This window comes from Hesperophylax consimilis, chromosome 24, assembly GCF_061612785.1.
Source record: "Hesperophylax consimilis isolate HC1 chromosome 24, BYU_Hcon_1.0, whole genome shotgun sequence".
NCBI classification, from domain to species: Eukaryota; Metazoa; Arthropoda; class Insecta; order Trichoptera; family Limnephilidae; genus Hesperophylax; species Hesperophylax consimilis.
The window spans coordinates 25,642,419-25,930,776 of record NC_142859.1 but is presented as its reverse complement, the minus strand read 5'-3'; the positions used below and the strand labels follow the sequence as shown (position 1 = coordinate 25,930,776).

Genomic DNA, 288,358 nt, shown 5'->3' with positions numbered 1-288,358 from the left:
TAAATCACATTTTATTGCTTAAACACGTGGATCATAAATTTTTGTAATGGGAAGATATAAGTATAGCAGCAACTGAAGGAATATGCAACAAAAGAATGGTTATCAAGATCGATTATTTAGACTGGGAGCTATTAGCTCAGGCCTGAAATGTTATATTTGGAAGGCTGATATGGGTACCGCTGCCTCGGGAACCATTTAATGGATAACGAACACCCCTGCCATACGTCACCTAGTGGTATTCTACGTTTGGTTTGACTTAGCAGGGGTGCCGGGGTTTGTGGGGTGAGGTTTGTGTTGTTCTTGGCGGCAGATGCGTTTTCCGTCCTACTGCATGGTGGGCCGGATTGGGAGAGACCGGTTGAGGGAAACCTTTTGTCCAATCCAGCCGGACTCTCTCAACCTATCGTATTGCACCGCAGTGGAAGGGATGGCATTTCATATGCGTCATTCCTGGATACATTAACACTCAGATTCCTACCAACATAAATTCATCACATTCCTTTCCCTAAAAAGACCCACTACACAGCATCTCCAAAGATGACAATGGCCGTAAGGAAAAGTCAGTTTTCAGGACCTCCTGTGTGGAACTAATTTAAAAATATATATGTGGGCCCGGGCGGCGTTGTCCTGCCACAGACCGCCTTCAATGTAGATAATTTTAAAATACCTAATTTTATGTAGACCGCCTTTTATCTGTTGTCGGATATTTTATGTATTTCAAATACATTGAAAACATGCGCAAGTCACATCCATTGTAGATATTGTTTTATTTGATATTGATCATTTCAGCAGATTGTGATTATTGTTAATTACGAAAGAAAATAAATAAATATGAAACCGATACCGTTTTGCACTCTTAAGGGGGGGCTAGGGTTTTAAATTATTTTTTTTTGCATTTTTTTAAATTTTTTAAAAATAATTGCTTAATATGTTAAGAATATTGTGTTCAAATTTCAAGTTGATTTTAGCAAAATTTACGAAGTTACGAGTATTTTTATACCTGTCGGATTTTAACCCCTACCCGACCATACGTATAAGCCGAGCAGAGCAGGAAGCTGAGAGACAAACTAAAGAAGGCAGGATTCGTCGTAGACAGGAGCAAAAAGGTGCTTTAGACATCATGGATGATAGCGACATCCTTTATGGACCTGGCATTGATGATTCAGTGTGAGGTAAGCCGATAAAATTTGCTTATAAACGTTTAATACCAGATTTTTTAGTGTTCAAAACTTTATAGCGTTTTTCCCACAACTAACGTTTTCAAAGTCGGTGACCGTCATAACTTCAAAACTACTGCACCGATCCTTTTTAAATTTTGAAAACTATTTCTGTACATAATTCACAAGGTAACGCTGGAGAGTTTTTTTCAAATTTGTTAATAATTATTATTTTACAATAACAAATTAGCCGATTTTTTTCACTAAAAATAGCGTTTTTCCCTTCAAAGTGTTCCAAAAAAGTGAAAAATTAAAATTTCGAAAAACCCTCCCAGCTTTACCTGGGAAAAACTATTATCTAACGAATGAACTTTGATTTTTTGATTTAAGATGACCCAGCACCGAGTTATGAGGGGCACCGCCATTCTACTTTTTTTTGAGACACGTCCGAATAATTGCTGCCATTGCCGTGTTTTTTAATATTTCTCCGTGAAAATTTTATACAACATTCTTAAAATGTCATACTTTACTGTCCTATTAGATTTAATAAAGAAATTTTAACTGTGTTGTCACAAAAAATTCACAAAAAAATGCCTTTTTTCGTACGAATTAACCCTAGCCCCCCCTTAAAACTGCCTTGAAGTATATGTCTTTCACAGTGTGACATATTGACGTACCAATATGATCCTTAGAAAACACCTCCTAAATACATTTTTTATTCATCTCATGGAATAAAAAATGTATCCGGGGATCGAGTAAATCTTTTTGGACATTTGAAATGAATATTTTGTGGTAAGTGTCGGCAATCAATATAGTTATAAAGTATCTTATAGATATGATTTAAGATTTTCACGGCCAAAAGTATTTTTGTTATTTGTTTTTGGGGTGTTATGCCGTGTTTAGCTAACTCCTTAAAACGAAACGTTGGCTAAAGAAGGAGTTAGCGAAACACGGCATAACACCCCAAAAACAAATAACAAAAATATCTTATGGATCATTAATAGGTCTCTGATATCACGGCGTTGTTCAAGAAATTAAATGTTTATGGGGACATGGTATTCATCATTTCGCACGCTATAAGAGACATATTTGATAAAAAAATTCTGAACTCTTTCTAGATTTGCTTTATAAGTAGAACAATGAGGGTTCCACACTATTGAAACGTACTCCAGGTGGCTTCTGACGTAGGATATGTAAAGAATCTTAAATGATTGTGGATTTTTGAAAACTGAACTTACTCTAAATATAAATCTCAACATTTTCAAAGCCTTAGACGTGATATGCTCAACCTGAGATTGAAAAAGAAACTTACTGTCTAATAGAACTCCAAAATCTATTATTACATTTTCCCTGTTTAAAATATTGTTTTTAATTAGGTATGGATATAAAATTTTGTTTTTCTTTTAAGAAAAGGATATGACGCTACATTTATCTGCATTCAGAAGAAGGCGATTTTCTAGACAATATACATTAACCAGAGAGTCCAGTTCATTCTGGATCTCCATACAATCCATCTCAGACTTAATGATTTAGACAATCTTTTTGTTAACCACATATAGATACAGCTGAGAGTTATGCATAGTTTTCTTGACATCATTTGTAAAAATATTAAATAAAAGGGGGCCAAGATGAGAACCTTAGGGAACTCCTGAGGTTACGGGGATGAAACTAGAGCAGAACCCTTGAACCGTTACAGCTTGAGTACTATTGTCAAGATAAGAGGCTAACCAACGAAGCAGGTCACCGTGAATACCCATTGCATCGACTTTCTCAATTAAAATTTTGTGTGGTATTTTATCAAAGGCTTTGGAGTAGTCTGTGTAGACTACATCAACTTGATATCCGTTATCCATAGCAACAAAAACTGTGCCATCAAACTCACATAGATTAGTTTCTGCTGATTTTTTGATGACAAAGCCGTGTTGTTTTCGAAATTATCTATGGTCGTATACAAGGGAAAATGATATCAAAAACGATTTTTTTCCAAAAGTTTACCTATTACATTTAACTTAGAGGTTGGTTTTTTTGAATATAGGAACAATGTATGTACTTTTCCATTCCTGTGGGAAAATGCTAGAAGACTATGAAGTTTTGAATATTTGACTTAGTGGATAACATAGAACACTAGATAATTCTTTAGAAGTTCAGGGTGTATACCACTGCCTTTGGTAGGGTCTTATTATTTAAGATATTTACAAAGTAATTCAGCGTCCATATTAACATTATTAAGGTTGAGAACGGAGGTGTTTGGATTATGTGTTCGAGTTGCAGTCGAGGTGCACGGGGCGGGGGGGGGGACTCAAAGGAGGATTGGAAATGCACGTTAAATAATTTACTTATATCATACCCACGCGATACATGCTGGGAACTAAGAAACATATTGTTAGGAATTTCAGTGTTTTTTTGCTTAGATTTAACAAAGGTTTAAAAGTGTTTGTGATCGGTATTTATATTAATTTCAGCCATGTTAATGAAATTATCATGGCACACTTCTCTCCATACACTTTTTTTTGAGAAAAGAGAAAGTTTGATAGTAAGAGTTACGGTTATAAATTTTGTATTGTTTTTGAAAATTAAGTTTTTCTTTAATTACTTTTTTTCAAGGCAGGGCTGTACCATGGAAAATAACTGGATTCTATATTAATTGTTCTAGATGATACTCGTACATGCATGAAAATTAACTTGTTTAACTCGGTATAGAAACGCGTCATAATTGAGTCTACATTGCTGCTGTTTAGAGTCGTTGTCCAGTCGACAGCTACCAAGGCGCTATTAATCTGCCCGTAGTCAACGCTGTGATAGGAGCAGACCGTGCGCAAGCGTGGCGTTTGGAGGGACGGTTCGTGGGACATGCGCAACGACACCTCCAGCGTGCGGTAGTGTGCATTCTCCGGCACTTGCGGTATGTCACACCCAATTTCAGTGCACGCTCAACTCGATATCACCAGGTCCAAAACATGCTCGTTTACATTAAGTTGTTGTCGAATTGACGGAAGCCGGTGAGTCTAAAAAATCAGAAAGAGTTGAAGTTAGTGCGTCGATTAAAGATCAATTAAATACCAGGGAACCGTCAGCGTTCAAGGGCAAAAGCCACGGGGCATGTCGTATATTTAAATCTCCTATTAGAAGGAATTCATCATTGGGGAAATTGGTATGCAACGTAGATATAAATCATATAGATACAATTCAAAAAAGTTTCTTTTTGAAATAATCTGCTCCGTGCCTTGCACGAAATATGATAAGAATATACGTAGTTTAGAAGCACGGGCTTCAAAACCTAGTGCAAGAGTAGCTGTTGCTGTCTCTGCACGCATGATGTACAGGAGGGAGGGTGATAGGCACGCTCGTAGTTCGCGGCGTACTGCAATAAGCGAATGCCTGGTCCAACAGCTCATAATCACGATCACAACGGTACACTAAATATCGTTCATCAAATAATTTGAGTCTAATATACTTTGCAAGAGCTGAGTCTCAGTCAGGCATATCACGTCATAATTGGCATTCAAAACAACGGAAAGGAAGACATGGGATTTCGTTCGGAGACCTCTAACATTTTGAAAATAAATATTCAAATCACCGATAATATGCATTTGTATTGAATATGTAGGTCAAACATAGATACAGATATTAAGAGCACATACTTAAGACAAACGTTGGTAATTAAAATTGTAATGGAATTTAAAGTATTGGTGATGATCTGGCTTGTAAACCACATAGACCATCATGTAAAAATTAATTCCCTATGAAAAAATGGGTTGATTACAAAATTCACTCTAAAACTCTAAAGTAATTCTAAACGTACTGTCACTTTTTTGTGACAAGAATATTTAAATCTTTTAGTCTTAAATCGACAAAACAGAAATAGTGGTGCCCTTTTTTGTCAAACAATATAATTCAGATGTATCCACATGAGAAGATAAAAAGATAAAAAATAATACAGTGTTATTGTAAAATCCATGACTTGTGCCTAGTATTATGAAGCATTTAAATATTAAAAGCACATACATGAGAATATAAAAAAATAAACAAACAAAAAATAACATAATGTTATTTTAAAATCAATAACATGTAACGAGGATTATAAACAATAAAAATGGGAATATTTTGGTAGCGCATTTAAGTGGAAGTTTTATATAATTTAGTTTAAATCTTCTGTTTTGCTTTGATTTGTAAACCCTCTGATTTATGCGTAGGTATGTACTTCAAGGTGCAATGCCATTTTTCTATCAATCTATTGGCTTGTGGGTTAGGGTGGAACACTTTTGTATGAAATTTTTTTTTTTTTCGAAATATGAATTGGAATACCAGGTAAAAGTTGCTTTATGTAATTGTAAATAACATTTCTCAATTTGGAATAATTTCTAGTTCGACAGCTTGAGGTCCCGCCATAGACTTGAAATTTTATTTTTTAAGGTTTTATAGACGTTTTGTATTAAACACCCTATTAACAAAATAATAAGTAAATATTGTTACATTAAAGTATAAGTGGATAAACAGGTCTTTAAAACCCGCGTGATTTTTCGAGCACGACGGCGTAGCCGAGTGCTCGAAATAAAGCAAGTGTTTTAAAGACCAGTTATCCACGAATACTTTACGCTATTTTTTTTATTGGTACACTTTGAAAACATAAATATTGATATTATTATTAAAAATTTGGAAATAAGAACTATTAATGAATTCGTGATGTGACATCACAATATCTTGTTGTCATGGAAATGAAAAACACAAACATTAATTTGACTTCCGAGAATACTATTAATTTGAACAGCATTTCCTCCGATTTAAAAAACGGAGGTATTAATATTTCAAATAATACGAACTGCTCTTTTCACATCCATTTAAATAATTAGAATGTAAACGATGTAAAAAAGAATGTAAACTTTGAATAAAATTTTTGAAACATTTGTAATGTTTTATTTGACGTTTAAAATATTCCTGTCAGATTTATAGTTAAAAGTTGACATTTCGACTTCACATTTTGTTGATTTGTTGATGTTGCCATGGTAACTTTAAAAAACGCGCGTTCCATAAAGTGCGATTTAAACACGCTAGAGCGTACTTTAAATGAGTAAAAAAGGGCAGCAATAGAAAAAAATATATTAAGCATTGAATGATTAAATAAAAGTAGATTTTAATTAATAAAATCATTTATTTCACAAGTAAACATAGGTTCAAAAAGTTATGTTGGTATGTAAAAGTAGATTTTAATTAATAAAATCATTTATTTCACAAGTAAACATAGGTTTAAAAAGTTATGTTGGTATGAATAACAACATTTTTTATAGCAAAAATCCTTTTTTGGCTCAAACTTTGGCTTTAGTTTTCGAGATGCTAATTTAGATTTTATGAATCCCTCTCGTCTTGTCTTGTCGAGCTGCTTCTGTCACAACTTTTACTGATCTTTAAACAGCCTGGATGTGGCAAGGCAGTCTCATAAACTCCAACACTGTATCTTCTCCATTTTCAGTAAGATCTTGTAACTGCTCATCGTAAATATTCATCAGTATTGTTGTCAATCATGTCTATGTAAGAACATGCATTTAAGTCCACTTTTGGCATCTCAAACATGGGCGAAACATAATTTTTATTAACTTGACGAGCCTTTAAAATGCGTCTTGCAGCGAGTTCTCTAATGTGTTTACGGGAATCTGTTATCATACCCAACAACAAGTTTTCTGGATGAGCAAAGTAACTGTTTTGAATTATAACATGGTCCACTATCTCTAACAACTCGTTGGACAAATATCTAGTGCTGTTAATGAGCTTCCATAAATGATTTGAACCATCTTTGCAGGATGAATTTGTTTTCATAGCACACCAAACAGGAGGGTATGATTATACGACAAACGTTGCTAAAGTCACAAGATTTTGTTGTGGATTTTCTTTAGAAATATACAAATGCAGTATGCGATTAGCTCTTGTCAACCAGCGAGCATGTAGTTTACCTGGGCTTCTCTGTAATAAATCAGGAGAGCAGGATCTATTTATGACAGCCAGTAGTAATTTCTTCTAAATATTTCTGGTCTGTACTGTTATCTGTGGATATTTGTGGAGGTAGTTCATCTACTATCTTCTCAAAGTTGACCAACAGCAGCGTCTCGCATATCTCGAATGCTTTACCAATTTGACCTGCAAATGATTTAGGTCCTGCAGTAGGGCCATCCAAATAGGTAAACAAATATCTCAATGGTAACTCATTGGCGTGTAAGAGACAAATTATCCATTGCAATGGTCGAGATAGTCTGTTTTCCAAAATACGAATCACGCCTCCCACTTTTCCTGTATTTGTGTTTGTTCCATCACAGCCAACAGCCATTAAACCCTCTAGTGATATCTTTTCAGTCTTTAAAAAGCTGTGGATAGCTCTTTCAATATTTCTTGCACTGCCCGATGTTGGAACCCCTTACCCAACATAAACAGTACCTTGTTATTTTATAATCGAAATATGTTCCTCTTGAACAATCACTCTTAGCCTCTTCGATCTTTTTAAAACAGTTTTAGCCGTCTTGTCTTTCCTTCCATCGAAATATAATAAAGGAATTTCTGTTACTCTTTCTTCGGTTAAAATTTGCTCGCGTACTTTCTGTCTTATTCTTCTTAGTTTCATCCTATCTATTATGCCTCATTTCTTGTTTTAGAGTACGTAATCTTCTATTATATCTGGATAAGATCCGTTCTTTCTAAAGCCATTAGTCAGTTAGTGCATTGGTCTTCTAAAAACATTTGTTCCTCTTTTGGCACTTTTTTTCTCTCAAACAAGCACAGCTTACAAATTCTTTACATTTACTTGCACCTATGTCAAAAATCTTTCTACTTTATACTCTTAACTCTTCTTACTTTTCTTCCTTAAGCTTCTCTAAAGACTTTTTTAAATTATAACACTTCGAGTGATAACTTTTTAGTAACTGTAAGATTTGTTTGTGTGTTCTTCTTCTTAATTCTTCAATTTTCGTTCAAACTATTTCGGCAATTTCCAAAAACGTAGGTTCTTTTGTTGTGTTATTCCTTACTTTTAATTTTAAGTCTTGTCGAACCCATTCGTAGAATTTCATCACATTTTCATACGTAGGTAGGATATTCTCTTTCAACTCTGTACCTACACCAAATATCGGACATTTTAAATTTTGTCTTCTAGAAGTAATGTTAATTCACTTAAAAAACGTTTATCAATAAGTACTCGTGAATATAATTGACGCGCGACCTTTCACCTTGAGACAATTATCGACACTAGTTTAAACAAAACACTGCATTTCGTAGACTGTCACGTGCTGCCCCCCGCTTTGTCCCAAACTTTTCTCCTCTGTAACAGCGCCAAAGTATATTAAAAAAAGAACTATTTGATTGCAATAGCTAGTTTACTATATTTTAATATGTTATAAAATAAAATAAACCTATTTTAATATATTCTGTACTATTTTGTAGGCCTCGCAAATAGCCCCTAAGCTAAGCTGTCGTTTTTGTAAATGTTCGATGTCTTGGCGGGGGCTCTTACCGTTGTCTGATATTTTTTACATTTTTAATTGAGGTAATTGATGGCAATTGGCAACTTAATACAACTATTCCAAATAAATATTTGAAAAAAAAAATCGTTCCGCCCTATTGTGGGTTGTAAGCAGTAGTCATTGTTTGTTTGATAGCAATTTTTTCGGTGTGTTACTTGAAAAGAAAACGCTCGAACTGACGTCCCTGGTCAGTAGTTATACTAGCCGGAACTCCAAGGCGAGCAATCCAATGTATCAGGGCCGTGGCGCCGGTTTCAGCTGACATATTTTTAATGGGATTGCCTCGGTCCAGCGAGTGAACCTGTCTATCAGATATTGGTAGTCATTACAAGCAGGAAGTGGACCAACTAGATCGATGTGTACATTTTGAAAATGATGTTCTGGTGGAATATACGTTGCTGGTGGTGCGACCGGATGTCTGGATACTTTTGCTTTCTGGCAATCAATATACTGTTGAACGAAGGTGTTTATATCTTCCGCCATGCTTGGCCAGACAAATCTCTGTTTGGTAGTATTTGTTGTTCCCAAGACACCAGGATGGCATACATTGTATATACTTTGGATTGCCAGATAAAAAAAAAAAAACTCCGATTGATTGAAATATTTAAATTTTATTGTTAATATAAAATTACACACACGATCAACTTAAATTTATAATGAGGATTAGAAAATAAGAACCAAACAAACTGTCAACGAAAGCGGTCAGATCCGGAATAAAATTAAAACGGCCTCTCGGCCAGCGCTCGGCTCTTAGAAGCAGTGTGGCGATCCGTTAAATATTGCCAGCGGCAAAAAGGAATATTTCGCATAAATTATTATTGTTAGTTCTTATTCCCTTAATAAAAAATGAAAATTCTTAATTGATAATGGATAGAAATTGAAAATTATGCTAAATTCTAAACAATATCGTTGTTTTAAATTATAGTAATAAATTTTAATTTAATGTAGTGCGATTTTGTGAACAATATTTTTTGTAAGCCCGTCATTTGCTAATGTGAATAGAAATAAGGCTTATACAACTTGAAAATGAATAACAATCCCTTTTTCCCATAAAAATTCCTTAAATCGCATTAAATAATATTGAGGAGGGGGGCGTGTAGAGAAGTTAAAACATGTGGTTGTATGTATTTTTGGATTATATGGCTGAAAAAATAAAATGGTTGAAAAAATTTAAAAAGAAAATTAGATTTTGACTACAGCGCCACCTATTGGATTCAAAACAATCCTACGTTTCAAGCTGTAACCAACCACACACAATCACAAAAATTGGTTTGGCGGTTTTGGAGATTAGCGTGTACGAACACAACGATACGTAATTTTATATATTAAGATATACATGTATATATAGATAAAGGTACATATCAACTGCTCATAGAAAGTTATTTACAACATTAATATCAGAGATGTGCAAAATGGGTACCCAAAACCATTTGAAATGCAAAATGGAAATGGGTCAAAACTTTTCCATTTGAAAATGCAAAATGCAAAATGGTTTTTAGAAAAGCATTTCAAATGCAAAATGCAAAATAACTATTTTCAAAATGCATTGAAAATGCAAAATGGTTTCTCAGGTCAAACAATTAAAATAATTATAGAATTTTTAAACAATTTTTTCATTTAATAATGGACATCAATGTAAAACAAACATATTACATGATGGTAAATCCAAAAACACCACGACTACAGATTATAAAACCACAAAAAATTTGCGCGGGACTAATGTTGCCAACGTAAAAACATAGAAACTGCTATCTAACATTTAATATTACGCATATGCGTCATGGCCCCATGTTCAGTATTTTTTGTAATGGTATCACTCAATTGCCAGGGAGCAACTTGACAAATGTAAATTATCTCTCATAGCGAGGTTGAGGACCGACTGATATTTGGGGCTTATGAAAAAAAGATGAGTGGAGATAGTAGGAAGAATATTGCAAAAAAGCATTTAAAATGGAAAATGCATTGAGAAAAGCATTTAAAATGCAAAATGCAAAATGGTTTTTAGAAAAGCATTTAAAATGCAAAATGGAAAATACCCATTTTGCATTTTGCATTTCCATTTGAAATGGATTTATTTGAAATAAAGCACATCTCTGATTAATATCAGTAACCGACATTCACCTATAGTCACAAAAAACACCACGAAATACAATAATACTCAGTCGTAGTAAATAAAAAAACAGTTATTGAAACAAAAGTGTCTCCAAAACATGTAAAATAACTAAAAAGGAATTTTAGCTTGCTGTAATGTATTCACTCTTGTATTAAATAAATTGAGTAAAAGTCAAAAATAAAAAAAAATTTCCGGCGTACGAGTATTTATCAGAACTGTGTTTTTGGTGCTTGTGAATTTTGCCTGATAAGTGATGAGTTTTTTCAAGAACCCTCTATCCAGGAACCCGGAACCACAGCTTCGTCTCCAATGCGTAGGGAGATGATTGCAAATTGACACAATACAGTCAGATATGTCGCAATGGTTGAGATCATCTAGAAAAAAATCATTGCTGTATAAATTTCACAACTTATTCTCAGGTTATTTTTTGTTGCGAATACGAAAACGTTATCAACAAAAATATTTGTGGTACATTAATTCCCTAAAAAGCTTATTGCGAAGCCATAATACCGTAGTTCAACAGTATTAAATATTCCTTTTTAGTTTAAATAAATTCACAACCGTATAAGTTTAGCACTATTTTTTTAAGAAAGTTTTTTTTTAATATGTTATATTAATCAACAATAATAATCAAACATGTTTTTCTTTGTAATCACTATTATTATGCATGACAGCTGTTTCGCCTTCCAAAGGCATTATCAAACTGTGTTGAAGCCACTTAGAGACGATATTTTTTTATATTATTTCTATACAGAGGTGCTTAAAATTTTTTTTTGAATAGTTACTTTTATTTTATTGCCAATGCCCTTTTTAATTTCCCAGTAAATTGGTATTTCGTTACGAATTTTATAAAGATGGTGTATTAAAATATATAATTTTTAAATAATGATAATATTATTCAATAAAAAAGACTAAAATTAAACTTGTTAACCACGAATACCTATAAAAATATGGTTTATTCTTCTTTGGGGTTACCCTTTAATTTAAAGAAACATTCTTGAAACATCTCCAGGTTCTCAGTTCGGCATAAGCTATTATGTTAATCAAATTCCAGAAATTTTCATACCCCTGAGATAAGGGAGGTATTCAGAGTAAAAAGGCCACAAGCAGTAAATAACGGAGGTCTGTTTAACAGTGTGACGGATAATTGAAGTAGCTGAAACAAAAAGAACATCAGTAATAATAAAAATAGTTTGAAAAATTATTATGAACAATAACCATCGGTTCAGTAGGAACATCAAAATATCACATTTCCTTTGTGGATGGACATAACAACACACAAGTCTTCCTGAAACAAGTGCTTGACGAAGAACACAGATAATAAAACGGCTTATTAGATACTCCAAAAAAGCAATCATCATGACGGAAATCATTCTTACCGTCTGTTCAGTTTTGTCATCCACTTCTTGTGCGCTCAATCTGCTCACTATGGAAGCTGTTTCTTTAGCCTTTGGAAAGAGGAAAAATGTTTTACCAATAATGCGGGCTCATTCGGTAGTCACATAAATATACAACGTTATCAACAGAGAATATTCGGCCACTTAGAGAAAATAAATTCCAGTAAAAAAAAAAAAAAAAATTAAAAAAGACAGTAGCATTACAAGAAAGTAATAGAAATGTAAACAAGATGAATATATTGGTTGTGCTCGCTGCTTAGTTTTCCCCAGGGGTCGTATTTTGTTGTTTTATGTTGAAATAAAGTTACTGTTTCATTTGAGGAGAAAGTCGGCGTGTTAGTAAAATGCGTACTCGGAAGATATTTGCAATTTCTTCCAGCTTTGTCTCTCCTTTTACGTTGCACGCGATTTAACGATGCACGTTTAACAGTTTATTTGCATAATTATAATTTATGTAAAGTTCCGATAATCAAGGTTCCCCAAGATATTTTACCCAACATGATTTGTGTTAGTTCTTTTGGTACTTTTCAGGGCTAATTTAAAGACAATGTTTCGTGGTGCATCTGCGCAGTATCGCAAAAACCTAGAAACTACGCTCTAACTGCAGTCGTTATAGTGCAACTCTGTACTCTGTTAAAGTATTCGACTAAAATTAGTGCAAACACCACAACTTAATTTTATAATCTTCAAGAAAACAAAATATATATTACCTCGCTGTAACAGTTTACACAAGCTTTTACCACTTCGTTCATTACAAACGAATAACCAATATTCTGGGTTAAATAAATTAAAATCACAAATTTTTCTAAATTTCTGTTTATTGAAGGTGAATTCATCCAAATATCGAAGCCAGTAGCAAAAGCAGAAAATAAACACGCAACTGTATTTACAAAATTGTAAGAAATCACAACAAGATTTCTAAACCCGTGAGCTCTGTTAATGTTGTCGGCGCAATCGCAAATCCTGTCATGAATTCGCATCAATATTTTCAATCTTTTTGAATAGTCTTGCGATTCCAAATACATGTAGTAAAGGGGTTCATTTCGTAATGCTTGTTCGCGGTGAGCTTCGGAGAAAGAATTTGATTCCGAGTTGCGCAAATTATGTCTCGTCAGCATGTTTAGTAATAGCCTATTAAAACCCTTCGAGTTTTCGGTCAAAATACATACATAAGACGTGAATATTATGAGGGTTGTACAGCTTATGACAATCGGTATATATACAAGAATACATAACACATAAAGTGGTTGAATTAGGTGTACGTGAAATAAGACCCACACGTAAAAAAATAACTGAGCTACTTGTAAAAGGAAAAACACTCCCAAATTACGGATTTTATTCAATGCCACGTTTGCGAAATCATTTTTTTCACATAATTCTGCAAATATATCATCAAGTTCGGCCAATATCTGCATGGTCCTAGCGTCCGCACGTCGCGACACAAATGCGGAGAAAGACGTACAAATCACCATAACAAGCCCCAGAGAAAAGTTGGTCAGAGCATTGACTTGATGAATGACTGTTAATCTCGTGTATCCCGCCATGAGTTTATTTTCGATAAATAATAAATTGATTGAGAAGTAGGTGAAAGACAATATACTAACAATTGCCACAACAGTTGAAGGAATGTTTGGAACCACTCTGAAATTTCCAGGCTCGACGATTAAATTAAAAGGCATGACGCCAACACAAAGACCCAAAATCCTACCAGGGAGAAGAGCAAAGTCGCGGGTACGAAATACTTGCTTGATACGATCAAGCGCAAAATATTTACGATTGCGACGGTTTGGTTTTTGTTTTCGAATATTAGACATTCTGGTCAATTTAAAATAAATAAACAGAGCTCATGTTCGTATGTATCGCTAATGTTATTTGTTCTTGTGAATTGACGATCCACTGAGTTAAACTGAAGTATCTCACTATTTAAATATGAAATCGTTGAAGTAATAAACCATTATGTGAGTGCACATTTAACCCTAGAAAAACTATTCGTAGTACCTACTAGACGATCATGTTTTAATTGAAATTATAATATCCTGTGATTTTAACGGGTTTACGCTATTATCTTTAAGAATTATTGTATTAATAATAATAATTAGTACCTACCTTATTATTAGTACCTACCCTATTCTTGCACAATCTTTTAGACTAACTTTAATTATAATCCTACCGTTTTTCTTTATTATGCTTACTGTTTTTTATTTTTATTTTTACTGTTATATATTTTTAGGTACAAAAATCTAATGTATTAACTTACATTACCCACGCACAGGCTGCGCCTTAGTTGGTTCCCTTTCCTATTATTATAAAAGTTGTAATGTGAAATATATAAATTGGGAAAAAATAAAGGAAAAAAAAAATAAATATATAAATATAAATTTTTTAATGTTTTTCGAATTTTATAAGAAGGATAAGCAATGTGTAAAATCAATAAGGGGATATGAGAAAGTTTGGTTATTTAGGGTTAATGTTTTAGTCTGGAAATATGAGGCACGTGTTAAGTACCAATAAACATTATAACCCAGTACCACTTTTTCCGTGAAATTGCACGGTGAAAATTATTGATAGAATAAATGAAAAAGAGCGTTGAAATACCTTATATTATTTTACAAACAATTAAATTAAACGCAAATAATATTCCCATGAATCCATTCTCATTATTTTCTTCTTGCACGATAATTTTATCGGCTAAGAGAGGATTTCTAAGGAATAGATTTGCAAACATTTTCATCACAAAAAGTAACTTTAAAATTGAGCCAATTGTCAGTTAAATGTAAAACTACGAAAATAAAAGCGAGATTTATCACATAATACTATTATGCGAATTGGTTAACAAATGTGCCAGTCAAAAATATTCGCAAAACAAATGAATATCCAATTGTAGAATATGAATCTAAAAAATTGTCATTTTGTCCTGCGAAGCTATAAGTCTTAAGCGCCCAAGTTACCGATCGCATAAAAACGTGAATGCAGCTACGCTACCACAATATAATTCATTTCAACAGTCTTTTGTAAAAAGTATCTTTAAACGTCATGAAGGTTGAGAACCCTTAACTTTGATCTTCGATAGAATACAAGATTGAGCAGTACAAATAACAAGTTGCAGGCGACCCCTTCACGCAAGTGTCTTATTTTCAAGATAAATTACCAATATAAACAGTATCATTATTTACTGTTAATATATATATATATTTTTTTTAAATACCTTGTGATATGTAATTAATTTATACCTGTTTAACCCTAGACACCCAACGTTCGTGTGTACCCTAATAAACCTAACCATTCGTCGAATCGACGAAAAAAATTTTCATCAGTATTTTATCTATTGTATACTTATTTAAAAAAATATATATTAAAAAAAATATGAAACAAAGGTTATATTGATAAATAAAACTATTTATTTAAATGTAATTGGAAAATATATTTGTTTTTAATTTTTTTTAGTAAGGCACTAGGTATTTATAAAACTAGAAGTGAGATCATACTTAGAAAATTAATAATAAAGAAATAAAAATAAAAACAGCCTCTTTTCTTTGGCAAAAATAATTAAAATGATCACGATCCCTTGTGTGAAAAAATAAAAAAAAACTAGTTTTTTGAAGCGCAACTAGTACAACAATCAATTTTATGTTCACCACAAATTTCAGTGCTGCACTTTGAGCAATAAGTCTTCGTTATACGTCTTTTTTTATACGGACATAATCCACAAACTTTTCTTTTTCGCAAATTGGCAGTCTCTGTCTATCCAGGGTCATTTCTGGAGGTAGACTGACCACTTTGATCTTGAATTTCAGTGCTGACACGTAATATATCTTGTATTTTACTTTTTATGTGTGTTGGCATTGTACGAATTCGCAGTCGTATTTGGAGCCAAGGTGTTACAAGTTGTGAATGCAATTTTTTCATAAAATCACGACGATTCATTACATGTTGCCCCAATGTGGATGCATTATGACAATAAATTATGTCACTGTTTATACATGTCATATTCAGCATGCCATAAAAAATTCACATTGGCCACGGTTAGTGTAGTACTCTAAAGAATCACATTTAAAAAAATCACCTGGAAATATCTGAGACAATTCTCTCTCGAATAAAATTCCTATGTTATGTGATAACCCATTACGTCAATAATCCGCAGTATGAATTGACTCCATCATTCGTGACGTTATAAAAACGTCTGATAAAATTCTCTCTCGAAAAAAACTCAAATATAATACGATAACCCATTACATCAATAATACAGCAGTTTGAATTCATCCATAATATGAAAACCCATTACGTCAATAATACAGCAGTATGAATTGACTCCATAATTTGTGACGTTATAGAAACGTCTGAAACAATTATCTCTCGAATAAAACTCAAATATAATATGATAACCCATAACATCACAGCAGTATAAATTGACTCCATCCATAATACGATAACCCATTACATCAATAATACAGCAGTATGAATCGACTCCATCATTCGTGACGTTATAAAAACGTCTGATACAATTATCTCTCGAATAAAACTCAAATATAATATCATATACTATTTTTTTTTATTTTTTTTTTATGTTTACTCCACACAGGAGGCCCTGAAGAAAATAATTTCCCTCAGGGCCTATGTCATATTTGGGGATGCTGTGTGGAGGGTCTTTTTGTGGAGAGGAAGGAGTGAACATGGGTCTTGAAGAGTCCCATGTTGTAGGAGGGAGGAAACACAGAGGCCGGCAGTTCGTTCCACAGCCGAGCTGTTGAACTTAAGAACGAATCGTAGAAGCGACCCGTTCTCATGTGACAAGTGTCAACTGTGTACAAATGTTGGGCGCGCGTTTGGCGTGTATCCCGACTACGCACCGGTGCCGAAGGGATCAATGACGCTAGTTCCTCAGAGCATCTTCCATTGTAATACCGATAGAACAAGGACAGCATACCTACCTGACGCCGGTGCTCTAAAGATTTCAGTCCGTTTGTTAAGATTGGGGAATCTATCAAACGGACCGCCCGTTTCTGCACAGAGTCAAGGGTTTTTTTCAGGTATTTAGGGGCTCCAGACCAGAGATGGCTGCCAAATTCGACCCTAGGGCGCACTTGCGATTTGTACAGGGTGAGCAGTTGTGTACTATTAAAGTATCTGCGGGCCCTGTACAGTACGCCCAGCTTCTGAGAGGCCAACTTTACTCTGGCTTCGATGGAGCCCCCGTACTTGAGCTGGTCACTTATAGTTACACCAAGCATATCAATGGAAGGCCTGTTCGGAAGATTGCTTCCGTTGAAGGAGACTAGATTATCATTTGGATCCCTTTTAGACGTAATCAGACAGGATTGGGTCTTTGAAACATTAAATTCGACGAGATTATTTTTACCCCAGGAGGAAATACTCTCGAGATAACCGTCCATTCTCTGCTTCAAAGCCCTCCGAGCCGTTGGAGTTTGTGTGCCCTTTGGGGGCTTATCAAACAAAAAGCTACCATGAACTGTACTATCATCCGCGTAACAATGAATCGGTGCACATGTCAAAAGGTCATTGATGTGCAACAAAAACAAAGTCGGAGACAGAACCGATCCCTGTGGGACGCCAGCATTTATGGAGTGCGAGGAAGAGGTGAAACCGTCAGCAACCGCCTGAATCGACCTATCCCTTAAAAAGTCAGCAATCCACGTACACAGGGATGCGGGAAGTCCGTAAGAATGCAATTTGTTGACAAGTCCTCGGTGCCAGACCCGGTCAAAGGCCTTGGATACGTCTAGTGCGACCGTTTGGGTCTCACCGTGACGTTCCAGGCACCGCCCCCAAACATGCGTCACATACGCGAGAAGATCACCGCACGAGCGGTTCCGCCGGAATCCGTATTGACGGTCGTTGATAATTTTGTTCTTCTCGAGGTATGTGAGCAGTTTGTCGTTGATCACACGTTCCATCACTTTGGACAGAACTGATGTGATCGCTATGGGGCGGTAGTTGGCCGGGTTGGAGCGGTCACCTTTCTTGGGAATAGGGTGAATTACCGCTTTTTTCCAACCAGAGGGCACAGTGCCACACTTCAGGGACATTTTGAAGAGCTTTGTCAAAACCGGAACTATTTCCGCAGCACACCTCTGCAATACCAGGGCAGGTATTCCATCAGGTCCACTAGCTTTGTTAACATCGAGCCCCCGTATGACGTGGAGTACATCCCGATGCCAGATCCTCAGCTTTTTCATATAGAAGCCGCAGTGAGGAACCGACGGCGGAACAGCACCCCCGTCGTCGAGGGTCGAGTTTTCTGCAAACATTTTCCCTAATAAGTTAGCCTTTTCGGTGGCGGTGTTTGCTAGTGAGCCGTCAGGTCTGGTAAGAGGTGGCAAACTGGGTTTGCAAAAATTTCGACCTATTGAGCCCGCAAGCGACCAGAATGCTCTGCTGCCATGCGGGCAGGCAGCCAGCTTTTTGCTGATCTGCAGGTCGTGTTCGAATTTTGACCTATTGATGATTCTCTTGCATTCCTTTGCCGATTTTTTGTATGCTGATCTGCTTTCGGGCGTTCGAGATGTGTTGTAGGCTCGGTAAGCCGCGTTTTTTCGTCGGACTGCTTCGGAGCATTGTCGACTGAACCACGGCTTTGAGCCCACACCAGTTTCTTTAGTAGTCGATTGTATGAAGCCATCCATCGCCGATTTGATGACTTCACCAATCTCTTGGGCACATCTTGAAGGGTCCGAAGTCCGAAAACAAACAGCTGACCACGGAAAAGCGTTGAAATGGGCCCGCATACCGAACCAATCTGCTGACCTATAGTGCCACACTTTTCTCCTCAGCCTCTCATTGGTTGGTCTGAGGCTAACGGGGACTGATGTCGTCACTAGGCAGTGGTCAGATGATCCCAGAGGCGCTGTGACGTCAATCTTTTAACCGTGTGGCACAGTAGTTAAGAATAAGTCTAACAGATTGGAGCGGTGAGTCTGGACATCAGGAACCCTTGTAGGCTCCTGAACCAATTGCTCTAATCCGTAGGAAATGGCAAAGGATTCCGCCTGTCGGCCAGCCGAGTCCGTTGGGCCTGAGAACTTCAACCATGGTTCTTTATGAACGTTGAAGTCCCCCAGAACAACAAACTCGGCCGAAGGGTAGCGGGGCAAGAGATCATCAATAGTATCGCTCAAATGTTTGAAGAGCTCGGAAGTGTCTGATTCGCTATGGTTCGGTGAGCGGTATAGACATGCGTAGAATCTTGCCGTACTGGCAAGATTGACGCGCACCCACATTACGTCGAATCTGGAGTTTTCCAGACTCAATAGTCGCACACAGTTGACGTCAGCTCGACTATAAAGGCAGACTCCTCCTTTCAGTCGGAATTTGCTTGCGAGGGTAAAGCCCGGGCAGTCCAGATAGGAGGAGTCTGGCGGCTCGGCTATCTGAGTTTCGGATAGGAGAAGAAGGGTGGGACGTTGGGACAAAAGATGGTGATGGACGGAATTTAAATTTGTGTGCAGGCCGCGAATGTTGGCAAAATTTACCAACAGTTTTGGCCCGCACCGGGGACGCCTGCTACTCGCCGCTGTAACGATATTAAAATTGTTCTGTTGTATGTTCATGAATTTTTTTTTTTTTTTTATAAGGGTAGGAGGTGAAAGGAAAGGTCTGGAAAGGAAAGGTATGAGGGGTGGGTAGGAATCTGGGGTTCAGGCTGTCCAGGAGTGATGAGCGTTTGGTTCCACCCCACCCACTGCGGTGCTAGGCGATAGGCTGGGAGAGTCCGGCTGGAGAGGGCATCCAATGCGCCCCAAACGCTGCTGCTGGGTCCCCTCCGGTCACGAACCGGCACAACAGCAGTGGCGGGGTTTTTTCACTCGCTGATGGGGCAGCCCACCCTTAGTCGTGAGCCTGAGGGTCGGGCCCCTGTACTATCGAGCGGCCCGGACAGCGGTAACCGGTTGTAAAGGGTCTCCCTCAACCAGCATCTCCCAACCGGCCCGCCACGCAGAAGGTGGGCCGACGCACCTGCCACCAAGGCCTGGGCAAACCTTAACCCATGAACCTGGGCACCCCTGCTAAGTCACCAAAACGTAGCGAACCACTTGGGGTGACCTGTGGCAGAGGTGTTGGTAATCCAATAAATGGTACCCAGGGCGGCGGTACCCATTCCCGCCTACCAAATTGTAAAAAGTTGTTTGAATAAATGAAATTTTACGTATTTGTGATGGATTATTTCCAATGAAACACTATTATTGACTACATGTTTTAGGAAACCATTGGCATGGTGTTTTCTTTGAGTTAGTCATTGTTTAATACACTTTTCAAATAATTTTTAAAAATGTTATGTCATAATAATTAATTTAATAATTAATTTATTTATTTAATATTTATTTTGGAATTTGTGAGTTTTCATTCGCTCATGTTATTTGAGATTTACATAAACATATTATTAACATTTAAAAATTGCATCCTTTAATGAAGTTTTTTTTTACTTTTATTTGCTCATAATGTCCTTGGCTTGAATTATTATTAAAATGATATTTGTTCATATTATTAAGAATGTATAATATCAGAACAACAACAACAATCATAAACGTCAGACGACTATTTGAATGCTCCAACATTAATCTAATCAAAAGTGTAGTAAAAAGTTAAGTGGATCACTTCAGTTTATGAAATACAGTGTAGTTTTTCGCGCACTATCATCGCGTGATCTTAGATCCTCAACTGTAACACCCGAAAGTATCAAAATAGTGTTTTGAAATTAAAACAATAAACTTCCTACTAGATTGCACAGTCTAATCTCATTAAAAATTAAAATCATATAGACTGTATTTCGACAAGAAGCTATACAAAACAAAGAGAACAATAGTAAATAATTCACAGTTTTTCGGTGAAGATAAAAAGTGAAATAACAAAATAAAAAAGTGCTAAAAACGTTACAAGTGCAACAATAAATACATGTGTATACCCAAGAGCATAAACAAAATATAAACAAGTACTAAATGAACTTTACACAAGTATATTTAAACGTATCCCACAGCTCTCACCCAAGGCTCCATAGCTCAGTGGTCTAAAACGTCAGCACAGCGCTATTCTGTCGATCTTAGTTCAATCCTCAGACCGGCGAACAAAAAAAAAAAAATCATTTTTTTAATAAATATTAATAATAAATATTAATAAATTAATAAATAATACTCAACCCAGATTATAAAACTCTCACTTGGATTTTAAAAACAGCTTCACAATCAGCTACCATCACGGATTCAAACCAAAACACAACCCGTGTAACTGGTTTTGCCTGCCTATAGGCGCTAGAGAGTGTGCCAGCGTGTTTGCCTACCAACAGGCGCAACCCTCAAAATACATAACCGGTGTAATTGATTTTGCCTGCCTTTAGGCGCTAGAGAGTGCCATTGTTTTTGCCCACCAACAGGAGCAACCCTAAAAAAAAAAAAAAAAGGACAACACAACATGTCTAAATCTCGCAGTAAATTCTCCAGCGCGAAGAAAACCACATCTTCACCACAAACTAGCACTATGGACTCACCGTCGGCGACACATCAATCTATGATTAATATAGACAGTGAATCAATATTTGAATTCATCAATACGAAATTCGAGGAAATGAAGACAGTAATGCTCAATAAAATTGAAACAGAGCTGCAAGAAATAAAAAACTTCACGAACTTCATCAATGACAAATATGATGACATTTTACAAAAACTTCAACAAATCATGGACATTCCAAACACCGTCAACAAAATCAAGGAGGAACTAGCGGATAAAGAAATCAGATTATCTACGGTAGAAATCCACCTGGCGGATATAGAACAAGCAGCCCTGCTGAACTCCATAGAGATAAACGGCCTAAAATTACAGGACAACATATCCCCAGTCCACGCTGTTACACGGATCGCTGAACTCGCAGGCGTTACGATGTCCCCAGAGGATACATACAAAGTCACAACAAACAAAACAAATGATCAAACAAAAATAACAATTAATTTTAAGGATACCACAAAAGCACAAACCATGTTAGCATCCAAACACAGTGACCTGATAAAAAAATTCAACGGAGAAGGAGCCAAATATGTTTATCTTAATGCGGCATTAACCCAATATTACAAAAATCTGCACTGGAACACCAGAAAAAGAGCCCAAGAAAAAGACTACAAATATGATTGGGTAAAATCAGGAAAAATTCTTGTCAGAAAATCCAAAGACTCAAAGGTTATGGAAATAAAACACCTAAACGATATATCTAATAAACTGACATAAACACGACTGTACATCTAACACAACCTCACATCACATACTTACACAAATACACACCAACATGGCAGATTACATGGAATATATAGATTCGGACAATCAACACTACTGTGAAAGTACAAATGATATTAACCTCTGGACCAAATTCACAAAAGAAAAACATAGAATCAATATATTACACCAAAACATTAGATCGATCAATAAAAATTTTGATGAATTTTTTATATATCTCCAACAGCTTGAAAATAATTTTGATGTCATTGTGCTGACAGAATGCTGGTTGAATGACAACTACATACCAAAAACAATCAAAAACTATAATACACACCATACAAAAATACACAAAAACCAAAATGATGGTAAAGTTATATACGTCAGTGATAAAAATAACACAACCATTTAAGAAATAAACATAATCGACTCCAACTGCATACAAATTACATATGGAAAAGAAACATGTATCCTAGCTATGTACAAATCTCCATCCAAAAACAACATCACAAATTTCTTAACTGATCTTAACAATACATTAAATGATCTCAACAAATACAAAAATATCATCATCATAGGAGATCTTAATATAAACATTCTACAAAACGGACACCCACAAAACATAGAATACCTAGCAATACTAGCACAACACGGACTGGAGCCAATAATAAATGTCCCAACACGGGTCACACAAAACACTAAAAGCTGCATAGACCATATAATGATCAAGACAAAACTAAAAACCAAAACAGTAGTACTTGAAAGCACAATCACTGATCACTACATGAATATGATAGCAATAGACACCGAAAACACTACTTCGAAACAACATAAAATATTTACAAAAAAAATAATTGACTGCTCAAACTTAAAAGAAAAACTCCAAAAAATAAACTGGAATACATTATACCAAATAGATAATGTCGAGGAAGCCTGGAATACATTTACAAATACACTAACGCAAGAAATAAATAATTACACTACAATAAAACATATAAAACTTACACACAAAGCAAAAAAAAATAAACTATGGATAACACAAGGAATATTAAACTGTATTCGTAAACGAGACAAAATTCACAAACAAATTAAACAAACACCGTATGACATGGAACAACTTAATTACTATAAAAGATTTAGAAACATATGCACGAAAATTATTAGAGTAGCTAAGGAGATGTACTACAAAGAAAAACTTAAAAAAGCAAACAATTACCCAAAGGAAATATGGAGAATATTAAAGGAAGTTACATACACACAAAAATACAAACAAAAAAATACTATCGAACATCTAAATATTAACTCGAAAAAAATAGATGCCAAAACAAATATAGAAATGATGGCAAACCACGCAAATAACTTTTTTGCAACTATAGGGAAAGTTTTAGCGAATCGTAAAAAACACAGCACAAACACACTAACACAAACAAACAGATCAAACATCGAAACCCAACCAACACAACACAGATTTATATTAAAAACAAGTTCGGAAATGGAAATTAACAAAATAATAAATACATTAAAAAACCAGATTGCTCCTGGATTAGATGAGATAACAACGGATTGCATTCAAATAATAAAAAATGAAGTATTAAAACCTATAACACACCTAATCAACCTTAGCATAACACATGCCTGCTTTCCTAATACTCTTAAAAAAGGACTGGTAATCCCTAAGTATAAATCCGGAGATAAAATGGAAATAACTAACTATAGACCAATCACTTTGTTAAACTCTCTATCAAAGATTTTCGAAAGACTATTAAAAAACCAAATAATAAAATACCTGGAAGAAAACAAATTAATCTCGGACAAACAATATGGATTTAGAGAAAAAAGAAGCACAAAAGAAGCTTTAGCAAGTACAATAGATTATATACATAGCAACTTAGATCAAGAGTTTAAATGCATAGCGATATATTTAGATTTGGCTAAAGCCTTTGATTCAATATGCCACAAAACACTTTTTAAAAAATTAGAAAATATGGGTATCAAAGACAAAGAACTACAACTATTAAAAAGTTACATGAGCGACAGAACACAACAAGTCAAAATTAATAACTATACTAGCAAACCACTGCCGATTACACACGGAATTCCACAAGGAAGCATACTAGGGCCAGTTCTTTTCATAATTTACATAAATGAACTTTGCAGCATGGAAATAGATGGAGAAATAATTAGTTACGCAGACGACACAGTTTTACTATTTAAATCTAAGGATTGGAATAAGGTTTATAACATAGCGAATCTAGGAATCACGCAAGTGAAAAAATGGTTGGACTCAAATACACTCACACTAAACATATCGAAAACAAAATTCACAACATACAGCATAACTAACACAGGACAGCCAAAAAACAATACAAACACCATAAAAATACACGAATGCATAAACACCAACATCTGCGATTGCCCCCCTCTAGAAAAAACAGAACAAATAAAGTATCTAGGAATCGTAATTGACCATAATCTTAGATGGACACATCACATCAAACAAATCACAAATAGACTCCTCAGAACAATACACATTTTCCTAAACATAAGAAACATATATAAAATAAAACAATTGAAAACAATATATTATGCACTATGCCAATCAATAATAGAATATGGAATAATTGCTTGGGGAGGAGCAACAAACGCAGCTATCGCTCAAATAGAAATCGCACAGAAAACGATATTAAAGGTAATACTCAAAAAACATAAACTAACCGACACAGACCAAATATTTAAAAGCTGTGACGTACTTGATATACGCCAATTATATGTTAAAACACTACTAAACTACATTTTCGACCAAAAAAACAAACCCCAACAAACACAAAATATCACTAATAGACCAGTCAGACAAGCGTACAAAGAAAACATAAAAACTCCGACGGTAAACACTACCTTTGGACAAAGACACCATAAATACCACGCTAATTAAGCATTCAACAGTCTTCCACTTGAAACAAAAATTGAGGAAAATAAAAATAAATTCAAACACAAAATAAAAAAATGGATTAAAGAACAAAAAGACAATATTACCAAAATTCTATAACATAAAAGAATAAAACATATAGGTACACGCAACACAAAAAAATATATAAAACACGCAACACGCACAAACACATATATCATTATAAATGCCGATTTACATTCTCTTTTGATATTTTTCTTTTAGTGTTATAATTATATTTTAATTTTTAATCTTTATTTTAATTTTAAATTTATCTTTATTTTAATGTTGTTTTTCTTTTATTTTTAAATGTATAAATTCTTAAATTATAAAATGGGGGCCTCAGCACGGGTAAACAACCCAGTGAGGCCAACATTACTGAATTGAAATACGAAATATTGTAAACAAAAATGTATCAACAATAAAAATAAAAAAATAAAAATTTAAATGAGTTATTTTTTAATATTTTTTTTAACAAATACTATGCGTTTTCACATGCAATTGGTGTGGCTTCTCTCTGAGCTCTAGACAAGTCGCATCAATTTCATTTGGATTTAGCTGTAATTTTGTCAATATTGTGTCATCAATTTATGGTTCTGTTTGAGCCGGTCACTTTTATCTTATTATGAATTTGGGTTTGTTTCTGGGATAATTTTATAATTTTTCATCTCTGCTCGCAGAGGGCAGTAACTTCAAATTGGGTTTAGACTTAATTATTTTCATTTTATAGTGTTTTTTAGCTTCAACTTTTTGTTGGGCTCTCAGCTTTCACTTTTGTCTTATTCTTTTAGCTAGACTCGTTTTATAAATTTTTAATAAAAATTTTGTTAGTCTTTAATACAGTTTATCATTTCAATTGTTATTTTTATTCAAGTTGTTGTTTACAGTTCAGTAGTTGATAAATTCCTTGCTCAGTAATCCATTTTGTCAAGCATAGCATACCTTTCTTTTCACTTGCCTCAAGGAAGTCAGTCGCCTTCATCACTCTTCGGTTCTTCACGTTAAGATAACTCAAACTTATACAAAATTTCAAGATTTACAAACTTTTATCAATTCTTCGAGGAAGCAATTTTGTTCAAAATCGAGCCTTCAGGGAAGCAACATTCTTCTACGGGAAGAGTTTAATAGGATACTACCTGGCCGTTCACTGCTATCAGAAAGGGGGTGCAGCTTCTCAAGATTGCCTTGGTTGTCAACATTGGTAAATGGTGATACAATTATCGGGGCTCATTATCTTCGCCAAGCAAGTTCAATCTTCTTCACTGCTGTCAGAAAAGGGTCATTCAGATATTCCATCAGCGAGAATTCTTCCTTCTACTTCCTTGGTGTTGGCGCTTCAATCCTTGCTCAGCGAGCACATAACGGACTTCTACAGAACGTGCTGGATTCTTCTTCTAAGGCATGATCTGCATTTTGGGACTCTTTACCACTTATTGGACTTGGATTTGGAGGCATGAGAAGAAAATCAAAAAAAATTTACCGTGCGGAAAATTTTTTTCCTTTGGAAGGGGGGTAATGAAGCAGTGCTTACTTCTGGGCGGCGCAGTTCCTACCCGATTAGAATAAACATTGGTCAATTTTCTCCGGTTGGCACTACTGTTTCGAGCTATCGGTCCGGAGCGTACTTCGTCGAGCTCAGTGGCTGGCTGGACTCAGGGGACTACGGTGTGGTTCGTGCGACACTGGAACATGAGGGACTACTTTGCAAGTCACGAAAGGTCTTTTTCTCTTTTAACTTTTTAATCATGTAACTTATCATTCTAATAGGGATTACTTATTTAACTTCTTTCATAGTTATTTTATACTACGCTGGCGCCCACTCAGACATTCTTTACAAGATTTTTAATGTTTTAAATTAATAATGTTACCTGCTCTTTAGTCATATTTTTATCAAGATGGCGTTAAACTTACGTACATTCTTGACACGCCCGGAGATAAGATGTTTATTAGAGTCTCATGTTTATTTTTATTGATCGAGTATTTAATAATTGTTATTTTAATAAATTAGCGTCTGATGATATTTAAAACCTTCTATTATTTAACTTCCTTCTCAGATCTCATCTCTACCTACATACATTGTGTTCAGTGCGTGTGCGTAAATGACTAGATTATTGTATTTGGTAATTACCAATTAATGTCACAATCGTTAGATCCATCATTAATTTATACAATTAATCTTTTCATCACCCATCCATTGGCATTAATGTTACAGGTTTAATTAAAATGTGTTAATTTTACTCCAACTGGTGGTAATTCTTTACCTACAACTGTTACTGTATCTAATAAAATTTAAAGTTAGATTATATATGTAGCGGTTATGTCACCGCTCCTAGAGTCATCAAAATCATAACCAGACAGCATGTGTTAAAACAACCGAGACAGCAATTATTCTTTCGAGACTTCAATAATAATATCCGTACCATCATACGTAGACTGCTGACTTGCATATAGGGTGATGCAAACGCCCAGACAATAAACCGAGTCAGCGGTCCTGCTAGTTCGAAGTCCAGACGCTACTCCAACCCGTGGCAGATGAGAACAAAGAAATCAGCAGCTATATAAGCGGTGGAGGACTTGAGTACATCAGTCAGTCATCATCGGTCTTCATACCACATCACTCCAGTCAACAAGTCCGACTTGGCATACCGAGAGTCTACGCCTCGGCGTAATGGAGGAATCGGCCACCATGGCCGGTTCCCCCCACGTCACGCTTCGATCCTTCTTCACCTCAAGTCAGTCAGTCATTCATTCCACATCGTTCCAGTGACAACTGGGGGGCCCTGCGCCCCTCCGCAAAGGACACATACCCGGCTTCGCCCTTACCATCATGGACTCTACCGGGACATCAACCTAGCGCCTTGTCCGGATCGTCGTCCCTGGCAAGCGCTACTCGGATTACAAGCGCCCTGGTCCCAGCGTCTCTGACCAGCGCTTCTTCCACGCATCATGACCACCACGAGGACACGCAGCATCCTCACTGGTCACACCGCGCCCGTTCAACTGCCTACAAGGTCCACCGCACCTTTGGCAGTCTCGTCAGCACTGGAGTGCCTGAAGACCTACGTTCTTCGCCAGTGCCTGACCTTCATCGAGTCCCGGTCACCAGCGCCCGGCGTCGACTCACTGACCCGCGCTTGACCACCACATCATCGCAGCAACCGGAGTATTCAACATCTGTCCTACATCATCTCCTCGTCACGGCAACTGACTCAATAAATGTATTATATTGACTCTTAATAAACACAGTGACCTACAACATCTTTATCTTGCATTGTCTCACTACCAATTCCCAAATATATACAACATCATCAGGAGAGTAAAAATCTATATAGAAAGGTAGATTATTACAATATGGCGCCCCTGAGGTGATATCTCACAAAAGCGGCGCTATGCAAATTGTCCAATAAATAAATAAATATAATGTTAACATTTTAATGTGTATTCATCGAAGTCAAAAATTAAATATAGATTGCAATTGGGAAAGAAGAAGTGGAAGGAGGGGGAGGGGTAAGAGTAGGCTGGGTTTATAATAATTAGGAATTACAATATCGTTAGACGGGAAAGACCTGTTCAGTGGGAAAATATTTAAAAGAGAGTTTATAAAAAATTCTTGTTAATTATATCTGCTTTTATATTAACATGTTTCCTCGTTTCTAAAATTTCAAAATTATTTATAGTGAAGTATTTTAAGACCTGAAAAAAACAAATAGCATATAACCATAAAACAATAAATCCATAAGACAAATAGAATTTAATAACGGTTATTCTAATAAATTGATAGTTGAAATACTAAATAAAAAAATTAAACATATTCTCTTCAAACGATCTTTCTAAAGATAGAAATAAACAATGGCTCAAGTCAGAACTAAAGAATATCGCAGGGCTCTAAATGGAAATATTGAATCTGAGTTTGAAAAATGATCACACTTTCGATAAAAAATTCAGGTCTTAAAATACTTCACTAAGGATATAAAGCATCGCAAATAAATAATTTTGAAATTTTAGAAATTAGGAAACATGTCAATATAAAATCAGATATAATTGATAAACAAAAAAAATATAAATAATTATGAAAAATGCCATTACAAAGTGATAAGCTTCCAGGAGAAATCTTCTTATTAAACGCTTGTTAATCGTAAGTAGTCAAATATTGTGAGCTGCATATTTAAATATTCGCGCCATTCATTTGGTTGGTTTTTATACCGTTAGAGGTGCGCTCTGTCGGCCATCTGATCTATAGCCGTGCGTATCGGCCATTGAAGGAACGCGTGATTTTTTTATAAACGTCAAACATAATCACGTAACTGTGGATAATTTTCACTGTAATGTAAATAATCCAATGGATTATGAACTTTCTGAAACATATTTTCTTCGATATTATCTAAAAATTATATGAGCAGAAACGATGTTTTTGAAGAAATCTCGTATTATTATGAGGCGATCCTATTTTAGTATGAAATCGTGTCTTAATTTTAAGTTAGCTGAATTTACCCGAAATAGACAATTTTAATTTGACCAATCAAAGGGCCTACATCGTCCAGACGCAAGCGTATTAATACTTTCAGATTTGGTTTTCATTTTTATATTTTTTTTTTCTTCTTATTTGATAAATACACAAAGGATAGCCAATGTGCTTGCGTCTCCTAATAATTTTCTTTGTTTATTTTGGTTGATAACATAGTCCGTGACTATTTTTAAGTACCCAAAAGACAGCCAGTGTGCTTTCGTCTTCTAATTTTTATTATATCTTGATTGATCTAATATGTAGTACCGGGGCTATTTTTGTTTGTTAATTTTGTTGAAAAATTAGTTGGGCGGAAATGTTGACGCAACTATTAATCTTCCATTAACATTGTCCTTGCAATCTTTTCCCATCCTATTCTACCTACAAGTACCTGTCATTATCCGACTATACCCACGTGTGTGTTTGACATTTTGCAACAATAAAAGTGACTGTCAAAGCAGTTTATTGATGAAGCCTGTTTGATTAACATCTCTTTGTGATCAGTGCTTTTTATTGATATCAAATCGGGGTAGAAGGCCTGTGCAGTGAACATATTTGTTTTCCTCGGTGTGTTTCTTATCCAACATGGATATAATGGAAGCTTGTGTGTGAAATAAATCATATCTCTTGTGAGTGAAACCAACCATCAACATCTTTGAAGAACATCAAAGGGGTAAGTCGGATTCCTTCCTTACTCCATGATTCATCCACTTTTGAATCGCCTATTGTGATCACAGCAATGCTTCACACAATAGCACATGTGTTTTACATGCGAAAGACTTGCGCCGCTACTGGCAATCTTCCCCAGGGCAAAAACAATGATAAATGAAACTATTTTTTCTCTTGTAAAAGTAATTATTGGATTAAATACTCACTCAGAAATAGATTATTTTTTAATGTTTTATCATAGATTGTATTTCTATTTTTTTTTATTTAATTTAAATCAAATTAATAATATAATTATTAAGTTCTGCAAGTATTTTTTGGTTTTTGTTATTGTTACGGCTGATTCGGCTTTCAAGTAGATTCACTCAGAAATAGATCAATTTTTTAATGTTTATCATAGATTGTTTTTTTTAAATTTAAATCAAATTTAATAATATAATTATTAAGTTCTGCAAGTATTTTTTGGTTTTTGTTATTGTTAAGGCTGATTCGGCTTTCAAGGCCATTTGCAAACTGTGGTTTTAACCACGTTATAATATAATATGTTATTTATATGATTCTATTTTCCCCCTCCCAATTTAAAATTATTTATTACCGGTTAAACCGATTTACTGATAAAATAATTGTGACAATAGATTTCATATTCTTTGGGGCTGATTTTGAAGTCTGTTTTCCCCAAATTAATGATATCTTAATTGTTTAATAATGATGTGGCTCCTATTAATTTATTAAAATGTGTTATATTGTTTAGGTTTTGTGAACATACTTAGAAGCGGGGAATAAATAATTTTCCTGACTTTATTAATTAATGTTATATTAGGGTCATTGGTTCTTTTATTGATTTCTAATTGTTCAAGTAAATTTAATCTAAGGCCCTTTCTTTCTATTTATAAGAGTTTAAGTTCTTTGTTGTCGAGCGGGACGTGATTATTCACTAAGAGATGTTTTGCAAATTTTGAAAAACTGATTTATTATTATGATATCTTATATGTTCTTTGAATGTTGCAGAACTTAATAATTATATTGTTAAACTTGATTTCAATTAAATTTTTGAAAAGCTTAAATGAAGTTCTACGAATTAAACACAAAAACAATAAAGGAAATATAAAGAAAATGTATTTCTATTGTTTTAAAACAGCAAAAATAATAAAACACAGTGGATACAATTTGAAGGATTTATTAAACATACATTTTACTGCATAAATATGAGCATCGTAAATTATCGCAATGGGAATATATGGGTCTAGCAGCAACTGCAGGAATATGCCACAATAAGTTGGTTATCTAGATCGATTATTTAGGCTGCGTTCTGTAAGCCAAGGTCCCCGATATATATACAGCAGAGATGTGCAAAATGGGTATCCAAAACCATTTGAAATGCAAAATGGAAATGGGTCAAAACTTTTCCATTTGAAAATGCAAAATGCAAAATGGGTTTTAGAAAAGCATTTCAAATGCAAAATGCAAAATACCTATTTTCAAAATGCATTGAAAATGCAAAATGGTTTCTCAGGTCAAACAATTAAAATAATTATAGAATTTAAAAAAAAATTGTCATTTAATATTGGACATCAATGTAGAACAAACATATTACATGATAGTAAATCCAAAAACACCACGACTACGGATTATTAAACTAATGTTGCCAACGTAAAAACATAGAAACTGCTATCTAACATTTAATATTACAGAGTCATGGCCCCATGTTCAGTACCTATTTGAATCAGTATTTTTTGAAATGGTATCACTCAATTGCCAGGGCTCCTACCAGGGAGCAACTTGACAAATGTAAATTATCTCTCATAGCGAGGTTGAGGACCGACTGATATTTGGGGCTTATGAAAAAAAGATGAGTGGAGATAGTAGGAAGAATTTTGCAAAAAGCATTTAAAATGGAAAATGCATTGAGAAAAGCATTTAAAATGCAAAATGCAAAATGGTTTTTAGAAAAGCATTTAAAATGCAAAATGGAAAATACCCATTTTGCATTTTGCATTTCCATTTGAAATGGATTTATTTGAAATAAAGCACATCTCTGATATACAGATATATGAGTATGTTAATAATTAAGTCCAGTAAAAATTTATTGCAAAAAACCTTTAAAAAAGTGCGGTTTGAATGAAAACTGTTTTTCACATGTGTTAAGAAAGTCTTAAGAAAAGTCTTAAAATTACTAAGAGACAAACACTACAATCCATCACACAATTCATTGCATTTGGCGTAATATTTTTTTGGACGCCATACTATTTAGGAATGGTATATTTAGCTTGCTACGATGTGGTCACTCGTATATTGAATAATCAAACAAGATAAAGCATTAAAAGATTTGGTTAAAAAGATAAAAGAAAACACTTGAAGAATTTTTTCAAGGAACTCTATCCTGAAACCTGGAAATCTGCTCGAACCACAGCTTGTTCCCTATCGCGGAGGTAGGTGATAGCAAATTGACACAAAACAGTCAGATATGTTGCAGTGGTTGAGACCATCTAGAAAAAATCAGTACTTTATGAATTTCTAAACTTCCCTTAGATTATTTGCGAATACGTAAAATCAATCAACGAGAATATATTTATTATACTGCTACGCACATGGTTTAATACGACAACATATCCCTTATTAGTTGAAATAAATTAAAAACCATTCAAAACGTATTAGTTTATCACGTTTAATTAAATATTTCAATACTGTGTAATTATGTAATAATAACAGCTGTTTCATCTTCCGAAGGCTTTACCAAACTGTGGTGAAACCTCTTACAGACTATCTATTAATATTATATCTATATATAGGTGCTTAAATATAACATCTTTTGACGTGTTACTTTGATTTCTTTACCAATACCTTTTTTAATTTCCGAGTATGCCCTTTTTTATGTAGTAACCTAACCATGTGTTGAAATGTTAAATAAACTTTTTGGGTGTTTATGAGTGTTGCAGTAAGTGGTTTCTTTTAGGAAGGTGTTGAAGATGTAAGGTGCTAGGAAGGATTCGTGATTTTTGGCAAAGGTTGAATTAATTTTTGGCAGTTGATTCTGTGATTTTGCTCTTTTTTATATTAACTCCACACAGGAGGCCCTGAAGAAAATAATTTCCCTTGGGGCCTATGTCATCTTTGGGGATGCTGTGTGGAGGGTCTTTTTGTGGAGAGGAAGGAGCGAACATGGGTCTTGAAGAGTCCCATGTTGTAGGAGGGAGGAAACACAGAGGCCGGCAGTTCGTTCCACAGCCGAGCTGTTGAACTTAAGAACGAATCGTAGAAGCGACCCGTTCTCATGTGACAAATGTCAACCGTGTAAAAATGTTGGGCGCGCGTTTGGCGTGTATCCCGACTACGCACCGGTGCCGAAGGGATCAATGACGCTAGTTCCTCAGAGCATCTTCCATTGTGATACCGATAGAACAAGGACAGCATACCTACCTGACGCCTGTGCTCTAAAGATTGCAGTCCGCTTGTTAAGATGGGGGAATCTATCAAACGGACCGCCTGTTTTTGCACAGAGTCAAGGGTTTTTTTCAGGTATTTAGGGGCTCCGGACCAGAGATGGCTGCTAAATTCGACAGTAGGGCGCACTTGCGATTTGTCAGGGTCAGCAGTTGTGTATTATTAAAGTATCTGCGGGCCCTGTACAGTACGCCCAGCTTCTGAGAGGCCAACTTTACTCTGGCTTCGATGGAGCCCCCGTACCTGAGCTGGTCACTTATAGTTATACCAAGCATATCAATGGAAGGCCTGTTCGGAAGGTTGCTTCCGTTGAAGGAGACTAGATTATCATTTGGATCCCTTTTAGACGTAATTAGACAGGATTGGGTCTTTGAAACATTAAATTCGACGAGATTATTTTTACCCCAGGAGGAAATACTCTCGAGATAACCGTCCATTCTCTGCTTCAAAGCCCTCCGAGCCGTTGGAGTTTGTGTGCCCTTTAGGGGCTTGTTAATATTATAGTATGGTGCTTAAATATAAAATCTTTTGACGAGTTACTTTGATTTCTTTACCTTTTTTAATTTCCTATTAAATTGCTGTTTTTTTTTTGTAAAGATTATCCATGTATTTTAATAAATTATTTCATTGTTGAATAATTGCATATTCTTGTTTGTAAACATTTAAAACGGAATTCTAAAAATAAAACTTAAAACTCATAAAAATTATAAAATGTTTTGATTTTCTTTTGGGATGCTCTATTTTTTTAAGGAAATATTTTTAATTCTCGTATTTCTCAGCTTAGCAAGAGCTCTTTCATGATTTCATTTGAAGTACTTTTCTTACCCCTAAGATAAGCGGAGTGTCCAGGGTAAAAACGCCACAAGCAGTAAATGAGGGAGGTCTGTTCAATAAGGTGACGGATAATTGAAGCAACTGAAACAAACAAGAACACCAGAAATAATATTATGTTACGAATGCATTGTCAAAATGAGGAGAAGGCATCGCTCATGCGGCACTTAAGCGGCGTGGGATAGCAGCAGATCAGGGGGTGTAGCACAGTCAACCTCATGTCAAAACAATATTGACTTTATTCGTCATATGTGGTTATTTGGCATCGTTATGCGATACATGCAAGCACAGTGAGCAATTATTGAAACAAAAGTATTCCGACAGTCGGTGGCAAATGACAAATTGGCTGACACTGAGCTTCGATTAACTGTCAATATACACATCTTTTGAAAGAATAACTTTCGATATGGAAAAGTATATTTTTTTTTTTTTTTTTTTTTTTTTTATTTAGTTACTATATTACATTTTTTTAAACATTTTTATAAGAATTATATATATTGTTGATATTGTCTTATTAATGAACGGAGGCAGACTAACGAAGCGAATTGAAACACACCGTGTACACTATCGATTGAATCCGTTCGAGTTTGAAAAAAGTGAATTCAGAAAGTTGTTCAAAATATCACGAGTTTCAGCTGAAGACCTCATTGAACAAGTAACTAATTCTCTTTTTAGTGTGATAAATTAAAAAGTACAAAAAGTGAGTATATTTCTTTTCGACATCGGAAATTTATTCGATGCGTTCATGTAAGTCGTTTGACGTTTAGGAATTTCGATCCAGACACCCGCCAGTATTGCTACCGTAGGGTAATTTACACGTAAGGCTAAAAATCGACGACAGTAAAGCTTATCGATCTGATATTGCTTTGTTATCGATTTTACTGTTATAGACCCCCCTACTGTAATTCCTTAGCCGGATACAATGAGGTAAAGCAATAAAATCGAAGGGCAGAGATAAGAAAATTTTAGTACCAATTACCACTAGGTACTACAGCATTCTGATGGGCCGTTCTACCACAACAAACAAAATACAGCCAAGCTGTTAAACCAAGAACGAGTGATAGCCAGGGTAGCTAGTACGTTTGATCGATAAAGATTTTATCTATAGGTACCTAGTTATTGTTGTCAAGCATGACTGCAGATCGCCAACGAACAAAAAACAAACAACCAAGGGCATATTCCAGACTGGAATAAACTCTCAGTATCGCCCTATTGTAAGACCACCATACAGAATTGAAACGTTGCTTGAAATGGCTTTAGTCGTGTTCGGTGACTAGTTCTGCATAACCAGGAACTTTCCTAAATTTCTCTTCATCTTCTAAAATACTCTCTCTAAAATAGTTGCGTTACATTCCAGAGTGGAAGATGGGAAGGCTGACAGAGATATTGAAAGAAGAGTAAATGCAGGTAACTCCATTAATGGAGGACTGAACGCAGTTGGCGCTAACAAAAAATTGTCCAAAGAAGCGAAGTTAGCAGTCCACAATGGAGTGCTGGTACCTACCCTGATGTATGGAAGTGAGGCATGGAACTGGCAAAGAAAGGATGAAAGTAGATTGAATGCTGTTGAAATGAGATCCCTGAGGCGTATGTGTGGTAAAACCATGTATGATCGTGTGAGGAATGTGGATATCCGCAAAGAGTGCAAGGCTGATGTAAGCGTAATGAGTAAGATCAAGAAAGGGACGCTTAGATGGTTTGGGCATGTAGAGCGAATGAGCGAAGAAAGGAGTGTAAGGAGAATATACCATGCAAATGTGAATGGTAGCAGAAGTCGGGGACGCCCGAGGAAGACATGGCACGACCAAGTGAATCAGATACTTGAGTCGGGCCATGTCAAGAGTCAGAACAATAGAAGAGTATGTATGAGACGATGTATGAATGTGAATGAGGCAAGGAGTGTGTGCCAAGACCGAGTTGTTTGGCGGTCCGTCCTCTCTGCCTACCCCTGCGGGGAAACGGCGTGATGGTTAGTTAGTTAGTTAGTTTTAGAATTGAAAAGTTGCTTGATATGGCTTTAGTCGTGCTCAATGACCAAATCTGAATAACCATGGACTTCCCTAACTTCCTCTTCCTCATCTACTTCCCCTTCCCACTACCTTCAGCCTCACAACATATCCCAATTGGTTATTTATTTATTTTTATTTATTTAACGCCCAGAGGGCTTTTACATGTAGGTGGTACAATTTTAGTGACAAACAGTTTTGAAACGTGAGAAAGAAATAATAAAAATTAAATTACATTAAAAAATTATATATGCAAGAAACAAAATTAAAAATTACAAGAACAGAAAATTTGAAAATACAGCGATTTGACTGGTTTACAAAAATATAACTTCCATTTAGGAATAGTGTTGAAATAAGTCTTTTACGTGATCCACAAAATTCGCAAAGTTAATATTAAATATATCGTAATGCCGGCCGTAGTATCTCTCGCTGCAGACAGTTGGGAGAGGTTGAGACTCCGGAGCGGTATTCACATAAAAACAAAAATAAATATAATACTGTTATTCAACTGTAAGAATGTGGTATATTTTATGATATCTATTAATGACGGCCTCCGTGGTCGAGGCTCTCGACTAGACTAAATGTTAATAGACTAATTGTTTGTTTTATTTCACAAATCATTTGTTTAATAATTTACCCAAATTATTTGTTTTGAAAAATAAATAGTGTATTTGCGTCACTTTTCAGAGTGATCCACTCTCACATGACAAATATTCGCATGGTATGTCTGGGGAGAAGTCTTCTGGAGCCAGTGAGACGATGGCATCTCCAACTGTGGTATGACGAAGGTCGCATGGAGCAGAAGTAGATGGAGGAGAGGAAAGTGGGGAAGAACCTGATTATTCTGATCCTGTCACCAAATACGTCTTAAGCCATTTCAATTAATGTTTCAATTCTGAATGGCAGTCTTACACCAGGGCAATACTGAGAGTTTCTACTACTCTGGAACTTGCCGCAGACATTTATACTATATGTATAATATTATTTTCAATTATTTAATTGAAACAACACAAATTCAATTACAAAATGTAGTTGCCCAAGTCGGGACTTAAACCCGCGACCTCTGGGTTGATAGTCGGGAGCCTTAATTCTCAATCGCGGAGGCCGTCTTATTTCGACTTTGTAGAGATATTACATAAGTATTTCTCCAGCCTCCCTGACTTCTTCTATATATTACATAAGTATTTCTCCAGCCTCCCTGACTTCTTCTATATATTACATAAGTATTTCTCCAGCCTTCCTGACATCTTCTATATATTACATAAGTATTTCACCAGCCTCCCTGACTTCTTCTATATATTACATAAGTATTTCTCCAGCCTCCCTGACTTCTTTTATTAACACTCGTGACACTAATAAGAACAAATTCCAAACAAAGCGAAATCGGTCGAGTAGTTTTTGAGTCTATAGGGCACACACATACGAACATTGAATTTTGTTTAAAGAGTATTTTATAAATTAAATTAAATTTATACTAAAATGCATACGAACTCGGAGTAAATATTTGGTTTTAACATCAAATTACAATTTAATGTGGTCCTTATGGATATAAACATTTGATTTTATAAATATCAATCAGTTTTATTATGTCTTCTTCTAACCATTAAAGTTTAACTAAATAAAGGACCAACTAAATATAATAATAGATGCCTGAGTCGGTTCTTGTGAACAAAAAACAATGCGAACCACAATCAACGCCGTCCCAATATGAGATGCAAACTGCTTTGTGTTTTTCGAAAGGCTGACAGGAAAGCTATTCGCCGAAACCGGTTAAGATTCAGTCCCTACTCGCTGGCAGCTCGGCTCGCGTATGTATACCGAACATTAGGTAACCCAAAAATCAATCATCATAACGGAAATAACTAGTCTTACCATCTGTTTAGTTTTGTTATCCAATTCTCTTGTGCTCAATCTGCTCACTAAGGAAGCCGTTTCTTTAGCCTGTGGAAAGAGGAAAAATATTTTACAAATAATGCATGCTCAATCAGTAGGTACATAAATCTAAAATACCGCAATTTTGGCCTATCCAGAAGCGCTGCACCAAATTAATCGGCCATATGCGAATAATAATGATGTTTTATTTTCGGAAAGTGGGCTTGTGTAATCCCACAGATTCCATAGAGAGAATAAATATTCATATATATTCTTGTAATTATTTTTTCATACAAAACAAAAAGTGAAAGATTAAGCATTAAGAGACAGTAATAAAACAAGTAAGAAATATAACTGTAATGGTTGCACCAGTTGCTCAGTTTTCCCCAAGGGTCGTAAATCTGGGAGCTTTGTGTCAAACAAGAGTTAATGAATTACTGTTTCATTTGAGGAGAAGGTTGGATGGTTACAATTTCTTTCAGATTTGTCTCTCTTTTTACGTTGCACGAGTCTTTACAATGGACAATAACATTTTATTTGAATAATTTCAATCCGATCCCGATTTTCAAGGCCCCCTTTTGGTTTATCCATCTGGGACTAATTAAAAGGTGGTTAATTTCGAATATATAAGGCTGGCCGCATACATACGTTTTCCGTATTCGATTTCCGAATTCGTTTTCCGTATTCGGAATTCCATGAGACTAGCGCAAACGTTCGTTTTTCTTCATTCGGAATGTATAAACGTCAGTACCAGTGTTGCCAACAAGGGAGATATATCGCCATTTAGGCTACTCAGAGCGAGAATCGGCGCCGAAAAAAATCTAAAAGGCGACTGGTCGCCAATTAAGCTACTTAAAAAACACGAAATTTTTATTTTCACGTAAAAACATCAATTTTAAACATGTCCCACCTAACAGCAAATTCGGCTACTTTACGCTACCTTATGTATGAGAAACGGCGATATTAGGTCAAGATCCGTTGGCAACACTGAATTACTGAACGGAAATTTCCGAACGTTTGCGTCGACACAAACAAAATTTATGCAAGAGCTGCGTTCCACATGACGTCATTAGGTTTTTTTCCATTCGGTTTCTCCGAACGCGCCGGCTCGCATTCGGAACGTGCGTAAGGAATTTGTTCCGTTCGGAACTAAAACGAACGTGTGCGGCAGTTAATTTATTTTCTACTAATTCCGTGCATTCGGATGTCCGAATACGGAAAACGAATACGGAAAACGTATGTATGCGGCCAGCCTTAAAGGCGCTATTTTGGTACATCTACATCCCCGTACGGTTGCATCCGTCCCTTAGGAAATTGTAATAATTTTTGACAATTTTATCTAGATGTCACGTACAGTTGTCGGATTTCATGTTTCTGGATCCCTCGTAGATTTATCTCCAGTACACACATACTCTTGGAGGCGCCGCGTCAAAAAAAAAATTTTAAACTATTGTCAACTGATTGCTGCAGCTGTTTCTCTATTCAGCAAAATTTTGATTGCATATCTTGTAATCACTATATGTCTGATTATTACCTGATTTTTGGGGTATTTTTATTTTGTTTATCTACTAATTATATAATTATTATTACATAATTAGTAGATAAACAAAATACTTATTGAAAACTTACTGATTTAAAATACTGCAAATTTGTGGAAAATCTGGTCAAATTTTAACGAACAAATTGACAGGTTTGTTGAACGAATTGTTCATAAAAATTCTGATATTTTCCACATTTCGTCTTTATATTTTTCAGGATAAGTTCAGCTGCGTGAATACGTTGCCAGATATATTCTGAATGTACTGATAGTTTGTTAGGAAATGGCGTGCCACAAATTTTTTTAAAAGGATTTTAATAAATCATCCATACTTATTTTTCTCCATGTGTTGTGTTATGTATTACGTATTGTACTTATTTATGAAAATTAGTTATTGGGCTGTAACCTAATTATTAAATTGTTCAATGAATATAATTTAACCAACCCGTTAATGTTAAATAAAATTCAATAAAAATATTATTACAATAAAATAGGATATAAATTGCATTTATAAAATCCCTGTAATAATCGGCACAGAGGGTGGCAATTAAAGAAATGTATTCGAAGTAGAGAAGTGCAAAAAACAAAACACAATATTATAATCTTCAAACACACATATTATATTACCTGGCTGTAACACTCTTCACATGCTTTTACCCCCTCTTTCAGCACAAACGAAGAACTAATATACTGGGTCAAATAAATGGCAACCACCCAATTTTCTAAACTGTGAAGTACTGAATTCATAATCAAAATATTGATGCCGGTTGACAAAGCATCAAAGACAGATGAAACTGCACATACAAAACCATAAGAAATCACAGCGAGATTTCTAACCCCGTAAGCTATGTCAATGTTGTCGGCGCAATCGCAAATCCTGTCATGAATACGCATCAAAATTTTCAATCTTGTTGAATAGTCTTGCGTTTGCAAATACATGTAATAAAGAGGTTCATTTTGTAATGCATGTTCGCGGCGAGCTTTGGCAATAAATGATGGTTCTGAATTACCCACATCATGTCTCGTCAGCATGTTTAATAAGAGCTTGTTTAAACACTTTAAATTTTCAGTCAAAACAGATACATATGACGTGAATATTATGAGAGTTGTGCAGCTTCTGACAATCGGTACAAATACAACAATGCCATAGCACATAAAGTGATGGAATTGTGTGTACCGGAAACAAGACCCACACGTAAAAAAATAGCTGCGCTACTTGTAAAAGCAAAAACACTCCCGAATTGCGGATTTGTTTCATTGTAATGTTTGAGAAATCATTTTTTTCACATGCTTCTGCAAATATCTCATCAAGTTCGGCCAAAATTTCCATGGTCCTAGCGTCCGCGTGTCTCGACGCAATTGCGGAGAAAGACGTAATAATCACCATACCAAGTCCCAGAGAAAAGTTGATAAGAGCACTGAATTCCTGCATTTTTTTTAATGTCGAATTTACCGTCTGGAATCCATTTTCAAAAAATAATAATTTTATTGAAAAATACGTGTAGGACAATACACTAACAATTGCCACAACAGTTGAAGGAATGTTTGGAACCACTCTGGAATTTCCAGGCTTGACGGTGAAATTAAAAGGCATGACGCCAACGCAAAGACCCAAAATCCTTGCAGGGAATAAAGCAAAGTCACGAGTGCCAAATACTTTCTTGATACGATCAAGCGCAAAATATTTGCGATTGAGAAGGTTTGTTTTATGTTTTCGAACATTAGACATACTGGTCGATTTGTAATAAATAAATAGACCTCCTATTCGTAGTTATCCCTTATATTATTTGTTTCTATAAATTGACGATCAAGTGAATTAAACAAATATATCTCGCCACTTAAATATAAAATCGTTTTAGCAATAGCCGGTGCTGTGAGTGCACGTTTAACCCTAGACAAACTACATTCACGAGTCTTCAAGTTTTGTTATTTATTTCGGTACAGTACCTTTGAATACAGAATAAAACATGTTTTATAACAAAAAGGATTAAAAAACATGTATACAGTGAAAATAACACTACAATTATGCACCAAAATATTAGGTCAATTAATAAAAACTTTAATGAACTCCAGATACAGCTTAACCACCTTAATATAGACTTCGATATAATTATTCTCACGGAATGTTGGTTGTCAAACATTTATACTCCAAAATTAATAAATCACTACTCTTCCTTCAATTCGACAAAACATGATAGCCAGAACGATGGAGTCGTCGTATACACAAAAAATGATCTTAACCCCATTGTAACGGAAATAGACATTACTGGCGCGAACTGTTTGCAAATAAAATACAATAATGACACTTGCATTCTAGCAATTTACCGCTCTCCTTCGAATCGTAATATCACACCATTTCTAAACAGTCTTAATAGCATATTATCCAATCTTTCCCATACTAAAAATTTGATAATTATGGGAGATTTAAATATCAACATACTCCCAAATAATCCACATCACCAATGTCACGACTACCTGAACATGTTAGAATTCCATGGATTAATTAGTACCATCAATACACCAACAAGAATAGTCAATGAATCAAGTTCATGTATTGATCACATAATGGTCAAAACTAATAAACAAAACAAAAGCATCGTTTAAAATTCAACTATTACAGATCATTACACAACAATCTTCACTTTGCAATCCGACACCACACAAAATAGACGAGATCAGTCTCTTATATACAATAATATTAACTTTGAAAATTTAAAAACCTCAATTAAAAATAAATCTTGGCAAGAGCTTTTCCAAATAAAAAACTCAGATGATGCATGGAGATATTTTGTTGACTTTTTGAAAAATGAATTAAGTAATAATACCACAACTTTGTCAAAAAAAATTCCAAACAAAATTAATCCCTTGAAATCATGGATAAGTCATTCAATCATCAACTGCATTCGCAGAAGAAATGCACTTCACAAAAAAGTGAAAGACAATCCTTACGACGTAATCTCATTAAACATCTATAAAAGATACAGAAATACGTGCGGGGAAGTCATTAGAAAGGCAAAAGAAATCTACTATGGAGACAAAATCAAAGGAAGCAATAACGATCCCAAAAAAATATGGCAAATTCTAAGAGAAGCCACAAATACTCAAAATGCCAAAGACAAACAGGACATACAAAAACTCTCCATTGATGGAAAAATTATTGACACATCAAAAAATCCTAAGGTCGTTGCGGATTACATCAATAATTTCTTTATTAATATTGGTTCAAATCTTGCTTCTCGTCTACCAAATTATGGGAATGTTCAACCTACTGAAACAGGACTTCAATACTCCAACAGAAGACTCAATTTCCAAACGGTGTCAGAAGAAGAGATTCTAAAAATTATCAATTCCCTAAAAATCACTTCTTCAGCCGGGGTTGATGGCATAACAACCAAGATCTTGAAAACGCTGTCTACGGAAATTGCATTGCCCCTAGAACATTTAATAAACCTTAGTATCACTCAGGGCCACTTCCCCTCAAATCTTAAACAAGGTATCGTTATTCCTATACTTAAAACAGGAAACAAGACTGATATAAATATTACCGACCAATAACCCTACTAACAAGCCTATCAAAAGTATTTGAAAAAGTCATCAACTCACAGCTGGTAAGATTCCTCGTGAGCCATAAACTGATCTCAGAAAATCAATACGGGTTTCAAGAAAACAAGAGCACCTCGGACGCTATTGCCGCTGTCACAGATTTCATTGTAAAACACCTTGATAAAAGGAAAAAATGTATTTCAATCTTCTTAGATCTTTCCAAAGCCTTTGATACAATATCACACAATAAATTAATAAACAAACTTGAACAAATCGGTATTACGGGAAACGAACTTAACTTTTTTAAAAGTTACCTTAATGAGCGCAAGCAACAAGTTAAAATAAATAACATACTTAGCAACACTTGTTCATCTAACTACGGTATACCACAAGGTAGTATATTAGGTCCGTCTTTGTTCTTGTTGTATATTAACGACTTATGCAACATTAATATTCAGGGGAAAATCGTTAGTTTTGCCGATGACACCGTCTTACTGCTTGAAGCTGACACTTGGCTAGCTGTCTACAAAAAAGCTGAAACGGACATAAGCATGGTAAAAAAATGGTTGGATATAAACACGCTCACACTGAACACAGAGAAAACTAAATATGTCACACCTAGTATTAATATTACTGGTCAACCTCCTGATGATGCCTACATCAGAATACACTCGTGTTTGAATTCCGATGAATGCTGTCAGTGCCCCTACATTGAGCGCTCTACTCAGATGAAGTACCTCGGCCTCACCATTGATCCATATCTCAAATGGAACCTTCATACCCAAATAATTGCAAACAAAATTAGAAAAACCATGCACTTTTTTAGAATCATACGAAACTTTCTCGGCTTTCAAGACCTGAAAATGATTTATTTTGCAGTCTGCCAATCTATTATTGAGTATGGTATCATAGCATGGGGAGGCGGCACTTCATCTGCACTAGACCCAATCATAAAGGCTCAGAAAACAATTTTAAAAATAATTCTAAGGCTACCTATAATTACAGACTCGAATCTAATTTTTAATATTATGAATGTATTCGATGTTCGGCAGCTATATGCAAAAACCATTCTTACTCATCTATACTCAAATATAAATAATTACTACATAAAAAGTTCAAATACACGATGTACTCGAAGCAATAACAAAATCTTATTACAAATTCCGAAAACACATACTACGTTTGGTCAACGAAATTTTAAATACTTTGCGACAAGACTCTACAACATTCTTCCAGACAGCATAAAACAATGTGATTCACAAAAAAATTTCCAAGATAATGTAAAAATTTGGATTAAAAATAAGAATAGGGCCTTTACCGGTGCATTCACCCAAATTTGCAGTTATTGAAGTCACCACATTACCACCACATTATTGAGCGAATACTTCTTAATACAAGTATAGGTATGTTCAATGGTATTAGGAACTAACACAAATAATTCTGCCTCAACACAGGCTAGCCTAGTGAGGCGGTATTTGAGAAACCACAACTGTGCTTTTATTTTCTATTTACCTTCAAAATATTATTTTTGTATTAATAGTTCTTCATTTTGTTTAAATTTATAACCTTAAATATAAAAGTTACAAATTAATGTACACCATAATATGTATATATAGTTGTAATGTGTAAACTTTCTTAAATAAAGATATTATTATTATTATTATTATTATTATTATTATTATTATATAAACATACTTATACGACAAATAAATTTTTCATTTAAAAATTGCAATCGGGCTACAGGACACAGAATGTTAACTACATGTTAATAACTAGCGCAGAACTGTGTAAAATCGCGGGACAGTCAGAATTCTCGACAAATCAGTTTCAATTTAAAAAATGACAATTAAAATAATTTTGAACTACTTTGTCGTTTATCTGAATTCTCCACACAACCAGTTCTAATTTTGCAAATGACACTTGAATTCAGAACAAATTGAAACAGAACTACGCAAGATGCACAGACAACTGAAATTACTATTTTTGATGATATAGGTAGTTAAACCGGCACATCTCTTTTTCCTATTCGCAAACGCAAGTGAGGCTGTCCGCTGGAGATAAAAAATCGAGACCGAAATGACGATTTTTTCAGTACAAGAGTCAAAATAACATGAATGTGTAGGATTGTTAAAGAAAGGATTTTGAAGCTGTTCCAATAATAGATCATCTAGAGATGTATAACATAATGGGTCTTCGGTTCTAAATCATATTTGTGTCCATCACTTCTGACTATCTGTGATTTTTCACGGGTCTTGTTCGAGGAACGAACAAGGGTTGGGATAGCCGTATTTTAAAGGGCTATTCCACACAGATAAAGCATAGATAACGCCTATGGCTTATGGCAGGCGAATGCGATAACACAATTTGTAAGGTTAATTCACAGTCAGCTTACCGGGTGGCGAACGAAGTCTGCATCTCGAGAATCATCTGTCAGCACTGGAACGGTGATCGTTGTACGGTAGCACTCGTTATGTTGAATTGGATTGCGATAATTGCGTTAAAATACGTTTAAGGGATTATTCCGATAAATAACCGGCGATAGTACACACATTGGTTTTGACAAGATGAACGTTTCGATGCGATTGTACGGCTCACGGCCCTCCGTGATTATGGTTGAAGTGTGTGATTTCAAACTGTACAGTTCAAAATCTGACCGTACTATTGGTCAGTACACGGCCTGTCAAAAGCAAATCGGCGTGACGGAAAAGGTCTAGTCATGAAAAATACTTATTTGGGTTATCTTTCCGTCTTATCTCTGGTTCAATGATCTCTAGAGCTCGAATTAACTATGAATATAAGTGTCTATTTCGAAATCTGAACTGAAGAATCTGAAAAATCAATGAAGAACCTACCTGCAATATAATATTGTAAAATAACTTTTTTATTGGAATTATAACACCCATCATTTTTTAAATGTTTAAGGTATTAAGAATAAGCAAGATGCTAAATCAATACAGCAATAAGGGAAGGATTGGTTATTTAGGGTTAATGTTTGAATCTTGAGTTTTCTATAAATATGGAGCACGTGTTTAGTACCAATAAACATTATAACCCTTTAACACATTCGCAGTTAAAATTAATGATAAACATCAATTTATCAGGAGAGATAAAATACCTTATTTTATTTTTACAAAAAATAAAATAAAAAGCATGGTGAATTAAATATAATTCACCATGACCGGTCGGTGGTAGTAGATTTTCAAATATTGTCAGGTTATTCGTAATCCGGGAATGTTTGTTTTTCTTTCTTATAAAAAAAAAAACAAAATTATATGCTTCCTGTATGATAATTTTTTCGGGTTAGGGACTATTTCTGTTGAACAAAATTTTCAATTTTTCAACCATGAAACTGTGGCCAATTGTCAGTTAACTGTAAAATAACCTAAACGAAAGCGAGATTTATGAGGGGGAAATGTAAAAACTTTAAAAAGTTCACTATGCCGACTTCTTCAAATGTGTTTATGTCCGTGACTCAATAATAGTCAACGATTACTCGCCTAGTTTTTTCTCGGATCATTACTTAATTTCAACTAATGTAATAATTGAATAAAACGATGTACTGACTCAGCTAAAAAAAATGGATCAAAGCAAGAGCGGAGGTCCTGTCTACTATTTACATTGTCATCATTTTTTCTTATTCGTTTTTTTTCTTATTCGAAGTATGATACAGTTAAAAGTGACCGAGGGGAATAAGGTCCCATTAGCTCAGTTGGTAGAGCACTGTCCCGGAAAGACAAGGGTCCTGGGTTCGTGTCCCAGAGGTGACCGTTTCCTTTTCTGATTTTTCTGTTTCAGATTTTCGTTTAGAAATCACTAATATTGTCTTCAATATTTAAAATGGTTTCATTTCAGGAAAATCTACAATTTTTTAATTTACCAAAATTATATACCTGAATTCATGTCTAAGAAGTTACTAAGGAATTGGTAGACTTAATATGATTTGGAAGAATATTAAACATAAGTGGTGCCTGATATAAATAATTTCTTTGACCAAAAGAAGTTCTAGTATGTACCGCCACAAAGTTCAATGTAGAGCTAATTCTAGTTGTCCGCATTTGTTGTGTTCTTTCAGCAAATTTAATATTGATAAAAAATCGACAAAGTATTTGAGTGATATATAGCTGTTTTATGCACATAACATTACATTCCTTATAAAGTAGGTTGGATGGATAACAAAACAGCAGTTTATGTATTTTGTATTTTAAGATATTGCAAATGAAAAACGTTATCACTAGTACTTAAGGCAATTCAATTCCTAAAACGGCAACGTTGATTCGTGCACCAGTGATAAAGTGACTTTTTCATTATCTAAGTCTTGTACACGAGAGTAATGTATAAACGAATATAGAAAAATATAATTATCGCTTGTCAGTAATTACAGAGCCGGCACTGCAATCATTGCCTTTTATCTAAAAGAATGAACTTCAACAATCAGGGATGAAGTACTCCAACCACTTCTCAACCTTATGAACAGATGTATTCTTCACTGCAACGCTTAAAATGTGTTATTTTATACCAATCTTTAAAACCGACAATAAAGCAGATATAATTAAGTATGGACCAATAACAATATTTAATAATCTTTCAAAAATATTAGAGAAAGTTATTTAGAAACAGCTAACTCAATATCTCGAAACAAACTTCATACTTTAGTAAAATCAATACGGCTTGAATTCCAATGCAATAGCCTCTGTTGTAAATAGTATAAAACATAGTCTCGATAACGGTAATAAGTGTATCGGCATATTTTTAGATCTATCTAAGGCTTTCGATACAATTGATCACACATATCTTATAGAAAAGCTCAAAAAGATTGAAATCTCAGCACGTGAACTGAATATTTTTAAAAGCTTTATATCAGAGAGATCACAATTAGTCGGGATTCAAAATGTAAAAAATCCAATAAAGTGTTCAACAAGGCAGTGTCTTAGGCCCAAATGATTCCTGATATATAAATTAACTATGTTATCTAAATTGTCACGATTCAGTCATTAGTTTCGCAGATGACACAGTGCTTCTCTTCCATGGAAAGTCGTGGGAGACAGTTTTAAAAAAAGCTGAAAAATTAATGAATAGGGTAAAACAATGGCTTGATTCAAATTCACTAACCTCAAATGACACAAAAACTAAATATATTAAATTTAAAATCAAAATAAACAGACAGATAACCTCAATAAAAACCTAAACATAAAAATTGTTTAAACGCGAACCAAGAAGATCCTTTCAACTGCCCAAAATTGAATGAAATACAAATGATAAAGAACCCTGAATAACTATCGATCAAAATCTAATTTGGAACTCCAAATTGAAAATATAAGCAACAAATTTAAAAAACTAACCTATCTTTACAAAACATTTTAGATAAAGAACAAACTAATTAAAATGTATTACGCTTAGGCCAATCTCATCTACAATATGGTCTTATCGGATGTGGAAGTTAATGCGATTCCATTCTAAAACCAGTCATCACAGCACAAAAGGCAATTTTAAAAATTATACCTTTAATTCCCTGAATGTCTCTGAGACAATTATGATCAAAATATATTTTAACTTATGCATTCAGGAACCAGGATAACTTTGCACACATAAACACGAGTCGATTCACAAGATCCTCATTGTAACATACATTTCACCAACCTACAACTAAAACGACTTTTGGGCAAAATAATTTGAAATATTTCTCTAGAAAACTATTTAATATCTTCCCTCTTGCAATAAAAACCATTAAAAAAATAACTGTCTTTAAAAGAAGTATTAAGACATGGATTATGGATACGGGAAGGAAGAATATAGATAAAATGTTGCAACCTAACAATGATTAACGTTGTATTATGTTTTTCTTCTGATGTTTTATCACTATACATTTTTCTTGTATAATGTTATGTTTTCCTTCTATTATTTCGCTTTATAATTTACCTCTTGCATATTTTGAACGTTTACAAAAATTACTTTAAAAAAAATTAACGTACCTACCAAATTTACAATTTATAATTCACACAAATTACCATATACAATGTGACCTTAGAACGGGGTACCCCAGTAAGGTCACAATCTTTTCTTTTCAAAAAATGTAAAAAAAAACCATTTTCACGCGTTATGTTGATAAAACTCTTAATTTCAAATGTTTGCAAACCGAGTCTACGTCAAGTATAGAGCGGTTACTTAGTACTTTTCAAGAGAATTACGCCGCTATAAGAACGATTATAATAAAAAAGATCTTATAATTAAAAGTCGCCATCGAAAAATATTACACACCCCCCACCGGGACAATATTTAGAAATTAAAATGTTGGTTAACTGTTTGAAACAGCACCATATAAAAGATCAAGTATCAAAATTTACATGTCAGGTTTGTAACAAAAAAACGTCATTTAATATTGCATATTACTGTCGCACCATCGGGCAATAACGAACATTATATTTCGGGTTCAACCCTGGTGGCAATAATAGCTCCGGGCGGTTCTACAATTATGTTTGGGACAGTTCAGCAATATATCAAATATATTAAGACACGTGCTGTCATTGACAGTGGGAGCCAAGTCTCTTTGATTTATTTATTTATAAGTACATGTTACACGATTAATACATTTATTTAGAGGAGATACATTACAGCAACATACTAGGCAGCTGCCTGTTTCATGGTGTCCAATGGAGGAATGGTTAGTTTGAATTTAAGTCTAGTGTAAACATATTTTAATATATTATAATAAAACAAATAAAAAACTTTATTCCACTTAATTTTATTTTGACCGTAACCGGTTTCAGCTCGTCAAAGCCATCTTCAGACACGGCTTTGACGAGCTGAAACCGGTTACGGTCAAAATAAAATTAAGTGGAATAAAGTTTTTTATTTGTTTTATTATAATATATTATAATGGAATTCCACCACGAATTATCGGTCTCAAAAATAGAAATATTAAACATATTTTGGTAGAATTATAAAAAAAAAATGAAAATTGGTAAAAAAATGTTTTCAATAGCTCACAAAAATTGCCTATAAAATAAACACAAATATATAAAGTAGTTCACATATGTATATACTATACATACATACACATGCACACGCAAATATATAAAAATACATATATGCATATACATACATGCACACAACATACGTATATTTACATACATGTATCTTATTCCTCACACATGTAAACAATATATACACCTCTATCTGAATACAAAAAGCACCAAGAAGCAGTTACCGACACTATCACACTCACTCATCAAGAAATCCCCAAGCGCCTTCCTGAACCTGTCGTAATTGGCAATTGACTTTATTTCTATTGGTAAATTGTTGAAGATTTTAGGAGCAAGAAAATTAAATTGTGACTGAGCCATTGAGATTCAGTCATAATTTGGTGGAATAGAATAGTTGGATTGGTTGGAATATCTTGTGTTATAGGTTGATTCAAAAAAAAATTCTTTCGTATTTTTGAATTTGTAGTAGGAGGACTAGTGTTTGTTGTATAATTGAGTACTTTGAAGTCCTTAAATAAGTTCTTCATGGGGTGAATGTAGTGTACTTTGTAGATTGTCCGCATAATCAATTTTTTATATTAATGTTTTTCTATTACACCTTTTGTAGATTCTTATCATAGTCTAGCGTAATAGAGATTTTTAATTAAAGTTACACAGTTTACAGACTAATGTGAACAACAATTTCAATATTTTTATTCTCACAACATTAATGTGGGGAAAATAGACTTCAAAATAACCCCACAGAATATGAAATCTATTGTCACAATTATTTTATCAGTAAATCGGTTTAACCGGTAATAAATCATTTTAAATTGGGAGGAGGTAAAATAGAATCATATAAATAAGTCGTTTAAACGTGGCTAAAACCACAGTTTGAAAATGGCCTTAAAAGCCAAAACAGCTGTAACAATAACAAAAACCAAAAAGTACTTGCAGAACTTAATAATTATATTATTGAATTTGATTTTAATTAAATTTACAAAAAAAAATTATGTTTCATGTTACCTATATTTTTATATGCATTTTTAAATCTTCTATTCTATGTAATCTGTATATTCTTATATATTATGTAAACTCTTTTTGGTTTTAAATTACCTTAAAACCAAACAAATACATTTCAAGAAAAACACAAAACAATTTAAATAAATATATTTATAAATTCATTAAAATTGACGGATCGTCCTTCAGAGAGCTGAGCCACTCAAATGCAGTCGCGAGATTTAAGCTTAGAGCTTTTTTATGCGTTAAAGCTTTGAGCTTTATACAATGAAGTCACATATTTGGCACCATTCGAATACAGTTTTATTTATTTAAAAATTTTAAAATTAGTTTTTAGAAATACCATTTAGTCAATGACAATTTTCTTATTTTTAAGGTTAATTTTAAGCCTTTTTTATTTCCGACTTTATGTCCGGGTTAAAGCTTCCCCACAGGAAAAACTAAACCCTTCCACACACTTTTCCACAAATGATCATATAGTCAATTCACATTATACAAGTGCATTATATAAGCATAATAAATACAAAACAACACAAGAACAACACGTCAACCCACCAGAGATCAAATGGCAAAATAATTCACCGACTCCAGATGTTTCATATCAGAGGGTTCGGCTCGGTAGAACTCCTAACTGGACCTATAAATCCTACTGATCCCTCAATATATTATATACTGATCCCTCAATATATAATATATTATATTATACTACATGTATTCAGAATGACCGACTTTTACATATTTATACAGGGTGCGCCAGAGAAACTTACTTATTTGAAAGTTCAATAAAAACAAAAGCACTGTAGTTATTGTTGTAATTCTTTTTTTATTCGAAAATGCAATGTACCAAGTTTTTTTTCATACTGTCTTAAAAATTACATCTTTTAAATGGCGACCCTCATCGCGCATACACTGGTTAAGTCGTTTTTTGAAGTTTTCGTCCACTCTTCTCAGCATATCAATCGGAATATTGGCAATAGCATCAGGAATGTTGTTCTTCAGGTGATCTATGGTTCGTGGTCGATCGACATAAACAAGAGATTTCAAATAACCCCATAAAAAAAATCACATGGAGTCAAATCCGGAGAGCGCGCCGGCCATGGGAGATCGTCTTGGAGAGAGATGAGGCGGTTGGGGAAATGTTGTCGCAGCAAATTCATGCCCGCTGCTCTCTAGACCACAGCATAATGGCAACTGACGAGAATGGGAAACAAACTTGGGGACGTCCTCCTCCAGATGCGCCCCCTCCCGCCCCTCTACCTGCCCAACTCAACGGTCGGGAATTTTTTCAAATAAGTAAGTTTCTCTGGCGCACCCTGTATATAAATTTTTTGATAGATCTAATACGCCTAAATTTTTAAATTTGGAATTAACAATTAATTAAATTAATTAATCGAATTAATTCATTAACATATTTATTGTAAGTATAATTTTAACTAGCCAATTATTTACTATACAAAAATGCATTTGAAATTGTTCTAATAATACAAAATAAGTTTTTTCCGAAGTAAAATATTGCTGTATCATCTGTGTAGAAGATTTCGCTAGCTAAATGTAGTTTAAGTTGGAATAAGAGTGGCCCCAGTATTGACCCTTGAGTGATTCCAAAGTTTATGCCCTCGGGTCGACTGTTTTTTTAGTCTTAAGATGAGCACATAAGGACATTGCCTTTTACTAAAATAGAAGATTTTTATTTTTTATTTAGTGCAAATGTATGAATAAAGTTTTTATATTTCAAGTAGTATATAAAACAAGTTACGTGGTTTGTCGCTATACCATACCTGTGGAACTTACAATTTGCTTAAACAATTGCTTTGACTATTATTTTTTTTTTGTTACATAGTGTTTTTAAAATTAATGCTTGGATGATTTTTAGATAATTATATAATCTAAAATTTATAGATTAACTTTAAATGTTTATTCTGGGTAAGGCAGACTTATAATGACTTGATGTTCAAATATTTGTGGGGATTATTATAAGGTGGCTTTGAGGTGAACCAAACGGACGTTAAAAGGAAAATATCATATGCGAAATCTTTAAAGCGCTCTAGTGAAAAATATGCATTTTGCAGATATGCCGGTTTGATTTCACAGCGACGATGTGTAGGTTTTATATATTGGCGGCTAGTTCCAGAGTGATAGATACTTTCAGTAACGGTGAATGACCACCGGGTACTTCCCGACCTTCATCTTCACATCTACTTCCCCCCACTACCTTCAGCATCATAACATAACCAGCCTGTAACTCTGATTGGGAATGCCGTAGCCTCACTGGGCTCCAGACAATAAGGAAGTTGAGTAAAAAATATTTTGACTTATAAAAAATATGTTCATGTAGATCAAAAAATATCGATTCTAAATATATAAATATATTTCTATATTATTATTCTTAGAATTAGTTAAACGTTCTTGAAAAAGCATTCAATAGCAATAGACTGTATACGCTCCACGATTGGTCGAAAGAATTCTGACGTCACATGTGTCGTGATTGTACGTACAACAGATCACCTATGGTGCATCTCTTTCTATTACATGAGAGATGGTCGGTTTAGATGAGAGAGGTGTATAGGCCAAAGGTTTATTTGGGTTTGTCAAATATATGTACGTATTTGTTGTTATTATTATATGAAATGGATTTCTAAAGATACATATTCGTATAGTGCTTTATAATAATATGTTGTTTATTGCATAACTTAGAAGTTTTTATTATTATACATGTCACATAGCATGTGATACACTTCAGGCCGCCGGCCGCCCAGAAAAGTCAAACAGTGAACTGGGCTGTAAACCGTTATTTTACTATTGGTCTTTACTTTTCTGCGCGGTGGTCCTGAATTCGCGCGGGGAACGTCAACAAGTAGCGACGGCAATACGGTACAAGTACCGTACCGGGCGAGAAAAGCAAATATTCTAACTTAAAATATTAATTTAACTATGAAATCTTAATCAATTTTCTTTTTTTTTTAATAACATCAATTCTAATAGACGGTTAACATTGGTAAAAAAATTACTGGAATTCCTTGTTGAAGAATTACAAATTTTTCGATACAAAATGCTTATGCGATGTGGTTTTCACAGTTCAAATGACGTCACACCACACCCCGCCTCTTACCGCTCGGATTCCGCTCGTTTTGGCGGGCTTAATAAAATTTAAACTTTGAGAATTAATTTAATTATGAAAACAAACTTTAAAAAAAAAAAAAAAAATACCAGTATTTAAGTTTGAATGCGAACATTGATAAAAAAAAAATTAAAAAAATGGACTCAACTTATTGGGAGCAGTTGGAATTCTTGAGCAGTATTAAGAATTTTTTTCAGAAAGGTTACAATCTCATTGTAGTTAATTTTTGGGTTATTTGCAGTGTTGCACTTCTTCCGTCTATAGCCAACCTTTCGGACAACAGAGCCCGTCCTGAGCCAAACAGTGTCTGGCGCGAGTAATAATTTAGCGCCTTTGTCAAAACTATTAGATGCCTAAGTAGCTGATCACCATAGTCAATAATATTTGGATGATTTCTGTTTTCTTGTAGCACAGTTTTTGTGAAAAATAATCTCAAGGGCAACCTGTTAGGACTGTTAGGTGTCGGGTATTTTCAGTGCCTTTGCAGTTTGGCGCCCGCAGCGGTCTGCTACAATTCAGCTAACGTAAGGCCGGCCCTGAGTGTCCATCATCAGGGCCGATTCAACCACCGATAAATTCGTCTTTAATGTGAGAGGTCACGAGTCGTAAGGTCATAACAAACTCTACGTGGAAGGACTACAATAAGGAAAATGAAATAAAATTGTTAAATACAAACTTCATATTAGCAACAAAATCTGTTTAGTGTCATAATTTATTTAATAAATTTAACATAATGAGAGTAGTTATAAAACATGTAGCATAATAATAACTTTGAACACTATATTTAGATAAAATACTATCTTATTCAAAATAATACATAAAATTAGTACAGTATTTTAGTCACTAACAATCTCAATACATTCGTCTCCACCACCGTAGGAAAAAAAAAGAAATTCTTTCAATAATATGGACACCCGTAATAATTATTGAAATAAACTAGGTTTGGATAGTTTCTGTTAGTACAAAAGAATATTAGAACACTGTCTTGATGTCTGTTTGTTAAATCGTGTTGTAGCTTAAATCAGCTTTTTATTTATTTATTCAGTGATAATACATCAAAAATAACAGCAATAATATTAATAACCAGTGAGTTTAAAAAGAAACTCATTTCGGGAAAGACAACATTAATAAAATAAAAGGAACTTTGTTTAACATAAGAAAACGAGTTTAACAGGGAGTTCAATGAACAGTGATTTCAAAACAGACTAGGCAAACTTAACACAGTTAAATGGAAAATATTTCATAAATACATTAAAAGAAATAAACACAGTTAAAGTTCGAGAGTTCCAAAGAAAGAATATGTCACTTATTAATAAAACTGCTGAGGAAATAGCTTTTGTCAATGTTTTTGTTCGTTACTGGAAGTTTTAGGTTAAAGTAATGCGTTGTATTGTAAGGAGTTAATTCCAAATTTAGTCATGTAAGTAGATGACGTTAAGTGTATTTTATTTTGTGCTGGTGTATGTCGGAATTAAAGACTGGTTTAGTGTTGGTATGTGAGAAGTGTTGAATTATTTGTAGAATGGCAGTTGTGGTGTTATATTTTGGCAAAATCGTAAAAAGAAGTATTTGTGTCTGTGAGTATATCTTTAATATGTGTATCCCATGGTAGATGATGTATATTCCTTACAGCTTTATTATGGATGTTTGTTCTTTGGTAATGGTGCCCTACTACTAACTAGATAACTCTGGTGAGAGTGGATCATAGCCAGAGATGTGCAAAATGGGTACCCACAACCATTTGAAATGAAAAATGGAAAATGGTTTTTAGAAAAGCATTTCAAATGCAAAATGCAAAATACCTATTTTCAAAATGTATTGAAAATGCAAAATGGTTTCTCAGGTCAAACAATTAAAATAATTTTAGAATTTTTAAACATTTTTGTCATTTAATAATGGACATCAATGTAGGACAAACATATTACATGATGGTAAATCAAAAAATGCCACGACTACGGATTATGAAGCACAAAAAATTTGCGCGGGACAAATGTTGCCAACGTAAAAACATAGAAACTGCTATCTAACATTTAATATTATAGCGTCATGGCCCCATGTTCAGTATTTGAATCAGTATTTTTTGTAATGGTATCACTCAATTGCCAGGGCTTCTACCTGGGAGCAACTTGACAAATGTAAATTATCTCTCATAGCGAGGTTGAGGACCGACTGATATTTGGGGCTTATGAAAAAAAGATGAGTGGAGATAGTAGGAAGAATGTTGCAAAAAAGCATTTAAAATGGAAAATGCATTGAGAAAAGCATTTAAAATGAAAAATGGTTTTTAGAAAAGCATTTAAAATGCAAAATGGAAAATACCCATTCTGCATTTCCATTTGAAATGGATTTATTTGAAATAAAGTACATCTCTGATCATAGCATAATATGTGGCACGCAGTTGAGATGTGAAGAGCACACCTTGAAGTCGATAGAGTACACCGGTTATCGAGGAAATTTTGGATTTTACATTCTATTGTAAAATTGCCATTGTAAAAGGTTTAGACGCAAGTTTAGGAGTGGTGAACATTAAAATAAAAAGTAACAAATTCTGTAAGTAAAAATCAGGAATACGTATAATAAATAGGCCCGCGACCCCCATACCGTAAGACAGTGGTCGTAACCACCGAGGTACGAAGGTCATCAACATAAATTCCAAAATAAAAATGTTTTTGATTATATCTACCTGTTTTATTTACCGTTTCTGTCAGATATTAGGTAATTATCCAGTTAGTAATAAATTGGTCGAATACCGAATAATAAACAGATATCTATTGCATCTCTATAATTTACACGAATATTGATTACGATAAAATCCTTCTTATCGATGAAAAATAAAAAATATATCTTTTCAAGAATGGAGACCTGTATCCGCCTCGCATCTGTATCTCAAAGATGCCAGTTGGCCCTAAGTCATCGCCCGAATTTTGAACGCTCTATACTATAGTACATACGTACCTCAATGCATAGTACATTGTTTTAAAAACTAAATTATAATAAACTTACATTACAGCGCCCTTGAGGTGATTTTGCACAAAAACGGCGATATACAAGTCATCCAATTATTATTATTATTATTATTACAAATATATTTTATTTCATTTGGACCCATCGTAAATAAAATAATACATTTCAAATTACCTCTAAGAACCCCGTTAGGCGGCGTTAGCTACAAACTTTCTGACAGTTAAAATTGCTGGTAGGCAATCAACCAACGGAAAAGCCATTTCTCCTTATGTAGGATGCAAATAACGGAAAACCACACACTCTTTGCTTCATCCTTACTGTTCTGTATTCAACTCAGCCTTGCATTTTCGGATTTCCTGGTTTGTAATTAAATCATACACGCTTTTAATACACGTATAATAAGCTTCAAAGATTTCATTTCTACTGTAAACTTTAAGTTGGTCTCTCTTGTGAACAGTTTGTCTAATTTTATTTGTCAAACTTCTTATTTGTGACCACTGCAGTAGACGGCCGGCATAGTCCAGTGGTAACGCATTGGACTGCCATTCTGAAGGTCGCGGGTTCGAACCCGGCGTGCGCAAATAAATTTTATTTGATTAATTTGTGTTATTTCACAATTAATTAATTAAAATAATATATAGTATATTTGCGGCACGTTCCAGAGTGGAAGATACTACCAGTATCGCCCTGGTGTAAGACCACCATTCAGAATTGAAACGTTGCTCCAAATGGCTTTAGCCGTGTTTAGTGACTAGATCTGAATAGCCAGGTACTTCCCCACCTTCCTCTTTCCCTTCCCCACTTACCTTCAGCCTCACAACATCCCCCAATTGGGGATGCCATAGTCTCACTGGCTCCAGACGGGAGCAGTTGGGACTCTTGTGAGGTATTCACTATAAAAAAAAAAAAAAAAAAAATAAAAGTTGTCCATTAATTGATTCTATAAGAGCTGGACATACAAAACAGGCTGTAAAGTGATTCCCTATAACGAATCCTAAGATGAATTTTAGTACAGGGCATCACAAAATCCTAGAGGAACCAGGCAACTACTTAATATGGACAGAAAATCTCTGAGGAAACTGGTAGGACTACTAAAGGGGACACTGCCACCTCAGTTACTCAGGACGGATGCAAACCATGCAGCTGTTGGAAGTGGAAAACAGCAGGAAATGTGAAGAGGATGAGGATACTCCAATTGGCATGTGGTGCCAATGTCCCGTCCTTATGGGAACAAGGCACAGCTACCTGGGAAGACACATCGTGGAACCGGGAGACATAGCCGAATATCCAATGACAACCCTGGTGAACTTTATCAAAGGGACCAGGTTGCTGCCAAAGGAATGTGGTAAAATAGGGGATAAAAGAATGGACCCAAGGCCCGAGTGTTTACGGGAACTATGTAATCTGTCTCCGTTTATAAAAAATAAAATAATGCTAAGATACTTTGAACACTAAACTTACAATTTGAAACTGGAGAAAGACATGGTCGGTGGTAAAGCTGAAGGTAGGAGAAGCAGAAAAGGTCACCGATGGATTGAACTGATGAAGTGTCGCAGGGATCTGGAACGTTGGTGCATGCGACGCAGGGATGTGTGGAGTAGAGGAGCCTGGTTTATCGGGGCTATTCGTAGACATCCAAATCGGTAGACCAGCCCATCAAGAAAAGGGGAACAAACCAAGTTTCACGGAGCGGGGAGGGGGAGTGTCAGTCTCCCTTTCCGTATTTGTTAATAAATAAATGTGACTGTATATAGATAATTCTAATTCTAGAAAATAAAATCTGCATACGAATTACTAGTCCTTTTTACAATGGCATGCAAATTGGTGGATACTTAAAAAACTTGAATCAACAAATCCCAAATTGGGTACAAAAGTTCGAGCTTTTTTGTGCGCTCTTCGGCGGTCAACGTACGACTGTTGTCGTAGTTCGTTCCAAGCTTTTGCGAACCCTCCTGGTGCCAAAAATATGGTCACGTGGTTGCCTCCGACTCGTCAAAATGTCACTCAGATTTTATGTTAGGGCAAGTCTAGCAATTTGGATGTCTATGGGGCAGTTGAAATGGGAGTCACGATCCTCAGCGATTCATTCAATCTTCTATCAACCTCCTTATCAGCCTCGTAAATATGTAAACATAATTATCCACTTGCTCCAAGTATTTCAGACAATTCAACCTACAAAAGGGTCAATCGCCAACACAGAAAGTATGTGGTCTGCAGATATGGAAGTATAATTTAAAAACTAGAGATAACAATAACAGAATAGAAATATTTTCCAACATTTATTGCCACATTTCGGCAGAAATATTTATGTCAAATAAATATAAAATTTAACAAGATGGCTTCGTTTTGATTTGCATAATTTTGGATAGTGCACCTAATAAAGATTTTATGAAATAAAATGCACACTTGTACTGGGTGCGGCAAAACAGACATTGCAGTTTTGAAAGGCTATTAAAAAAAAACAGCGCATTACTTGAAATGGCGTTTATTTTATTTTATTATACATCTCGACGGATATAGCGGCGATTTCTTCTCGAATTCGATCCTTGAGTTCTTCCAAGGTGTGAGGCTGATGTTTAAAAACATTTTTCTTGAGGTAGCCCCACAGGAAGAAGTCGCAAATTGCAGCCAGAAGCCCCAGTGTTGTCCGGACCAAACCATAGAAACAACTGAAAACGGCACAACCCTCCTGACACAATGAGACCCCTTCTAGGTTCCCACCCACACCACACGGGATGTACCGGCCCTTCAAAACTGCACCGTCTGTTTTGCTGCACCCTGTACAAACAACTAATTTACTGATATAAATATTTGTTGCCAATATGTTTCACTTATGCCGCAAAGCTTCAGTAGGGTAGAAATTATTAACAAAAATTAGAAAGGTAAAAATACATCAACAATTTAATGAAACAGTTAATTACAATAACTTGATGAAATAATTAAAATGATTAAAACTCTCAGACAGAAGAATTGTTTCCGACCCGATTTATTTTATTTCTAAAATTGTTAACGGACAGTTGTAATTTATAGACAGCCCTGATTTACTGAGCCTAATCATCTTCAACATACCAACTAGTATTACTCAATCGAAAATTATTTTTAATTGCAACAACAATATCAGGACCGAGTCATTTAGATACTATATAATAAAAGTGTTTTATTATCATCTTATTTTTGTAACCAATTTATATAATGATATCCTAACTGGGATCTCCCGTGCTGAGGAATTCATTTATATATTATTAAAATTTAGTAATATAGATAATATAAAGTAATAATATATTAAATAGTGTTTTTTCTGAAATAATTATAAATATTTTAAATTGAGTTTTTTTTTTGTTCAGTTGAGAAGTTTCATTTTGATTTTGGTGTCGGTATATTATCTATTTTTGATTTCCCTACGTTTTGTATCTAGCTTTTTATTTGAGTTATAAATGAGTTTATTAGGGAGAGATATTAGTTAAGAGTTTTGAATGAGAGTGGGTTTTTATTGTAGAGTTTAGTGCCATAATATAGGAAGCTTTTTTGCCCAAATGTTGTATTTGTAGTTTCTTGTTGGATATGTTTTTGACCCTGAGATCTTGTGATTTTAATATGTGTGTTAGTTTTTATTTCTTGTATTTATGAATGTAAAAGGGTATTGTTTTAGAATAGAGTTTTTTAAGAGACATGATATGTTGAAGATTTTCATTTATTTTATTCATTTATTTAACGCCCAGAGGGCTTTTACATGTAGGTGGTACAAATTTAATGACAGTTTTGAAACATGAGAAAGAAATATTAAAAATAAAAGAAAATAAATTTAAAAAATACATCGATTTGAATGGCTTACAAAAATATAACTTCCATTTAGGAATAGTGTTGAAATAAGTCTTTTACGTAATCCACAAAATTCGTAAAGTTAATATTAAATATATCGACATCACCTAAGTATTGGTTTCCCATAGTGTGAAACCGTTGTATTGGGGAGTTTGCAATGTAATTGCGCTTATGTGTGTTGCAGTGGAATAGTGTATTTTGTCTTGTTGTTATTTAGGTATTCGTAAGTTTATGAGTTGCAGAAGTTCGCAACAGTCGAATTTAGAGTTTAGAATCTTGAATAAAAGAGTTAAGTCGTTTATTTTACGCCTGTCTTCCAATGTGTGTATTTTTAGAGTATTTAATAAAAAATGATATTGTAAGTCTTCTAGTGGGATATTTAATTTAAAATTTATAAAACGTAGAAATTTTTTTTGTATTCGCTCAATGTTATTAATGTGAATTTTGTAAGAGGGAAACCAAACTACTGAGTTGTATTCAATTATGCTTCTAACTAGAGATATGTATAATGTAACAGTTTAATGGCTTGTATGGAGTTAAAGTTTTTAGTTGTTCTTAATACGAAGCCTAGTGTTTTCATGCTTTTGTTTACAATTTGGTGGATATGATTGGCGAAACTTAGTTTTTCATCCAATATAATTCCGAGATCTCTCATTTCCGTTCATCACATTTAAAATAAAAAAAAATACAAAACCTCAAAAGGAAACATTTCATCAGTGTTAGTTCTTACAGGACTTTCAGAATAATTTTTGCTATGGCTTTTTGGGTTTTAATGAGCGATTTTAGGATATTGTCGTATGCAATGCACCATCTGATAATACCGTATTCTGAGAGCGATTGACAAAGAACCATATAGATCTTTATTAAGTCTTTTTTACCGAGGACATTCCTAATAGTTTTGAAGAAATAACTTAATTTGCCCAGTCCATATTAAATTTTGATCAATTTTTACGCCTAGATAAGTTACATGGTCAACGTTTTCCAATGAGGGACAATTATTACAATTCTCAATTAAGTGATGGGAGCAATGCATTTTTAAGTTCAGGTTTCCTTTCCAGGTTTTGTATTTTTTTTTTTTTTTTAAATGTGATGAATTTGGTTTTATTAACATTAAGTGTAAGTGGGTGGTAGTCTAACCATTTTTTATTCTGTTTAGTGTGTCTTCTGATTTCTTAAATGTTTCGGCCCAATTATTCCCATTTATTAGAAGAACCGTATCATCCGCAATACTTAAGATTTCGCCTTCACATTCTATGTGGCAAAGGTCACTATTGTAAATTAAAAAGAGTATTGGACCCAGAATACTTCCTTGAGGCACCCTGAATTTGACATCAATAAACTTGCATTTGGCTTGTATCTAGATTGCATGCAGTTAGCAACACTTTCACAGAAATAGTAGGTGTGTTCAACTGCACGGAACATAGTTACAAGAAGGCTACTAGATATAAGAACATATATTAATAATAATAATAATTAAGGTGAGCATAAAACAATTATTTTGCTTGGGTTTTATATAATTTTAATAGCAAATTTTGCTTCATGATTACTGTTCCACTAAATTATAATGCATATCACATATTTGTAAAAGCCCTTATGGGCGTATAATATAAATAAACAAACATACAAATCGAGTGTATTGCTTCATATCATATAATGTCAAACTAACAAATTATTGCTTTCTTTAAAAGATAAAAGTTATACTTAAAAGAGAGATAAAATATAGTTTCTTACAACAAACTTAATAATATTAATTTAATTTCACAACACTTGAATAACGATATACTAAATTCAATAGTTTTGATCAAGATTTTGAATAAATTTATATTAAACAACATAATAATATACATACACCAATGACAGTATTATAATATAAAAAGAAAACTATTTTACTATGAAATAAATAAATTAAGGTTATATATTCTCTTTCTTGGAATTTATTTCCCAAATATAAAAAATTAAATGATTGTTCAATTTTTAGTGTAGGAAGAACACAGTTTTACTATTTTTTGCATTTCTCCCAAAATAATTCATTAACAATAAAAAAAAAATTACCTTCATCAAGTGGGCCCGCACTGCGCACATTATTGAGGTATATAAATAGAGCCAACTTTGGCGTTCGAAGTATGGTCCACTTACATTGGTTCATTATCCGCTGTGAGATACCACGGGCTTCAGTCGGTTACAAGCATTCCGTCTCCGGCGATAACTACAAATTTCCAACGTGCATGCTGAGATATTATACAATTCGTACTGGAAAAGATAATGTAATCAGTAGTTGTGTGAATTGGCTTTTTAATGTTAACCACTCAGAACATTAGAACATCAAAAGACGTAAATATGATAATAGCGGTCAAGACATTAGAACGTCTTTTCACGTAAACGCGCGAGATTTTACAAAAATCGATTTATTTCCATCACTAGTATACGATAAAAACAGAGTATCGATAATGAATAACGCTACGCGTCTGTATTCAAGAATATCTATGGAACGAAGAGGTGCATTATCTAAGCTGATTGAATCTGTCATCTTGTTCGTTCATAATTTATTGCGTTTGTAAATAATTTATTAAAAATATTTTAGTTTGGACGGTTAATATTTTGAGGTGACTAATAGTTTTTAATTATATTTCTTCAATATATAAAGTGTTATTTCTTTATGATACTCAGAAAAAAGTACATTTTTCACGGCTTTGAAATAATGGTAAGCGATTCTTACATATTTCTGACGTTTTCATAAAATGTATATTTAGAAACGCAAATATTTACGTATAACAACACAATGCGATAGTGGATTTCATAATCTTTCCAAAACATTTTTTAGAATGAGGCTACGTTTCCCAAAATGTGAGTTATGAAGCTTTTAGCAAAACTCGTAAATAACACAAAAATTATCACGTTTTGACAGTTCTCAAAGGAACACATAGTAAATAAATGTCTTTGTCTGAGAGGTTAAACTCAAGTGGCACTTGAAGTTGGAGCGCCGGTAACCCAAATGTTCCGATTGGGAGCGCGGTGGGCGGCCACCGGCGACTCAATGGATTGAGTTTGTTCGCGGTCGGAAGGACTCAGGCAACATCGACAGCAGCCACACCCCCGCTCCTACTTCGCGCACGGGAACAAAATTTACACTGATTTTGCAAGGAATATGGACTCTATCCGTATACCTCAGTGGGGCACATTGGAAAAATATGTATCTGTACTGTAATATCCTTCACAAAGATGACTCAGGCCCTAAGGGAAATTATTTTCCTCAGAGAATAATTAAAAATGCAGACGGTCTCCTTTACAAAGAATAAATAATATCATATCACTTCTTATACCAATCCGATTTCAAGAGAGAGCAATGACCAAGAATAAAGGCAAAAGTTGCTTCATCATCCGATGGAAAAATGACAGTACCTACCTGTAACTAGGTAGGTTTATTAATTAAAGAAATTATTAAATGAATCTGTTTTAAAAGTAATTTTAAGTTACTTTATTATATCGTTTGGAACAAATCTCCATCAAACCAATGTTTTTTGCTCTCACCCTTCAAGGGTATTCCAGACCATCCTTCTCAAATTATTGAGAAAGTGAAGGTGAATTTATAAATAATTTTTTTTTAAATTGGCAAATTTCAATATTATATGGAAGAATGGAGTCGAATTCAGACATAGAAGAGATGGGATGTTGAATGGAGAGCTTGTTTAGAGAGGGACAACCAAAAAATAAAGTTCCCACTTCTAGACCACAGAATGTACAATTTGAGGAGTCAAGCACATGCATTTTAAAAGGGTGAGAAGGAACATGTCCAATCCTCATTTGAATAAGTGAGGAAATTTATTTTTTGAAATTCATTGAAATTAATGCGTGATTATTTAAGAGAATTAAACAATTGCATAAAGCTCTGAAACCCCAGCATAAAAGGTAACAAAAAATACATAATCATACATTCTTTCAATGAAGAAAATTTGTTTATCACAATGAAAAAATTGCTTAACTGACCATATAACTAAATACTATAAAATCTCAATATTTAAAACACCCAAACAGTTTTTGTCCCATTTTCACATGAAATGCACCAATACGCCAGCGTTTCTGACAAAATAATGTGATAACACCAAAGCCACTGCACAGATAATTCATAGAAGTGCAATCTATACTGACTTGAAAAAAAACTGATGTGGGTAAGACCTTTCGACTTTTAGATATCAGACAGACCGATGAAATTGATTATCTGCTCAAGAAAGAATTTCAATATTTGAAAATTTTCAATCAATTTCACCGGAAGGTAAAATTGAGCTTAATTTAGACACACGGACACGCCCATAACACTTTATCTCTTCGCAGTGACCCAATACACGGACATGCCCATAACACTTTATCTCTTTATAGCGACCAACACAATGTGTGAAAAACGATCTTGAGACCGCAAGCAACAAAAACCGATTTTAATTATTTATTAATCATTTTTCTTTCTACACAACAGCTGAAAGGATTTTTTTTCCATAAGGTCCATCAAACAATAATCGGACTACATTGAAAATGCCCATTTACTGTGTATTACTGTTATGTATACAGGAGTACAATAAAATATGTTACCTCCACAGACATATGAATATATAGACTAGAAATTAAAGGTGAAGGGTAAAATCAACTGTTGAAGAACGAAGGGGGTAAAGCTGACTGTGATTCGTCAATAAATCAATCTGACAGTATATAGGCATCTCGCATTATAATATCACCATTTAGTTCTTAAAAGTAAAATCTGCTTTTGAATGAATAGACATTTTTACATGGGAGCGCAAATTACTCGCCACGTTATGAACAAATTTGCGAAGTCCAAATTCGGCAAAAAAAATTTCTTCTATTTTCAGAGTCGAATATTTTGTTTACGTATTTAGTTAAAACACTTTTATAAGTGTTCATAATTTACTTCCCAGTAACAACGATGCGCACACTTGAGAATCGCTACATTCGACCAATGTTGGCTCTATGTGATAGTATATGTTTCTACAACTGATTCATATATTATACGACGTGAATAAGCTTAAAGTGATGCTTACATATGGAATGTAATACGACAATTGGGTTTATTCTCTTTTTCACATCTATTTTTACAAGTTTTCATATCACAAGCCACTATTTTGCCGTGTTATTTCATAAAATGCCTCGACCATAGCTCGACGCTAGTTCGAACAAGAATGATGACGTCACATTCTCAAGATTCACGGGAAGCCATACGCGAGCCCAGCCGGCTCCAATGGAACCGGTATGGGGAGTGGGGAATAATACGCTTTTAATCACTTAGGGCAGGTCTACTAATATTCATATGTCTATGGTTACCTCGGATTCCACTAATGTACGGATACCATTACTGCCATGGTAACTAAAAACACAGTGTCTTTCTTGATAATCTCAAGGAAGACACTGTGTTTTTAGTCACAGCAGCAGATTACGCCATGTAGGCCATCTGATCACAATAAAAAAAATAATGTCAAAGTGAAAACAGTTGATTAAAAACATTCTCACCTTACTATTGAGACCTTATAATACTAAGAAAGACATTGATGTGCAAACAAGAGCAGACTTTTAAAGAAATAATACATCAAAATTTTCTTCTCTTTGTGCCTTCCTGTCCTATGCTACTTCAGCGGCCTCAGTCCTTGGCAGGTCCTCCCACAGCCATTCATGCTACTTTCCCCAAATTAGTCCGGGACGGTCAACTGGAAGTTTTCCTTAGTTTGTTTCTAGAGAATTATTCCACAAAAGGCTTTCAAAGTCTTTATAGAGAGGTGACATTATGATTGACAAGCCAGTGATTTGAATCGGAACATACTCAAGGATTAAAGTGGTCCCTCTCCAAAACCTTGATGCATACCTTTCATAACATCTTTATTATCCAATTCCAAATGCTTAAATTCATCAGCATTCGTAGGATCCATCAAACTTTTCCTTTCGAGGGAAAATTCAACTCCTCGATGATTGTATCTGAAGTGGCTTTTCATGTTGGACTTTTGCGAAAAGCCCTTTTTGCAAACAGGACAGTTGTATGGGGTTTCTCCTGTATGTATCCTCTCGTGCTCTTTGAGGGTCTTCAGAATGGCAAACTTTCCCTCGCAGAATTTGCACGAGTACGGCTTTTCGCCGGTATGAACCCGTAGGTGGAGGGTCAGGCAAGGTTTGGAGATGAATTTGCGCAAGCAAATGTCGCACTGAAATTCCTTTTCACCCGTGTGACTTTTCATGTGGAGCTAGAAATTAAACAAATTATTAATGATGGCGAATGTTGTTTCTTCCAAAATTTTCTTCTACACATTTTCATCGTTTTTATACTTTCATTCCGTTACATTTATGTTTCCACCAATACCAGATTTCTAAAAGTCGGGATTTCTTTTTCTGTACTCCTAATAATATAATATGTACTCCTCATTGCCCAGAATACTAATGGTGGATAATAATTCAATTTATCACTAAATAAATACAAAAGATTGTTGCCGGGGAATGTCAGTTGTGTATAAAAAATATTTTTTTAAACCGATTAATAGTAAGATAACTGTACATAATTTTATGAGCTTTTCCTATCTAAAAGTGGAATTCAAAACTACATAAATATGGTCACAGAATGGAACTGACGCATTCTTCACCAAAAAAGTTAAACTTGATTTTTTTCATTGTTGTTCCAAATTTATGTAAAAAATGTACTATGCGAACTATTTAAGACATCACAAAATTAAATATGAAATCAGACTTTGTTTAATTTAATGTATAGATGGGACTTGGTAAAAACACACATCTTTTTGATAATTGAATGTAAAGATGGGACTTGGTAAAAACACACATTCTTTTGATAATTGAATGTAGAGATGGGACTTGGTAAAAACACACATTCTTTTGATAATTGAATGTAGAGATGGGACTTGGTAAAAACACACATTCTTTTGATAATTGAATGTAGAGATGGGACTTGGTAAAAACACACATTCTTTTGATAATTGAATGTAGAGATGGGACTTGGTAAAAACACACATTCTTTTGATAATTGAATGTAGAGATGGGACTTGGTAAAAACACACATTCTTTTGATAATTGAATGTAGAGATGGGACTTGGTAAAAACACACATTCTTTTGATAATTGAATGTAGAGATGGGACTTGATAAAAACACACATCCTTTTGATAATTGAATTGTAGAGATGGGACTTGATAAAAACACACATCCTTTTGATAATTGAATGTAGAGATGGGACTTGGTAAAAACACACATCCTTTTGATAATTGAATGTAGAGATGGGACTTGGTAAAAACACACATTCTTTTGATAATTGAATGTAGAGATGGGACTTGGTAAAAACACACATTCTTTTGATAATTGAATGTAGAGATGGGACTTGATAAAAACACACATCCTTTTGATAATTGAATTGTAGAGATGGGACTTGATAAAAACACACATCCTTTTGATAATTGAATGTAGAGATGGGACTTGGTAAAAACACACATCCTTTTGATAATTGAATGTAGAGATGGGACTTGGTAAAAACACACAAAATAAAACGAACCTATGAAATACAACACCTATTTGGATTCGCAAAGCGTTCGGATTATCGAATGTTAGATAGAAAAATTAAATGAATAAAAATTATATGAAAGAAAAAGCTTTATCCCTCAATATAAAGTTTAAAAAAATGTTCCAATCTGCACACTTCGAATAATTTATTTATATCTAGCTGAATCTGTTATAAGGTACGGAATAACAGCTTGGGGATTTTCCTGTAAAACTAATATCAACCATGTTCAATCCGTGCAAAATTCACTAGTTAAATTATTAGCTGAAAAAAATTTATACAAAGAAAGGAATAATATTCCATACTTCTATCAGAGTCTCAAAATTCTTTCAGTGAGAGCAATTCTGTGGTACAAAATTATATTTCAGCACATAAATAACCCCTTATATAAAAACAGGCTAGAACACAATCATAATACTCGTTTTAACTTTAATGAAGGACTTATTGTACCTAAGCATACAAATAAATATGGACAAAGAATGTAAAACTATAAGATTCCTAATTGTTTTAATATGTTACCTGCTGAAATTAAAAACTGTGCCCAAAACAAACAATTGGTGAACTTACTGAAGACTTGGCGCACTGAAAGAATTAATTTGTATTAGCGTACAATTACTAAGGACTTTTAAAATTGTTAATTATGTTTTTCTTTTGCTATATTTCTGTAAAATTTTGAATTTTTTTTTTATACATATAATTGTAAAAATGTAACTGTAAACTCACTCTAATAAGATTTATAATGTAAAGAACCCGTTAGACAAACTGCTAAAAAGCAGTTTATAGGGACTTTTTTGCCTTACATTTGCAAAGAGTGTAAAATATAATAAAAAAATAAAAAATAATAATAATTTATGCACACTTTGGCAATATGGTTAAAGTTTTTTATTTTCGTTTTAGCGTAGAACTCATGTTTATAATCTAAAAAACCATGTGACGCACATGCAGCACACAGTAGCGTAGACAGGGCGCAAGAGCCCTTACGTAACTACAGAAAAACATAGCATTAGCGGTCTCGCTATGAGAAGAGAGCGGCCACTTGGCATTTCGGATTAGAATGATTTTTGGATTAGCCTGGGTACGGATTATCGAAGATCTACTGTATATAACTTTCCAACATTCTACAGTACGTAACTATGAAAAAATCAATCAAAATCGTGGAATATGACAAAACGCAATGCACAAACTTTGGCGAAAATACCCATGCATTTAGTTTTTATGTACCAAATGTACATCAGATATATGCCAAAAATATTTATTGAAACTATTAAAAAATATGGAATCCTCTACTAGACCGCGTTTTCATCACACTAGACTGAATCAAAATGACATAAAAAACATTCCAAGTTATGAAACCACATTCGCACAAAGAAATTAGATTTTATTTGCAAGAAAATTCCATGACACCTTTACACCCCCCAGATAAAAAACTAATAAAAATATTTAATGAGTACAAATCAAGAATAAAAATCAGGCTGAAAGAGGTAAATGAAAAACTAAACAAAAAATTACTAAATACGACATAGAAGACAAATAAAACAGAATTAAATAACTTGGTCCGCCTAAACACAGGACTTCTTAGTGAGTCGGACTAAGAAATACCTTTACAATATATACTTAAATTCAACATAAAATTATGTATGTACATATAATGTTTTATACAGGGTGTATCGGCACGTACCCGACAAACTTTAACCAGCTATTCCTTAGCATATTTGGAGTAAAAAATCTTATGTGCACTTTGCTGTCCGGTAACGTTTTTTTTTAATAAAAAAATTATTATTCATATTTTCACCACATGTCACCACTGTTTTATCCTTTTTCAAAGTTTGAAAACCCATTTGGCAATATTTTATTCGAGTTCCGTTGAACAATGTACGTGTGTACCTATATTGGCGCGCTTTTACAATCACAACGAAATGGCACAGCACCATTCGTCGCATTTTTAACTATTATTATTTAGTGTGTGCGAAAGAGCGAAGACGCTTTTCGACATACTTGCTTATAACAGCTGTTACGAAAAGCAATGCCAACGACAGTGATGTAGTGTGGAAATTTTTAATTTTTTTGTTTTTAATTGAAAAAAAAAATGCTACCGGACAGCAAAGTGCCCATAACATTTTTTACTCCAAATGTGCTAAGGAATAGCTGGTTAAAGTTTCTCGGGTTAGTGCGGATACACCATGTATAGTCGCTAAAATAAAAATCTAAGAATGTTCATCTTTGTTTTTAAAGAAAGCAAAAAAAAATAATAATAATTATGCATTTAAACACCTGACATGATTTAGAAAAACAGAAAACAGGTGACTTGTCGTAATATAAGAATGTTTTACCTTCAATCCAGAGCTTGATGAGAGATATTTGTTGCACAATTTGCATTGTACAGCCCTCGTCTTCTTATGCACTGTATCCATGTGCCTCTTTGTATCTCTGGGAGTTTTAAACAATTTCCCGCACGCCTCACACGGGTAGCTTTTCACATCAGTATGAATCTTCTTATGTTCGTGAAGATGCCACTTTTCAAAGAACGTTTTAGAACAAATATCACACGTAAATGGACGATCCGTTCTATGGGTTTTAATATGCGCATTCAAAGATGTTCTTTTATTGAACATTTTTCCGCAGAAGGAGCATAGTGTACTTTTCGAAAAAACTTTTACACGCTTATCGGGAATACTTTTTTCGTCATAAAAAAATTCAGTTTTTATTTCGTTTTCTTCATCTTTAATTTCCAGTTTTCTCAGCGATTTTCTTTTTGCCGTGTGTCCGTTTTCACTAAGCTTTTTGAGTGATCGTGCCTTCTTTTTCTTGGTTTTTTTTTCAGGTTCATAATCGTCAAGGCTGTCGTAATTATCCCCGTAATTATTGTTGAAATTGTCGTCGGAAAAGCATTCTTCTTTCACGTTACATTTGACTTCTTCGTCTGGTGGATTTGACAGGTTACGTAGTATTCGGTCGCTTTCGAGGCATTGAGTTTTGAAGTTTAGGGAAATTTCGATGGTGCTGCAGCATTTTGAGCAAATGTGGTCAGGAAAGCCATCACCTTGAAATACCTGAAAATACAAACAAAAAAACGGTCAAATCGTTTTATTCCCGTAAGTAATTAAAATGTTTTACTCCTTTGTGGCAGTACTGATAGTCAAGCAAAACATTCACCATTCCATTCCTTTGTTCTGTTTTACATTTTGCGTTATGGCGTTAAAACACAATTGAGGACACGGGTGGAAGAAGGACTTGACCTACTTTAAGTCATTTATCTGTCCGATACATATTTAGTATAATGCTTGCCTTAATTATCACCACACAACAAAATAGTTATTCTACATTTTCAACCTACGCCCTACATGTAAGAATATCAACACGCCTCTAAAGTTGTACCTATAAAGAATCTCCACTTGCCGCCATTATCGCTATTCTTACCTGACTTTCATCTGTTATATACATAGACATATGAATATTAGTAGACCTGCCCTAAGTGATTAAAAGCGTATTATTCCCCACTCCCCATACCGGTTCCATTGGAGCCGGCTGGGCTCGCGTATGGCCTCCCTTGAATCTTGAGAATGTGACGTCATCATTCTTGTGCGAACTAGCGTAAAGCTATGGTCGAGTTCATTTTACGAAATAACACGGCAAAATAGTGGCTTGCGCTATGAAAACTTGTAAAAATAGAAGTGAAAAAAGAAAATAAACCCAATTGTCGTATTACATTCCATAGGTAAGCATTATTTTACTTTGTTTTAACCTTATTCACATCGTATAATATGGATCAGTTTTAGAAACAAATACTATAACGCGATGGACGCGAAACATAAAGCCGTGCATAAGAATCAGGGATGTGCCTTCGCCTTTTGCGCTTTGATAAAATACATATAGTATCATTTGGAACTCCGTCGTATTAATAAAGGATAATAAACCAATAATTTTTAAATTTATTCCACTTTAATCGCGTTATTACTAAACGAGTTTTGAACTTTACACAACTCATAAACAACACTTAATATAGGATAAATGGTTGGTTATCAATTGTGAAAATTGGTATGTTTGGAAGTAAAATGTAGATACAGTGAGCATGTTTGGAATGAAAAATGTATGTGTCATTTTGCTGTCCGATGACATTTTTTTATCTATTAAAATTAAAAATATTATATTTTTCTATCGCACGTCGCCACCGATCACATATTATCTTTCATACTATCACACATCGCAACGGACCACGTGTTAGGTACGCGCTTGTTTCGTATGTACGGTAGTGCTGGAACGAGAAGGAGTGCATATCACGTAATGCGCTAGATTATACCAAGTGGCGATGTGTGATCGAAAAATGTAATTGAAAAAGTGTCATCGGAAGGCAAAATGATGTCCAAATTTTTACTCCAAATACTCTTAGGAATCGCTGGTAAAAGCTGTGTGTATATAATTTCATTTGTTTTTTTAGTTGTTTTACTTTTCTATTATCTTCTTAAAAGTGAAATGTTATATATTTTCTTAAATATTTCAATATTTTATTATTAATAGGTACAGAGCGGTTGTGACAACCTTCCAACATTGGTCGAATGTAGCGATTCTCAAGTGTGCGCATCGTTGTTACTGGGAAGTAAATTATGAACATTTATAAAAGTGTCTTAACTAAATACGTAAACTAAATATTCGACTCTGAAAATAGAAGAAATTTTTTTTTGCCGAATTTGGACTTCGCAAATTTGTTCATAACGTGGCGAGTAATTTGCGCTCCCATGTAAAAATGTCTATTCATTCAAAAGCAGATTTTACTTTTAAGAACTAAATGGTGATATTATAAGGCGAGATGCCTATATACTATCAGATTGATTTATTGACGAATCACAGTCAGCTTTACCCTCTTCGTTCTTCAACAGTTGATTTTACCCCTCACCCTTAATTTCTAGTCTATTAATATTCATATGTCTGTGGTTATATACCATTTGTGTTAATCGCTGTTAAAGTTTTTAACAGTGATTATTTCAAAACTCGCTTTTGTGGGTCAGGTTGTTCTTCCACCTGTGGCCACAATCTAATCGCTGTTAAAGCTTTTAACAGCTATTAAAATGAATGGCAAATTATAGATGAAAGTGAGGTAAGAATAGCGATAATTCTTACCTCACTTTGTAATATGTCATTCATTTTAATAACTGTTAAAAACTTTAACTCATTTGTAGATTATTATCGATTATTACAAATAATACAGTTGTTTGCTGCCGCAGATTTTATGCATCATAGATAAAATGCAAGTCCAACTAGAGTACACATCTGGGCGCGCAACTGTCAAATTACGAAGTCACTGCTTCCGCTAAGTAAACTCTAACTAACTAACTAACTAACCATCACGCCGTTTCCCCGCAGGGGTAGGCAGAGAGGACGGACCGCCAAGCAACTCGGTCTTGGCACACACTCCTTGCCTCATTCATATTCATACATCGTTTCATACATACTCTTCTATTGTTCTGACTCTTGACATGGCCCGACTCAAGTATCTGATTCACTTGGTCGTGCCATGTCTTCCTCGGGCGTCCCCGACTTCTGCTACCATTCACATTTGCATCGTATATTCTCCTTACACTCCTTTCTTCGCTCATTCGCTCTACATGCCCAAACCATCTAAGCGTCCCTTTCTTGATCTTACTCATTACGATTACATCAGCCTTGCACTCTTTGCGGATATCCACATTCCTCACACGATCATACATGGTTTTACCACACATACGCCTCAGGGATCTCATTTCAACAGCATTCAATCTACTTTCATCCTTTCTTTGCCAGTTCCATGCCTCACTTCCATACATCAGGGTAGGTACCAGCACTCCATTGTGGACTGCTAACTTCGCTTCTTTGGACAATTTTTTGTTAGCGCCAACTGCGTTCAGTCCTCCATTAATGGAGTTACCTGCATTTACTCTTCTTTCAATATCTCTGTCAGCCTTCCCATCTCTCGTAAACATGCTTCCTAAATACACAAATTCATCCACCTGCTCCAAGTATTCCTCATTCACAACTATATTGCACACTGTTTTCGTACTTTCTCTTTCAAACACCATTACTTTAGACTTACTTACATTCATCATTAACTCATTCTTCACGCATACTTCGTTCATCCTAGACACGAGAGACTGCAGATCATCCATACTATTAGCAATCAGCACCGCATCATCAGCATACAACAGGCAACATACTTTCAGATTACTCAAATTCGCGCCCAATCCCACATCTTTCAATTCTTGCATACAATTATCCATGTATAGATTGAATAACCACGGTGACATTACGCAGCCTTGTTTAACACCTTTTGTGATATCAAACCACCCCGTAAAACCACCGTTCACCCTAACACATGCAACGCTTCCCTCATATAGAGACGCAATTGCCTGAGTCAGATTCGCATTCACTCCATACTTGGACAACACCTTCCATAGCTTTTTCCTGTCGAATCGGTCGTATGCTTTTTGTAGATCTACAAAGGCACAGAAAAGTTTCTGGTTTTTTGCCAGAAACTTCTCGGTGAGCATACGCAATGAGAAGATCTGGTCCATGCACCCCCTTCCACTGATAAAAGCACCTTGCACATCCCATATTTTATCCTTTGTTTCCTTTCGTACCCTTTCAATTAAAATTCTACCATACAGCTTGCCAACTGATTGCCACATGTATGATTCCCACATTCCATACGTGACCCTTTACCTTTGTATAATGGCATGATCACTGCCCTTCTCCAATCTAAAGGCGTGTAACCTTCCTTTAAACATTGGTTAAAAAGATTGCACAACCATGTGAGAATTATACGGCTACCTCCTTTAAAATATTCAGCAGCAATATTGTCGAAACCGACAGCCTTACCATTCTTCATACACTTAATTGATCTTTCTATCTCATCTATGCTAATTTCGGTAACATTCAGTCCATCATCGTTCATATCTGATTCGCCGCTAGAATCACTGTCACTCACTTCGCTTTCAAAGACTTCCTCGAAATACTTCATCCATCTCTCTTTTATTTTTTCCTCATTCGTCAACATTTTTCCATCTTTCGATTTTATTACTTTCATGCTTCCGGTTTCAGGGCCACACCGGGACCTTTTGACTTCCTTCCAAAACAACTTAATGTTTTCTTGGAAATGGTTTGTCATTTTCATTCCTTCTTCCTATTCCAGGCGTTTCTTTCGTTCTTTCACTCCAACTCTTACTTTTTTCTTACATTCCTTATATACTTCTTTCGCTCGATCCTTCTCTTCGCTGGAAGCACTGCCAGCCGCAATCAGACATAACCATGCTTTCTTCTTCTCTGAGACCAGTGCTTTAATATCATCATCCCACCATGCATCACCTTTCTTTCTACCTTGCGTACTTATTCCACACACCTCTCTAGCAGATTCACAAAGACTCACTTTTATGTGGTTCCATGTTTCGTCTATGCTTAGACCATCCATTTTTTTTTCATTCAATCTCATCTCTGCACAATTCACATACTTACTTCTCTCATTATCGTTTTGTAGTTTTTCTATTTTGATTCTTGTTGGAGTTAGTACCGTTTTCACTTTAGAGCGCCAACCGCGAAAGATGTTTACTCTCGACACCACCAGAAAGTGGTCAGTTTCAACCTCTGCCCCTCTGAAAACTCTCGTGTCCTCGGTAACGGCTCTCAACCTAGAGTCAATTACTACAAAATCTATAATTGACCTCTCATTTCCTCTTTCCCACGTATATTGGTGGATACCTTTATGATCGAAAAAAGTATTGGACACAAACAGGTTCCACTCTAAACATACTTCAAGTATTCTGTTCCCGTTGTCATTCGTTCTTTTATCCCCAAACATACCTAAGGCCGATTCAAATCCGTCACGTCTAATTTAAAATAGTCTAATCACTCTGTTTATTATATACTTGCGGTAAAACTATATACAAATAAGCAGTTATAACGAATTTCAATAATCGACATCATTTGCAAACTCTCATTGCTCTATTATGGCACGGCAATGACTTGATCACTCGACACCTCAAAATTCGTAAGGCGCCCAGGCCTATAGTCTAATTGGCCTCGAGGTAGTATTCGACGCAACTTTTGAAAACCAAAACACCAACGGTCCTATCGTTTATTTCGTTTACGTCTACCTTTGTTATACATGAACAATGTTAGGATTAAGATTTTACTGAAAAAATAAGAGTGTTTCTTACTAGCCACATTTAATTTTAATTTTCTGAGACAAGTCTGGATGTATTGTAACGTCAATGGTAATAAACATGAAGCATTATTAAAGATAAGGACACACTGGGCCCACGTACACAGCGTGTACACTAATACGTTCCAAGGCCCACGTGCACACTTGTCCTACGCGTACAATGCAAATTTTCAATTGATTTTATGTTATAAATCACTTTGTGACATCTTACTAAATCTATTAGTTGTTTATCTCCCATGTTAACAACAACACGAGCAACAAATTTGAGTAAACGACAAAACAAACATAACCTTAAAGGTCAAATAAACTCATTGAAAGGCCTTCCACCAACGCCATCTTTCTTTCACACGTCCCATGTGGATCTGGACACTGCAGATCGACGTTGGGTGGGAAGTGTAGCGTTGAGTGTGACAAGTGTGTTTCTGAAGCAACTATTTTCATAAACAATGTATGGATTGTAAGTTGTGTAGATATCTGTGCTGCGCACATTGCGTGAGCGGGACCAGTATGTCCTTAAAATACTAAACTGAAGTATGTAGGTAGGACCTACTAGATGTGCAAATTGATTATGTGTGTTCATCGACACAATTTATCTAATAATTAAACGATAAACTTGTCGAATTCCGCTGCACGCTTAGTATGCATAAAATATAAAAATAGCACTTGGTTTCAACTTAATAACTTGTAGTAAGAAATAACTATTTATGTGGTGGGAGGTGGTAAAAGATGAAGTTAATTTTTTTCTCAAAGTCAAGTTTGAAGGTTAGGAAATACGCACAAATGATTAAAATAACTCAAACTAAACCCTAGAAACCTATTTCGTGCATGTTTACTTAAACCCCTGACTTAAATTAAATAGTTGTCTCCATTGGATATTGAAGTTAAAAACAAGTGTTGTTTTTTTAAAGAGCCTTTGCATGCAGCGGAATTCGACAAGTTTACCAAAGCAACATATATATTAACAAATATAAAGCGTTTGATTGAAAAAAACTACGGTTGTTCAATGCAAATAAGTCTAAAATCTACTAAAACAAACACAATACTACCATGTTTACGTCAGTACAATCCTGAAAACACAACACCGAAAACTTATCAATAAAACACAAACATTATATTTGAAATATTGAGAATAGTGCTAAATACCTCTAGCTCACAGCATCTCTGTATTTTGTGAACCAATAACGAGTCTTCATTGAAGATTTTGAAGCTGGCTCCATCAGATAAACATAACCTGCATGTTTGGCCTTCTCCTTTCACATACAAATTCTGTTTACAATCCAGCTCAAATTCAATTTTCAAGGATTCTGTCATCATGAAGGATGATTTCTTTAACATTTCACATATATTTTAACATCCTCTGATTGTTAATTACCATATTCATATAACTAAGAAACAAAGATTGGCGGAGGGAAGAACATAACAAAAATTGACAAAAGTGACACTTCGACATATTTTATTTTTTCCAGTTGGTAGAAAATATCGTTGGCAGGTTGGTGTAGCCGGACCATGTCCATTTCACACACAGTGTTGCCAACGAAAGCGATTTATCGCCATTTAGGCTACTCAGAACGAGAATCGGCGACGAAAAAATCTAAAAGGCGACATTCTCTAACATTCTCTAAAAATGGCACAAAACTAATCAACGATTGAAATTTCAAAATTCATCACGATTACTTTTATACACTGCGCCTAATCGAGATACAACACGACCGGATTCATTAGCAGTGTGCTGTTATTTTTGCGTAGTATAATAACTTATAATTTAATGTTTATTAGCTGTTTGGTTTTGAAACGACAATGCATAACTATGCAGGAACTCGTACTGCAATGTTATTTTTCCAGTACCGACTTATCGCCACCGCCTTGCAGGAAAAGGATTTGAAATTTAGAACGATGACAAAATCATTTTGCAAGCTAATGGTGTTTCATTTGGAAAAGTCCAGAACAAAATTTGAACTCTTGCCAGCAAGTCGTTTATATTTATCGTGTGTTAATACAGTTTATTATCGCTCACGCTTGCAAACATATACTTCGGTCCTGTAAGTTTTTCATTGTTTTTATATCCGCTCAGTGATTCTTTCGTTTAATTAATTCTTACGCTCATATGTGATACAGAGTTTTTCACCCGTTTTAAGATAAAATCCTGCTTTTTATTTTCAAAGTACAAAATTGCTAATATTTTTACAATAATATTAACAAGCCGTTAATTTACCCAATTCGTAGAGTCCGCTCGCCCGGCAACATTATAATTATTACATAGAATTAACATAATTATACTGAATATTGTCCTTGCGAGCGTTATGAAAATGAATATATGCAAATTTATTGAAAACTCCGACATCGTTCATTATTTTTTAAACCACTGAATAGGAAATCCGTGGACGGGTAATTTATTTTACCGATTATGGAAAAGTGAGTCACCAATGTACATCAAACCTATCAAATCTTGCAGACTCACACAGACGGGCCGAAGATTATTGAGACAGGCCGATGATTAATTTGTCTTTATACTTGTCACCGTTTATATTTTATTCAATTTCGAACGCACGAACGAAATACGTGTTCATACACCTGTGTTTGTCTTAAAACATTGGTATTTTACTTTAAGTTTATCAGGATACTCATCAATTCATTCGTTAACGGTCCACAATCCCGTTTTTAGAAAGTAGAGAAAAGTTGATATTTTGTAATCAATGCGGAGATACCAAATAATGTACTACGGGATTGAAAATTATCTTGAAAAGGCCTCACTGATTTACCCCAAATCATTTATAGCAACGGTCAGCTTGTTTTTACCAATTGTTTCCGCATGTATTCTGTGTTATTAACTTTTAGTTTTAATTTATTACTCAGATCAAAGATGCCTTGATTTTTCGACGAAGAAGAAGAAGAAGTAATTGACATTTTGAACGAAGTGGTGGTGATAGTGGAGCATCTGTTGAGACAGAACCTGGTGGACCTAGTTCAGCGTGTATCCAGACAGTGCCTCAGGTTCTTCAGAAAGAACTGCTGCTTCTGTCTGTTGGCCGGCATCACATTCCTGTTCATGGTCCGGTACGCGAGGCAGTGGTATCAAAAAGCCGTTGCCCACCACGTAACGATAGCTCTGAGGAGGAGAGAAAACACTTTTGCAAGAAGAGCGAGTAGGGCTGCACAGAGAGCAGCCCGAGACCACAGTAGGTTAAACGCAACGCTCGTTGTATTCCACGTGTTCACAGATGGCTTTAATTAATTAATTTTGTTTAAATACGCTTTTGCAAGGTATTGCTTTACAGTATTAAGACAAATTATTTGTTTGCGCCCTCATATACGCAATATGAATATGAATAAATAGTTTTGTCCATATAAAAACTCAATTCTATCGAGAAAGGCATACAAATACAATATTGGATTGAATCATCGGTAAAATATTGTATTTGTGTGCCTTTCTCGAAAGAATTAAGTCTTTAAACGAACAAAACTATTGATTCATATTCATATTGCGTATATACGGGCGCAAACAAATAATTTGTCTAAATATTGTAAAGCAATACCTTGCAAAAGCGTATTTAAACCAAATTCATTAATTAACGCCATCTGTGAACACGTAGAATACAGCGAGCGTTGCGTTTAACCTTAACCTTCTTCTTGCAAGCGTGTTGTTCCTCCTTCTTATTGCTAACCTTATGTGGTGTGCCGATACGCGTGATACCGCTGCCTCACGTACCAGACCATGAATATCAGGAATATGATGGCGGTTCTGTCTGAATTGAATCTGCACTAGCTCCACCACGTCGTTCCAAATGTCCATTACTTCTCTTCCAGCGGGACTGCGAGACATCTGCCTCTCAACACGCGCCATGAATTAACCACGTCGTTCCAAGAAGATTGAAGAGAGCGGCCCGAGATGGAATTGGACCGCAATTCATTCATTTCATAACATCGCTCTATCTCAAGGATCGCGAGTTCAGGCCAAGAAACCATCAAAATACTATATTATACAGTTAAACCATTTATTTTGCAACAAAGTTATGCATATTATTACGAAATTATCTTAAAACTATTGCATGAAACAATTGTATGCTGGAAGTTACTGGCTCTGTTTCATTACGTTTGTTAAAGGTATCATATATTTTCAAATGCAAAAACGAAAACATGCTAACACCTTCAGTATGGCTAGATGGAAGGAAAATGGATGTTAGTCGTAGCGTCAAATACCTGGGACATATTATCACAGACGACCTGAAAGACATCGAGGATATGGAAAGGCAAAGAAGAGCGATATCCGTTAGAGCAGGTATGCTGTCAAGGCGTTTTTATCTCTGCAGTACAAATGTGAAAAAGATACTTTTCAATGCCTTTTGCACTTCGCTGTATACGTCAGAGCTGTGGGTGGATTACACTTCATCCCAATGGCATAAGATAAAAGTTGCTTACAATAATGCATATCGCCAGCTATTCTGCCTACCGAGATACTGCAGCGCCACGGAAATGTTCCTGGAGGGACGAGTACACTCTTTCAGAGCGCTTCTCCGCCATCACATGGGAAGCTTATGGCGCAGACTACGCCAATCTAATAACAAAATCATCGCTGCCATGGTTGCCTGGATGGAGTCCCCTCTGATGGCCCTCTGGAGACGGGAGATGTGCAAATATCCCCCATAAACGGCTGTTCACGATCATTTTTGTGTTTATATAATATCTTTTTTCACTTAAATTCCGCTTTTTTTGTGCCTATCGGAATCACCTATGTTATTACCAACCTTAATATTATTTTTATTACTTATTATGTACCTATATTATTTCAAATATGGAATGTATTGCATTGCACTACCCCTGCATACATTCTGGAATAAATTCTTATTATTATTATTATTATTATTATTATTAAAACGCTCACTGCTCTGAACCGATAGTTATTTTAATGAAGGATGTAAAAATAAAATGATTTTTTGTGACATATGTATGTTTTATATGTGGATTTTTTATTACATCATTGTTCAGAAAAGAAATTCTTGGCCTGATAATATTTTATGTATTATTCATTAACGCCCTATCGGGCTTTTACATAGGAAATTGATAATTTATGTTTGTAAGTGTATCATAATATATGGATAATATCACTCAACTATATACAAATAAATCAAATTGATTAAGGAAAGGTTGTTTCGGAGAATTTGAAGAATTCATAAAATTTCAACGTTCATTTTCGGGTTCTGTGAAAGACTTATTCAAGTTCTGTTTTTATATAATTGTAGGCTAGTTGCTTGACAAAACTGAAATAAAAACAGACTTTGAAAAAATCTTTCACAGAACTTGAAAATGAACGTTGAAATTTGATGAATTGTTCAGATTCTCCGAAACAACCCGTCCTAACATCAAATCCAAATAACACCTGATATTGTAAATAAATCAAAGTTTTAAGTATAAAGTAAGTATGTACGTTCGTTGCATACAATTATTCATGTTTGTTGCAAACAAACTAAATAATGAATAAATAAAAATGACGACTCTTATTACTTATGCAGTAGTAAAAAAGGAAAAATTTATTAAAAAAAAAATCAATAAATGTATGTTTCCCATCTGGTGATTACTAGATGGACAACTGCTATATTTCTTTAACTTAACCCTTTCACACCCGCATTATTGTATGTTCCCCATCTGGTGGTTACTAGATGGACAACTGCTATAGTTCTTTAACTTAACGTGTATTGACTAAAATATCCCGTCTATCGTTTCAAATACGCAAATTAGTAACTGCCCCCAAATGAGGTCAAAGCTCATCAGAGCGTTAAATATAAAAAGAAAACTGGTGGAGCAAATATTTGAAGATGACAAGGGATTAAAATGAAAGTTTGTATTTTGTCAATGACTTTAATTTTTAATACTTTTTCCCACTATCATCAGTATTGATTTTTGTATATTTGCGGGCGGACGCTTATGAGTCTTGCCTACCATAAATAACCAAATAAACAACCATAGTTATTGGCAGGGATGGTTGTCGCTAAAATAATTCTAAACTGAAAGATCCATTAGATTGTTACTTCTTAATTTGGGTTTAACTGACATTCCTCGGTCTTCATTTTTATTAATAATGTGTATGCCAAAGATTTTTGGCATACTTACACATTATTTGTGGAATTTAAAAAATTCTCACTATCAAAATAAACGGTGACCGAATAACTCATCAAAATGACAATTCAACACACCTATAAAAAGTGTTATAAAGTTATGAAAAGTCATGAAACAAAAACTAGGTTACATATGTAACTATTTAACCTAGTTTTGGTTTCATCACTTTTAATGACTTTATATAACCTTTTAAAGGTGTGTTGAATTGTCGTTTTGAGGAGTTATCATGGAACCAAAATAAACATCTGCTTATCTTTTAAGCTGCCAGTACACGTTGGGCCAACATTAGCGCCTACCCGCCAATGTTTGAACATGAAAAACTGACACTTATTGATTGGGCATCCGTTGCATTGTAACCGCCAATATATGCTAAATGGTCCTGTACTCGGCAGCTTACGAGCTTTAAAAAAATCATGGCAGTCTCAACTGTTAAATACGAAACAAGCAGATCTTTTTTTGAACTTGTTAATTGGAACTGGACCGTTTGACTGTAATAATGCATATATTCTCGAAAGGTTTTCTTCAAATATATGTTTTCAAAAGTTACCATAACACCTAAACAATTTGACATGCTGCCATTTAGATTTTTCTCCCGATCTGTCGCTTTTCCTTAATTTAAAACTTAAAACAGAAAATTATTCGTCATAAAATGGTGTTATTGTAATTGAACTATGTGTTGTACAAACACTCGAGCCATGGCTACCCAAATTTGGGTAGGTGAATTTTATCAATTATATTAATTGAATCAATTGCCAAATCCAAAATTGAAAACCTGGAAATCTCCGTCGCTCGAGTGTCTAAAGCAATAATTTAAAGTTTTTAAATACATATAGAGACACGTAGAGGTATTGCTTTGCTTAAATATTTTTTCAACTAATAAACGGTCACTTATCTAATAATGAGATACTGGCCCAATTATTTTTTTTGTACCAGAGTCTCACTCTCGAGGACGTCATCACAATCTTCTATATAGTAGAGCAAGCCGCACTAATTTATTTATGAACTCACCTGTGGGGAGAGCTACGTGCTTTTTGAATGCGGTAGATAAAAAAATAGATTTATTTTTTGTGTTCTATAGCGCATTTGCGAGATTTATGGCATTGCATATACACTGCATAAATGGTACAATTATAACGTCTTAGGCTATATTACCTGTAATTGTTATAAATAAATGTACAAATTATATAAATAAAAAAAAATAAAAATATATAAATTTTGAACATAATGTGAATATTTAAAAAATATATATATCTTAACTTTCGGTTCTGACAACAATTTTCTTTTTTTAACTATCTACAATAAATTCTTATTTTGCTATATGTTTTTAATATTTACAGTTACAACCTACCCATATATAATATTAGCAACTCAAATGAATATTTAAACCAGAAAAAGATTTAGTCGCAGACTTGGTACCAGTTTAAGATGTGTTTTGTGCTCACGAATTCTGTATTCATATTATTTTTTTAATAACTTAATGACTAAATCCTCAAATTGAAATATTTAATCATTTAAAACGATATTAGCAACTCAAATGAATATGTAAACCAGAAAAAGCTTCAGTCGCAGACTTCGTAAACATTTAAAATGTATTTTGTGCTTATAAATTTGTTTGTATCTGTTTCTGTTATCTTACTGAAATAAAATAAAAAATACTTCACAACATGTAACAAAGTTTTTCATTTTTCTGATAAACAGAGAAATTTTAACATTCAATACAGTCGTAGAAAAGCAAAATCATTTTTTGAAAATGTTTTTCCTTTTAAAGTAAAGGAATTCAAATTTCAAGTAATTTTAAGCTATTTTTACGAGTATTTACCGTAAACATGATTAATGACTTGTTTGTGGTACAATAATGCTATTAAATGAATTGTATAACGTAACTGCGATGTTTGTAAAGTACGTAACATGTCAAAAGCCAGATAAAAGAGATAAAATGGCTGCAGGATGGCTGGCGCTCGAAATTGTGGGTTTTGAAGTTTTTTTTTTTTAACATTATTTCTGGCTTTCACCCTTCAAGGGTGTTCTTGGCCATCATTTAAAATTATTGAGAAATGAAAGGTGAATTTAAATATTAATTTTATTTAAATAGGCAAATTTCAAAATTATAATGAAAATTGGAGTCGAGTTCAGACTTAGAAGAGACGAGATGTTGAATGGAGGGGAGGCAATTTTAGATAAGGCTTGATAGAATAGAGGATATTTGTTTAGAGAGGGACAACCAAAAAATATGTGATCTAAAGTTCCCACTTCTAGAACACAGAATGTACAATCTGGGGAGTCAACAACGTGAATTTTAAAAAGATGGGAAGGAACGGAACAATGTCCGATCCTCATTCGAATGAGTGAAGAAATTTCTTTTTTGGAAAAATGAGGGAATTGCTGAAACCACGGTTTTGATGGAATAGTCCTTTGTATTGAGGCATAGCAGGCTCCCTTGGATTGACTAGCAATGTGCCAATACTCCGACCAAACATTGCGGGATCTATCTTTGATGATGGAAAAAATGTCAGATAGGGGAATGTGGTTTACGAGGGTAACAACAGGGTTGGACGCTCCTTGTTTTGCCAAGGCATCCGCAATATCATTACCCATGATACCAACATGTCCAGGAATCCAAATCAGAGTTACAGTTTTACCATAGCTTTGAATGGAGGCTATCATCTCTCGAATAAGGCATACAAAGTGATCATCAGGATGAAGAAGAGGACTGGATTTAAGTTTTTGGAGGGAACTGAGAGAGTCAGAGAGAACGAGGGAATGTTCAAAATTATTTTTGATTATATATTTGAGAGATTCTATTATAGCAATGCACTCGGCTGAAAATATTGAAAATTGATTTGAAATTGAATGAAATATTCTGTCATTAGAATTATTGTGGTAAACGTTAATACCTATACCACAGTTAGGAGAGTCGGGAGATTTGGATCCATCAGTAAATAAAAGAGAAAAGTTGGGCCATTTAGATGAAATAATGTCATTGAACATATTATTGACAGTTCGGGCCGGGAGATTGGAATGACTTTTAAGGATTCCGATCCCTTCTATTATTGTTGGGGATAGGGTGACGTGACTATATTTTAATTTGTATAAGGGTAGTAGATCATTTTGGATGATGTGAAGCTCTGAGAGAGACTTAAAATTTTTACAGATGTCAGGAAGAGGTTTAGTTGAAGCTCTGTTTGTAGATGAATGGGTTGAGTCAATGAACAACGAGACGCTGGGGATAACCTGATGACATTTAGAATTTAAACATTTAAGAACAAATTTGTCAGCAAATAGTTGACGCCTTAAATAAAGAGGAGGATCAGAACATTCTACTTGAAGGGAATTGATGGGTGACGATTGCATCGCTCCAGTTATAATTCGCAAAGATTTAGATTGAATTTTGTCTAATTTATCAAGTACATTTTTTGAGGCAGTACTAAAAAGTGGGCAGGCATAGTCAAGATGGCTTCGAATAAGTGCGTTGTAAAGCAACTTAATGCAAGTAGGGTGAGCACCCCACCAAACGCCAGATAATGATCTGATGATATTTAAATTTTTTTCGCATTTAGTAACTAAATTATTAATATGTGAAGACCATTTAAGTTTCCTATCAAATGTTACTCCCAAAAATTTTACTTCAGAAGCGTTGGGGATTGGAGAATTTTTAAATAAAATTTGAACGGGGGGGTTTTTATGGCGGTTTGAGAAGGTGACACACTGAGTCTTTTGGATTGAAAGTTCAAGACCATTTAACGTGAGCCATGTGCAAAGGGCATTCATGGCTTCGTTAAGATATTTGACGGCGAGAGGGATGATTTTGGATGATAAGAAGAAAGCTATGTCATCTGCGAACTCAATAACTTTTACTTGTGGGGGAATAGCGACATGCATATCATATGTGTATATATTATACAGTAAGGGGGACAATACATCGCCTTGTGGTAAACCCTTCCAAATAGACCTACTTTGAGGAAAAATATCTGGAAGTTCAATGAAAATTTTTCTATCTAGAAATAGATTAATAATAGATTGGACAAACATGGGGGGAAGGCCAAGGCCTAGAAGTTTTTTTTTCAAGATTGGGATGGAAACATTGTCAAAGGCGCCTTCTATATCTATAAAGACGGCAAGACAAACTTCCTGTTTAGAAATTGATAAATTAATATCAGTACTGATGATGGCAAGGTTATCTTGAGTGGATTTTTTTTTCCTAAATCCAAATTGAGATGGAGAGAGAAGCTGTTTACTCTCGACAAAAAATTCTAATCGGTTTTTAATTAATTTTTCATAAAGTTTACTGAGGGTGGATGAAAGAGCGATTGGTCTGTAGTTGGATCCAGAATTTGGTGATTTGTTTGTTTTTAAAATAGGGATGATTATTTGACAACTCCAGTCATCAGGCATTATACCAGTCTGGAAGATTTTATTTAAGATGATTAAGAAGTGGTTTAGAACATTATCATTACTATTTTTGAATATGCTGTAAGGTATACCATCTCTGCCTGGAGATGAGTCCTTGACTGTTGATAAACAATTTTTTAGCTCAATTAAGGTGAACGGAGAGTCTAGCCAATGATTAGACATAGGAGTATTATAGATGGGCGTTATTTCATCTAAGTTAGGTACAGAAGGGGGGGCAATTTTGTCCAAAAATTCATCAATCCATTTAGAATGAGACGCTCGAGGAGATGGTGAACTGAAGGAAGATCTAAATCTTCGGATCATAGACCAAACTTCCGAAATTGGAGTGTTCGGAGATACTGAACTGCAGAAGTTGTACCACCCGGATCTTTTTTTTGACCTCAATACCCTTTTGGCATTGGATTCAGCGTTTTTGTATATAAGATAGTTCTCCATAGTCATATTGTAACGATAGGAAAGAGATTTAGCTTTCCGAATTCTTACTACTTTGGAACATTCCTCATCCCACCAGGGAGTTGGAGGGAGTTTTTTGAGAGATTTAGTTTTAGGGGGAGGATTTGATTTATTTATTGCAGTTATGAGCATTGATTTGAAGTTATTATAATCATCTTTGACGGAAAATATATCGGTGGCGGGTGAATTTAATAGGAACTTGTCCATATGAGAGTTAAATTCATCCCATTTGGTGTGTTTCGTTTTAATTTTTGTCGAAATATGAGACTTGTCTGATTGGAAAGAAGTTTGATAAGTAATGGTGATCGGGAAATGGTCACTGGAGCAAGGGTCGGGGGACACCACCCACGAGGAGAGAGAAGCCAAACTAGTAGAACATATCGATAGATCCACTGCACTGGGGTTTGTGCTGGGGCGTGAGATCCTAGTAGGAGATCCGTCATTCAAAAGGAAAAGGTTGGATTGATCTAGGAAATCCATCACACTTCGACCATCTCGGTCGGAGAAAGCAGAACCCCAGACGGGGGAATGGGCATTAAAATCGCCTAATATAAAGAAAGGAGGGCTTAGTTGACTTACAATTTGCAACCAAGTTTGTTTATTGAAGTGGGCTGTTGGGGGAAGATAGACTGAAATAAAGGATGTGTCCTTTATTTTAGCTGCAACCATTTGGAAGTCAGCATTGGGGGGTTTGATATTATTTATTGGGGAAAATGATATGGATTTTTTAATAAAAAGGGCAGCACCGCCGCCCGAACCTTCCGGGCGGTCGTCGCGGAGACAGGAATACCCTCCCACATTAAAGTGGGTGGATGGAGTAAACCAAGTCTCCGAGATAGCAGCCAAAGAAATAATGTTGGAATTTAATAGGTTAAGGAGATCAGATTTGTTAGAAATAGCACTTCGGCTATTCCACTGAAGTATTCTGACATCCTGAAGAGTCATTTTGAATAAATGATTTTAATGTGGAAATAATAGTAGCAGCGTTGGACGGTAGATTAGTTTGAGAAGAAATAAGGTCAATTAGAAGCATAATAAGAGTTTGGATAAATGAAGAATTGTCTTGGGAGAGTTTTTCAGAAAGTTTAAGAGAGTTCATTGAGGACGGATTATAATTATTTGCACACCCATTTGTGGCATTTGAAAGAGGTGAACCATTGGGATTTAAGAGTAGTGAGTTGTGTTGTTGCTGATCGTATCCAGGAGCCGGTTTAGAAATAGCGTTTTTGTATGTGAATTTAGTTGAACGAGAAGAAGTTGTTGTAGTGGAGGGAAGAGGGTTGGATGAGGAGTTGCTGGATAAAGCCTCAGCAAATGATTTTTTGACAGGCGGGAATAGTTTAGAAGCCTGCAGAAAAGACAAGTTCTGAGAGGCCATAGAAATTTTAATATTTTTTTGGCGAGATTGTTCTGGGCAAGATGTGTTGATAGCTGTATGTGAGCCTGAGCAGTTAAAACATTTAGGTGAGGAGGAAGAAGGACATTGGTCAGCTGCGTGGTTTTCTCCACATTTAAAACATCTGGGTTGAGATCTGCATGCAGCTTTGGTATGACCATAACGGCAGCAATTGAAACACTGAGTGGTGGGATAAGTATACATTTCAACTGGTAATGAGTTGAAGAATAAATATATATGGGAGGGAAGAGATTGACCTTCAAAGGTGATAACGACAGATTGGGAGGGCTTCCAGGAAATTATACCCTCAGAGGAGTCCTTGTAATTTAGCCTTCTGGCTTTTATGGGATTGCCAATGTGTTGGGGGGTTGAAAGTGAAGACAGAATTTCTTCGATGGACAGATCGGTCGAGATACCTCTGACCAGGCCCATGCAAGTGACATTGAAAGTAGGGATATATGCCTTAAACTTTGAATTAGATGAAATGAAGATATTTTTGATGAAACTGTTGGCAGCTGACCCTGAGAGGAATTCGACGGAGATTCGGAAGCGACCCTCGGCTTTTACACCTCCAGGCTTGATTGAAAGATTCTTGCTATTTGATAGGAATTTGCCAAATTCAAGAGGGTGGATGGTTTTTCCTTGCTCAGTTTTTTGGGCGTATACTATGAATGGGCCACGGGAATGAAGAGAATAAAAGTTTGTTGGAGGAAGTTGAGAAAGTGCTGGTGGGGACTGTGAAGTCGAAGGCGAGTCAAGTTTTATTGGGGAAGAAGGAGTAAATTTCCTTTTTTTGGTAGAAGTCAAAATGACAGAATCACTGTCAGAAATTTCTACATTTTCCCCGTCTGGGGGGTCCGGAGAGGGATCTGGGGGTTTTGTAGGGGGTACAGGAGGGAAATCTTCCTCCATTATTCACAACAGTAAACAACTACAATAATAGTATGAAAAATGACAGAAGTAAAAAATTTTATAAATATCTGGAAATCAGCAGCGAAAAGTGACTCCTGGAAGATCAAAAGGGAGAAGAAACCTCAAGGCACAACACACTACATTTTTTTTGGCCAGAAAACAAAATAGAATGGAAAAAAAATAATTTTAGATAGAGCAAAACAAAACAACTGATGACAGCCAAATGTTATTGTTGCAATTCGGGTTTTGAAGTTAACCACAGCGAAATAAGAATCCCTTTCCGTATCTTAAGAGACGCCCCAAATCCCATGGAAATGGGGCAAACGGAGTTCCTGAATTTATTCAGAATGTCTAAGGAAATTGGCCACTTCCTAATGAACTCGTTATCCCCTATCTTACAACCGAGAAGAAAGCATGGACTGTCTGTCCAGTCACAGGTGAGAGGTAAATTTAATTAACTATGTAATCCATGACAAAATAAGATACACTATTAATAGCTGAATTTTTCACAGGTACTTACTGCAGTAAGATTTTACGCTGTGCATGGGCTCGTACCAGAGAGGTATAGGTCACGAGTGGGGCTTGGCTGTCTGTCAGTCGTCGGTTAGCCGATGCATACAATTTGGAGCATTTGGAAAATTTGGAGAATCAGACAGTGATAGCATTGTATGAGCTGATAAGTGTGTACAAATTAGAGAGGATTTTAGATATTAGAATGTATTATGTACTTACAGTCTGACAAATTGCACTGAAAATAAAAAAAACAGAGGTATTTAATTCATGTAAGGTATTCATTCAAGGTGTAGTGACATTTGTTTAAAAGAAATGTTTTTAGTGTTGATTTAAATTTAAGTGTGTCGGTTATTTGTTTGATGCTACGTGGAAGGTTGTTATATATTTTAATGGCCATGTAGTGTGGTCCTTTTTGAAAAATAGTTTTGTTTGCTTTTTGGATTAATAGGTTTTCTGTGAACCTTGTAGCGTGTTTATGTGTTGAGTTTTTTGTGGGAACTTTTCTGGAGATGATCGTACTAACAGGCATAACTCCATTATATATATGTCCGTCACTGTCAGAAGTTTAAGATTTTTAAAAATAATCCGAAAAAAATCGTTAATTTGAAATAAAGGACGATTTTAGTGTCGTTAAGTAGAACGGGAATCGCCCTCCAGCATATATAGCATAATTAGATTTATTTTAAAGAACTTCGACACATATTGGACAAAGAGAAATTAAAAACTGTCTATTTTGCCGTAGTCCAATCTCGACTTTCTTATAACATAGTATGTTGCGGATCATGTCTAAAGTGCAATGCAGAACCACTAAATATGACTCAAAAATTGATCCTTAAGTTCTGTACTTACAAAAAAAATTAACGGCTTGCAGCGCAAAACGTTGCGGGACTTTTCTGCCCAAGGTCTGTTTTCGAGTTTGTAACAGAGCCGGCTAATACTGTCGTATCGGTTTGTGGAGCGATATATTTAAAAAAACCTACACATTACAGAAGATTCAGGGTTTGCGCGTTATGCACTTTAATCAAATACTTAGTTAATTGTTTCTTTTCCTTTTTTTAATGTTATTTATTCCCCAGAGGTTGCGGACAAGGATAGGGAGAAGGAGCCTGGGAAGGCCAAGGTTAAGATGGAGCAACAACGTCCTCAAAGATTTGTCTGCCTTGGAGATTCGAAAGTTGGGAGAGCTGGCGTGGAACCGAGATGAGTGGAGGAAGACTCTTGAGGAGGCCAAGACCCACAAGGGGTTGTAGAGCCAAAAGTGATGATGATGATGATGTATTATTATAATTCAATTACATGTGAAATATATATGCATAACGGTGTAAAATGGTTAATTGCGTTTAAGGCGATGCCATACGTAGTAATGCAACATCATGTGTTTTTGGTTTGAAAATTTGGTCGCCTAGAAATGTTTCAGATGCTTTAATTAAATACTGCGAGTAGAATACATCTTGGCCTTTGAAATAATAGAGTAATTTTTAGATAAGTCTTTTTATAAGCCCAAAAAAAATTATGTATAAGGCCTATGAAAACTGCTTTAAAGTTCAAAATCTCCTACTTACGAACCCATTTTCGGTTATAATTTTATTGTATAATATGGAAAATTAAGTTATTCATAAAATGATCGAAAATTTTTTAAATATTTATGCCTGAACATCCACAAAATAAAATAAAAGGCACTTTTGGCCATGTTTTTTTCTTGCATAAATCAAAACAGGCGGATGCTGTTAAGCGGGAATTTAAACCTTATCGCCATCTACGTAAGGGTTGTTATTGATAGCGGCTAAATTTAAAATATTACACGACGTAGTGCATAGCCTTAACTAGTTGGTCAGTGCCTGGAGATTTGCCGTGCCCTCATGATGACCATGTAATCGACAATTCGCGCCAAATTGATATTTTGCCTTTTTCTTGAAGAGTCCGCGTTATACGCCGATTTACGTCCCCTTTCAACTATTGATAAACTTGTGATTATCTGCGGACCATAAGGGCCCGTTCCCACTTCCGTTTTCAAATCGGAGGCGGGTCCCGTTTTAAAAACGGATGGCCAATGGCCCTGTTCACACTACCGTTTTAAAAACGGACCATACTCTACGAAAAAAAATAATTGTCGATTCAACAAAAACATGTTACTTGCTCATTCTTCAGTAATGGTGCGCAATGGACGACGATGAAGCTCTTGTTGTCATGTTGTACTTATTAAAAAGAAGGAAAAAAGTGAAAAGAAAATTTTGGGTACACCCAATCATAGCCGAATGATTTTCTGTAGGAATTTTCCAAGTGTTAATTGGTGAGTTGAGAAGTGATGAACTAAAATTCTTTAATTATTTTAGAATAATAATGATTGGATTATTTATACAGCGCCGTTTTCACCATGAAAAATCACCTCAAGGGCGCTTAATGGCTTAAGAGAATGTCTATCACTTCCTTTAACCATCTACTGGAATGAGTTTCAGAGAACTTAACATATCAAAATACAAAATTGAGAAAGTGCATTTGTCCTGAAGAAAGGCTATCGATATTTTAAAGTAAGAAAACAATAACAAATCAAATATTTTTTATTATGTGTTTATTAAAATAATAAGCTCTTCCGTGCATCTCATCAAAGCTTTAAAATTTAAAAAAAGTAAACTTAAAAAAATAAAAATAAAAATTTTGATGTACAAAAGTTGTGTACACCAAGTGTTTTGTTTTTATTTGGTTAAAGATAAAATATTACCATACTCTTTCTTCGACCAGCGGTATTAAATTTTCGGGATTTATTTCCTTATCCATTATTGTAGTTTTGATTTATTTACTTAACAAAATAACCAAATACAAGCACGCAGCGTGCCTGCTTCCATGCGACAGGGAGCGGGCGGGGAGGGGTCGGGGTTTGGCGGGGACTCTGCCGGAACGACTGGACGACAAGTGTGAACAGCTCCATACAACACTATGAGCGAGCGTGTTCCGACACGATTTGAAAACGGACGCGCTGCGTAGGCGAGCCATCCGACAAAAAATGTCGGATCCGTTTTCAAATCGTGTCGGACAAGTGTGAACAGCTCCATACATCCACTACAGCCACTAGGGCATCCGTTTTTAAAACGGGACCCGCCTCCGATTTGAAAACGGAAGTGGGAACGGGCCCAACGGTTATGATCATTGGCCAAACAAAGTTAAATGTGTTGGAGTTTAAAACACATCAAGCTTAGATTTTGTGACTCGAATAGACTATGAACTCATAATAAATATCAAATTCTAACTTTTATAGTCTAGATAACTACATTATTTTAACTAACTATATTATTTTATAACTACATTATTATTTTTTGTTATTTTTGGTTGTGATACACATAATTGTATGTTATTTTTAAGTTTAAAACTACTATAATGAAATGATATTATTTTTTTACTTTGTACTCTATTATATACACACAACAACAACAATATTACTTTGTACACACAACAACAACAATCATCACAAGTCTGACGTTTGTCATTTCGCTCCCTATTAATCTTATATTTTCTTCTAAAAACATCGACCCTTATCCTACAATTTTTATACCAGCTGATAATATTCATAGAAGTGCATTAAAATACGAAAGTGTGTGCTTGTCTGGAGTGTAAAAAGTGCTAAATCTAGAGTTTTAGTTATTCTTCAAAAATCTTCAAGCTACCCACAGTATTGTAACCTATTGCAGCCACAAGCCAAACATAAAATGGATTCAACATGCAAATATTGCGTTAAGCATCTGAAAGTGGCTGAGTGTATAAAGTGTTCAACCTGCAAATGCACCATCCATTTCGAATGCGCTGATATTCCGGCAAGTGTTTTTAAACGCATGTCGCAAGGTAAAAAGGATGCGTGGGAGTGCAATAATTGTATCCAAACCCTGGACAATTTAGATACCCAATCTTGCTCCTCAGATCAAAGCAACGTACTCCTAACTGTTGAGATTAGAAAAATGGCACTACAAATAGAAAAAATGAGCAGTAAAATGGCGGAATTCGAAAAAGTCATCATTTATAATAATAATGTCATGGAAGATTTTTCAAGTAATATGAAATCTATAAACGAAAAATTAGCTAAAATTGATAAGCTAGAAATGGAGGTCTCAGAATTAAAACAAACAGTTTACATGTTAGAGAGGGGAAACAATGAAAGGGACCAGGAACTTCTATCCAACAATATAGAAATACATGGAATGCCTGAGACCACCAACGAGAATCTACCTACCATGATGGCGAATATCGCAACAGTCATTGGATGCCCTCTCCATCAAAGCGACATTGAATACGTTAGCAGAATCAGTATGCGCCATCGTACACAAACCACGACAGACGGACGTCCGGGTAACATAATCGCCAAATTCACCTCCCGCAAGAAGAAGGACGAATTCGTCGCAGCCATCAAAAAAAGAAAAGGAATCACTACCAAGGCCATCGGGATGGTTGGAGCTGACCAGAGGATCTTCGTCAACGACCATCTCACGCGGAAGAATAAATCTATATTGAGGTGCGCTAAAGCATTTAAAAACGAACACAACTATCAGTTTTTATGGATAAGAAGTGCAAAAATCTACCTACGGAAAAACGAAACATCACCACCCATACACGTCTCATGCGAATTACAGCTAAAAAACCTTGTCTAACTACCATTGCAATGTTAAACCACCTATCCTCTCATAACTACTATTTTTTTCGTATTTTTTTTCATAATTTTTTCAATATCACCCTTTTTACATTAACCCCACATGCTAATAATTACACTAACTGCTCACTACTCCATTCTATAATATACTCACTCACTTCAATTCATAATAATAGTATGTTGTGCTTTGCTAAGCCCAGTGGACTCATGACTAATAACATAACTCTAGAATATAATATTCTTCAAACATATTCTACAGAAACCGAACATAATAATGTAATTACCGAAAATTCGCAATGCATGATTCATTAATAATTTTTTATCAAAATTCAAGAGGTTTGCGCTCGAAAACACAGGAATTTCATCAAAATATACTGCTCAATAATTATGACTTGATCTTCATTACGGAAAGTTGGTTGGTTGATAGTATCCGAGATGAGGAATTATTTGATAATCGCTATTCTGTTTACAGAAATGATAGAGATATACACCGCACTAGTAAATCAACTGGCGGAGGCGTACTCATAGGAATTAAAAAAGAATTTTTTGTTACCCCTCGCTCTTGGAAATCAGACGCTGAGGATATCTGGATAACTGTCAATACATCAAAATCGAATCGTCATTGTTATAATATTCATATGTGCTGCGTGTATTTACCTAGCGTCGGTCCAAAATTAACATCATCAGAAAGATTAGCATTATTTACTAGTCATACCAATACTATTTCTGACTTATCAATCCGTTTTCCCAATGACAAGTTTTTAATCATTGGCGACTATAACATGCCCAATATCGAATGGAATAATCAACAAATGCCAAGTAATAGAGATCAATGCGCATTCGCGTTACTTAACTGCTTATCTTTTGCAAATTTAACCCAATTTAACCATTTACCTAACAAATTCGGTCGAATTCTGGACCTCGTCTTCTGTAACACTTCAGTTAATGTGTCGCTTGCCGACCACCCATTAGTTAAAGAAGATGCTCATCATAAATCATTGATTGTAGAACTAGAATTTCCATCCACTATTGCAACCCTCTCAACTCCTCGAACAATAAAATTATTCCATAAAGCAGATTATGCAGAGATCAATGAAAGACTGAAAGAAACCGACTGGTCAACCGTTATAAATGCACCGGATGTAAATACAGCGTTAAATTCGTTTTATGTTATAATTGAACAGATTATCGAAGCGTTTATTCCTAAGAAAGTTGTGAAATCTGGAAAATACCCACTATGGTACACGGCAGCCTTAATAAAAATAACAAACGAAAAATTAAAATTCTTTAGAAAATGGAAGCGCCATCGGAACCCCCTTGATTATCTTTCATTTTCATTGCTTCGCAAAAGGCAAAAAACAGTCGCTTCAGCAGCTTACAAAACCTACATTTCTACGATAGAATCCGGTATACAGCATAATGTTAAAAAAATATGGTCCTACGTCAATTCTCAAAGAAAATCTCCTGCCATCCCTGATCATATGATTTACGGTGAAAAAACTGCTAATGACAGTAGAGGAGTAGCCAACTTATTTTCTGAGTATTTTGGGTCTGTATTTTCGAATGCTCAACCTGCACATACAAGCAATGCCAGTTTTTGCTCCAATTCAAATAGCATAATCAACTCAATCGAGATCAATGAAGACATCACATTCAAATACCTTAAGTCCATTGATATCAAAAAGGGACCAGGGGATGATCAACTTCCAGGGATCTTCATAAATTATTGTAGTAAACAATTGACACCCCCCATTTTTGCTATTTTCAAACTATCGTTATCTGAAGGAACATTTCCCGACAAGTGGAAAACAGCCTTGATTACCCCAATATATAAAAATGGCAGCAAAAATGATGTCTCGAACTATCGACCTATATCCAAATTACCGATACTAAGTAAAGTATTGGAAAAAATTGTTTATGATCAATTATATTCTATTATCTCACCCTCACTCTTAAATAATCAACACGGCTTCATGAAAAATCGCTCTATAACCTCAAATCTTGCATTTTTTACAAATTTTCTTCATGCTCAGATGGATATGCGATGCCAGGTAGATGCCATTTATACGGATTATTCTAAAGCATTTGACCGTGTTAATCATTATATTCTTTTACAAAAGTTATTAGGTCTAGGAATTCACGGTGACCTCTATAGATGGATCGCATCATACGTCAATAATCGGCACCAAATCACGGTTGTCAATGGTTTTGCATCTTGTTTAACGGAAATCGTCTCAGGTGTGCCCCAGGGGTCGCATCTTGGACCACTCTTATTTAATATTTATATAAATGACATTTACGAATGCTTTAAAAATAGTTACTTTGTTTTATACGCGGATGACATGAAAATTTATAAAGCTATACAGTGTTTACCCGATTGTATGGAATTGCAAAGCGATCTTGATAATTTGTGCGTATATTGTGAATCAAATTTATTGTCCTTAAACATATCTAAGTGTCACTCGATTACATTTACTAGAAATAAAAACAAAATCATCTATCCATACAACTTGAATAACAAACCTCTACAACCTATGTCTACGTGTAAAGATCTAGGTGTTTACTTAGATAGCAAATTAATTTTTGACAAGCACATTGAACACATTATTTCAAAATCCTACAGAATGCTAGGTTTCTTATTAAGAATATGCAAAGTTTTCAAAAGTCCTAAGACTCTGAAAATTTTGTTTTGTTCATTGGTCAGAAGTCCACTGGAGTATGCTTCCACAATATGGAATCCTCAATATAAGGTATACATAGATTTAGTAGAAAGTATACAGAATAAATTTTCGAAACATTTACTTAAGAAATACAACAAAACTACAAATAATATGTTAACTTTACAAAAAAGACGCACATTGTCAGACCTGTTGTTTCTACATAATCTGCTAAATAATAAAATTGATAGTCCCGAATTGCTATCCGTCATTGGTTTAAATGTTCCAACGAGGCGTACCAGGCACACTACACTTTTTCACATTGAAGCCAACAATACCAATGCAGCAAACAACTCAGTAATTACTCGAGCAATCACAACATACACCCATTACGAAAAATTACTACATTTAGACATATTTCATGATTCCTTCCTAACATACAAAACTAACTTATTAAATTTCTTAGCATGACATATTTCAAAAATAATTTCGCATCATTTTTCAAAACTCCTATGTATTAACAGTCAATTACAATTCGTGAGCTTATTATAATTCTTGTTTTCAATTCATTTATTATTATATATCCACACACTTCCTTCCTTTTATTACAATGTCAGGCGAAATTACGTAATGATACTTTATGGACATACGTAATAGGTACTACAACTATGTAATAACTAAAAATATCTAACTGTATCTTATTGTACTGTGTATGTCTTAAAAAATAAATAAATAAATAAATATGTTTATTTATAAAAGGCAGTATAGCCGTTTATGTATTTAAAATAAAAATTATTTTCAAGTTATGTTTTTGAAATTTATTTGATGTATAACTGAAAATAATAGTAACGTATTTAGATGTTGGTTTTTATTTTCTGTATTATTATTATTCCAACAAATTTAAAGTTACAAGTTATTTTAACAAGGCGTGAAAACAATACTTGCGTACCTAATGTGTACCTGCGTAATTATGGATAACATGTAGAAATGTACTTATTGAAAGACGTTTGACAAAGAACCACCATAGAAAGTTAAATAAAGCAATTCAATATGTCTGATATTATTATGTTAATGGCTGTACAGTTTATGATTGTTATAAACGGAAGTGGCGCCCTCTGTTATTTTCATAAAGAAACTTTAAAAATTTCAAGCAGCAAAAAACCCGTGGCAGCGGTTTTATTTGGTAGTTTATGATTATTATTTCTACTTATTATGCAGATTATTATCGTAATAGGACAGTCTGATCTACAGTTGTATTTTAGACTTAAAACATAAAAATATACAATACTCAGAGTAACGAAGTAACCTAGTAAGTTTGAAGTCCCTGGTTGTTCCCGGTTCCTCCAGCAACCCTTTCCTGCCCCCGGATGCCTCCAGAGGTCCCCGGTTTTACCTGTGGCTGAGAGCCCCAGTTGGACCCCTGCGTCTCCTTTTTCCATTTCCTCCTCGCAGCTCCACTGAGGTTCTTCTGACAGTGGTAGCCGTTGGAGGACTCTCGTTTCTGTCCCCCCCCCCTCTCCACCGGTTCCTCGAAGGCCTTAGTTTCCAGGTCCCTCAGAGGTCCCTCTTTGTTTGGGTTCCAAAGACCCCGCCAGGGACGGGTCCACCGGGGTGAACTCATCGCTCCACTCCCTCTTGGTTCCCCGAAGGCCTTAAGGGGAAGAGTCCACCACGGTGACCTCATATCTCCATTTCATTCCCCCTGGGTTCCCCAAAGGCCCCTCATCGATGTTATTTTTTGTGTTTTTACAGTCCATATTTAGTCTAACTAGAATCTAATACTGGGGTAAGGTCTAAATACTCGCGAGTTTCTGTTCCCCAGTGCCATTCAGCCCTCAGTACGGTAGCTCACACCTTAGCTTGGGATGGCTATAACTTGACAATATTTGAAAATCTCCTACTAACACCACAATAGTTGTGATGGGGGACTTAGCCAGCCGAGGAATTGAACACCCAAAACGCGATGTTAACTCAGCCACCGACCGGTCGATTGTTGCAGGACGCGTTTCAACTCCCTGAGGAATAAATGCACACTAAAGTTATAATTTAAATATCTGTCACCTCTGGATAGAAATTTGTAGAGAGAGGGGCGAAGAGGTGAGAGAAAGAGAGGAGAACGTTTTTTGGATTAGGAATTATTTATTTGTTTGTTCACGCCTTGACGGCTTTTACATGCAAGGTAAATCATACAGGAGCATTATAACTTCATTATAAATTCATTTGAAGGGAAAGACCGGTTAAGTGGGAAAATATTTAAAATAGGGTATATTTTTTTGCGTAACTATTATGTCACATATATAATAACATTTTTTACATAGACATATGAATATTAGTAGACCTGCCCTAAGTGATTAAAAGCGTATTATCCCCACTCCCCATACCGGTTCCATTGGAGCCGGCTGTGCTCGCGTATGGCCTCAAGTGAAATTTGAAAACGTGACGTCATCATTCTTGTGCGAACTATGGTCGAGGCATCATCGGTTCATTTTACGAAATAACACGGCAAAATGTTGACTTGTACTATGAAAACTTGTAAAAATAGATGTGAAAAAGAGAATAAACCCAATTGTCGTATTACATTCCACATATAAGCATTATTTTACTTTATTTTAAGCATATTCACATCGTATAATATGAATCAGTTGTTACTATCACATCGAGAAACGTCTGGACGCGAAACACAAAGCTGTTTTTTTTTTTTTTTTTTTTTTTTTTTTTTTTTTTTTTTTTTTTTTATATTTACTCCACACAGGAGGCCCTGAAGAAAATAATTTCCCTCGGGGCCTATGTCATCTTTGGGGATGCTGTGTGGAGGGTCTTTTTTTGGAGAGGAAGGAGTGAACATGGGTCTTGAAGAGTCCCATGTTGTAGGAGGGAGGAAACACAGAGGCCGGCAGTTCGTTCCACAGCCGAGCTGTTGAACTTAAGAACGAATCGTAGAAGCGACCCGTTCTCATGTGACAAGTGTCAACTGTGTACAAATGTTGGGCGCGCGTTTGGCGTGTATCCCGACTACGCACCGGTGCCGAAGGGATCAATGACGCTAGTTCCTCAGAGCATCTTCCATTGTAATACCGATAGAACAAGGACAGCATACCTACCTGACGCCTGTGCTCTAAAGATTGCAGTCCGTTTGTTAAGATTGGGGAATCTATCAAACGGACCGCCCGTTTCTGCACAGAGTCAAGGGTTTTTTTCAGGTATTTTGGGGCTCCAGACCAGAGATGGCTGCCAAATTCGACAGTAGGGCGCACTTGCGATTTGTACAGGGTGAGCAGTTGTGTACTATTAAAGTATCTGTGGGCCCTGTACAGTACGCCCAGCTTCTGAGAGGCCAACTTTACTCTGGCTTCGATGGAGCCCCCGTACCTGAGCTGGTCACTTATAGTTACACCAAGCATATCAATGGAAGGCCTGTTCGAAAGATTGCTTCCGTTGAAGGAGACTAGATTATCATTTGGATCCCTTTTAGACGTAATCAGACAGGATTGGGTCTTTGAAACATTAAATTCGACGAGATTATTTTTACCCCAGGAGGAAATACTCTCGAGATAACCGTCCATTCTCTGCTTCAAAGCCCTCCGAGCCGTTGGAGTTTGTGTGCCCTTTGGGGGCTTGTCAAACAAAAAGCTATCATGAACTGTACTGTCATCCGCGTAGCAATGAATCGGTGTACATGTCAAAAGGTCATTGATGTGCAACAAAAACAAAGTTGGAGACAGAACCGATCCCTGTGGGACGCCAGCATTTATGGAGTGCGAGGAAGAGGTGAAACCGTCAGCAACCGCCTGAATCGACCTATCCCTTAAAAAGTCAGCAATCCACGTACACAGGGATGCGGGAAGTCCGTAAGAATGCAATTTGTTGACAAGTCCTCGGTGCCAGACCCGGTCAAAGGCCTTGGATATGTCTAGTGCGACCGTTTGGGTCTCACCGTGAAGTTCCAGGCACCGCCCCCAAACATGCGTCACATACGCGAGAAGATCACCGCACGAGCGGTTCCGCCGGAATCCGTATTGACGGTCGTTGATAATTTTGTTCTTCTCGAGGTATGTGAGCAGTTTGTCGTTGATCACACGTTCCATCACTTTGGACAGAACTGATGTGATCGCTATGGGGCGGTAGTTGGCCGGGTTGGAGCGGTCACCTTTCTTGGGAATAGGGTGAATTACCGCTTTTTTCCAACCAGAGGGCACAGTGCCACACTTCAGGGACATTTTGAAGAGCTTTGTCAAAACTGGAACTATTTCCGCAGCACACCTCTGCAATACCAGGGCAGGTATTCCATCAGATCCACTAGCTTTGTTAACATCGAGCCCCCGTATGACGTGGAGTACATCCCGATGCCGGATCCTCAGCTTTTTCATATAGAAGCCGCAGTGAGGAACCGACGGCGGAACAGCACCCCCGTCGTCGAGGGTCGAGTTTTCCGCAAACATTTTCCCTAATAAGTTAGCCTTTTCGGTGGCGGTGTTTGCTAGTGAGCCGTCAGGTCTGGTAAGAGGTGGCAAACTGGGTTTGCAAAAATTTCGACCTATTGAGCCCGCAAGCGACCAGAATGCTCTGCTGCCATGCGGGCAGGCAGCCAGCTTTTTGCTGATCTGCAGGTCGTGTTCGAATTTTGACCTATTGATGATTCTCTTGCATTCCTTTGCCGATTTGTTGTATGCTGATCTGCTTTCGGGCGTTCGAGATGTGTTGTAGGCTCGGTAAGCCGCGTTTTTTCGTCGAACTGCTTCGGAGCATTGTCGACTGAACCACGGCTTTGAGCCCACACCAGTTTCTTTAGTAGTCGATTGTATGAAGCCATCCATCGCCGATTTGATGACTTCACCAATCTCCTGGGCACATCTTGAAGGGTCCGAAGTCCGAAAACAAACAGCTGACCACGGAAAAGCGTTGAAATGGGCCCGCATACCGAACCAATCTGCTGACCTATAGTGCCACACTTTTCTCCTCAGCCTCTCATTGGTTGGTCTGAGGCTAACGGGGATTGATGTCGTCACTAGGCAGTGGTCAGATGATCCCAGAGGCGCTGTGACGTCAATCTTATAACCGTGTGGCACAGTAGTTAAGAATAGGTCTAACAGATTGGAGCGGTGATTTTGGAGGAGGCCCACCACTTCCCCGCCCTGTTTTAGGTACTGATGGTACCCCTTCAGAGCTCTCGCAAGGACGCCAATTTTTTAAAAAATGAATCTACATTTAAAATTTCAAAACAAGACCTCCAAAATGTCCATGCATACGATGTTATTCGCAGTATGCAAGTGCTGTGTTTTAATAATTTTAGTAAGTTCTATTCTACTTGGTTAATATAATAAAAACACATTTACAAAATGTCAACAATAGGTAGAGAAGAATTAAAATAATACACAGCCACCTACAAAGAGAACAAAAAAGAAAAATGGTAAAGTATGCGCCTCTTTCTGTGGTGAAGGGGGTGTCGATACCCACTAACAGGCAGACCTAGGGAGAGAAAGCTGGGCGTTGGATTGGCTTCACGAGAATCAGGTTCCGCGCCCCTAAGCCAGGAAACCGGTTGTGCCTCGACGAGAAGTGTGAGTTGGGGTTGGGAATATCCCGAAGACCATGAGGAGAAAGCGTCGGAATACCTGGAGGCAGGGCGGAAGGTTGCCGATCCACGTTCGGCCCATCCTCAGTCCAGTTCCTGACCTCAGGGGAGGCGCTGCGAGCAGACGATGACACAGATCCCTCATCGTGATTTGATCTTGAAGTTTGATATGCACGGACGAGGTCTTCTGTCACCCCAGAGTTGGGGTACGCCGGACTGACACAAGAAAAATATAAGTTCAGTGCTACTACCAGCAAGCAGGTCACTCTATAGTAGAAAAGAAAGAACAAGATACAAAGCAGTGTATAAAAATAAAAGAAAATCTTAAAAAAATTATAAGCAGAATCAGTCTGTTACAAAATATCCAAAATAACCTGCAATAAGAGATAGAAAGTAAACATTAGATGCAAATAATAAACATTAGTATAATCAGGAACAGAAAATTTGTAGAATGCTAATTAATACAGTAAATAAACAGAAAGAAAAAGAAAAAAAAAACAGTTATAAATATGTACATGAAAACAATTGTCTCGTAGTCCATTGTGTCCAGGAGCAACACCTGGCGTTAAAGCTATCGATTTTAGTCTAGTACTCGACTCTAAGATCAGACCATCTCTCAACCCAGATCTTTGTATACTTCCTCAGACACTCGAAATTCACTTTGTTCGAGACGAGATCGGAGTTCCAAACCGGTCTCGTTGTTACTTCCAAACCGGCCAATAATTCATCTCTTGCATCCATCATAATCTCACAGTGCCACAAAATGTGCTCAGCGGTTTGATCAGAACTACCACACGCGCAGTTTGGATGTGGGGACAGGGAGAGTCTATGTAGTCTCCCCCTGAACTCACCATGTCCTGACAAAATTTGGGTCATGTGATGATCCAATTTAATGTGGGCTCCTTCCATTCTGATTTTAACTGATGGGAAGAAGGAGAAAGTCCATCTTCCCATATTCGACCTATCCCAGCGAGATTGCCACTCGTTGAGTGACAAATCACTCATTTGTCTAAGCAGTCCAGGAAGAGTCCCGACACCGCCTGGCGTAAGAGTTACGCCGAGATGGGTAGCGGGGAGTCCCCTGGTCAACTTTTTCTTCGTTAAAACCTCCCTAATTTCTAGATCGATTGGCAAAATACCGGCCAACACGGGCAAAGCGTCTGAAGCAACGGTTCTATAAGCACCGGAGAGCGCCAGCAAGGGGGTTCGCTGACCCCTCTTGAGAGCCGAGAGTATAAGCGAATTCCCCAAACGGTGCTCCCACACAGAGGCAGCATACGAGACTTGCGCCACGTATGTACCCCTATAAAGTAGTCGCAGCGCTGGGGATCGCAACCCCCACTCAGCTGTAGAGATTCTTCTCAGTTTCAAGAAGAGGGCCTGGGCCTTGCTGGAGACCTCTTTAACATGAGTTAAAAAGGAAGACGATCGATCTAGTGTTACACCAAGATATTTGACAGAGTCTGCAAATTGAATAGTGGAGGCTCCCATTCTGATGAAAGGATTTCTTCCTCTACTGAGGGTGCCTTTCATCAAGAGTCCCACGGTCTTTTGGGGGGCAAAGTTCAACTTGTTCCTCTCACCCCAACTGAGGATTGCTCGCAAACCTTCTTCAGCCTTTCTTTCCACTTCCCTTCTGCTGTCCCCCGAGACCAGATACAACTTATCATCAGCGTAGTCGACCGATGTGCATCCTTCAGGAAAGGGTAACCTGGAGGAGTCATCAAAATTTATATTCCAATATTTAGGTGCCAATATGGAGCCTTGTGGGCATCCCTTATCAACCTTACGCACTATTTTCTGATCACCATAAACGATCTCTATTGTGCGATCATTTAAGTAATCGCAGTTGATTTTAAAAAGGTCTGGTGGGCAGCCTCTATTTTTAATTTTGGTGATCAACATCGGCCACCACGCGTGATCGAAGGCACCAGTTATATCTAAGAAGATTCCAATGACATACTTCTTTGGACAGACCTTCACCCATTCAAGCGCATACATAATGGCGTGCTCGGTAGATTTCCCAGGGACGAAGCCAAATTGTCGCTCACATGCTGGTGAAAGATATTGCTGCAACCTGTTATTTATTAGTGTTTCCAAAATTTTGCTGAAAACAGGCAAAAGGGTGATTGGACGGTAGGCCTTCACGTCCGTCCTGAGTTTGTCGTTTCCCTTTGGGATAATCTTGAGCACACCTCTCTTCCATTCCGTAGGGAAAACTCCTCTACGCAGACATGTTTCCATAACCTGGAACAACTCTTCCTTGGCATGGATCCAGACGTTCTTCGCTATTATACCATTAAGACGATCGTGCCCTGGTGCCTTCTTCGGACCCAAACCCTTAATTATAACATCAATTTCAGCCTTAGTTACTTTTAGCGTTCTATCCTCACTGGCGAGGATCCTAGGTTGAAGCCGTGACAGAGCTCTTATCTGTTTGTGGTGGTCGTTTTCCCCGATTACTGAGTCTAATGGAACTAATTTATCCAACAAGGTGTTTAGTGTGCTGGTCACATCGGTACTCTCAGAGTTCCCAGAGGGATTATCCGATATGACGCTAGTCAAATACCGGTCAGAACCTTTTCCCGTTTTTTCGATTGCGCTGTGGATTTCCCACGGGTTGGCGTTACCCACTTGTTTTACCCAATTGTGCCATGCAGTTCGTTTTGCCGAGAGGATAGATAATTTGAAAGCTTTCCTGGCCCTACTGACACGAGTCTTAAGAGATGTGAGCATCTCTTGCGTGCCACCAGTCTTCTTTAGGGATCCAAGTGCCCTAAAAGCCCTCTTATAGTCCCCCTTCAGCAAAGTCAACTCACTCGACCACCACGGCGTTCTAATAGCGGTTTTTGGGTTTGATCTTCCCAAAGACCGTTCAGCAGCTGACACAACGGCTGCGTTAAAGTAATTCCCCAAATTATCCGGATCGTTTGCTGCTACGTTGTGAAATCCCCTTAGAGTGTCACGTAGAGCCTCCCCAAAGTTATCCCAATTCGCCCCTGTGGTTTTGAAGTTCCAGGAGGTTTTCGGAGCATGGGTCTTCTGGACCCCCACAGCAAAAGTAATTAATCTATGATCGGAGACAATTGCGCTATCATGGACCTTCCAGTTTGACATCCTGGTCGCAACTGATCCAGAGCAAAGAGTTAGATCTATGTTGCTCTCCCCATGTATGTTTGCGAATGTGGTTAAGTGACAGTTTTCATTTAATAGTAATAGACCTTGCGCAGCAATTAGATCCTCAACGGCGTCTGATCGTTCCGTTCTATGATTATTATCGTCAAACCACATTGGGGAGCGAGCATTAAAGTCACCTCCAATAACTATGTTACGGCCTTTAAGCGCGTTAAGGGCGCGCGTCAAGCTCAGAATGTGTGGTCCGACAGGGTTGCTATATTTAAAGTAGACTGAGATTAAAATAATCTCTATCTGGCCAAAATTAATAGATACACAGGTTTGGTATTCGTTCGACAGGCCAACCAGGAGGAGGGGGCTGATCAATGTGGTATTGACCAGGACACCCGCCCCCGGTGATCTGCCTACTTCAAGCACCGCCCCTGGATGACTTACTGGTGTTCTCCCTTGCCAGGTGTATTGCTCCTGGATGAGCATAAGGTCGATTTTCAGGTCGGACATGACCTTCAGCGCCTCGAGCGTAGCTGCCCGAGATCTCTGGAGGTTGATCTGACCTATGGTAAAGAGAGGGTTAACGGCCATAATCAGTCATTCTGACCTGAGCGTTTATGGCAGCCAACTGGGCCGGGCATTGTCTGTCACCTGTTGTGTGGTTGGACGGCTTCTTGAAACGGCTACAAGTAGCACAGACAGCCGCTTTGCCTTTGTTGGGGCAGACTTCGAAATCATGTCCAGTTGTTGCACAATGTCTGCAGATGGCGGCTTCCTGTGTACAAACCTTCGAAATATGACCATACAAATGGCATTTGAAGCATCTAGTGGCTCCAACGAAATCTCTAACCCTACAAGAATTCCAACCAAGGAAACAATGGCCACTGTCGATTAGAATTGGAGCGGTGAGTCTGGACATCAGGAACCCTTGTAGGCTCCTGAACCAATTGCTCTAATCCGTAGCAAATGGCAAAGGATTCCGCCTGTCGGCCAGCCGAGTCCGTTGGGCCTGAGAACTTCAACCATGGTTCGTTATGAACGTTGAAGTCCCCCAGAACAACAAACTCGGCCGAAGGGTAGCGGGGCAAGAGATCATCAATAGTATCGCTCAAATGTTTGAAGAGCTCGGAAGTGTCTGATTCGCTATGGTTCGGTGAGCGGTATAGACATGCGTAGAATCTTGCCGTACTGGCAAGATTGACGCGCACCCACATTACGTCGAATCTGGAGTTTTCCAGACTCAATAGTCGCACACAGTTGACGTCAGCTCGACTATAGAGGCAGACTCCTCCTTTCAGTCGGAATTTGCTTGCGAGGGTAAAGCCCGGGCAGTCCAGATAGGAGGAGTCTGGCGGCTCGGCTATCTGAGTTTCGGATAGGAAAAGAAGGTTGGGACGTTGGGACAAAAGATGGTGATGGACGGAATTTAAATTTGTGTGCAGGCCGCGAATGTTGGCAAAATTTACCAACAGTTTTGGCCCGCACCGGGGACGCCTGCTACTCGCCGCTGTAACGATGTTAAAATTGTTGTGTTGTATGTTCATGAATTTTTTTTTTTTTTTTTTTTTTTTTAAGGGTAGGAGGTGAAAGGAAAGGTCTGGAAAGGAAAGGTATGAGGGGTGGGTAGGAATCTGGGGTTCAGGTTGTCCAGGAGTGATGAGCGTTTGGTTCCAGCCCACCCACTGCGGTGCTAGGCGATAGGCTGGGAGAGTCCGGCTGGAGAGGGCATCCAATGCGCCCCAAACGCTGCTGCTGGGTCCCCTCCGGTCACGAACCGGCACAACAGCAGTGGCGGGGTTTTTTCACTCGCTGATGGGGCAGCCCACCCTTAGTCGTGAGCCTGAGGGTCGGGCCCCTGTACTATCGAGCGGCCCGGACAGCGGTAACCGGTTGTAAAGGGTCTCCCTCAACCAGCATCTCCCAACCGGCCCGCCACGCAGAAGGTGGGCCGACGCACCCGCCACCAAGACCTGGGCAAACCTTAACCTATGAACCCGGGCACCCCTGCTAAGTCACCAAACGTAGCGAACCACTTGGGGTGACCTGTGGCAGAGGTGTTGGTAATCCAATAAATGGTTCCCAGGGCGGCGGTACCCATTCCCGCCTACCAAATTGGTTGCTGGGAAGTAAATTATGAACATTTATAAAAGTGTCTTAACTAAATACTTAAACGAAATATTCGACTCTGAAAATGAACCGAATTTTTTTGCCGAATTTGGACTTCGCAAATTTGTTCATAACGTGGCGAGTAATTTGCGCTCCCATGTAAAAATGTCTATTCATTCCAAAGCAGATTTTACTTTTAAGAAGTAAATGGTGATATTATAATGTGAGATGCCTATTTACTGTCAGATTGATTTATTGACGAATCACAGTCAGCTTCACTCCCTTCGTTCTTCAACAGTTGATTTTACCCCTCGCCATTATCTTCTCGTCTATTAATTCCTATGTCTGTGATTTTTTATAATTTCTAATATCTCAAAATTATTAATCTGCGATGCCTTAAAACCCTTATTACCATTTCCTTCATGTCTTCTTGAATCCCAGGTATTAATTGTGAGGCCACAGGCGATTTATTCGCTGGAGTTGTACAAGTCATGTGAGTTTGGATACCTACTCTTCACATATTTGTACTGAACAAGTCGTAGTTGATATTGTCACTGTCTTGTCCGCAGATATGGCAACCAATTCGTAAATCGTTATGCTCTTGTAAGATCGTTTATGTAAACATTAAATGGAGTGGTCAGTGGCGTAACTCTAGCATTATCTTCAACCCTAAGATGGGGTTTGACCCTGGTGGGTGGCTTTTGGGTCTTAGACCTGCTTTTGCTTCCGATCTGCATTAAAATTATCAATTAGTGACACTTTCTAGAGGATCTCCTCATATGAATACTTAACAAGAGAATTGATGAAGGAAATCGTGACTTAAATTTGAGCTTTTTTCCTTATTTTTTTGTTATTTTGTCATTCTTTTGAAATTCAAGTTTAGTAAGCAAGAAAATCATTTGCTACAGGTCTGAGTTACGAGAACTGCTGTTATATATGTAGGTACATGAGGTTAAACGTGAATTATGCTAGGTCATTTTAAAATTATATATTAAATTACTCAAAAATCGAAAAATAATACAAAGTGGCTTCAGTTTAACGCACGGCATTAAAATTATATAACAACGCCAAAGATAATGCTCATACAAACAAAAGCAATGACCTAAAATGTCCAATTATCATTTAGGCTAATATTAGCCCATTTCCTAAGCAATATACGCGTGAATGAAATACAGCACAAATTGGTGTCCGGGAATACGTGTATTAAAAAATAACCGTGAATATTTGAAAAAGATTTTATTTTTACTATTCATAATAAATTTTTCAAAGACAATGGTTCAATGTTATTTCAAGCTATTTGTTTTTTAATCAATCTTCCCATCTCAGTGGAGAAATCTATTTTCGTGTTTGAGATAACAACAAAATGAATTGTGATAATTTTTTTTCCGTTTACACCGCTACTTTCCAATCACCGTGCATACACCTCACCTTTATGCAGCGAAGATCTGGAGTATTATTTTTTTCTAAATATATAGACAAGTTCTAAATACGGCCATTGATAGTAGGTAGTATGGACGTTTCACAGATAATACTCCTGTGCTTCTGTGCAGTAGGTACATTGGTCAACATCAGACTTTGTAATCCCTGAATATGTAAGGATTTATCTTCTGATCTGCTTTGAAAACTACTTATTTATTATCAATGTCTTATTGAACCGTTGAAAAATATGAAACAAACGATTGATAAATTTAATTTAAACATTTAAAAGGCGTTTTTTGGGGTCAATATTTTAAATTAAAGTAGTTTTTTTTTTAAATTTATTAAATAATAAAGCTCTTTAGCACTTTTTAATTATATTTTTTATCATATTTATAAACTTTTAGCACTTTTAATTTTTTTAATCATAATTATAGGGTAGATCGGGATTTTTTTAATACGTTTAGCTACCAAATTAAAAGATGCCTCTAAAATCTGGAATCGTTAAGCTCTTGTACTCTTGTAAACGGTACATAAGTAGAACAATAGTTCTACTTACACCTATATTCAAAGAGGTTAACTACACTCGTAGGAGAATCTATGCACTTTTTTATACTCTGAAAGCGAGAATTTCTGCCTATCAAAAGGGGCCTATACTGGACACCTACGCCAATGGCACGCCAGCTTCTTCTTGGGGGAGAAGGATTTGCAATTGAAGCACAGACTATGCGAATGTTGTCGGACACTGACTGATTGGGCCAGTTTGCATATTTATTGAGTTAAAATGTAACAGTTTCTAACGATTTTCAACTATTGAGTGTCTTACAAATGATCTAAACGTTTACTAATTGCAAGTTCGTAGTACAGAATTCCATGCAAAGCCGTACTGTGTACCTAATTATTGTTTTTTCTCGTACAGCTTGTCTAATAATGTTTTATTGGTGTGTGTTTAATTTTGCAGGGCGTAAAAAAATTTGATCTGAATGCCACTCATATGGCTACCACGATCTTTGGAGACACATATTTCTACGGAACATACAGGGTGTACTACTCGGCTCATACCAACACAGGAAATATAGTAGCCTTTAAAATAAACGTACACACTTGTCCGATATCTGCTCCTAGACCGTTATTTAAAATGGAAAGTACTTTGCCAATTACTTACGTTTAAATAATATTACTCAACCTATCCTTAACCAATCTATTATTGTAGTCAGAGTAAGTTGAAAGAAAAAATAAGATTTGTTGAAAATATCTTGGTAATTATTTAAGTCACGCACGTAATAAATAACCGATGCTTATGCACCGTAATATTTTATTTCTTTTTTGTTTTGATTGATTTGTAACTATTTCATAATATTTTTTAAAACCTCAAATATTTTATATAGATGACCGGTCGGTGGCTGAGTTGACATCGCGTTTGGGTCCCACTCAGGCTTAGTGTGTTCAATTCCTTGGCTGGCTAAGTCCTCCATCAAAACACAAGCAACATTTTCCGCTTATCGTGGTGGTAGTAAGAGAATTTCGAATATTGTCAGGTTATTCGTAACCCGGGAATGTTTGTCTTTCTTGTTCGTTAGTTTGTCTTGAATGTTTCTTAAAATTATGTTTGTTTCATGCTTCCGTGTATTTATAAGTGGACTTTTACTGTTTGTTCTTACCCGAAAGCCCAACAAATTGCAGAGGTGTCTTTTATACTAGAAAAAAGAATGTTGTTGTTTTACCGTATGAAACAGTGATGATTACTTAGCGACAGCAGTGACTTCATAACTTGGCAGTTGCGCACCCAGAACGTACTGTAGTCGGCCTTTGCATTTTTTCTAATAATATCTTCTAGCGGGAAACAATTGTATTATTTATTATAATCACTAATTTGCGTGTATTTACAAATGAAGTGATACTCATTGGCTCTTACTAGTGTTTGACGATTAATTAAAACACTTTCTCATTACTCACGAGGGCATTTTAGCAATTTCCTTAGAGCACGACCTTACGCAACGCATGACAGCTTGGTACTAAAACTACAAATTCCATAGCACTACAATTGACGTACATTTTGAGTTCCACTTTGAGAACAATCTTTAGCATAATCTTGCAATGCATATTTATTTTTTTTATACACATGGGTAGAACACCTAATTTTGTAATTTTGTTTACTATGGTCGTTCTTTTAGTGTAAGTCTCTATTCCCGAACAAAGAACAATAGTTACTCGTTATGCTCCTCGCAGCGACCAAAAATTACTCGTCGTCGCGACCAACTACTATTTAGTAGCATTTTAGTCTTATCTGTTTTTTCTTTAAAATTATCCAAAGATGGTTAGCATACAATATATTATGATACTATTTAGTAGCATTTTAGTCTTATCGGACAATGTTTTTTATTTTAAATTATCCAAAGATGGTTAGCATACAATATATTGTGATACTATTTAGTAGCATTTTAGTCTTATCTGTTTTTTCTTTAAAATTATCCAAAGATGGTTAGCATACAATATATTGTGATACTATTTAGTAGCATTTTATTCTTATCTGTTTTTTCTTTAAAATTATCCAAAGATGGTTAGCATACTATTTAGTAGCATTTTAGTCACAATGTGATATTGTGATACTATTTAGTAGCATTTTAGTCACAATGTTTTTTCTTTAAAATTATCCAAAGATGGTTAGCATACAATATATTGTGATACTATTAAGTAGCATTTTAATCTTATCGGACAATGTTTTTTCTTTAACATTAACTAAAGATGGTTAGTATACAATATCAGCGTAATGAAAGCGTTGTAATTAAACAACTGAAACTGTAATGTTTTCTGGGTTATATGATAAAAATTATGATACTATTAGAAGCATTTTAGTTTTATCATAGATAAATATAATGTTTTTTTCTTTAAAATTAACCAAAGAGAGTTAATATCAGCATAATGAATGCGATTTTTATTTTTATCATGGATAATTATAATGTGTAACTAACTAACACCAGAATTGTAATTTACTAGAAAATATCAGACTTGATTAGTTCCATCAGTGTACTAATTCTTTATTTTTAGCTTGTAGTACAAAATATGTTAAAATGATTACAATTGTAATCGAACAACTGAAACTCTAATGTTTCCTGCGTTATATAAATTGTGATACTATTAGTAGCATTTTAGTTTTATCGGAGATAAATATAATGTTTTTTCTTTAAAATTAACCAAAGATATTTGGTAGACAATATTAATAGCAGGATAATGAAAGCGTTGTAATTGAACAACTGAAAGTGTAATGTTTCCTGCGTTATATAAATTGTGATACTATTTGGTAGCATTTAGTTTTATCGGAGATAAATATAATGTTTTTTCTTTAAAATTATTCAAAGATATTTAGTAGACAATATCAGCATAATGAATGCGATTTTTATCATGGATAATTATAATGTTTAACTAATTAACACCAGAGTTGTAATTTATTAGAAAAATATCAGACTTGATTAGTTCTATCAGGGTACTAATTATTTATTTTTAGTTTTTATTACAAAATAAATTGTCATTGTATATTGAAAACTGTGTTGTTTCTGTATTATTTGATTAAAAAAATTATGATATTCTTAATGTTAAATACATTTTTTATGATCACACCATTGTTTTCTTACATTTTACATTACTATATTATCAGAAAATATATAAAACTTTTTGAAATTATACAATACTGAACGTGGGGCGAGACCCACCCAAAAGAGATGGGGCTTATTATTTTTTACAGCAACTGGATTCAAAATAATGTTTAAAATGTCTAGTTTCCAACATAACCTTCTTTGTGTCAGGTAATCAGCCACGGCCAGTGTAAAACATAGATGGTATTATGTCGGCCTTAAATAAATTAGTTGGCTTGCAACCAAAAAATGGTGATGCTTTCAAAATCACTTATTATAATCACGTGTAAATATTGTATTTGAAATGTTTGTTGTAACGCAGCCTCATATAGCCTCACCTCACCACTTAATATTTGTGTGTAAAACGTAAGAACGGGATGGGGGTGGAATAAATGGAGACACAAGGACTATCAGCCGACGCACTAAGGCTTTGTTGAGCCTAATATTCCTTATGAAGGCTTCATCGGTCGTATTGGCGAAGGAATCTACCCTCTGACGAAACGTTCGTGGGTCTCAAAGCAGCTGCTTCAGCTTGCTCAACATCGTGAATCACAGCCAACATCGCTGGTAAATCAGCCATTATAAATTGCAAAATGGCTTTACAAAAATAGACGATGTCTTTGCGGGTGCGAAAGTTCGCGCGAGAAAACAATAATGCCAGATTTTGACAGCTAATTGCATAGATACGCTAACAACCTACCGCTCGCTGCCCGTTTCGACTGGTTTACCCCACTCGTTGTTATGTGGAATGACTTTTGACGTTTGGCGTCTAAGAATCTTCCTTCGACCAAGCTCAAGAATAACCAAGTCGACCAACGGACGTACTTTCGACGGCGATTACGTGCGACGACGCTTCCAGAATAGAGCCCCAGGCCTGCTATTCTGGAGTTAAACGATCAATCGTTTTCGTATGCGCCGTCTTCGAGTGAAAAACTACTAGTCGTCGCGACTAACTTTTTCGAGTGTTTCAATTTTACGTATTCTTGAGCGTCGAACGGTCAAAGTTGGTAGAAGAGATGATTATTAGGAGTGAGCGTTATTTAACGTAACTAGATACAATAACTAGTTTCGTCGATGTAACGGAAATAACTAGTCTCGATAAAATTACAAGTAGTTATTTTTGTAAATGCGTTATTTGGTGTTGGGTGTGATGTAAAGTAGTTTCGGCCGTTTCGCATGCGACCGCGTTTCAGTAACGCCGCGTTTCGTAACGTAACGCGGTAGTCGGCGCCGTCGGCGGGACGGATTGTTATTTGTTATGCATATGTGAGACTAGTTTCGGTCGTTTCGCATGCGACCGCGTATTTCCAATCTCTGCCGCGTTTCAGTAACGCCGCGTTTCGTAATGTAACGCGGTAGTCGGCGGTATTGTTATGTTATGCATATAAATCACCATTAGTCCTCGTTTCAGTCGCCTACGCGTTTCGTTGCTCTATCTATAACACTTGTACACATTTTAATATTGACAGTTATTTTGAAATATTATTATGTTATTTTTGCTTATAAATGTATCTTATGCATAGACATATGAATATTAGTAGACCTGCCCTAAGTGATTAAAAGCGTATTATCCCCACTCCCCATACCGGTTCCATTGAGCCGGCTGGGCTCGCGTATGGCTTCCCATGAATCAAAAGAATGTGACGTCATCATTCTTGTTCGAACTAGCGTCGAGCTACGGTCGAGTTCGTTTTACGAAATAACGCGGCAAAATGGTCGGTTGCGCTATGAAAACTTGTAAAAATAGAAGTGAAAAAGAGAATAAACCCAATTGTCGTATTACATTCCATAGGTAAGCATTATTTTAATTTGTTTTAAGCTTATCACATCGTATAATATAGATCAGTTTTAGAAACATATACTATCACGCGATGGACGCGAACAACAAAGCCGTGTCCACAAGAATCAGGGATGTGCCTTCGCCTTTTGCGCTTTGATAAAATATGTATATATATATATATATTTTTTTTTTTTACTCGCCACGTTATGAACTAATTTGCGAAGTCCAAATTTGGCAAAGTAAATTTCTTCTGTTTGCAGAGTCGTAGTTAGTTTCAGAGTATTTAGTTAAGAGACTTTTACAAATGTTTCATAATTTACTTACCCCAGTAAACAACGATGAGCACACTTGAGAATCGCTACATTGTGATGTGATAGTATGTGTTTCTAAAACTGATCCATATAATACGGTGTGAATAAGCTTAAAATAAAGTAAAATAATGCTTACTTATGGAATGTAATACGACAATTGGGTTTATTCTCTTTTTCACATCTATTTTTACAAGTTTTCATATCACAAGTCAACATTTTGCCGTGTTATTTCGTAAAATGAACCGATGATGCCTCGACCATAGTTCGCACAAGAATGATGACGTCACGTTTTCAAATTTCACTTGAGGCCATACGCGAGCCCAGCCGGCTCCAATGGAACCGGTATGGGGAGTGGGGATAATACGCTTTTAATCACTTAGGGCAGGTCTACTAATATTCATATGTCTATGGTATTACGTTGTTTTCGATCATATTCAATTATTAACCTATCAACTGTGGGAGGGACTCCGGAGTCCTCCAAACTAAAATCGAAGATTTTTTTAAAATCAATTTTAACCCGTGTTTACAAAGGAACTGTATGAATAATACGGCCAGAATCGCTTGCGCTAAATATTTCTTTAGGAAATATTTTTTATTTGATAAACGCAGCTTCTTTGACGGCGTTGGAATATATTATCTTCCACTTTAGAACGTGCCGCAAACATCCTTTAAATTATTTTAAATTAGTAAATCGTGAAATAATTCAAATTAATCAAATAAAAATTTTATTTGCACGCTGGGTTTCGAACCCGAAACTTCCCGCTTGCTAGTTGAGAGCGTTACCCCTCGACTACGGAGACCTTCATATCTATGATTTGTAATTTTTCTCACGGACACGGGCGTCATCACAGTCAACAGATTAATACCTTCTTTCTATGTTGGTTCATCTTTAAAATATATTTTTATTCAGCTGTTATTATTTATCTAGCATCGATAATATAACTATTGTACATGTTGTTTTCTCTTAAACTGTGCTTTTATTTTTGTACATTATTTAAACCCCTGTAAGTTGTTTATTGGATGCTGTTCTCACAAATATACTTTAATTATTAACCCTTTTGTCTTTTTCTTTTGATTTCTTCCATTGTCCGTATATATTTATATATACATAATTTATATGTATAACTCGTATATTTTTGAATAATATTATGCATAGTCTTAGAATACTGTTATTATGTCGGTGTATATAATACTGTCTTACTAATTTCTTGCAGACATATTATGATGCTTAAATGTACCTAAAAAAATGTTTATGCAAATATTATACCCAAAAAATAAATAAAAAGCACCTTCATCGACAAAATACTCCCAAATAATACCCCACACCTGGCTATGTGGTGGTGAGAAGTACCTAGCTATGTAAATCTGGTCACTGAACACGCCTAAAGCCATTTCAAGTAGTTGGGGCGATACTGAGAGTATCTACAAAAACAAGGAGCAAATAATAATGTAAATGCTACGTATTATTGTGATGAAATAATGTTTGAAATAATTCGCGTAAATTAATTTTAATTAAAAGTGATAATTACATTATTTTATTATTAATAGGAAAAAAAGCGGTTGTGACAACCCTAGATCATTGTTCGAATGTGGCCGTTGCTTAGAGTAATAATATAGCCGTTGTCAAGTGTGCTTGTCGCTGTTTACTGGGGTAAGTAAATTATGAACATTCGTAAAAGGGTCTTAACTAAATACTCTGAAACTAACTACGACGCTGCAAACAGAAGAAATTTACTTTGCCGAATTTGGACTTCGCAAATTTGTTCATAACGTGGCGAGTAATTTGCGCTCCCATGTAAAAATGTCTATTCATTCAAAGCAGATTTTACTTTTAAGAAGTAAATGGTGATATTATAATGCGAGATGCCTATTTACTGTCAGATTGATTTATTGACGAATCACAGTCATCTTCACTCCCTTCGTTCTTCAACAGTTGATTTTACCCCTCGCCTTTATCTTCTCGTCTATTAATTCCTATGTCTGTGATCTTATGTAATAAATAAATAAAAAATAAATCTGTTTGTATGAGGGTGACGACCGTAATTATAGAAGGGTAAGCAGAGAGGATAGACCGCTTTTATTACCTCCAATGTTTTGTTTTACATTGAAAATAATTAAATAATTTTAGCGCGACTGAAACGTGAAAGGGATTGGAAATACACCTCCAGGGCTCACGATTAATAACCGCCGCACACAATTGAAGACAAACAAAGTTGCCCAATTGATGTATTTAAATGTTAATTTAGATCCAAAAAGATTTTTGTTAGAGTCATAAACTCTTTTAGTCATTAAATAAAAATAAAAATGTAAATAATTTTTATAATATTATAAGACTTACAAACTATGTGTAAATAGCCAAACAAACAAAACAAGTGTAATGAACAAACCAACCAAATAATTATACAGTGTAAATAATAAAAAAATATCAGTGAAAACGATGAAAAGGTGTAAATAAACAGTAAATATAACGTGCAAATAAACTGTAAATATCAATAACCATTGTATATTATTCGTGATTAGTCGGAACTAATTAATTAATTAGTCCGACTCGGGAGACACGCCAAACGCGGGGCCAACACATGTACATGGTTGACATTTGTCACGCGAGGACGGGTAAGTGAATGAAAATAACTAGTTACAAAAATAACCGTTTTGAAACAGGTTACGCCGACCAAGAAACTTGTTTCGTTACGTTTCTTGAAAATGACGTTACGACCCACGTCTAATGATTATATTGGCACCCCTGTGAATATTGTCTATGTTCCTGATGTTTTTGGGATTTCTATGGTGTGACTGTCAAACAGACAACAGTTATTCGTTATTCAAAACAGAAATGGCTTCGGGTCATATTACAAATTGCCAAAAGCAACTCTTAATTAAGCTTGTAAGCTCCGATAAAGACTTAGTAAGTGGGAAATTTTCACCCACTTTTACATTTGCGGAATCCGCGCGGTAAAACAAAAATTGACAGCTAGACTAGATTTTGACAGCCAATTCCATAGAAACGCCAACAACCTACCACTCGCTGCCCTGTTTCTACTGGTTGGACCCAGGGGGGTATAACTCCGCTTAAAAACGTCAACACAAATTATAGACATGGTAAAAATCTATGTTTGTGACGTAGGCGATGTGTATTTTTTTTGTTTCTCGCTCACTTTACCATAAGACTCGTGCGCCAGAAAGAGAGGGTTCGCAAACGGTGTAATGCGTGTTCTCGCCGCTAGGTGGCCGACTCATGCTTCCCGCCATTTCACTTCCTCTAAAAAACTGTAAGAAAAGTTTGACAGACGCCGTTGTTTGTCATCATAAAATTGGCAAATATCTGGTTGTGTGAAACAGTTGATTTATGTGTGATAAATAACATTTATGTGCCTAACGATAAAGTCCTTAAAACGTATTGTGTGAAAGGATGTACGGACAGAGACTATTCGACACAAGTTTCCAACCATAACCTCTGAGAGTCCATTTCGAGAATGGTGTTCAGCACTTATCATGACTACATCCTAAAAGGTATTCTATACTGCATCAGCCTATAATAATAATAATATGTTTTGTTAATTCGGTTAATCTAATAATTATATTTATTTCAGAGCGTAACATCTTAACCAGCAGCGTACCCGTTGCTGCACAGGGGATGCTAGTAGAAAATGAAGGTACATATCTGTTTTATATTACTTAAAAGGGAATAGTTTTGTTCGTCTAATATGTCAATCTTTACTTCAATTTCTCAAGAACTATGATATATTTTTTCCAGAAATAAGTGCAGGACCCAGTCATGTCTTCTTTGCAACCAGCAGTGTCGCTCTTGCTGCACAGGGGATGGCAGTAGAACATGGAGGTACATATCTGTTTTATATTACTTAAAGTATTTGTTCAGGATCTTGACTTCACTCTCCTGACAGAGCAATCCGGCGTGGTGAGTCACCAGATTCCAAGGAAGTATGACTGGAGTAAGTCTTCAATAATAACTCCAGCTCTCGAATAGTGGTCTTTATTTAACAATAAAAAAGACCCGTAGGGCAGCTCATGTAAGGTGAGCCCAATATTGCTATCTCTCTCCGCGGTTTTATAACCCACATGTAAGTGAAAACCTGGCAGCTCCGCCGTTTTGCCAAAACGACCGCCCAAGACGGATGGTAACAAGAGAAGAACGATTAAAATCCGTGGCAATACGAAATTGCCCCGGCAATCGCTAACACAAAAATAAATGTTGCCACACCCATAGGGTGACAAGCACCAATATTAATATTTCAGTACCTGAAATCTTAACATATTCCCGCCCCAAAACGAGTATTAAGGAATAGTCGTTTTTCATAAAATAATGTAGGAAGAGATTGCAACATTGGTACTCAGAATTTACCCAACAGGTTCACATACAAAAATAAACAATATTCAATACATGGATATCAAAATAATAACAAAAAACTTATAACAACGTATATAACCCTATGTCAGACTTGACATTAAAAAATAAAAGTCTAATAACGTAGAAACTTCTGGTGCGCTGCACCCACTTATGAGAAAATATCTTATCACTTGGCACTGTTGAGCCTGACGGCATTTTGATTCACACATAACATCACTTTTAGTGTTGTAATTTGTTCTTAATCCAGGTTGGAGGAAGGATCCTCCATGGGAAGTAGACAGAGCTGTGTCACGGCTCTTTTGGTGACACCTCTGGCCGTCCTCAAGGAGACGACGCGGACGCGTCCGTCTTGACCAGGGTGGATCTCCGTCACTCGCGCCATCCTCCAGTACTGCGGAGGTAGTTGGTTGTCTTTGATGATGACCATGTCACCAGGCTGTAAACTGCGTTGACGTCCTTCTTGCCATTTGACTCGGTTCTGCAATTCTGCTAGGTATTCCCGGCTCCATCTGTGCCAAAAAGATTGAACAACGGTAGACATCTTTTGGTAAATATTAAGCCTGTTTGTAGGCAGATGATGGATATCAAGCTCAGGCAATGCTAACAGGTTGTCGCCAATAAGGAAGTGTGAAGGAGTGAGTGCGTTTAAATCATTTGGATCTGATGATAATGGAGTCAGAGGACGGGAATTTAAACGAGCCTCAATCTGTATTAGTATGGTATTCATGCCTTCGTATGTCAAAACAGTTGACCGCATTGCCTTTTTTAAATGTAACTTAGTCATTTTAACTGCACTTTCCCAAAGTCCACCGTGATGCGGTGAGCGGGGAGGCAAGAAACTCCAGCTAATATTCTGCTGGGCTAAAAAATTATGGATTTCCTTATCAGATGCCTTCAAAAAATCAAATAGTTCAGTAAGTTCCCTATAACTACCTGTAAAGTTAGTTCCATTATCACTAAAGAGTCGTGAGGGTTTACCCCTCCTAGCTATAAATCTTTTCAATGCATTCATAAATGCCATTGAAGTTAAATTAGTCACTAATTCTAGGTGAATTGCCTTCGTTGAAAAACAAATAAATAAACATATGTAAGATTTTACACTCTTGGCATTTCTGGTTAAACCAGACTTAATTAAAATTGGACCTGCATAATCTATGCCGGTTACATAAAATGGTCTTTGGATTCTGAATCGGTCAGCAGGAAGGTCACCCATGAGCTGGCGACACTCGCGCGGACGGACTCGGAAACATACAATACATTTATGCAGTGCTCGCTTTACTGCGTTTTTACCAAATATTGGCCAAAACCGTAAACGCAGTAATGCGAGCAGAGCATTACATCCTAAATGCAAATTCTCATAATGCAGATGGGTTATTATTAAGTCAGTCAACTTATGATTTTGTGGTAACAAAATTGGATGTTTTTGAGAGACCGAGGTAATATCAGATTGTGATAGTCGACCTCCAACACACAATAACCCATCCTGCATAAAAGGATTTAGTGCCTTTACCTTGCTCCGCCTAGATACAAATCTTCCATTACTTAAAGAAGCTATTTCATCACGAAATGCGAATCGCTGAGCGTTCAAAATCATTACATGCATGGCATGTTCCAGTTCGATTACAGAAAGCTCGTCGACCCGCATCGGTTTTCGTTTAGAACAGTTATGTATGAAACGTAACATATAAGCAACTACGCGCCTCAGTCGTCTTAATGAAGAATAATTATTAAATATTTCCCAATCGACAGGACTACTAGTAACCAAAACTATCCTCGCCGTTTCTGGCAACTCCGTGGGAGTATCAAATGTAGAACGTGGCCACTTATCCTCGTCGGACGTGAGCCATGGTGGTCCTGACCACCATAATGAAGATGATTTCAACTGCTGAGATGTTATTCCTCTGGAAATTATGTCAGCTGGGTTTTCAGTTGAACAAATGTGACGCCATATAGCGCCATCACCTTCACGTTGTATTTCTGATACGCGGTTAGCAACAAAAGTAGTCCAACGATACGGTTCTCCTGCAATCCAAGCCAATGTTATTGACGAATCACACCACAAAGTGGTGTCAACTGTTACTTGGAGAGCTGCCGTCACCCGCTTCATTAATTTAACTAATAATTGTGCTCCACATAACTCAAGACGTGGTAACGATAAATTTTTTAGTGGGGCTACACGAGATTTAGCGCATATTAACTGTGATTGGTGAATGCCGTGTTCATCGGTAGATCTTAAATACAGACAAACGCCATATGCTACTTGAGATGCATCGCAAAACCCGTGTAAGCTAAAAGATTTTTTATTGAAGCAGAAAATTTTCCTCGGTACACGAATATGATTTGCTTTACTGAGACTCAGCGTGTAAGTCTGCCAGGCCAATAAAAGGTCATTGGGTAGCTCGTCATCCCAGGATGTTTTTAGCTTCCACAATCTTTGCATAATTATCTTACCGACAATGATTACTGGGCCTACCAGTCCTAAAGGGTCAAAAACCTTTGAAATTAATGATAAAACTTGACGTTTTGTTACTTCTAACTTTGAGTCTATGTTTTCTACCTGATAAGTAAACTCATCAAGTTTGGTGTCCCATATTAATCCTAGAATTTTAGCTTCATTGGATTCATTTGGCAATAATTCCAAATTATCTTTAGAATCATTAATTGAGGGTGCATTAGACCTCCATTTTCTAATCTCCATGCCTGCTGTAGCAAGCGCATTAATGATTTGGGATTTAAGCACGTGACAAGTATCAATGGAATCACTACCAGAAAGAAAATCATCTACATAAAATTTTTCCTTAAGGGATTTACTAGCTAATGGATGAGTAAATGAAACGTCATTACCTAGCTGGTGCAGACAACGTATTGCTAAATAAGGCGAAGGAGCCAAACCATATGTCACCGTGTTTAGCGTATAATGTTTCAAACAATCCTCCGCATCCTTTTTCCATAATATACGTTGGTAATTTCTGTGTTCCGGGTTGATATTAATTTGGCGGTACATCTTTGCAATATCTGCGGTGACTGCATATTGATGTTTTCTGAAAAATACCAAGTGACAAAATATATCATTTTGAATGGTGGGCCCAATCATTAGAGCGCGATTCAAAGAAATCCCTCGAGCGGGTTTAGCCGACCCGTCAAAAACAACACGAATTTTAGTAGTTGTGCTTGCTTCTTTAAATACAGCGTGATGTGGTAAATAATAAGTAATTTCATCGCGTTTTGGAGGTTCACATTCAGTCATGTGACCTAACGCAAGATACTCATCAATAAATTCCGAGTATTGTTCCTTTAAACTAGGTTGTCTTAAGAATTTCCTTCCCATTGACGCTAATCTACCTTTCGCAATACTAAATGAATCTCCTAATTGAGATAGGTTAGATTTAAACGGTAAGTTGACTACAAATCTACCGTTTGCATCGCGTTTATGCGTGCCTTCGAAAATCCTTTCACATTCACTATCTTCCAGAGAGTGATGCTTACTATTTTCGGTTTCTTCAACCTTCCAAAACCTTTCTATTTGGTTCTGCAAAGAATTTAATGAAATATGACAAACTTTAACTGGCCTCGTATTATGACGACTCTGTACAGCTCCTGATATTATCCAGCCTAGCTCCGTTCGATGCAATGTAGGTTTACCCTTTCCTAACTGTATCTGATCCGTACGAAGCACCTGCCAGAAAACCTCTGCTCCGATCAGCATATCAATAGAAGCTGGCTGGTAAAACTGCGGATCAGCTAACCGGACACCGTCTGGAATGTTTAACATTTTTGGGTTAATCACGGTCTGTGGAAGATTGCAAGAAATCTCATCCAATACCAAACAAGATATTTCATCCTCGTATTGAGAACATAATGATTTAAATTTAATGTCAACTGTTTCCTTTACATGAATTAAATTATTATGCAAACCTGAAACAGGTATGTTCAATTTTGTACAATGCAAATTTAATCTCTTACAAGTATCCTTTGTAATAAAATTAGACATTGAACCCGAATCCAAAAGTGCGCGTATTTTGTGTGTTCCACCGTACGCGTCTTCTATTTTTACTATTACGGTAGATAGTAAAATTTCTCGCCCGTTCATGTCGCTATGACACGCTAAATTCACTGGTGCCTCCGACTGACCCTTGCCAGTTGAAGTACCCGCTTGTACATTATCAGTATTGATATGTAACAGAGTGTGATGTTTTCGATCACAAACACTGCATTTTTCCTTCCACCTGCACACCTTTGAAGGGTGCCCCGGTTTTAGGCAGTTATAACATAAATTGCTCTCTGAAACGAACTTTCTTCGTGCCGCTGGTGCTTTGTTAACAAATATTTTACAAGAATAAATGAAATGGCTGTCATTACACAGCATACAATTGACGTTGCTTGACGCTAACGTAACCTTGTTCGTAGAATTCCTTTCCTTAAAATTAAAAAACTTTGGTTTTGTTGCAACTGGTTCCGCTTTCTGTTGCATTCCATCATTATCACCTTGGATAGTTTCCAGGATCTGCGACCTTTGTGAAATAAAATTGCTAAACTGCTCGAACGTAGGATAAATTTTATCGCACTCCATGGATTCCCACAGGCTACGTGTGTGATTATCTAACTTTGAGGTTAGAATATGTATAATTAATGTGTCCCAATGTTCTGTTGGAAGCTTTAAATTATGTAAAGCTCTCAAATGAATGTTTGCTTGATCAATTAAATTTCGCAATTCATGATGATTCTGTCGTTTTAACGGTGTAACATTAAATAAGAAATTCAGATGTCTATTTGCAATAAGTCTGACATTTTCGTATCTTGAAATAAGCATCGTCCAGGCTGCAGTATAATTATCCCCGGTTATTTCTAGAGAACTAATCAAATCAAGTGCGTCTCCGGACACATAACTAATAAGGTAATGAAATTTCTGAACATGATTTAATTTACTGTTATCATGAATTAGGGCAATGAACGAGTTTTTAAAAGTCAACCATTTATGACTATAACCTGAAAAAATTGGTATTGATATTGGTGGTAAATTCACAGATGTATTCGGGACATTTTCAATCTTCTTAAATTTTGATAATATTTCCTGTCCTAATGCAATTAAATTAAAATATGTACCTTCAAAATTATCCCTCGCGTCATGATCTTCTGATTTATTCAATAAATCAATCTCCAGCTGAATTTTGGAGAATTCCATCAGAGAAGGTTTGATGGCATCTAATCTCGACGACAATACGCTGGGCCTAATATCATTTTCGTTGCTTAAATAGGTTTCAAATCTCGTTAATGAACCTTTCAACACCCCGCGCTGTTTAACCAACTTGTCGAGTTCCATTTTTTAGAAACGAATAACACAATAACCTGATTTAAAACTTAATACACAACTCGAAACGGCAGTTTGACGTTTTGACGTGAATAAAATAATACTATGGATTATAAAGAAACCGATCAAAATACTATGGCATGCAAATTGCAAAGACAAAGTTTGCAAACGCGTGGCTAGATATGTAGGTAAGGCAAAGCAAAGTTATTCGGCAGAATACAACAATAAAAATTATTATCACCAACAATTTTATGCTATTTTGAAAGCATCTGATTATGAACACCCGAATATAATTCGATATAATCAATACGAAATAATGTGGCATCTACACAGATTTTTAGCTTTTTTAAATGGAATTTGAAAGGACAATGAAAGGAAGGCTACAACCTGATTTGCTGTGCATGCGAGCGTCGTGATGAGGCTCGCTTGATCAATCCAATGATGGTGATGAGGACGCCGACTGGACCACTCCCGATGATGATGAGGCCCGACTGGACCACTCCAAATAATGATCTTCCGTCTCAAATGGATCAATCCAAATAATAATCATCCGGCTCGAATGATCAATGTTCAGGATCTTGACTTCACTCTCCTGACAGAGCAATCCGGCGTGGTGAGTCACCAGATTCCAAGGAAGTATGACTGGAGTAAGTCTTCAATAATAACTCCAGCTCTCGAATAGTGGTCTTTATTTTAACAATAAAAAAGACCCGTAGGGCAGCTCATGTAAGGTGAGCCCAATATTGCTATCTCTCTCCGCGGTTTTATAACCCACATGTAAGTGAAAACCTGGCAGCTCCGCCGTTTTGCCAAAACGACCGCCCAAGACGGATGGTAACAAGAGAAGAACGATTAAAATCCGTGGCAATACGAAATTGCCCCGGCAATCGCTAACACAAAAATAAATGTTGCCACACCCATAGGGTGACAAGCACCAATATTAATATTTCAGTACCTGAAATCTTAACAGTATTGTTAGTTTTGTTCCTCTAATATGTCAATCTTTACTTCAATTTCTTCAAGAACTATGATATATTTTTTTCCAGAAATGAGTGCAGGACCCAGTCATGTCTTCTCTGCAACCAGCACCACAGGGGATGGCAGAACATAGATGTAAAATATCTTGCATAGGTGACCCATATGATCCCACTAAGAAATTTGCTATCAGCGCTCTTGAAATTCATTATGTCGTCGAGTATGTACTGAATTATAATTGCGAAAATTTATATCTTGTGCCTGTTATTGAAGAAACCATTGCCAAATATATATGTTTTGATTGGCTTAATTGTAACGAACATAAATTTTTTTTATTCAATTCATTATCAAAATTACTGTACCATTTATAATCAATGCATGGTGTACCGATGTCAATAGAAAATTAATTGGCAAGGATACACTACCATACAATGGACCTGACTCCATGAAGAAAATGGCAGTACTGCAACATTTAAAATATGCTAAGTATAGGAAGAAATGGTTGTCATAACTAATTTATTTTAATAAGTTAAAACCAATAGGACCACAATTTGTTCCTATAAGCGTCTTTTAAATATCGTAGTACTGCCATGCTCCTCATTAAATCAGGTCCATTGTATGGTTGTGGTGTATCCTTGCCAATTCATTTTCTATTGACATCTCTATATGAGTAGTAGAATAATAACGAAAAAATAAATATACAAGTCAAATATTGTTATCGTTTGTAATTTTAAGCCAAATATTCTCTGATGCGGAGTTTACATTATTCAGTTTGGCTGTATTAGTCTGCAGCCCATTTTCAGTCACCGACTAGTGTTAATAAAAAAATAGTCGAATTAGTTTATTTCATATGTCTAGTTTATATATAGTTCTACTTTTTTATTACATACTTGACATCATAATGAATATTCTCTCAACACCTTCTTTAAATTTTACTCTTGTATTTGGTGTTTTTATTTGTTATTATTATACCCTATTTATTTATCAGGTGCCAATATGTATTGTTAAAACAATAACCTATTGTTAAATTTACTTTTCTGTTTACACTGTTACATTCTTTATGTTGTGTACTATTCCTAAGTTAAAAATATCTAAAAGGCATATGAAGTTTTTTAAACTAAAAAGTATTATATACTTACTATTTATATATGAAAGGTATAAATATTTAAGTAATAAGATAAGTAGGAGGGAAACAAAAATAATAATAATGTAATTAGACGCTAAAACAGTAGGTTGAATCGTTGACTGCCTTATTGACAATATTTTTTTCAATTGCCGTTGGATGTTGAAAGAAAATAACTATCATTTCCAACAGCTAGTTTTATATTGATACAGTAATTTCACCTTTTAAATGTGTTTTGTGCTTATATTATTGTATTTCATGTTTATATTTAAAAAATAAAATTATTGTACATGTAATTATGAGTTTGCTTTTCAGCTTCCTTCTGATAAAACGCTGTCCTGAGAAAATGAGCTGTAAAGGAAGTTACTTTAAAGGTCATTTCTTTCTTAGGACAGGGCTTTGTCAGATGGGACCTTGTGGTCTTGGGTGACATTTTACTTATGTTTTAGGCTAATGAATTGGGTTTTAGGTAGGTTCCGAAGCAGAATTAAATTGTCTATGGTTGCGCCTTTTTTTTTTAAATTTCCTCTATCCTTTGTCGATGGTGTGCTGTGACGTCGGCGATGTGTGGTGTATTCAAATTTGCCAGATCTATGGTTAAAACTTGACGAAAGCAAACGTATGGAAAGAGGGCGGAGTTATCAATCTATAGATAGTTGATTTATGGTTGGACCCAGTAGATGTTGTGTGGAATGACTTTTGACGTTTGGCGTCAAAGTATGTACCTTCGACCAATTTCGGGAATAGCAACGACGACCAACGTACGTACTTTCGACGGCGATTACGAGCGCCCTCGATTCAGGAATAGAGCCCCAGGCTCGCTCATCTGGAATAGACTTCCCTCAGCTCTTACTAATCTCCAGAATTTGGCTGAATATAAACGGACTTTAAACACAAAATTATTTAAAAACTCTTACCATCCATAAATCTTAACTTCTTTTCAATATTTTATAATAAGCCATATTCTAAAACTTCCGGTAATTGTTTGGTTTCGGTTTCCTCATTATTGTACCTTTTTAAAATGTCTGCTCAGAAGATTCTCATTTCTGAGCACAAACTGTCTCCTGTTTTATATTATGTTTTAGTTTTAATATTATTGTTTTGTCCTGTCCTGCTGTTATTGTTATTCTAAGTTTTGTCATCCATCACTTTGTATAAACACTGTATTTAGTGTTATAATATTAGATCTGTATTGGGTTAGGCACACTGTAGAAATAATTTTAAGAACATGACCAATAATACTGAATTACCGTTTTTAAGTTGTTATAGTTAAGGGCACTTGATGTGAAATGGCACTGAACTGTATTTAATTCCATTTATTATTATTATATTTACAAGCCTCAACAAACCGTAAAAGTGGCTGCTACCGATAGAGTTGTGCGTAGTTCAAGGCGAAATAAGACACTGGTAACGGTGCTTCGTTTGCTCCAATCTCACATTTTAATTAATTCCGACGAATTCAATAAACCGAATTGAAATAAACCCCCAAACAAAATATCAATTTTTTAGGCTTGCTACGGCAAGTTTAACCGTAGTTCCGTTCAATACAAGAAGGCTCTAAACAAGGAAAGTTTAACATATTTTATTGATTTTTCTTTCAAATACGCTGTTGCTTAAAAATTTTAGGTTACTTTTGAAATATGGTTAAAAAGGTCGTTGTAGTAATTATTTCCACCAAACTTTTACTTCCATGAAGACAAATAACTCTTATTTCTAGTTTCATCTGGTTATATACCCAATTATAATTGTTTACACTAAAAAATCTCCCGAATCCTTGACAAAAAATGGTCGTGTTAAATTTGAATAATTGTTTTGTTATTCTGAGTTTTGAGTAACGATTTCATTTGTAGGAAAATAGACGCATATTACAAAATAAAACCAAAAAGCTTTTAAATCATTGTAGTAATGACAAAAACGTGTTTTGTGGCAATCTGTTTTTCTGATAATGAGGTTGTTAGGTTTATTAGGTATAAATATTTTATGATAGTTAAGCTTATATTTCAATAATGTAGTGGAGTAGTTTGTTTGGCACAAGTGTTTTGTGGCGTTTAGATTACTGTGGTATACTGTTTTTTGATAATTATGTAGTTAGGTTTGTTTGGCAAAATATCTTTTGTGACAATTAGGCTTCTGTGGCAATCTTAATTCAAAATTGTGGGTACTTAAGCTCAAATGCTACCTTCTATCCAGAAAATTGTATGCCAAACAAGCTCACCTAACAATTACAACAAATTTGACAATTTCAAAGTGTGTATTTTAGTATAATAAATTTCGTTTTACTAAAATTTTTGTTTTTTATTGCCATCCAAGCACTTGCATTAAAAAGTGCTTAATTTTTTAAGCCCAAACTTAACATTTTTATGAAGATGTATTGAAGCCGACGGAGTAAGGTCAATTCTATGTTCAATTAAGTCCATTATATGAGTATATAAATGTTAATGCCACTGAAGCTTATGTACCAAAAGAAGGATCAAGTGACATCATTTTTCTATAAACCAAGGGGGCTCTAACTTGGAAACCAATAGACATTTGTTGTTAAATATCATACCTAATAATATTTCGATTTTTTTATTTTTCAGTAAGTGTTCAATATTCAAGAAACTTGTCAGCCATTTTCTGGCACTTTTGTTAAATTGTATTTGAGCTGCTTTGCGCTCATTTATACATAAGTAAGGGAGCGATTAACTTGTAGTATTCGTCAACAATTTTGCATGGCCGTGCACTTCTCTTTCATTTCCTGAAGCAATTCATGAATATTTGATTTATAATTGTGGAAAGGTTAATAAAATTCGTAATATTTCATTTGTCACTTTTTATGATTCTCTTAAAAATTAAAGAATACACATTAACATATGAGAATTTTTATCTTTTATAAAAGTAATTATTTGAATTACATATATAGTAATAAACAACATATTATTTAGGCTACACATGTACACATAACTATTTACAGTGGGTATATTTTATAATTTAAACAAAACTTTAATAACGAGTTTAAAATCACAATGTGTCGTTTGGAACTAAACAAGAAATAATCTCAATTTTCAGTGTTTATATTTTGCATAAATCTCAATTGTTTACTCCTCATTACAATATTTACAGCTACAATAAATGTACAAATTAATAAAATTACAATAGTTATTATTCAAATTTACAATAAAAAAAATTATGTTATTTACAAAATGTATAAATTAATTCCTCGAAAGATCATTCGTTATTCTAGTGTTTGTGTGTTTTTTGTTGTTGTTTCTGATATTTATTTAAATAAAATTTCACTGCTTGAAAGTTTCTGAATTAACAGTATCACGTATTATATCAAAACATAACTACACATACACAAAACTATGCATTTATATATGATCTTCATAACAAATAGTTGATGTTCAACTTCCCAATAATCACTCCAGGGATTAAATCAAGTAATCCTTCTGACCCAGTGGACATCTGGTTACCTTTATTGCAGTCTCAAGTAAAGGGAGAACCTTTTTATCTTATAAACCATTTTGTTATATATTTTAATACATAAAACCCTGTTATTATCTCATTTTATGTCAGGGGCATGGCGTGCCTTTTTTCATCGAAAAAATTCTTTTCAATTGCAAAAATCTCAACCAACAACAAAATTACTATAATTTCGTAATTTATGAAAAGAGCTCACTTGTTTTAGCGATTGAAAATCCCGCATTTGGAATACCCATAAATAGCACTCGATTAACACATAGGTACATGGAGTTAGCAGTCCAGAATAACAGGATAATTAATAATGTTACAACCTCAAGGTCGGGGTCCAGATTATTCCAAACCCCTACTGATTAAGATATCAGAGCCCGTTGTAAATCAATCACAATAACGTGTTTTTTTGAAGCCGGTGTTTTATTGACTAAGAGAGTTGTGAGAAAATTCCAGAGATACAACAAAACCCAAACATTTATTTGTCGAATATTGGTTATATTTTTACTTGTAGAAAGAAGATACAACTTCAAAACAGACTGTCCTGATGTGGAAATAATCTGCATAATAATTACAAATATATTGCATTGTTGTAAATGGCAAAAACAAGTTTTTTAACCGGCTATCATGGTTCTTCATCAAACGACTTTCATTTGGTACATTATTACATATTTTTCATAATTGGGCGTCTACACATTAGATACAAAAGTATTGTTTTCATGCCTTAATAAATTTGTTGCAATAACTTGTAAATATTTCCCTAACCGTAGCACTTTTAATACGTACAGATTACGGAAATTACACATGGTTTAATTGCTACAAGAAACAACGATTTACATCAGGATATATGTTAAAAGATACATTATAATTGCATTTTTATTTAAAGTTCAAAATTTAATTTAAAAAACCGATCCCTGTGTCACCATTTTGGAATTTTTTGGCAAAATTTCAATATTTTATGGAAGATTGGAGTCGAATTCAGACTTAGAAGAGATGAGATGTTGAATGGAGGGGAGGCAATATTAGATAAGACTTGATAGAAGATAGGGTAAAATGATTTAAAGTTCCCACTTCTAGACCACAGAATGTACAATCTGAGGAGTCAAGCACGTGAATTTTAAAAAGGTGAGAATGGACGGAGCAATGTCCAAACCTTACTCGAATAAGAGAGGAAATTTTATTTTTTGGAGAAATGGGTGAGTTGTTGAAAGAAACCACGGTTTGGATGGGATAGTCATTTGTATTGAGGCATAGCAGGCTCCCTTGGGTTGACCAGCAATATGTCAATACTTCCAAACATTGCGGAGATTTGAAGATGGAAAAGTGTCAGAGAGGAAAATGTGGTTTACGAGGGTAACAATAGGGTTAGATACTTATTATTGAGGACTAAAAATTTGTGCACAGTTTGTATTAAAATGAAACAAATTAACAAGCAGGAGAGAAATAATTGAAAGGAATGACCCATACATAAATCACTCACTAGATCGAAATCTTCGGGCTTTTTCTATGAAACAAATTGGTCCTACAAATCCATAGATATGCCAATATATAGACAGTACAATTCTCATTCCGAGCCTACTTATTATACTATACACCAATGAAAAACTCTGAAATTTTATTCCATAGACTTTCAGAGTTCTTCATTGGTGGATATAGTTAGGAAATTATATGACGTCATAATACTTTGGTTCTAATTTTCGATCGGAGTTTACAGCCCTGGAATGAAGGAATAAATAATGGTAAGGGTTTTTCGTAGCTATCAATTGTCGATATCCTGAAATTTGAATTTCTTGCTGAGTCGTGGCCAGTAGTAGCTACCGACATAAAAATCTTTTTGTACGTGTAAATAGTTTTTAGTTTTTCTTGTAGTAATTGTTGAAACAAAGTGTAATTTCCATATTCTGCGCCTAAACCTGCGGGGGTTAGGGAAATAATTACACTAAATAAAATCAAACATCTGAACATGTTACTAATATTTTCAGTTAAACACAAATAAATTTCAAAAACATAACTGTGCAACTCGAAAATAATGTTGTGTAACTACGCTTTGATGAACAATGGCAATAATTAAAGCTCGATATTCGTTCATTAGTCCATAGTCTATTAGAGTGACGAAACCTAAGCTTAGTGTGTTTTAAACTCCATCACATTTGTCATTTGATTACCATTATATCACGTGAGTGCCATTTTGATATTTTGATGATAGCAATGGCAAATGAGCATGACCGTTATTGTTCGTAGCTGATCACAACTTCATGAAAAGCTGAAAGTCGTCGTAAATCGGCGTTTAACGAGGATTGTTCAAATGTGAAAAAATCAATTTGTGCACTGATTAGACGATTAGACGATCATCAGATTGAAATACCTGAAAGATATCGTTATAATTTTTGTGTGAATTTGGTCGCTAGAGTTGATGTTGAAAGTAGCAACAGTTTATTGGAACATCTTTTGAAGATACCCATCATTGAAGAAGAAGATTATATTAATAAATTTAAACGAAAGATGAAATAGAACAAGACACAGGAAACAACACAGGTGGCGGTCGCAACTGTACCATCAAGAAAGGAACCCAGGATATCTGTCTTACCTGGAAAACGCTTTTAACCACTCAGCCAAAATGACAAGTTATCATACCTTTTTTAATACATCTGTTTTAATATTACTTTTATTGAAAGAATGATGGCAAATTTTTGAAGCGGAAATTAACCCACTTCTCGGCATCAGATCGAGCTGAAACTCGGCAAAAAGCCCCATTATCGATGACAATGGATTCCATCAAGTTTTGATGGCAACGCAGACATACACGCATTTCTATGAAATCGGATGACACTACAGCAGTTAATATATGAAATACATGTCGGTCCTAACCAGAGAGTTAGGCAGAGTTGTCGACTCCAGTTCCTGGGTAGGAAGGTTCAACACTCAGTCAAACTATTTTTTTAGTTTTAACAGTTCTGTGTCTTGTTCTGTTTCGTGTTTCATATTCAATATTATCTTATTCTTTGATGTAGTACTTATTTTCTAACTTAATATTGGCAGTGGTATCTTGGGTTGTTTGGCTGGTTGATTGGTTTCGGCTGGTCGGTTTGTACGAAGAGTCAGTTGAGATTGCACGTGGCCATCTTGCTGTACTGCCAAGGCACTACAAGAGGTTAGGGGCTGGCCGGCATGGAGTCGTCGCTCTCCAGGTAGGTGACGTAGCTGTCCGCGCTGTCCGGGTGCGCCGAGTCCTGCATCATGGGCTGGTGCAGCGGTGGCGCTTGGTGCATGCCGCTCAGGTCGTAACCGTGCATCTGTGGGCAATAGAGAGACACACGTTAAACATGTAATTGTGGACAACGTATAGACTAATCCCTCAGCAAGTGACGTGTAAACGGGTGTTCATCACAGCAACTTGTCTAATTCAAGTATACATATATTTAATATATGTATAGAAAATTGTATTTTTTAGTCCTCCTCACTAGGGTGATTTGTGCTTAGGCGAACTAAAGTTATTCATATGTGTTTAATAGTTTTCTATGAGGTGTTTAATATTTTGTTTACAGATTTTCATTAATCTCTTTCAGCCAGATTTTTATTCTTGATGTTTAATCATTCAAATTTTCTATTGGATTTATATCAGGGGGAAATATAATTTCTTTGTCCGAATGTGGTTTTATGACCTGGAATATTTTTTTATATTATTGTGATTTGACCTTGTTTGATAAATACGCGATATTGAGGATTCAGTATTTTTGAATAGTATATTTTTAGCATATATTTGCTGTACATTTGGTACATCAAAACTATTGAAATTTTCAATCGAAGGCGTTCTTATGGGTACTTTCAGTATGGTCTTTATGATGCTTTTTTGAATTGTGTTCATGTTATGAATATACTTAGATACAGCAGATCCCCGTCCGAAGAGAAAGAATTGAAATAAGCTAAATTTACTAACAAGTTAAACATGTAATTGTGGACAACGTATAGACTAATCCCACAGCAAGTGACGTGTAAAGGGGTGTTCACTGTTCAGCACAGCAACTTGTCTAATTCAAGTTAATCTACCTTTTTTACGAGTATTATAGACATATTTAATATATGTATATTAAATTGTATTTCTTAGTCCTCCTCACTAGGGTGACCTGTGCTTAGGTGAACTAAAGTTATTCATGTCTGTTTAATAAAAGAGTATTTATTTTTCTATTAATAAAAGAGTATTTGAAAGACCGAATACAGGTAACAAAAATTAATAATCAATTTTCAAAACCAATGGAAAATAAATTAGGAGTACCACAGGGATCAGTCCTTGGACCTCTATTGTTCATACTCTATATTAATGACATGGTGAAAATATTTTCAAAATGCAAAGTACGACTATTTGCCGATGATACACTTATATATATAATTGGAGAAAACTATGAAGAACTAATACATATTTTAAATAATGAACTAGATAATGTATCAAGATGGCTAAAAATAAATAAGCTTAAATTAAATACAAAAAAAACAAAATGTATGGTAATTGGTTATAAGAAGACATCCAGTGAAAGCAAAATCAAAATTGATGGTGAAATTATTGAAAATGTTACCAATATAAAATACTTGGGAGTTATAATAGATTCCAAACTGAACTTTAACAAACATGCGGAATATACCCAAAAGAAAATTGGTAAAAAAATATCTTTTTTGGGAAGAATTCGCCAAAAACTGTCCGAAAAAACTGCAATCACCATTTATAACTCCATTATTGCTCCACATTTTAATTACTGCTCAACTATCCTTTTCCTGTGTAACGACCGAGAGCAAAATAAATTTCAAATTCTCCAAAATAGGGCAATGAGAACAATACTCAGACGAAATAGGTATTCAAAAGTAAATAAAATGTTAAACGAACTAAATTGGCTAACGGTGAAACAGATGTTGACCTTGAACACGATGATATTTTTACACAAAATTGTAAACAACCTGCTACCCAAATATTTTTCGAATAAAATTGTATACAACAAGGACATACACAAACATAAAACTAGGACGTACAATCAAATTAGGCTACCAAAGAAGGACAAAGCGAATACCCAGAATACTATATTATATAAAGGGATGAAATACTATAACGCGCTGCCGGAAAACCTTAAGTCTGCCCCAATTGAAAAGTTCAAGATGTTGTGTAGGAGCCACATCAAGCAAGAAAAAAAAACATAGTATATCTGTATGTAATAATTAATTAGTCATTTGTAAACTTAAATGTACAAATTACTAAAATAAAAACAATAAATAAAATAAAATAGTTTTCTATGACGTATTTAATGTTTTTTTCAGAGTTTTTTCATTAATCTCTTTCAGTCAGATTTTTATTCTTGATTTATAATCATTAAAATTTTCTATTTACTTTATATCAAGGGGAAGGATGTTGTCGAGTTTCGTCGCAAAACAAATATAATTTATCTGTCCGAATGTGGTTTTATAACCTGTAATATGTTTTATGTCATTGTGATTTAACCTTGTTTGATGAATACTATTGTCGAGGATTCAGTATTTTTGAATAGTTTTAATAATATGTTTTTAGCATATATTTGCTGTACATTTGGTACATCAAAACTATTGAAGTTTTCAATCGAAGGCGTTTTTATGGGTACTTTAAGTATGTTTTTTATGATGCCTTTTTGAATTGTGTTCATGTTATGAATATATGTACTTAGATACAGCAGATCCCCTTCCGAAGAAAAAGACTTGAAATAAGTTAAATTTATTAACAAGTTGAAGTTAAGGTGAAGTTTTGAAAATGTTATCGCTTAGAAATAATTTTAATTTGTGGTCGAAGGATAAAACTCTCGACTAACAAGCTAAAGGTCGCGGGTTCAAATCACGGCATGTGCTAATACATTTTATTTTATTGATGTCAGTTATATCACAATTTACTCATTTTAAATACAGTGTTTTCCAATAAGAGGTGTTATTTTTAATAGCCCGCTATTTCGGTAGATGTTACTTTTGAAGCTGTCATTTTTTTGACATTTAACAAGTAGAAACTACGCCATTAATAAAAATGGAACGATACACGCTTCAACAAGGCATTGAAATTATTAAAATTCACTTGAGTGAATAAAATGCAAATCATCTTGAGTGATGAGGTCCATTTTCACCTCGGTGGCTTCGTCAACAAGCAAAATTGTCGCATCTGGGGCTCGGAAAACTCAAGAGTTATTGTTGAAAAGCCTCTCTGTCCTCAACGTATGACTGTTTGGTGCGGTTTATGGTCCGGTGGAGTCATTGGACCTTACTTTTTCGAAAATGAGGCTGGAGCAACAGTTACGGTGAATGGATTGCGCTATCGAGAGATGATTAATGATTTAAAATTTTGTATGAAGGTTTGCCCAAAAAAATTTATCGACGAGCTAGCTGGTGTAAAGATCGTGCATTCAAGATTAATAATAATGAAGTAAATATATTGGTTGATTGTATACCTGATTGACTAGGTGCTGGAAGGCGGGTCCGTGGGGCGGGCCGCCCTGCTCCAAGTCCGTGTGCAGCGCGAAGTCACTCAGGGCCTTCCAGGGCGGCTGGTAGGCGGTCACCTCGAGGGGGGCCAGTCCCAGCGGGCTGTCATGCCGCACCGGGGATCCCGCCACTAGCGCTACGCCCTGCATCCCCCCGTAGCCCAGCTTGCGCCCCTCTTGGACCATGTACTGCAAAATAAAACGTGTTAGATTAGATTCTTTGCCTTCTGCCAATCAATAAAACAATGTGGTATCAAAGGATGGGTGGGACTTATAAATACGCAAATACAGCAGCTTTACATAACACAAACAGTAACATTAAAAACAAATCTATTTAAACCATATACATGTTGGTGAGAAAGTCAGAAAACTAAATGCATCATTCTTCTATCCTGCAACATTACAAATTTGTATATATATATATATATATATATTTTTTTTTTTTTTAAAAGAAAGACATACATTCCCTGGTTACGAATAACCTGACAATATTTGAAAATCTCCTACTACCACCACAGTAAGCTGAAAATGTTGCTTGTGTTGTGATGGCGGACTTAGCCAGCCGAGGAATTGAACACACTACGCCTGGGTGGGACCCAAACGCGATGTCAACTCGGCCACCGACCGGACAATATCACTGAGTAAAGTTTTCCAGAAAACATTAGAAATATTACTACATAGGAATACAAAACTACCATTACTGATTAGGTCAGGCAAACAATAGTCGAACATAATTGCAAAGCATTTCCTCGAATAGTTATGTTTTTTATTATTCATAAAATATATTTATTAAGGTTCCATGCTAACTCAACACAGTGACTATTCAACACACTTTTAAAAAGTGATATAAAGTCATTAAAAACGATGAAAAAAAATAATTTTTTAACCTAACCTAACCTAACCTTTTTAACCCAGTTAATAAAGTGTTTGTTTCATCACTTTCCATGACTTTATATAACTTTTTAAAGATGTGATGAATTACAGAGATGTGCAAAATGGGTACCCAAAACCATTTGAAATGCAAAATGGAAATGGGTCAAAACTTTTCCATTTGAAAATGCAAAATGCAAAATGTCTTTTAGAAAAGCATTTCAAATGCAAAATGCAAAATACCTATTTTCAAAATGCATTGAAAATGCAAAATGGTTACTCAGGTCAAACAATTAAAATAATTATAGAATTTTTAAACAATTTTGTCATTTAATAATGGACATATATGTAGAACAAACATTATACATGATGGTTAATCCAAAAACACCACGACTACAGATTATGAAACCACAAAAAATTTGCGCGGGACTAATGTTGCCAACGTAAGAACATAGAAACTGCTATCTAACATTTGATATTACAGCGTCATGGCCCCATGTTCAGTATTTGAATCAGTATTTTTTGTAATGGTTTCACTCAATTGCCAGGGCTCCTACCAGGGAGCAACTTGACAAATGGAAATTATCTCCCATAGCGAGGTTGAGGACCGACTGATATTTGGGGCTTATGAAAAAAAGATGAGTAGAGATAGTAGGAAGAATGTTGCAAAAAGCATTTAAAATGGAAAATGCATTGAGAAAAGCATTTAAAATGCAAAATTCAAAATGGTTTTTAGAAAAGCATTTAAAATGCAAAATGGAAAATACCCATTTTGCATTTTGCATTTCCATTTGAAATGGATTTATTTGAAATAAAGCACATCTCTGATGAATTATCATTTTGATGATTTATCCGGTAACCATTTTTTAAATCGGTGATACAAAACAAACAAGTAAACCTAGAATGATTCATAAACTGCTCGTTCATAGATGGTGCTAATTTAATTATTTTAAGTAATTAAACTCTTTTCGCAATGCTTTGCTATATCAAGCGAGGTGGTTTCATAAATTTTCTCGCTAGATGGTGATGTAAGGATTTGTCTCCTTTGTTTGTCATAGAGAAATGCGCCGTTAGCACCATCTAGCGTCCAATATCGAATGCTTTTGTTCTTTTAACAGCAATCTGTAATCTACTCAACATTTGACTTATCAAGTGTTTTACATAGAGGGCAGTGATTGTTCACAAAACTCAGGAATCATAAGATAAAAAATTTCAAAACACAAGATATTTTTTATTGAACACCTTACAAATCAAAAAAATGTATCTTTCAATAGTTTTTTTGCGGTAAAATTTTTAACTCCCATAAATATATGTTTTAAGATTGCAGTGGAACGACAATATATCGTTTTCTCGCATTTAACGTTCTTTTTTACAACTCCGGTCAAATAAATGTCCATTAGGATAGTGTTAAATTACTATTGTTTTTGGTAAATACTACTGTGGGGGAACACTAAGATATTTTCGCTTTTCATCAAGTGGGTTATGTATATAATAAAATCTATCACGTCTAATTATTTATTATATTTTATTATTTGGATACTAAAAGATATAATTACAGAATAATGTAGCATTGACTGTCTAACCAAAACCGCCTATAGATCTATTTTGTGATGTAGGAGGTATTGGGCTAACTGCGAAGGTTTCCCGTTTCAGTACAGTCAAATTGATAGGTTTAATTCATATTGTAGGTAATATAACACAAATACACAACACTAAAATCATAACACTGGAGAAGTGACTTTTTACATAACATTGTGGAAATTACTTTCATGTTTACAGTATAAGATATAAATTAGTTAAGCATCTTAAATTTTTTTACTGTTTCTATGATATGTAATAATATATGTGTGAATTATTATTTTAACAAATAAATTATTTTTTATATTTTATTTTAGTTTATTTGGGAAACAAACGGTCTAACAGGCATGTTTCATAAACAAATTATTAAAGAAATACGAAGAGTGAAAGAGTAAAGAATAAATAGAAAAAAGAAAATTCTTAAAAAAAACCAATGAAAAGTATAGGTATACACAGATAGAAAAGGAAAAATTTCCTTCTTTATATTAATAAAACATACATACATCATGAAATAATGTTAACAGACTGATAAAAGATTAAATAAAGAAAGAAAAAACCTAAGGAAAGTGATAAAATAAACTAATCGTACACACAACAGGACGGCCGGCATAGTCCAGTGGTAACGCATTGGACTGCCATTCCGAAGGTCGCGGGTTCGAACCCGGCGTGCGCAAATAAATTTTATTTGATTAATTTGTGTTATTTCACAATTAATTAATTAAAATATTAATTAAAATAATATATAGTATATTTGCGGCACGTTCCAGAGTGGAAGATACTACCAGTATCGCCCTGGTGTAAGACCACCATTCAGAATTGAAACGTTGCTCCAAATGGCTTTAGCCGTGTTTAGTGACTAGATCTGAATAGCCAGGTACTTCCCCACCTTCCTCTTTCCCTTCCCCACTTACCTTCAGCCTCACAACATCCCCCAATTGGGGATGCCATAGTCTCACTGGCTCCAGACGGGAGCAGTTAGGACTCTTGTGAGGTATTCACTATAAAAACAACAGGGGTAGAGTGTTCATAATTAACTTTTTGATCAATTTTTTTCTAATATGCATTTAGTAAATGGACCTTGGTTTTGGTTTGATCGTGTCATTGTCAACAGCGTTGTGATTTTGAATAAAAATTGGAATCTTCTAGTGTTGATAATTTACGGAATACTAATGACTTTTAGTTGTTCGGAGGTTCGGATTCGGAAGGACAGTAAAGTCAGGGCCGGCCCTGTGCTGGAGCAATTGGAGCTGTCCGCTCCGGGCGCCGACTTGCATATGCGCCAGAAAGCCAAGGCGCTGATAATACCTAGTACCTGAGTAAAGTGACCATGTTTATTACGTTTTATTTAATTACTACCATTGCGAATATTGTTACGGTTAGTTGAAGATCTGAAAGTGTGGTTACCTTTTCCTGTTGCATTTGGAGCTTCATCTGAATGGTTTTCTTCTTGTCCTTACAGCGCTTGTTCTGGAACCAGACGCGGATGACTCTTGGCGATAAGCTGGTCATCTCCACGAGTTGCTCCTTCATGAGGGCATCAGGTCTCGGGTTGGCAGCGTAGCATGTCCTGCAATAAATTCACATATCAGCATGACGAATATAATGTTATGTAATGGTTAAGATTAATAGCCACAGTCATTGCAGGAGAACCTCCTATATAGTACCTTCAAACCAAGCGCAATTGGAGCAGTCAGCTCCGGGAGGCGTATTTCCTTTTTCGTGTTCAATAGGAGGCAGTACGCAATACAGTAAACTCTAGTAATTCCTCCTGTTGAACACGATAAAGGAAACATTACGAGTTTATCGGGAATCGGTTTGCAGTCCTGTTTTTAGTCGGATTACCAATAATTTTAAGAGAATTTTAATAAACCAGAAATAATCTTTTTTCTCCGTGTATTTGATTTCTTTCCACCGTGCGAGGAACAAGGAACGTTTTGACCGGGGACATTTTGGTAAGGAACATTTTGACAGGGAACATTATTATTACGAATGTGACAATGGCTCGTGGAGAAGTCATGGTTGTCGATTGAGGGTCAGAACTCACCTGAGGGTATGGAGCTGTTTCTCGTTGAGCACGGTGCGCACGCGCGTCGGCTTCCCGTCGCCGCCGCTTCCTCCGCTGGCGCTGCCGGCTCCCTTGCCCCGCCCACCGCCACCCCCGCCCCCGCCCCCGCCCTTGTGCGAGCCCGACTCGCTGCCTGAATCTGAAACACGTATAGAGTTATTTATTACATTTAAATTAAATTATACACACATTGGTTGATTGATTTACAAATACAGAAACAGTCTTCTTATCCGATGAATAATTGCGTATAATGATGGTTATTACTCATTACACATAATACTTATTAGATACTAATTAGGTACCTTAACTTCCCGTAAAAAGCCATTGTATTTAGAGAAAAATCATGGCTATGTCGAGAAATATTTCTAAGTGGTAGGTAATGTTTTTTTTAATATTTTTATTTTTAATAAATTTTATAAAATACCATACCAATTTTGTGATTTTTCTTAACCACAATACTACGCTCATACCTGTATTATGGAAGTCGTAGGTGATTTTAATTATAATGTAGGAACTATGAAAATAATATTTTGTGATAATAAATACATATACACGTGCATAGGAGCCTTCCGACATTTTTATTTATTTTAAATGTGTCTGCCAGTATTATGTAGGTGCATATTTATAAAATATATGTAATTTGTCCTGTTTTGACTCGACCACTTTGCATTTCGTCTGTCTGTAAATTTGTTTGTGGATTCCGTGTCCAGTCAATCCTGTCAAGATGGTAGCCGTGTTTGATGGTACCTTTTTACACTGTCAGAGTGGATGAGCGTTGCGATGTTATCATTTCTTTGAAATTCATTTAAGGCGATGCACTACGTAGTAATTTAAAATTATGTTTTTTTGATTTGAAAATGTGGTCGCCTAGAAATGTTTCAGATACTTTAATTACATACTTCGAGCAGAATACATCTTGGCTTTTGAAATAATCGAGTATTTTTTAGATAAGTGTTTTTATAAGCCCAGAAAAAATAATGTATAGGCCTATGAAAACTGCTTTAAAGTTCAAAATCTCCTACTTACGAACCCATTTTCGGTTATGGTTTTGTTGTATAATGTTGCAAATTAATTTTTTTTATAAAATGATCGAAAAACATTTAAATATTAGTGCCTGAACATCCACAAAATAAAATAAAAGGCACTTTTTGGCCATGTTTTTTTCTTGTATAAATCAACGCAGGTGGATGGCGTGAAGCGGGAATTTAAGCCTTATCGCCATCTACGTAAGGTGTGTTATTGTTAGCGGCTCGATTCAAAATATTACACGACGTAGTGCATCACCTTAAATGGACGCGATGCCGAAAGCCGCCCCTGACCCACGGACGCCCGAGTGCACCGCATGCATAGAGCACGTGAGCGCGGCTCTGTGTATATTCCCTGAAGGAATCAAGCCCTTTCATTTTGTCCGTTTGTAGTCACATGGAATCGAACATGCATATTTAACGACGCAACGTGTTATAATTCGCTAGGTCCAATCGCGAAGGATTAACTCATAAAGGCAGCCACTGGTCATTAGCTCTACGGAATCAACTATACAGAAGCCAGTGTGAAATTTAACACCTTCACTAATCCTTCGGACTTCAGCCCTTTGACCGGACAATGCTGATGGGTGGATATAACCCCTTGGACATACACGGCTTTGTAATATTGTTTGTACCGTACACAAATTGAAAATGGATTCGATTGAAGGGGTTAGGTTAGGGGTGGATTCTGGGCTTTGCTTCGGTGTGCCTGGATTTAATGGGTTAGTTATGTATTTTGCATTCAGTATACTAGACTAACGAGTCATTTATTTAAATCAATGGTACATATTATAAATATACCAAAAACAGTAATTGCACGTCACAGTTATTGCAAGCTTCTAAAATATTAAAAATAATAAAAGAAAATAAATTAGTATTGATTGAAAAGACATGATAGTATAGCCATCTTGTACCTACTTTCCGTGTAGTTAAATAGACCCGCCACTTCTACGTATCTATTACTGACTTCGCGTATGTAATTTAGGTACAAGCGAGTGTTTGAAATGTTAATTCCTTGCAGTGTTACATTTAAAAAGGATTTTGGAAGGAGTAGCTCTCGTATATGAAATACAATGAGGTTAAGTAAAGCTCTCGGTATATGAAATACAATGAGGTTAAGTAAATCAGGGCTGTCTATATTATCATTAATAATTTCGACATAAGAGTTTAATAAAATTTTCTGTTTTTCATTTATATATTTAAAAATATTTTTATTAAATTTACAAAAAAAATGTTTATATTAAACTGACAGTTTGCTATGCCTTCAGAGTTTGAAACAGCTGTCACACGTAATAATAATTACAAAGCAGAACTTGTTGAAAATAAACTGTTTTTTGTAAATTTAACCATAATATTATTAAATATATAAAAGAAAAAAAAATTAAATTGAATTTGATAACAATAAAAAATAAGTTTAATTTATGTAATTTAATTAATATTGTTAAATATTCGAAGTCGCATTTCTTTCAATTTTTGGGGGGGATCAGCGCACCGTTTTATTATGCTTATAAAGAATGGTTTAAAATTTTCCCCCCATATCGAAATATGACTTCGATCAACACATATACATAATCAACCAACATCGAGGACTTCGATCAACACATATACATAATCACCCAACATCGAAAGATGACTTCGATCAACACATATACATAATCACCCAACATCGAAAGATGACTTCGATCAACACATATACATAATCACCCAACATCGAAAGATGACTTCGATCAACACATATACATAATCACCCAACATCGAAAGATGACTTCGATCAACACATATACATAATCACCCAACATCGAAAAATGACTTCGATCAACACATTTACATGTTTATTTACATACATTATATTTTGATAGCTTAAACAAGTTCAATAAATTTAATATATCATTTCGAACACTAATCATTTAATAAAGAAGTTATTTAGTTTCAAAGTTGAAAATTGATCAAGTCATCCCATTTGAGTATATCGGAGATTAATTATTATTATTACGTAGGTACCTAAATATAATATTGCTTTCTTCGTACTAAGGTGGGCACATTTTATTTATTTGGAAACAGATATCTAATGAAATAATTCGTGTAGTATTATTTGAAGTGGCTGAGATTGCGGGCAATCGGAAGTGATAAGTAAATCATAGATAATATAACGTTATCTACCATCGCAGATCGCACTCGACACTCTTTTTGATCTTTCTATGGAGTTTGCCGCCTTCTGGTATCTCCATACATGTATAATAATAGTTAGGTTAGAATGTACTCCGTACCTATCCGCTTAACAAAGAAGCGTTTCTATAGAACGGCACAACTTCAAAGAGTTCTGACCTGTGTTGTTCTCATTTTGATATTTTAAAATGTAAAGCGCCGTTACCATGATTAATATTTTTTTAATTAGGCAGGTATCTACCTATCTTCAAAGGTGCGTACAGCGTTCACACGTCCTTAATAATAATAATAATATTTGGATGATTTATTTAGCCCAACTCAACATATATATTATAACTACAAACTATTATAACAACTTTTGGCTAGTAGATTTCATCCACCGGTTCGTTGATTACTAATAGAAATATGTACAGTGCATTTGACCAATGAACGTATTGCTGAGGTATAATATAGATGTGTTATTATTTATTTATATTCTGTACAGGCAGACTTAACTGGAATGTCACGTGAGATTAACATTGTTTATTAGAGGAATTTAAATACAGTTCGTACGCAGGAGACGTAATTTTTAACAAATGTTTTTGGAATTGCTATTTTTTAATCTGGGGATTTATTCTAATAATATATATAATGTTCTTTATTGAACCTGATTATAGGAAAGAGAAAGATAATATTAAGTCGGGCAATACGGGGATTTGATTAGAATTTATTTTCCTTACTGTGATTTGTCCTTCGGTAAGAGACAGATTGAGGTGTATATAATGTTAATCCAATAAGAAAAGTGTATTTAAGATATAGGTAATATAGGCAAAAACGTTATGCTACTCTCAGATAATTAGGCATATTTAATCCAAGGTTTTCCAATAAGAGGTGTTATGTTGATATTCAACCGTAAAAGATCAATGGTTTCGTTGCTTGTGTGGCACGTAGCGCCGTATTTTGAAAGTAAACGTTGTCCAGATCAATACCATTCAATTCCGGTCATTAAAAATCATTAATCATCTCTCGATAGCGCAATCTATTCACCGTAACTGTTGCTCCAGCCTCATTTTCGAAAAAGAAAGGTCCAACGACTCCGCCGGACCATGAACCGCACTAAACAGTCACACGTTGAGGATAGAGAGGCTTTTCAACAATAACTCTTTGATTTTCCAAGCCCCAGATGCGACAATTTTGCTTTTTGACGTAGCCACCGAGGTGGAAATGGGCCTCATCACTCAAGATGATTTGCATTTGATTCACTCAAGTGAATTTTAATAATTTCAATGCGTTGTTGAAGCGTGTATCGTTCAATTTCTATTAATGACGTAGTTTCTACTTGTCAAATGTCAAAAAATAACAGCATCAAAAGTAACATCTACCGAAATAGCGGGCTATTCAAAATAACACCTCTTATTGGAAAGCCCTGTACATAGGTATATTACGAAATCACTTAAACATCAAGTATCACGCGACCAAGAACACATTAAACATTTAAATAAGCAAGAGCCATTATCACACCATAAGATAAAATTATTAACAAGTATTTTTACTTTAATTCTGTTACACTTTCCAAAAGATTAACTAAGTACCGTAACAAAAATAACAATAAAAGCTTGAGTGGTCGTAGACAAAACATAGACTTTAAATTTGCATAATAATAAGAACATAATCTTGCTCTTAAGAAAAAAAATTCTAATTTTCATGTGAAATCATTGCTTTAATGATTTATTCAGGGTATTTATATAGGGTGACGTCAAAGTACCATATTATTTATTTACTTGCACTACAAGTACCTTTAAATACAGAAGAAAACATTTTATAAACAAAAGGATTACAAAATAATTACATAACGTTAACTAATAATTTTTTGATGTTTATTAACATCCACTCTGCTTTCTTCAATAATTAACATTTTTCATTAGAGATATATTATTTATATTCGTTAAATGTTTTCCTGTTCAATTTGGTTACAAATTTTTAATTTTAACAATGTATTTATTTTTTTAATGTTTGTTAATTAATATTTTTGGGAATTCATCAGCCACAATAAATTATACCCACTTGTGTATTGTTTGGTGCGGAGATTCGTCATCGAAGGATCATTTGCAGTTACCATCAGTCAAGGGCACCCACCATTATTCCGATATACTTTAATTTGGGAGGCGGGTTGGTTACCGCTGCCCTGGGAACCATTTATTGGGTAACCAACACCTCTGTCATAGGTCACCCCACCTGCCCTCCGGCTGCGTGGCGTACCAAATCAGGAGAAGCTGGTTTGGACAGACTCTTTGACTTGTCGCCGCAGCGGGATAGATAAATCATTCTTTCGTCACTCCTGGACACAATCATCCCTAGATTCCTACCTACCTCTCACATCTTTTTCATTCCCTGAACATAAACTAAAAAATAATTTTAAAAAAATGAGCCTTAATTTGCACCATCCTGTGTTTAGAAACGTCTGTTTACTTTATAAGATAATACAGATTATGTTTACGTATTCCAAATAGTAACAAAAATATACATGGTGCAAAACTAATGCATTACTTTTGCGGATAAGATCTTGAAATCTAGACATTATGATGGGTATATCAATCAAAAAATGTTCATTTCTTTCAACGGACGGTAAATATAACATGTTCACTGTTCAGTCCTCTACTAGCTTCATACCGTAATTGTTATTATTTGAAGTACAAAAATAACTACGTAAATAGGTAGTCTCTCTTCGTAGTTATCTTTCTGGTAAAAAAACTTTATAGTAAATAGCCATGGGAAGGCGATAAGGGGGAAATGCAAAATAAATTACAACCTAAATAATATAAAATTGACAACTAAGGTTCGATTGTTTTATACTTGATAATTAATTTGAGCTCAAGCGGTGGATTAAATTTGTGATAATTTTGTAAAAATATATATTATGAACTTAAGGGACACATCCCTGCACAATATTCCATAATATACTCGAAGTAAACGCATTGAAGGGACACTTTAACTGCACCGGTTTCCTTAACATACTGGTAATGTATTAATAAATTAGCAATGTAATAATTGTAGGGACTCTACACTGTCAGACAGGGGCAGGTAATTGAGTAGAGGAATGCAGGAACGTATGTTAAAGGGAGGTGCATGTAAGTGCGTCAACAATCTTTTCTCATTTTATTAAGACGATGCACTACGTCGTGTAGTATTTAAAATTGAGCCGCTATCAATTACAACCCTTACGTAAATGGCGATAAGGTTTAAATTCCCGCTTAGCACCATCCGCCTGTTTTGATTTAGGCATGCAAGAAAAAAAACATGGCCAAAAAGTGCCTTTCATTCTATTTTGTGGATGTTCAGGCATTAATATTTAAATTTTTTTTCGATCATTTTATAAATAACTTAATTTGCCACATTACACAAAAAAATCATAACCGACTATGGGTTCGTAAGTAGGAGATTTTGAACTTTATAGCAGTTTTCATAGGCCTTTACATTATTTTTTTCTGGGCTTATAAAAAGACTTATCTAAAAAAACTCGATTGTTTCAAAGGCCAAGATGTATTCTACTTGCAGTATTTAATTAAAGCATCTGAAACATTTCTAGACGACCAAATTTTCAAACCAAAAACACATGATTTTGCATTACTACGTATGGCATCGCCTTAACCCCACTACTTTCTTTAGCCGTACAATATACCTATCACAAATTGGGTCTGGCGTTGCCACTGGTTCCCGGTAGTTGAGTCTCTTGTGCCGTAATAATCACGCAAAAATATATACCTACCATCAATTTTAGAAAATAATCAATCAGAATAACCAGCAGCTTTAAACCTGCTTTAGCTATACCACGGATGAAACTAAGAACTGGTGCCAGATTGAGCGTGTAACACCACCGAATTTCACCATTATAACCATCGAATGTAAATTTATTTTAGTTTGGTAGTTGGTAGGTACTAAAATATGCTCTCTGCTTCAATGCAAGTCATATTTTTAAAGTTTGTGTGAAATCATTCCGGCGTGTTTGAAGTCAGCGGTATCGAGTATCGGGTTGCGAGAGCAGAGTCAATAATTGCGGCCTATTTGGGCTGTCCTCAATCTAACGCTCAGGGCTCAGGCCTCAGTCCTTAAGCATCGGAGCAGCGGCTAGGGTCAACATCGCCGCGGCCCTCAAGTGGCCTAAAGCACGTAAACCCGCAGCTTTCGGTGTCTCAGAAACACCGCCGCGGCAATGTTGAGTTAACGCCTAAATCCGGATTTCGAGACACTTTTTTGAATAAATTGATACGCGTTAAAACCACAGTGGGTGCCAATTGACATACGTAGATTTAAGTGTAAATATTACATAAAAATGTACGTTGGCGACCCGTTTATCTTCTGGGCCCATTAGGCTAGTTTTTGATATTTATACCAGGGCGCCACTGAGAAAATGATTAACATATTAAGGCGAAGCACTACGTCGTGTAATATTTTAAATTCAGCCGCTATCAATAACAACCCTTACGTAGATGGCGATAAGGTTTAAATTCCCACATAACACCATCCGCCTGTTTTGATTTATGCAAGAAAAAAACATTTATTTTATTTTGTGGATGTTCAGGCATAAATATTTAATTTTTCTTTCGATCATTTTATAAATAACTTAATTTGCCACATCATATAATAAAATCATAACCGAAGATGGGTTCGAAAGTAGGTGATTTTGAACTTTAAAGCAGTTTTCATAGGCCTCATACATTATTTTTTTCTGGGATTATAAAAAGACTTATCTAAAAAATACTCGATTATTTCAAAGGCCAAGATGTATTCTACTGGCAGTATTTAATTAAAGAATCTGAAACATTTCTAGGCGACCAAATTTTCAAACCAAAAACACATGATTTTTCATTACTGCGTATGGCATCGCCTTAACAAAGACCTTCATACTTGGAGAACTGAGAGCCCATCCCCATGGCACTATTCCATGACTATTAGTTTGGATTTGAGGAGTTTTTAAATAAACCAAATGAGTTATTAATGAAATTATACTGCATTTATAAAAATTAAATAACACTCACCCATGGACCGTAATAAACCCTAGCTATTGATTTCCTATAATATATAACTTTGTTAAGACAAGACCTCTTAAATAAATCCTAAATCTTAACGACGTAAGTGAAGCAGCCGTGCACAAAAATTAGCGACGCGAGGCCCTGGTGTATTGGAAACACCTTGAGTTGAATTTGCCCTATCAAATCTCCAAAATAAAGTGGGAATCTTAATGACATAAGTGATGAAGTTATGTAAAAACAATATTCGGCGCGCGGGCCTGGGTAATGGATGAACTTATGGTCGACTTTACCCTGGCAGGCCCAGAAAATCGATCTTTTCATGGAGTTTATTTTAATTTATGATGAGCGGATTACTAAAATCTCAAACGTTTCTAAAGGAATCCCTCGGGAAGTTACTAATTTATCGCATATAAAAATAAAATCTGTTGAAATTAATAAAATACTTCGTTTTTACCACTTTTATTGTTTATTACCAACATGTTTCATGAAAAACGCTCACTTCTTCAGGTTGTATTATTATTTTTTAATAAAGTATTATTAAAAAACCCTGAAGAAGTGAGCGTTGCTCATGAAACATGTTGGTAATAAACAATAAAAGTGGTAAAAACGAAGTATTTTATTAATTTCAATTAAAATGGTGCCACAAAATAAGTTTGCTGTGTTAGAAGAAATAAAATCTGTTGCTTACCGCTAATTTTATATGTAGTTGAAAAACGATTTATAAATAAATAACTTACATGCGTAAGGATCCCTCTAGAACTCTTGAGATTTTAGTAATACGTTCATCAGTAATTTTTAAAATGTGAGCGTAGAATAAACCGCCGTTATTAGAGTCTTATATCGCCTTTATATCTACTCATTTTGGCGAGATTTATCTAACATTGCAAAGGAAGACCATGAACAACCTCCTCACTGTTGTATCGTGGAGTTGTGTCGATAAGGTATTCTGTACCTATAATTTTACCCTACACAATGATGGTTCGCTTCACTGTCTTTGATCACGAATACGAGTATTACATTTTATTCTACGTACAAGGACTTTTTACTATATTACAACACTCGACCAATTACGCTTATAATTCACCATTGTCCAGAATATGTAGAATGGTCAACTCAGGTCAAGACCTTGATTTTTTGGCATAAGTCGGAATGTTTTTTGTCGCTCACTATGCAATTGAGAATATTTTGTATCACTTTAGTTTTAGCAAGGACTTGACTTGACTTGTCACTTCTATTTCATATGTATTTTCTTATGTTTTCCCTGTTTGTCTCTGCTTTTATATACCATCTTTTACTCTTGCATTGTACATTGTCCCAAATCCGTTAATTAATTAATAAATAAATATATTATATTGTATTGTGTATAATGCCGGTCACTCTTGGCACTTATCTAGAATAGAATTCTTGGACACATTGTCACTTTTGTGATATGAAAGAAAAGTGGAAAAATATAGAAATAATTAATTTTTAATAGTGTAAGGAACTCAAGTATCTTAAAATAGCTCGTTTCCTTCAAAATATCTAAGGATTGTATAAGGACATAAGTGTGTATCTAAATCAATATTAATTGAAGGACTTAGCTAGCCAATTATTGAACCCGATACCTTAGACTAATCGGCTACCAATAAAACCAAAATGATTGATTCAAAAGCGATGAATAAACCCAAGAAAAAATGCTCATAATTCACAAACAAAAGTACCTACCTACGCAGTACATATCTGTTGAGCGATGTAATGGCGTGTACAGACTTTCTATGATTTTCGCATGAAACCTAGGTAGGTATTTAGGTCGAAGGACCAAAAATGCAAGGAGCAACGTTGCAACAACAGGATATCATGCTTAATTAAAAATAAGGGCATTTGCAATCAAAATAATCTAGATTTCTATTTCGTATATGGCGTGCTGTTAGAATAACGAATAATTAGTTTTACTACACGAGAATGTACGAAGGCATCAAATAGAAGCATTATTCCTGTATATATTAATTAACAATAATATTCAATGCACGGAGTTACTAAGTAATATTCAGTTTAATGTACCTGCCCGCTTCACACGCAATTCTGTTCTATTCGAAGTGGATCAATATAAAACAAACAAAAAATTATTGCTTGAACAGATTATGTAACAATTACAATAACATCATTTTAAAAGTGGATATCTTCAATTACGAGATGAATAAATACAAATCTACCCTTAAAAACATTTTTTTAAAACTAAAACAGTTCTATTTTTATTAGTAGATGTATTTATATAATGATTTTTTTGTTTGACTGAGGATTGAAACTTCCTCCCAGGGGCTGCAGTCAACCGCGTTAACAACTGAGCAAAATCCCGATTAGGTAGGACTGACATTTATTTCGTATATTAATTGCTGTAATGTCATACAGTGATTTATTTTTGGGGTGCCATGTTACGCTACCTCTTTAGCCAACGTTTGGGACGTTTTAAATCTGGTCAAATTATTCGTTTTCCTGTTAAAAATGGGACTGCGGGCCTGTAACGAAAGAATTGAAAGAGTTCATAACAAATTCTCAAATTGGTTCTCGATGTATTCTGAATGACTAATATTTTATCAGGAAGTTAGCGTGCTGTCATTTTGTGAACAGGATGGTTATTCTCTGTGTGTAACGCAACACGGCATAATAGTCCAAAATAAATCACTAAAATACTTTTGGCCCTTAAAATTTAACATCACAAGCACATGCTGTAATGTCATCAAATTTTAGAAAAATGCGTATACGTCCGCGCGTGTATGCGTGATTACCACCAAAAGTTGATACAATGCATTGTCATCGATATCGAGTATATCTGCCTAGTTTCAGCTCGATCGGATGTCGGGAAGTGGGATAATTTCCACTTCCAAGATTTGAATTGAATAATTTAAATTCACGAATTCAAAATCGAAATTCAATTAGTTGCATTTGATAAAAAGTGTACAAAATAGTGTTTTTCTGACAAGTCACAAGTAACTTTTCTTTTGTTATTTGTACATCTGTTACGAATTATTTAATTTATTTTACATGCTGTCTTCTTGTCATATTGTAATATTATGGATTTGGTTTTTATTTTATACAATTCTGTTAATTTCTATTTAATCTATAATTGATTGTAATTTTGGTATAATGTGAAAGAGATAAAATTCAAGTGTTGATTTTTTGAAGATTACAGATTAAAAATATTATTATTTGTACCTATGCCGATAACTCATGAAAACAAAGGTACTTAAACTAAATATCGTGAAAATATAAATAATCGATACAATATATCAATAATTTTAATAAAGATAATACCTACAACACATACGAAACAACATAATAAATATAGATATTATTATTCATAATTATAATGGTAAACGGACCATAACTATATTGAGGGGAATGATATGTGGCGGAGAGAATAGGTAATTAGAAGAAATATTGAAATAAAAACACTATAATAGAAATTAAGTCGTTTAGGGCCATGCGTCACTTCATGTAGGCTATGAGGTTTTGATTCCCGCAAGCCCAGCATATCCAATTTCTACCGATATATAACAAGTTCCTTGTAAACTCTAAGTTTTTAAGTTCCAAAAAAGGTTATTACTTAGTTATATACCATGTAGGTATTTTTCCCAAAGAAACGACACTATTTCACTGACCATTCTTTATTCAAACATTATTCAGACGAGGTACCTACCATAATACTGAAAATATGCGAATAAACACGACGATTTTTCATATTCTTTACTGACACATGTCAGCCAAACGGTCACCATCTTGAACTGGAAACGGAACATGCAAACTTATTTACAGACAGAAGATGTGCAAGACAGTCGAGTTAAAACAAGACCGATCATTTAAAATATATTGTGATTCTAAATCAAATACGACCTGACTAATCTATCTATTGTATTTTATAAAATAAATACTACAAAGGCGGGAAACGTTGAACTTCAAAGCCTTTTCGTGTTGTTATCTTCAAACGGCTCCACAAACCGCCGAAATGCAAATAAACTAACTCTTAGAAATGTTTTTGTAATGTGAATTTGATAAGATTTGTGTTTTTAGATTACATTTTTACTCTACTTATGAATATTATAAATAGCTGAATTTATTTTAAATCACCTTCCTCTTGATAAGGTCTATTGAATTTTTATTTGAATAACTATAAAAGTGTTCTGAAATTTAGAAAAAAACACGTTTTGCACCGCAATTTCAACGTGAAAACATCATCAATTTTTGTTTGACTGAGGATTTAACCTTCGTCCTAAGGGACTCCTATGGTTCTTGACTGCTGTGAACTTATAAATGTTTTAAACTAATTGAATTTTTGGGTCAATAATATAGGTATATTGAAATACCTGTACAAAAACGTTCACATCTCTAAACGAACTGTACGAAATCTGAAGACAGAAAATACAAAAAAAACCTTCTTTGATTTCTTTCACAGAAATGAAACGTTGAACTTACTTGACATGTCATAGTGTTAGAATGTGCGATTTGTACTAAAAAAACAAGTTTAAAATTAATCACAAATTACTTCAGGATGAAAGACGAATTCATATTCCGAATTTTTAATTATTTATTGCATATTTTTAATGATTTATTACAATATATTTTAATGATTTGTTGCATATTTTTAATGATTTTTGCATATTGTTAATGATTTATTGCATATTTTAATGATTTTTGCATATTGTTAATGATTTATTGCATATTTTTAATGATTTTTTCATATTGTTAAAAATTTATTGCATATTTTTAATGATTTATTACATATTTGTAATGATTTATTGCAGAGTTTTACCTTAACACTTTGAATTTTCAAGCTTCAAACATTTGTCTAGTTGAAAAAGTAATAATTCCACCAACAGAAAAAAAATCGCAAAGTATGCCCCGAAAATTATAAAAAACGCATGTGGTTTTGTTATATAACATGTTTTAGGTTCCTAAAAAAATATATGTTGGTTTTTAAGGTAATAACTACATATTTGTAGAGTAAAACGGTAATTATATGAAATTCACTCGAAAGAAAAAACACATATTTTGCCGTTATTTAACCTGTATGAAAAACTAGTGTACCTATGTATTTTTCGATGCAACTTCGGCATTTGTCGAAAAAATGCTCTTTTTTAAGCAAGTAGTATTTAATTAAATACATCAACAATTTAAAAAAAAATTATTATCGTTTTTTTATATTGATTCCTTTAACATTATTATTTACATATCTCCCTTTCAAACAACCTTCTTCTTATTTCTGAACCCTTACTACAGAGCCTTAATAATAACAATGATTAGGGGAGTTCCTTACCCGACATGGAGGCCATCTCCTGCGTTCCAGAGTGGTTGTTGTTACTGAGGCTGGTGTTGTTATTGGACTCTCTGGCGGAACCGACTCCGGTACCTGTACCCGGCACGGCTCCTCCCGCTTCGTGGTCCTCTTTGCAGTATAGCATCCCACCTTCTCGCAACGCGAATTCGTCTCCTGCAAATGACAACTCTAATTAGTTCAAGGTTAGTACAACTCTTATTCGATTAACCTTTCTACCTCTTTCGTATGGTGGGGTATAGAGGGGAACATCTAGGTCAGTGCGCCACTTAAGGAACTCAGGCGTCGCCCTGTGCACTTCATCAATCCCGCCGGGGAATAAATGCAGCAGGCATTCTTTTACCACATTGGTGGTTTGCACCGTACCGCATTCAAACATCGCCGAAACGGCGCGGTGGTAGTGGGAGGATCATACTATTGATGGCGGACCAGAGTTTACGAGGCAGTGAGAATCCAGGCGGTCTCTCAGAGGGGTCGTGCACGAGATGGGCATTTCTCACGTCGGCCAATTTCCACTCAAGATTCCATTAACTTCTGGGGTGAGAGGTAATCAGAGGAGCCTCTCTCCTTCCATACAGAATTTAACTACCCCTAAGCTGGCATATACTTCTCAACCTTCTTATTCTCTTACTCTCTCTCTTAAGTCTCACAATTCTAATTGGAAATATCTTAGTTCAACTGGCTTAGGTAGGTATATAGAAATAATTCAAACCATGCAATAAAGAATAAAAATAGAAGTGAATTCAAATTTTGAAAATTTGGAAACAAATCCGTGGCTCCCGAGTAAAAGGGTACATGTCAGTAAAACTGAATTGTTCAGAAAACCACAAAAAACAAATTTTGATATTTGAGGAAAACGTTCCTACGTTATCGACTAACGTAGGTAATTCGAAAGAATCTTAGATCACCTTGCTAATTGTTTATTATTTTGGATATTATATTTACAAATTTAACCCTAGAAACCTAACCTTCGTCGATTCAACGATTACGCGACACAAAATATGCTGTCCTTTTTTAACGCATGCGCGAATGATCGTGTCGTTCCTTGCCAACTCAGTGCTTGTACAACTCTTACGGAGAGTGGCAGTGTTCGGCGGGTAAGTGCAGTATTTTTTGATATATTAAGCGCATAGTCGTCGTTTCAACGAATGGTTAGGGTTTGTGTGACTTTTTGGTATATTGTTATTGTCGTTTTTTTTGCAGTTTTTTCGCTATGGTTTCGCAAAAATCGCTGTCTGTTGAAAATATTCAACGTTCATTGATGGAAGAGGACACAAATTCATTCACAACTTGTAACACCTTGGCTTTAAATACGACTGCAAATTCGTACAATGCCAACACACATAAAAAGTAAAATACAAGATATATTACGTGTCAGCACTGAAATTCAAGATCAAAGTGGTCAGTCTACCTCCAGAAATGACCCTGGATCGACAGAGACTGCCAATTTGCGAAAAAGAAAAGTTTGTGGATTATGTCCGTATAAAAAAGGCGTATGACGAAGACTTATTGCTCAAAGTGCAGCACTGCAATTTGTGGTGAACATAAAATTGATTTTTGCACTAGTTGCGCTTCAAAAAACTAGTTTTTTATTTTTTCACACAAGGGATCGTGATCTTTTTAATTATTTTTGCCAGAGAAAAGAGGCTCTTTTTATTTTTATTTCTTTATTATTATTTTAAAAGTATGATCTCACTTCTAGTTTTATAAATACCTAGTGCCTTACTAAAAAGATTTAAAAACAAATATATTTTCCAATTACGTTTAAATAAATAGTTTTGTTTATCAATATAACCTTTGTTTCATATTTTTTGAAAATATTTTTTTTTTAAATAAGTATTAAATAAATAAAATACTGATGAAAATTTTTTTCGTCGATTCGACGAATGGTTAGGTTTATTAGGGGTACACACGAACGTTAGGTGTCTAGGGTTAAATAAATAATCTTTTGTAGGGTACTTTGTTATATCCTTTTACCCAAATATTGAACTAAAATATACGGATTATACACATATTTTGATGTTAACTAGTGGATGAAAAGAAAACTTCAATAATCAATATGCTGCCGTTATAAGTCAAACGTGAATGTGGAATGAGAGTCTGACAAGCTATATTATTTTTGGTCATTTTTAGCAGTTGATTTGGCTAAAAAAATATCTTAAATTATTTCTCTTGAAAAGGACCCGCATTTTGCTTAAAGAAAGTAATACCCAAATTTCACTTAAGGCGATGCCATACGTAGTAATGCAAAATTATGTGTTTTTGGTTTGAAAATTTGGTCGCCTAGAAATGTTTCAGATGCTTTAATTAAATACTGCGAGTAGAAAACATTTTGGCCTTTGAAATAATCGAGTTTTTTTTTACAGATAGTCTTTTTATAAGCCCAGAAAAAAATAATGTAAAGACCTATGAAAACTGCTTTAAAGTTCAAAATCTCCTACTTACGAACCCATTTTCGGTTATGATTTTATTTCATAATGTGGAAAATTAAGTTATTTATAAAATGATCTGAAAACATTTAAATATTTATGCCTGAACATCCACAAAATAAAATAAAAGGCACTTTTTGGCCATTGCATAAATCAAAACAGGCGGATTGTGTTAAGCGGGAATATAAACCTCATCGCCATCTACGTAAGGGTTGTTATTGATAGCGGCTCAATTTAAAATACTACACGACGTAGTGCATCGCCTTAACTTAAATAAAGATTAAAAAAATAGTATCCGATCTGTATACTTAACACCAATAGAGCAACAATTCGAGATATACCCTTTTAGTCAGAGAACCGCGGAAATCTCGCCAGTGACTTAGTACATTTTGGTTTTAGACCATTTAGCACTCTCTCTCACTTACACTCGCCTGTATTATATTTCGTGATTATGCTGAAACACAGTTTTATAAATTTAAGTCGTGATTGGCCAAATATTTGAATCATGAAACACGTCCCACAATACATCTTGTGTTCTTCTTTACTCTATATTTCAAACGAACCCACCGGTGTGGATATAGATAAGTACCTGCATTTATTGTCAATAACCTTTTTAGTTTTCAAAATCACTACCAGATGAAGTAGGTACTATCCAGAACGTTATTTCTGACTTTAAAAAACTTGTCAATTTAATTGCAGGCCACCCGAGATTTATGTCGTGTAGGTATGTAATAATATTCTTTCACTTAGGGTTACATTGGTCTCAGTACGGGTGAGCTACCCAGTGAGGCCAACATTACTGAATTGTACTATGAAATGTAAAATATTGTACCAACATATAAATAAAAAATATATAAGAAATCAATTGCCTCTGGTAATAGACTGTTGAAGCGCATTCATTATTTTTGCAGAAAATTGATTTCATACGTATATTATTCAAATAAATTCGGTGTTAATGGCAAGAAGAGTGTTATTTCGGTTAGACTGGATGTAAACTTTTCGGATATACGATCATTTTTATCGGTAGTAATGTTGTTTTGTCTAGGAAGGTACAGAAAATACATAGCGATTAATTAATTCGCTGGTAAGGTGGGTACCTACCTGGAATGAGTTGCTTAGCGCAGGCGGAACATCTGAAGCAGTCGATGTGGTAGATTTTCGTTTTGGCTCTCATTACGAAGTCGTTTTTGCTAAAGGATGAACCGCATTTGTCGCATTTTGTTCCGAATAATCTGAAATGGAAGAAAATAAAATATTTAGTCAATAATTCTACAAGACAAAATTTTAACAATGTTATACAAAATATAAATTAGTTCTCTCCCATCATATTCAAAGTGGATCAACGCAAAACAAACTGTAAACAAAATTGTTGCTTTAATAAACTATAATTACGAGTTGAATAAATATAACAGAGTGTTTTCCTGACATGTTATAAGTAACTTTTCTGTTTGTGTTATGACTTTTCTGTTGTGAATATGTTTTGTGTACATCTTCTCTTCTAATTAATTATAGTTTGTGTTTGTGTTAAACAAGTCTATAATTGGTTGGAATTTCGGAATAATGTTAAAAATTATAAAATTCAGTTGTTGAATTCCCAAAGTGAAATAAGTAAAATGATAACCAATGGTTTGGATCAAATTAAAAAAATCAGTCGGATGTCATAAAATGGAATGTATAACTTCTATCTAATCGTAAAGATCCTACACAAAGTTTCATGAATTTCGAATCTAAACTAAGTACCTTTTATCTGCAGGTATATTTATGTAGTTATTTTATCTTATACGTTAATCTAACGTTAATAATTAACCTCAGAGACAAGGGCGTTAATTTTCAAACGTTTGGGGTTTATTTTTGCTAACCAATGTAATATTTTAATTAAGTTGTTGCACAATGCAACTAAACAACATTCTAAGGAATATTACGTTGTTTTAAATAATTAGTTACACCAACTACTGTTTCAGAAATTTTGTACCATAAAAGTCAGTAAATTTTTTAAATCAACAACTTTAAGCGAACAACGCAGAATAACAACAATTAGCACTGTTAAAGTCAGCCTTTACAAGCTGCATTCGCAAGGAAAATTACTGCATTTTGCACAACAAACAAAAATAAAGGTTTTATTTTAACGACTGTAATAATTAACAAGAAGAATAATATAACGCAAGTGAACATTGTGAATTTAAATTTATGCAGGATTCAGAGAGATATGTTGCCGTGGAGGTTGCTATTGAAATTGTTTAAAAATATGGAATCCTCTACTAGACCACGAATCGAATCAAAATGCGATAAATAATTTCAAGTTATAAAACCACATTCGGACAAAGAAACTACATTTATTTTGCAACAACACTCCACTACATCCTTCCTCCAGATACGATCATGAATACAAATAATGAGACAACCCAGATAATGAGTACAAATCAAGATCAAAAATTTGGCTGAAAGAGGTAAATGAAAAAAGCAAACAACAAAAAACACTAAAAACGACATATAAAATATAATTAAATGACTTAAGTCCGCCTCAGCGCGGGACGATCTAGGACTACCGAGAAGGACTAAAAAATGCCATTACTATACTTAAAATCACCCTAATATTTTGCATGTAGATACAATGTTTTATATAGTTCACGCCCTTAGGGATTTTACAAATATAATAGGAGTTGAAAATTTACAAACATTATGCAGAAATAACACATCAGTACAATAATGACTTATCATTTTAAAAATAATACAAAAACATATCAGTTATATTCACAACTAATTATTTTTGCTTTGATGTAGGACGGAGAGATTTTAAATATATCGAAAAAGTCTGTATAATTATTGGCAATTCGGTAAAATCGTGCTAGGGGGAGTGATATGTTATATGTATAACAGTTAGTGCGATTGTTGTCACAGTGAAAAAGATGGCGGAGTCAAGTAAAGTTAACAGGGACAAGGGTATTTTTAACATTTAAGAACAGTCGATAAAGTTATTCAGTACTTTAAAAGTTTAAAAAATATCACCAAAAGTACTCGAAGTAGAATGTAGCGGTAGTTTTAGATCAGACATTATTTTTTTATGACGGATATCAATTACAGGTTGTCTCAACTTATTTTTTAAGGTATATAATTCAAGTAAGTACTCAGAATGGTTGCATGTCTCGTACTCCGTGACATGCGAAATACACATCGATAAAATAGGTGCGACTTGTCACGTAATTCGTTATTTTAATTGTCAAAATGCCTTAGAAAGATAGGGGCACGATATGTAGTACCTAAGTAAAGAATTCTCGTCTTCATTTATGTTGATAACGTATAGAAAGAACGAAATAGATTTCTAGAAATAATTAAAGAGCTTCCTTTAGTTGCTGTGAGAATAAAACTTCCATTCGTCTTTGTGCGTCCTATGCAATAACATCACATTTTAATGAAAATGATAAACATAACGGAAATTAAACGCGTGAGAGGTTTACGGCACGAAATGTATTAAACGGATGGAATAAACTAAAATGCATGTCGAGTATCAGAAATCATTATTATAAATGCTATTGTCGGTTGAAACTCGGTTCAATTAACTCTGAAACTAAGATTTGCTTTGAATTTAATGTCATTTAAAAAGACTCAGAAACTCTTTAAAAAGGATTCAGACAATCCTTGGTTATTCACAGGTCTGCTGAAGGTATAATTAATAAACGTCAAAATGTAAGGCTGTCCATAGGAATAAAATGCCAGGAGCATAGAAATGCTCAAGGGTAATTTGTGTTTATTTCCGCAACAGCGCAATTCCACAATTTTACCTGTACATGGGATATTATAAACTAATAATAAACGTCAAAACGTAAATCTGTCAACAACAAAAAAACATTATTATTTGGTTATTATTATGAACATTTTGTTTTTCATGGGTCTGAGCAAGTCAAACATACTAATTTCGATTGTCAGTGTATCCTGCGTAATTCTGGTTCAATGAACTCAAATTGGATTTCAATATGTGTCATTTTCAAAATTGGATTTAATCGTGTGAAGAATAAACCTAGATAAAATACCTATCCAATATACAATATTTTTAAAAATAAATTATTTTAATTTAAAAAAATGGAACTGATTTGTCAAGAATTCAGGCTATCCCGTGATATTTCACGGGTCTGCGTTAGTTTGATTACATTTTTACAGATCACTAATCTTTGATGATTTTGGTTAAAAACGTATCCGGCGGCCTATAACGAATGAGATGACAAAATTCACAACAAGCGAGGAAGTCGGAACATGTGTTCTTCAAAATAAAAATAGTTTCGCATCTCTTCCATTATATTTATTTGGATAAGGGCAATTGCGTGGAAACGTTTTCAGATATATTCTTAATTAATAATATTTTACTAGGAAATGATCATGCAGTCATATTTTTAAAAGTATCTTGATAAAAAAAGGCGTACTAATTTTTCTCCATGTGGCTCTGCCTAACTATTTGAAACTGACCTAATTTTGCGTATGAAACCCATTAAAAAAATAGGTAGGCAATGGTGGCTACCTACGGAAGATTTGCGAAGTTGATAACAACTATAATTAACGAAATAAATAACATCTAAAAAATATTGCACGCAACTCGGTAATTATTATTACTTCATATTGTAAACACGCCGATGTGCATAACTAATGAACCATAATGCCATTTCCCGTAGAGAATGAGGAAGTTAATTTATAATAATAATTATCATTTTGTTTACATTAACTCTACTCACGAGGCCTTGAGGAAAATACGGGGTTTTCCAATAAGAGGTGTTATTTTGAATAGCCCGCTATTTCGGTAGATGTTACTTTTGAAGCTGTCATTTTTTAACATTTACAAGTAGAAACTATGCAATCAATAAAAATGGAACGATACACGCTTCAACAACGCATTGAAATTATTAAAATTCACTTGAGTGAATCAAATGCAAATCATCTTGAGTGATGAGGCCCATTTCCACCTCGGTGGCTTCGTCAACAAGCAAAATTGTTGCATCTGGGGCTCGGAAAACCCAAGAGTTATTGTTAAAAAGCCTCTTTATCCTCAACGTGTGACTGTTTGGTGCGGTTTATGGTCCGGCGGAGTCATTGGACCTTACTTTTTTGAAAATGAGGCTGGAGCAACAGTTCGGTGAATGGGTTGCGCTATCGAGAGATGATTAATGATTCTTTATGGCCGGAATTGAATGGTATTGATATGGACAACGTTTACTTTCAACAAGATGGCGCTACGTGCCAAACAAGCAACGAAACCATTTATCTTTTACGATTGAATATCAAAATAACACCTCTTATTGGGAAACCCTGTAGTTTCCCTCTAGGCCTATGTCAATTTTGGGGATGCTGTGTGTAGGTCTTTTTGAAGAGAGGATGGATTGAACGGTTCCATGATAATACAACACAGTGACAATTCAACACACCTTTAAAAAGTGATATATAGTCATTAGAAACGATCAAAAAAATAAAAAAAACCCAACCTAACCTAACCTACTTAACCCAGTTAATAATGTTTTTGTTTCATCACTTTCCATGACTTTATATAACTTTTTAAAGATGTGATGAATTATCATTTTGATGATTTATCCGGTCACCGGAGTGAACAGGTTGTAGGTGTAACCGGACAACTCAAGTGATATGAAGCCACGGAAAGTGATGAAAATAAAATAGGTTTAATGGGTTAGGTTAGTTTTTTTCATTGCTTATAATGACTTTATATCGTTTTTCAAAGGTGTGTTGATTGTCACGGAACCGTTGTGGGAGGGAGTAAACCCAGATGTCAGCAAATCCTTCCACAGCCGAGCTGTTAAACTCAAGAACGAGTCGTAGAAACGGCCCGTTCTCACGTGATAACTGTAGGGATTCGTACTGTTTACGTGTCGCTTTCAAATAGCAAGCTTTATTATCAAGGGCGTATCTATAGCATTCATATTGGGGGTTTGACCCTATGGGGTTAGGGTTGGGAGGGGGCAAGGGAGAAGGGGTTGGAAAATTTATTAAAAAATTATTTTGGTATCTCTAATTACCACAACTTATTATATTATTTTAATCACATTGACTAAAGAGATGGTGAATAACTAACTAACGTTCGATCGCTAAATAACTCGGTCTTTGCACTCAATTCTTGCCTCATTCACATTCATACTCTGCCTCATACTCTTCTCAAGTATCTGATTCTTTTGACTATATTATCTTGGGGAATGCAACCATTTATTGCGTAATACTATCTGTAGTTATCAAGCTTTGGAATTTCTACTAACGTTGGAACCTAATTAAAGGATTTATTTATAGGGAGAGGGTGCCTTGAATTTTTTTTCAAAGTTAAAGCCGCACAATAGCTTCAACTGCTCCCAACCGTCTGGATCAAGTATGGTCATAATACGCATTGCTACGTACAGCTATGCATGATGCAGCTTAGGTAAGTAGTGTACGAACCGGACAGGATCGCGTGTTTATTTCGCTACTTATTAATAGCAATTATGTATCTACGTATTTGATTAATAGTCGACGACTGTTGGCATCTAGTCAGTGGCGGTTCGTGGTCTTTTTAACAGGGGGTTCAGAAATTCAAGAGAAGATAAACATATCTAATTAAAATTTACTTACTGTTGTCCTTCGTCAAATAGTCGAATACGGCAGCAGTCACACAACTTAAATAAAGTTAGTGGGAGGGGTACCTACATATTATTGTTTTTAAATCACTTTACACTAGACACAAATATTAGATAATGAGAAAAGTTTTATAGGAATTAAATTGTTTAATGTTTTTATAGCACTCAATGTATGTTGCTAATTATTATTGTTTTTTCGAGAAGAATAATTTCGTAGAATATATAATAGATATTTAAAACATTAAAAAAAAAACAAATAAAGGTGGCACGAAATAAATTTACTAAGTCTACTTCAATAGGTAGTAGATTTGCAAATGCCATAAGCAAACGGTTGGAGAAATGCAGAAACAAGAAAACAAAAATATGTACAAAAATGACTACAAAGTTAAATACCATAATATAACATAAAAAATAACACTTGCTTCCCTATGGTTCAAAGTTCAAACGTCGACCGCGAAGTTCTCGGGTTTCTTCGGTTACATTCGTCAATGTTCGGAGGTCACGTGATAACATAACGCGTGTTCGGCGCACACAATTTGTCTTACTTTTGCAAAGAAAGACCAAATTTTGTATATGTCACCGTCATAGGGTATGTACCGGCTAAAATTCTTTTGTATGAAGAGTTTGGCGCGGATTACAACTCGCACAAAGTTGGAATATGTATCGTATTTTTCGGTGGCGCGGGTTTTGAAGGCGAAATTTTAATAGCGTGCTATCTATAATGTGCTTATATTATTATAAAACAAGTTTGTTTTATTTTCTCATCTTTTTAATGGGGGTTCGCCGCACAAACGCACTTTAGAGAAAACCGCCACTGCATCTAGTACAGTATGAAAAAGCTCATTAGCCCCTATTAGAACTTTATTCAGTTTGATATGTCTAGCTCCTGTCTCCGGTCGAAAACCAGAACAAGTTCAACTACAACAAGTACCTTATTAACTATCTACCTGCCTTCCTGCCATTTCCTGTCTTCTGACCCTCGCGCTATCTCTATTTAAGCACTTGTCCTTAGAAATACTAATTGGTGTCTGGCGGTAACTACTTACAAACAAATTTAATTTGTAGTACACCATTTTAAAATTTTGATGCACCAGTGACAAGATTTTTTTCCTACCGACAAACCGATTGTACGCTGGTGGCATTTGATTTCGCCATAGCTGGAATTTTTTAATTTGCGATTTAAACCTGTACGCCTTGAAAAAGTGCATAAAAAAATTTGCAAAATCGCTTGCGTTTGAAACATTTCAGAGTTTTTTTTTCTTTCCTTTATTATTAAAATATATTTTTATACAGTTTTTTAAATGGTTTTCGACTAGCACACTAGACACATGTCCGTATTCTAGTAGTCGAAATTTGTGTATAATTATATAAATGTAATACATGTTCATTATTATATATTATTTTGTGAAATGCAATGTATTTGTAAAATAGGTAATACTTTAACTGGTTTTCTAGTTAAGTACATTTCACAAGAATAAACCAACCGTATTGCAAACTTTAATGATATAAAGTTCATTTTTGATTTGACACATCTAGCCCCTCGGAAAGGGTCTGGTGTTCGAAAGGTTGTTTTTCTTTTATATAGGATCTATACAATAATATAATTATTAAATTTTAAAAAAGTATTTATTTTTAAACAGGTTATTTTTAAAAACATTTTCTAATAAAACAAAACAAGCCTATCGAATATAAAAAAGGCATTTTATAATTGTGGTGAAGCCACCTACAGACGATATATTAATATAACAATTTATTTTAAATTAAATTCTAATAAGATACAATTTTTTTTTACCAATTACTGACCTACCTTTTCAGTATATTGTCGGAGAAGCGGCTAACTAACATTTTTCACAAATTGAGTTTAATAGTCGAGTGTTCAATTTGTTCACTCTTTACCGACGATATAGTTAACAATTGGTATATTTTTTTGCATAGTATAATGAAAATATCATTTTATCAATGAAACTCATGACGATAAAATGTATTATCATCGACAAAGTGCCGAGTTTCAGCTTGATGTCGAGAAGTTAATTTTAGCTTTCAATTCATTCCCGAAAACAAAACTAAAATTTACACACATGTATAGGGTTTTCTAATAAGAGGTGTTATTTTGATATTCAATCGTAAAAGATCGTTGCTTGTGTGGCACGTAGTACCGTCTTGTTGAAGGTAAACGTTGTCCAGATCAATACCATCCAATTCCGGCCATATAAAATAATTAATTATGTCTCAATAGCGCAATCCATTCACCGTAACTGTTGCTCCAGCCTCATTTTCGAAAAAGTAAGGTCCAATGACTCCGCCGGACCATAAACCACACCAAACAGTCACACGTTGAGGAAAAAGAGGCTTTTCAACAATAACTGCGTTGTTGTAGCGTGTATCGTTCCATTTTTATTAATGACGTGGTTTGTACATGTCAAATGTCAAAAAATGACAGCTTCAAAAGTAACATCTACCGAAATAGCGGGTTATTCAAAATAACACCTCTTATATATCATAATATCTATTTGTTAGACAAAAAAAAATATTACTATATACTTATTATTATTATTATTATAGGAAAACCCTGTATCTAAAAAAAATCTCTCTTCTCGTACCCAGTATCTAGGGGATGTTTTCACTTTCCAACCCCTTAAATACACATACAGTTAATTCGTCCCGGTGGTCCGCTTCTCGAGTTACTCTGTTGGCACAGTTGTGCGGGTATCGAACCCGGGACGGAAGCGTTACGAGACACTAAACAAACCACTGGCCCACGGGGCAGATGTCATAAGTCAAAACCCACCCACGCTTTTGTCAGGAACAGGAAAACTCTTGTACCTAGATCGAGAATATACCAAAAAAAAAAGTTTTTCATAAGATGTGAAGAAATAAGGGACTTGAGAAAAAAATTGGTTTCGGAATGTATTTCAATCCACATATAAATATCATCAGAGACATGGCCTACAAACTTCTAATAATCATCGTAAGAGTGACTTTACTATTCAAATCATCGTACTATAGTATATGTCTTAATATCAGAATTTAGATCAGTAATTTGGACTTCGCAATACAAAGTTAACATTGAAGGTTAGAAGGAATTCCAAAAATATACTATTAGATTTTATGTCCATCTTACACCCGAACAACTATATAAAAGATTCCTTAGATTATCAATAATAAGATGGATGAAATAATTTTACCAAATTTTCTTATTAAAAATTATCATCAACGTTGTTGACAGTAAAAAAATGTTGATTTCCACAGTACGAAACACACGACCGAATAAACTATTCCACATCCCTTATACAAAAACTAACTACACACAACTAAGTTTTCAGAATGACAGACGATGATTTTTATATTTCGTCCTCAGGTCAATTCACTTAGTGCATAATAGGAAATCTTATATCAAAATGTATATTACGAACACTCTACCCCTGCTGTGTGTAAGATCTCATTTTATTTATGCAGTTTTTATTTCATTATTTGTTTATCTGATCATTTTGTTAACATTGTTTTATGATGCATGTAATATAGTTATACTGTTTAATTTTTCCTTATCTATCCACGTGCTTTTATTTTTTAAGATTTTCTGTTTCTTTTAATTCCATGTTTTCCTTCAATCATTTTTTTTTGTATATAAAGTGTATCTTATGTGAAATCTTCGTTGGTTTATGCAACCCTATAAAATAGTAAACTGTTATTAATAAACTCAAATAAAAATCTACCTACCTACTTAGGTGGGTTTCTTTTAGTTTCATTCGCTGAACAGAAAATCTTCCATTTAAGTTAGTAACAATTGATCTTATTTCGGGTACAGAGATATGCTCACAACACATTTCTATCGGGTTTATCTCCACATTTATTGCCTGTCCACTTTACTAGAAGAAAAATGACTGCTTTTAATATTAACTCTTCGAAAACAGAGCAGATATCAGTGATAGTTCGTGCTACATGTAAAAATATATGGCTTTATTTTAGATAGATCTTGGAGGTTATATACTTGTACTTATCCGATGGATGTTGTTAAGGTATAGGATCGCACCTCCATGGTGGGTAACTATGGGTAACTAAAGAAATAACGTTGGTTCCAGGCCGCCCTAGACTCTTGTTCCTGATTACAATTTTTTAGTCTAAATAAAGACAACAGTGTTTTGTTGTGAAGAAGAAGTCATTATTTCAAGAATCCATTCACAACAATAAGTCAACAACTTGGTTCATAGGTATGGTTGTTTAAAATCTTATCAAAATATATTTTTAATGATACGTGAGAGCACCAATAATCGGCAAACTGGAAGCTTTTGAGCGAGGTCTATGTCCAAAGCTGGACGCTAGAAAACTCACAAAGAAGAAATACAAATTAAGGACTATTTGTCAGGTTTTGTTTCTCCCTGTCCAACGAAACGACGGTCGTAAAAGTTCACTTATTTCATGACTCTCTCTAGATTAAGATGAAAATGGCTACCACTCTCAAACCCCAAGAGACGCCAGAATGGCCGTATAATAATCACGATTGTTCGGAGGGGCTTCATGATTTCTCGTGATGGCGTGTGTTGAGCGTGAGTAGAGCTGGATTGCCGGACACCTTCCCTCCTTCTCCCAGCACTCTCGTCGTCCGAGTCATTACTCGACTTGCACGCATAGACAGTGGTGGATCGGATAGTTAAACGTTATAGATATTAAATGTCATAATTCATTAATTAATAATATTATATAATTAGTGTATTTGCGGCAAGTTTTAGATTGGAAGATACTCTCAGTATCGCCCTTGTGAAAGACCACCATTCAGAGTTGAAATGTTTCTTGAAATTACTTCAGTCGTGTTTGCTGACAAGTTCAGAATAGCAAGGAACTTTCCTTTCTTACTTTCCCTATCTCCTTCCTACCTGAAGCCTCAAGACATTACCCCACTAGGGGATGCCATAGTCTCACTGACTCCAGACGGTTGGGAGTACCTGACCTATAAGGTTTTTTCAAGATTAATTGCTAACTTTTTTCTCTCATTAATATTTTTTTTCTTTGTTATTATTGGTTCCATGATTTTATGTTTTATTCCAATTTGTAGATATTATTTTATAATTGTGCTCTACCGCCACAATTAGAGCATTCGCTTAGTTTAGTATATCAATTAAAAAAATAGGTATCTATATCTCAGTTGCATTAATTTCTTGCGTTCGTTAACTAAAATATAATTGTAATTTCAATCATACTAAATTCGGTTGTCTGTGCAGTTCGTTAGTCATACGTGAAATCTGATTCAGTGAACTCAAACTTGCTTTCAATTCAAGCGTTATTTTCAAAATTGGAACTGATTGTGTAAAGAATTCGGAAAAGCGATAAAGTACCAGATACCAACCTATCTACTCGGTGAAAAATAGTATCGCTTATTTATTAAAATCCGGTTATAAACAGGATTGCGGGCCATATCCTGTTAAACTTTACGTACTTTCCTAATAAATCGGAAGACGTACTTATTCATGCACCTGCATTTATCCTCTTAAAATGACGAAATGAGGAAATATTAGAATTTGCATGAACACGTGTTCTGACATCGCGATAACACTTTCGTGTTTTACTGAAAGTTTATTAGGAAACATCATATGGAGAAAACCTACTAATATGAAGTACTATTTATTTTTTAAAAATCTGCTCAAATTATTCGTTTTTCTGTTAAAAACGGGACTGCAGGCCTTCAACAAATGAATTGATAGAGTTCGTTACAAATTATCAGTCAAAAACGAATGTTTAATTAGGACGGCAGAACACTTGTTCATACAAATATTGATATTCACATACCTACTGATATTGTCGCATTCCGTCATAATATTTTTTAGTAAAAAAACACGTGTTCTCGATAAATTCTGAATGAATAATATTTTATCAGGTAAATAGCATGCTATCACTTTTTTAACATGATCATTTTTCTCCGTCCAATTCTGTTTCTGCAAACCCGTTCTTAACCTGATTAAGAGGTTTTTAATAAATTAGCAATAATTTTTATGCATATTTTAATATTTTTAACATAATATTATTTAAATCATTGTATTTTAAAATTATAACCGATCTGTTGAAAATTCTGATATCCCGTGATTTTTCGCGGCTCTGGTGCACTGGTGTCTAATAATATTCAATCTTTTGTTACAAGTCTAGTGACCTACTAAGGTTTGTATCTTGAAGGAAACTTTACTTTATCATTTTTGTACCTATACCCATTCCTTAATTTAAATGTAGACGTAGAATACGATATTATGCAATAGCATCCCTTAAAAAGTGGTACAGGCAACAGGGCTGTAAAGAGAAGGTAATGGGGGTAAAGATGGGTGCAGGGGTAGGTACTCAGCAGGGGTGGTTAGGTAGGTAGCGCGGGCGGCATACCGTTACATATTGATTGAAACTTTATTGGTGGGTGGGGACTGTGGCAGGGGAGTTCAATACCGGAAGCATCGACTATTTAATGACATCTTTTTCCTACCCCAAAGAAGATAAATATTACAAAAAAATACAAAACTTATAGATACAGTTCCTTTTTTTCCCACTGGAGTGACGCATTACTGTTATTTAAAGTTATATCTGACCCCTTTGTCTAATTGATTAATACTTAAGGCGATGCACTAATACGTCGTGAAATATTTTAAATTGAGCCGCTATCAATAACAACCCTTACGTAGATGGCGATAAGGTTTAAATTCCCGCTTAACATCATCCGCCTGTTTTGATTTATGCAAGAAAAAAACATGGCCAAAAAGTGCCTTATTATTATTTATTTTGTGGATGTTCAGGCATACATATTTAATTTTTTTTCGATCACTTTATAAATAACTTAATTTGCCACATTATACAATAAAATCATAACCGAAAATTGGTTCGTAAGTAGGAGATTTTGAACTTTAAAGCAGTTTTCATAGGCCTTTACATTGATTTTTTCTGGGCTTATAAAAAGAATATCTAAAAAATACTCGATTATTTCAAAGACCAAGATGTATTCTACTCGCAGTATTTAATTAAAGCATCTGAAACATTTCTAGGCGACCAAATTTTCAAACCAAAAGCACATGATTTTGCATTACTACGTATGGCATCGCCTTAAATATATGAAGTTTTTTTTAAATGATTTTTAATATTTTCTATAGACTGAGTAGCGCACTCCTGCAACGCAGTTTTTTTTCATCACTATTAATGACTCTTTATCACTTTTTAAACGTTTGTTCAATTGTCATTTTGATGAAATATCATTGAACCCTGCTTTAAATAGACCATTTGGCATTTCACCGGTGTGTAAATATGTTTCTACGTTCCGTTTCCGATTTATAAAATCTGCTGCAACCACTTCATTATGCCTGTGACAGACCACGCTATATTCTCGTTGCTTTTTCTATTTCAGCATATCGCTCGCCATACGTTCCCATTGGTAGTGTATCAAATAGGTAAAGCCATGATACATTATAGCGCAATGTGCCACCTACCTTATTCAAGCAAGCCCTACTTTGACTAGATGGCTATCTTTAACTGAGATTTTCAATATTATGGTACCTACCTGAAGATTGAAAAAAGAATTGTATCTAATATAGATAGTGGCATTTCTTTGGCAAAATTGTACAATTCTTTAATTGAAATAAAAATATTTAAGTAACAACATAAAATATACCTTAGGTTGATAAATAAGTAATTAGGTATTTAAGTAACTTTCATACAAATTTCATATAAATTTCATACAAATTTCATATAAATTTCATACAAATTTCATATAAAATCATACAAATTTCATACAAATTTCATTCAAATTTGAAATTTTGATTTATTAATTAATTATGAAAATTAGTTACATATTTTTTGGACGCGAGGTCTTCTGTTCATAAAACTAATAGTTATGTAATATTCAATTTAACGAACCGTAGATTCAGTAGGTATTTATGATGTGAACTTCAAAGCCTAAGGACGGGTTGTTTCGGAGAATTTGAACAATTCATCAAATTTCAACGTTCATTTTCGGGTTTTGTGAAAGTCCTATTCAAGTTCTGTTACTATATCATTGTAGGCTAGTTGCTTGACAAAACTGAAATAAAAACAGAACTTGGAAAAATCTTTCACAAAACTTGAAAATGAACGTTGAAATTTGATGAATTGTTCAAATTCTCCGAAACAACCCGTCCTTAGTGTATGTCTTTCTCAATGCTGATAAACAAACAAATAACATTTTTTTAGCGCAAAGGTGTATTTGAGACACAGTAATTAACCTACAATTAAAATAAAGATGATGTTTTTCAATTTTTTATCTTTTGCAAAACCCTCACTTAATCAACTCACCCGTGTCATTTATCTAAAAATTTCAACCCATTAATTACGACACATTTTATCTATTAATTAATTGCGAGCGGTACACGGAATTAAAAAGGGGTAAAAGATACGCAAGTACTGATAAAAAGGAATACAATATAATCCAGTTTTCAGGCTAAAAAAATCGCAATAAGTTGAGGCGATCTGACAGGCCTTGCGTGCAAAGGCGAAATGCTTTTACCTTGATTACAATAACCGCACTCTCCCCTTACTGTGGACCGTCGGAGGGGGATGGCAATACCGAGTCATAAAAGCGAGCATGAGACGGAAATATTGATCGCGCGGCAGTTAGGGTGCGGACACAATGGGAGTCGGTAGCCGGTAACCGGTGCCGGCTTACCGGTAACAGTTCCATCAAATAATAATAATATCTACATTGTCTACAAAATATATCAATTGGACATTTATTAAATTCATATGACGTATTGTTCTAAGCATAAACCAATTCCTTGGATTCAAAGTTAAGGTTTATGGAAAAGCTATCTGTCAGCGCTTCGAAAAATAACATTTATAATAATTGATACTCTTGGGGTAGGTACCTACCCAGGTTGAGTGTTGACACATGTTACAATTTTTTCTCCAAAGGCAAATAGTGTCAAAAAATACTTATTTCTGTTGTGATTCTATTTGGTACTCCGGTTCAACGTTTTTTGTTTAATTTGTTTCAATTTCAAAATTGGAACTGATTAAATTCAGACAAGCGTTAAAGTCAGTGCCAATATTATATTATTAAGTAATCAATTAAATATTCTATATCCGAAATGCTTATTTTACGTTTTTAAATTTTTAACTGGAAAATTTGAGATCTTCTTTAAAATTGACAATATTGGTTTTTGAAAGTCTAAAATATATTTTTTACAATTACTTTCACCTTCACAAATCCTACGATTATAATATGCTGTGATTTTTCTCAGGTCTGCGCTAGCATAACCAAAAATAATTTTCTTCAACCTTATCGGGTTGTTATGATATTAAAAAAATATCTATTTTGACTATGGTTGATTTTTAACTCAGCAAAATAAATATCATTGAAGTGTCAATTTAAAACGTTGAAGTGAAAACATAATTTTTACAAGCTTTCGGAAAGTAGCTAGTACCTATGATTTAAAATTGTTCGCAACCGGATCGTCGTGGAAGAAAGAGAAGTTTTATTAAATGGAAAATTTAGTTAAGGACAAAGTTGTAATAAACAGTCGCTGGAAAAACATACCAACAATAGAAGAAAAAGCAATATACCTATTACATATCTAATTACGTCGTGGTATTAAGAATTGATAGGTTATTATTGTGGAACAAAAAGTTAGGAGTTTCACTCCGTCAGTGTAGAGCGAGAAAGATATATTATAGATACAGGGTTTTCCAATAAGAGGTGTTATTTTGAATAGCCAGCTATTTCGGTAGATGTTACTTTTGAAGCTGTCATTTTTCGACATTTGACAAGTAAAAACTACGTCATTAATAAAAATGGAACTATACAATACACGCTTCAACAACGCATTGAAATTATTAAAATTCACTTGAGCGAATCAAATGCAAATCATCTTGAGTGATGAGGCCCATTTCCACCTCGATGGCTTCGTCAACAAGCAAAATTGTCGCATCTGGGGCTAGGAAAAACCAAGAGTTATTGTTGAAAAGCCTCTCTATCCTCAATATGTGACTGTTTGGTGCAGTTTATGGTCCGGCGGAGTCATTGGACCTTACTTTTTTGAAAATGAGGCTGGAGCAACAGTTGCGGTGAATGGATTGCGCTATCGAGAGATGATTAATGATTTTTTATGGCCGGAGTCGGATGGTATTGATCTGAACAACGTATCCTTTCAACAAGACGGAGCTACGTGCCACACAAGCAACGAAACCATTGATGACACCTCTTATTGGAAAACCCTGTAGTATAAAAGCCCGCGTATTAGTTTGATCTCCCTCTAACATCACAGATCGCAAGTAGTAAACACGCATCCGTTAAATCTGTATTCGGTTACCAATAAATAAGTACGTACTCTATCACGGAGTATCATTCAAGGAATAGTCCTAGAACCTTAATATAATAGTATACATCCTACAAATGTATTGCAACAGTTACTATGTATATAATATGGCTGTAGGTTCTGAAAAAACGTAAATAATTATTTGTGGCACCTGAGACACTCGACATGTCTTTCCAGGTCATGAGTCATCCTGAGAATGAGAATGTATCCACCTACGTGCAGATGAGATATATGTGCAGGACTCGTCCAGGAACTAGCAGCACGTTCGACATCCAGGTCTGGAGCTAACAGAACTACCTTGAAGAAGAATGTACTGATATATCGCCTTAGTAAATAAAAACACAGTGTCTTCCTTGACAGTCTCAAAGATGACCATTGTTACAGCAACAGTATAGATATAAGGTATACCTTGTGTAGTCCCTCTTGCAATAGGTCTTCCCGTCCCTGACGAAGCAGGTGCAGGACTCGTCCAGGAACTGGCGGCACTCCTGGCACTTGAGGCACGCGGCGTGCCACTCCAGGTCGGGGGCCACCCTAAGGATGTACTGGTCGTGGATCTGCCCCCCGCAGCCCACGCATAAGGAGAGCCGAAGCTTTTCTGAAAATAAACAGATTGATAGTTAAAGAAACGTTGCCTCAGGCAGCTGTGAGAATAACATTATGCCCGTATCTATCTATCCTTTTTTTATTTTTATTATTTATTGAGTTAGTTTATACATTTGAATATAAACTAATATAAACAAGATCATATTTCATTTTGTAATTTTACATATTTTTACAATAAATATAACATTTCTTTTTAAATACATTCATTCTTCCTTCATTCTTCAGACTTTCAGGCATTTCATCATACATTTTTAGTCCTTTGTACATTAGGCAGTTCTGTGATTTTGTTTTTTTCATATGTGGCAATCTAATCCTATTTACATTTCTGGTTTCGTAATTATGAACTATTAAAAACAATTTCATCCTTAAAATATTTTGGCATTTGGTTGTTCATGATTTTATGTACAAAAATTAACACATTAAATAATAGTCTCTTTTTTATAGAAATCCAATTTAGCTGTTCTGTCATTTGATCTATGCTTGCGTATTTTCCTTTTCCTAGTATACATCTCATAGCTCTATTCTGTATAACATCTAGCTTGTTCAAGTTTCCTTCATTGGCCAAATACAACATAGTAGAGCAATAATCTAAATGTGGAGCAACTATAGTTTTATAAATCAGCTCTGTAGTGTTTCCATTTAGTTTCCTGTGACAGAACATTGGTAAAAATCCAATCGTTATTTAGTTTAAGGCGATGCCATACGTAGTAATGCAAAATCATGTGTTTTTGGTTTGAAAATTTGGTCGCATAGAAATGTTTCATATGCTTTAATTAAATAATGCGAGTAGAATACATATTGGCCTTTGAAATAATTGAGTATTTTTTAGATAAGTCTTTTTATAAGCCCAGAAAAAAATAATGCAAAAGGCCTATTATAAAGCCCACAAAACTGCTTTAAAGTTCAAAATCTCCTACTTACGTACCCATTTTCGCTTATGATTTTATTGTATAATGTGGCCAATAAAGTTATTTATAAAATTTTCGAAAAAATTTTTAATATTTATGCCTGAACATCCACAAAATAAAATAAAAGGCACTTTTTGGCCGTGTTTTTTTCTTGCATAAATCAAAACAGGCGGATGATGTTAAGCTGGAATTTAAACCTTATCGCCATCTACGTAAGGGGTGTTATTGATAGCGGCTCAATTTAAAATATTACACGACGTAGTGCATCGCCTTAAGAACATAGGTAGGTAGGTAATCTTTCTTAATTTAGATATCCAAAGCAGTAATTTCTTACCCCGAAATTTAGGGGTATTTTATTTGTTGGGTAGGTACTACCCTATATACCCATGGGCATGGAATGTACCTATCCATATCTGAAAAGACGCAGATAAACTAGTTGAAGTTGTTATTTTCTTAGACAAGCATAGCTTTTCAGCTGATATGGATTGCTCGTACGCCCCCGGTACTTAGATATCGACTTACATAAAAACATAACCATAGCTAAAACAAATTTGTGAATAGCAGGGTAAATCACCTTCAAAGGTATATTTTTTGATATCATTTTCACAAAATGATAAATGAGCATGAAAAATATTAACGAGCATTAAACGGTCTTATAGAGTAAGAATATAGTCACAGATCAAATAAATTGCCATTTTACGTCACGCACCGACGCACTCATATTCTAAATAAATAATACCTAGTATATTTATTTAATGTCCAGCGCAAAGCCGTGACAAATTACGGGATGTTAAGATTGCAGGATTTGTAAAACTGAAAGTATTACATTTAAACAAAATAAATAAGAGATTACAAATTACTAAAATAGTTTTGGTACCTATTTTAACGTTTTTTTTATATATATACCTTATTAATAAATTGTTTCCAACATTGAAAATAAATAGTTCATTGAATCTGAATAATTTTACGCAATATTCACAAACAACTGAAATTATGTAGGTATCTTTAATGAAAGGAGAAAAAATAAAATAATTATTCTTATATAAGGCCACTGATAGCAGCTCCGTCAGAATTTTAAAATTGTTAAGGTATTATAAACGGCCCTGTTTTACTTAGCCTAAAATTCTTTTCAATTGCAACATCGGGATAAAATCATTTAGATACTCGCTTGTACGTGTTGCATGCAGTTGGCAATACTTTCTCAGAAATAGCAGTAGAGTTCAACTGCACGGAATTTAGCTACAAGAAGGCCACAATAACATACCTCATAACTATATATAAATTAAACAATTTGTATTATTTTGCATGTGTTCTATTTTATAATTTGTTTAACAAAAATTACTTTTTAATAATAGTCTAAATTATTATAAATATATATCACATGTTTACAATGTAAATAAATAAATAATTTCTCTTTTCATTAAATGCGTCGTTTACAACGGAGCTTTTATCGGCGGAAGATTTTTCTAAGAAGCATTCTGCGATCCTTCTAAAGAAACTCTCCTAAACATTCTATACAATAGTAAGGTGGCTGGGTATACCAGTAGGGCGGTGGGCGGTTATTGGGGCAGGGGGGGAGAAGGGGTACCCGCCCAGCCTGTTTCTGAGGGGCGAGGCTACGAATGGACTCGCCCAATATTTTTTATGAGCAGACTGACATGTCAAAATATGTGCATCACACTCGCACGTACGCGAAAAAAATTATTTATTGCAGGCTGCGATAGAATAGGAAAAGGTAAAATACAAAAAAGAGAACTCCTCCAAAAAAATTAATGGAGATATCGGAATTTTTTTTTGAAGATTTAAATTGCCCTTTTCATGAAACGTATAAATAATACTTTGTATCCAAAAATAATATGACTGTGTTTTGGAATGTAAAATGTGCCTTTAAGGTAGGTACTTACATTTTTCGGGAATGTTACTTTTTAGTGGTTTCATGTAGAAATAGGCTTCAAAAAACAAAATTGGTAAAGTAAATATTTGCTTCACAATTATAATTTTAAAAACTAAATTTTTGCGCCCAAATATTTAGGTTATTATTATTGCATGAATAGTGCATGAAAAATAGTATTAAAAACACATTATAAAGTACTACTACTACTACACTACAGCCACCACAGCAAGCGGAAAATGTTCCTTGTATCGTGATGAAGGACTTAGTCAGCCGAGGAATTGAACTTACGACATAAGGGTGGGACCAAAACGCGAAGCCAAGTCAGCCACTGTAGTTATTTTAGTAAGAACCTACTTAAAAATAATAATTATTTTAATCTCTAAACGAGGCTTAATTTTAAAAGCGTTATATAATACCCACTTAAAACAAATTGTAAAAATACTATTTAAACATTTTGCAGAAGCTCTTAGGTACTATATCGTCACCTAATTAATGCTTCGATTTATAGAGAGGTACAAAAAGGTACCTACATTTTTACGTAGGTACTTGCATAATTTTTAGAAGAGTTAGTTCTAAATACCTTGAAATATTTGCCTACCTACTACCTTGATAAATTACCTACTTAGGTACTGAAAAGGAGTGCTTATCGATTTTTTCAGTTTTTGGATTGCATTTTATTTTTATTTATTTTTTTTTATTTTTTTATTTTTTTATTTTTTATTGTTTAACTTATAACATTGTTACATTGTACATAAAATTAGGTAATAATAAAAAATAGTGTAAAACATATGTTGTTGAATTTCTACTCCAATGAAGAGTGCTAGCTCTTGAGCTTGGCGTAGGAGTTATTTGACAATTATTTCATGTTTATATCAGTAATTAACATTATTACAGTACAATAAATATAAACTTAAAAGAGGATTGTGACGTTAATTTTGGTTGTAACATGAATTGAAGTTATAACATTTGATAGGTGATATTAATTTTTTTTTAAAGATAAATTTGACCTTCTTTTTGAATAAAATAAAATCTGGTATTTTTTTCACTTCTTCGGGAAGACTATTAAAATATCTTATGCCTTTGTAAATGTAGTTATTGTGCATTTGTTGTGTTGAAAATAGAGGAATTTGGATGTTAAAATTATGCCTTAAGGATGAGTTAAATTTAAGTTTTTTTACTACAGTTTCTTTATATATTTGTAATATTGCATCTTTTTTATAGAGGTCTTCAATTTTTGGTACTTCGAAAATTTTGAACAATGATGCTGAAGAGAAAGTTGGTTTTTTTTTCAAAATTACTTTGATAATTAGTTTTTGTACCACTTTAACAGAGCTTAAAAATTTTTCATATGCACCTCCCCACCCAATGATTCCATACTGAAGTAATGATTGGACTAGTGCGTAATAGACTTTTTTCAGGTTGTTTAGCTTGAGAACATTTCTTAATCTAATGAATATATAGATACATTTTCTAATGCGTTTAACAAGTTCACATATGTGTCTGTTCCATTTCATATGTTGGTCTACAATTACACCGAGGTATTTTATTTCAGTTGTTTGGTTTAGTATGGTACATGATTCATTACAAACATCTTTGTTACATTTTTTGTTGTGTATTATTATACGAATGTTGGGGTTAGTTTTGAATTTATTTATTGTGAATGGTATATAAACTGTTTTTTTTGCGTTAATTGTAAGTAGATTTGTATCGAACCAGTTTTTTAGGATTTGGATGTCATTATTTGCATTTTCATTTACAATTTTCCAGTCATTACCCTTAATTATGATAATTGTATCATCTGCGTAAGATATAACTGTTCCACTGAGGTTTTGTTTGAAAATATCGTTTACGTACATGATAAAAAGTAAAGGACCCAAAACAGTACCTTGTGGTATCCCAAAATCACTTGTGAGTGGTAGACTAGATGCGTGATTAATTTTTATAACTTGTGTTCTTTGGTGAAGATAACTTTTTAGCCAACTTAATGCTGTGTCATTAAAACCTACGATCTTTAATTTTTGTATTAGTTTGACATGAGATATGCTGTCGAAGGCTTTTTGGAGATCAACAAAAATACCAACACATTTTAATGATTTGTCTAAAGCGTCTTGTATGGTTCTAGATAATTTAGCAATGGCGTCTTTTGTGCTTTTGTTTTCCATGAATCCAAACTGATTTTCGTGAATTATATTATTAATCTTTATGAACTGAGTTATTCTTTTTTTTGGCAATTTTTTCAAATATTTTTGCAATGTTTGATAGTAAAGAAATAGGGCGGTAATTGGTTGGTTCTTCCGGATTGCCGGTTTTAAATATTGGTATAATTACAGATTGTTTGTACATGGATGTATTGTTTGTACATGATTTTATTTAATATTTTTTAATATTTATGTAGTTACAACTGTTAAAAAAACTATGACCAACATTTGCCTGCACTTCAATCTATCCAAATTGATCTGAATGAAAAAAAAGAATTATATGAATGAATTAACTCACAATATGGAACTTGTTACTTGATTAAAATACGAACAATATGTTAACTGATATAATAATATTCAGAAATTCTCAGATGTATTAGTGTTGGTACCGACACATATTTTTTTTACAATATCTAAATATAGAATTTTAATTATCTACATTTTGGGACATTAAAATGATAATAGTTTTTCCTCGCCATAAAAAACAAGGCTTTTGTGTTTGATGTTTTGAAATATTACCTACTATGAGTAGGTACCTAATAAAATAATGCAAATAATAATAACGATAAATTAGTAATAAAAACGCAAGATTTATCGTAAACAGAAAACTATATTTTTTTAAATAATAACAATAATTACTCTTATTTTCTATTGTTGCTCAGAATATGAACAATTCATCAAATTTGAAGTTCTATTAAATGTCATATTCAAGTTCTGTTATTATATAATTATGGGCCAATTGCTCCACAGATCTTGATAATTTAATTTGAAATATGACGATTATCTCAAATTTCGTAAAACAATCGTCCTTATAGTAGTTTAAGGTATTTTTTGTAAAACAGTCCGTTCTTATAGTAGTTTAAGGTAATTTTTCAATTTAAACTGAATTTCATGAATATTAGTATCTACGAGTAGGTATATCACGTAGGTTGACATTTTGTATGTGCCTGGTATTCAATTTAATGACAACGTTTTGTTTGTTGTAAGTATTTAGTTTTCAGCTTTCTAAATAACAGTATTCAAAACAGTGCATCTTTGAGTAGCTAATCCCGTCCAGTTTCCCAGCAATATACATGACTTCCATGAGAAGTGCCCTGTGCGGCGCGGTGCAACAGACGAGACTTGTAGAGGTAAGAGTGTCTGCTGACCGCTGCGGGGCAAAGGGAGAAAAAGGATAAAGAAGCTGCTGCCGTCTGTGTGTCTGGACCAAAGATAAGAGCGGAGCCAGGAGAGGCTGCGTGCAGTGGTGGCAAGTGGCGGCTCACCTTTATTTATACTGTACGAATTATAATCAAAACAAAGCTTAAATTAAAGATGGGCGGATCAATTAAAAAACGTCTTAAAAAATCCTGGCTACATATATAGGTAGGTATAGTTTATTTACGCCACGTTCATAGCGAAATTTAACGAGATATCGCCCTGTTGAAATGCCACCATTTAGAATTGAAATGTTGCTTGAAATGGCTTTAATCTGTTAATAGCCAGGTACTTTTTAAAAATAATTTTACCCATCTTCTTCCATACCCCACTACTTTCAGCTTCACAACGGTACCAAACAACTCAGAACAGTGACAATTGAAAACACTTTTTGTGATGTATGGTAATAAGTTGGGTATTCAAGCAATAGGTGGCACTAGTCATAAAGCTTACTCCAGAGTCCGACAGATGTCGCTAGAGTGTAGCAATTGCCTGTGGGATATTATTGACAGACAACAAGCTTCTAGAAACAGAGAATTACCAACCCTAATGTGGTAATGAACAGTGAAGCTAAATCCAGACCTATTTATTGTAACGTAAATAAACGCAATTATAGTAAAATAACCTTTTACTTTATCAAAGAGATCCCAACACAGAAATCTGCAAGTAAAGCAGAGAAATAACACTTTTGAAGAGTGATGAAAAAAACTTACACTTTTCAAAGGTTTATTGATTTATGATTGTCATGGAACCCTCAGAACATACCCCGATTGGGGATGCCATAGTCTCAATGACTCCAGACGGTTGAGAACAATTGGAACTCTTGTTCAGAGAGTTCACATTTCTGTCACAGAATTCAATTACCTTAGTTCCTTCCTCTGCAAGTTTTACGCCTTATTACTATATCTATTTTTTTATTTTTATTTATTTTTTTATTTATTCTTTAATATATTTGTTAAACAATGGTATAGTATATTGTCCTCCACGCTAGGAGTTCACCTGTGTTGTGGAGGACTTTTTCAATTGTAAAGTTATATAATTCTAAAACAATACAGTGGAGTTGGTTACACAGAGAAACATTAAAAATTTAAAATATAAAATCGATTTTTCCATAGTTATAACAGTAGTTTTTCCATAGTTATTCCAAAAAAGTGAAATATAAAAAATTAAATATTAACAGGATTGTAGCCAGTTCCATATGTGTTTTTTGTATTCTGTAAGATTAGATGTTTTATATTGTGTTGGAAGTGAATTGAATAGTTTTATAGCCTGGAATCTGTAGTGTTTTTGTCCAAAGGATGTGTTGGTTTTTGGTATTAGTAGTTGGTGTGCATGTCTTGTTCTGGTATTGCGAGAAGAGATTATCTATGTGAGAGTTGAGCCTGGCCATCAGAACTTCACTAATTAACTATGCTAACCTCGCTTCTATTGACATCACTCTTTCTCCCTTTTATTATATATCTTCATTGTACTGAGTAAATATGTATAATAATAAAATTTGGATGATTTGTATAGTGCCGTTTTTGTGGAAAATCACCTCGCTACAATGATCTATGTTATTACTAACTACAGGTAGTCAAACTATTATCAATTTATATCAACAGATTGAATCCACCGGTTCGTTGATCACTAATACAAGACTATATGCACAATGCATTTGATCAACGAACGTTATGCTGCTAATGGACTTACATATTATATTACAATTTATTGACATTCTGTACAGGCAGATAATATAGATTTGTATGATCTATGATATGTATTAGGCTACAAGATTCTCTTAAGCATACCAGTTGTATCTCCGGGGTTTTCTCACTAATTCTCTAATCAATAAAACTCTGGCTTCAAAACAACACTTTTATTGCGATAGATTAACAAAGGTTCTGATATCTTGATTAGCAGACGATTGGAATAATCTGGGGCCCAACCTTGAGATTCTCATCTAATTTATTATCCAATTATTCTCGTTAACTAACGCGCTCTATGGTTAAGCCCATAAACTAATATCAAAGATATTATAATACATTGCAAGATTTTTTCACAAAAGCGGCGCTATGTAAGTTATCCAATGTTATTAGTATTATTATTTCCAAATAGACGAACTTACCAATTAAGGCGATGCACTACGTAGTAATGCAAAATCATGTGTTTTTGGTTTGAGAATTTGGTCGCATAGAAATTTTTCAGATGCTTTAAATAAATACTGCGAGTAGAATACATCCTGGCCTTTGAAATAATGGAGTATTTTTTAGATAAGTCTTTTTATAAGCCCAGAAAAAAATAATGTATTAGGTCTATGAAAACTGCTTTAAAGTTTAAATTCTCCTACTTACGAACCCATTTTCGCTTATGGTTTTATTGTATAATGTGGCGAATTAAGTTATTTATAAAATGATAGAAAAACATTTAAATAATTGTGCCTGAACATCCACAAAATAAAATAAAAGGCACTTTTTGGCCATGTTTTTTTCTTGCATAAATCAAAACAGATGGATGGTGTTAAGCGGGAATTTAAACCTTATCGCCATCTACTTAAGGTGTGTTATTAATACCGGCTCGATTGAAAATATTACACGACGTAGTGCATCGCCTTAATATATCTGTTTAAAATGTGCACGTAGTTATTAAAATAACGATGGAATTATTTCACTACCAAACAGCATTTCTGATTAGGTAAACATGTGTTGGTTCAGTTTTACAATTCGATAAAAGTAGGTACCCATCCAATTCAAATCCGCCTACGAGTTTTTATTTGACGATGTCACACTCGAATACTAAAAATGTCGAACATTTAAAATGAGATAAAAATATGTAAATTTCCTCACGTGCCGGCTTTGTTTACGTTAGACAGAGACGCACCATTCCTAATCTGGGAAATTTATTACGAGAGCGAGGGAGATAAGCATACTACCTAGCGACGACAAGCGTTTTGGCTGGATTATATCTGAGAGATGGAAATTTAATTTTTATACGATGTCTCAAAAGTATGAATGAGATGAGAGATTTAATTTTATTGCAAATTAGCAAACGGGATGGCGAACTTCTTTTAGGGTTTTAGTTTTCTTTATTATTTAAAAATATATATATATTTATGAAACGTTTACGTACCTACCTACAAGGTAAGATGTGACCTTAGGTCTTAAGTTGCGTCAAAACAATCCTTTATATTTCATTTATTTTATTTTATTTTTCATTTATAGACAACCCTGATTTACATATACCTACGAGAGCCACTCGTTCCAAAATCCTCTTTAAATACAACAAACCAGGACTTTCATACACTCGCTTCTATCTAGATCACTTGAAGTTAGCCTAAGATAGATAGATATTTGTCAGATCTATTTAACTGCATGGAAGTTAGGTACAAGAAGGATATAATATCATCTTTTCAATCAATATTAATTTATTGGTATAATAATCAATGAAGAAGAAGATAATACTAATAAATCTAAACGAATTATTAATACTGAAAAAACTGAATTACAAAAAAAGATATTACATAAAATAACGAGGTCCCAATAGCCAAGTGGTTAGAGGCTTTGTCCCGATAAGACAGAAATCCTGGGTTCGATTCCCAGTTGAGACCGTTTTATTTTTCTTTGAAAATGATAAATAAATACGGACAACGGACTTTCTCTTATCTTGTGCCTACTATATTTAATAAGATTCCAAAGGACATAAAAATTCAATCAATTGCACCCCCGAATTAAAAAATAAAATTAAAAAATGGTCAATAGATCAAGCTTTTTTATAGGTACTGATATTGTTTATAATACCTATATATGAATGTGAGTAATTTGCCTATGTTACAACTGACTCTCTTTGTATTTTATTATTTTGTATTGTAGTAAGTTAAAAGTTATTCTATTTTTGTTATTTGTTTTTGGGGTGTTATGCCGTGTTGCGCTAACTCCTTCCTTAGCCAACGTTTCGGACAGCATTGCAGTGTCCATCATCAGGGCAGATGTGTTATTTTAAACAAAAGTATAAGGTACATACCTACCTAATTCAAAAGATAAAAAACTTCTGTTAATCATTTTTATATACATTTTTTTTATTTCATACATTTCCGGCAGTAAACTAGTAAGAAATATAATCGTGTGGTTAAATACCTCACGTCAAGTTGATGGACGCCAATAAATCATAAGAATTGTGTGGGAATATTAGAATCCCTGAAACATCTCCTATCTCCTGTATTATTTTTTTCTATGGTCTAACCCAAGGCTGCCCAACCTCAGGCCCGCGGGCCACAATGTGGCCCGCGAACGAATTATAAGTGGCCCGACTGAAACATTTTCAAAAAACCTCTAGGACCTCTAGGTTAGACTCTAACCTCACCATTCACCCAGGGCCGGCCTTGAGTTGCGGCCTTGCCAAAATCAGTAGAAGTTAAGTGATCACCTTAAGACATAATATTCTGATTCGGCGCCCGGAGCGGAATGCTCCAATTGCGCCCGCATAGTGCCAGCCCTCGATTCGGTACATTCAGATGTTAGTCTTTTGTATTAACCATTAACTGTACTTTCTAAAATTTATTAAAATAAAATGCTGATAAAATCATTTTCGTTTATGGGATGAATTAATGCAAATATTGGAAGCGAAAATTAACCCGCTTCCCGACATCTGATCGAGCTGACACTCGGCAGATGGACTGGTCGTCGATGGAATCGCATTCTATTAAGTGTAATTTGGTGGCAATCGCGTACACACTCATTTATACGAAATAAATGTCGGTCCTACCCGATCGGCATTTGGCGAAGTTGTTATCACGATTGACTCCATTCACTAGGAAGGAAGGTACAATCCTTAGTCAAACCAAAAACAAAATTAAAGATTTAAAAGACATTTTAAAATTATAGATGTATACTATGTATAACATATTTTAACATCCTTCCATTATATCTAAAAAATATTGAAGATATTCAGGAATTTAAAATAAAATTAAAAAAATTACCTAAAACTACTATAAAATTCCATTTCTTACTCTTATTATTATTTCCTTCAAATCTTGAAACTGTATTATTGATAAATCTTGCCTATTTCTTACTTATCCCTTTGGTTTTGCAAATATATTATTTACTTACTTACATGATTCCATATAATTGAGCTAGGATTCACTCACCAAACACAAGAGCCTCGTCTCTTTATGGTGAGGAAAAGCTATTATTATTTACCTTTATAACACTGTATAATATGTATAAATTGTATATTTATTGTAAAAAACATACAAATATTAAATAAATAAAAAAAATACAATAAAAAAAATATTTGGGCTTTTTTAATACATCACAAATCATTAAAACACCTTTCGAAGTGTAAATTTTTACAAAAAAATTATAAAAATTGACTTGTCTGAAACGCGTTAGGTAGTATCAACATTAAAAAAATAACTCCACCTAGGAGGACCTCATTTAGGAGGAAATCATTTCCCTCAGGACTTATATCATCTTTAAGGCGATGCCATACGTAGTAATGTAAAATCATGTGTTTTTGGTTTGAAAATTTGGTCGCCTAGAAATGTTTCAGATGCTTTAATTAAATACTGCAAGTAGAATACATTTTGGCCTTTGAAATAATCGAGTATTTTTTAGATAAGTCTTTTTATAAGCCCAGAAAAAAATAATGTACAAGTCCTATGAAAACTGCTTTAAAGTTCAAAATCTCGTACTTATGAACCCATTTTCGGTTATAATTTTATTGTATAATGTGGCAAATTAAGATATTTATAAAATTATCGAATATAATTTAATATTTATGCCTGAACATCCACAAAAAAATATAAAAGGCACTTTTTGGCCATGTTTTTTTCTTGCATAAATCAAAACAGGCAGATGGTGTTAAGCGGGAATTTAAACCTTATCGCCATCTACGTAAGGTTTGTTATTGATAGCGGCTCAATTTAAAATATTACACGACGTAGTGCATCGCCTTAAGGATACTGTATGTAGTGTTTTTTTCTGTAAAGAACGGCTGGCAAAATGTTCAACAGTAGTGCTTAGATGTTGAACTCAAGAAAGAGTCGAAATAAAGAACCATTCTCGTGTGACAAATGTCAATCGTGTATAAAAGTTGGTGCCGAAGGGATCAATGTCCACACAGTTTCTCGGAACGTCTTCCATTAAAATACTGGTAGAACAATGACAGCATTCCCACACCTGTGCTCCAAAGATCGCTATCCGTTTATTAAGAGAAGGGAATCTATCAAACGAATCATCCCTTTCTTTACAGAGCCAAAGGTGGTGCAAATAATGTGTCACGTCCAGAGATGTGCAAAATGGGTACCCAAAACTATTTGAAATGCAAAATGGAAATGGGTCAAAACTTTTCCATTTGAAAATGCAAAATGGTTTTTAGAAAAGCATTTCAAATGCAAAATGCAAAATAACTATTTTCAAAATGCATTGAAAATGCTAAATGGTTTCTGAGGTCAAACAATTAAAATAATCATAAATTTAATAATGGACATCAATGTAGAACAAACATATTACATGATGGTAAATCCAAAAACACCACGACTACAGATTATGAAACCACAAAAAATTTGCGCGGGACTAATGTTGCCAACGTAAAAACATAGAAACTGCTATCCAACATTTAATATTACAGCGTAATGGCCTCATGTTCAGTATTTGAATCAGTATTTTTTGTAATGGTATCACTCAATTGCCAGGGCTCCTACCAGGGAGCAACTTGACAAATGTAAATTATCTCTCATAGCGAGGTTGAGGACCGACTGATATTTGGGGCTTATGAAAAAAAGATGAGTGGAGATAGTAGGAAGAATATTGCAAAACGATTTAAAATGGAAAATGCATTGAGAAAAGCATTTAAAATGCAAAATGCAAAATGGTTTTTACAAAAGCATTTAAAATGCAAAATGGAAAATACCCATTTTGCATTTTGCATTTCTATTTGAAATGGATTTATTTGAAATAAAGCACATCTCTGGTCACGTCTTTTTTCAAATATAATTTATATTCAATAGTCTGGTTTTGTACTAGCGATCATCAGGTCCCCAAGCTTGCAGCTCTGCCGCGGAGGACGGCTTGACACTCGTATTGTAATTAAAAACGTGCAAAATTACCAGCCTTTCCTAATTAATTTAATTGCCAGGTATTGTGCATCCTTAATTGGCTGGAGTCCTTTATTTGGGGTAGAGCGGTTAGAAGGCGAGCGGTGCACGGGGGCGCGGCGTGCCGGGAGGGCGCGGGGTTGACTGAATGCACCTAGTCCCGGTGCTAATGTCGCTGCTTGTCGATCGCGAAGGAATGCGAAGAATTTTCTATAACGAACCGAGGATTTAGGTGGGTACTTGGTACCGGGTGTTTATTAGATGCCGTCCAGTTTTTATGTGTTACAATAATCTAGAAGGCATTATTCGATCGATGTATTCAATGTGATTCGATTTATTTTGTACCAGAATAATAACTGGCAGAAATATATTTATTTACTAAAATGTATATTTGGTGAAATAGAGGGAGTGCATTTCCGTAGGTACATCTACCAATAAATAACCACCTATTTTTAGACAAAATCTTTTGAACAAAACTGTCTTCAAAAGAAAAAAGAATTGTCGAGCGATACCTGGAGTTCACAAAAATTATATTATGTTAAAATATAGAGTATTATGCCACAATAACCTTAAAATTTATACGCCTCAAAAAATCTTGACTAATCATTTTGAAATTAATTGATATTATATTTATCATTAAACATACGAATTTCGGTTGTCTGTATTGTCCTGCGTAAAATCTGAATAATTTAACCCAAATTTTCTTTGAATTTGTTTCAATTTAAAAATTCGTAGTGATTTTATTAAGGATTGAAACAAGCTACCTACATATAATGTAATATTGTAAAGGTAAAATTTTAATAAAATTGGATAAACTGATTTTTAAGCATTCAGACTAAGTGATTTTTCACGACTCTTCGCTAGTCTAAATAATAAAATTATAGGTAGAGGAAGTTTTATAAAATACTTTTATGATAATGCTAATACCAACATTGTACCGTACAATATGATTCCTGAAAAATGACTTGTATGTTTAGGATCAGTTTATATTCAATATTTTAGTAGGTATAGGTACGAACAGAAGAGGGATCATTGGTCTAATTTCCCTAATTTGCAACGTATTGGGGCATCAAGACCCGGTGATTGGTACAATAACATCGGTACACACAAACTATCTATACTTATATCTTAGCATTGATCGGAGTGGGACATTATCCATTACTTCAGTCTTGAACGAGCACCTAGCTGGTAATAGCTTAAAATATTTAACTTGGGTTACCTCTTGAATAAATCCTTTTACTTGTGTCACTATGTTTAAAAATTGAAATAGCGCCCGTTAAATTGAATCATATTAAAATATGTATTAAATTACTTACCGACATGATTTCAGGTAAAAGATATTTTAATCTGATGAGATCTCTTAGAATCTCATCCACACCATGAAATATTTATTTCATCAATTTCAGATAATCTAGAACAAAAATGATAAATCTTTAAAACTGTTACCTTAATTTGTTTTCATTAAAATTTGTCATTTTGTTACATGTTATTTTATTTTGTATAAACCCTAAATATTAACGAACAACACAGATCAATGTTAAGTACGAGAACACAGATCAACTAACAAGTTAGATCTCCGAGTTAGTAAAACTTTGTAGAAATATGATATAAGTTTAAAGTACAAAGTGTCTGACATAAATTTTTTGAAAAATATGTTTTACTTTAGATACAATACTTTCAGACCACCCAGTGTTTTATTTATCAGGTCGGTATTTGGATCCGGTACATTTTTGCTTTTGGTACAGGGATTGGGAATATTTGCAGTTGCAGTCGATAGGCGCTGGTTTTGTGTTATTTGATTAGGTTCCAAGTAGCAGGTTCAAGGCTGTGGATTCGATATCATGGGACTTTGCCAAGGCTGACTCGAAATAAACCTTAAAGTGTTGGCAAATAAGTAAAATGGTTAAACGATGAATCACGTTAATAATGGGGTATTTCACCATTGATTCATAAGGTAACATGGTTTTATTAATAAAATAGCTTACGTGAACCCGGCGTTGCTGGGAGTTATATATGGGAGGAGATAGACATACGAGTATACCATGACAGATTTTCTATTGGCCTTTTTAAGATATAGAATTTCGTAGTAGGTACATAATTTTGATGTATCTCTTAAGGTTTAGGCAGCGTTAGCAATGTAGTGCCCGAAAATATATTTTCGACATTATTATAAAAAATCGTCTTTTCTCTACTTTCTATAAATATAATATGCACTTATTATATAGGGTTTTCCAATAAGAGGTGTTATTTTGATATTCGTTGCTTGTGTGGCACGTAGCGCCGTCTTGTTGAAAGTAAACGTTGTCCAGATCAATACCATCCAATTCCGGCCATGAAAAATCATTAATCATCTCTCGATAGCGCAATACATTCACCGTAACTGTTGCTCCAGCCTCATTTTCGAAAAAGTAAGGTCCAATGACTCCGCCGGACCATAAACCGCACCAAACAGTCACACGTTGATGGTAGAGAGGCTTTTCAACAATAACTCTTGGGTTTTCCGAGCCCCAGATGCGACAATTTTGCTTGTTGACGAAGCCACCGAGGTGGAAACGGGCCTCATCACTCAAGATGATTTTTCGATGGAATTCCGGATCATTTTCACGCATTTCAAGGACCCAATCAGCAAAGACACGACGTTGATGATGATCGGCCGCCTTGAGTTTTTGTGTTAACTGAACTTTATAAGCCTTAAGACACAAATCTTTATGCAAAATACGGTGTAATGACGTTTGTGGAATGCCTAATTCCAAAGAACGACGAGGAATGGACAAACCTAGGTTTTCTTTAACACTTTCGGCTACAGCAGCAATATTCTCGGCTGTTCTTGAGCGACGTGCACGGGTTTTATTCTTCACATCACTAAGTTGTCCCAACAGCTCGAATTTTTCCTCCAATTTCTGTATTGCGGTCCGACAAGTTGCTTCACGACGACCCAAAAATGTTCGAGTTTTACGAACCGTCTCTGCCAAATATTCACCATTTTTATAGTGAATTTATTAATTTCAATGCGTTGTTGAAGCGTGTATCGTTCCATTTTTATTAATGGCGTACTTTAATAATAACTAATAACTAGAAGTTGGCTAAATGAGATTAGAGAACATCAAGTTTGTCTGGGAGCATTCTAACTGGCCCTGGCGACTACTGGCTACTAGCTGCCATCTTGCGGACTTCCAAGCAAGCTCTTTGCACTGCACTCCATGAGTACATCTGTGAAGCTCACGTTCCAACAATATCATAGGAAGGTTAACCACTCAATTGCTTGTCTGAATTCTCCAAACCAATATTTAATTTTGAAAATGACGACACCAAAATTCGAAGCAAATTGAAGGGTTCATTTAACCAGAGTTACAAACAGACAAGAGTCACAACCGAAATTTGTATTTTTGATAAGGCTTTAAACGTTTCTTTAAAAACGGTAAAGCTCCGAAAGCCTTCATTTCTGAGTCGTTTGTTTAAAAAAGCGTTCGAAACAAGAATAAAAGAACGCTGTTGAAAACATTGCGCCGTGTGTGTTTGCTTTATATCCGATATTTGTTTAAACCCAAAGCCGGAATATAATATGCAAACAGTCAAGATCGACCGCGTCTATGTCAGCCTGTCGTCGAGTAAGTCTCTTTCACACGGTGCAGACTAAATGAAGGCAATACCAATATGTACCAATAAATACCTGGCTATTATTAAAACTTTAATATAATTATATCATATTGGAGTGCTAAAATTACTTTATTTACTTTTCCCACGTACCCAAAAGTGAAAAAAATAATCTGAAGCCATCATTTCGCCGTCTTTTGAAAGCATTTTTTTTTAAATTAACTCCAGACAGAGAAAACTTACTGATATGAAATATTGTTCATTTATTAAAAATCTGGTCAAATTATTCGTTTTCATAACAAACTATCAATGTATAGCATTGTTCATCAAAATAATAATAGTTTTGTATCTCGTCCGGACAAGGGCGACTGCGTTAACACGTGTTAAGATATATTCTGAATGATGATATTTTATTGGGAAATGATCATGCAGTCACATTTTTAACAGAATCTTGATAAAAAACCCGTACTCATTTTTCTCCGTGCACATTTTTGTCATATTTGGTGATGTTGTATGGGAGTGTGGAGGGTCGTTTAGGGAGGGGAGATTTAGCGGGAAGAAGGTGGCGAATATTTTCACACAGATTGTAAGAACATTCATTTTGACAAAATTACAAGCGGCAATTAATGTCAACGCCAGTGGGATCAATGATGATAGTTATTGGGAGCAACTTTAATTAAAGTACCTACCAGCAGGACAAATACGAATTTCCCACCTGATGTCTTTAAGGCATAGGTATAACCGTGTTGTCCAAAGGGTCCTTACATTACCAGGAGTCTCTGGATCAATCGTCTGCAACCTGACAACATAATATCGGTCTTATTTAGTTTGCCATAACGCAAGACTTAGTGATGTGGCAAACAAAATGAAATAAAAATTTACACAAATCTGAATATTGTTTTGTTCACTGAATGGATAAACCAATAGAAATGTGACCTATTCAGATTTGGAGGAAAATCGATGTCGCCAATTGACATAAGACCTTTCAACTACTAGACCCCAGATAGGCCAACAAAATTGATAATATGCTCTAGAAAGAGTTTCGATATTTGATCATGTTTGATTAATAAAAAGATCGATGGAAAAATAAGATAAATTTGATCTTCAATCGTTTTATCGGCAGTTATTTTTAGTGGATTCCATAAAAATAAATATTTGAAAATACGGTATTGATCAAAAATACTAAATTCGGTTGTCTTTACTTCCTGTCTAATTCTAGTTTAATGAACTCAAATTCATTTTAAATTTAAGTATCAGTTTCAAATTTTGAAATTGATTGAAGAATTCCTACAGAAGTACCCACCTAATAAAACCTCAGCACGGGCAAGCCACCCAGTGAGGCCTACATTACTGGAAAACCTGAATTGTAAAAAATATTGTACCTAATAAATAATAATTAATAATTAATAATGTAATATTTTTAAGAAAATTTCATTTTTAATTGTCATTTTAAAAATTGATTTCTAAGAATTCAGATTATCCCAAGATATTTCACGGGTATTGCTCGTTTTTGCTTACTAACCTAATCTAAACATGGATTTGGGTGTGTGAGTGACGTGGTAGTCTGATACCAACACAACAGCGTTAGGTGAAACCTTATTCTTATTACCTCACCGGTACGATGTCAATATTGTGCGTCGGTTAGTCAGTGCAGGTAGATATAGAACCGTCAAAGACCACCGCGGTAGGAAGTGCTAAATCCCCAATCCTATGTCAACTAGCGACTGACTCAACCGAGTCAACTGGCGCGGCGCTGTGTCAATTGCGACTCCAATAATAATTACACTTGTCAATAAGCGTTCGGCCACCGTTGGATCACTACAATCATTCATCTATTTTCTACATAGTCAATCTTGAGTCAGATTTCAATATCTAACATGAAGATTTAATGAAATTTTAGGCACAATTGCTAATTTTAGCTATTTATATCCCTACATATGTTCTTATTTTTATTCCAAATAGTAGAAGCACGAGGCAGAGTCCCTGTGGGACACCTTGGGGCCTGCATTTTTCCTTTAAGAATCGTGTGTGGACGGTGTTTTTGAAAGAGGAAGCGAATTTCGGTCTTAATGGTTCAAATTTTTGTTGGATGGAGGAAACACTGAAATCATAATACATCAAAGAATAATCAATTATGAGCTCTGACGTTAAAAACAATACAGAAATTTTTTGTTGTAAATTATTTAAGACACCGCAATTATTTTCAGCTCGCAACATCAGTTTCATGGTGAGTTATAGAGCTTTACAAAATTAATTATCTTTGAAACTGCAAGATTATGCGTTCTGAATTTGATACTAAAATGTTGAGAAAGAAAATGTTGTAATTATTACACATCATTACATAATTTAAGTAAATTTGAAAATAATAGTAATCTATTTTAGGCAGAAGTATGATGAAAGTGCCATAATGAATACTGTCATCTTAGTATAAATCTAGCTACAGACGCTCAACGCGACGGAGACAGAATCCTAAACCCATGAATGGGTGATAATTAGCCGAACCAACAAGCAACGGCTACCGTATTACTTTTTAAAGTGTGTGGTATGCTTGGAGTGACCAGTGCCCATTACATAGACCCCATTCATTAGACTTAGAGCATGATCCATCAATATTTAAAAAATGAAGGTTTATTTTATATTAAGGACTGACTAAATTTCCAGAAATTCCTTATCAATGCTTTTATTTCCTAGTCAAAATTCTCGCACTCTACCATGACAACTTATTGCACAGCTTTTTCTGTCTGGATTTTCAATGTCTTATGATCTTATAATAATCATTTTTATTGTAAGTTTCGGATCGTTTAAATATCCTTTATTTTTTTACTGACAGCTTTCCGAAATATTTGTTCTTACTTTATAATTGTGCACTACAACAAATCTATTAAGTAATGTTGAAACACAGACGCAGCCAAGTTGGTACATTACGTACAAAGGATATAATTAGGTAATAATAGTTAGTATAATTAGATCCATATACCTTAAAAGAGGTTATTACTATGTAAATAAAGTTGGTAATATTTTTAATTACTTGCATAAATTAACTTCCACAATTTTTGTTTTTGTTTTATTCTCTTTTCAGTTTCGTTTTTCCACGTATCTAATATCCTTTTCACTATATTGTTACATGTCCATACTACTATTATGATGTATTTTAACTGATACTAACCTAATATACAATAACTCTTTATCTAAACCATGCGAACACCTCAGCACAGGTTTTCCTAGTGAGGTGTTCACAAAACAATTTGCAGACAGTTACTGATTATTTTACACTCTACTGCTATGTTTTATATTTATATTAGGAACAATTTCGTATTACTTGCACTTTTCATCTATTTATCTATAAACTCTATGTAACATAAATAGAAATCAATAAATAAAATCACTTGAATTTTCCAGGTGTTGTTAAAATGAAGTCGGCTTGTTTAAAAAATATATAGTTATTGGTTTGTAGGTTTGTATTCGTTTCTTTCGGCGACATGAAATGAAAGTCAATAGTTTTATTGATGAAAACACAAATAAAGCGTAGTTTTAAGTGGGTGGATAAACAAACACAGAAAGAAGGCAAGCCATACAACCAATATCCAAGCAATACATACCTGCAGAGCAGTGGCGGTTTTGTATAAAGTGCAGTGAAAGTTCTAGAATTTTCCATAAAAAAGACAAGAAAATAAGACAAACTTGTATTATAGTTTAACCACAGCGTGACATTCTAATTCCATGCTAAAAAATCCACCGGTCCTCTCGTATTGCCTAATAGCAAGTCCGGAATGAATACCAAATCCCATAGGTGCGTTATGAATATCTGCACCTATGGGACCTTTCCTCATATTTCTCATGTTCATACAAAACGTACTAGTGGCGCCAGAGCGGTAATCTACTAGCTGCTTGAGTGCGCAGCACTTTTGGGATTATTTGCTAACATTAAATTTGTAGGGTATAGTATTTTGCAAAAATCAACTTTTTTTTTGATTATCTTGTTTTGAATTGTCATAAAAATAACAAAAGTTATTAACTTAAGACGTTATTTTTTAATTAAAAAACGAACAGTTTCTTTACTAAATTACGATTGTATCACATACTATTTATATATAGAATTGTATCTCATTACCAGGAAGTCATGACATTCCTCTAGATCTAGGGAGAAAATAATATAAAAGCCCAACACAGGATTATTCATATATCTGAGGGGACATTTTCTCCCTTTTTTAATTTCAGATTGAACAATGAGATAGGCCACGAACCGCCACTGCTACATGGTACAGGCACTTCACTCAGTATATTAGAGCGACTAGAGTTAGTGGAGGCGAAACCTTCTTGGTAGTTACGTAACCTAAACAAGTCAGGAAGCGGAACCTTCAAAATTAGATTAGGTTTTCCATGTTAGCTATAGGTAGATAGGTTAGGTACCTACTATTATTCTGGCTCATACCTAAAATCTTGAAGGCAAACTTTTTTTAAATTCTGTAGGTACTACGGCCTACGTAGTTGATGTGTTACTAATTTACAAGCCATGGCTACGGTTCTGAATGTCGCAAGTTAATCTTATTTGATTAATTTTGTATTATTTCACAAAACTGTTCCCAACCATTTGGAGCATAGCATCCCCAACTGGGGTATGTTGTGAGGCTGAAAGTAGTGGATGTCACCAAGCATAGCTAAAGCCATATCAAGCAACGTTTCAATTCTGAATATTGTCCTTTCACCAAGGCGATACTGAGAGTATATTTCACTCTGGAACGTGCCGCAAATATAGTACCTATATATTATTTTTAATGAATTAATTAAGAATAATTTCATCCGTGAGCCAATATTTTTTTTGCATTTTACGGTTAGATCACGCGTGTCGATATTAGCACGTGTTCTCAAAACGTCTGAAAAGTGCAGGAAAGGTACCTACTCTAATACGTATTCAGAAAACATGGAATATGGAGGAACACATGTACAAAATTCTTGACTTGGCTTTTGCCATCGAAGAGAATTTTCTATTTTCCTTAGATTTTCATGAAAAGTTAAGTCACTCCCTGAAGATTCACAATATTGGGATGAAAGATGGTGTACTTATTTAAAATCAAATCTTCTAGCTAAACCTACTGGTGCCTATTAAGAAACAATTTAATATTTATGTTCAAAATTATAAATGGTAGTGTAGACAGCCTTGATTTAATTAACTTTATTTAATGTCATATACCTACGAGAGCCACTCGTTCAAAAATCCTGTTAAAATGTAACAATTCCAGGACAGAGCATTTCAAACACCTAGATTACATGAAGTTAGTAATAGGTACGCAGATATAGCGGATCTGTTTAACTGCACAGAAGCAAGGTACAAGAATGCTATAGGTACTATCATAAATTTTGAATTTTTATTAATTTTAAAAACATCATAGGTACCCAACATGAAGTATCTTATTCCTGTATATTGTTTCATCTCTGTAAATCATGTACTTTTTGTTTCTATAATATAAAATAAATATAAATAACATAAGTTTACTCATAATTGTTTATAATATTTTGTATGTATTTGTATCTCCTTCTAGAGCTTGTACTAATTTTATACTTTTTGTCGTCATTGTACGATCAAATGCCACAGCTAATTGTTATTTTTGTTTAAATTATTACCAGTGTTTGATAATGCTTGTATGCTATGACATGTAATTATTATGTATGGCATATTTATACCGTGGATATTAGATTTAAAAAAATCCTTAAGATCTGAGGAAATCAATGTGTAACATTTATAACTAAAAAGCTAAAAGTGTTTGGGAAATTGAAGTACTTGTAGATGTAACATCTTACTAAAGCCAACGTCAACGTTCAGGAAGGTTTTGTAGTGACCATTATCAAAAAGGACGTGTTTCAACTCAACAAACCAAAAGATACAAAAATGTATTTAAATTATTTGCCGTGAGAATTGTATATCGTCTTGGATAGAAAAGGTCACCGACTCGAAGGGGTTAAAACTTGATCGCTATAACGACCGACAGGAATTTGAAATCGGTGCTCGGCTTCATGGTGTTATTATTATTTAAATAGCATTTATACAGGCATCGCGCAATACGATACTAAATCCAACTCCATTCCTAATTTTATTGGAGGAGTCATAAATACCACCATCGGCTACCGTTCGCCTTTTCTACAGCGAGACAATAGTCAGTGTAAACCAGTTAGGGTCCAAGGCATTTTGAACCGTCTGTATCCACAGCATAAAGTCTAGACTTGTGGATTTTTAATATTCATTTTATTCCTTTTTGTAAACGCAATATGATAATATGCATGTTTTTTTATGATGACAGTTTTCATGCTATTAAGTCATCTCATCACCCTTTCAAATAATATTAGAAAACATTTTTATTTTTGTACCCGTTTTTTACAATATATTTGGGGGGTGATTAATAAATTCAAAGTTTTTTTTATGAAAGGGACAAGATAGGTTCTAGAAGGATAAAAGAATTCAACATATAATACGGTAGCATTATTTTATTTTTTATGTACAAAAAATTTTACAACATTACAGATATTTTATCTAACTAATTGTAAAAGTACCATTTTCACAGTGAGAATGTAGCGCCAAAAACCTTACAAACTCTTTGAAAAAACATTGGGATGATTTCCTCACTAACATTTCTACAATTTTTCCTTCGCTCCTTTTTTCTCAGCACGTAGAAAGATTTAAAAAGGGTTTGGTAGGGACTTGGGTTTAATCTGCAAAAGATTATTTAATACATATTCAAAAAAAATTTTAAATTTGGGATACGTTCAGATATATTCAAATGGATTTTAATGTAAAGCGGAAATACTCCGACTTTCTGACAAAATTTGCCAGAGGCCTGAGGGGTTAAAGCAGAATTTTGATACTTGGTGAAATTTTGCACACTTAACGTTTTTGTATTCGAAGAAATGTTATTGAAGAATGTTATGAATTTAGTGAGGTTCATCTTAATAACATCGATGTCTTTGCATAGTCTATTAAAGGTGCTACAGCTTCTTCTTATGTTAATTTTCAAGGTAATTAGTATTAATGTAAGTAGTAGCAATGTAAAATGTATCTGGATATCAAGTAACTTCTGTTTAGTTTAGTTTGAAATAACTAAAACCGATTTTGTAAAATATAGAGATAGGTACTAACTTTGAAAATGTTCATCATAGTGAAATAACTTGACAATGTAGCAAAGACCCACGCTTAAAAATAACTGAAAACACATCCAAGAATAATAACCAATTAAAAAATGATGTTTGACTGATTCCATCTGACATTTATGAATAAGACCGGTAGTCGGGAAGATGGACAGAGATTTAACGGCGTAGAATTTACAATTTTCTAAAGAGATGCAGGTGCAGTTGGCAGAGAGTTATGCTCAGTTAAAAAGTCTTAACTATAAATTTAAAGTAGGTACCATAACTCACCTGGAAGCATCACCTTCACCTATGCTACCGCCTGTGCGTTAAAATGCAGTTATATAATAACTAGATAAACGAAGATGCATGAACACGTGTTCTGATATATTATGAAAGCACTTATAATTATAAAAATTATAAAAATGTGTAAAGAAAAAAATAACACAGAATATCAAGAATTTTATAAACTCATGAGAAATGGAAATCAATTTATTACGCCAATCTTTAAAACAACTCAAATGCAAAACCATTATATTTACCAAGCCATAAAAAACTACAATAATCTCCCTTCCGAATTGCGCTGTATTACGAACCAACAAGAACAAATAAATAAAATCAAACTTTTTTTCCAAAAAAACTTATATTAAACAAAAATAAAAATATATATATATATATTATTATTATAATATATATTATTATATTATTATTATTATATCTCATTATGAATTATGAATCTAAGTAAGAATCGTGGCTCCCTTATCAGGCACAAGAGTTCCTCTTTTCTGATAAGGTATACATGACCATATATGAACCTTAATATTATATTTTGCAAAATATGTATGTATTAATGTAACCCATATGATGTATATTAAAATAATAAAAAAAATAAAAAAAAAAAAAAAAAATTATCAGGAAATGGCATGCTGTCACATACTGAACAGGATTTGAATAAATCAATAATACTCTACTTATTACTACTCTACAATAATCTACTATTTACTTCTCCGTGCACATTGCACACCTCACCCCATTTGAGGTGGGACACCTCAACACCTTATTTCAGTATTTGATTACCTCATAGGAACTAATTTTGAAATTGTGTTCCAGCCAACAGTACTACTACAATATATACTTATTATAGTATAATGAAATTTCTGGCTATTTGTTCCGTCATTCGAGATTTTTTTCATTGCGTTGGATTTTTCACTAAGGACGGGTTGTTTCGGGGAATTTGAATAATTCATCAAATTTCAACGTTCATTTTCAAGCTCTTTGAAAGATTTTTTCAAGTTCTGTTTTTATTTCAGTTTTGTCAAGCAACTAGCCTACAATGATATAGTAACAGAACTTGAATAGGACTTTCACAGAACCCGAAAATGAACGTTGACATTTGATGAATTGTTCAAATTGTCCGAAACAACCCGTCCTAAGTGTCGGAAAGCCTCTTTGACAGAGACATTGGGGTGCTGTGTGTTGGACTTCTGCATATTTTGAACGATAAGCCAATAATTATGTAGGCATATCCGCATACGCATGTATCGTGTATATCATTGTACATTCTTTGTGTTCTACCTATTGCAGGTATATCATTGTACATTATTTGTGTTGTATCCACTGCGAGTATATCATTGTACATTATTTGTGTTGTACCCACTGCAGACTGCAGGTATATCATTGTATATTCTTTGTGTTGTACCTACTGCAGGTATATCAATGTACATTATTTGTGTTGTATCCACTGCAGGTATATCATTGTACATTTCTTTGTGTTGTACCTGCTGCAGGTATATCATTGTACATTATTTGTGTTGTACCTACTGCAGGTATATCATTGTATATTTTTTGTGTTGTACCTACTGCAGGTATATCATTGTACATTATTTGTGTTGTACCTACTGCAGGTATGCAGATTAGAAATAGTAATTTAGATAGGCATCTTCATCCATTAAGTTGATGGGTAAATTTATACTGAAAATATTCCATTTAACATCAGGCTTAACATTCGACCCAAAAGCGCTAAATTAGCATGAAAAAGTCTACAATAGTTCTCCGAAAGCGGTTTTTATTTGATTATGTTTTATTTGACAGCTCGCCGCGCGCAGCACTGTTCGGAGCTCGATGTTTAGTTTGGTCTCGTGTAACCAGGACCGTGTTAAGGAAGCAAGTCGCCCTAGATAAGTAATTTCTTCAGCTCCCTCCCATTATTTTTGTTTCACAAATGTTTTTGTCATTTTTATGTTGCGATTCGAACATTTCTGTAATCTACAGTAAAGGTTTCATAAAGTTTTTTTTGTGTTTTATCATGGAGCAATTTATTTCCACGAATAATGGGGAGCATACCAATCGCCAAGATTGGCCGGCTGCATTTATTTCACATCGGCGTATTGCCCGCCCTATTATATAAATATATTTTTTTAAATCGATCATAAAATCTACTTGCGTAGGTACTTGAATGGATTAAAACAAACTAATAAATTTTATGACTATTCGGGGGACATAAGAATGCTATATGATTGAATCTTGAATGCTTTTTCACAGGTTTGGTGGGCCGTTCGAGGCACAGTTAGGACAAACAACTACAGAGTAATTGCTAGAAGCTAAGTCTTGCAGTTTTTCGTGGATTATGTCTCAATGTTGTGAAGTCCAAATTTTAGTATCTAAGTAGTAAATAATATTATAGTAGTCCTAGAAAATAATATATATAAGGTATAAGATGTAAAATTTTATAACACATTAAATAAAAAGAGACAGTGCGAGGAGAGGCTGGACTTGCTATGGATGGAGGCCGCTGAAGTAGCGTAGGACATGGACGCTTGGAGGCGCCTAGAGAAGAATTATGTACTAGGTAGGTACCTACATCATGATAATTAGTATACCCGAATACATTCGAAACAAAGGTCGCCATTTGGAATGAAATTCGTAATCTTGTTATTTTGCATCAATTAAAAGAACACAGTCATTTGATCTTCTTCGAAATGCGCCCACCTAAAATATGCCGCCCTAGGCCGCTGTCTAGGTTGCCTCTGTCTAAATACGGCCCTGCCTCTATCCACTGTCACAGCCGTAAATACCATACCAATAGCGGAGAGATTTCGTAAACACGAACTGTTGGAACGTGACCGGCCATCACTCAACTCACTTATTGGATTTTTATTACGTTTTGTAATAAAAATAAAATCTTAATCCTTATAAAACACGCTTAAGATATTTATGTAAAATATTCATGTCAAATATGTGTAATCTTTTGTAGTTCCTTCCATCTACGTCTAGCGAGCCAGTTAGCACGCGCATGGGAAATACTTACCGGACTACTATTAAAGCAATCAAAGGCTTATCTTACCTATTGGCGGAATGCTTTGTCTCGATGCATGAAAATAGAACGCCATACAGGATACGGATTCTCTCATTTGCAAGGGTTGTAACAAAATCAACAACAATTATTATCGTTTCTAAATTGTATTCATAGATTTTTTTTACTTTACCACACGCTTGGAAAATGGTTGACAGAAGAGAGGACCTATTGCATGAATAGTAATGACAAAAGGTAAGACAAAATGTGCGTAGAGAAGATAATGCTGAATCTTACAAAAGAAAAAAAAAACGATATTTCACCAAAAATTTAATGCTTTGATTTCATTAGTTTTTTTGACAACTTTACTATAAACACAAGACATTGTATTACTAGTAAACAGTATTTATTTTCTCTTAATTAAATCATAACCAAATTTCCTCCCTTTTTAACTTATTTATAAACCATGCAACATTTTACGTTATTTATTTTTTTACATAAGGAATAATAATAATAAGGAATTTTACAATGTATCCAAAGAAACGTCACTGACAATTCTTTTTTCAAAAGCAGGATGTACTATAATATTGAAAAACTTATTGTCAAAATTATCCAACTATTCAAAGTAAGGCTTTTTTTATAGTGAATACCTCACAAGAGTCCCAACTGCTCCCGTCTGGAGCCAGTGAGACTATGGCATCCCCAATTGGGGGATGTTGTGAGGCTGAAGGTAAGTGGGGAAGTACCTGGCTATTCAGATCTAGTCACTAAACACGGCTAAAGCCATTTGGAGCAACGTTTCAATTCTGAATGGTGGTCTTACACCAGGGCGATACTGAGAGTATCTTCCACTCTGGAACGTGCCGCAAATATACTATATATTATTTTAATTAATTAATTGTGAAATAACACAAATTAATCAAATAAAATTTATTTGCGCACGCCGGGTTCGAACCCGCGACCTTCGGAATGGCTTACATGATTGTTAAAGTGGGAGCACCAGACTATCAAAAAAATTACAGTCAGATTAAATGACAAACGGTATAGTTTAAACGGACCATAAGACAATTCGATTTTTTTAATTTTTCACTAAATGAAGATTTGCCCGTTTTTGGTAAGTCAAATTTCGCGTATTTGAAAATTTGAAACCCCACACACTGATCGCATTCCTATCCTTTATCTTTGAAACCAATCCATTAATAAATTTTAAGTGTGAGTATCCTGTCCACTGTTTTTATAAAACAGACTCGCATTATTAAAGGACAAAGGTAATGATAATAATATCATAAAAGATGACCCGCTCCGTCCTGCGGGAGGCATCATGGTTTATTATAGGATTTATTGTATATTTATTAAAGGTACCGCGGACATGTTCCCCGCTATAAAGTTTATTGGTACAACTGCCTCGGGTCCGCGGTGCCTTATTAGCGATTATTTGAAGAATAAGTTTATATTAAAGGATTACAATTTCACACCTCCGTTAATGAGAGAGGTAAGTAGGTTTAAAGGCACTTGAAATAGATTTTTTTTTGAAGGATTTTATGTCCTTGGAAGAGTCCCGATTACCTAAAAATAGCAGGTCTATGACATTACCAATTTGGAATATTTTAATTAATATTATTGTACGAAAGATTAATCATAAATTAAGAGTACAAGATTTATCAGTTTAACATTCGTGAAGGTAATCTGACAGTATAAAAATTTTAAGATCATTAAATAATAATCTCTAAATAGTTTGAAATAAAGTCGCTACCCGCGTCTGTCTGTTTGTGCGCTTTGTTCTTCTAAACTACGCAACGGATTTTGCTAAGGGTTTTACTATAATTTATAAAAAAATTCGAAAATTTCTTCCGAAAGATTTATGTATAAAAATAATAATAATAATAATAAATATATATCTTAATGAAAAAATAAGAAAATACGCAGATTTAGGAAATGAAATAAAAAGAATTTGGCATTCTCAGACTATAAAAATATTACCATTCGTTATTTCGGCTACTGGCATTATACCTAGCTCTCTCATTAAAAATTTAGGCGTATTAGATCTATCAAAAAAATTATATATAAAGATGCAGAAGTCGGTCTTTTTGAATACATGTAGGATAACGAAAGATTTTTTAAATATTTATGTTGAGGGATCAGTAGGATTTGTAGGCCCTGTTAGAAGTTCTACCGAGCCGAACCCTCTGATATGAAAATATCTGGAGTCGGTGAATTATTTTCCCATTTGATATCTGGTGAGTTGACATGTTGTTCTTTTATTATTTTGTATTTATTTTGCTTATATAATGCACTTACATAATGTTGATTGACTAGATGATCATTTGTGGAAAAGTGAGTGGAAGGGTTTAGTTTTTCCTATGGGGAAGATTTAACCCGGACAATAAAATCGGAAGTGAAAATGACGGCCGGCATAGTCCAGTGGTAACGCATTGGACTGCCATTCCGAAGGTCGCGGGTTCGAACCCGGCGTGCGCAAATAAATTTTATTTGATTAATTTGTGTTATTTCACAATTAATTAATTAAAATAATATATAGTATATTTGCGGCACGTTCCAGAGTGGAAGATAATACCAGTATCGCCCTGGTGTAAGACCACCATTCAGAATTGAAACGTTGCTCCAAATGGCTTTAGCCGTGTTTAGTGACTAGATCTGAATAGCCAGATACTTCCCCACCTTCCTCTTTCCCTTCCCCACTTACCTTCAGCCTCACAACATCCCCCAATTGGGGATGCCATAGTCTCACTGGCTCCAGACGGGAGCAGTTGGGACTCTTGTGAGGTATTCACTATAAAAAAAAAATAATAATAAAAAAAAATAAAATCGGAAGTCATAAAAAAAACCAAAAAAAAAATAATTGGATGACTTGTATAGCGCCGTTTTTGTGCAAAATCACCTCAAGGGCGCTGTAAAAAACGTGCATATTATATTTACAGATTGTAAATAAAAGTCTAGCAACGCCCGGCACACGTCAGCTAGTAATATATCTGAAAGTAACATTCTTATTATATTATTAATGTTACTTTCGATAATACATCCTAATCACACTTATTGGATTTACATTATTTGAAGCCTTACTCCTCAATCTGCCTCACACTGAAGGACGAATTGCCTTTCATGTACTGTTGTACCGCCGAACATAACATTATTTTTTCCTCTCTTAAACACGCTCATTAAAGAACATAAATATATTATTAAAATAAATAATGGCGCTTCCAATTATATCCCATGCCTATCTAAATTTCTCTAATAAACAATAAACGGTGTTAATCTCAAGTGACCTCCCAGGTAAGTATGGTCCTGTATATTATCTGCCTACACAAAATACAAACAATAACATTACACATACATTCTAACGTAGCATCACGTTCATTGATCAAATGCATTGTACCTACATATCTTTTGTAGTGATCGACGAACCGCTAGATGCAATCTATTTTATTACATAAGTTTTTAATTCGAAAATCAAGTTTATGATGAAGCAATAGCAAGCATAATGCGATTGAAGAATGTGAAAAATATGTACAAAAATCTACCGTACATCTTTGCGTGTTAAGAAATCAATGGTGGGAGAGACGAAACACGCATATTATAGTGATTCAGATCGCCATTTTAAATTTGATTAAATTAATCAAGATAGCAAGTACATATTTATTTATGCATCGATAACTAGATAACTTCTTTCAATGCAAATTAGGAAGAAAATGGAGAAGAACAAGCATCCTTGTAAAACCTCAGGATTCCTTCGAAAATGGTAGTTTACACGTAGAATGAATTCATTGTTGGATCTTCTTAAGGTTTCATAGTAAGAGTTCAAAAAGAAGAAGAAGATGGTTTGGCAGGGATATAATTATGTTGGAGAGAGCGCGCTAATGTTAAAGCGAAAATTAATAAATCACCACCAGTTTAAAATAGAGCAAAAATCTTTCGATAAAGATACACTGTGATTTTTTCATACCTACAAAATTTTAAATAACTGAATAAAAAGTGTTTTTAATAAATTTCGGAGCTTACTTTGCGATATTTTTCAATTGTGGGAAATACATATATAAACCGTTTCGGTTTTACAAACGTTTAGAAAATATTTTCAAAAACAACGCATATATTTTTTAGGAGAGATATATGTTATAAATTAGTAGAAATTCGGAATACACAAGACAAATATTTGTATAATCTTAGTGTGTGTTATGTCACAAAGAATATATGTATAAAATTGTTGGGCAAATTAAGTCTACAAACGGTCGATTTAAGCGCAAAGGTGATTATTATTTATTTTGTTGATAATTTTATAAGAAAGAAAAAGTTAATCAAGGGAAACTGTTATAGATAACCTTAGTCATGAAATTGATTTTATGTTGTTTCTGATGTGCGTTCATAAAGTTATAATCCAAAAATATTATTCAGTAGTAAATAAATAAAATTTAAATTAAAGTCTTTCATAAAGTAATTTATTTTTATTCTATACAAGCGGAAAAGACGGGAAAATGATTAATTCATCGAAGTATTTTGGTATATACAATGTAAACCGATTCACAAATCTTTATTGGTTTAAAATAATGATTTCACAAGCTTTGCCATTTACATACAATCGTACTTATACAGATAACGTAAGCGTTGGTATAGAGCTATACGAGAAAGAGGGCGTATCTATACTTCTGGGTTTATAGCCGTTACTCATAGTAATATTCATGCCAAATTTTTCTACACTTTTCTCCAAACCTCAAAATCACGGTTATTTTAGCGTTTTGTTGCTAAAATCACGTTTCATCAGCTGTCATAAATAATGACATCTGTAATGTCATTGAAATTTAAAATATCCCTCCAATAGTGCTGCAAATTGGTATTACTGCTTTTTTACATTTTCACTACGGGACAGATATTTGTCAAACTTTGCTACAATTCGCGCATTCTTCACATTTCTGGCGCTGTCCTGACGCTCAACTAAAGGGCCAGCCGATATAAATCTGACAACTACTAACCCACCCGCGATAATAAGTAAGATTTTGTACATTTATACCGCAATTATGAGTAAAACAGATAGTGTTTATGATGATGTCCAACATCAGCAGGAGCGCATCAAAGGGGTAAATATAAGGGTACCTTTGTCTACATACAACCTATTTAACGGTGAGATGATTATAGGTACCTACCTGCATTTGTACGGTAACATAAATCTCGAGAACTTTTCGGCTCCTCTCTATACAGCCTGTAGATCTACGTACATCATCCAGCCTCTGTAGACCGCAGAAAGCGGACCGAACACCGATATAAACCAACCCGAGCAACCTTTGTTGCGCAGGAAACATACGGCGTGTGGAGTGTACGGATAGAGGGATAGGCAACTAACATTTTTTCTGCAATTTTATTCAAAATTTATTGACTGACGCGAGGGTACCGAAGTCCTGCTTTAAATCTTAACTCGACCATTTTGCATTTCGTCTCTCTGTTAATTTTGTTTGTGCTTTCCGATTCCGTTTCAAGATGGTGGCAGTTTTAATGGTTCAATAAAAATGATTTTTCAAATTAATCGTCATGTTTACTTGGACTTTCTTATTCGCATTTTTTCAATATGGTTTTGCTCTGTGGTCCTACATGCCTGATGCATTTTACCTACATGCCTAAAGATAGTTTAAAAACAGAACTGTCATCGAGATTCATCGATTCTTAGATGTCATCGATTCTTTAGAAAACAATTTAATTCCTCATTCGAAATTTTTTTTAAATGTTACCCAAAGATGGTTAAAAATAAAAAGTGAGTTATTTCAGTGCTTTGATTTAAGAACGATATTTTTGATGGAAGAAAAAAAAGAATGAAAAAAAATTTCGGCATTTATTATGCCAAAACGTTAATTATATGAAATTCCCTCGAAGTAAGCTGCGAAATTATTAAAAACATGTTTTGTTCTGTTATTTAATGTGTTAGAGGCAACAATTCACAGTGTATCTTTAAACGCAACAAAAGTATTTGTGGAAAGATTTTGGCTCTATTTCAAACGAGTATTGTGCTGATAAATATTTTCACCATTTCCACTTAATTATTAACGTTTTTTTTAATATTAGCGTTCTCCCTCTAACATTTGTATTTACATATATCCCTTAAAAACCACATTCAAAGGCTTACCTCGGGGCCTTCACGATACAAGGTATCGAATGCAGCGCGTAGGTAGATAATGCTTGAATGCCGTTGAGTCATGGAAGTTTGTAGAACTACGTTTTCACTATTGGAACCCCCTCTCCTTCTCAGAAGCAAGCCGGAGTTCCACGAACGTTCACAACTCTACTTAAGAGCTCATCTAGTTATTGCCATTATTACCCGGTGTTTGTTCTGCCCTTGTTCGCGTAATCATTAACACAATATGTAATTAGGATTAAGTAGTCGAGCTGCTACTTATTCCCTGAAGGTTTATTAGGTTTAAAGAGAACCTACTCGTAATTAATTAGTTCGGCTCAGTAATAAATAAATATCTGCAGTTAACAATTCTTCCCCTATAACTAAAACTACAGTCCCCACTTTCAGATGTATGTACCTACATCATCTAACTTACTAATTTTGATTGTCTGTATATCAGTTAGTCCTGCTTGAAATCTGGTGCAATGAACTCAAATTTTGTTTGAATTAAATTGTCATTTTCAAAATTGAAACATTTAATATAATAATAATAAAATTTGGCTAATTTATATAGCGCCGTTTTCGTGAGAAATCACCTCAAGGGCGCTGTACAAATATATTTCTTAAATAGTTAATACTAGAACTACTGACTTATCTCTAAGACTTATATCTAGTGACTTACGACTAAGGCCTATAACTACTATCTTAACGACATATATACGTGTATTTACATATTTAGCAACTTACAACTAAAATTAATATTAACAATCTAATCTTACTAACGCCAGACGAAGAAGGAAGTTCTTTTATATTAGGGTGTTTTTATTTTTAGCTGGATATATATGTTAAATGAATGAAATTAATGAATAAAATCAATCGTCAATCTTAAACGCATCTAGATAATTCATATGCCAACAATTAAACCGATTGACTTGTTGTGTTCCCTCTCATATTGTCCATTGTCCATTGGTAGGCAAGTCAATAACAAAATTGAATGAACGGAATCGCTAGATAATGTAACGATTACGGTATATAAAAATGTTTGAAGAATTTAGATTAGTGATGTAGTACCTACCTATAGTAAATTATTTTGTAAGAAATATTCATTTTAATCGCTATTTCAAAAATTGGAACAAACCCGTGATTTTGCACTCGTAATAAAGGGCTACTTTTGAATCGGGGGAATCTGCATAATTCTATTTACAATTCATAAATGAATGGCTTATTTTTAAATAGGTACATGTGTTTAAATTTCCCTTTTATTTTCGGAAACGTATGAATGTAAATCTTGGAATCGGAAATCATCCCGATTCCCGACATCTGATCGAGCTGACACTCGGTAGATAAACTCGATGTCGATGTCAATACATTCTATCAACTTGGTGGCAAACACTTAGTCACGCGGAGATGCATTACTTTAAAATCGGATGACAATACAGCAGTTAATCTACGAAATAAAAGTCAGTCCTATCCGATCGGCATCGGCTTTATCGCGATTGACTCCAGTCCCAGGGAAGATTGGTACAATCCTTAGTTAAACGATTGTTTTTAAATAATTTATTTTGCAAGGTAAATCAGTGTACATCGATACGTAAAACTACTTGAATATTTGAACTCGCCTATTTTCTTTTGTAATAGAATTTTCATTGTTATAAAATGGTATGTAAGAATCGCCCTATTCCGAAAATTGTACAGAGAAAACTTACTGATATAAAATATTGCTAATTTATTAAGAATCTCTTCACATTATTCGTAATCCTGTTAGCTATAAACAAATGATAAGATAGGTATCCTGATAAAATTTTAGTAAAAATACTAATGTTTTGTCACGTGCACGTATTATAAAGAAAACGGAGGTGCATGAAGACGTGTTCCGATATTATTGAGAACTTAAGAAAAGTTTATCACGAAGCGGCCTGCAATAAAGTTTTTAACCGGCAATACTTATTTTTCTCCGTGTTAATTTGGTCACTGGCGCTCCCCAAACACATATAACTACATATATTTCGATAGTACAGGGTTTTCTAATAAGAGGTGTTATTTTAATATTCAAAGAAAAATGCCATTTTTTAATATAAATGATCGAATGTTTATTTCATTATAAAGAAAAAGGTATGCCGTTAATAGTGAAAAATAACATCAGTCAAATGACCACCACGATCACGCCTACAGGACCATATCCTTTTCATGAAATTTTCCATAACCAAATCGCAAAGTGGCTGCCTTATGTCCTCGATAGCCTCACGAATTCCATTTTTGAGATCTTGAATCGACGATGAGCTATTGGCGTAGACTTTCTCTTTTACGTGGCCCTAAAGGAAGAAGTCGCAAGGTGTTAAATCACAAGATCTCGGTGGCCAATTGTGATCACCTCTTCGAGAGATAACACGGTCCGGAAACTTAAAAAAAATCCTTCCCGTAAAATATCAATGGTTTCGTTGCTTGTGTGTAAACGTTGTCCAAATCAATACCATCCGATTCCGACCATAAAAAATCATTAATCATCTCTCGATAGCTCTTTAAATATCAAAATAACACCTCTTATTGGAAAACCCTGTATATATGTGCAAAACAGGACACAAACTTTTCCGACCAAAATGATTTGATGAAAAAGTTATTTAGATTCCAAATTGAAAATTGATTAAAGTTACCTGATTTTACGGTTTTGTATATAATATAAAATTGTGTTTTCTTGAATGGTTGAGAGCAACTGCTCCAGCAATTTATGGGTGAGAATACCAATGTAGTAAAATTCCTTTGCATATTTTGTCGATAAAATGGAAAGCCGCCAGGGTTTACTTTATTTTAGTTGCCCTTTGACTCGGGTGAACGCAAAATAATAAACGCTGAATATTAAAGCACCTTATTTGCACAGTGCAAACTGAAATGCAAAACATGACATCATTTTTAGTAAGAGATACATTAAAAATAATCGGTAAAGTCAAAATGAACAAACGAAGTACATGCAGAAGTCTAAAGCCGACGTACTGAAGACATCAGAGGCAAATTAACAAAGTAAACGAAAATCAACAAAGCGAAAGATTAAAGAGATCAATATTATTTTGAGAGATATATGGAACCTGTCATATATATTTGGTAGCATATTTTTAACGTTTTGTTTGTAAATAGGTTACTTCTTCTCTTACCTTCAGATTCACCTTCAGTGTCCTGTTCAGGGTTGATCAAAGCAAAACGAACTCTGAGAAGAATTTTTGCCTGAACGGACTATGCAATAATTACAATAGCGTATTATCCAAGGTTGATATTTTCAGTTGCAAACTTACCAAATACAAGAAGTCCATAAAATAATATTTCTCTTATGGTTTGTGAATAATGTTTATGTCTCTATTGTTTATATCTCTAATATGATTCTCTCTCCATGGCTATAAATGTATTGCTTTGTAAATTTTTCATTTAATATAATCTTTTGTTTTGTATAATTTTTTTTAATTCATATTCCTTTCTCACAAATTTAATTTACTTATTCCATATTATGCTGTCTCAGTAAAGTCACAAGGAGGAAACCAATAATTGGTTTTATTTTACTATATAATCCTTTTGTACAAAGTTATTAAATTTAAACTGTCGATTTCCCGAAAATGAATAAATAAATAATCCAGAATAGAATAATGAAGTAAATGTTGAAGAATAATAATTATAAATTAAAAAAGAAAATGGTTAAGGAATTAGATATAATTTGTGAAAACAATAAAATTCTTTAACCTTATATTTTTTATCTACAATTTTAAAAATTACTGCCAACTTAAGAGATAAACTACATTACCAAAAAGACTTCCACACGCACTATAAAAGACAGAAAGAAAACATTATACTAAAAAATATTGAACAGATCAAAAATTGGCTGCTATTTTAATTAATTTGATTTTATTCTGAACTAAATGCAATCTATATAGTGCCTAGTTCTTCGGGCGCTCTTCGGGGCTGCCGGCTGCTTTTTGGAAGCGCTCCGAGTTTATTTTTGAAATCCTGGGAAGTCCTCAATTTTCCAGGTGTAAATTTAGCATAAAATAACCGCATTAAGTTTTAGTTTACGTGTATAAAAGTAAAATAATTTTTCTGTAGCCCCTTCGGGCTTAATTCAAGTTTTAATATAAAGTTTTACATATTTTTAGTTCAAATCTGCCACGTTATCCAAAAAGTGCACAGTGAAAGGCAAAACATCGGTCGTCGGTTTTAAATGCTTACCACATGTGCACGGTGATAGACTAGTGAACAGTTTCAAGTGCGTGTAAGTGATTTATGAGGGTATCCTTTGGGCTATGATGGTTGTAAACAATGTCGTATATGACCGGGCCACACTACTCAGACTTAATAGTGAAAGTGTCTATTTGGACCCTGCAATAGCTGCAAAGATATCGCTGTATAACCTTGGACGCGTTATTACTAAAACAACTACCCGTAAAATTAGGTTTCGTGGTTGCAGAGCTGGACGCAGTAGGAAAAAACATCTGGAACACAGCATCGAAATAGTTACGTCACCGCTAACAAAAGAACAGGGAAAAGTAGCAACTCAAATTCTCCCGATTCCGGAGAGAGAATATAACACAGTTAATGCTTGTATACAACGGCATGCAAACTTTAAGAGCCGTCAACTAGGTATAGGATCCTGGAATGTTAGATCTCTCAATAACAAGATAGAGGAGGTAGGGGAGGTTTTCAACGAACAGAATCTTCATGTCCTGGCCATAACTGAGACTTGGCACGAAAATAGTGACTCTTTTTCAATAAAGAGACTCCGAGCTTTAGGTTATGTCGTGCTAGAAGAAGCCCGACCTAAAGCAACAATTTCTCGGGATGACAACATCGCTAGCGTAAATCACGGGGGTATCGTGATTTTAGGTCGCCAGGGCTTGCGTTTAACAAGGGTGTCAATTGGTGCATACCGAACCTTTGAGCACTTGGGATGCCGAGTTTCGTCTGCAGGAGCATCATTCATTTTATTTACCCTATACCGGCCTGGTTCAAAACAAATCACTGTGGACTTTTTTAATGAATTTTCGTGTTTTCTCGAGCGGGTTGTGGGACTTTCCGATAATATTTTCATAACAGGTGACATTAACATTCACTTAGAGCGTCTAGAATCACCTAATACTCTTAAATTCACTGATTTATTAGACTGCTTCGGATGCCGTCAATGGGTTAATTCCCCAACTCACGATGCTGGCGGAACTTTGGACATTTTTATCTCAAAGTCAAGCGGTCCGTTTCTGGTAGCGGATAGTGTGGATGTAGGACTATCAGACCATCGACTTATTCGCGCAGAAATCGATTTTAACCCACCGAAAATTCCTTACGTTACTATCACATCAAGAGCATGGCGCGGTTTTAACTTTGACGACTTCCTGTCAGAACTAAAAGCTTCTCCGCTCTGTACACATAGCGCATGGGAAACAGAGTCGCCAACCAAACTAGCAGCAGATTATAACACCATCCTTTCAACCCTTTTAAATACATATGCTCCAATTTCTACAAAAACTCGGCGTCTACGAAAATCTGATGCCTGGTTTGACGAAGAATGTCGGAGCCAGAAGAGATTGATGCGTAAATTGGAGAGGTCCTACAGACACTCGGGGGTTACATCACGGAACGATTGGATACAGGCTCAAAAAGAGTACACGATCTTAATCCGTTCAAAAAGGTCTGAATATTGGACAAATAGGATCACTTCAGAGCGTCAAAATCCACGTAGTCTTTGGAACTCGGTTAAGACAGTCATTGCTGATGTCCATGCACCAAATACAATCGACATAGCTCCGGAAATCTTCTCCAAGTTTTTCCTTGACAAAATTGAGTCAATACGAGCCCTAACAACCTACGCTCCACCACCGTATTTTACTAAATGCAATAGAGAAAACCTTTCTGCCTTCAAACCTACATCCCTAGAAGAAGTAAGGAAATTAATTCTTACTTCACCGAACAAGCAGTGTTCGCTCGACCCTATTCCAACGTGGCTACTGAAAAAGTGTTGCAATGAAATTGCTCCCTTTTTAGTTCATCTTTTCAATAAGTCACTTAGCACGGGTGACTTTCCAAAATCCCTTAAATCAGCTATCGTAACTCCATTATTAAAAAAACCACAACTGGACGCTGAAGATCTTTCAAATTACCGACCCGTTTCAAATCTGCCTTTTATATCAAAAATATTAGAAAAAATTGCTGCCTCACAGGTCATATGTCACTTAAATTCAAATGAATTATTAACTAAATACCAATCTGCATACAGACGGTTCCACTCCACAGAAACCGGGTTACTACGTGTTTTGTCGGACATAACTACTGCCATTGAGTCGGGTAAACTGGCACTTCTTTCAGTCTTGGACATGAGTGCTGCATTTGACACGATTGACCATGACTTTCTTATTAAACGATTAGATGAATCATTTGGTTTAAACTGTGATGTTAAGACCTGGCTGACATCGTACCTGGCCAACCGTTTACAAGCCGTAAAAGTAGGAAAAAACCAATCAAATTATGCAACCCTTTCATCTGGAGTACCTCAAGGGTCCGTTCTGGGCCCACTACTCTTCATCCTCTTCACAAATGATGTCGCTAAAATAATAGAATCATTCGGCCTTCTATCTCACTGCTACGCTGATGACCAGCAAGTTTATTTTTACTGCTTACCAGAAGAAATAAACAGTCTAAAAATTCGTATAACTGAGTGTATAGAAGCAATTACTCGCTGGATGACCTCAAATAGATTGAAACTGAATCCCACAAAGACTGAGTTTCTGTGGACTGCTACAAGCAGACGTCAGCATAACATTGAAAACTCCCCAATAACCATTTCCGGAAGTGACATCACTCCAAAAACGTGCATCAAATTACTGGGTGTCAATCTGGATGCTAATTTTTCCCTTAAAACTCAGGTGAACAGAACTGTAAGCACGGGGTTCTTTCAATTAAGGCAAATTAAAGCAGTGCGGAGAAACCTGCCAACAGAGGCGACTAAATTGCTAGTCAATTCCTATGTTGTTTCACGTCTAGATTATTGCAACGGAATATATGCAAGTCTCCCTAAATGTCAAATCAACAAATTACAATCCGTTTTCAACGCCGCGGCAAGGCTTATCACCGGAGTATCTAAATACTCCCACATTTCAGAGCATCTCAAAAATCTGCACTGGCTCAAATGTCCTGAAAGAATCCAGTTCAAGGTATGCTGGATGGTATTTAAGTCACTTAACGGAATGGCTCCGGCTTATTTATCAGAATTGTGTATTCCAGAAGATTCCAACTCCCGACAGTCAACCCTTAGGTCAGCAACGTCATCAGCTATCGGAAGGTTGAAGGAACCAAAGCGCACACCAGATACTAAGTTCGGTGAGCGTGCTTTTGCCGTGTCAGGACCTAAAGCCTGGAATGGACTGCCACATGATTTGAGAATGATCGCAGACTCGACAGAATTTAGGTCTAAACTTAAAACGCACCTTTTCAGACAGTCGTATCCATAATTTCAGAAACCTAAACTTTCACAGTTGACGGCAATTTAAATTTAAATTAACAAAATGTAAAAAATACTAAAAATAAAATAAAATAAATAAAAATAATAATTAAAAATAAATAAATAAAAATGATAACAATTTGTAGGCTTTTAAGACAGTTAAAATACATTTAAATTAAAATAAAAAAACTATAGCAGACTTAAGATCATGCGACGATCAGTGTTTTTTGATATAGTGTCCTCTGCGTGCAGTTCTATCTTTTATAAGCATAAACTTTTTAATATAAGTGTGTTTGTTGGAAGTGACTTGCCAGGTAAGTATGTTTTGGTATCATTTCTAAATAACAAATGTAGATCCTAGGAAATAAATTGTACAGCGCCCTTGAGGTGATTTTTCACAAAAACGGCGCTCTACAAATTATCCAATTATTATTATTATTATTATTATTATTATTGGACAAATATATCCGTTTTTATTTTAATGTGCGACATCTATTGACTTGATAAAATGTAATAGGTATGTATGATGCGTAATTTAATGAAAGATGAAGTAGTGGTCGTTCTAGAAAGACATGGTGAGATCAAGTACCTAATCGAGTCCGGTCATTTCAATAATAGTGAGATTACGTGAGAACGAGACAGACAGTGTATTGTGGCGCCAACTGTCCCCTTCTTCACCCGGTGAATGTGGAAAAAATCCTTAAAAGTAGATAGCCGATTATCCGTTCTGTTGTGCCTCCGGGGTTTTGTCACAAATTCTCTTATTCAATGAAACTCCGGCTTCAACAAGACACTTTGGACCCGACCTTGAGGTTGCCACCTTATCTATTATTTTTGACAGATAACGCCATCTATGGGTTACCTAATAGACTACTACGGGTGCCATCTATGGGTGAGCTATTACATTAATATCAAGGATATTACACGTTCCATCCTTACACTATTGCCGATTTATTAAAATTCTTTATAAACGGGATAGCAGGTCGTTTCCTAAAAAAATTTTGGTACTTTCCGAATATACCGGAACACGTATTCATGCACCTGCGTTTGCCCTGTCAATATACATATTGACGAAATGCTTAAAAATAATTTTACTACCACGTGTCCCGATTTCGTTTATACATTATTTTTTAATAAAAGTTTTACATGAAACCTCCCTTTTTATAAAAGTTTTATATGAAACCTTTTTTTGCTAAAAGTTTTACAAGAAACCTCCTTTTTTAATAAAAGTTTTACATGAAAACTTTTTTTACTAAAAGTTTTACATGAAATCTTTTTTTACTAAAAGTTTTACATGAAACCTTTTATTTTTACTAAAAATTTTACATGAAACCTTTTTTTACTAAAAGTTTTATATGAAACCTTTTTTTCATTTATGTTTTAGCTCTGCTGAGAAATGACTGGATAGTAGTTGATTTCGTTAGTTTAGCAATAAACCAGTAACAGGTATTTAGGTAGCCACGTCTAATATCTTCTGTCAAATATTTATTTTATGAGCGTGATTTGTTTTATGGAGTAAAAGCCGTCACGCGTCACCCTTGTAACCAGATTACGTTTAGAAACCGATCAGTGCCTATCAAGCTTCTCGTGGTTGAAGTTACATCCACATTCACATGCAAATGAGTCTAATCCCGAGTTAAGTCATACTAACAGTAGACAGACTCTGAACCTGACCAGCAACCAGTGTCGGAGCGCGAATTTTTAATTTAATTCATGATAATAATAATCTTTTTATATTTTATTTTTTATTCCAGGATGAACCTAACCTAACCTAACCTGACCCGTAACCGGGGCCGGAGCGCCGCAGGCGAATTTTTTATTTAATTCATGAAAAAACTAATATTTTTTATTCCAGGATGAACCTAACCTAACCTGACCCGTAAACAGTTTCAGAGCGCCGCAGGCGAATTTTTATTTAATTCTTTATAATACTAATAATTTATTAAACATTTTTTTATTCCAGGATGAGGGGAGGTTAGTGCAATCCCACACGTTCCATATTGATAAACACATTGTTTTTTGTAACCATATATTTAAATTAAATAAAATTAATATTTATTTTTATTGTATAACACATATAAATACAGTAAAATCTTCTTATGCTGACTCTCTCAACATCTGGGAATGTAATTGTTATACAAAAATTCTTAAGGCTATTTAAAGATGAATTAAATACTTCTACTGTTTCATAAATTTCATTCAACAGCACCATTCCTCGTGTCACGCTATGTTGTGCTAGAACATCTGTTCTGCCGTGTGGTATGAAGAACAAATGGTGACGACAACTACAAATGTTCAGTGCTTATAAATTGGCGTATAATGACGGAGAAAAATTAATTATTAAAAATATTGCTAATTTATGAAGAATCTCTTCATATTAATTGTAATCCGGATAAAAAACGGTATTGCGGGCCAATGCCAATGCCAATCCAAACATGCACACAAACAATTATTATACGCATTAAACAATCTATATTAATTATGTTTATATTTAAATCTTAATGTTTAATATTTATTTGTATCTTTTTAAATATACACATACTTTTTCTTTATTTTTCAGTTTACTATTAATTTTAATATATTTGTTTTTAGTTTTATTTATCATTAAATTTGTTTTTTTCTTTACTTCTTTCTTATGTTTCTATAAAATAGTATTTTTTGTTCTTTTATGTTATTTTTATTATTATTTCATGTATGATTCATACTTGCATTCTTATGTTTCTATAAAATAAAAAAATTATTATTATTATTTTTTATATTTTTTTTAACTTCCGATTTAGATGTCCGGGTTAAATCTTCCCCAAAGGAAAAACTTAACCCTTCCACTCACTTTTCCACAAATGATCATCTAGTCAATCAACATTATGTAAGTGCCATTATATAAGCAAAATAAATACAAAACAATACAAGAACAACACGTCAACTCACCAGAGATCAAATGGGAAAATAATTCACCGACTCCAGATATTTTCATATCAGAGGGTTCGGCTCGGTAGAACTTCTAACAGGGCCTATAAATCCTACTGATCCCTCAACATAAATATTTAAAAAATCTTTTGTTATCCTACATGTATTCAAAATGACCGACTTTTGCATCTTTATATATAATTTTTTTGATAGATCTAATACGCCTAAATTTTTAATTAGAGAGTTAGGTATAATGCCAGTAGCCGAAATAACGAATGGTAATATTTTTATAGTCTGAGAATGCCAAATTCTTTTTATTTCATTTCCTAAATCTGTGTATTTTCTTATTTTTTCACTAACAGATTTTTGAATATTACAGGAATTTGGAATAGCGACATCAATGATATAAGTTATTTTTTTAATTTTGTCATGTAAAACTATATCGGGTCTATTATGACTAATCGCTCGGTCTGTTAGTATTTAATATTTTATTATTTTATTTATTTATTATTATTTATTATTTTATTATTTCTATAAAATTAGTTCTTTTATGTTATCTTTATTATTATTTCATGTATAACTACCACAACACGGGCATTAGCCTAGTATGGTAGTTAAAAAAATGTCAAAAATGTAACATGTAAACATTTATTATATAATAAAAAAAAAATTATAGGCATCGAATATGAAAAAAAATTCAGGTACATGGACACGTGTTCCGATATTATTACAAAATTTACTAAAAGTTTATCAGGAAGCGTCCAGAAGTCCAGTATTTAACCGGAAGCCAATAATTTTGAGAAATTTTTAATAAATCAGCAATACTTATTTTTCTCCGTATTGAAATATTATTTTTATTGTTCATACAAAAAAAGTTAATTTTAGTACCTATATTCAAAATTTAAAAAAAAATCCAGTGCTCGTAAAAGGAGTACTGTCCATAGACAATTACCTAGTTCGCCTCATGGTTAATCCGGCTCTGCCCGTAATCTCACAGCTATTCGAGACTGGAGCCACCGTCAGCACCGTCAACGCGGTCAACATAGTCAACACCGTCAAAGCGGTCAAAGCCGTCAACGCGGTCAATACCATCGCCAGCTATCACAGTAGCTGAAATTATTCTATTATACTTATTAGAAATCGACGATTTGCATAATACGAATATACCAACAACTTGTGTGACTTTGATAACACTCTTATGAAAACTGCTAATTTGATCATGTCTATCATAAAAAAATACTCATTTCGGTTGTGAGTCTGTATGTACGTGTAACTCGTGTTAAATGAACTCGGATTTGCTTTGAATTTAAGTGTTAATTTCTAAATTGGAACCTCCCTGTAATATAATAGGTACTTCAACAAAAAATATTTTTAACTAGCTGTACCTCAGTGGCTCAGTCTGATTCTCATCAAAGAATTTTCATCTGATTTTAAATGAATACATGTTCCGTCATCGTGATTACCTATATGTTCGTAATTTACTAAAAGTTTATCGGGAAGCCTGATAATACTATCTTTAATACAGATCGTTTATATAGTGTAAAACTGTCTAAAACGAAATTAATGATTTTTTTCTCAATATTATTCGGTTCAGTAGGATTGTATCTACACGGAGAAAAATGTATATTGCTAATTTGTCAAGAATCTCTTCAAATTATTGGTAATTCCGGTTGAAAACGGGATCGTTTCTTAATATACTTTTTGTACATTCCTTATACACCGGAACATGTGTTCATGCATCTGCATTTGCCTTGATAATATATAATGACGAAATCGAAACACGTGTTCATACATTCCTTTTTAACTAAAATTTTAACAGGAAACCTATCAATTTATACGTTAAAGGCCTGCAATCCCCGTTACAAATAATAAGAAGATATTCCTATAAATTAGCAATATTTTATATGAGTAAGTTTTCCCCGTGTATCGTCAAGATAAGTTATCAAGGAAATTGCCATCCGTTTGCCTTGATCATATATCACGACGAAAAACCTTTCAATTCTTTCGTAAAGAGCCAGCAATCCCATTTTTAACTGGCTTACAAATAATTTGAAGAGATTTTTAATAAATTAGCAATACTCATTTGCACACCCGACGCTTTGTACGTTTCGGCTACAAACCGGTCACATCAAAGTGAAATATATCTAACGGACACATCCTGGTGCCTCCAATATCTAATTATGTATAATCTTGCAAGCAATGTTGAATCATAAAATACCCGACAAATCAGAATCGCAGCGGACATGATTCATTGAATCGGAATTCGCTTAAAGAAATGTTCCTAATTAGCGACTAACTTATATTCCGGGACTTTTTATTGAATTAAGATGTGTAAGACGCTTACGATATTCAAATTAGGAAATTTCCCATTTAACATGGCCATTCCACAATCCACAGTTATCAGTACACAGATCACCGTCCACTAGACGGCGTATCACAATAATCTGTGGATTTAGGGGACAATAAAATGTAGACTTATTTACGTAACTACACACATTTTGTGGACACGGTTTTGAATATTTTGTTTTCTGAAGACGGTTATATTGGTACGCACTTGGGAAATAAGAGAGTTCAAAATTAATATTTTTTTCGACCACAGGTCAATTTTTACTCACGACAACTTATGTACTGATTTATACCACTGTGTGTGTGAGAACTTCGTATGCGATATCCGCACACCCATCGATTGGTTGCTTAGCAATGCTTACATCAAGATAGCCTCTCATTAAGTTATGTTAGCCTCTCATTTGGTAAAGATAGCCTCTCATTATGTTAAATTAGCCACTCATTTGGTAAAGATAGCCTCTCATGAAGTTAAGTTAGCCTCTCATTTGGTAAAGATAGCCTATCATTAAGTTAAGTTAACCTCTCATTTGGTAAAGATAGCCTCTCATTAAGTTAAGTTAGCCCTCTCATTTGGTAAATATAGCCTCTCATTAAGTTAAGTTAGCCTCTCATTTGGTAAAGATAGCATCTCATTAAGTTAAGTTAGCCTCTCATTTGGTAAAGATAGCCTCTCATCAAGTTAAATTAGCCTCTCATTTGGTAAAGATAGCTTCTCATTAAGTTAAGTTAGCCTCTCATTTGGTAAAGATAGCCTCTCATTAAGTTAAGTTAGCCTCTCATTTGGTAAAGATAGCCTCTCATTAAGTTAAGTTAGCCTCTCATTTGGTAAAGATAGACTCTAGAAGCTGGGTGTATAATTAATATAATTAATAATACACAACTGCTTACCGTCTAAAAATCGCAAGTGCGCGATACTGTTGACTTTGGCAGCCACTCTGGTCTACAGCACAAAATAAGGGCGCAAGCGTTTAGTGTCTATTTTCTACCGGTATTACAATGGAAGATGATACGAGGAACTAGCGTCATTGACCTCTACGGCACCGGTTCACAGTCGATAAACACGGACACGAACATATATACTTACATGGTGGACATTTTTCACATGAGAATGGATCGTTTCTACGACTAGTTCTTGGATTCAACTGCATGAGTATCTTCAAGATCTATGTTCACTCCTTTCTTTCCTTAAAAAAGACCATCCCGCAGCAGCCCCCAAGATGACATAAGATAGATACAAAGAAGATAAAGTATAGCATGCATCTCATGGCCTCCTAGGCCTTGGTTAACCCAGAAATGTAATTATTTAAAAAAAAATAAAAGCGATATATGTTAAACTGTTAAAAAATTTGACAATACCAATATGTTCTTTCACACCACATTTACAAAATTTTGATACTTGGGCAAAGCCGGGGTAACTATTAATAATCAAAAAAGGTTAGTTTTTTATGTTTACCTAGTAGTAAAACAACACATGCTCACTAAATGAAATATTTCTATTTTAAGCAAAACTTCTGACACACATCTAATTGCGTAGTAAAAAAAACATCGAGTTATTTATCGTCGCAGTTACCAACACAAATAACACTTTCAACCCAAAGAAATTTCGATACAAATCTACTTACAATTAACGCAAAAAAAACAGTTTATATACCATTCACAATAAATAAATTCAAAACTAACCCCAACATTCATATAATAATACACAACAAAAAATGTAACAAAGATGTTTGTAATGAATCATGTACCATACTAAACCAAACAACTGAAATAAAATACCTCGGTGTAATTGTAGACCAACATATGAAATGGAACAGACACATATGTGAACTTGTTAAACGCATTAGAAAATGTATCTATATATTCATTAGATTAAGAAATGTTCTCAAGATAAACAACCTGAAAAAAGTCTATTACGCACTAGTCCAATCATTACTTCAGTATGGAATCATCGGGTGGGGAGGTGCATATGAAAAATTTTTAAGCTCTGTTAAAGTGGTACAAAAACTAATTATCAAAGTAATTTTGAAAAAAAAACCAACTTTCTCTTCAGCATCATTGTTCAAAATTTTCGAAGTACCAAAAATTGAAGACCTCTATAAAAAAGATGCAATATTACAAATATATAAAGAAACTGTAGTAAAAAAACTTAAATTTAACTCATCCTTAAGGCATAATTTTAACATCCAAATTCCTCTATTTTCAACACAACAAATGCACAATAACTACATTTACAAAGGCATAATATATTTTAATAGTCTTCCCGAAGAAGTGAAAAAAATACCAGATTTTATTTTATTCAAAAAGAAGGTCAAATTTATCTTTAAAAAAAATTAATATCACCTATCAAATGTTATAACTTCAATTCATGTTTCAACCAAAATTAACGTCACAATCCTCTTTTAAGTTTATATTTATTGTACTGTAATAATGTTAATTACTGATATAAACATGAAATAATTGTCAAATAACTCCTACGCCAAGCTCAAGAGCTAGCACTCTTCATTGGAGTAGAAATTCAACAACATATGTTTTACACTATTACTTATTTTTAACTTATTTTATGTACAATGTAACAATGTTATAAGTTAAACAATAAAAATAAAAAAATAAAAAAAAAACCCGGCCATCCATTCAAACAAACCAGATAGCTTACGAATGCGGTTCAAAGGTGTTAAATTCGAAATGGCTACTAGATTAGAATTACACAATCATTTCCGGTCTACTCAAGTTGATAGAATGATGGCGGATTATTTTTACTGGTGGTCGGAGAATTGAAGCGTGCAAGGAGTTTTGTAATTTCGGTTCGAGGTCTAGGACAAGAACTTCGCGAGGATATGTTAATTCTACCTTTCATGCGCCGCCCAGAAAGTTCAGCGTCTCTCAAATTGTTGGATAATTTCATACATTAAACAAAAATAGTAAAATGTATTTCTAGTGATAAATTATCGAAGTTTTTTCCTGAGGCAATTTAATTATTTTTTTCGCTCTAAACACGTTTTCGCGTCAGCCATCAAATAGTTTTTACATTTAAGGCGAAGCTTAGTGCGAAATCAATATTTTGATTCATCTTTATAACGAATTGGTGTACATTATGAATACCAAAATATGCTTAAGATAAATTGATGGTTTTCCTATCATTTCCCTTGAGTAGAATACAAATAAAAAAGTATGAAATATTTTTTTTGTTCAATAGAAATGTATGAACGCGTAAAGGAAACCATTATTGCTAAGATTATCTGTGAGGGTTTCCCTTGATTTACTTTTTTGCTTTCTTATAAAATTATTTACAAAATAAATAAAAACCACTTTTGTGCTTGAAATCGAACGTTTCTAGACTCCGTTTTTCAAGCGATTTTAATGCCTATTACCTAAATTCGTGACAATAAGTCTTCTTAAGTTTTTTCAAGACGAGACTTTATCTCTTATGCCCGGTTACACGTCACAATAAAACGTCTTCACGCCATTCTTATTTTTGTGACATTTGTCACCGATAGCGATTTTCCAAATGTACAATGGTGTTTAGCGAATTGTGTGAATCTATGGTTAGCGCAGAACGCAGAATTGTAGAAAAAAATCAAAGTAGCAAATTAAATACCTACTTCTAAATCAGATCACAACTTGTACTTGAGCATAATTGAGAAGCATAGACTTCCAAGGAGGTCTGTCGCCCGAAACATCGCCTCACTTCAATAACCGGTAAGCTCCCATGCCCATACCCCACCTCACCATACCTCACATTCTGGACCACGACAAAGTACACGATTTTACCAAGCTGTGCACTGCACAGACAAGCCCAAGAAGTGTGACCTATCAGATTAAAAAGAAAAGTTATGTCATCCAATTTTTCCTTATCGGCTGCGCCAATGTATTTTTTTTGCCTTTTGTGTAGTGGCCCTTCAAATTAAGGGTTTACAGTAAAATAAGGCGGAAAACAGCTGAGGAACTGTAATTAACAAGAGTATAATCTCGAATGACAGATGATGGTGAAAAGATACCGAAAAACCATGCATTCTTACCATTTTTACGTGGTTTCCGGAAACTATTTATTTATTTATTTAATAACAACGGTTTAAATATATCATAAACAATAAATCAAATACAATGACATCAGAAAGTATAAAATCATCAGAAACTCTATAATGATATTAAAGTAAGAGATGCAGGTACACGCAAAACTTCTAAGTAGACTTTCTAGGTTTAATTAATATTTATTGAAAATATATGATATTATAGCCTTCTTGCAGTTTAATAGATCCGCCACATCTGCTTATCTATTACTAACTTCATGTAATTTAGGTATAAGTGAGTATTTTCAATGCTCAACCCTGGTATTGATACATTTAAACATTATTTTAAACATGAACTTCATTGAGTTTAAGTAAATTAGGGCTGCATATACTACCAATTACGATTTTGAACGTAAATATTAAGTCGGAGAATTTTAATTATTTTAATGCGTTCATTAAATATTAAATATTTATTTATTACTAACTAGTGGTATAAACGGGAAATAAGTCACATTTGGAGTCGATTGTGTGGTAAGTATACCTTTTAGGATTTGAGCTCTCCTTTTCTTACTAACCCTTGAAGTTTCATAAAAAATGAAAAAGCAAAAAAATATATATTTGTACCCGTGTACTATGTATATGTATAATGTACATTTAATTAAATCGAAATATTCAATATGATAAAAAAAGATTTTTGCGTTCTCCGCTTGTACCACTAGTTTTCTAACACCGTGTATACCTGCAGCTGTCTCACTTTAATGCTGTATCTCTCATACAATTTGAACGTTCGTTTTGACAGCCAAATGAAATTTAAGTTTAAAACAAAAATCCGATATTTAAAAATATTTTCATCGATTTCCTCAGAAGTGAGGTAAAAATTAGCTTACTTCGGGAAACAGATACACTCCCACAAAAACACTTCTACCGGGTTATATCTTCAGTGTTGAAAGGCGATAGTGGATGCCGGATGGTGTGATATCAAACCGAGATCAATTCATTTCAACTAAAGCACGCGGAGAAGCAAAGATCAGAAGCAATGAAATGATAAATTTTGCAAGAGCAGTAAAAGTGACAAAATCAATGCATATGAAATTAATTGTATTACCTGTAACAGATGTTGCTTTTTGCTTTATTGTCAATCAATGTGGACAGTTATATTATTCGTGGGAATTCAATTAAGGGGAATATATTTATTTATTGGTTGGTACCTATATTATATAATTATAACATAATTGAGATAGGCAATCGGGGTGTGATATAATTTTTTTTTTGATGAAAGTTAAGGATATTATGTATGAATGTGAATGAGGCAAGGAGTGTGTGCCAAGACCGAGTTGTTTGGCAGGTCCTCTCTGTTTACCCCTCTGGGAAACTGTGTGTTGTCTGCTTAGTTAATTTTTTTTAAAGGATACTATATCTGTCATCAAATAATACATTTCCATTAAACTCGATATTTTCCCTTTTCTATTATGGTTAAAAATGTAATACAAACATATAAAGAAAGACAGAACAACAAACTTCTCTTTGCATTTCAAAGTTAACCGTAGATGCTCCCGTATAATTTTAAATAACACAATTCACACGGTCAAGGTTAACTGAAAAATTTTTAAACAATTATTTTTATATAATACAAAAAAAACTATTTGTAAGCGATTTAAAAAAATTAAGTTTTGTTTGAGTTATTTTTTAATTGTGTGAAAAATATAAACCTTTTACCGGTTTTCAAAGCAATGCCAACTGACTTTAGTTGCTGAGAACTAAAAAATTCTGGATTTATAACATTGACCAAATTTTATGATTCTAGAGCTCACTGTATGAAAGGATAGACCACCAAAGTTTTTTTTATTGGGATTAGCAAGTTTGGAGGGATTTTTTGTTGCAATGTAGATGCTACCAATGTTGGGCCCTACAAGCCTCTTTATCAAATACCTCATAAGGCTTTTAATTCGTTACAATATTGGCTAGTTCAGAAACCATCGTAATACCATATATAATCGTGTGAGATGTGTGGATTTTCGCAAAGAGTGCAAGGCTGATGTAAGCGTAATGAGTAAGATTAATAAAGGGACGCTTAGATGATTAAGTGATAAGTGTAAGAAGATTATATGACACCAATGTGAATGATAGAAGAAGCCGGGGACGCCCGAGGAAGAGACTGTATGATAAAATTATTCACGGTCAACTTGATACTACATTATGTCTTAGCAATATTAAAATAAATGTCCCCAATTCGCATTGTTTAAGGCGCCATAAAATTTTTCACCTGAATACATTTATAAATAATATCGCCTACTTTAGCCCTCTGACCCAGATGTGTCGACTATATAACAAGATAGAGTGTGCTGAAATAGATATTTTCGTCGATAATTTGTACGGATTCAGAAAAAAAGTTCTGGCGCTATTAAAAAATATTAGCTAATTCATTGTGTCAATTTTCTCTCTATGCATAATTGCATACCTCTCGTATTTCTTATGCCTCTTACCACTTGTAATAATGTATAATGTAATGTGTTACTTGAGCGAGCTTGTATATGATTGTGTATTTTATTTTTATTTTTTGATGTTTTTGTTTTCTAATTGCATGTATCTGTATTTAATTGTATGTATCTGTATTTAATTTATTGTATCTTTATTTAATTGTAGATTTTTGTAATTGTACAATAACTGAGTTTTTAAAAGTGGATTGTTCTCACGTAAGTGTGATCATCTGTAAAACCCAGTATAAATAAATAAATAAATAAATAAATGTTCCAGATACTTGAGTCAGGCCATGTCAAGAGTCAGAATAACAAAAGATTATGTATGAATATGAATGAAGCAAGGTGTGTATGCCAAAACCGAGTTGTTTGGTGGTCTATCCTTTCTGCCTACCCCTGCAAGGCAACAGCGTAATGGTTCGTTAGTTATATAAAGAGACTCTCATTTTACCTGAGCAGAGAGCAGTTAGCTAACGCTCAAGATCTAAACACAAACCAAACAGTAGAATAAAAGATATGTCATCTATCTATTATCAGTTTCAAGCATATTTAGACGCTGGCGCCAGTTACCGGCTATTGATCGAGGATAGAACGGTAAATGCATCCTTCTACTTAATTATGAATATATTGTGAAGTTACAAAAAGAAGGCGATCTCAAAAAGGATCATCACCTGACAATGATATCTACCCACATTCGTATTTCATTCAGGGTTGAACCAAAAACAGTATAATTCAACAATATTTCTAATATCCTACACAGCACTCATGTCAGAAAAACATAAAATTGTACATTTGATTGCAATTAACTGTTATGATAATATATAATCATCTCAAGTTTATATCTTTTACAAAAGTTCTGATTGTTTTTAAGATTGAGCAGACCAAATTCTAGGTCTGCTTGGCAGTGATGAGCATAGTTGGATTAAAACTGGCAGTGATTAACATAGTTGAATTAAAACTGGCAGTGATCAACATAGTTGAATTGAAACTGGCAGTGATCAACATAGTTGATGTAACAACAATCTGAATATTTGTTCATGAACACGAAAAGTGTTCCGACATTCCGCATCGAGATATATTCGTAATTTACTGAAAGTCTATCAGGACCAGATCTATGTTAATTCATTCTTTAAGGCCTGAAATTTTTTAGCAATACTCATTTTTCTTCTTGTATCAGTAATGGAAAAATTAAAATCCTGAAAATGTTAACTCTTTTTTGCATATCATGTGGAAAGTACGAACTGATTGTCGATAGGTCGCAAAAACAAATTAGGTATAATTTTTTTTCTTCATTTCTGTTTTTATTTTATTAAACACGTTGTATAAATAAGAATATAGTAAAATAATTTTGAATTTGACACTTAAACATTCAACTTTCTTATTGGTGTTTTAAAGACTGCGAATTACGATAAACAGAAAAGATTATCATTTTGGGATGGAACCAGGGTTTCAAGCACGGTCGATCGAGGTTTTGCCGATAGTGTCGGTAACTTGTAATCTATCCCTAGCATGACTGCATGTCCCTAGCATTCTTATTCAATGACAAGTCGACAGATAAATCCTTTATAGGTCGACTGGAAAAGATACCCTGATCAAGCAATTATAGTCCCGAAGAACGGCAAGGAACTGTGTTATATATAACACATTCATTGATAAACTTGGTAGTGTTTTTTACGTGTTATTTTTCTGCTAATGACAGGAAGTTTACCTATATATTCTGGGCCTTCCCTGTGAAACCCAGAAGATCACGTTTTTTTTTACCCACAACCAGTACCCACTTACCTTATACTTCGTACTACCTTCCGTCCACAGCGGTCGACAAATTAGAAGAAAAAAGAAGTTGAAAGAAAAGTGATCGATAACTTTAGGTCGATGGTGAATTATGTAAAAAATTAAATAATATTGCATGAAATGGGTGCAAAGTTTAGAATCAGGGCCGCCAATTGTGGCGCTCTGTATCTGACTTATCTCAGGACATTCATATACATTTTAGACTAGACGCAGATTTTAGTAAAATAATAAAAAAAATCAATCCGCAAAGAACATTTTTTTTTACTACAATATCAATACAACAATGACAAATCTACCAACTTCCCCAAATATCGGTAGGCCGACTTTTATTTGGTATATTAACTGATGTGATATCATCCGATTTCTGAAAAATGCGTATTTGTCCGCGTGTATGCACGTGATTGCCACCAAAATTCTACAGAATACATTTTCATTGACATCGAGTATATTTGTCTAATTTGAGATCGATCGGATGTCGGAAAATGTGTTAATTTCCGATTTCAATTTTTGCATTAATTTACTGCCGAAAACTAAAGTCAAATTCAAATCTTGATGTATTAAAAAATATTGGCTTTATTTTAAATGAATACCATTTTCTAAATTCTATCCCGCAATTTTGCTGGATTTGCAAACCCTATTTGGGACTATCAACTATCTAAATAATATGAAAAATGTTCTAAGAGACACCAACGCCCGGGATTTCCGTCTTCAGATTGAAGAAACCCGAGAACACCTATCGTAGGTTATATTATTCAGCACGAATATGCTATCGTCTATATTATCTACGTTGCATAGCGGTTAAGATAAGATTTTATAAGAAACTAAAATATATATCATATATCTCACAGTAATACAAAAGGAGATAGAACGTCTTTTTTAACATCGTCAAATTGTGCAGCAGAGTACATTAGAATACTCTAGTGCTGTCCATGGAATGTGAGCTAAAGGGCGCAAAAAGACTCAAGGGGTTAATCAGTTATCAGTAGATAATGAATAGATACCTATGGCGTGATATTATATTTACGAGTAAGTGAGTTGAGTTGGTGACACAAAGTTGTCGATTCCTGCGTCAAGGCGCCCGCCGGCATCTCTTCAATCGACCGCTACGGTGTAAATGAAATGCCAGTCTTTGGAACATTATCCGGCCGTGGCCCATGGCTCATGGCTCATGGCCCTTGGCCCACGGCTTGTCGCCTGTGGCGCCTCGCGAGCTAGTTCTACAACTCTCGTCAGGTCATATGTACGAGTTCCTTTCCTTTTTTTATTGACGCTTTTTATTTCGTTAGTCGACTTTTTTGATTTTTTCGTCGCTTTTGGGTCCGTTCCGCGTGAATTTACGACCGGTCGATCCGTATTTGAACTTCTAGTTTTGTTTTTTGTACGCATGGCTCAATCGAGTTTTTAATTATTTTATAACGATAGTGAATTTCCGATTACAGGTAGAAATTATAACGTTTAAATTAAAATCTGCGGTTATGCTGTTAAGTAGGTAGACACTATGAGGAAATAAATCGTAAACTTAAACTAAAAGAAGGTGCTTGCGTGTAGTCAATACTAAAAATATCTATTTTTTAGAACACAATACGTCCTGATGGCGAGGCCCTGATGAAAACAATTTCTAGGCTAATTTCATCTTTGGAGATTCTGTGCGGAGAAAAACAACACCAACACTTAACACCATCCGCCTGTTTGGATTTATGCAAGAAAAAAACATGGTCAAAAAGTGCCTTTTATTTTATTTTGTGCATGTTCAGGCATAAATATTTTTTTTTTTCAAACATTTTATAAATAACATAATTTACCACATTATACAAAAAACCGATATACTGTTATGTCCGCCCATCAAAGATATAATAACCAAAAATGGGTTCGTAAGTAGAAAATTTTTAGCTTTAAAGCAGTTTTCATAGGCCTTTACATTATTTTTTTCTGGGCTTATAAAAAGACTTATATAAAAAATACTCTATTATTTTAAAGGCCAAGATGTATTCTACTCGCAGTATTTAATTAAAGCATCTGAAACATTTCTAGGCGACCAAATTTTCAAACCAAAAACACATGATTTTGCATTACTACGTATGGCATCGCCAAGTAAATTTTATTTGATGAATTTGTATTATTTCACAATTTAGCGGTTAAAAATAACAAATAGTATATTTGGTTTTTTTTTTAAATAAATTAATAGCAGCCACATCATTATTAAACAATTAAGATAACATTAATGTGGTGAAAACAGACTTCAAAATACCCCCACAGAATTTGAAATGTATTGTCACAATTATTTTATTATTAAATCGGTTCAACCGGTAATAAATCATTTTAAATTGGGAGGGGGTAAAATGGAATCATATAAATAAGTCGTCTAAACGTGGTTAAAACAACAGTTTGAAAATGGCCTTGGAAGCCGAAACAGCTGCAACAATACCAAAAAATACTTGCAGAACTTAATAATTATATTATTTAATGTGATTTTAATTAAATAAAAAATAAATTAAATGGGGTTCTACGAATTAAACACAAGAACAAAAAAAAATAGTATTATTGCGGTACGTTCCAGAGAGGAAGATACTCTTAGTATCGCCCTTGTGTAAAACCACCATTCAGAATTGAAACGTAGATTCAAATAACATCTGAATCCCCCTACCTTACTATTCTCCAACTCCTACCCCCAATACCTTCAATATACTCCAATTGGGGTCGCCATAGTGTTTCTGGTTCCAGGCGATTGGAAGCATTTGGGAATTTTGTGCGGAATAGAATTGTTGTTGATTATTAAGCTTTTAAACTATGTTTATGAAACAAATCTCAAACATGGTTATACTCGGGAGTGGCTCTAATACCTTTACTTGTTTTTGTGATAATTTAAGGGTTTTTTTTAATGCAAGCTTTTTTGTGTCATTTTTACATCGCATATATCTCTTCTAGATAGCGATCTTAAAACGATATCAATTTGTCGCGAGACGCAAGATGCTCTGCGCAGCAGAGGTAATGGGTGTAAACAGGACAGATAGCGGATCTCTTTCAGTCTCTCAAAACAACACATTTTAAATATTGAAGAATTTAAAAATATGTACACGTGTATCATAATATGTTAAAGAGGGTGGAAGATATTCTTAGTATCACCTTAGTTTAATACCACCATTCAGAATTAAAACGTTGTTTGAATTGGCTTTAGCCGTGTTTGGTTAACAGATCTGAATAGCCAGGTACTTCCCCATATTTCTCTAGTCCGTCTCCTTCCAACATAATTGGAGATGCCATAGTCTCACTGGTTCCAGACGGTTGGGAGCAGCACGGATTATTATATTTATATTTACAGGAAGTAGAGAAAAGTACATGTTTATCCTAGAATTAACAATTTCAAAACTTCACTCTAAATCATTCAAAAACCCTAGCAACGCCGGGTACATGAAAAAAATGAAAACATGTAAAAAAATGAAAACAGCCGAACACAAACATCAAACCAGAAGTAAGGGAAGGAATGACCTTTCCGTTCCAACAAGCAACAGAGCGGCTTACCAAAAAATATGCTCATATCTCGGTCCTAAAATATATAATAAAATCCACTCTCAGCTGAAACTGTGTGAATTGTCAGCCTTCGGTCCAAGAGTGACAAAATGGTTGTTGGATCTAGGCAGGACTGATTCCGAAATGATACTAAAAAATGTAATTTGAAATCACGAACGCCTCTATGTATCTTTATGTATCTTTTTATGTATCTTCGTTTTAACATACCTACTTATTTTAGCTAGTCTTAAATCCTGCATTCGTCTAAGATAACTTGAAACCTGTAAATTTGACTGTCCTGAAACGGGAATCCTTCCTAGTTGCACAGTCAAAATCATAAAATGTAATCAATATTATAAAAAATAAATAAATGTCAGCTAGTATGTTTATGCCAAAAAGGAATACTAATTATATTGATATGTCTTTATAAGAAGAATACTTAGCACCTTTAAAAGATTATGCATAGACAGATAATATAAAGTAACATTCGATCAAATATTTATCAAAGAAAACTTATCATTTTATTGTTTTATTTAATATTATATTCTCCCTTTTTGGTTTCAGAGTAGTTTGAATTGAATAAACTAGGAATTTTAAATGAAGCGCACTAATATTTAAAAAAAAGTGGTTATAATTAATAGGAGCAAAAAATCTCTTAAAAAAATGATGTCTTTAGTGAAAATTAAGAAAACAATGTGTTTTTTCATGTCTGTAACATCGTGTTAAATAACAGAACCAGATATATTTTTTATAATTTTTAGAAAATATTTTGTGATTTTTTTCAGTGGAGGGAATTTCATGAAATTACGTCCGGAACTTAGAAAATGTACAGAACTTGAAAATCAACTTTGAAATTTGATGAATTGTTCAAATTTCGTGAAACAATCCGTCCTAAGTATTGAAGTTCAGTACTAGTAGGTATGTATAATATTTCGATATAAATTAAGAATACAAGGTCTTAAGGGCTTACCTACTTTCCTAGGTACCAAATACGTACAATGACATATACCATTTAGTGTATTATGCTTGCAGATAATATTATTTTTATTAGATGACATTTTAATAGATGGTTTGGCATGTTTTAATTAAATTTCACACAATCTCACTGAAACTATAAAAAAATAAAGTTCTTAAGAGTTCACAAATTTTTAATTCCAATTGCATCTTATGAGATTATCACAAATAATCTACGAAGGTTTTATGTTAATGGTGTTTCATTAAGTCACAATTTAGTCAATGCCAATCAATTTGGAGAACCATAAAAACCACTGACCTTCAGTTAACTTCAATATCCGCGGGTCAACATATTCGAAGTCACCACTTAAAGATTCTAATAAATATATTTTTATTTTATAACTTTTAAGTTTATTATGTCTTTGGATAAATCGCAATTTATCTTTTTGGTTTAACTCCTCAGGCTAATTTGTTCGGTTTTGCGAACACACAGGTATTACCCGTAGAGTCAATTTGTTCGCTTTTCGGAACTGCTCATAAATGGTCTCATAGGAATCGTTGTCTCCTTTTCCGTCATAGTTAGAAATATAAACTAAACGGTGTTAGAAAGAAAAAAAATATGATTTATATTCAAATATGGAAGTTAAACACAAAATACTTAAAATGTACACCGCAATAAAGCCAAATGTGACCGCAATTTGAGAAAATTTTATGAAATTTCGTGAATTTTCTATTAATTATTATTTTTGTGCAAAACGTCAAAAAAGTGAAGTAACTGGAATGTTTATAATACAATTGTATAAGGCGATGCACTACGTCGTGTAATATTTTCAATTGAGCCGCTATCAATAACAACCCTTACGCACTGAAAAAAATGAGTTAGCTAAAGTGTTAAGCTAATTGAAGTTGTGTAACCATCGCCTAAAGTTCAGCTACTTTACCTAAAATACTTTATGTGCAGATACCGTCGTTGTTTAGTAAAATGTGCTTGAGCTAATACAACTAAACTTTAATAATAGCACACTAAAAGCATACTTACCTAAACAAAATAATCGGTTTGGTTAATCAAGCTAAAGTAATTTACTAAACCTATTTCACTTTAGTAACTTAAGTTTATGTGTTACTTCCCAAAGTATTTAGCTAAATTTAACTAAACATCTAGTTTGGTTAAATGTTTTGTTCATATAGCAAAACTGAGGTTGGAATATCTAAATTTGGTATTTTTACATAACAATTAGTTGCTTTGCACAAACTTAGGCAAAGTGCAACAAAACTTTAGTTAAAATGTCCCGAACTTTGGTAGATCTTTTTATCGTCGCTAACGGTCGACGCGCAGGTGTTCATTTACGACGCAGTTCTCAGATCGCCACGATTCGCACCATACGCATACGTGAATTGACGTTCGTTGCGCGCGTTGCGAATTTATTGAAGTGAAACTTCTTTAGGCGCGTAATGGATTTTCGGGGACGGAGTAAAACCGAGTCAGGATCGACACGAAAATGCGGGTACCCCCACCACCGCTCACCGTTCACTGTCCCTCTCTCACCATATGCGCTTGTTGAGGTGGGGGAGCCGCTCACGAACGTTCTCTCTCTTCTCTTCTTTCCTCTCTCTCAGACACCAGCGAACTGCGCCACGCCAAGCATCAGCTGCTTGGTTAGTATACTGCGTCGTGAGTGTAATACGAGTGAAATACGTAATTGATTGTGGTTCATACGGTTTGGTACAGAATTTCAGTGTTAAAAATGAGTAGTGACGAGATAGAGGTGATGAACACATCAGTGGCACAAGAGGAAATATCCCCTGAGAATCACCAAAGAAGAGGAGAGTCTGATTCACACAGTGATGACATTAACATAAGGTAAATATAACCTATAAGAGTTGATAAATATTTCACAATATAGTAGTATTGTTGGAATAGGATTGTTTAATATATTGGCGAGATTATATTAACAGTGAAATATGATGTAGGAATGTCGTTACAATCAAAGCAATGGCCAACAGGCGGTACAGACAGCGGAAAAAAGAATTAAAGCCTCCCAAACCTCAAGCTAAAACGGCAGCAGAACGTTGTAAAGCATACAGAGACCGTCAAAAACTTTTTAATTGTAATATTGTTATTTATGTAATATTGTATACTTGTGAATAAATTGAAATTTTTTGGAACTATACATTAATCGAACGTCATTCATCTATAAGAAAATATTAGAAAAAGCAAATCCATGCTTCGTCGTTGAATTATTTAACCTCTAATTTTCAAACTAACCTAAGAGAGAAAATAGAGATGATGAAATGAAAATAGAGAGAGAGGAATACTAGAAGTTTCACTTCTGTCTTGCGTAGGCTTGACACACCCACTTTTTTTTTTGAATTGAATTGAATTTATGTTAACCGCTGTTCCTAGTTCCTAGTGATAATGGCAGACAAAACCGTGGAGGATTATTTAATTTCTTGGAATCTGGAGGCTTACATAGAAACATTTAAAGGTGAGTTTTCTTTTTTCATTTTTTTATTGATTTAGAATTTAGATCATGGAACTATGATATTATAAATTATGATAATATCCATTCTATTTGATTTAGAAACTGGCACCTTCATTATTCCATGACTCAAGTACCTACGCAATAGATTTAGAAGATTTGTATTTATTATGTACCTAGTTTGAAGAGTGCGTGTTGACGCTACAACCAAGATTGTGTCAGGAGTCATGACACAAGTTACAGAGAGTGGTATATAAAAAAAAAAATAATTGGATCACTTGTATAGCGCCGTTTTTGTGCAAAATCACCTCAACGGCGCCTTTATTTCTTTGTTTGTTTCCGCCAGTATTATTTTGTATTGAACGAATGTTGTTTGAAACTGTAGTATGTATTTTCTAAGTTACAATTTTACCCTAGCCAGAAACTAAATCATAGCAGGTTATATTTAATTTTAATAAATGTGTATTGCAAATTATTAATTCGGACATAACATTTTGAAAATTGAATTCTGTTGTTTTTTTTTTGGGAGGGATATTTTTTTTAAATACAGGGTGACCACCCATTGTTAATGTTTACATTTGAAATTTTCATATAAATGAAATAATTTCATTATTAAAACTATTTTATCTCCGCTTGATTCATGATACAGGATGTTCGGTATCTGCTGTTGTATAAATATACATTTTTTTTAATGAATAATTTTCATACCTTTGAAAAATAAATTTTTATTTTCTTGTTTTGAAATTTTTTGTATTATCTCGTCGTTTTTTTTCTTTATTTCAGACTCAAGCCATAGACTCGAAAACACTCCTGATAATATCTCAAGATGATATTAAAGAATTGATTCCGACTGTAGGGCACCGGGCACTGCCTACAGCACACATTAATGCGCTCAAGGATGTTATTAATCCACCTGTCATAAGTGTAAGTTTTTAAAAGCAGTAATGATGACATATTGTATACCTAGGCCTTTTTTGGCTAACCATTTGGAAATAGTTGTACCGGACGCGATTTTGATACAAAAATAATAGTATTTAAAATAATAATTCCTGTAATTAATGAATAAATCGACTGCCGGGGGGTCAAGCAATTCCAAAGGGATAAAAACAAAGCTTGACCCCTTCACCCTTTCTTTCCCCTTTGTGTACATACCCGCTTTTTGTTTCAGATTGAAGATATACCTTCAACTAGCAAACAAACAACGCCCATATATTATCAACACGATGACTTCCTTGTAAATGACATTTCCTTGTTGGAAAATAAAAACAAATCACAAAGAATAAGGCAAGAAGCTTTTGAAGAGCAAATTTCGAATGTAAGTTAAATAATTTTAGTAAGTTTCAGATACCTAAGTAACTTAGGTTAATTGTTTTATACATTCCGATATATGTATTTTAGTAGTGGCAGCGTAGAATAGCCATCCTGTGACTGATATTATGATGATTATAGAAGTGGTTATTAGTTATGTAATCAATATGCAATTTAATTTTGTTTTCCAGGACTTACGCAATCATCTCCTATCAATCAATGAAGGGCAAGCACTTTTAATGCAGTTTGAGTCAAAGGGTCTGTTGGACAATTCTGCCAGACTGTCCAGTACTATTATAAGTAAGGAATTGCAGGGTAATCCAGATAGATCCATTACAAGCAAGAGATTTTATGAATTTGCTTTTCAAATCACCAAAGTCTTTAATAAAGAAAGCGCAGCTGTATATTTCACCCCATATGTGTGTTTTGGGCCTACCCAAAAAATTGCTGCAAAAGGTAAATTACTAGACACATACAGGCAGCGCCGAAAAGAATTTGCCAAATCAGGACACAAACATCTTTTACTATATATTTAAAAAAAAATTATAATAAAAAATGATAATATAAATGTGTGTATGATCAAACGTGTTTTCTTTTTTGAGGCTTTGCTGGTAGCTGGAAACAATATTTTGAGAGACGATTCTTAACAAAATAACTTTTATATGAATGAGGTTTTTAATAAGTACTTTCTAGTCTTACAAAACATAATATTTATTTATTTAGGTTTCATCTCTCAAAAGGGTTGTAATAAACTACCTGCAACTCAAAGTATTTAACCCATGATTCTGAATTATGGGTATAATCCTTCGAGTTGATGGTGGTTACATTTACACCCTGTATTGTTTTCAGCTAAACTGCAAAGCTGCACTTCCTATTTAATTTAGATAATCTAACCAAAAAGCTAAGCTACAGTACCTAAAGCTAGCTAGCAGTAGAGAGCTAAAACACCTATATCGGTAGGGCTATTCGAACCGAAGTTTAGTTAATCAACCTAACCATTTTGTAATATTAACTAAATAATAAGGTTACTACATCTAAACAGTTAAGTTTTTCTAACCGAACACTACAAAATGGTTTAGGTATATAATTTTTAGTTTAGGTAACACAACTAAACACAAAGCTGTCTCAGCCGATTAGTTTAGCTAGAATACCTGAATCGTTAAGCTGTCATAAATACAGTTTAGGTAACACAACTAAACACAAAGCTGTCTCAACCGATTAGTTTAGCTAGAATATCTGAATCGTTTAGCTGTCATAAATACAGTTTAGGTAACACAACTAAACAAAAAGCTGTCTCAACCGATTGGTTTAGCTAGAATATCTGAATCGTTAAGCTGTCATAAAGACAGTTTAGGTAACACAACTAAACACAGAAAGCTGTCTCAACCGATTAGTTTAGCTAGAATATCTAAATCGTTAAGCTGTCATAAATAAACTGCTGTTTAGCAAACAGTAGCTAAAAGTTCGGCAGTCACCACAGCAACTAAACTGTTTAGTAGATAATTACTGAAAATTTGGTAAATCGTACCTAAACATTTCTTTCAGTGCGTAGATGGCGATAAGGTTTAAATTCCCGCTTAACACCATCCGCCTGTTTTGATTTATGCAAGAAAAAAACATGGCCAAAAAGTGCCTTTTATTTTATTTTGTGGATGTTCAGGAATAAATATATTTTTTTTTATCACTTTTTAAATAACTTAATTTGCCAGATTATACAATAAAATCATAACCGAAAATTGGTTCGTAAGTAGGAGATTTTGAACTTTAAAGCAGTTTTCATAGGCATTTACATTATTTTTTCTGGGCTTATAAAAAGATTTATCTAAAAAATAATCGATTATTTCAAAGGCCAAGATGTATTCTACTCAGTATTTAATTAAAGCATCTGAAACATTTCTAGGCGACCAAATTTTCAAACCAAAAACACATGATTTTGAATTACTACGTATGGCATCGCCTTAACAAAATACGTGTAGCCTTTGTTATCAATGATTTTAGTTCAGTATTTAGACGAAAGAACGTAAGATGAAACCTTAAAAAAATTGTGTTTTTTTTTTTAAATTTTAATATCTCTAAAATTATAGATTTTTTCTAATAATAAAATTTGAATGCGTATTTTATTACGTTTCAAAAACAGTTTTTAATTTTTGGTTACTTTCAGAAATATCACACAAATTCTTTTAATTTCTGAGAGCATTAAGCTACCTACAGGTCTTAGTTTAATTTATGCCGTTTTGGCGCTGTGCTAATGGTACCCGAAAATGATAGTGCAGAGTTACCGATGATTTATTATTCCGTGTGAAGTAGGTACCGCTTTCGATAGAGTTTGAATCTCAATTTGTCGGTAGGTACTTGGGAAGGCATTGTTCACGACACGTCTTATTTTCTTGTGCACTTTTGATTCAAAGATACATTTTTGTTGCACTGGGGATATACCACCATTTAAAATGTAATCTTTGCTTTTATCTTCTTTAGATAACTGATTAGCTAGATGATAAAAATTTTCTTCTTCTTCTGCTTTAAATGCTGTTCACTGGCTTTGACGATAATTCCTTGTGAATAATTATTTATTATTCAATCTTCGGACACATTTTATATTCCGATTACAACAGTAATCATCTTGAAAATTTACTTGAAACACAAATGTATTTAACTCGAATCTCTTTAAAAATTCATAACATTCGATAGGCTAAATAATTATATCAATAAGATTTTCTGATTTGATGGAATTTTTCTATCTACTGATTCTAGCAAGAAACTTTATACAATATTGTTGTTATTTGGCTAAAAGAACACTGAATACAATTCTATCCACATATACTGCACATATTTAAATTTAAATATTATGTATATATCATTATCCAAATTTTGTGACCTAGGACACGTTTATGGGCAAATTTAGATTTTTTCACTCGTTTTTTTACCTCCGAAATTACAAATATGATCCAGAATTATCCCCGAGATAGTTTAAGCCTATAACGGTAACGTAATAAATTGAGAACTGCTTATTTAAGTCGACAGAACACAAACTACTGTTCTAGTTTTCTTTTTCTTAGTTTTGAAGGTAGCTTTAAAAAACTCGGAATTAATCTAGAATAGATCGACGAATAAAAATTTGAAGTGTAATAAATATAAATAAAACAAAAAATGTTTAAAAATTACATACCTATGTGTTAAACAAAGATGTTTTTGTAAATACTTAATTTTTCTCTACAAAATTTTTAACAAATTACTATCAACCTACTTTAGAGACAGACTTCAACATACGCCATACAAGACAGAAAGAAAATATCAGACTAAAAAAACAAACGGATTTTTTACTGTAGTTATGTACGGGAATCCAGATATATTTTTCATTGTGAAATTAAACATGTACTATAAGATGTATTAATTAAAATATAAAAATTACTCATAATTATATAAGACCACATTTTAAGTGTAATAAATAATACTAAAATATATATATTTATATACAGGGTGTCCGAGGGTAAAGTGCGGTTACTTCGGCGGGTGATTCTATATGATTTTAGAAGTAAAATAGAGAAACATTTTTTTTACGAATTTCAAAAGCTTTAAGGTAGTTTTCAGGTTATAAGTTGAATTGTTGTATGGGAAAATATTTTTTGTTTGGGAAAAGCACATTGGACTACGACTTCTACCATCATGTTTTTACTCCTCCCGAAGTTAGAACACTTTTCCCCGGAAACCCTGTATATATCACGGTAGCACTTTTTTTGAACATTTAAGAAAAGTAAATTATCATCTGCATATGAACATTAGGTAGGTACTTAAGTATGAAAGTAGAATGCAAGGTAAGGGATTGATTGATTGATTGATTGATTGATTGGAATAGAACTCACTAGGTAGGATGTCACACTCCATGTGATGCCTGTTGACCAGCAGGGTCGGCTGCACCAGGGCCGCGCGGTGCTCCGCGCCAGCCACGCTCGCCATCACCATTCACGCTGCCCTTCCTCTAGTCCTTCTCCTTCTTTCCTTTCCTCTTCTTTTTCTCCTCCTTAGAGATATATCAACAGCCTCAGCCGATGTCGGTTACAGTTATTTTTTTAGCAGCACACTTCCTTCGATTAATTTTATATCTTTTTCAACACTTATATTAATATTTTTGATTGTTTGTATTCATTTTTAATTTCACTTTAACAAATTGTATTTAATTTTAAATGTTGGACTGTGCTTCTCTATAATAAACATGTCTATTAGAATAATATAAAATGTATGGTTTTTAGGAAGATATATTTTGTAATTAATTCTGATTGGTGGAGGATAACAAATAGCTACCTATGATATATTAACCGCAGCCTCATCATGTCAATCTATAAAAACTTATTATTTGAGATTTAAAAGATTAAACTTATTATTCAATCACTTTTATATTAAATGTGTTAGAGTGGCATCATGTCAATAATTTAAAGAATTCAATACGCATACATACAGACACACACAAACACTCACACACACATTACACACGTCACACACACACCTATAAACTACACAAGTCACCTGGTAATTAAGAAATAAACTAAACATACCACTTAGCAGACATTACAAGGAAACATATCATAGGTACACAACATGAAGTATCTTATTCCTGTATATTGTTTCATCTCTGTAAATTATGTACTGTTTATTTCAATAATATAAAATAAAATAAAAAAAATAACCGAATTCCTGTTTTAACTCTACCGATTGGCATTTCTTCTGTCTGTAATTTAGTTTGCGTGTTCCGATTCCGGTACCTAAAATCTGGGAATAAATTCGGTTTAGGGGAGTCACTCGAATAACCGAAATTGAACTTGATTTAGACTAATTTAGGGCTGGGGAGTTATAGGGTCTTGAAATTTCGTACGCGATACATAGAAACCATGTTTTATTTATCAACTAAAATCAAATTAATAACTATTTAATACTTTTGAAATTTCAGTAGGTAAATTAGGATTCCCCAGCCCTAAATTAGTCTAAATCAAGTTCAATTTCGGTTATTCGAGTGACTCCCCTAAACCGAATTTTACCCAAAATCTGCTGCATTCACTGTATATTTTGTAAGCAAGCCTTACTTTGACCATTAAATTATTTTTTTAAATGTGAAATTGTTGTGTTTTTCGGATTTTTTTAATCGAATTTTTCAATATTAAAGTTACCTACCTACCTGAAGAATGTTTGAAAAAAGAATTTTCATTGAAATTGACAATATAATTCCTTATCTGAAATTAAATGTATGGTTTATTATTAAGTAGGTAGGTAGGTACCTATTTAAGTATCAACTTACAAATCTTATGATTTCAGAAAATATGGTTTTTTGATTTATTGAATAACATGCTTTCTTGGTTTTAAAAATAGGTTAGCAGATAGGTACATGACTACATCAATTACGCTTAGATTTTCTGCACTTCTACAGAGAAGACAATTTTTTTCATTAAAAAAAATGATCTTCAAAGTTTTGTTAGATTCTAGTTTGAATAACTAATGAGAGATGATGGAATTAGTTTGATTCTAGACAGAATTAACCTACCTAGAGCAATTAAATAATAAGAAATGTTTTATAATTTTCTTTTTTTGTAACAGTAAAGATAATAATATCCTCACCGAGATCTAGGTACCATGCTGAAGAATTTACATAATTAAATTTAATGTCATTAATAAAATTGGTTAATTATAAATATATCATGTATCGTTTTTAGGGCAGTTTGTCAGTTAGTGATTTCGGTTTCAGTGTGTATTTGGTTTATATTTTATATTTCTTATCTCCCTATGTTTTGTATTCAGCTTTATAATTGAATGAGAGCGGGAATTTCTTGTAGCGTTTAGTAACACAGTAAATATGATGCCTTTTAAATCCAAGTGATAGTAAAATACACTTTAAATATATTTTGTAAGCGACCAATAATATAATTTTGATATTTATATTTGGTTGTTTTCTGTAAAATTATACAGGAATCTACATATAAACATAACCTAGTACATCATCAAGTATTTCTTTAGTTATTGACAGGTTTGATACGAAATTCGTTTTCATAGATCTTAGGTAGGATATTTGTTTCGTAACAAATATGAAGTATGAAGTAAATAAATGAGACGTCGCTGGTAAGTACTAATTTTGTTATTATTCAACTTGACATCATGTATATTTATCTAAATGGTAAAAAATTGTTAAAATCAAGGCTTAGCCAGCGATTTATATCTCTACAAAGGCGTGGTTGTGTCAAAAGTAGTTATTTGCTACATAATTTTAACAAAAACTTTATCAACCTACACACTTACATGTAGGTAGTTACCAAAGTTAAAATGGTAAATATTATTTTATAATGCTCCATAACAAGGGTAGGTATCTACCTATCCAAGATATTCTACTCATAAACATAGAGAAATCTTCACAAACCTGATCTATGGTAGATAGATGAGTCCTATTTGCTACAATGGGTTAACCAAACACTTAATCAACTACATTCTAAAATTCAAAAACCTTAATAATTATACATTCAGAAACACTTACAATAGTATATACAGCCTAATTCCTAAGAAAATGAATCTTATATTTGTTTTTCTCCACCAAACGAAAGATATAAAAAAACACATACAGCAATAACAAATTCAATCACTTTTATATTAAATTCACTTCAATATCTATGTACATATGTATTTAAACACGCGAAAGTCATTTTGAACACATGACGTAATGAAAACGGCGATTTTCCTTCACGAAGAACGTTTTAAAAAACAACAAAAAAAAGACAAAGATCGCGGTGGGTTGTTAATAGAAAAACGCTAAACAACGCACTCACACACCGCGAACTCGACGGTTCGAGACAGACTAAAAATTCCTAACTTGAAATTGAGTGGAGCGACCAATTATAATCTATGGCCCCGCCTTCAGGCCGACCTGCCATTGGCTGGCCTGTAGAGGCGGCCGCCTATGGGTGGAAATCTGACAGCTGTTCGGGACAAAATGGCCGCCGTCTGGCTTGGCAGTGCGCAGGCGCGGGGGCCGCGGGGTAAAGATTATGAATAAAAGGGGTAGCCGGGAGATGGGAAAGGAGAGGGTGGAGTTGGGAAATGTGCGGTGGTTTTATTGCGGTCGGTTTTGAAAGGGCATGCGTGATCGATACTCGGTACTGGCGCCGAGAGAGAAAACTGCTTCCGACTTTCAGGAAAATGAAAGGGGAGTGTAGGTGGAAATATCGCAAATGCTATGGCAAAGAGTTTGCAATTGTGTGTTTCTATTCCCTTTTTATTTTACCCATATATTGAAGCAGCAAGTAGATAGGTAGTCAGATTTAAAACTATCCACGTTATTATTATTAGGTAATAATTATGGTTTAATACTATTAATTGTAGATAGATTATATTAACGGCTTGGCGCGTATAGATGTTACTTTAATTTTTTTTTCGTAAAATCATTTTTATCAGGAAAATATCATCATGAAATAGATAATAGACAAAAATAAAATAACTTTTTTTAAGAAGAGTTTCAAAATTATAAATGATTCATTTGTGTTGCTTGTTTTCAAAAATTGAAAGATTGAACATTTAAACTCACTGGCACACAAAAAACATTATCGTGTGAAATTAGACGAATCGCGGATAAAAGGTATAAAAATATATTCGACAAATATATTCCGAAAATTTATTCCAAAAATATATTCACAGAATATATTCCAACAATATATTCAAAAAACATATTGATATATATTTTTACAATCCTAAGGTTTTTTTCAACATCCTGCAGCCCAAGGATATTTTGAATCAATTTTTTTTTGTAGAATGGTGGATTTGTTATAGGTAGTTCTATCACAAGATGCATTTGACGATTAGGTACCTAACTAATGAAAATGAATTTGGTACCCCAGTGTGGGACGATTCAATCGCGAATTCCGGAATGTGAAACGGAAGGAAATAGTTGAGAAAATAAGGGGAAGATGAAGACTTAGAAGTACCTACCTTACCTACCTGCAGTACCTACATACCTGGCAGTTTCGTACTAAATATGGATAAGTCGGTACACAGTTAGTACACTCCCGGTCTCTCGCCGGTGTAGTACCTAATTTAATAAAACGGTGACCGGATAAATCATCAAAATGATAATTCATCACATCGTTAAAAAGTTATATAAACTCATGGAAAGTGATGAAACAAAAACTTTATTAACTGGGTTAAGTAGGTTAAGTTAAGTTACGTTAGATTAGGTTTAAATTTAATTTTTTTTCATCGTTTCTAATGACTTTATATCACTTTTTAAAGGTGTGTTGAATTGTCACTGTGTTGAGTTATCATGGAACCGAAAAAAACATGATAAATATTTTTATGCTTGAATTGCCACTAACGAAAACACGTCAATTATCTGTCTCGCCCAGTACAACGAAAATGTTCGTATGCACCACCAATAGAAAACCAAAACCAATATTCAGGAAGGTTTAACCTTGACTAAATGCAGCCATCTTTTTTTGGAATTTTTTTTTTCACAGAGTTCTCACTTATAACCAATAACCTAAAAAAAAACAATTTATTATGAAAGAGAAAGGTGCCGTTTGGTCCGGAGCACTGAATGGCATTGTTTAAAGAATAGTTTTTAAATATAGGTAGGTTAAATGGGTACCTACCTAATTACAATTTTAATTTAAGTTAATTCAATATAGATATAACCCACCAAATACTATTTGTATGGGCGTGAAAATATATGTCATAGGTACCTATCCATTTAATTAAATGTACCTATATATTTATTTAAGGCGATGCACTACGTCGTGTAATATTTTAAATCGAGCCGTTATCAATAACACCCCTTGTGTAGATGGCGATAAGGTTTAAATTCCCGCTTAACACTATCCGCCTGTTTTGATTTATGTAAGAAAAAAACATGGCCAAAAAGTGCCTTTTATTTTATTTTGTGGATGTTCTGGCATAAATATTTAATTTTTTCCTATCATTTTATAAATAACTTAATTTGCCACTTTATACAATAAAATCATAACCGAAAATGGGTTCGTAAGTAGGAGATTTTGAACTTTAAAGCAGTTTTCAGAGGCCTTATACATTTTTTTTTCTGGGCTTATAAAAAGACTAATCTAAAAAATACTCGATTATTTCAAAGGTCAAGATGTTCTACTCGCAGTATTTAATTAAAACATCTAAAACATTTCTAAGTGATCTAATTTTCAAACCAAAAAAACATGAATTTGCTTTGCTGCGCACGGCATCGCCTTAATACAATTAAATCGATGTACACTTCACAATGCGGAAGCACTTACTTACAGGGCGTGCGCTCACTTCAAGAACTGACCTAGTCAAACTAAAGATCTGATTACACAAGGAGTGTTTTAACGCGAAGAAAATTTTCTCGTTCTAATTCCATATGAAACTGACAAGTATGTAGGTACCTTCCTATCCAGCTAATAATGAGTAGATTGAAAGTACCTACCAACCTAAATGTTATATTATTTTTTTACAGGTGGGTACCTACCTAATTATCTCAAACCGCAACCTCAAATTGTAAAGAACTTATTGATTCACACAATGCATCACAAAATAAAATTAGTTACCTACTTAGGTACCTACATACTTTGAAACTTTTAAAAAGTTTTACAAATCCTTCGAATTTTAATTACAAATACAAATTTAATGCACATCCTAACTTTCCTGTCCATTTAAGGCTAGGAACAAGAAGTAGGTATATTGGAGAAAACTTAATGATATGAAATACTATTAATTAATTAAAAATCTGGTTAAATTGTTAGTTTTCTTGTTAAAAATGTGACAGCGGGCATATCTACAATGAATGAATTGAAAGAGTTTTAAACAAATTATCAGTCAAAAGCAAATGTTTTGTAAAGACGGCGGAACATGTGTTCAAACAAATAGGTACTGATATTAATACAGAAATATTGTAGCATTCTATGATTTAATAATATTTGTATGATTTTTATGAAGTCACCTAAAGGGCGCTGTTCTGGTAGTTTGATAATACCCGGAGAAATATGAATACCTATTGCTCATTTATTAAGAATTTCTTTAAATTATTGGCAATCCGGTTAAAAATGGGATTGCAGGCTTTAAAAAATTAATTAAAAGGTTTCCTGATAAATTTTTAGTAAATCATGAGTATAGGTTGGTTATGAAATAACAATACCTATGCGTAATTTAATTTAACCAGTTCCTACCTATCCATAACCATCACCTTGATAGAAATGCGTTTAAATTTGGAACAATGACAAGAAGAGTGTGCAAATTCAAGTTTTTGTTCTAAAAAAGTGGAAGAAGTTTTGAAGTATTGGAAGCAAGTTGTATGTGGTTATCGTGAAACAATCTTTGAAAAGAAGGAATTATTGAAAGTGCTCTTTAAGTGTTCAATCGTTGGATTATGGCGACAATTACCTAGACGTATGGCGTTAGAACTATTATTAATTATATTGTTTTGTTTGCTGCTTCTTGGTAAGTAATTGGTCTCTCTTTTTTTTACTTCGATCACCCAATTCCAACAAACATATATAATTCATTTCGTACCGTTTTAAATAAATTTTCAGTGCATAATTCATGTTCATCTAAAGCTGTAATTCAGAAGCAGTTTCGTATGCAACAATTATATTATCATGATGTCAGAACACGTGATCATGGAATTGAACCTTGTTCCGATATTCGTAATTTACCAAAAGTTTATCAGGAAAACTGTTAATTTATTCGTTAAAAGCTGTACCGGACCCTGTTAACCGGAGCACCAAGAATTTGAAGAGATTGTTAACAAATAAGCAATAGGTACTTATTAATATAAATATGAAGTTGTTATAGAAACATGAGGAATTTTGAGGAATTCAATGTAATTGGGGAAGAAAAATAAAGCTGTGCCATTAAAAATGGGTAACGAAACAGAAGTGACTATCGTGGTTTGCCATATACAATATAATTACAGTCCTAATTTCAAAATGTTACATGATGCCCAGAAGCAGTTGTTTGTTTAGGAATGGTAAAATTCTAGGTTCGAAGCATATACCACGGTGCCTGACTAAGTTATGCCCCTGCTGTGATATTTTACATAAAGCGGGCTCTAAATAAGTTCATAACTAAGGTGAGATAGGTAATATCTTGCGATGGAAAATATGTTGCCTTTTGACAGCGGGTATGTAAGTACGTCGACCAAGAAATTACATAAAAAAAGTGACAAAATATGTTGTATTTTGACAGCGGGTATGTAAGTACGTCGACTAAGAAATTCCAAGCAAAAAAAAGTGACAAAATATGTTGCATTTTGACAGCGGGTATGTAAGTAGGTCGACTGAGAAATTCCAAGCAAAAAAAAAGTGACAAAATATGTTGCATTTTGACAGCCGGTATGTAACTACGTCGACCAAGAAATTCCAAGCAAAACAAAGTAATAAAATGTGTTGCATTTTGACAGCGGGTATGTAAGTACGTCGACCAAGAAATTCCAAGCAAAACAAAATAATAAAATGTGTTGCATTTTGACAGCGGGTATGTAAGTACGTCGACCAAGAAATTCCAAGCAAAACAAAGTAATAAAATGAGTTGCATTTTGACAGCGGGTATGTAAGTACGTCGACCAAGAAATTCCAAGCAAAACAAAGTGGCAAAATTTCATCGTGCCTACAGTAGTATTATATTATATTTGTTAGTTATTATATACAGCTCCATCACACCGATTTTCTGTTTCGTTTAACCATACCTTAGGCCCACGCATTAAAATAAATAAATGTATTTATGAAAGCCCTTCTTAGAGGATTTAACACCGTTACGACTTATAGATAAATAGATAATAATTATACATACCTAACTGAACTGCATCAGTAATAACAATTTGTATGTATTTGGTGAACAATATAAAATGTCAACAGACTCGGTATAATTATAGTATTCTGGGCAGAGAGGAATACATATGGCGGTTAGTCCCAGAATTTCTGCACTGAAATAAATCCCGACTTTTATCAGATATTATAGAGTGAAATCCGAAAGCTTATCAATGCAAGCAATTCTGAGCTATCAAATCCATCGTTTAGAATTTTAAATAGCAATACCAAGTCAGTGAAAATCCTTCCGTCTGACAAATTAACCATTTTTGTATCATTTTAAAGAGTGTTGTAACACTAATCACGACTTCTATAACGGATTTTAAAAAAAGAAACATTTCTAGAAAAGGTCTAAGATATAAGTTGGATAACACAACTTTTGTCTTACTGAAGTCAAAATACAATAGAAACAATGACATCTGTATTTGCTGAGTCATTCTGTAACATAATAATTAAGTTAAAATAGTTAAAAACGCATTAGATTGCAAAGAAATGATGAAAGATAAGGATTATTGTACCTTTTTCATTTCTTCGTGCCTCGTGTGCTTGCTGTATGCTGTGTTGTGTTTTCCCGTCAAAAGGGCCGCCAAGTGTCAAAACCTGGGTAAAACATTCGCGCTTCTATCGCAGATCGCATCTTCAACTCCGACCATCCAAAGCATTCCTGACTTAAAAGCATTCGTTTTTTATAAGTCGGAGTGCGTTTTGAGAGGCGGATCAAAGCATTTATACATGCTTCGTGTTATTGTCTACGGTCTACGTGTAGTCGTTTCGTATCATTGGCGTCCATTGATATTTGATCAAGCTTTTAATTTACAAACCAATAATTTAAAGAATCTAAAAATATTTAAAATGCAACTTTCGAATCGTACGTAACAATTGAACAAACCCATTATTATTTTTATTTTCTATTATAATTAATTTAGTTTTTTTCGACAGGGTTTTCCAATAAGAGGTGTTATTTTGATATTCAAAGAAAAATGCCATTTTTTATATAAATGATTGAATGTTTATTTCATTATAAAGAGGAAGGAATGCCGTTAATAGTGAAAAATAACATCAGTCAAATGACCACCACAACCACACCTACAGGACCATATCCTTTTCATGAAATTTTCCATAACCAAACCGCAAAGTGGCTGCCTTATGTCCTCGATAGCCTCATGAATTCCATCTTTGAGATCTTGAATCGACGCTGGGCTGTTGGCGTAGACCTTCTCTTTCACGTGGCTCCAAAGGAAGAAGTCGCACGTTGTCCAGATCAATACCATCCAATTCCAGCCATAAAAAACATTAGTTCCTTAATTAATATTCAAAATAACACCTCTTATTGGAAAACCCTATATTATCCTAGTTCTGATACGGAGAAAACGAGAATTGTTAATTTATTAAGAATCTCTTCAAATTATTGATAATACGGTTAAAACGGGATTGCAGGCCACTTCCTGATAAAAATTTTGTGAAGTACGTGTTCTTGCAACTGCATTTGTTTTGATAATATATATTGACGAAATGTGGAAATATTGCAATTTATATGAAAACGTGTTCCGACATCGTGAAAATACATTCGTATTTTACTAAAATTTTATCAGAAAACTTATCAATTCATTCGTTAAGGGCCGGCAATCCCGTTTTTAACAATACTTATTAACACTCAATTAGCAATAGATATCTACTCATTTTTTCCGTGTTGAGTACAGTTTTTAGTAAAAACAATTACGTGTTTTGTAAAGCATTTATCAAGACTTTGTAAATAGATATTTCGTGGAAAATTTACAGTTATTTCATCTAGAATGAATAATACGCAAATATTCACATTAATTTTGTTACTTTACATATTATAATTAACTTAGAGTATTCTTATAAATTAAATTTTCAAATTGATAATTTACACTTGTGTGAGCTAGACCATCGATACTACGGTCAAAAGCCTAGTACAGTAGTTGTGAAAATCACAAAAAAAAAAATATTTATAAATTAACACATAAAATATTAACCGCATTGTTAATTTTAAAATGTACATGGTGACAATACTGACAATTCTTGGCTAATTTTGGCAGGTAAGTCCAAGTAGGTACAACCTTGACAATTTTGTGAAACATCAAGTTAAACGAATATCAACGAATAACCTGAAAAAAAAATCGAAAATCTTCTATTTCCATCGCTCTAAGTGAAAATTTTTGCTTGTGTCTAGGAATTGAAATCACGACGCTTAGGTGGAAACAACAAACTCAGCCACTAACTGGGCTACTAAACTAAACAATTTTTTGAAGTACAGGGTTTCCAATAAGAGTGTTTATTTTGATATTCAATCGTAAAAGATCAATGGTTTTGTTGCTTGTGTGGCACGTAGCACCGTCTTGTTGAATGTAAACGTTGTTCAGATCAATATCATCCAATTTCAGCCATAAAAAAATCATTAATCATCTCTCGATAGCGCAATCCATTCACCGTTACTGTTGCTCCAGCCTCATTTTCGAAAAAGTAAGGTCCAATGACTCCACCGGACCATAAACCGCACCAAACGTTGAGGATAGAGAGGCTTTTCAACAATAATTCTTGGGTTTTCCGAGCCCCAGATGCGACAATTTTGCTTGTTGATGAAGCCACCGAGGTGGAAATGGGCCTCATCACTAAAGATGATTTGCATTTGATTCACTCAAGTGAATTTTAATAATTTCAATGCGTTGTTGAAGCGTGTATCGTTCCATTTTTATTAATGGCGTAGTTTCTACTTCTCAAATGTCAAAAAAAATGACAGCTTCAAAAGTAACATCTACTGAAATAGCGGGCTATTCAAAATAACACCTCTTATTGGAAAACACTGTATATTCCGAAAGACTTTCCACTTTTAGGATGTAAATAGGTACTATTTGTTTTTCACAAGTATCGCAAACTTTAAAAGACTTGAAGATTGAACATATTTTCGAGGCATCCCACGCCACTGTTTACATTTATAGCAACCTAGCAAGGTATGTACCAACTTATCTAGCTATCTAGATACCAAAACATGCATTCACGCCTTGATCTTTGAATTAGAGTTGGTTTCTTTGTTTTCATTGAATCAATGCTCATATATTGGTAATTCATTCGTTTGCAGACAATCGATAGGTCACCAGAAGTTAAGACGAGGTTGAGGCTTTCAATCAATATAGACTCCAAAGTTGTAAATACCCAAATAAGAATAAGTTAAACTAATTCCGATACATGATGAAAAAAGTTTTCATTTTCTATTAAGTGCTTGGGGATTGTAATTACCCGTGTATTTAATATACTGGGAAGAAGAGATTTTATAAAAAAAATTTATTGACTTTTATTTTTCTTTAGAATGTAGATAACGCATCGTGGACATAGTCAGAGTAGGGTAGCCGTACATGGCGGGTAAGTATACGCGGCGAATTCGCGCATGCTTAACCAGCGCTAATTTTATAATTATTCCGTAGCGCGTTGAGTCGACTTAAATCAGGTCTTGTATAGGTAGGTACATTGAACCCTACGAAGAAAATAAAATTTGACAGGAAGATTACTTCTCTCATAGTTTTCTTATTTGTTTCGTCACTATTATCTCTTTTGTGTAACCAATTGGATCATAACGGTGTGGCCTACGGCAATTTTTGGTGAAATATTCTGTTTCACAGGTGCAAATAGGTAGGCATGATATATACATATGCAGAAGCTATTAGTCTGTTTTTTTTTTACTAAGATTATTATTTTTTGTTAATTGGTAAGTGTACGAGGTACGCACACTTACCCAATTAACGTACGATATTTAAGTATAAGGTAAAATATAAATGATTTTCTAGCACATTATCCATATTTTATCTCATGTTTAATTTTTAAGGCGATGCCATACTTAGTAATTCAAAATCATGTGTTTTTGGTTTAAAAATTTGGTCGCCTAGAAATGTTTCAGATGCTTTAATTAAATACTGCGAGTAGAATACATCTTGGCCTTTGAAATAATCGAGTATTTTTTAGATAAATCTTTTAAAAAGCCTAGAAAAAAAATATTGTAAATCGCTATGAAAACTGCTTTAAATTTCAAAATTTCCTACTTACGAACCCATTTTCGGTTATGATTTTATTGTATAATGTGGCAAATTACCTTATTTATAAAATGATCGAAAAGAAATTAAATATTTAAAAATAAAATAAAAGGCACTTTTTTGGCCATGTTTTTTTCTTGCATAAATCAAAACAGGCGGATGGTGTTAAGCGGGAATTTAAACCTTATCGCCATCTACGTAAGGGTTGTTATTAATAGCGGCTCAATTTAAAATATTACACGACGTAGTGCATCGCAATAAATTAAATATTTAGCTTGTGTGTAGTAAAACATTTGGAAAGGTCATTTTGCACCCAAGAGCAGAATTAAAGTAGAATACTTAGGTATACTTACACTACGGTATGCGTATGCTTATCCCACATATATGGGTCAAGTGTACGCAATCGACATGCATGATTTTTATGTAACATTTGGTTTATGAACCGTGTGAGATTTTTGTGTTTGTTTGACATATCTTAGTAATCAATCATATTAATATGCAAACAAAAAATGGAATGAAATATCAGTAACTTTTTAATTTTAAAAAATACATACGGTCACCCCACCCGACTCTAGCTATATGACAATGGTAGGTATATAGCTATCCACTGAATTTGTTGATAAGTAATATTTTATACCAAGATAAACTTTAAATAAATATCAACTTATAATATACTTAGGTATCCTCCGATATAGGTAATTCACCTTTTTACTACACATAATTTGTTCCGAAAGGGGAGAAAGTCAGTAGGTACTTACCAACCTACTGAGCTACTGAGCAGGGCCGTATTTGTACTTTTCACAAGTATAGGCCACTTCGTTTGCGCCGCCCCCTACCCCCTTCTTGGAAATTGCCACCGATAATATCTATCATAAAAAAATTTAAAAATAAATAAAAAAATAAAAAATATATATTCACTCACTTTTAGGCTGCCATTAGGTGACACACAATTTTCAAAATAAATATTCAAATGTAGGAAGTAGGTATTAAAAAATAAAATAAACAAACGAATTAGTACAATTTAATTTAATTAGTCAAATTTATTAACAAGAATTAAAAAAATTGTCGGGTTTTTTTATTGACAAAATGATCTATAATATCTTCATAGCTTATATTTTTCATTAAGTCTGCTTCAATGCTCAGAAGAGCCAATGAGTTAAGTTTTTCTTGCGACAGTGAAGACCTTTGGTAATTTTTCACACGCTTTAAACAGGAAAAACTCCTTTCTCCAGAACAATTTGTGGCCGGGGTGCGATGCGGAGACCTATATCCAAGTTTGGATAAACATTACACAGAGATTGTTTCCTCAAAAACTTAAAAAGATTCAGTAATGATGTCGATTCAGGTTTCTCTGCCGTCTTATTAGAGGAAATGTGACTACAAAAGTGTACACATTCCTGAACTTAATCGTCTTCTAAATCATTACAGTAATATTGCACAAGAGACTGAGCCTTTTTTTTGAGACTCTTTGTGTTGAAAGTTCACTCATTCTTGTTAAAAATGAAATTTTTTCTTTAAATATTATATATGCACCATGCCTTCTCTCTAATGCAGCTCTCAGTCTGTCCAGAATTACCAAAAAGGTGTTGACTCTGAAAGAATCTCTGGAGGTTGTTTCAATTTCCTCATTTAATGCTTCGTCTATGAAGTTTTTTTTCTCTTAGGGTTCCTCTTACTCTTAATGTCGCCCTGATATTGCTTAAGTGCGCTCATTTCAATTGCACTTTTTTCGAAAAAATCAAAGTTTGCTCGCTCTGCTATTGTTAATTCGAGAAGAGATCCATAAAGATCAGATACCGTCAGTACATCAACAGATGAGTTCTGTATCTGAGCACTCAATTTATTTAATCTGTCCAAAATACGATCATAAATGCCGTTTCCAGTTTTTCCAATTTAAGGCGAATTCCCTTTGCTTCAATTCGTGGGATGGGTTTCTGTGTAGCGTCATTTTCAATCATTTTTAAAACCGTAAGTACTTCATCCCAGGAATCTCTTACACTTTGACAGGCATCTGCTCTTGCTGACCAACGTGTGAGGTTTACTCTCTTCAGCGTCTTTCGTTTTCCTATTTCATTAGCCAATTTTTTCCAACGATCGGTTGACTTCACAAAGAAAGTATATACCTCTTCCAGCAACATGAAGACGTGACAGGCTTCTGTACAAGTCTCAGCGGCCGAGGTTCCCACCAAATTTAATGAATGAGCTGCACAAGGGACGAACATGTACAAGTGGTGCTTGTTCTTGAATTTTGGCTTGTAAACCATTATAAATTCCTGACATATTCGAGGCATTATCATATGACTGACCCCGGCAGTCTTCTAGATTTATGTTCATCTTTTCTAGCTCTAAAGTAATGGCATCAAACATATCTTGAGCCTTGTGTCCTACAGAAGGTAACAATTATAAAAATCTATCACATGGCTCTCCATTATTTAAAACATATCTAATCACAAGTGTCAGTTGATCTACGTGTGCTGCATCCGGTGTAGAGTCTACAATTAAAGAAAAGTATTTCGCTTCTTTTATCTCATCACTAATGCATTTCAGTACTTTCTCAGCCATTAAGCAAATGAACTCGTCGCAGACAGTTTTTGATAGGTACTAGTAGTTCCAGATCCTTGGTTTGCATGTCTTTCAATATGCTTGGCTAAAAATGGATCAAACTCTGCTATTAATTCAAGAAGCATTACGTAATTCTCACTGTGCGGGTCACCAAATTTTTCATTACTTTCTCTGAAAGCGAGACCTCTTGATGCCAATCCTTTCATTACAGCAACGACCCTCTTTAAAATGTTCTTCCAATAAGCAATTTCCTCGTTTAGTTGGGCAGTTAGTGAAGATCGAATACAACCGTGAATCAAACCTCTAGATCTTAAAGCGAGAATACAGGACTTATGATTTGGAGAGTTTTCGTGTTGAGTTACTCGAATTTCTGCATTTTTCCAATCATTGAAACCTTGCTGGTGAAATTGGGTCCTGTTCTCAATAGATCCAAATGCCAAACAGGGTCCGCAGAATACGGAGCCTTTATTTTCCGAATAGACAAGCCACTTCCTTTCTTTTACTTCATTATTTTTCATTGTTCTGAAAAATAGATTTTTTTGTAAATAACGGCGATGATCGGAATACATTCTCCCACTTTTTGTGAAATCACAGGACTTGTTTTGTTCGAAACCATTTCTTGCAATAATGTCTCTCGTCGAATCGTTTATTTCCCATAAGGCTGGATCTTTGTTCAGTTTTGTGGTTGATTGTATTTCAGTAGTTTTCGCGACAAGAGACACTTCTTCACAGCGTGACCTCAAATTCCTGCCACTTGTTGAAGGTATTTCACTGTCAGAAATGTCGGAATCAGAAAGACGAACAGGTTTTACTAAACATGGCTGATCTGACTGATTGACATGATGCATACTCGTCAGCTCAATTGGAATACCAGTACCTTGATCTTCCTTATTACTACTACTCCCACTCCCCGAGTTCTCTTGTGAAATACTTAATGAATCGTTGCTGTTTTCACTTTTAAAAAAAGCTTCTATTTTCCTGATTTTCTGAAAAGCATGTTGTTGTTCATCTTTTTTTAAATTTTGATATCTTTCTGTACTCAGCACCACTCAGTCGCTTTCTTCCATCACTCATTTTTCGTCAGTATATGAATATGAAGTATTTTGAAAAATCTGTTAAAAGAAAAAAATATATCTAAAACGCCGACTTTTAAAGGTTCTGGACTAGATGACGCTGTAATAAAGGTCATAGTCACTCTGAATTTTAATGTTTTTGATACTTGAGTAATCTTTGTTTTTGTTAGCGAGCCGAAATCATTTAGTTAGCGTTATCTTTCTTTATCTAGCCGGCCCGGCAGTGCAAAGCGTGGTACGGTATATTATGTGTCGCCCCCGATCCGCCGCCCGCCACCCTTGCCGCCCTAACTATCTAACTAAAGTACTAGGAATTAGCGCCTTTAAAAAATGATATTTATCGTCTAATAGTTATAAAACTCTGTCTATCCACAGGGACTTTTTTTGTTTATAATCGCATACACGGCTTACCAAAGCCAGCGAGTGCCGCCCCCTGAACACTGCCGCCCCTAGGCCGCGGCCTATAAGGCCTATTGACAAATCCAGGACTGCTACTGAGTATGGTAGAATTCGTTGGTTACTGTGGTTGGCTATAATATGCAGGTAAGAAGATGATTTTTTTTCTGTTTTCACAAGCAGTTTAGTGCTTTATCCCTTTAGAAGGCCTGATGGAGGCTGTACTTATTTTTATATATTTAGTATAGGTACATCAGTTTTATAATTGATAAGGAAAGGTTGATAATCAAACGTGCATATTTGTTTTCTTTTTCTTTTTTGCCCTCTTTTTGGACGTAGTAAATTATCTCCCAAAGCACGGTTAGTCCCTGTACATTTAAAAATATTATGAAGAAATTATGTACAGATATTGAAAAAAAACTATTTTTATTTTTATTATTACTAGTTATTTATTTATTTAGTATTAACGGCACAAGTGCCATTTATGTACATGATAGTTATTGGCAGTCACAGTATAATACAAGAAAGATGTAAGAAAAGAAAAATTATGTGATTACATAACTGAACAAGACAATAGAATAAAATAATATACATTAGTGCAGAGTTAATGAAAGAAATAAAGAAGAAACAAAAACCGTTATGCAGTGATGCCGTTGAAATTTGCACCATTAAAATGTTTAATTAGTACAGTTTTTTAATAGAGGCATATTAAAAACAAAAGCTAACATAGTTCAAGACTTACCAATGACGTGAATTCTATTTATAAGAGAATATTTATTGTAGCCTCAAGTCTTATTATTATTAATTACCACAATAATACATCCTAGGGATCCTAGTTTTGTAATAATTAATTTAATAAATCAACACGTAATAATGAACAATTAATTATAATAATTAATTGTTACTACACGTAATAATGAATAATTAATTACAATAATTAACTACACTAATAAATTATAACAATTAACTACACACAATAATTAATAATACTGATACATTATAATAATTAATTACAATAATTAATTATAATAATTATTTATCGTAATTAACTACAATAATTAATTAAAATAATTATTTATAATAATTAACTAAAATAATTAATTATAATACCTTACATATAAGTATTACAAAATGCATCAGCAGACTTTCGCTAAGAGATAGCACTCAAAAACCATACGAATTTTTTGCTGACATCCTGGAAAAACTTCCTTAAAAACATGACAAACTTTCCAAATTCCAAAAGTGCAACTGACGCAGACACATTGCCCGCTCTTACTCCAAAGTTTTTTTAACATCACTCACCATTTTTGACCGTAGATAATATATATGGCCCACAGCTGCACATTTTGCATTTTGGCGATAAGGTTTATAACTGCTTCAGCTCATTTGAAAATTATGGAAATATAATGTGTTGGCTATTTTCCCGAAGCCTTCCAACGGGTTGTAAGCTGAATATAGTTAAGGTATTAAAAAGTCATAAAATTACATAGGTTTCGACAACCCACCTAATTTCTTTTCCTCGGAAATAATGGTTGTTGTTAATATTTTGCTGGATTTATTTTTCAATAGTTGGAAATTTTGCGGTACAATTCCATAAAGATGCATCAGATTGAACTAAAGATAATTCCCGATCTACCGTCTGCAAGAAGTTGGTAGATACATTAGTTCCTTCCTTTGTTTCAGTCGCATCTTAAATCTGCCAGTCACACCCATCAAAGCGAGAAACGCCTGAATAATAACCTATCTCAATTCTCCACTATTGGCCGCAACAATAATTCTCAAGTAATAATATTTCCCCATCAAGATACGATTTTCCAAAGATTAAAGCGCGCCTCACCGCTTCTCGTCTGAGCCACAACGGCACAAAGGTCCGAATCGCAACTTTAGCTGGACAAATATTTTTTATTTAAGATTATTAAAATACTCTCAAGTCATCACATTTTGACAGTCAAATAATCAAAAAATACCTAATTAACTAAATAAAAAAAATAAAAAAACACTGCATAACCCATTCTACCGATTTATAACAAATTTATCTTTAAATTATTAAGTTCCAAAAAAAAATTGTTATAGGTATATATGAAACTCGCTTGAAAGAAAAAAATCGCAAAGTAAAATCCGAAAATTTTTAAAAACACGTTTCATTCTGTTAAAAAATTTACAGTGTATCTTTAAATACAACTAAAGCATATGTAGAAAATTTTTTCCTCTTTTTCACCATATTTGCTTCATTGTTATCGGTTTTTAATATTAGCGCACTCCTTCTAACCTTCTTATTTACATACCAGACCTCCCTTTCAAACTCTCTTTGAAGGCTTACTACGGGGCCTTTATATGCCAATTTATGATTCATGTCTCAACCACCCGGCTATTGATAAAATTTGACTAGGTGGAGCACAAATTTTTGATGGAAATCAATGATTTTTCCTACATTTAAAGGCATATTATTCACAAGCAAATATATTTTTTTACCAATTCCGTAATAATCAAAGAAAACCTAACATATCTACACTCGATATAGCTGCTCAAATTTTAAATTTGATCTCCTGAATAATTCATTTACATTGAATTAGCGTCCTTGTGCTTCTATGGGTCGGTTTGTGCCTTTTAGGTCAAATACTTACAAATTGCGGGTTTTGTGGTTTTTGAGAAATGTTTATTTTTATTTTTATTTTATATCAGACTTAAGAGTTTGTTCATTGTTCATAATAATTTTTTAAGCATCTTATTATGAGTAAATGATTCTATGAAAAAAATAATATTGAAATAAACGCAACTTTTAAAATTTGAATGGCAATAAAATTGCTTGGTTAAATCGATGCACTACGTCGTGACATATTTCAAATTGAGCCGCTATCAATAACAACCCTTACGTAGATGGCGATAAGGTTTAAATTCTCGCTTAACACCATCCGCCTGTTTTGATTTATGCAATCAAAAAACATGGCCCAAAAGTGCCTTTTATTTTATTTTGTGGATGTTCAGGCATAAATATTTAATTTTTTTTCGATCATTTTATAAATAACTTAATTTGGCACATTATACAATAAAATAATAACCGAAAATGGGTTCGTAAGTAGGAGATTTTGAACTTTAAAGCAGTTTTCATAGGCCTTTATACTATTTTTTTCTGGGCTTATAAAAAGACTTATCTAAAAAATACTCAATTATTTAAAAGGCCAAGATGTATTCTACTCGCAGTATTTAATTAAAGCATCTGAAACATTTCTAGGCGACCAAATTTTCAAACCAAAAACACATGATTTTGAATTACTACGTATGACATCGCCTTAAGCCATTAAATTAAAATAGTAGGTGGTTACTTGCTTACATTATTGCTATTTATTACTCATGCGGATAATTACTTGTAAATGCAGTTATTTTCAGACGCAACTCCTTTTAAAATCAGAAACCTTTCGAGACATATCATTAACATAAATTTTATGAAGGAATATCCTTACCGAAAAACTTAATTCATTTGAGGCAAACAAAACTATCATTCAGTTGAAACAAATGAAAGGATTATTTAAAAAGTTCTTAACGTATATAGGTATTTATTTATTCTTACGCTGTTGAAAATCAGCATTAAAATTTTAACAGCATTCTTTTATCAAATATTTTTGGCCAGTTTAAGTTGAAATTCGGACCGTTGTGGCACGGTTGTAGTTCGGCCACTCCGCTGCCCGAGCACTTAACTTTATCATCGATTCGGCTAAAGCAGCGAGATACCAATGTTATCAAATCGCGATGCGTTGTTAACAAATTGTCATCGGATTCGGGGAATAAAATAATGTGTTTTTATCACCCCAAACAACGACCTAGAAGGATATTGTTTTATCGCGGTTTTATCGAATCTTTTAATGTTATGTAGATTTAAGTAGGTATATAGTAGTTAACTATCTACCTTCTGCCTAAGTACCAACCGACGATGTATCTGATTTAGGGGACTATTGATAACTTTCGTCGATTTCTCTAAGAGACAATACCCTAAAATAAAGCCAGAATCTGAACGACTTAAGTGAAGCAGCCGTGCACAAAAATATGCGTCGCGCGGCCCTGGTATATTGAACGAACCTACGGTTGAATTCGCCCTATCAAATCTGTAAAACAAAAAGGGTATTTTAATGACATAAGTTGTGTACAAACGATATTCGGCGCTCGGCCCGGCGTAATGGACAGACTTACGGTCGACTTTACCCTAGCAGGCCTAGAAAATCGATCTGTCCGTAGGGTTTATTTTAATTATTTCTGTTGAACGTATTACTAAAATCTCTGATGTATCTAGAGGGATCCACCGGGAAGTTACTAATTCATCGTCCAGAAACATAAAATCTAGTGCTTACCTCTAATTTTATAGTTGAGAAATGTTTTATAAAATTTTCAAAAAGTTTTACATTAAATTATTTTATGGTAAGGTCCTGTTTTTATTAATCTAAAATATAAATAACTTACATCCGTAGCGATCCCTCTACCAAAATTTATATTTTAGCAATACGATAGAGAAAATTTTGATTTTTATATACCTATTTATATTTTATATTTACGAGAGATGGGAAGGCTGACAGAGATATTGAGAGAAGGGTAAATGCAGGTAACTCCATTAATAGAGGACTGAACGCAGTTGGCGCTATCAAAAAAATGTCAAAAGAAACGAAGCTAGCAGTCCACAATAGAGTGCTGGTACCTACCCTGATGTATGGAAGTGAGGCATAGAACTGGCAGAAAAATTATGAAAGTAGACTGAATGCTGTAGAAATGAGATCCCTGAGGCGTATGTGTGGTAAAACCATATACGATCGTGTGAGAAATGTGTAGATCCGCAAAGAGTGCAAGGCTGATGTAAGCGTAATGAGTAAGATCAATAAAGGGACGCTTAGATGGTTTGGGCATGTAGAGCGAATGAGCGAACGAAGAAAGGAGTGTAAGGAGAATATACGATGCAAATGTGAATGGTAGCAGAAGGGACGCACGAGGAAGACATGGCACGACCAAGTGAATCAGATACTTGAGTCTGGCCATGTCAAGAGTCAGAATAATAGAAGAGTATGTATGAGACGATATATGAATGTGAATGAGGCATGGAGTGTGTGCCAAAACCGAGTTGTTTGGCGGTCCGTCCTCTCTGCCTACCCCTGCGGGGAAACAGCGTGATGGTAAATTATTTAGTTGGTAATATTTTTTGGGCGCGAGGTCTACAAGATATTCCACCTCAAGTGCGCTTTTCAAATATTCACAATTAGTTTTCCCTTCTCACCAATACTCTGCTCCAACATTGTTTCATTCAATTATTCCCTATAAAACAAACATTCTTACGCAACAGAATATGGAATGATGAAAGGTGTTTGAGAATTTCCTTTGACAAAACCATTTCGCCGTCCACAATAAACATCACAACAAAACACAATACAACACAACAATAGTGTGACAGAATTATTATTCATACAATGCAATAGCGGCTTTGAAATGGGAGATAACAAAATTACATCCGAAGTGCCAATTTACTCGAGCGCACAGGCGAAATACACAATAGAACCCGAATAAAAGATATTCAATACTACCTTTTGTTTTCTGGTCTCCTGGTGAAATACAAACTGTTTTGTGGATATCGATACGTCACAATAAGTGCGAAATGCATTCAAGGGAGTAACTATATGCTAAATAGGTAGGTATTTACAATTGTACCATAGCTACTGGTAAATACCAATAACTAACAAAATTTTAGATTTTGTTTGTAATTTCTAGATTAAAAAGTAAATCCGCTATGTGAGGATATTGTGTCAGCGCTTTATTAGCAGCAGGCATATATACCTGGACGGATGACGAATCTCGTGCTGGCACTGTTGGTGGACGCGGTGAACCTTCTCGCTGCAGCAGCTGATCCAGTTTCTTCACCACCTAGGATTCTTGCTGCAGAGTCTCCATCTTCCTTCATCGACGAACGTCACAGCGGTGCTGCCAAGGTCTGGTATTTATGTGAGGATATTGTGTCAGCGCTTTATTAGCAGCAGACATATACATCGACTGATGAAGAACCTCGTGCTGGCACTGTTGGTGCTGGCAGTTGACTCTCTCGCTGCAGCAGCTGGTCCAGTTTTTTCACCACCTAGGATTCTTGCTGCAGAGTCTCCATCTTCCTTCATCGACGAACGTCACAGCGGTGCTGCCAAGGTCTGGTATTTATGTGAGGATATTGTGTCAGCGCTTTATTAGCAGCAGACATATACATCGACTGATGAAGAACCTCGTGTTGGCACTGTTGGTGCTGGCAGTTGACTCTCTCGCTGCAGCAGCTGGTCCAGTTTTTTCACCACCTAGGATTCTTGCTGCAGAGTCTCCATCTTCCTTCATCGACGAACGTCACAGCGGTGCTGCCAAGGTCTGGTATCTATGTGAGGATATTGTGTCAGCGCTTTATTAGCAGCAGACATATACATCGACTGATGAAGAACCTCGTGCTGGCACTGTTGGTGCTGGCAGTTGACTCTCTCGCTGCAGCAGCTGGTCCAGTTTTTTCACCACCTAGGATTCTTGCTGCAGAGTCTCCATCTTCTATCTTCGTGTCACCTGTTCCTATACTTCATTTTACTTAACTTTTCTTTATTTTGTAATATTTATAGTTTTTGTAATACCTGCATCAACTGTATAGTGCCCTTGCGGTGATATCTCACAAAAGCGGTGCTTTACAAGTTGTCCAATAAATAAAGAAAGAAATGGCCACAGAAAATAATATTAACTTATATGTCTGAAAAGTGGCTCCCGAATCTCGGTCAAAAACGCCTAAATGAAAACAGCATTTAATTTTTTTAAGGTACACTTATACTAAACTTACACAAATTACAAAAACAAAAAAATGAAAAAGTTGCATTGTAACTCGGACAAAGAGATACGCCTTAAGTTGTAACCTGTAACAAGTCACCTAAGGTATCTAACGGCTGAAGCCAGTGAGACTACATATAAGGGTACGTATACATTTGCGAACCGAAACGCGAACCGTATCACGAATTACGGGAAAGGAACGAATCAACTGTAAGCGGGGTTTCACGCCATTTGCGGTTACTTCGTTTCTTTCCCATAAGTTGACGTTCAGTTCGGCAGTTCGACTCGCGGATATATATGTAGAATAATATCCCCAATCGGGGAATGTTGTGTGGCTGAAGGTAATGTGATGGCTATTCAGATAACATGGCCCTTCAGATTTGGTCACCAAAGACGGACAAAGCAATTTCTAGTAACATTTCAATTCTTAATGGTGGTTTATCATCAGGGCGTTACTCGAAGTACTCACTCACTCTAGTCGCAAATACACGAATAAAATTCTTTCATCTAAGGTTTCGTGTCACCTTCATAGCTCATATAAACTGAACTACCTACATTTATAACTTAACTACCTACATTCATTCTATCCAAATATTTCTTTTTTTTCATTTTTTTATACCGTAATTGTTACATTATCTAGCGATTCCGTTCATTCAATTTTGCTATTGACTTGCCTACCAGTGGACAATGGACAATATCAGCGGGAACATAACAAGTTAATCGGTTCAATTGTTGGCAGATGAATCATCTAAATGCGTTTAAGATTGGCGATTGATTGATTTTATTCATTAATTTAATTCATTTAAGATATAATATATCCAGCTAACAATAAATCCACCCTAATATAATAGAACTTCCTTCTTCTTCTGGCGTTAGTAAGATTAAATTGTTAATTTTAATTTTAGTTGTAAGTTGCCAAATATGTAAATACTCGTGTATATGTCGTTAAGATAGTAGTTATAGGCCTTAGTCTTAAGTCACTAGATATAAGTCTTAGAGATAAGTCAGTAGTTCTAGTATTAAATATTTAAGAAATATATTTGTACAGCGCCCTTGAGGTGATTTCTCACGAAAACGGCGCTATATAAATTAGCCAAATATTATTATTATTATTATTATCTGAACCATCGACATTTATTTTATTTTATTTTAGAGAAAGTCCCAGTAACAAAGGTAATGTGTAGATTATATCTATATGAGAGACAAAGTGAGTATGTACCTTAATACAGGTAATTCTTCGCTCAAATATCGAGATTTGCTGTAGATTGTAGGTGTATATATCGATAAAAGCTCTAAAAACATATAGCATCAACGTGCAAATCTTCGACAGCCTCCCAAATGCACAAGATTTTTGTAGATAAAACAAAGCGCATGAAAACGACGTTTTTCACATATCAGTACTAAGTAGCTAATGCACATCATCCATTCGACAGATTTTATCTCCCGGGGTCCAAATATTAAACACCTTGGTTTTAAAAGCATGATAAGATTAAATGCCTACTTTGAAATATTAAAATAATAATTTTCCTTAGGTTTATATTATTTCGCACTCATCACTAATACTTTCAGGCGTTATCTGAGATGTACAAATTAGATTGTTTCTCGATTTTTGTGATTGTCTGATGTAATACAGATGTCTGCAAATGTTTCGTTGAATCCACTGAAAGGGTGTTTTTCAGTACCTACTCATATACCTATGTGAAATCCAGGTTTAGTTTCGACTGCACCATCTTTTGCAGAAAGATTTTAGGAACAGCTTACTACGTACGTATGTGTAAGCTGTTCCTAATATAAATATATTATAATAAACTTACCACGTACGTATGTGTAAGCTGTGCCTAATAAAAATATATTAGGAACAGCTTACCACGTACGTATGTGTGAGCTTTTTTTTGTTATTTGTTTTTGGGGTGTTATGCCGTGTTACGCTAACTCCTTTAGCCAACGTTTCGGCCCTGACGATGGACACTGCAATGCTGTCCAAAACGTTGGCTAAAGAAGGAGTTACCGTAACACCCCAAATACAAATAACAAAAATAATTTTGGCCGTGAAAATCTTAAATCATATTTGTATGTGTAAGCTGTTCATAATACAGAAAAAATTAGGAACAGCTTACCACGTACGTACTTGTAAGCTGTCCCTAATATAAAGATATTAGGAAAGGCTTACACGTAGGTACGTCGTACGTAGATGGGTTTATTATTATTATAATATTTGGATGACTTGTATGGCGAAGTTTTTGTGAAAAATCAACTCAAGGTCGCTTTTCAAATAGATAATATATTTCTACAATACTTATTATCTTATTACTAACTATAGACTAGATCAACTATCATCAAGTTTTGGCTATAAACAGATTGCATCCACTGGTTCGTCAACCTCTAATACAAAACTATATCTACAATTAATTTGACCAATGAATGTGATGCTGCGTTAGAATGTACATATATTAATAATAATGTACATATATACTTAATTGGTCTAGAACATATGAATATTTATTGTTATAATTTCTTACTGTACGACTGTTTGCTTCCTAAATAAAAAAGAAATAAATAAAAAAAATATTTATTTATATTCCATAGATAAAGATTGTAGTATATAAAGATAAGCCTAGTTAGAAATAGCGAATTAGAAATACGATTTCGGCTGTGCCTCTGTGCATGTAACTCCGGATCAATGAACTCTAGAACTTATCATTTATTTCAAAACTGGAAGTGATTATGGAAATAATTCAGACAAGCGATAAAATATGCAGCTAACAAAATAATTGACACAATCGATGGTTAAATGATTAGGTATTCTATTTTTGAATGAAAAGATATTTTTAAAATTCTTTCAGCTTCATATCCCGTGAATTTTCACTAGCCTGCCATAGTAAAAATAATTATTTTATTGGTTCCAGATTTAGATGTTTTTCAAATGTTGAAAAATACTTTCTGCGTAATTATTTTTAATTTGATGAAAAATATTGAAATTTCAAAAACCCAAAATATGTTTGCATCTTAATCTCCAAAAAAATTATGAACGCGAAAATTGTTTATCAGATTCAGCGGTTGGAGTGGGTATAATTATTTTGCTGACATAAGATGTCTTGTTAGTTATTAGAAACTATAAAACTATTTCAACTTTCGATGAGGCAATTTATATTGGTGAAATTTTTTCTTCCTTGAAAAAACAAGAATCTTAGTATTTGCCTTCACAATTTTACTATTAGTTTGTAAAAGTTAATAATTTTGTTATACCTGAGTGTACCTAGCTTTGTCCCGATACAATATAAAATAATTATAACGGAAGAAGTATTTAAGGGTAGCTAACAAAACAGACCTTTGCCTGGATATTAGAAAGTTTTGTGGGTTTTTATGCTTAATCCCGGAACTAGACATTGTTCCTTGAGGGTCGAATCCACAATGAGGTCATCAAAAAGTGATTACATTACCTTTTTTTGGAGTGAGGTTTTTTCATAAGCCATCTTGGTGCGGTTGGTGCATACCTCAAGCAGGTAAAGCAGAAATTCTTGGTATTTACAACAGTTTTACAAGAATTCACTGACTCACCTCAAAATCGAGAAAATTAAAATATTAGCAAAGTAAGCGATTGGAAAAAGAAACTTACCTACATAAATATAGTAACAAATAAAGGATTAAAAATGCTTGGCTTTATTCTATGTAATGGCAGAGACTTTAAAGAATTTTAACATTTAAAATCTCCGATTCTTCTTTTATTTGATGTCAAGTCGAATATAATTCTTCTCTCTGCAATTTCAAATCCACTCTGATTTCATTAAAAGTAATCAGCATACGATATTTTAACTATAAATTTACATTAAAAATATATATATATACACCTATTACTTATGCACTACTTTCAAGGTTACAATAAATTGAAAATAATACAATTTTTTTAATATCTTCCTTTTTGTAACAACAGAGATAATGATATCCTCACTGGGATCTGCCGTGCTGAGGATTTCAATTACATATTGAAATTGAATAGTACGAATAATATGAAATTGAGGAGAGTATATTTTAGATTTCTGATCTCCATACGTTTTGTGTCCAGCTTTTTATTTGAGATTCAAATTTTATCATGTTTTTGTAATTTTAGAACAATAAAATATACTCGTATATGTTGAAGCTTTTTGTCCAATTTACATATTAGAAATGTTTCTGACCCTGATATCCAGTATTTTTTGTCAGTAGGTAGTTATTTATTGTTTTTTTGTATTAATTAATGTAGAAAATAATGTTTATAATAGAGTTGAAAAATTGACATGGTGTTAAAATCGTTAAGATTTCGTCAATGCAAAGGGGTTTCGGTGAAGTTTTCATAATTGTTTATTGGGTTTTAATTAGTGGATTTAAAATATTTTCATTTACACCGCCCCATAAGATAATAATGAATTTGCAGATACTGTATAACAGTGATTGGCAGAGAGCAACGTAGACATTGATTAAATATATTTTTAACGAGGACATTCCTGATGCTTTTGAAAAAATAAGTAAGTTTTATTATTTGAAGAACTAATGTGTTCAGTTCATTTTAAATTATGATCAATTTTTACACCTAAATACGTTATGTCACCGTTTTAAATTGAGGAACAATTACAATGCCTATTTAAGTGATGCGAGCTAATAATTTCAAGGGACAGGTCTTAGAGTATTTTTAGATTTTTATTTTATTAAAGTGATGAATTTGCTGCTTCAAGTGACCAGTTATTCTCATTAATAAGGAGATTTTGCCTTCACGTTCTATGTGGCATATGTCATTAATGTAAATTATGATCAGGACAGGACCCATAATGCTTCCCTGAGGCACCCCGAATTTGACATCAATAAACTCTCTGTCTATATTGTTAAGTTTACCGTTTGGTTTCTGTTTTCCATGTACTTTTTTAATGTGTCAGTTCATTATCAATAATCCCTATATTTTCTAGTTTTTAAAAAGATGTGAGTGATTTGTATTGTTAAAGGCTTTAGGAAGGTCGAAAAATATGTCAATAATTAAATCCCCCTTCTAACTTTCATCTTCAAATATTCATCGCTTATTCAAATCACTATAGAATATATTATGAGCCACTCTAAAGAAACTGTGAAAAATCTCGTTGATATTAAAACCTACTATATAATAGTTTGAATTGTTATAAGTAGTTATCCCTCAGTCAGGAAAGGACAGTTCAACCAGCGCAAATAATATTTATCGTCAAACAATCGCTTTATCTTTCTTATTTATGTGCATTGTTTTGCTTAGCTCGAATTACATAGGTACTTATACCACAATCGTACTTATGTGGGTACATATACCATCAAGTAATTTTATGACACACACAAAAAGCTCCAATTTCTTTCTAAAGGCAATAAATTGCGATGTAATGATGCTCTGGTTTTTTTGTATAAGTGGTTTTAGTTTCGCCTGGCCGTAGACTCGATTTTGTATTCCTTTTGGTATTTGTTGTACAGTGTCGCCACTATTCCTGGCGCCTGTAGGACCACTACACTTGTGAATTGTATGAAAAAAATAAAACAAAGCTGTGTTAATCTTTTGACGTGCTTAGAGTGAAAACAGGGCTGCCATTGTCAATGCAAATATAAAGCGAAAGCTTATTTGGTTGTTTAATTTAGTAGACCAAGTGAGGTGTAGTTATGATGATCTATATTTTTTAATGTAAATTTGCTTCACTTATTAGACAGATATAATTAAAGTTACTCAGAAAGATCAAATACGTCAGTAACAAGGTGAAACAATAAGATTATGAAATGTTTATTTTGTAATTTGGCAGGTTGCACAAAATTAAATACGTACTACCTATTAGATAGGTACTTAAATTTTGACAAACTAAGAATGATCATAGTTATCATTGTTGTAAAGGGAAAACACAGCGCCCTTCAAGTGATTTTTTTTCTAAAAATCGACGCTGTACCTACTTGTGATTATTGAGATTAAATTATTAAGTTTATGTTAGACGGCTTCCGTGGTGGAGGGGTAAGGCTATCGACTAGCAAGCCAGAGGTTGCGGGTTCAAATACCGGCGTACAAAAGTAAGTTTTATTTGATCAATTTGTGTTGTTTCACAATTTATCCATCATAATGTTGATTGAAATGGGTTTATCTCTTTCCCCTACTCACTAACTTCCACCTCACTGGCTCCAGACGGTTGGGATTCTTGTGCGGTTTCACATAAAAAAGTCAGGAACGCCCGCGGAAGACATTTATTTTTTTATTTTTATTTTTTTTATAGTGAATACCTCACAATAGTCCCAACTGCTCCCGTCTGGAGCCAGTGAGACTATGGCATCCCCAATTGGGGGATGTTGTGAGGCTGAAGGTAAATGGGGAAGGGAAAGAGGAAGGTGGGGAAGTACCTGGCTATTCAGATCTAGTCACTAAACACGGCTAAAGCCATTTGGAGCAACGTTTCAATTCTGAATGGTGGTCTTACACCAGGGCGATACTGGTAGTATCTTCCACTCTGGAACGTACCGCAAATATACTACATATTATTTTAATTAATTAATTGTGAAATAACACAAATTAATCAAATAAAATTTATTTGCGCACGCCGGGTTTGAACCCGTGACCTTCGGAATGGCAGTCCAATGCGTTACCACTGGACTATGCCGGCCGTCAAAGACATGACATGGCTTGATCAAGTGAATGAAATACGGGTCGGGTGAATCGGGTTATCAAGTGTCAGAATAACACAAGAGTATCTATGTATGAGGCGATATATCAATGTGAATAAAGCTAGATGTGTATTCCGAGGCAGAGTTGTGCGGCGGTCTATTCTCTCTGCCAACCCCTGCTGGGAAAATACGTGAAGGTTGGATAGCTTAAAAATCTATTATTTACGCTTTGCTAATATTTCTCATTTTCCCCAATGATATTTAATTAAATATTACTTAACTAACTAACTAACCATCACACAGTTTCCAGGCAGGAGTAGGCAGAGCGGATGGAATGCCAAATAACTCGGAATTGGTACACACTCCTTGCTTTATTCCCATTCATACATCGTCTCAATATTACTTTCTAGATATTTGTTGTTTCTTTTACTTATGTTCTGACGAATGTATAGTTTATTAGAAATTAATCGAAAACATAGATCAATGTGGTGAATGAAAGTTGAATCTACCAATGTAGTGATTGTGGCAGCCCTGCATCTCCCGGTCAGTGGAGCGGTGTTATTTATGCCCCGGGCGCTCTGCGGTGTCATGTTATGACACTAAGCCAGTCACCAGTCACCAGTCAGGACTGTCCATGTTTACGGACTGTCGGCGATGGACTAGGTACCTATTTTTCCAAATTTCTAGGCATACCCGATGTGCGATTAGGAATTACATAAAAAAAACCTACTGCTCGCATTCCGAAGACAGGAGAGAATGATTTTTTTTTCGTTGTTTTTGTAGGTTTGAAACCCTTGTGTGTTAAACAGATTATACAGGGTGTATCGGCACTAACCCGACAAACTTTAACCAGCTATTCCTTAGCACATTTGGAGTAAAAAATGTTATGTACACTTTGCTGTCCGGTAACATTTTTTTTCTTTTAAAAACAAAAAATAAATAAAATTTCCACACTCCGCTACTGCCCACAGTATAGGGGTAAAATAATTGGCAACGCCGCGCTACTGTCATCTCTTTCACACATATTCTGTCTCAAGTCCCGTGTGGTTCCCGCCACCCCGTCTCGTATCAGTGGTCAGTGCTGTTTTGGGAGTTCGCATGTCATCAAGTTTCTAGTTTCGTTTTTGTTTTGTTATCTAAGTTTTTACTGTTGAAATATGCCCCTCAATTATCCACCTGCCGAGCAAGCAGATATTGTTTTTGTTTATGGATTTTGCAATGGAAATTCACGAGCAGCCGTAAGGGAGTATCGCATGAGGTTTCCTGGAAGACGCGTCCCACACCATGCTACCTTTGTCCAGGTTTGTACCCTATCAATTGTTTATTGAAACTATTTACATTCATTGATAATGCCAAAAAGCGCTTTTGAAATTTAAACTGGGAACATTAAAAACATAACAAGGGGCCACCAACTTTAAAAATGTAAATTGTACTTTAGGTGATTTGTGTTCAGTGGTCACTAAACGGCGTTTTAAAAAGTTAATTAATTTTAATCTCTAATAAATGCATCATTCACTGCAATTGAATTCACTCCCTTTCTCACCATGGGATTATTTAAATTACTTGAATTCAATTTCACCCCTGTGAATCCAAGATATCAACCGTACCTAGTTAAGAAAATTATAATTTAAAACACTTTGTTATACATTTTACTATAAAAAAATGAAATAAATGAAGAGAAAACGTAAGTTTTCTGATATGTGCCTAAAATAAGTGTTCTTTAAAAATAAAATGAGTGAAAAAGCCCGCGATTGTTTATTTGACATTATTACTGAGCTGAATAATAAAAGCAGTTGTTATTTGTTGTTTTGTTTCAGATGTATCAACAATTGCGTGACTGTGGCATCGGACGGATTGAAGGCGCCGGCGGAGGACACAACATCGTTCCTGTGGCAGTTGAGGAGAGAATCCTGAACTTAATTACCGAAGACCCCACGCTGTCCGTGCGTCGGGTCGCTCTGATGATAGGACACAGGGAACACATGGCGGTATGGAGAGTTCTGAAGAAGCACGGGCTCAAACCTTTTCACTATAGGCGCTGCCAAGGCCTCATGGAGAATGACCACTTTTCCAGAGTCGTGTACTGCAGAAGAATGCTGCATAATGTCATAAGAGATGCAGACTTCATGAAAAACATATTGTTTACCGACGAAGCACAGTTCACTAAAACAGGAGTGCTAAATGTGCACAACTTGCACCATTGGGCTGAACAAAACCCCAAGCTTGTTCGGGAGTCGTCGAGCCAGGACAGATTTTCCATCAACATGTGGGCAGGAATCCTGGGAAATCAAATACTCGGTCCAATCGAGTTGCCTCCCAGACTAAATGGACCGATGTATTTGGAGTTCTTACAAGTGCAACTGGGCGAGATTCTGGAAGATGTGAACCTCGAATTACTACGGAGAATGTGGTTCCAGCACGATGGAGCCCCACCACACTATTCGATTGCCGTGCGGAACTACTTGGATGTCGAGTTTCCTGGTCGTTGGATAGGCCGTGGAAGTCCGGCCATTGCTTGGCCACCAAGATCACCCGACCTGACCCCCCTGGATTACTACCTGTGGGGGGCTCTCAAGGAAAAAGTGTATGCTAAGCCAATAGCCTCAAGAGAGCAACTGCTCGAACGAGTGATGGAAGCCGCTGCAGAAATTAAAGCAAATCCTGCAAACTTAAATAATCAAAATATAACAAGACTACACGCTTGCATCGAAAATAATGGTAGTCACTTCGAACAAATGCTCCAATAAAAAAATTAACATAAACTACATGTCCGCATTTTCATTTATTATTTATTGGTAAAATTCTCACAATGTCATTCATTTACACATCAATATTACCTACATATCAATATTTAATAAAATCTGTAGAAGAGTATGCCCGTCGGCATTCAACAAGTTTTTCGACAAGTGTGTCGAAAAGCGTCTTCTCTCTTTCCTACACACTAAATATTAATGGTTAAAAATGAGACGACTGATGCTTGTAAGCGCGCCAATACGTAAAAACAACGAAACTCGAATAAGAATTGCCAGGTGGGTTTTTTAATCGCTTTAATCTGACTTTAAACAATAATTAAACACGTAAAAATTATTTAATATAATATTACAGTACAGTACTTTGAACCTTCGCAATAAATTTATTTGATTTTAAGTTTAGTTTGTAGAACTCCATTTCAATTTAGAGATTTTTTTTATTTTAACAGTCTTATTAAAAAATTTATAAAAACAGTGTGTTTATAAACAAGTTCTGCTAGTTGTAATTATTATTACGCGTGACAGCTGTTTCACCTTCTGACGGCATTATCAAACTTTGGTAAAGCCACTTACAGACGACGTAAGTGATAACTTTCTTTTTTTATTATTCTGGCTTTATTGATTTCCGAGTAAATTGTCGTAAATTATTATTTGCTAATCCCAATATTATTTGCTAATGCTAATAATTAAGTGAAATTTTAAACAATGCAATAATAGGATTATTGCATTGTTAATTTCACTTAATGTCGTTGGTATTTCCAACTGATGACTCAGGGGTTTATTTCCCTGAATAATTAAGTATTTTGGGGTCTAATTATTATGCATTTCATTACATCCGATAATTTAAACAATTTTTATGTTGAATTGGGGTAAGTTTTATGGCTAAGGGAAGGAGTGGAAGGTGAGGAAGTACCTGGATATTCAGATCTGGTCACCAAATACGGCTAGTCATTTCAAGCAACGTTTAAATTCTAAACCTGGATATTCAGATCTGGTCACCAAATACGGCTAATCATTTCAAGCAACGTTTAAATTCTGAACCTGGATATTCAGATCTGGTCACCAAATACGGCTAGTCATTTCAAGTAACGTTTAAATTCTAAACCTGGATATTCAGATCTGGTCACCAAATACGGCTAGTCATTTCAAGCAACGTTTAAATTCTGAACCTGGATATTCAGATCTGGTCACCAAATACGGCTAGTCATTTCAAGCAACGTTTAAATTCTAAACCTGGATATTCAGATCTGGTCACCAAATACGGCTAGTCATTTCAAGCAACGTTTAAATTCTGAACCTGGATATTCAGATCTGGTCACCAAATACGGCTAGTCATTTCAAGCAACGTTTAAATTCTAAACCTGGATATTCAGATCTGGTCACCAAATACGGCTAGTCATTTCAAGCAACGTTTAAATTCTGAACCTGGATATTCAGATCTGGTCACCAAATACGGCTAGTCATTTCAAGCAACGTTTAAATTCTGAATTAATTAATCAATTACGAAAAAGCGTGGGGTTAAGAATATTTTTTTTAAATTATAGTTGTAATTTATTGTCGATTTTTTAAAAAAATTGCGATATTTTAAATAAAATTTAATAATTATTGTTTAAATAAATTAGCAATCTGGCAGCATTCATTTGCAGGTGGTCAATCCAATGCAGTCATGACGTTTGTGTGAGTGCTTTCCTTTGTCTCAGTGTGTTGCGCAGCAGTTTTATATGAACCGTTTTTTGATTCATCGGGATTGTTTTTAAAACTATACATTCTTTGTACCTTCAAATTAGTGGAAATAAACTTAAGTGTGTCAAGCTGCTCGTTATATTCCGGTAATTCTGGAAGGCTTTTAACATAAGCAATAATATTCATAAATCACATTCCGCGAAGTTGTAAATAACTAAATTTATTAAAAAATATACGTTGTAGGATAGCCTAGCAAGTAACATTTTGACAGAGCACTTACGGTGATTTAAAAAACAACGGCGCTGTTCAAATAATCCAATTATTATTATTGATAAGTACCTAAGTGAGGAAAATTGTTTTTAAAAGTGCTCAGAATTATTGGACTTCGATTATAAATTCAGGAAATCTACTAATTAGTTTCTTAGTTTCAAAATTAGACTATTTAATACGTGAAACGCGTAAGAGGTGAAACCAAAGCATTCCAGAGGTGAAACAATTTAGATACAAAAATAAAACTGATGTGTACAATACAAGAAGACAATCAGTGATTCGCATACGAAAAATGTGAATAATCATTATTGTTAAATAAAATATTTCTTTTCTGGTACTGGATTATGTAATACGGGCTTCGTTCGCAGCAACACGCGAGAGTTGCGATGTTGCTTTCAAATTTTGACAAAGGATAAAACAGTGGTGACATGTGGTGAAAATATGTTTAATTAATTTTTTATTAAAAAAAAACGTTACCGGACAGCAAAGTGCACATAACATTTTTTACTCCAAATGTGCTAAGGAATAGCTGGTTAAAGTTTGTCGGGTTAGTGCCGATACACCCTGTATTGTCCGGATTTAGTGCAAAATAATCGACAAAACTGGTACTTAGAATCATTGTTGTCTTTCTGAAATGTTGACACTGCTCCAAATAAATTGGAATTGGTATACCAGCATAGTAAAAAATCTTCACTGACTCAAATGTCATGAAAGATTTCAGTAAAAGATCTGCTGAAAGGTATTTAAGTCTCGGAATGCCTTTGACTTACACATTAGATATGTGTATTGCTTTAAAAAAAGGAAATATTGATTCACGACAGTCAACCTTAAGTTAGCAGCGTCATCAGCTATCAGAAAGTTGAAGGAACCAAATCGTACACCAGATGTCAAGTTCGGTGAGCGTACTTTCAGAGTGTCAGGACCTAAAACCTGGAATGGACTGCCACGTGATAAGAATGATCACAGTTAGACAAAATTTAAAGCTAAAGTCAGAAACCTTTCATCTTCACAGTCCGCGACATTGTAAATAACTAAATATGTAAAAAAGTAAGCCACTAAGAATTTATAAGGTTTTTAAGGTCATTTCATAAAATAATGTCAGTTCCAAAGAGTCCTAAGTTCTTCAGTCTTTTAAAATAAATATCAACTCTCCTTTTGCCACCAATCTCCTAATACATAAATAAATGTAATATCAATAGTTGGAGGGTAAAATAGAAATTGTAAAATCAAGTAATATCCAGTGTTTTTAATATAAGACATAATAATAATAGTATTTGGCTAATTTATATAGCGCCGTTTTCGTGAAAACTCACCTCAAGGGCGCTGTACAAATATATTTACAAAATATATTTTTAATTATTGAAGACAATATTAGCGATTTCTAAACGAAAATCTGAAACAGAAAAATCAGAAAAGGATACGGTCACATCTAGGACTCGAACCCAGGACCCTTGTCTTTCCGGGACACTTTTCGTTTAGAAATCGCTAATATTGTCTTCAATAATTAAATATTACAATTTGAGGTTTTAATCAATAAAGTTATTCCGAAAAATAAATATATTTTTACTGAAATAAAACTAGAGACTTACATATAAGACTTATATCTAGTGACTTACGACTAAGTCCTATAACTACTATCTCAATGACATATATATTGACATACGTAGAAACTTACAACTAACATTAACATTAACAATCTAATTTTACTAGCGCCAGAAGAAGAAGGAAGTTTTATTATTATATAAGGGTGTTTTTATAATTAAGTTTAGAACAAAAAATGCCAAATCTTATCCTAGCTAACAATTAGTTGTACAGCGTAATTGAGGTGATTTTTCACAAAAAATGCAGTTATGCAAATTTTTCAAATAATTATTACTAAGAACTCCTAGACCTACCAAAACTTTGCACTTCGCAGAACTAACTTTCCACTAGTTGATTTGTGGCGTAAAGACCAAATACGTTTTTGGTGTACTGGATTTGTGATGTAAGGATCAAATACAACATTTTATGTAGTTTTGATGTACCAAATGTACAAAAAATAAATGCTAAAAATATAGATACTATTTAAACTATTCAAAAATACTGAATCCTCTTCAATACCACGTATTCATCAAACAAGGTCAAATCTCAATGACATCAAAAATATCCCAGATCATAAAACTACATTCGGACAATTTTGTTTTATTTATTTTGCGATGGAAATCCACAACATCCTTCCCCCTGATATAAAGCGAATAGAAAATTTGAATGATTACAAATCAGGAATAAAATACTGGCTGAGCGAGATTAATGAAAAAAAAAATAAAAACGACATAGAAAACTAATAAAACAGAAATGAATAACTTTAGTCCGTCTCAGCCCAGGTTACACTAGTGAGGAGGACTTAGAAATATAATTTACTATACATATATTTAATATCATATGTTGTATGTACAATGTTTAAATAATCGCCATAATAAAAAACATTTCAGCAAAAACTTGCAATGCTACAATACAGGCTCTTTTCACTTTTCACATTTTGTTGTTTGGGGAAATAAACACAAAATTTCAGCAATAAAAAACAAACTATGTACCTACAACTCTCGTCTGAGAAACGAAATAAGTAATATCTGAAGAATATCTATGAAAGACACGTTAACTATATTGGCCAAAAATTGTTTAATTCCTTGCCAAGTTCCATCAAGATGAGCCAAAACCTAAACTCGTATAAAATATAAAATAAATGTCAAAAGCTGGGTAAAAATGTATCAGGAAGTGAGAGAATTTTTCCCATAATTTATACTATGAATATAATTAATGTGTAATAAAATATGAAATTACCATCTACATTTAAAAAAAAATTAATTCTTTTAAACTGTTTTTTATTAAATACGCAAAAACTCCAGTAAAATCATATTAAACTAACTATATGCACTACATATATTTTTTTTCTTTATTCATATTCCTTTTTTAATTTAAACCGTAGATAATGTAACCACCACTGTTTTGAATACAGACCTTAAAATTCCCACGCACAGGCTTCGCCTTTGTGGGATTTTTTTGTTACTGCCTTATGTTTTGTATAATTATATATGTATCAAAAAAATTCACATTGTATAATACACAAAAAAATTGTGCTAATCGAACTGATTTCCTTAATTTCTCCGCAGAGATATGCAGATATAATAGAAAGTCATACAAGTCTATTCTAGTGCACTACATGCCTTCCTTTATCCATTCCTACTTGTTTCATCCCTCCTCATTCCTTCAAACCATTTCATAGACTTGTATGCAGTGTATCCTCTTCTACTTCAACAAGCAGGAAGATTTATTTCCAAAATTGATTGAAATTTAAATGGTGTAAAGTTTTGTTCTTATTTAAAACGTAATACTTTAATTTTATTTTGAATCCATAGCCACAATAATGGCACATGCAAAATTAATCTGTCTCATGTTTCAAACTTCCAGCACCCATTCGTTCAGTAACGCTGCCCAATAGATCATCATAACAATACGTCTCATTTAGTCCTAATTAATGTCAACTTTTCTCAAAATGTCATCGTAGAACGGCCCACAATAGACACACATAAAAACGTGTCTCACTTCAGATCTTCAGAAAAAATATTTTGTCTGTGCTCACATTGACGTGAAGTCCAATGCAAAAAATAACCATTCACAAAACGTGACATGAAATCGAGTGGGCCGGTTGTAAAACCAGACATGTCCATTTTTGTATTGAAAGTAGATAAGTAAATAAAATCGTAAAGTTTTTAACAGCTGTTATTAATTACGCTTAAACCTACTCGTTTTTGTGTAAAAATCGTTTATTTGGATTACTTAGCTGTAACATTCTGATTTTTTTGTTTCAAAATTTCGTTTAGATATCGCTAATATTGTATTCAATAATTAAATGTTTAATGTATTATGTAGATTATATTGTTATATTATAAAATGAAAACCTCAGCAAGGGTAAGCCATCCAGTGACGCCAACATTATTGGATAACTCTGAAATGTAAAAAATTATGTACCAAAAAAATAAATATATTTATTACCATTTAAGTTTGCTAAAATACCTACGTACCTTGTCAGCTTATTGACAACATTTTATGTAATAAAATGGTACTTTTAAAAATGGCGAATATGTATAATAATGATGATAAAAGATTAGTTCCAGAAGGGATGTTGCATTACTACTGATGGCGTATAAGCTTCTAAACGGTTTAGTCTCAATAACAGACATTCTGGCTGAAATAGGATTCTATGTCCCGGATAATTTTGCGCGAGGACGCCAACACAGGCTTTTGATTCTTCCCAGGTGCAGAACTAACTTACCAATGGTGATGCCCTTGGGATGAATCACTAGGTTAATTAACTGCCTCGCAGGAAATGTGGATATTTTCCACATGTCTTACAACGTATTTAAACGTCAAATATTATTATTCAAGACTTAACGTTGTAAACCTACATTTTAAACTTTTTTTTGTCCCACTTGTAAATTTATTTGCTATTCACTTTTTTGTATTTTTTTATTACCGATATTGCAATGTACTGGTTTGTACTGTTTTTGCAAATAAATAAATAATTAGATGAATTCGGCTTAAATTAATTTGAACCAGTCCGAAGATGACCATGACATACTGAAACCGGTAACAATCATCAATAAAAAAAGGAATGATAATTTAAACATCTTTATTTTAATCACTACGCCTTTTTATCTGAGTTATTTTAAGTAGTAATTAAAGTAATATTTAAGTAATAATTAAAACATTTATTTAACATTTGATGGTTACATATATATATTTTAATTATTAAAGCCCAGCTACACTACTCGCGAAGTTGATCGAAGTTGACCGAATACGATAGTGTGGGCACGAACTTAACTTCGCTTCGGGCAACTTCGCTTCGCTTCGCTTCGCTTCGCCCGACTTCCGATTGTTGTCGGTAAATGCGCCCGAGTCAAAGGACTGGACTGAGTTACTCGCGAAGTTGCACGAGTGTGTGGGCACGCACTTCGAACTTCGGCTAACTTCGTCGAGGACTTCGTCGAGGACTTCGTCGAAGCGTCGAAGCGAGTAGTGTAGCTGACGCTTTACATTCATTCCATGGACAAAGTGGTTATTACTCGGTTAAAGATTCCAGATTTATCCCGGGATGCAGCTTGTTTTAAATAATAAATAATTATATAATAATAAAATGAAAATTAATTCATATGATTACAATAACACGTAGGTATACCTATTTTTGTAAATTCTGATAAGTAAAACAAATAGGTCCGTGCTATAAAATGAATTAGTACTTTTCGAAAAAGTCAGTAATTTTAGACATGTAGTATTTTAGTGCTAGCCTCTTCACGCGTTGTCCGTCTGTCGCCAGTCTGGGCAGCTCTAGGGTAAGGCAGAAGGCTCGAATACAAATGCCATAAATACTCCTCAGGATTGTGTGCAGTACCTATTATGGTCAATAATATTATTGTCTCCTAGAAAAGCAATAAATGCCAAACGGTCCTAGACGCATGCCATTCGGACATTATTAGGGGCTCGGTGATTAAGGAGCGGATAACATGGGTCAATTGGACTTGTGTGCAATAAACATGCGTTCGGCTTAGAGTTTAACCCTCAGGCCTCTGGCATATTTTGAAAATATTATATTTCTGAAAACTGTTTTTGAAAAAAAAATTGTACAATTTTGTGAACCTGAAAGTATCTAAAATAATATATACAGAGTATATCGGCACGTACCCGACAAACTTTAACCGGCTATTCCTTAGCACATTTGGAGTAATAAATGTTTATTTATTTATTTATTTATTAACGGACATCGTCCAAATTACAAAATAATAACACGAATAAAGTAAAATGAAAAATATAGGAGTAGACAAAGGTACACGAAAGCAAAGACATATGGTAGATATAATATAAGAAAATAAAGTGACAAGTCGAATCAAGTCAAGAATACGCCGTGGGTCAGGACCACAGGATACTTATAATATTCCGTCATTTGTTTAGCGACTGGCAAAAATCATTTAGACTTATCCCAAAAAAGTTAAGGTTTTGACTTGAGTTGACCAGTCTAAATGGGCAAATATATAATATGCAAATACCTCTTTATGGGCACTTTGCTGTCTGGTAACATTTTTTTAAATAAAAAAATTATGATTCATATTTTCACCACATGTCACCACTGTTTTATCCTTTGTCAAAGTTTGAAAACCCATCTGGCAATATTTTATTCGAGTTTCGTTGAATAATGAACGTACGTACCTACATTGGCGCGCTTTTACGATCCGAACGAAATGGCGTGGCACCATTCGTCTCATTTTTAGCTATTATTATTTAGTGTGTATGAAAGAGCGAATACGCTTTTTGATACACTTGTTAATAACAGCTGTTGAACACGAGAAACAATGCCAATGACAGTGACGAAGTGTAGATTTTTGAGTTTTTTTTGTTTTTAATTGAAAAAAAATGTTACCGGACAGCAAAGTGCCCATAACATTTTTTACTCCAAATGTGCTAAGGAAAAGCTGGTTAAAGTTTGTCGCGTACGTGCCGATACACCCTGTATATATTTGCCTCGTTAAACCTCGTTTAAACTTAAAACATTACGCCAATGGCGCTATACAAGTTATGAAATTATTATTGTTTTCTGTCAAAAATTTATGAAAATAAATATTACTGACTAACTAACCATCACGCCGTTTTCGACCGCCAAACAACTTGGCACACACCCCTTGCCTCATTCACTTTCATACATCGTCTCATACTCTTCTATTATTCTGACTCCTGACATAGCCACGACACAAGTATCTGATTCACTTGATCGCGCCATGTAAAATTATAAATTAATTAATTTTAATAAAATATTTTGGTACCGGTTCCGCAATACAACTAGTTTCAATTTTGAAAATTACCTTTAAATTTAAAGCAAATCCAAGTTTAAGAGTTCATTTAAACGGAATTACACACAGAATCACAAACGAAATTTCTGTTTTTAATTGTTTGTTTTAGCCAACCAGACTCACCAGACTATGTAGTCTCAAATATTTAGGTCATTTATTTATTTTGCAAAAAACAGTATAAAAACTAATACACTGCAGAGGCGATGAAGAAAATTGAAAAATATAAAAAGCATTATTTCTGGGTTGTTATGCCGTGTTGAGATTTTTTCTTCTTTATCCAACTTTTGTACAACGTTACAATGTTCATCATTAATGTCCATAATAGTGTCCAGATCGGCCCTGAAGATGGATACTGCGGAACTGTCCGAAAAGTTGGCTTAAGAGGGAGGAAGCACAACACGGCATAACAACTTAAAATTAATCACGGCAAGAAGAGTGTTATTCTAATACTAATATAGTTTCGAAAATTTCGAAATCCGACTTTACTTTTCAAGAATAAACCTAAGAAATTTAAACAAAAGAAATACAAATATCAAATATTTTTATGATAAAAATATTATATTATAATTAGGAAGGGAAGGTTGAAGGAACCAAAGCGCACACCAGATACTAAGTTCGGTGAGCGTGCTTTCGCCGTGTCAGGACCTAAAGGATTTGAGAATGATCGCAGACTCGACAGAATTTAGGTCTAAACTTAAAACGCACCTTTTCAGACAGTCGTATCCATAATTTCAGAAACCTCCACTTTCACAGTCGACGGCAATTTAAATTAACAAAATGTAAAAATACTAAAAATAAAATAAAATAAATAAAAATAATAATTAAAAATAAATAAATAAAAATGATAACAACTAACAATTTGTAGGCTTTTTAAGACAGTTAAATTAAAATAAAAACTATAGCAGACTTAAGGTCATTCGATGACCAGTGTTTTTTGATATAGTGTCCTCTGCGTGCAGTTTTATCTTTTATAAACATAAACTTTTTAATATAAGTGTGTTTGTCGGAAGTGACTTGCCAGGTAAGTATGTTTTGGTATCTTTTCTAAATAACAAATGTAGATCCTAGGAAATAAATTGGACAGCGCCCTTGAGGTGATTTTTCACAAAAACGGCGCTCTACAAATTATCCAATTATTATTATTATTATTGTCTGAGTTATTGACATAATCAGTTCTAATTTAAAAAAATAATACTTTAATTCATAACAAATCCGAATCAAATGAGACAGAATTACAATCGCAGACAGACAAAAACCGAAATTAGTATTTTTGTATGTTTTTGAAATTAGCATGCTTCTGTTTTATATTACATTAGCGTGTTCAAAACTTTTCGTGCCAAAATTAACATCAAAAATGATATAACGCCAACGGCGAATGAAATATTGCAGCCAATCATGTAAATTATAATTGAATTCCTCAGTTACTGGTTGTTACATTTGGGGTCTTTATTGTCTCATAAGTACCTAAACATTTACACAGGGAACCCTATGGCATATTTTATACATTGGAAAATGTTGAGTTGCCCCTGCCCATACGATTATCATACTCAACGAGAGCGTATAACCGTGATGAGATTTAAACCGCCGCTTGTCACTTGTACTAAATTCACGCGTGTTTAAGCCCATTCAAAAAATGCACAGATTTGACTACTGTTGCAAAGGTAAATAGGCACTATGGGGATATTAACACACTCTATAGTTAAACATTGAATAGATAAATGGTGGGATTAGCACGTTGAGTGTGTTTTCATGCTCATAGCGATGCCTGGTCTATGGATATAATGCTTTGATTTTGCCGACGTGCAAAGGATGCGCTTTTCATTGAAAATCTGTTGCGCAATGTCGTTGACCGCCTTTTTTTGTCGCCATATTGTATTAAAAGTGAGCTTATTTTTCGATTAAAGCGTTCGATATTTCTCTTTTTAAATATATACATCTATTATATCTTCCAAAAGACTATTTTATACTTAAGAGAGATAAGGATCTAAAGTCAGTTTTTATTTCAAGTTTAAAAATGGTTATTTTTGTTCCAAATACATGATCTTCATGGTTGTTATTATTTAAATTTAAATTTGCGAATCTTTCGCGCGGTTTTGTTTCGATTACTGTATAATAATGACTATCCATTTAATAAATAAAGTTTCGAAATTTTAAAATTGGAAATTCATATGTCATACGGCATATTATATTCTGGTCTAGTAATGTGTTATTTCCATCACCTAAGAAATTCTAAAAATATAATACTATAGGACTCATATGTCTTATACTGATTTATAAATGTGGAAATTCTAACTATACAAATTGTAAATGTTCTCCAAAATGCCCTGGAAAGAATCTCAGACTTGTGATGTCCCGAAAGAAACCATTCATCTGTTCTGAATGCAATTACTAATGTTATCCAAATTGACCCTGGTAATAAATTACATCTTTGCGATTCTTTCAAGGATAAAGAAACCATCCTGTCACTTCGAATGCAATCAACATTGTTCTCAAAATTTGTTTTGACAGCATCGCCATTCCATTGTAAGAATATTACGTACTAAATACACAATTTGGCTGTCCTGAAACGGGAATCCTTCCCAGTTGGACAGACAAAGGTTCATTATGTTTTGTATTGTTTGTAATTTATATATAAAATAAATATATGAATTTCAATATTGTTTTTTTGATTGAATTAATGAATGAATGAAGTGGAAATTAACCCACATCCCAACAACCGATCAAGCTGAATCTCAGCAGATTCATGTCGATGACAATGCATTCTAATAACTTTGGTGGCCCACACGTTTTTTTCTGAAATTAGGTGACATTAAGTAAATAAATTTTTCAGCAGTTAATATACGAAATACACGTCGGTACTATCCATTTGGAATTTGGCTTAGGTATTAGCGTTGTTGACTCCAGTTGCTGGGGAGAAAGGTTAAATCCTTGGACAAATAAAATAAAAAGTACGTTCGCGGGAAAAATCGGCAGATGTAAAGAATCAAAGTTTATAGTCTAAAATCATTTATTGGATAACTAACACCTCTGCTGTAGGTCAACCTAAGAGGTTCGCTACGTTTGGTCACTTAGCAGGGGTGTCTGTGTTCATGTGGTGAGGTTTGTGCAGGCCTTGGTAGCGGTCCGAATCGGAAGAGGCAGGGCGAGGGAGACCCTTTTAACTCTCTAGCTGGATTCTCGATCTATCACGTAAAAAAATCTATGTATACATCCGTCATTCCTGGACACAATGACCCCCCAGATTCCGATCCACCACCCATGCCCCTTTCTTTCCCAGAATTTCATCTCCTTCCGTTTGATATTTTTTTTCCTCAGGCCCTCCTGCGTGATGTTAATGTTAAAAAATATATAGGTAAATATACCTACGTATTTATATACAAAATCTTTATATAAAAGATTCCCGATTACGTCGCTGCAGCGTTGGTATGGCTATACGAGGAAGAGGGAAGTATTAAGAGGGCGCCTGGTTAAAATCGTTACCCATAAATGCCAGATTTTTTAAAACTAGCTTCACTTTGTTTCGATCCTCAAAAACACGGTAATTTTCGCATTTCACGTTTTGTTACTAACTTTTTCTTTTTTCATTTCTTCAGATGAAATTTGTAATGACATTGACCCGGTCAGTTTTTATTTGCATTGAAATCCGTCAAATTCTGTTATTCTAGTTTTTGCCCATATTTGCTGTGTAAAATATCCCTCGGATAGTGCTGCAAGTAGTTATCACTCATATTTAAATTAAGATTACGTGACAGATAGATATTTGTCAAATTTTGCGAAAAAACTTCAACGAATTCGTGTTTTCGTTATATTACCTCATCGAGGCCTCAGCACGGGTAAGCCACCCAGTGAGGCCAACATTAAAAAATTATACTAAGATTTGTAAAATATTGTACCAAAAATAAAAAAAAAAATGGTCGCGTTATCCTCACGCTATACTAAGGGGCCAGCCGATATAAATCTGACAACTACTATTTCCACCGGTATACGCATCCGCAGCGATTATAAGTAACGTTTTCAGATATCCCGATCTTATACGATCTAATTCGGTATAATATTTATTCTGAAATTATTAATAAGATGGTAAATATTCTTCATATAAATATTTTGCATCAAAATATGCTCGATAATCTCGACGGAGTTTTTAACTCTTTTACTTAGCTTAAGCACCTACCTAAATACTTAGTTAAGGCGATGCACTACGTCGTGTAATATTTTAAATTGAGCCGCTATCAATAACAACCCTTACGTAGATGGCGATAAGGTTTAAATTCCCGCTTAACACCATCCGACTGTTTTGATTTATGCAAGAAAAAAAAAACATGGACAAAAAGTGCCTTTTATTTATTTTGTGGATGTTCAGGCATTAATTTATTTTTTTTTCGATCATTTTATAAAAAACTTTACTTGCCACATTATATAATAAAATCATAACCGAAAATGGGTTCGTAAGTAGGAGATTTTGAACATTAAAACAGTTTTCATAGGACTTATACATTATTTTTTTCTGGGCTTATAAAAAGAGATATCTAAAAAATACTCGATAATTTCAAAGGCCAAAATGTATTCTACTCGCAGTATTTAATTAAAGCATCTGAAACATTTCTAGGCGACCAAATTTTCAAACCAAAAACACATGATTTTGCATTACTACGTATGGCATCGCCTTAACACGACCTTAGTCCAAAGCAGTTGCTAAACTGACACATAATATATTTCAAATTCCCGAGAGCCTTTGTCCACGTAAATGTTGAACCGGATGAGAGTCCTAGAGATTGGGGCTGTACTAGCGCAAGCGGTTGG

General features: G+C 34.4%; 3 protein-coding genes and 2 long non-coding RNA genes across 9 annotated transcripts; 2 read left to right on the top strand and 3 right to left on the bottom strand.

The window, feature by feature from the left end:
- Positions 1-11,916: 11,916 nt before the first annotated feature.
- On the bottom strand, positions 11,917-78,758 carry LOC149412131 (uncharacterized). 3 transcript variants are annotated; one of them, XR_016304649.1, is made up of 5 exons: positions 78,481-78,758; positions 71,483-72,202; positions 67,466-67,838; positions 12,152-12,220; positions 11,917-11,928 (listed from the first exon to the last, which is right to left on the bottom strand). XR_016304649.1 is itself a non-coding variant. In XM_089646262.1 (5 exons), exons 1-5 carry the CDS (start codon positions 78,670-78,672, stop codon positions 32,871-32,873), a joined length of 1,182 nt encoding a protein of 393 aa, XP_089502388.1. In that variant the 5' UTR covers positions 78,673-78,758; the 3' UTR covers positions 32,540-32,870. The 3 variants fall into 3 exon arrangements, 2 of the variants coding, with proteins under 2 accessions (XP_089502388.1, XP_089502387.1); XM_089646262.1 differs by lacking the exons at positions 11,917-11,928; positions 12,152-12,220; positions 67,466-67,838 and adding exons at positions 32,540-32,981; positions 34,762-34,851; positions 38,646-38,714; XM_089646261.1 differs by lacking the exons at positions 11,917-11,928; positions 12,152-12,220 and having other exon boundaries at positions 64,354-67,838.
- Positions 78,759-119,551: 40,793 nt separating this feature from the next.
- On the top strand, positions 119,552-120,229 carry LOC149412130 (uncharacterized). Its single transcript, XR_016304658.1, has 3 exons — positions 119,552-119,875; positions 119,956-120,018; positions 120,120-120,229. It is a non-coding gene; the product is annotated as an uncharacterized LOC149412130 (long non-coding RNA).
- Positions 120,230-120,342: 113 nt separating this feature from the next.
- LOC149412129 (uncharacterized) lies at positions 120,343-128,110 on the bottom strand. 3 transcript variants are annotated; one of them, XM_089646378.1, is made up of 2 exons: positions 125,835-126,996; positions 120,343-121,240 (listed from the first exon to the last, which is right to left on the bottom strand). In XM_089646378.1, the coding sequence occupies exon 2, from the start codon at positions 121,156-121,158 to the stop codon at positions 120,970-120,972; it is 189 nt and encodes a 62-aa protein (XP_089502504.1). In that variant the 5' UTR covers positions 121,159-121,240; positions 125,835-126,996; the 3' UTR covers positions 120,343-120,969. The 3 variants fall into 3 exon arrangements, 2 of the variants coding, with proteins under 2 accessions (XP_089502504.1, XP_089502503.1); XM_089646377.1 differs by having other exon boundaries at positions 120,344-123,772; positions 125,835-126,989; XR_016304677.1 differs by lacking the exon at positions 120,343-121,240 and adding an exon at positions 124,087-124,487 and having other exon boundaries at positions 125,835-128,110.
- A 3,110-nt stretch (positions 128,111-131,220) lies between these two features.
- tup (LIM1_Isl and LIM2_Isl domain-containing protein tup) lies at positions 131,221-242,640 on the bottom strand. Its single transcript, XM_089646570.1, has 8 exons — positions 242,511-242,640; positions 175,828-176,017; positions 159,618-159,748; positions 156,070-156,243; positions 142,559-142,718; positions 141,919-142,081; positions 138,034-138,255; positions 131,221-134,880 (listed from the first exon to the last, which is right to left on the bottom strand). The coding sequence occupies exons 1-8, from the start codon at positions 242,608-242,610 to the stop codon at positions 134,740-134,742; spliced, it is 1,281 nt and encodes a 426-aa protein (XP_089502696.1). The 5' UTR covers positions 242,611-242,640; the 3' UTR covers positions 131,221-134,739.
- On the top strand, positions 237,226-238,872 carry LOC149412128 (uncharacterized). The gene is made up of 3 exons (XR_016304674.1): positions 237,226-237,348; positions 238,126-238,266; positions 238,511-238,872. It is a non-coding gene; the product is annotated as an uncharacterized LOC149412128 (long non-coding RNA).
- Positions 242,641-288,358: the final 45,718 nt, after the last annotated feature.

Bases quoted from the DNA above. Each gene is read 5' to 3' on its own strand.
- tup (XM_089646570.1), bottom strand. From the start codon at position 242,610: ATGGTGATGGCGAGCGTGGCTGGCGCGGAGCACCGCGCGGCCCTGGTG. The intron at 156,244-159,617 runs GTAGGTACCCAC...TGTCATTTGCAG, and splicing joins CGCTAAGCAACTCATTCCAG to GAGACGAATTCGCGTTGCGA. The intron at 134,881-138,033 runs GTATACAATCAA...TATTGCCCACAG, and splicing joins TCCAGCACCTAGTCAATCAG to ATGCACGGTTACGACCTGAG.
- LOC149412131 (XM_089646261.1), bottom strand. From the start codon at position 78,672: ATGTTAAAGAAATCATCCTTCATGATGACAGAATCCTTGAAAATTGAA. The intron at 72,203-78,480 runs GTATTTAGCACT...TTGTATTTTCAG, and splicing joins AGAGATGCTGTGAGCTAGAG to GTATTTCAAGGTGATGGCTT. The intron at 67,839-71,482 runs GTAAAACATTCT...TTTAATTTCTAG, and splicing joins CATCAAGCTCTGGATTGAAG to CTCCACATGAAAAGTCACAC.
- LOC149412129 (XM_089646377.1), bottom strand. From the start codon at position 123,735: ATGTACCGCCAAATTAATATCAACCCGGAACACAGAAATTACCAACGT.